Source organism: Pinus tabuliformis, chromosome 6 (genome assembly GCF_031772625.1).
Source record: "Pinus tabuliformis cultivar Carrire ecotype Pingquan chromosome 6, CPIR1, whole genome shotgun sequence".
Taxonomy (NCBI): Eukaryota; Viridiplantae; Streptophyta; class Pinopsida; order Pinales; family Pinaceae; genus Pinus; species Pinus tabuliformis.
Genome location: NC_142292.1, coordinates 2,047,931,978 through 2,048,220,335, shown reverse-complemented (window position 1 = coordinate 2,048,220,335; position 288,358 = coordinate 2,047,931,978).

Below are 288,358 nucleotides of genomic sequence, written 5' to 3'. Positions count from 1 at the left end.
TGAAAAAGTCCTGAATGATTTCCATTCAGGCGCGTGTGGGGGGCATCAATCTGGTTACGCTATGGCGCAATTTTTTTTTATGAACAGGATACTTCTGGCCAACAATGTTCAAAGATTGCATAACCGCAGTCAGAAGTTTCCGTGCATGTCAAATTTTCGATAGCAAAACCAGAAGACCACCCGCACCCCTGCATCCAATAGTTGCTGTTGGGCCATTTGCCAAATGGGGCATAGATTTCATGACATGTAACCCCACCTCGACTGGGGGCCATGGGTATATCATAGTCGCGGTAGACTATTTTACCAAATGGGCCGAGGCGATGCCTACATTAAACAACACTGGCGAAATGGCTGCCCTTTTCTTTTTCAATCATGTAGTCGCCAGATTCGTTGTTCCATAGGCCATAGTCATAGATCATGGATCACATTTTCGCAATCACATGATGGTTGAATTGGCTGTCAAATTGGGGTTGTCCCACGATAGCTCTACTCCATATTACCCGCAGGCCAACAGACAAGTTGAAGCAATCGAAAAGGTCCTAAAGCGAATGCTGCAAAGGATGATTGGAGTCCACAAAAGGAGTTGGCACCTGATCCTATACTCGGCCTTGTGAGCATACCGAATATCGGTAAGGAATGCAACTGGGTTCACACCCTTTCAACTGGTGTATGGCCTAGAAGCAATCTTACCAGTTCAGTGTGAAATCTCGTCCCTCAAACTCGCAGTCGACCTTCTCCCCGGAACTTCAGAAGAGGAGGCTCGTTTCTTGGAACTAATCTGATTGGATGAAACCCATCGTGATGCCGCTTTGGCTAATAAATCCCATAAGAAATGAGTCAAGGTGTAGTTCAACAAGAATGTCAAACCCCGTGTCTTCTCAGAAGGTGACTTGGTCTTACTTTACGACCAGGAATCCCATAAATTAGGAGCAGGTAAATTCAAGTCTTTGTGGATGGGCACCTATATTGTTAAACGTGTATTAGCAAAAGAAGCCTATGAGTTAATGGATTATGATGGGATTCCACTGGCGTAACCCCGTAACGGGTTGTACCTTAAACGTTACTACGCGTGATTGAGTGTAGTAACCCATATGCTTTTGTTACATTTTTGTTTTCGGTAAGGGTAATTGTTTTGGTCTGGTAATCTAGTTTTTACATTTGTTACAGATGTCGAACCTATTGGAATCAGTTGTTGGGTATGCCGACGGAGCGATTCGTAGTTCGCGGAACCTAACTTTTGCGACCTGGGCCATTTTTGATCCAAGCGGCGAGTTAGTAAGTTTCAGAGGGGTATGTATTGGTCAGTCAACAAATAACATCGCTGAATATAGTGAGTTGATAGAACTCCTCTCTGATGCCATCACAATGGCATACGCTGACTTGTCGTCAGGCTAGATTCACAACTCATCATCCTACAACTCACTGGTATCTACTCCGTCTGAAATCCAGCTATCTATCGCATGTTTCTAAGGGTCAAGATTTTGGAAAGGAAATCTGATTTTATTCAATATCAACATATTTCCAGAAACTTAAACACGTTAACAGATTCATTGGCAAATTATGTGTTAGATAGACATTTGCAACATTTATAAAAAGAAACATTTCATCAATATTTGCATCAGGATCATGTAACTTAACCAAAATAAAAGCTCCGAAAATCAAAAATATATATATAGCTATTTGTGGTTTACACATAATGTTTTGTAATCAATACAAAATTGGTCAGATGACCCAAAACTCAAAAATGTTGGGGGGAACCCTAGTCTAATGGTGTTGGTGATAACAAGTCACCGCCTGTGCAATCATGCGTAAAAGTCTAGTCCATCGACTCAGCACACCCGTAGTATGTCGCTGCAACCTCAGAGGTAGCTCGTCAGTCCTCAGGCGTACTACTGGCCGAACCGGTCAACCATATGCATGAGTGCATGAGTTTTGATTAGTCCTGATAGAAGAAAGCACAAGAAAATTATAAAAAGAAACGATAAACAAAGATATGGTCAGAAAATTTACCGATGACACCCCACTGCTCACCAGCCGGCAGTACCAAATCCGGATCACCCCAGAAATCCATACCAGCATATGGATACTTGGAAAACACCGTCTCCTAACGGTTGATCCACTCGAAGAAGGTGTTAGAAAAGGAAACTTGGGACTAACCAGCATGTCTGGCCATAAGGTCGACCCATCTCTGCATCTGTGGCTCAGTCGATGGAGGTAAACCAAGTGAAACATACTGCGGCTGAATCAGTGGGATATTTTCCAAGGTAAAAGAAGTCAAAATAGAACCATATCCAAAGTTCTTCAATCTTCCGTTTTTCACCTTGGTCAATTGTTCTTTCATCACAGAGAGTACTGTATCACACTAGTTGAACACCTTTGGTTCAAGGCATTCCAAGGCATACTGCATATAAGACCCGTTGGCCACATGAAGAGCCGAATTACCAGCGAGTCTAGAAAAAGTGAACAGAATGGTCCTCAAGAACCTGTCAGTGACATCTCGGATATTGATCTTGTGGTCCTTACTCGGCAAAGATCCCTCTCTACAATACCTGCTAATGTAATCTCTCACAGATTCACCCCCACGGGCCGAACCTGATAATGAGATAGGGGCACCCCACCTCGATAAGCCGGTCAAAAAATAGATGTCCACGACAGTCAAAGGGATGGATTTGCCCCTGATCTGGAACACCTGGTTGGTAGGATCTGATGCATCGAGAAAATATTGCAACAAGTTGATTTGTTGGCTCATGCTAGAGATGCGAAAAAACTTGAACAGGCCATAGTTCCGCAGTGTATTTACCGTAACCGGATCACGTAAAGCAAGCATGTCCTCTTCTTCATGCTCACGTTCTCGCCATGTAACAGGAATTTTTCTCCAATGAATCTCTAAAAACAAACAAGAGAAGAGTCAGGATCTTGATTTGGTGAAAAACAAGCAAAAATTTCCATGAAAACCTGTGCACAAATTTCCCTCCTTGCACCTATAGCACCCCCAGCAGTGTTCTGGGTGGGATGCATCCTGACTGGCCAATGGCCAAGCCAGCATGCATCACACCTTTTGATATAGAAGAGGTGTGATGGGGCGAGGGCGAGTTTTTCAAACCCCAGAGGCTCAGAAAAACCAGAAAACATGCTCAGAATTCAAAAAGGAAAGAATGAAACTGAAGAGCTCAGGTTTAGCTCCTACCTGGTCTAGACGGTGCCAAGAATCGTCCACAAAATCTCCCAGAATCAGCTAGTAAAAATCAAGGGGGAAATCACCTCCAAAGCTCCAACAAACCAAAGTTCAAATGAAATGGTAAAATGAGAGGTGAAAACCACTTTTAAATTACTTTTCACGTAATTCAAGTAAAATATTAGTGTTTTGACTCATTTTTCAAACATATATTGTTCGTTTCTAACTAGTTTGATGAAGCAATTGAGCAGGCAGTACAACCTTTGAAGGAACAAAGTTGTCAATGGTAAAATCAAGATAATCAATGACCATTATATCGAGCAGTTTTAACATGGAATTCAAGCTCGTTAAAAAATAAACATAAGCAATGAGCAAATGTTCCCCCAGAGTTTAAGCTCATTAAAAAATGAACCAATTTCTGGTAAATAACCATAGTGAATGCATTATCATCAGCCTTTGAAGCCTTGGTCGTGTTCTCATCATCACCTCCACTCTGTATTGGCCGATCATTCACCTCCATTTGATTTTTTACCCTTTTTGAGGAACAACTGCGAAGAGTGATCCTGTTAGCCATCCTTGTAACACTGCCGTGATTGGAAAATTCCAAACCTTACTTGGAATTAGTTGTTACCCGAACTTATCACTCGTTCCTCAAAAAACGAGTCTCCTTTAAGCTCTTTTCATTTGACTCGTAAAATATGAAAAGATTATCGAGAAATTGGCCTCTCCAGCTCGTTAAAGTGACCGGAAGTGTTATCCCTCCTTTAGATTTTAATCTTTTTGGAACTGAGGGATTATTACACAAAAATATCGAGCGCTTGCTTTGTTCGGATCGTTAAAATTACCGAAAATTCATCCCTTTTGTATTATTTTATACTTTTTCGGACTTGAGGGATTATATGATGAAAAAGGATTGTTGGAGTTTTCTTTACGTCCCTTTTCAGACCTAAAATTGAAAAGGACCGAGTTATCTTTGTCGTTAAACTTGTTAAAACCGAATAGCGACAAACTTGTCCATACAGATAAGAACGAGTTTTACTATCGCTAGGTTCGTTAAAACATAGCAGTGGGTTTGCCCGAAGGGAAAATTATAAAACAAGCATATGTTATCCTCCTCAAGCTTGACAAAAATAAAGAGGTACTGGTGAGCAATGACTGGGGAAAGATTGGGAAGAAAACTTGAAGAAACTTTGTTGGTAGCAAGTCGCTCTTGAACATGACACTTTCACTTTGCATCCGAGTCGGGTTGCGTTGTTCCATTCACTGGTCATATCACCATTGATCCATCACACCATCCATATTTGGGGTTAACACTACCAATCCATCAGGTCAGTGTCGCCAATATGTTTAGGAGAATTCGCTCAGAGAATTCACTTGTGTCTCATCCACTGCAATACGTTTACATTCCATTCTTTCATGACAGCCACCCTGAACCTTATGTCATCAGATCATCTTCACCTCCATTAAAATCATTTGCTCCGTTTCGTGTCATTGATGTGGGATTCACTAAGGCCCTCCTATGACGGATCGCTTCTTGTCGACATCAGCTCATTATCCAGGAAGTCGATCTAGGAACAACCCTTTCAATACTTTGAAGCTTGCATGCCTCAATGGTAAGCTTCTCACTTCCGACGACAGGTTTACATCAATAGCCTTCGACCAAAAGATTTTGCGTGGTGTTCGACGCCAAGTCCCTTATTCACACTACGTGAATTGTACTATAGTACCTTGATGGTCATCATCATTATCGATGATTCCTCTTGTGCCTGTTAACAACTTACATCATTAGCTGGTAATCAGGCGATGTCTTTCCATGTTCGACTCCAGAACATCTCTCACATGGATCGACGTGTACTTTGAGTGAAGATCAAATGAGATTGAAGACCCCGGATCTAGTTTCATCCATTCGGGCTGCAATATATATTCAAGAAAATAAAGACATCAAATATACATCATTGCTGTACAGATAATCCTCCAATCCAAGGGATGATGGCTCTACCAGAATCATCAATATGCACTTAGATGTCTGTCTTATGTACATGAAAATGAATTTATAAAGCTGAGCATGGGAATGCCTGCCTTAGCTAGATCATGAAAATATTATGAAGATAACTTATTTTATTGTATCTTATTACAGGTCGCCTTCCAACTTGAAAAAACTTCGAATCCTCATGCTAAAGCATTTCACTCGACATCAAAAGATTAACAACCTCATGCTTTAGGGGGCAATTGTTATAGACATTTTTGGGCACTGCAACCCCGATAATAAATGTCCATAAACCAAGGGCTCCTAAGTCCCTAAAAGAGTTGTTCCAACCCCTAAAAGAATAAGGTCAACTGATTACAGCATCTCCCAAAAGTTCACCATGAAAAACAACTCAGAACTGGTCAAAACTGGACCATCTCACCTGCTCCATGGTCAAAGTGCGCTGCATCCCACCTAAATGCACATGGGAGGTGCGATGCATACTGAAAAGCCCTTCTGTGGGGTGCAATGGGAGAAAGTGGACAAATGGCAGAGTCAATTTGCGAGGTGGAAGATCATGGAATCTTCCAGAAACTTCTCCTGTGACACTTGCCTCTCTGCATTCGCCCAGGGATGAGTAAGAGATCATCAATCTCCGAGTGGAATCAAGAACTATCAGAGAGAGGACACTAATCAAATCTCAGAAGCTGACTCACCCCCCTTGCAAACATCTATATATGGATCCCTCATCCCAGAGATCAAGAGGCTGGAATTTTGTATCTTGTAAGTAAGTGCTACTGGTTTCTTGGTGTAAAATCATAGTGTTGGGTGATCTAAGCTTTTCATGAGGTGAAGAGGGGCTTTCTTGCTGAGAGGATGACGCTGGGTCAGAACAATTGGTTGTAATCCTCTTTTCTATTCTTGATTATTAATAAAGCTATTCACGTTTTCCTCCACATTCTTGTATGATTGATGATATGTGCATTTGTGTGGTCAATATATATCTGGTCCTATATTGTTTATGATAGTAGATCTCTGTTCTTGGATAATGTTATGCTGCTTTGATTCTAGAGGTGCTCTTTGAAGCTGGGTAGATGAGGAAGATAGTAGCAAAGATCTACCAGAAGGGAGAGGAATCAAGCAAGGAACCAAGCGCAAGACAGAGGTTGTTCTCCTTTGTTCCCCTCTTATCTACTTATTATAAAGGAAAACAAAAGTGGTTTTAGTTTGTTTATTTCTAAGGTAGCTACCAGCCTTAGTGGGACTAGCAGCTCTGCATAGACACTAGATTTCCCGATAACAAAATGGCGAAGAGTTTGGTCTCCTCTGTTCCCCTCTTATCTACTTCTTATAAAGGAAAACAAAAGTGGTTTTAGTTTGTTTGTTTCTAAGGTAGCTACCAGCCTTAGTGGGACTAGCAGCTCTGCATAGACACTAGATTTCCTACTAAAGTATATTTTGGGCACGAAAATTAAAAGAGATCAGGTAAAGAGGAAGCTCTGGTTAAACCAGAGGAAGTATGTCGAGACAATACCACAAAGGTTTAATATGCAGGATAGTAAACCAGTGAAGGTTCCCATTCTTGTAGCTGTAAAGCAATCAGCTGAACAGTGTCCCAAGACACAAGAAGAGGAAGAGGATATGTCCTGTGTTCCATATGCAAGTGCAGTTGGTAGTTTGATGTATGCAATGGTCTGTACTAGACCAGGCATTGAACATGTTGTTGGAGTATTGAGCAGGTTTATGTCGAAACTAGGGAAAGAGCACTAGATAACAGTGAAGCACGTTTTTAGGTATTTGCGTGGCACTAGTGATTATGGTTTATGGTACCAAGGAAGACCAGGATTGAAGAGAGTTTTGGATATCCGTGGCTTTGTTGATGCAAGTTGGGCTGGAGATCTAGATCAGAGAAGATATAAAAGTGGGTATGTTTTTAACCTATTTGGAGGTGCAGTCAGTTGGATGAGTAAGAAACGATCTGTAGTGGCACTATCGACTACAGAGGCAGAATAAATGGCAGCCACTCATGCAAGCAAGGAAGAATTTTGGTTGCAGATATTATGTTCAAGTATGGGGTTAGTACAGGGAGCTATAAGGATAGATTGTGACAACCAAAGTGCAATTTTCTTGGCAAAGAACCCTGCTTGTCATTCAAGGACAAAGCACATTGATGTTCAGTATCACTTTGTGAGGGATATGATAGAAGACAAAAAGGTGTTGCTAGTAAAGGTGGACACTTTAAAGAATAGTGGAGATGCATTGACAAAATTTGTGAGCTCTAAGAAGTTCTCCTAGTGTAGAGAAACAATGGGAATTTCAGGGCTGGAAAAATGACTAAGCTCTCTTGTGGAAAGAAAACAACAAGTGGGAGAATGTTGGGTTGTGTTATATTCTTTCCATGACTAACCTACATAGTGAATCGAGGGGTTAGAGGGGGCATGGAGCCCCCCCTTCATTGCATAGATTGAGCAACGGGAGGGGGGGGGGGGGGTCACAGGGGAGGCGGCAGCCCCCTCTATCCAAGGGGATTGAGGGGGCTGGGTAGCCCCCCTCTACGGGGTCTGGGGCAACGACCTAGGAATTTTTTTTTTTGACCCTATATTAGGTTGGGCGAACCTACCTATGGTTTTTGGTCCATGGTTTTGGACGCAATGGTTTTCGGTCCATGGTATTGGATGCTTCATCATGTATAAACATGTATTGTAACATTGAAAGGAATATAATGAAAAAATCAAGTTGGTAGTCCTGGTTTTAAGATCTAGGGGAAACTATTTGTGTATATGTGTTTTATGTGTTATGCTCTTGCCTTGTTTATTTTCTGTGTTTTAGAATTTGTATGCAGGTAATTATTTTATGGGGTTAAAACCTACATCCACGTGCACATCAAAATTCCTTCTTCCAGTCCGGGAAGACTAGGACTGGAGGGATGACCATTTTCTCTTTCACCACATCCAAGCTCTTCTGGAATTCATCACTCCAATAGAACATAACATCCTTTTTCAACAATTTATCCATGGGCGTCGTGATCTAGGCATAGCTCTTGATGAAATTACCATAGTATCCGGTATGCCCTAGAGTTGTGGACAGCTGTTTCACATTCCTTGGCACCTCCAAGTTGATTATCACTGAAATCTTTGTGGGGTCTACCATTAATCCCTATCCACATACCACCTGACCCAGCAGGATCTCGAAAGGGACACAAAACATACACTTCTTTAGATTGAGCATGATCTGGTATCTCTGACATGTATCTAACATCAAGCACCGACTTGCCACATGATGCATGACGAATCCAAAAACTATCTAATCACAAAAGTATACCTCTAGAAACTTATGAATGAGGTCTTTGAGTGCCGCAATGACTACGCACGAAAATATTGCTGGTGCATTCTTCAGCCCAAAAGGCATTAGAGTGTACCAAAAACATCCCCATTCAGTCATGAAGCTCATCTTGCTTCTATGCTCAGGCGCGATTTTGATCTGATGGTACCGAGAGAACCCATCAGTGAAAGAGTATGCTTGTTGGCTGCCTACATTATCCAGGACCTCATCAGTGGATGGAGTCAGGAAGGGATCATGCACGCAAGCATCATTCAGGTTTCGGAGATCCACACATATCTTTATTTCTTCTTTCTGTTTCTTTTCTTGAACCATTATCGGGCTTACCTAATCAAATTCTTCCACTCGTTTAATGATTTCTGCCACAAGCATCTTATCTAACTCGCAAACCTTTTCCTTGTACTTAGGATAAAGGTGGTAAGGCATTTGTTTTATAGCCTTTGCGTTTGGTTTCAAGGTGATATTCATGACACCCAGGTCTACTATTATCCATTTTAAATCATAAAACTTCGTGGGGAAAAAATCCTGATATTTGCGGAGGAGCTTAGCGACCTTTTCTACTCTCGCATCATCCCAATAATCCCCAATCTTTGCAAATTTTGATTCTACCTCTGTGCCAATGTTGATATACCTAGTTTTCAGCTACGCAGTTATGTTAGGATCCTTTATTTGTGGACCTTCAACCTCATGGCGACCTTTAGTTTCTGGAATATTAATCTTTTGGGGATCCTTGTCTTCTTATTCAACGGTCACGTTATAGCATTCCAGTCCGTGGCTCAACTGGGTAGTTCAATTAGGTTGGACCAGGTCCAAACGATCTTGCGGTATCCTAAAGATCACTACTTTAACCTCCTGTAGCACTGCATCAATACAATAAAACCCATGCTCAAAGCTGAACGTCATTATAAATCCTTGGCGCAAGATGTCCCACTCTTTCGTGCCATGGCGGAGCTCGGTTTCCAAGTACGAATTCATTTGTATGACGCCCAGAGTATGAAAAAACAGATGCACCCATTCAAGCTGGGGCTTCTCTCCATAAGCCTTAGTCCATTTTGGTAGGTGATCACATGGATCATCCCTTCCATCATACTTATCTGTCATCTACACGTTTGGCTGCCCAAAACATATTTTCATCATCCTCCTATAGTCGCACCAATCACTGAAACTATCCTTGTGTGTACCCCACCATCTTGTGGGCGTAGCACGCAGTACCCAGTCCAAGGCATGGAAGGGATGTTTCTCTGACACTTCCCTTTAAAATGAATCCAAAAAGCAATCAACATCAGTTAGCTCATCATAATGAGGCAGATCCCTGACTTCAGATGACACACAACGCAATGACTTGGTCATCATATTACAACACAGTGTAGATATTTCATAAGATTGGTTCTGCAAGTGCTCTAATTCTTTGACTGAATTCGATGTGCAGGATCTTTCACGGTCCCATGAAATACGTCTGTCCGCTATTGGATAAACCTAATCCTAGTCTCACACCATTATCTTGTAAATCTAGTCTATATCGTCATCACTTTCATAATATCAGACTGGTTCTGTATAGCGCAGTCTCTGTGCGAGATCTAGTAGCACCACCACCTGGAGCGACTTCCTTTCAAATATCATCTTTTGCTTCTTTAGGTTGATTACCGCATTCATGTCAATGGCCCAATCAATTCCAAGGAGCATAGGGTAGGGATTGCTATCATCCTCAATCTCTATTACTTCAAAATCCACTAGTGCGCTCACGCCCTCGATATCAACTGTGACCCCTTGTAGTCTCCCCATTGGGATAATTTTTTGTTGATTTGACATTCTTAACTGTATCGGAGACCATTGGAGCATAGGTCTCCCCATTCTTTCCCAAGTCTATTTTGGCAAAACATTCACGTCATACCCTAGATCCAGGATAACTTGGTCCATCTCGTACTCCCCTATCTGTGTGGTGAGTCTCATTTCTTGCCTTGTCCTTGCCTTGTGCTTGCCAAGATTCTTAACCACGTGTGGTTCACCAGTAGCGCCATCCTCACCAGCGCACCAATTGATCAGTTCTTGTAGGCCCTTCACAAACTTATTGTCATGGAGTAGCTTCATGCAGGTCTCCAAGAATGTGGTAATCATGGATGGGTCCATTTTTTCAGCTGGTTTTCCATGACTTCCTGAGGTAGAGGCCTCAGTGAAGCTTTTCTTTGCTTCCATAAATCTTTCTTTTGCACGCTCCAAATCAAAACCAGTCTCTTTTTCTGGTGCTTTACAAACCCATTCATCTTCTGCAGGTTAGTTTCTTTTATCCTCCCCATTCGTAGTTCCACTTCGCAGCATAATATTTACCTTAGGGTCTTCCTCGCGAGGCTTACCCTCATCATCTAGAGGTTCTGCATCGGATGCATAGACTGCACCCCCTTTTCGTGAACCTTAGCCAATAATATTGGGAAATCCTTAGTCGCATCGTCAAAATGAGTACAATAGTAGCGTGACAATCGCCTTGGATTTGGTTAGTCCCTCGCATAGTGTCCTGGGCCTCCGCAATTGTAACAAATCAACTATCCCCGGACTCTCCCTCCTACATCTCGACCTCAGCCGCCCCTGATACTTACCTCACGTTCCCCCAACACCTTGGTATGGAGGATGCATTTATGTCTGCACCTTGTATGTAGGTGTCCTATCCATCATCAATCATAAATTTGGGAATTGTGCTCATCATGGTCTATTGATTGATAGAAATTGTAAAAGAGCTACTATGGTGTCTGCATGATTTTTTGCTACAAATGGAAATTGCTAGTCACATATTTCCAAACCATCTGGAATATAGCACACCATAGCGCAGATCCCACACTTGGCACTGCCACGACCTCTAGTCGTAGAGGCATTGGTCCTCCTGCTGCAACATAGTTCACGAATATTGGGCAGTGATCCTTGTCATGCCCCTCACCCTTGCATTTTGGGCACCAAAATTTTTCGTGTGCCTCTGGCCGAGCTATTATGTCCTACTTCAGACTTTGCATTTCAAGACAAAGGTTTTGCAACTGCGCATGAATCTACTGAACCCCTAGATTAGAATCCTACATTGGTGTCTCATGCAGCCTAATCGCAATTTCTAGAGCTTTTGCGTGGGTCCCAATCTTTTGTTGTGATAGCGCAACCCTTAGGTTGGGCAGGAGTGAGGCCACAAACCATTCGTGGTACTTCCCATCAGTTAGGTTTATGTTGGCTTCTTGGATTGTACACTTCAGTCTTTGATCCAAATTCCAGGGCGTCTCCCCCGGCTTCATCATGATCTCCTTGAATCCTACAATCGACTGTGCTTGAGACTTAGGTCTAGTGAATTCTCTATTTAGAGCGGCCTCGATATCTGCCAACGTGGATGTTGGGTTATCAGTGCTGCACTTAATCTACCACGTTAGTGCACGGTGCTTTAGAGCACTAACCAATGTGGCTTTCTTCATTTGGTCATCCATGATACCCTGGCTTCCCATACAACCTTCATGACGAACCAAAACTGGTCCAAATCTTCGTTCCCTACATCCTTTAATACGGGTAGTTTTACGGAGTTTACCATATTGAATAGTGGAGGTGGTGATGGTGTGGGTGATGGGGTGAGCAATGGAGGCAAGGATGGAGGTGGTGTAGATGGATGGGATGAGGGTGGAGGTGGGGTAGGTATTCGCAGGGACCCTTGTCCTGTCAACTGAATAGTGCTCAGGGGAGAATTATATGGTGCTCCTTTGTCGTCACTCAAAGGAGGCTCGATTAGCGGGCTATACTCAGGACCTTTTCTTCCTCCATCCCTGAAATACTTTCTACTTCGTATAGCTCCTAACATCAAGGTAACTACATAACCCATTGTTCACATAAGAGCATCTTAATCCAAGTATTTAGTGATTTTAAATACTTACCTCACGGTACTTTAAAGAAGTGGCACTATTATTGATAGGGGTATCGACTGCGAACTCCATCACAAATCCTCCAATGATGGGGTCGAGACAATGGTAGATAGAGAACGTGATCTTATCTTTGGAAGCTTCCAATCTCCTTACTAACTCGGGTGTCCAAAAAATCAGATTGTCAAGCCTCCACGTTCCTTGTTCATCTGCCAACTTTGCGATCCACTCCTATAACTTAGTCGTGAAGGAACAAAGAAGGTGTCATGTATTTACGTGTACAGGTATCTTTCCAACCACTATTCTTTCGTCAATCGTGGATTCTTTTTTTCTTGCACCACAAATTCATGGATCTTTCTATCCAACCAGTTTTCAATCTCCTTCTTAGTTGGATTCCAATGATACGAAATCACACATCTCGTTATGCAGATCCATGTCTCGGCAACAGAACCATTTGTTGGCTTGATGGGCCCTGACCCAAGTTCAACGTTTGGCATCTAGGCAAATCCCTACACTACTGGCCGTTTCGGCATCAACCCGCGGTGCGCGGACCAAAGTCTTAGCTGAAGCAGTATGGGGGGATGTAAGAACCAAGTTTCTGCACCCTTATATGGTTGTGATGTCGGTTTTCTACCCGAATCCCTGCCTTCGTGTAGATCAATAAGCCTTTAGGGCTTATTGATGCATTTCCTCTTCCGCCTCCTAGAACCTCTGCAAAGGCATCTGATCATCATACGTGTAACCCTAAACAATGATTCAGGCACTTACGCGCCTTTATAACTATGTTACTATCCTGTTTCCCAAATTATCTTAAGTATTAGTTACTTTACCATGCATTTAAGATTATCCTCGTGTAAACATATATTATCACTTGTAACCAAATAACAGATAGAAACAGATACATTCACGTATTAAATTAGCTTTATAATGTAAACTCAAAACTTAACATATATCGCATGTAATAATCAGAGACAAAAGATACAATAATTCCAGAATATTTGTCTTTATTTATGATTCAAGTTCCCAGTAAAAACTCTATCCACCCTGCACACACAGTTGCAGTGGTCAGTGCACTTAGCTGCAAACTTCCACCCTAGGCATCTACGCACTTAGCTGCAGAGCCTCTTCCTATGCTAGGACTCTCACTCCTAGCTCTCCCAAAACTTACCAATGACTCATGACTTCTTACTCACTCCCTTTTTATACAATCCCATTATCCGCGGACCATGGGTTGATCTCAAAATGGACATAACTTATCTAAACTGAGGGTGGAATACCCTTTTAACTTTAGACATCTTTCATGCTCCACGACCACAAAATGTGAATACTTTACATTTCTTTACATAAAATCTGGGCGTTCTGCCCAAAAACTTGGGTGTTTAACCCAAAATTGACCCCCAAGGGACCCGTTCCCAAGAAGAGTCCTACCCCCACACTCTCATAAGGAGCACTAGTGTGCTTTACGTAAGGAACATTTCCATCCACGGAGGAAGAGGCAAATAAGGATAGTTGGTTGACTTTGACTATCTTCCATTGATTGGGAAAACAAATCACACAAAAAAGGGAGGAGGCTACAGCATGCATGGTATGGGTCCATCTCCGTTCGAGTAGAAGCCTATAGTTAAGATTAGCATCAACAATATCTACTTTGATGTGTACTGTCTTTCCCTCCAAAGTAATGGCAAGGCTGGGAAGGACAACAAATGGTCACGAATCGCATCCATCAAAAGCTTCCAAAGTGTTAGGGGGTTGGTTCAGAGTAGGAGAACCAATTGTCTTCCAACAAGAGACAAACATGATGTAGGTAGAAGCATCTTCATCGATGACAGTCCTATGAATGGTTTTGTCATTTATGATCACTTGAATGAGAAAGGAAATATGATGAGGTAAATGTAGAACGTGGTTTTCCAGGGCTGTTATATAGGAAAATTACTTCCTCATCAGCTCAGTGGAGAAATACATGAGGACTGAAGGACTGACCAAGTTCACAAGCCCATTTGTCAAGTTAACGCTGTCCAAACACTAGCAACCTGCTTTATAAAGCTTCTTGGCAAGGATAAGGGTGCATTAGTGCCCAAAGTAACTCTATTTGATACCTCAAGAAGAGCATTAGTAAACCATAATGAGTTTCTATGGGTCAAAGGAACGAGTTGACTGAGAAAATATCCCTAGATTCTATCCTATGTCAGCTCACAAATGCAGGGAAACATTAGAACTTAATTTTTTGGGGGAATTACTAATTCCTAATGGAGTATGAAAATAGGAAAGAGCAAAAAGGCATGGAAACATCACTGCATTTTCTAATGGAACTCATGAAGGACTTGGAAACCCTATCCTCACATGCTATATATGCAAGGCTAGGGCCATTGTGAAAGAGGTTGAACCATTTGAAAGGATTTCCTAATTGATTGTCGAGTAGAGTCTCAGACTAAGGCATCGGAAGAGGTTAAGAAGGGAGAGAGAGAGAGGAGCTCGAGGGGTAAGTGAAGGATGATACAACTGATGGTTGTAATCACTCTTTCTACATCCATATAGAACTACAATCTTGTTGTCCACTCTGAGATACTGGTAGTATAACTTGTTTATATGTTTATGCAACATTGTTAGCATGAGTGGGTTAGATATATGTAGCTAGATATCGTTATCTATTCATGCATTGTTTATCAAGGTTTTATGTTGTGATATTACACTTTTCTTTTCTATGTGCATGTTTTGATGTGGAGCTAGCTCAAGGGTCTTCCACCTAGCTACATTGCACTCTCCAACAACACCGCACTAAGACTCGAGGTAATAATTCCTTCTTGCTTTGATATTCATTTGTTAAGCATAGATATGCATGCATATTTGTGACGGTTGCAGCTAATCTGACTGTCTGCCAAGGATCCTGGGAAGATCCTTGAGGGTTTCTACATCACCAAACACTCGTACATTAATCCCTATAGAAGAATTGGTGACTCCATTGGGGACTACACTTAGTTCCCAGTTTTCCCAGAAAGTTCCTAGATCTCTCCCTCTTCTAGGCCTTCCTGTACTTCTTCATTCCCTTTTTTACCACTCAGGACTATACAACACCCTTCTCTCAATGCTTAGCCCTATATCTGATCCCCACAGCTTATTTTTTGAGCATTTTTCCTCACTAACGTCATCTGCTAGTGTAAATAGTGCTTTATAAAGCACCATTCCCTCACAAATAGTGCGTTAGTGCTGAAACTAATGCTATGTAGCCACTAGTACAGAGCGTTAGAAAACCATTTCTTGATAAAAAACTTGCTTTGTGACCTCAAGGGTTGGGAAATATGCTTGTAGACTGATTAGGGATCTATAGCTGCACTTGTTTGACTGATTTGTGTCTTGAACAATTTTTTTTTTTTTAAGAACATAGCTTTACTTTTAAAAATTTTCGTTTTCATTAAAGAAAAAATACAAAAATTTGACTATTTTTTGCTTAGCTGGTTAGATTTGCATGATTTGGTTTCAATAGTTGTTAGTGAGCATTGAAGTTCTGTCAGTTATGTTATTGTTTTACTGAATCAGATGCATGGTATATATATTGATGTATGAATGACTCTCCCTTTGTAGAAGCAGCTTATTCATCGAAAGTGAAAATTTACAAGCATTATTTTTGCATGATTTGAGTCAGAGTCCCATATAACTTCATACGTCAACACCCCTACCAAAGACTCTAACAAAGTACATTTAAAATCTACCTAATAAAATCAATCAACAACTCTTTTTACAGTAAACACACATTGGTTTAGGCTAGGACCTTGGGTAGGTAGTGTGAGTTAATTGCCCAAGATCATACACCAAAACTAGTGTCATTAAAGAGAGAAATCATTTTGCACTCACATTATGTGGGACCACTCCAATAAAGGTGGAGCTAAATACGAGACAACATTGGACTGTAAGTAAAGGTAGCCCACCTTTGCTTATATCTCCTTTGGGTATTTTGTGTATTAGGGATCCCTTCGGGGATATTAAGCTGAGTCGGGGACTCAGGTATCCCACCCACACATTGTACTATCTACGACTATGTCCCCCCTGTTAGTGTCTCTTATTTGAGGTATCCTTAGTGTACATACTTTTAGGGACAAACACAAGGTGGTTGGGGAGGTCTGCCTTGGAACCTAACATAAACGAACTTACTCTATCTTCGATTTTTGGGAGGGTGTACTATCTACGACTATGTCCCCCCTGTTAGTGTCTCTTATTTGAGGTATCCTTAGTGGACATACTTTTAGGGATGAACACAAGGTGGTTGGGGAGGTCTGCCTTGGAACCTAACATAGACGAACTTACTCTATCTTCGGTTTTTGGGAGGGTGCTCATCTTCACGAGAGTACTTGGTCGCTTAATTTGAGGTTCAGGTGAAGATCAAGAGTAATCGTAACTGTACATTTGGCCAACTCTCTCTGTTATTCATTTTGATACTGGGTTTCATCTCTAGTGATCAGTGCTTATCAGAAAGGGTCATTTCCCTTTGCTTGGTGATTGATTTCCTTATGTATTTTTTATTTTTATGGTGCTAGAGTGTTATCACTGAGAATTTAAAAAACATCACTATAAAATTTACTGATAAAATATAACGGTCACCATCGCTACGTCCGACCCTCATCGCCAATCTAGACGGTTGTTATGTCTTTCCCCACTCACTATGGAGGATCCAATGAGTCTGAGTGTACTGGATTCCTCGTCTTTGGGTAATCAATCTGCAAGATCTAACACAGAATCAGTTTGGACATCACACGATTCAAGCTTACTGGAAGATTTCTTCACTGAAGGATTCTTTCCTCCATACAATTTGTCGATCGTGAATCTGTTGGGACCACTCTTGATTCCTGTTGCATTTGTACCTCCTTTATATTCCATTGGAACATTCCACTGATCCCATCGACGATTAACGGGTCATGGGCCTTTGTGGAAACTTTTAGTCCACCACCACCTCCCAAGTCGACTATCACTACCACACCTTTGATGGCGAACCCCGCTATCCCATCTGTCCCAGGTTCAAACCCTATCGTGACACCCACCATGAGTGGAACCCAGTACATTTTGGGTTATGCTCCTTTTGTGTCGGCCCCTAAACCTTCAACAAGTGCTACATATAGCACTCCTTATAACGCTCAATATTGCACGGTTAGCATGGGTCCCCTGAACCAACCCTATGGTTGGCATCCATTGTATAGTTCTAATCCCCATGTTCAGATACCTAGGGGCACAATTCCCAATATTCATATACCGGCTGGGAGCGTAATAGTTCCGCCTTCGTTTTTAGGTCTGCAGGGTCAGTCATTAATTGACATGAACCCTCCTTATGTCAGTCAAGGACCTATAGTTAGTTATGTGGTGAGCGGGAACCCTCAAGAAGGTCCCAATCAATCCATAGGGGAACCCTACTCTCAAGCTCAAATGAGTCAAGGGGGCACTCCTTATCCTCGGGGCGCTTACAACCACTAGCCTAACAACCCCTATGGAAACTCACAATACAGTAATATACCCCAAGGCACATACTATACCATGCAACCTATGTTTAATATTGGAAAAAACATGATGGGAGGACCGCAAGGATTGTCAAGTCATATGTCATCCCCTTGGTGCGATTCGGGGGCATCAAACACCTTTCCTTTCTTGGAATCGCTTGATATCCTTGACTTGTACAAACTCACGAATGACCCCATCTATCACAACTTACTTTGGCTGCCAATACTGCATAAAATACCGATATACATCTTGAAGTTAGAAGGGAAACAAGGGGAGGATCCGGGTACACACATCACCACCTATAATTTATGGTGTGTTTCTAACTCCATGGTGGATGATAGTATCTGGCTACGACTCTTTCCCTGCACCCTTACTGGAAATGCAGCCATGTGGTACATTGAGATACCACACATGTCAGTCAATACCTTTGGTGCCTTAGTGATGGAATTGTTAAATCACTTCCAGCTACCCATCCGCTATGAAATTGGGATGGAACTCCTCACTTCATTATGTCAAGATACCACCACCCACATCTCTGATCATATACATGAATGGAGACACAGGCGGAGGCTAGTTGAAGCTCCCCTCCTAGACTATCTATTAGTCGATTGGTTCTGCAAGTCTCTAGTCCCCCAAATTGCTAAATATGTCGCCTTAGGTGGTGCGGTCGTAGAAGACCAATCCCTTCATCGTGCCCATCACTTAGATTTGATATATTCGTAGTCTGGCTATTTATACAACATCATCCCCAATGCCCCTCGCAGCTCCATTTCTCCCACTACTCAGCAACCTGGAGCACATGCTGATGGGATTATTGGTGCAACCTTCAGGGCCGATGTAAAAAAATTCATTGGTCACATTGCCCAGTTTTCAGTTGACCCCTCTGCCAAATTGACTGCTCTTCCTACCACCGCGATAAACTTTGTGAAGTCTACACAAAAACCCATTTGTAAGAACAAGAAGATTAAAAAATGAGGCCTCCTTCTGAAGAGCAGTCAATAAAGTAGTACAACACAAAGGAGAAGGCTGTTGTGCCTTCTAATGATGGAAAGGACAAACCCGCCTCGTTCCCTTGCAAAATCTGTGTGGAAGACCATATGACATATCGTTGTTTGCGTCTTCAAGAATGCATGAATTTCATCACTAAAAAGGACACTGGCAAGACCCCTATGGTCCTAATAATCCTTTCCCCACTGAGCAACAGCAACACCTTGTTGCAAACCAACACCAACCCTCACAAGGGGGTAACGGTGGTTCACATCATCCTTCAGCTGGTGAAGGAGCATCTACCGTTTAAAACTTTGAAAAGGTAGATCTACAAACCAGAGCCAAATGTTATGGAGCTCTAGTCACTAATGTTGAGGAAGCCTCCTCGAGTCAAAACCCATCGCCACCTAATGATCTTCATATTGAAAGGGCGGTTGTTGTTCTTGTGATTTTCCCGCAAATGCACGTGTTGCCCAAAACTATAGTATTGTAGAAGATTTTGCGTAAGCACCATCTGCTATGTCAGCGCTCGAAGTATTAAAAACCTGTCCAATAGAAAGGAAAGCTCTTCTTTTGGAAGTTGGTGGTATCAACCTTCAAGATTCCATGCTTGCAATTTACAACTTGGAAAAATGTAAACCTCCCCTTTCACACTAGCTTGCATTTCATGTGCAAATATTTTCGAAAGGGCGAGGAATACATAGAACTGTCATTAACGAAGGTTTTTCAACCTGCATCATGTCAGCTTCATCTTGGCTCGCTTTGGGTTCTCCAACCCTATCGCCACCGTCGAATTCCCTTAAAGCTTTCGACGACCACATTTTCATCCCAAAAGGTTACCTAGCTAGGTACCCCATCACCTTGAATGGGAAAACGGTAACGGTGGAAATCAAAGTCGTAGATAGAAATCTCGACTATAATCTATTGTTGGGTTGCAGTTGGACTTACAACATGACTGCCATTGTGTCTACTGTCTTTCACATCATTCTATTTCCATTGGATGGAAACATAGCCATAGTGGACCAGTTGTCCTTTTGAACCCATGATTATTCCTCGTTACCCAGTGGCTTTGTACCCTTAGTGGGTTGTGTACCTGACTCTTACGTTAGTATCGGTACCAGTATATTGAAGGTCTCTTCTCTGATGGGTTGTTTCCCTCTTCTGCCACCCATGGTTCCACAGATGGTAAATATGGTTTCATCCATTCTTCATGAATCGACCAATTCTTGGATCCTACCGGCCCCTTTAGACATTGACACTTACAGAGAAAAAATGCCACTATCACTAGCTAAATTGGCCTACCAAGCTATTCAATCTGCATCTGAATCTTCGGTCACTTTTTTCACAACCAATGGTACCACCTCCCCTCCCATAACTTCTCCTTCTTTCGATCTCCTCAATCAAGTCCTACCTTCAGATGAAGCTATTAGATAGATCATGTGTTTAGAAGAAAGACCTTGGGAGGAATCTCACCATCATGTTTCGATATCTGATTCGGACATGATACCTCTTCAAATCCTATCATTTGACGCACCTAAAATCGTTTCCTCACCTTATATGAATATCCAAACTTTGGATTCAGACGGAACATGGGAAAGATTTCGAAGACATTTCTCATCAATATTTCTGTCATGACAAGCATCGTAGAAAAGATCTAGGTTGGAGTAGATTGCAATCCTTAGGAAATTGTAGACTACACCTGCCTTTTTAAGGAATTCCGCGATGTATTCACTTGGTCTTATGAGGAAATTCCTGACATATATTTGTCTATTGTCGAGCATGAGATCAAGATATATGACAATGCTAAACCTGTCCACAAAAGGCTTGGACCAGTCCACCCCCACAAAACGGTAGCCATCAAGACAAAGATGGAAAAGTGGCTACGTGCTGGTTTCATCTATCCTGTTCCCTTAACAGAATGGGTTTCTAATATGGTTCCTGTCGATAAGAAACAAGGAAGTATGTGTGTATGTGTCGACTATCGGGACTTGAATGCTGCGTGTTTGAAGGATAATTATCCAACACCGTTCATTGACCAAATCATTGACGAATGTGCTGGTTGTGAATCATTCTCATTCATGGATGATCTCTGAGGTTACAACCAGATTTCCATAAAACCAAATTACCAACACAGAACCACCTTTGTTTTCCCATGGGGAATCTTTGCCTATCGAAAACTCCCATTCAGTTTAAAGAAAGTTGGAGAAACATTTCAAAGGGCCATGGACCATGCATTTCATTATCTCAGACATATTTTTCAATCTTACTTGGATGACCTTCCAACCCATTCTAAGAAGCGAGTGCAACACCTAAATCATTTAAGAGCCATCTTTCTTAGGTGTTGGTTCTATAACATATGTCTGAATCCACATAAATGTGTTTTATTTTTCGAGTCTAGATGCATACTTGGATTCATTGTCTCCAAGTACAGGATTAGGGTTGATCCCGATAAGGTAAAGGAGATTACTCAATTTCTCGAACCACAATCCATTATGTAGCTCCAACGTTTGCAGGGGAAATCAAACTTCTTACAATGGTTCATCATAAACTATGCTGAGTGATGAAAGGATTTATGTGCCTACTTAAGAATGGAGTGTTGTATCTGTGGGATTATCAAGCTCAATGATCATTTGATGCCTTGAAAAAGGTGCTTATATCAACCCCACTCCTTAACACTCCCAACTATGGGCACGACTTTCTTCTATACCTAGAAGCCTTGCCATCCTGTCTAGGAATGGTCTTGGTTCAACTCATGATGACCGGAGTGAGCATGTTATATACTATCTGAGAAAAGGCTTGGCTAGGCCCGAACTTAGATATTCACACATGGAAAAGTTGTCCTTGGCAGTTGTCTTTGCTGTCAACCACTTCCGACATTACATACTACTGTGAAAGACTACTGCCATTGTCTTGGAGAATCCCATGAGACACATTTTTTCGCGTTAATTCATTGGAGTGAAATACTCCAAATGGATAGTGATCCTCCAATAATTTGATTTGGTTTTCACTGCTACCAAGGCAAAAAATTCCTTAGTCTTTGCCGAACTTTTGTCAAATCTTCCCATTGTCGATCCTAACGAGATAGCCCATGATCCTCTTTTGGATGAAGTTGTCTATATTATCGACACTACTGACCCTTGGTATGGTGACATTATTGTCTACCTCCAGGCACAATGGTTCTGCCTTAAACTATCGTCAGGTGACCATTGCCGCATCGGCCACCAAGCGTGGCACTATTTAGTGCTTAACGATATGTTATATCACCATGGTGCTAATACAGTTATTCATCATTGACTCACTCATGAGGAAGTGGAACATGTTTTAAATGACTGCCATGCTGGGGCATGTGGCGGTCATCTTTCTAGCATAGCTACTACTCAGAAAATTTTGCCTGCAGGCTACTACTAGCCAACCTTGTTAAAAGATTGCATCAAGGCTATCAGGCATTGCCACCCTTGTCAAGTGTTTACGAAGAAAATGTGCGCTCCTCTGACCCTACTACACTCAGTTATCTTTGTTGGCCCCTTGCCAAATGGGGGATAGACTTTGTAACATGCAACCCCATTTCCTCTACTGGACACAACTATATTATCGTAGCTGTGGACTATTTCACAAAATGGTTCGAAACCCTTGCTACCTTCCGGGCCGATGGAGAAACAGCAACGCTATTCCTGTTCAATCAGGTCATCTGTCATGTTAGTGTTCCCCACACGATCAGTATAGACCATGGGTATCATTTTCAGAATGACATGATGTTTGACTTAACATCGTTGCTTGGTTTCCGCCAGGATGAATCATCCTCCTACTACCCCCAAGCTAATGGTCAAGTAGAGGCCATCAATGGTGTCTTAAAAACCATGATCCTAGGTTAGTACGGAATCATAAAACCCACTGGAATCGAATGTTATATCCTACGCTGTGGGCATACCAAACTTCAGTTAAAACTTTTATAGGCTTCACACCTTTTCAACTAGCTTATGGCCTGGAAGCAGTTTTACGCATCGAGTGTCAGATTCCTTCCTTACAAATCGTTGTTGAACCCTTGCCTAGCACCACTACTGAAGAAGAGTGCCTGTTATACATAAATCAACTGGATGAAACCCATTGAGATGCCAAATTGGCACTCGAAGCCCACAAGCACTCGGTCAAAGCCCAGTACGACAAAAAGGTCAAGCCTCGTTCTTACCGATAGGGAGATCTTGTTTTAATATATGATAAAAAACATAACCTCTTGGGGGCAGGAATACTTCAACCCTTATGGGTCAATCCATATGTCGTCAAGAAAGTCCTCTCAAAAGGGGCATATGAACTTCAAGACTGGGAAGGAGTCCCACTTGCTGAACCCTGAAATGGGCTCTATCTGAAAAAGTATTATGCCTAGTACTACACTAGGCATGTGCTTTGTCATTTCATGTATTTATAAGTTTTTCTTATTTTTGATGTGAGTGGATTTTTTTGGTATTTCTTGAAGTATTTGTCTCATACATATTTATCATTATTTATATGTCTTCATTACTCTTAGCATATGTAGGATACGAAAATGGTGCTAGTCATCACACACGACACATTGCATCAGTTGCTTGGGTCATTTACACACCTGAGTTGGAATTGTTTTGTTCCAGGGGGTTCTTTCTTGGTACTACCACCAACAATATTTCTGAGTACATGTCTGTAATTTCACTTCTCACTGAAGTGTCATCAAGGGACATCTCCAATTTGGTGGTCAGGTTAGACTCTAATCTTGTTGTTATGCAATTGAAAAATCATTATAACATTCGTAATCCAATCTTGTTATGTCATTATTTAAGGGTACGACTCTTGGAACGTCAATTTGAGGTTATCACATATCAACACATTCCTAGAGAATTTAATACAGTTGTTGATTCATTAGCAAACTATTTGTTAGATTGGCATCTGTCTCATTCACTATATATACATGTATAAAAGTAAATATTGACACAGTTAAAGATTTACAAAAACACTTAAAAAGCATTTACATCATAAAATACCAAAATATATGTATATATATCTATATATATATATATATATATATATATATATATATATATATATCGAATCTGGTCTTTTACATCAGAAAAATTCCAAAACTTAGGTGTTTTAAGTAAAAAATGGCTACTAAGCCTAGCTATAAACACCCGCTGGCTATACCACGCATCTGCTAATAGAGCCTAGTGCTCATAAAAAGATAACGCTGCTCTAGCTATCCTCCCAAGAGGAACCAAAAACCGTTGAGGCACACCGACTGTGTGTCTTTGCATATGAGCGGGGATCTCCCTCATAGGAAGGGGGGCACACCCATGCTGAAGCCCTCTAGGTTCCTCAAAACCTCATGAAGACTCTCAGCATCATCCCCCCCATTTGGCAGTTGTCCTCTTTGCCTCACTTGCCGAGGCTGACCTGTAGGTCGTACCGGTGCCACATCTGTGTCGAGCAAAAAGCTTCATGTCCGTACTTGTTCACCCATAAAAACAAACAAACATAAAATAAACATTCAAAAGCTTAAAAATACTTTTAGTACTGTCAAAATCCTTCTTACCTTGAGGCCCCTAGTTTTTACTAAGTGGAGAAATCAAGTCAGGGTCACTGGTGAAGTCCATGCCCTCGTAGGCATACTCGCCAATCATCACAATCTAGCCACTAAGCCATTCGAAGAAATCTTCTTCGAAAAAATGTTGGATAGATGCTCCTTTTGTGCAAGATCAAGTGATGCCCATCACCTCTATTTATTTTCCCTTGGATCGAGAGGACCTAAGCTCATTTGCGGGCACATAATTGGCACCCTCTCAAGTATGAAGGAGACAATGAGAGTGCCATACCCAAAACTCTATTGGGTCTGAGTCTTGCATGTGGTAAGCTCTGCCTTCAACTGATGAAGCACTGCCTCACAGAAGTTGAATATTTGTGGCTAGACACAGTAAACTGCAAGCAACAGTTGGGCCTTTTTCACCACATGGGGATTTTTTGATGCCGCCAAATGCACAGTCATCCATAAAATGGCCTTCATAGATCTCGATCTAATCCTCTCTATAGGGACTATGTTGCTGATGAGTCCACTCTTAGGGATGCAGTAAGCTCAAACCATCTCTAGGGTGGATCGGGGATTAGGCCTACCCTTGGTCAGGTTTTCCCATGCTCCTCTACATGAAAAGCCTGCCAAGAAATATATATCATCTCGGTTAATGGCCAAGTCATGATCCCCAATCCTGAACACCTGCTCATGTTCATCTTAGCACTGAATAATCCAACTCAAAAGTTCCTCCCTACCTTTCATCAAGTCAAACTATACATACTTCATCAACCCACAATGGTGCAATGCAAGTATGAAAGCATGATCATTTCGCATCAGCAATTCTTGTCAGTCATGGGCTCGTTATCTCCATAGACTAGTCATAATGGCTCAAAACCTACACAAATCAACCCAGAAATCAGTGAAAATGGGGAACAAAAGCTCATTAAATCATTTCCTATGGTTTTGGAGTGTGCCCTCATGCACTAATTCTTCCCCTAGTGACAAACAAGGAGGATTAACGCCGTGACCCATGTCGTCAAGGGTGTTTAACGCTCCATACAGGCCTGGAAGGGGGCGTTAGGCGTAATTAATGAACTAGGGATCCCTAGATATCTAAACAATCACCCAAAAAGTAGCTAAAAAAAGGTTGAATAATGCAATATCATGGGTTTGGCATCTACCTGCGACTGATGGCACGTCAAATGGTCACCCGGATCTCCCACAATTGTCTGTGGAAAATCTACTCTTCTTTAGCTCCAAAACACTCTCAGAGCTCTCAAATGATGCAAATGGTGAAAGTGGAGGCTCAAGAACTCCCTTATAGTCACTTTGGAGACATGACTTATCTTAATTGAAGTCTTTAAAGTAGAAGTAGTCCAATTTCAATGATATTTATCATGTGCCATGACCCCATATCGATAAAAATAGCTCATGTTTTGATGAAAGAATTTTCAGGATTGAACGACAGAAATGACCATGTTCAATTCTCAATGAAAGCTTTCTTTCATGGGATGTTTTCTCACTCTAAAACTGAAAAATCCCAAGTTTTTCATCATCGGGATTGTTAAACACTTACGACGACAATCCAAGCAACTCTTTTTCCCTCTTTTTCTAGCTCACTAAATTGAAAAATATCAACTGAGCATTCTTTTTTGGGACTTTTTTCTCACTCATAAAATTGAAAAAATCTCGAGTTCCTTCTTTAGGCTCATTAAAAACTTATGAAGAAGATCCAAGAATTCTTTTTAGGAACTCTTCTTGCTCGTTAAATTGAAAAAACCTCAAGTTTTCGTCATTGGGCTCGTTAAACACTTACGATGACTATATGAGAGCTTTCTTTTTTGGGACTATTTATTGCTCTTAAATTGAAAATTCCTCGAGTTTGTCCCTTCTTCGGGCTCGTTAAATCTATGAAGAAGGAATGATCAATTCTTTTACCTCTTTTTCCTCGCTCACTAAACTGAAAAATATACCTTGAGTTTTCTTCATTTGACTCATCAAAATTCGATGAAGGTCTATTGTGTTTTTCGTGCATGACTCATTCAAATTTCACAAAGAATATCGAGTTTACTCCATCTCCTCATGCTCATAACAAAATGAGGCAAACATCTATTGAGCATAGGTTTCTCTTTATCCAAACTCAGTGGATTAACTTACAGAAAAGGAACCGTTTGGGGTATACTATTAAACATTCGTCGCACCCGGTTAAAAACTATGACAAAGGGACCACCTTGGAGTCATTATTTACGATCTTTTTAGACTCTCGAAATATGAAAATACCACTGAGTTGTCTCGTATGGACTCATTAAAATACACAGATGAGGAATAGATTCGCTCTTTTTATGATCTTTTTCAGACTCTTAAAACATGAAAATATCGACGAGTTTTCTTGTCTAGAATCATTGAACTAATCAAATATGGCATAGAGTAGCTCTTTTTACGGTCCTTTTCGGACTCTTAAAACATGAAAAGATCGATGAATTTACCTGCCTAGACTCGCTAAGCTAATCAGATGCGGAAAGTGGAAAAATAAAATTATGTTATGTTTTGTATTGTGAAAAGAGTTTTTTGGCAGCAATTGCTCCCTTAAATATGGCACTCCCTCAGATAAACCTTCCTTGTGACAACCTCTCAATATGAATCTTACCATCCTGTGAGTTTTCCCTATAAACCCAGATGTTCTTTCATCTCTGTATCCTAACACTCTTCATTGTTCATGAGTCTAGTGTTGCATGGTTAAAACCATTGTTGTGCCTTCTATTGTTCAAGTGAAAACCTTTATCTTTTGTTTCCTCCATCAAATCATCAAGCATATCCTATCATCATGCCCTTTGTCACTTTTACCCAATGCTCAAAAGATTTCTCAAAAAACAATCATTCTTGTCCCGTTTTCGACTAATGTAGGACACCTTATTCCCTACCTTTCAACTGGTCTCTCCCTATCGACTTCAACACTCTATCTAGGAAGAAGACCCAGAAACACTTCAGTGCCATTGTACTTGTAGACATTAGTGGCAGGGTACCTCATGTTTGGTCAGGGGTTTTCATTATTGGCTCCTAGTTAAAAGATTCTTCGAGTGTGCGACGAAAAAAAAAATATTCACACTCACTAGATTGTATTGTGCATCTTGGAGACTATCACCATTATTGGTGGCCATCCTCATGTCAGTTAACGGTCTCCATTATTGACTGGTAATCGGGCGATTTTGTGCATGTTTGAAATCAACACCTATATTCACATGTATCGATCTATGTTATTGCGGTGAAGCAAAAATCAAGACCTTGGGTAGAGGCTTGCATCACTCAGCCTTGTTTCCTCTCCCAAGTTGCGTTTATTGTTTTTTTGGAGATAGCTCATCAAAATGATCCTATTATGACATAGGTTCCGCATTGTGCTTATCGGCGGCCAGCATCGTCATATCTCTTTTTTGAGAAAATCACTCTGACATAGCTACTGAGCGTGGGAATGCCCAACTCAAGAAATGATTTTGGTTGTTTTATATATATGTGTTGTATCAAGTTTCTCGTACCTCTCGAAGCTTCGATCCTCTCTCTCTCTTTTCCAAAGAAAAATATAGTTAAATACAAAGTATTTCAGCCATCCCCATAGCCTCTGATATCACACTTTAGGGGGCATCTGTTATATAGGAAAATGACCTCCTCATCAACTCAGAGGAGAAAGACATGATGACTGAAGGATTGACCAAGTTCACAAGCCCAATTTTCAAGCTAACACTGTCTAAACACTAGAAACCTACTTTATAAAGCTTCCTAGCAAGGCTAAGGGTGCGTTAGTGCCCAAAGTAACTTTGTTTGTTACCTCAGGAAGACCATTAGTGAACCCTAATGAGTTTCTATGGGTCAAAAGAATAAGTTGACTGAGAAAATATCCCTATATTCTCTCTTATGTCATCTCATAAAATCAGGGAAACATCATAGCTTGACCTATTTAGGGTAATTACTTATTCCTAATGGATTATGCAAATGGGAAAGAGAACAAAGGCATGGAAACGTCATTTCTTTTGCCTAATGGAACTCATGAAGGACTTGGAAACCCTATCCTCACATGTTATATATGCAAGGCTAGGGCCATTGTTAAATAGGTCAAACCATTTTAAATGATTCCCTATTTGAATGTCGAGAAAAGTCTTAGACTAAGGCATTAGAAGAGGTTAAGAAGGGAGAGAGAAAGAGGAGTTGGAGTGGTAAGGGAAGGATGATATGACTGATGTTTTTAATCACTCTTTCTACATCAATATACAACTGCAATTGTGTTGTCCACTCCAAGATGTTGGTAGTATAACTTGTTTATATGTTTATGTAACATTGTTAGCATGAGTTGCTTAGATATATGCAACTAGATATCTTTATATGTTCATGAATTGTTTATCAAGGTTTTAAGCTGTGATATTACACTTGTCGTTGCTATGTGCATGTTTTGATATGGCACTGGCTCAGGGGTCTTTCGCCTAGCTACAATGCGCTCTCCAGCAACACCACACTAAGACACGAGGTAATAATTCCTTCTCACTTTGATATTCATTTGTTAAGTATAGATATGCATGCATCTTTGTGACAAGTGCAGCTAAACTGACTATATGCGAAGGATCTTGGGAATATCCTTGAGGGTTTCTACATCACCAAACACTCATGTATTAATCCCTATAGCAAGGTCAAAAGAAATGGGATTAGATTCAGTTGGATCAATACCTCCGATAGCTGATAATAATGATTTCCACTAAGAAGCACAACTTTGAAGGACCTCAAGAGTAGGCATAGCTAATGGTGCTTGAGCCAAATCTTCAACAATGTTATAATGCTGAGCGGCTCGAGAATTTGGATTTCATGAGGAATTTCGTTGCACACCTCAAGAAGGTGGTCAAATGGCAGAATCAGGATTAGGTCGCTCTATATGGAGAGGACCAGAATTGGACAAGGTAGAAGAATAAGGGGCACCTTATTTCTCTTTCCTAGCTGTCAGGGTAGGAGTTTGATAATATTTTGACCTGGTAGCCACGTTAATCAATGTATTCATCATGAACACTTGTGAACCTTTGGAAGTAGATGATTGAGCCTGGTCTACCATTTAGGTCTACTGGGACAGAAAGGGATCTTTTAGGACAGTTGGGGTCCCTTTGAGTAAATGACTAACTTAGATCATCTAGGACAATCCTTAGTATAGTGATCCTCCTCACAAATGAGGAATGGATATTTGGGCTTCCATTGGGAAGCATCACCAGCAGACGACATAGGAGGGCCCTTTTTCATGGCATCAGATTTACCCTTTCCTTTTCCTTTCTTCTTACCTCTAGAGGATTTGTTTGTTGTGTTAGATTGGACAACGTGAACCTCTGAGGTTTTACCAGGGCCTGGTGAATTATGAGAGGAATCATTGGAAGCAGTGTTGGAGACCAAATTCTATTTAGAAGAAGATTTCGTAGGAGTCTGAGTCACTGAACCAATTATTCCATCAACAGGAGGTGTAGCCAAAGACTTATATGTCGTCAGATCAGATGATGGTCTGGGCGCATTGGGTAACATATCATATAATGTGCCAGATTGTGAATGGATGAGGTCTAGATATTGGGCACGCACGATGGCATGTTCCTTAATGATGCATTGTTATAGGAAAAATTGACCTCCTAATCAACTCAGAGGAGAAAGACAAGATGAGTGAAAGAATGACCACAGTTGTAGGCCTAGAATCCAAAGTAACGCTCTCTGTACACTGATAACTTGCTTGATAAAGCTTGTTTACAAGCATAAAGGAGCGTTAGTCAACCTGCTAACTCATGTTGTTAGACCAGGGGGAGCGTTAGTGAACTTTAGTGATGCTCAAGTGGTTATGCCAACAAATCTGCCATAAAATATCTAGATATCATTTCCCTAAATTTGTGCAAGAAAAGCAGGGAAACTCCAAAAATCAAGATATTTGGAGAAATTCTATTCTGGAAACAGAGGCAAATGGGAAAAAGCTGGTAGAAGAGGTAGGTTCATGGTTTTTACCCAAATTAACTACAGGTGGAGTTGGGCAACCCTAATTCAATTACTATTTAAGAAACAAGAGGGCCATTGCACAATGGCTAGAGAATTTAGAAGGATAGTACATGGTGTTGTTGTGATATTGTCATATTCTTGAAGGAGCTAGCTAAAAGAAGGAGAGAGAGAGAGGAAGAAGGGATAAGGAAGGCTGATATAATAGGGTTGTTGTAATCACTCTTCTATTCTGAATATAGGACTGCGGTTGTGTTCGACTACTCAAAGTGTCGGTGATATTGTGCATTTATTTGTTCATTCTGATTCTTGTTGTGTTGAGTAGATAAGTTACACATTTATACATGTTTGTTACGGATTCTTACATTAATTGTCAAAAGTATATGTTGTGATTGGTTTGCTTTGTGCTTTTGTGTAGGAATCATCTTGGAGCCAGTTAGGAGAGTTCTTCTTACCGCACGGGGACCCCTAAGCGAATCTAGAAAGAACCAAAGGTGATCCCTTTTCCATGTCCTGTCAATATATGTCAGATAGATGAACATGTGTGTAACAGGTACCTTTTGCAAATAACCGTATGGTCTGTCGGAAGTCCCGGGAAGACTTTTGAGGGTAGTTTTCATCCCGTGCATTTTACCCCATAGCATATTTGACGACTCCACAAGGGAATATACATTTAGTTCCCGGCTATTCAGACTCCTCTCAGATCGCTTCTCTCTTCTAGGAGTTTCCCGCTTCTTCATATCCTTCTCTGATCCACCATCTAGTTTGTTGGATCCTGCAAAGTTGCTTTCTCTTCAGAAACCGATCCCAAAAGCCCAATTTTTAATCTCTTTCCCTCACTAACGCAGGTTGCTGGTCTAAACAGAGCTTTATAAAGCTCTTTGACTGTGCACAGGGAGCGTTAGTGGGAAAACTAAAGCTCTATTTACACATAGACAGAGCGTTAGTGACCCATTTCCATGTTTTTCAAGAGATCTTGTAAACCAAAAGGGGGGGGGGAACTTGTCCCAAGGGCTAACTTAAGATCTAGAACAATATCATGCTAACAAATTTGGTGTCCTAAAGTTTATTTTTTAAGAAAATGTTTTGTTTTTCTCTCATAAAAGAAATTTTTGTTGAAAGAAAATCTAATGAACTATACATCTCCTTCTGTCGAAATAGTTGTAGGCTACTTTGTTTTGGTTCAATAGTTGTTAGGGAATATTGAGAAAAGGAACTTTTGGTTATGAAAAGTGTTGAATAACTTTAGATGCACTGGCGAATACATGAATATGTGAAATAATACATGTGTAGAATAAGACTTGTTTGCATAAGAAATTAATTTTTTTTTTCAAAGCATTGTTCTACACGGTTTATCGAGTCGAGAGTCTCATCATATTCATACGTCAACACCCACTCCAAAGACAAATAAGAAAGTACACTAAAATTTACACTAAAATCAATCGGATACTCTTTTTTAGAGCAAACCAATATTAGATAGATTAGGACCTTGGGATAAGAGAGTGAGTCAACTACCCAAGGTTGAAAATCAAACTAGTTTCGTTAAAGAGTGAAAAATCCTTCTGCACTCATATTACCAGAACCACTCCCTCACACTGGAGCAAAATACGAGAAAACATCAGATTGTAATCAAAGGTAGCACACCTTCTTTTACAACTCCTTTGGGAATTTTGTGTAACGGGGGTCCCTTCGGGGATTTTGGAACCGAGTCGAGGACTCAGGTATCCTGCCCACATAGCATGCTGTCTACGACTATGTCCCCCCCGTAATGTCTATGATTTGAGGTATCTCTAGTGGCCAATACTTCTAGGTACTTACCTAAGGTGACTAGGACGGGCTGTTCTAGTACGTCAAACGACCGGACCTACTTTGTCTTCATTCTTTTGGAGGGTGATCGTCTTCACGAGAGTACTTGGCTCCTCAATTTGAGGTTCGAGTGAAGCTCAAAAGTAACCATAACTGTACATTTTTCCATCCTTCTCTGTTACTCATTGAGAGACTAGGTTTCATCTCCAGTAATCTGTGTTTATCAGACAAGGTAATTTCACTTTGTTTGTTGATTGTCATTTTTAGTGTATTTTTTCTTTTTAGGTACCTAAGTGCTATTGTTTTTTAGACTTAAAGAATATCATACTAAAATTTATCTAATAAAATTTACCAATCATTATAGCTACATCCGGCCATGATCGTCAATCTAGACGGTTGTTAGGACTTCCTCCACTCCCTGTGGAGGACTTTCCAAGATCCACTAACTCATATTCCTCATCTTCGAGGAATCAGTCTCCTAAATCACACACGGGATCGTTTTGGACGACTGACGATTCTGATTTGCCAGAGGATTTATTCATGTAAGGATTTCTTCCTCATTTTAACACTCCGCTTACAAATCAGTCGGATCCTGTTATTGCTTCCGTCATACCAGTACTTCACTCTTCACTGGGAGGAACTCTCTCATCTATTCAGTCAACACCTCAAGGGTTGTGGAATTATAGAGACACTGTGAGTCCTCTACCACTTCCCCAGTCGATGGTCATCACAACACCGACAATGTGGAACCCCGCAATCACGTTTGTCCTAGGTACTGCAACTCACACAACACCCTCTATCAGCGGAACCCAACAGATGCCAGGTTCCACTCCTATGGTGCGCCAAAGCATACCTTTGACTAATGCCACATATAGTCCTCCATATAACACTCAATGTGGCACTATGGGCACAGTTCCAGTTTACCAACACCAAGGTCGAACACCAATGTATGGTTCTAACCCCCAGATTCAGATATCTGCGGCGGTTCCGAATATGCACATGGTGCCAGGGAATGTCATAGTTCCCCCACCGTTTTTCAGGCATGCATGGATAGTTGTTGATTGACATGAATTTTCCCTTTTTCAATCAAAGCCATATGGTTGGTTCTGTGTCGGTTGGGAATCCACAAGGGATTCCCACCCAAACCATGGGGGCACCCTACTCACATGCTCAGATGAGTCAAGGGGGCACCACTTATACTGGGGGCAACTTCATACCCCAGTATCAAAATCCTCATGGAAATCCACTTTAAAACACCGTACCGTAAAGCAACTGCTACGCTACGTAGCCCATGTACACCATGGGGAACCAAATGATGGGAGGAGCGCAGAGCTCCTCAGGTCATCCGTCATCACAGTTGTTCGAGTCGGGGGCACCCAAAAATTTACCTTTTTTGGCAACATTGGATATCCCCAACTTATACAAGTTGACAAACGACCCCATCTACCATAACCTACAATGGCCACTAATCCCATATAAAATACCGACAGACATTCCTAAGTTCGACAGAAAATAAGGGGAGGATCTGGGCACTCACATCACCACCTACCATCTATGGTGTGTTTCTAACTCTATGGTGGATGATAGTTTCTGGTTGCATCTTTTTCCCCGCACCCTCACTGGCAATGCTACAAAGTGGTATATTGAGTTACCACATGTGTCAATGACTACCTTTGACACTTTAGTGATGGTGTTCCTAAAGCACTTTCAGTTTCCTATCCATTATGAGACAGGGATCGAGCTCCTTTGTTTTTTCAAGATACCACCACCCACCTCTCTAATCATATCCATGAATGGAGACATAGGTAGAGGTTAGTGTTGGCATTATGGCTAAAGTGTTTTCCTTGATGGCAAACCATTCAGGTGATAGATCACAGTACTTCAAGTCAGCAGCAGAGATTGATGATCAACTATCAAATATTGAAGAAAATAAGGGGTACGCAGGTACACCTTACATAAAGTGCGTACATACCCGCAGTTATCCCGTTCAGGAGGTGCGTACCCCCAGTGCACACATTTCAAGGCAAAGAAATTCACGTGTAGTTTTCTTATGTTTTACTCTTGGTATTTAGCCGACGGTATTGTGTTATTATGGTGTCGGCCAGTGGTATTAATCCATGACTTAAGGAAGAGCTTTCATATATCAAGCAAAGGAGATCATTTGGCTTGAGCATGTTTTTGGTTGAATATCTTATGAGGGCTAGATCTGAAATATTATGATCTCTTGGCAGTATGTCTAGATCTAAATAAGGCGAATCTACTGATGGATTGAGATCTCTTCGGCGCATGTTCAGATCTGTAGATCTGACTGTCTGGGTTATTTCTGAAGTCTTGAAATCATCTATGCCCGAAGGTACGCAGGTACAATGAAAGAAAAGTGTGTACATACGGAAGAATGAAGCGTTTCAGGTGCGCCAGTACGCAGGCACAGAAGGGTTGCAGGTGCGGAGGTACGCAGGCACAGAAGGGTTGAAGGTGCGGAGATACGCATGCACAGAAGGGTTGCAGGTGCGTACATACGCAGGCACAGAAGGGTTCAGGTGCGTACATACGCAGGCACAGAAGGGTTGCAGGTGCAGAGGTCCACTGGCAGTTCAATGGACTTAGAGCGAGGTACGCAGGCGAACAGTTGAGCAGGCTGCGTACTGTAAGCAGGCGAGCAGTTGAGCAGGGTGCGTACTGTAAGCAGGCAAGCAGTTGAGCAGGGTGCTTACTATTAGCAGGCAAGCAGTTGAGCAGGGTGCTTACGTAAGCAGGTGAGCAGTTGAGCAGGGTGATTACTTCTCTTAAGATCTTTGTTTATCATTGCTGTGTTCTGGGTTTGGTTCTATTATTGTTGATCTGGTTACTACAGTTGACTGGGTGATTTTCTTATACTTTATGATCATTTGATGCTTATGGATCCAGTTTGAAAATTTATGAAAAGTGGTCCTTGTAAGAAAAGAAGTAGGGGGTTGTAGCTCCCTTCCAGGAGAGACTGGAAAACGAGAGAGAGTTGTAGCTATCTGCAGGTTGCAGCCTGCGTACTGGTAAAGGACTGCACCAGTACAAGACCATTGTAAAAGGAGTTTCTAATTTGAAAGAAGATAGAGACATATTGTAGCAGGTGGTTTTCACCCACATTGGGTTTCCACCTTACATCTTGTGTTCTTTGGTGTGACTATCTGTTTTCTTTGTTCATGCTCATTATTTTATGGTACTGACATGCAAAATTAATTCAAAGAACAAATAAGGAAGATTTATTAAAAGATTTAGATAATACTGATTCACCCTGCCTCTCAGTATTATTTCCAACAATTGTTATCAGAGCAGGTCCTTCAGAGAAGCTTGATCGCTTGAAGGTAGATCGTTCATCATGAGCAACTACGAGAGAGAAGCATCAATCAGGCCACCGGTTTTTGATGGGACAAACTTCAATTATTGGAAGGTAAGAGTTACTGCCTATCTTCAATCTCTTGGTATAGAAGTTTGGGACATCGTAGAGACAGGCTATGCTTTTCCTTCAGCTACTCCTACAGATGTAGCCGAGAAAAAGAAGTATGAAACAAATGCGAAAGCAGTCAGTACTCTATTAGGATGTATATCTCAATCAGAATTCATGAAGGTAATGCACTATAAATCCGCAAAAGAAATATGGGACAAAATTGTCACGAGCTATGAAGGAGATGAATAGGTAAAGCGCGCTAAACTTCAAACTCTCAGAATTCAGTATGAGACTCTCAAAATGTATAATGATGAAAGTGTGGCTAACTATTTTCTTCGGGTAGATGAGGTTGTTAATTGTATGAAAAATCCGGGTGAAGAAATAAAAGAGGCTATTGTGGTTGAAAAGGTTCTAAGATCATTGTCCCCCAAGTTTGAATCTAAAGTATCTACAATAGAAGAAAAGGAAAATCTACGAATTCTTACTATGTCTCAGCTACATGGAATTCTAACTGCTTATGAAATGAGAAAGGGAGGTCCATCAGACAGAAGAGAAGTTGCTTTCAAGGCATCAGGCAAAGGAGATTATTATGAAGCAAGCCACGTCCTAGAAGAAGAGGAAGAAGAATCAAATTTTGTCAGAAATCTTCAAAGGGGTTCTGGAAGGTTCAGAGGTAAGTTACCTTTTAAATGCTTTGCTTGCGGAAGAGTAGGTCATTATGCTGCAAAATGTCCTTATAAGGATAAAGGAAAGGAACCTGCTAGATGGAACAAGAAACAGAACGCAAATAAGAAAAGCTACTACACTCATGAAGATAGTGATGGTCTATCAAACAGTGATGAAGATGAACAAGGTAATGAATACAAGTTTTTAATAGCATTTGAAGATGATGATTATATGGATGCTATAGATGTGGATAACCTTTATGATGAAATTACTAGACTCAAGAGATGTATAAAAGAAAAGAACATGATCATTGATACTCTACAATTTCAAATTGATGAAAAGGAAAAACATCTTGAAAAATTAGAAGGTGAAATTGTTGGTCTTAGAAAAGAGATTGAGAAAACAAAAGCTATTAATCTCAAGTTTGTCAAAGGATCTGAAACTTTGGATGAGATTATCAATGTGCAGCGGTCTCCACTAAACAAGACAGGTCTGGGCTATAATGGAGAAACTTCTCAAGCATCCACCTCAAAAAGTTATCTTGATGCAGCAAGAAGAAATGAGCAAAAGCACAATGAAGATCATCAGGTAAAGCAGGGACGAATTAAAAACAGAAACTATCAGGGGCAATCCATCTTAAGGGTGAACAAAAGCTACAACCAGCCACAGGTAAAATCTTCTCAATTTGGTTCAAGGATAGATGACAATAGAAATTACAATCAATTGGTTGGTAGATTCGATAACTGCAGAAGTTTCTTCAATGGACAATGCTTTTCTTGCCATAACTTTGGTCACAAAGTAGCTCAATGTGTTTCATATAAAACAATCATGACTAGAGAAGCTCAAAAACAAAGAAGTATGACCGGGATTACAAAAAGGACCTATAACAACTTTTCGGCTCTTGAAAATGAAGCTGAATGTTCTATTTGCAATAACTTTGGTCATGAAGACTCTGAATGCAGGAGCAGGTTTCAGCAGAAAAAGGAACAAGCCTCAAGCACCAAAACATGGAGAATAAAGGAACCACAAACAGAAAGATGTGGGATAGCATTTTATGCAGAGGGACAGGAAAATCTATGGTACATTGACAGTGGATGTTCGAAGCATATGACAGGTGATAAAGAAAAACTTGAGTCATTTTCTGCTCTAGAAAAAGGAAAGAAAGTCTCTTTTGGAAATGATACTCCTGCAACTATAAAAGGAAAAGGCATTGCTCAGTTAAAAGAAAAGGTCAAGGCTGGAAATGTTTTGTATGTTGATGGATTGAAGCATAATCTTCTAAGTGTCAGCCAGATGTGTGATCAAAGAACCGAGGTTATATTCAGATCAAATGGATGTCTTGTTCTTGATCTTGATACAGGTAAAACAATGATCAAAGGCAAAAGAAATCCAAATAATCTGTACATATTTGAAGAAGGACAACAACAATGCTATCTGAGCAAGGATGATGAGCACTGGTTATGGCATCAGAGGTTGGGACATCTAAGATTTTCACAAATAAGGAAAGCATGCAAATATCAGGCAGTTCGCGATCTTCCAGATATCAAAATTCCTGACAACACCATATGCAAATCATGTCAGTTTGGAAAACAAACCAGAACTAACTTTCCAGAGAAAGAAGGATCAGCTAGCGTGCCTCTTGAGCTAGTACATACAAATACATGCGGTCCTTTTAGGAAAAGAACACCTCGAGGAGAAGAATACTTGATATTATTCATTGACGATTTCTCCAGGTTTGTCTGGTTAGGACTTATGAAGCACAAAGATGAAGCATTCGAAAAATTCAAATCCTTCAAAGCCTTGGTTGAAAATGAATCAGGTCACAAAATTAAGTGCCTCAGATCCGACAGAGGTGGGCAATTTACTTCAAATGAATTTTTCGATTTCTGTGAAGAACATGGGATAAGAAGAGAATTCTCTACAGCAAGAACTCCTCAGCAAAATGGAGTTGTGGAAAGAATGAACAGAACAGTCCAACAAATGGCTCGTGCTATGCTTGATGAGTCAGGAACTCCCGCAACTTTCTGGGGTGAAGTTGCACATGCTGCGGTTGTTATTCTCAACAAAACAAATGTCCGGGTGAACAGCACTCAAACTCCTCATGAGCTCTGGAGTGGTAGGACTCCTTTGGTAAAGCACTTCAAAATCTTTGGGAGCAAATGCTATATCAAGAATACTGATGAGCAGCTTGGCAAACTGGAACCTAGAGCAGATGAAGGCATTCTTCTTGGTTACTCTCCACATAGCAAAGCATACAAATGCTACAATAAAATACTTGGCAGAATTGTTGACAGCATTGATGTAGTGGTTGATGAGAAGGGATACATTCCTAGGCAAGTACATCATGAAGACATCGAAGAAGATGAAGGCTACCCCCAACGACAGAATGATGAAGAAGAAGAACCTCAAGAAGAAACTCAAGAAGAACCAGAGGAGCAAACAAGAATAGAAGAAAAGACTCCATCCAGATATGTCCAGAAGAATCATCCAGAATCTCAGATTATGGGGCAGAAAGAAGCAGGTGTACAAACAAGAAGAACAGTTGCAGAAACTTCAAGCTATTTGGCATTACTCTCCTCTACTGAACCACAAAATGTGAAAGAGGCATGCAAAGATGAATGTTGGGTGAAAGCAATGGATGAAGAACTTGAGCAGATCGAAAAGAACAACACTTGGGAGCTGGTTCCTAGACCAAAGGATAAGAATGTTGTCGGAACAAAATGGGTCTTCAAAAATAAATTGAATGAAAATGGAGAAGTAATTAGAAACAAAGCCAGACTTGTTTGTAAAGGGTATGCGCAGCAAGAAGGAATAGACTTTGAAGAAACCTTTGCTCCTGTTGCAAGACTTGAGGCCATCTGAATGTTCCTTTCTCTCTCAAGTTTTCAAAACTTCAAAGTATTTCAAATGGACGTGAAATTAGCCTTTCTGAATGGAGACTTGGAAGAAGAAGTATACATTGAACAACCAGATGGGTTCATTCTTGGAAATGATCCAAATCTTGTATGCAGATTGAAAAAGGCTCTCTATGGTCTCAAACAAGCTCCAAGGGCTTGGTACTACCGTTTGGACAAATATCTTCATCAACAAGGTTTTTTAAAAGGATCAGCAGATAGCAATCTTTATATAAAAGTTGAAAATGACAAATTGCTAATACTTGTTGTGTATGTAGATGACATTATTTTTGGGAGCAATGAAGAAGCTATGAGTCAAAGCTTTTCCTTGGTCATGCAAAAAGAATTTGAAATGTCCTTGCTAGGAGAATTGACATATTTCCTTGGTTTGCAAATCCAACAAAAAGAAGGAGGAATCTTTTTATCTCAAACCAAGTATCTCAAACAGATTTTGAAGAAATATGGTATGGAAGATGCAAAACCAGTATGTAACCCATGGTCACAGGATGTAGCCTCAGTGCAAATGATGAATCTACAGCAGTACATCAACCAACCTACAGATCTATGATTGGAAGTCTACTTTATTTGACAGGTACCCGACCGGACATCATGCATGCAGTTGGAATAGTTGGAAGATTTCAGGCAAATCCGAAGGAGACTCATCTTCAGGCAGTGAAGAGAATTTTCAAATATCTTCAAGGGACTCAAAATTATGGATTATGGTATCCTAGAGATACAGATCTTACACTTCATGCTTATACAGATGCAGATTGGGCTGGAAGCGTGGATGACAGGAAAAGCACAAGTGGTGGTGCGTTCTTTATGGGTTCCAGACTGGTATCTTGGTTCAGCAAGAAACAGAGTTCAATTGCCTTGTCTATAGCTGAAGCGGAATATGTTGCTGCTGCATCTTGTTGCACCCAACTCCTTTGGATGATGCAGACTTTGCAGGATTTTCAAATCACTTGTACACCACCAATCCCCATCTTATGTGATAACACAAGTGCAATCAGCATCTCAAAGAATCCTGTTATGCATTCAAAAACCAAGCACATACCAATCAAGTACCATTTTCTCTTGGAACAAGTGCTTGAACAGAAGGTCAAGTTGGAGTATGTTCCTTCTAAGGAACAAGTTGCTGATATTCTCACCAAACCATTGCCCAGGGACACTTTTGAATACCTCAGGCAAAAGCTGGGGGTTGTTGATGCATCATCTTATTGTTGAACCTCTTCTGATTGATGGTACAGGTTCAGGGGGAGCATATAATGCATTGTTGGCATTATGGAGGATGTGCAGAAGGAGATCTTGGAAGTAGCTGCAATATGTCTCTATCTCTTTCATGGTGGATTATGGTTCTTCGTTGCAGATCTGGTTCATATTCAGGGGGAGCATGTTCTTAGGGGGAGCATAACCCTTTGCCCTTGATGTCAAAGGGGGAGAATGAAGCTGAAGTTTTGAGGTTGCCATCAAGTCCAAAGGGGGATATTGTTGGCATTATGGCTAAAGTGTTGTCCTTGATGGCAACCCATTTAGGTGATAGATCACAGTACTTCAAGTCAGCAGCAGAGATTGATGATCAGCTATCAAATATTGAAGAAAATAAGGGGTACGCAGGTACACCTTACATAAGGTGCGTACACGCAGGTCAGTGTTACATAAAGTGCGTACATACCCGCAGTTATCCCATTCAGGAGGTGCGTACCCCCAGTGCACACATTTCAAGGAAAAGAAATTCACATGTGGGGTTTTCTTATGTTTTACTCTTGGTATTTAGCCGACGGTATTGTGTTATTATGGTGTCGACCAGTGGTATTGATCCAAGATTTAAGGAAGAGCTTTCCTATATAAAGCAAAGGAGATCATTTGGCTTGAGCATGTTTTTGGTTGAATATCTTATGAGGGCTAGATCTGAAATATTATCATCTCTTGGGAGTATGTCTAGATCTAAATAAGGTGAATCTACTGATGGATTGAGATCTCTTCGGCGCATGTTAAGATCTGTAGATCTGACTGTCTGGGTTATTTCTGAAGTCTTGAAATCATCTATGCCCGAAGGTACGCAGGTACAGTGAAAGAAAAGTGCGTACGTACGCAGGAACGAAGCATTTCAGGTGTGCCAGTACGCAGGCACAGAAGGGTTGCAGGTGCGGAGGTACGCAGGCACAGAAGGGTTGAAGGTGCGGAGATACGCAGGCACAGAAGGGTTGCAGGTGCGTACATACGCAGGCACAGAAGGGTTCAGGTGCGTACATACGCAGGCACAGAAGGTTTGCAGGTGCGGAGGTCCGCAGGCAGTTCAATGGACTTAGAGCGAGGTACGCAGGCGAACAGTTGAGCAGGGTGCGTACTGTAAGCAGGCGAGCAGTTGAGCAGGGTGCGTACTGTAAGCAGGCAAGCAGTTGAGCAGGGTGCTTACTGTAAGCAGGCAAGCAGTTGAGCAGGGTGCTTACGTAAGCAGGCGAGCAGTTGAGCAGGGTGCTTACTTCTCTTAAGATCTTTGTTTATCATTGCTGTGTTCTGGGTTTGGTTCTATTATTGTTGATCTGGTTACTACAGTTGACTGGGTGATTTTCTTATACTTTATGATCATTTGATGCTTATGGATCCAGTTTGAAAATTTATGAAAAGTGGTCCTTGTAAGAAAAGAAGTAGGGGGTTGTAGCTCCCTTCCAGGAGAGACTGGAAAACGAGAGAGAGTTGTAGCTCTCTGCAGGTTGCAGCCTGCGTACTGGTAAAGGACTACACCAGTACAAGACCATTGTAAAAGGAGTTTCTAATTTGAAAGAAGATAGAGACATATTGTAGCAGGTGGTTTTCACCCACATTGGGTTTCCACCTTACATCTTGTGTTCTTTGGTGTGACTATCTGTTTTCTTTGTTCATGCTCATTATTTTATGGTACTGACATGCAAAACTAATTCAAAGAACAAATAAGGAAGATTTATTAAAAGATTTAGATAATACTGATTCACCCCCCCTCTCAGTATTATTTCCAACAGTTAGTAAAAGCTCCTATCCCTGATTTTCTCTTAACAGATTGGTTCTGTAAGTCGCTACTCCCACAAATCGCTAGAGATGTCACCCTAGTTTGTGCGGTCATGAAAGGCCAATCCATGTGTCACGCCCAGCACTTGGATTTAATTTATTCACAATCTGGGACTCTCTACGACATGATCCCCTATGCTCCCGATAACTCCAATCCTCCCACCACTTAGCTCCCTGGAGTGCATGCCGACAGGATCGTCGGCGCAACCTCCATGAGCACTGTAAAACAACTCAATGGGTTCGTTGCCAAGTTGGCAGTGGACCCATCTACCAAAAAGACTGCTCTTCTTGTCACTACGATTAACTCTGTTCAGTCTACACATAATTCTGGTAACAAGAACAAGAAGAATAAGAATAAGACCTCTCCTTCTGAGGAGTAGTCATCTAAGCACCCCAACCCAAAATAGAAGGTCGTTGCGCGTACTAATACAGAAAAGGATAAAGGCACCAACTATTTGTGCAAACTCTGTCTTGAAGATCATGAAACTTGGCATTGTCTGAATCTTCAAGAATGCACTGATTACCTTACCAAGAAAGATTCTGGTAAGGCATCTACTGTCCTTAGAAATCCTTTTCCTAATCAACAATAGCAAAATATCATTGCCAACCAACTGCAACCCACGTCATGGGGCAGCAATGGTTCACAACATCCTTTAGCTGGAGAAGGATCTTCTGCCGTTTACACATTTGGAACAGTAGATCTCACCACAAGGGCCAAATCTTATGAAGCTCCTGTCGCTTCGGCAGCAGAATCATCTACAGGTCAAAACCCATCGCTTCCCAACAATTTGTGAATCAAAAGGCTGGTTGAGGAATTTGTAATTCGACCCCCAAGGGGGCACTTCAATGCACAACACACAACACATCTGCACGTGCCACCCAACACTACAACATTGTAAAGGATTTGGCGCAAGTGCTATCGGCCATGTCGGCGCTCGAAGTATTACAAACATGCCCCAGCCAAAGGAAATCTTTGCTTTTGGCTATCGAGGGTATTGACCTTGCTGATTCCATGCTTGCCATTTTTGACATGGACAAGTGTAAACCTCCCCTTTCCCAACAGCTTCCATTTTAGGTGCATATCACTTCAAAAGGGAAAGGTATACACTGAACTGTCATTGACGAAGGTGCTTCAACCTGCATCATGTCAGCTTCATGTTGGCTTGCCTTGGGTTCCCCAACCCTCTCACCACCGTCAAACTCCCTTAAAGCTTTCGACGGCCACACCTTTGTCCCAAAAGGATACTTAGCTGGTTTTCCCATCACTTTGGCTGGGAAAGCAGTAACGGTGGACGTAGAAGTCGTGGACAAGAAACTCGAATATAATCTATTGCTAGGTCGCAGTTGGACATATGCCATGACAGTCGTCGTATCTACTGTCTTTCGCATCATCCAATTTCCATTAGATGGAAAGGTTATTATAGTAGATCAGTTGTCTTTCTGCACCCCTGATTATTCGCCATTACAAAGTGGCTACGTACCCCTAGTAGGAGGTGGAACTGACTCTTACGTCAGTATCGGTACTGGTCTATTGAAGGATTCTTCCCTCATGGGTTGTTTTCCTCTTCAGTTGCCCAAGGTTCTACAAATGGTCAACATGCTTTCATCTATTCCTCATGAACAGATTGATCCATGAATCCTTCCGACTCCTTCAGACATTGACACATATGGAGAACAAATGGCGCTGTCACCAACTGAATTGGCCTATGAAGTCATTCAAATTGCATCTGAATCTCTGGTCACTTTGGTTTCAGCCAATGGTAACACTGCCCCTCCCATAATTTCTCTTTCTATCGATCCACTCAATCAAGTACTATCGGTGGACGAAGCTATTAGAGAGATCACGAGATTAGAAGAGTGACCTTGGGAGGATTTGCACGGTCATGTTTTGGTATCTGATTCGGACATGATGCCTCTCAAAATCCTATGACCTGATACACATGAAATCATTTCCTCACCGTATACAAATATCCAACTTTTGGACTCGGAAGGAAACAGGGGCAATATTTCACAAACATTGCTCCCCAATATTTCTGTCATGACAGGCATCGTGGAAAACATACAGAGTGGAGCCAATCACAATCCTAAGGAAATTGTAAGCTTCACCTACCCATTTAGGGACTTCCATGATGTTTTTTCTTGGTCTTATGAGGAAATGCATGGCATAGACCCTTCTAATGTCAAGCATGATATCGAAAAAGATCGAGCGTTCTTTTTATGGTATTTTTCTTGCTCATTAATCTGAAAAACCTCGAGTCTTCTTGTTATAGACATATTTGGGCACTCCAACCCCAATCACATGTGTCCATAAACCACTGGCTTATAAACCCATAAAAGTGTTGTTTCATACCCTAAAGGATCAAGGTCAACTGATTACATCATTTCCCAGAAGTTCTCCTTGAAAAACTACTCAAAACTGGTCAAAACTAGATCATCTCACCCGCTCCATGGCCAGGGTGTGATGCATCTCACCTTGTACACAAAGGAGGTGTGATGCATACTGAAAAGGCCTTCTATAGGGTGCGATGAGCAAGAATAGATAAATGGCAGAGACAATTTTCCAAGTGGATGATCGAGGAATCTTCTAGAAACTTATCATATGACACTTGCCTCTTAGAATTTGCCCAGGGATGAGTAAGAGATCAATGAAATCTCCAAGTGGAACCAAGAACTATCAGTGGAATGACACTAATAAAAAACCCAGAGCTGACTCACATCTCTGCAAATATCTATATGTGGATCCCTCATCTTAAAGATCCAGGGGGCAGAAGGCTGGAATTTTGTATTTTTTAATGAAGTGTTTTTGGTTTCTCTGTGCAACATTGTATTGTTGGTTGATCTAAGCTTTTCATGAGGTGAAGAGGGCTTTCGTACTGGGAGGATGGCGCTGGGTTAGACCAATGGGTTGTAATCCTCTCTTCCACTACTTCTCTCAATAAAGCTATGTGAGTTTCCCTCCATATTCTTGTGTATCTCTGAATCTTGTATTGATATATGCATTTGTATGGTTAATATACATCTGATCCTATATTGTTTATGGCTATAGATCTCTATGCTTTGATGGTATTATGCTGCTTGGACTCTACAGGTGCTCTTTGAAGTGGGACAAGTAAGGAAAGAGTGGAAAAGTTCTATCAAAGGGGAAAGGAAACAAGCAAGGAGCCAAGCAAAAGACTAAGGTTAGTACTCTCTACTTCTTTCTCATCTATCTCTCATAAAGGAAAACACGAGTGGCTTTAGTTTGTTTGTTTCTAATATAGCTACCTGTCTTAGTGGGACTAACATCTCTAAATGGACACTAGTTTTCCTGATAACAATATGGTGACTCTGCTAGGGAGCAAATAGTTTGATTTCTTGTTTATATTTGTTTGCTTTATAAACTACAGACAAACCCTGAAGTTAAGCCAGCTAGCCTTCGAACTGCATTTACTATGCAAGTGCAAAGTAGATCAACACTGCTTCAGTCTATCTCTGGGTTTTGTTTATAAACTAAATAACTGACTTGCAAACATCCTAAGTGCCCTAGTGGTAGCTAAAGTAACCTCATTAGATCAGCACCTATACTTTGTGTTTACTGACTATCATTAGCTCAGCCTAAATCCCTGAACTAAGTGTTACACAGTAATTTGTCACTGCCTTCCTGACAGTCACCCTGCTGTGCCAAGAATTCACAATCACTAAGTTCCTGCTTTCTGAACTGGCCCAAAAACCCATTTTTCTAAAGTTTTGTTCATCAGCGCGTCTGTTCCTAAAATATCCGCGATGACTGGCGCCCTGTAGTGTATTCCGTGCGCTGCCAGCGCGGAAGGACATCACTTTTCCACGCTGGTCGACAGCGCGCCTTTCCCGTGTACTTCCGCGCTGACATGACTGTCCCAGTTATTGAGACGCGGCGACAGCGCGACAGTTGCCTAATAATCCGCGCTGATCCAGTTTGGGTGAATTTGTTCAAATAGCCAGCCTTCCAGATAATTCCAGGCTTGGTTGTTAGCTTTGTGAATATCGACTCCTTTCTATGGCATGTCTGTTCGACCCTTTGCAACCACTTCCCTTGAAGATAAGCTCATCCTTCCACCCTTTTAGGAGACTCCTTCTCCTATATAAACTCCCACCATTACCATGAGCAGCTAGTTAGACATAGCTTGGAATAGCTTGGATTGTACAGAGCTTATAGTGCTCAGATTGCTGCTACTATAGGTTTGGTGTGCTAGGTGTGGAAGTGATTGATTGCTTAGGGAAGGTTGTTTTGTGTTGCTTGTGTGTGAGAGAGAGTTTTTTGTCTTGGGAGAATCATCCTCAAAGGTGAATGCTTGAGATACATGCTGACTGGCCCCTCCTGAGAAGGTTACCGACGTCAGAACATTTGGTTGTACTCTTCTCTATTCTGATTAATAATAGATGACTGCTATTATTGTTCCATTCTCATTTGTCTATGCAATGGTTAAATGTGAATTACATCTTTTCTGACCGATGTATAGTTGCTTTTATTAGATTTCACGCTTGTGTTTGTTTCTCCTTCATGTGTGCAGGTGTCTGTCGCGGAGATCGCGAAGGATCGTGACCGGCTGAAGCGAAGGAGCGAAGGCGGCATCTCTTCGTCAAACAATAGCACTCGAATCCAAGTAGGTGTTCCTGACCTCTTGTTTAATCGTAATTAGGAACATGCACAACAGCATTGATTGATTGTTGCTAGACCCCTGCTGGGCTAGTAGGGATCGCCTCTATCCGTAGAGGGGATTTACCTCTCCAACAATTTGGCGACTCCGCTGGGGACCAGCCTTTTTGTCTCTTGAGTCCACTTTTGTGTTTGACTTTGATTGGTCTCTTTTCCGAGATTTTGGGATTGTCTCTCTGCTTATAAACTTTCTGGGTACTTCTGGGAAGTATCTTAATTGTTAAAAGGCTCTTGCCTTTGGTTTGGGAAGTTTTTGCTTTGGCTTTGCTTGTTTTTTACTCTCAGCGCGGTTTAATTCGGAACAGTCGCGCTGACATCGCGCCCCTGTTCCTTTGGTATCCTTTCCATCGCGCCTGTACGTCTAACAGTTGCGCTGACCTCGTTTTCAGAGACAGCACGCTTTATTCGTGTCCTCCCGTGCTGACTTCGCGCCCTCGATTCTTTGTGATTTGTGTCATCGCGTCTGTGTGGCTTCTTTCCGCGCTGACCTCGTTTTTCTGAGATAGCGCGCTTTATCCCTGTCCTTCCGCGCTGACGTCGCAAAGTTGCTACAGGCCTCCTCCTGTCAGCGCCGAGTTGCTGAAGGCTACCCGCGCTGATCCTGTAAAGTTCATTTTTGACCAAATTAGCCTCCTGAACCTCTTGCTATGACTATCCCTTCTTCTCTCCACCTGTTTTGTGACTTTCTTTTCACTGTCTGAACTCTGAACTGCTTGATTACGGAGTTTGGTTCCATAGGGTTCCGTTTTTGCTCAGTTTTTAATTTTGCGAATACCTCCCCTTTTGCTTTCGCTGCTTGGTTCGTGTTTCCATCATTACTTTTATAGTTGTTGGATTGTGCTGAGTCTCTAATTGACTGGTTGTGACTCTCATCCTTCGGGTGTTCGCTTTTCTCCATTGATTTCGCACTCTAGCCCTAGGACATCTAGAGGCCGTGTGTGTGTCAAGCCTACCGTAGGAATCTTGTTTGCTTGTTTGACCAGCCGATTTCAGATTTGTTTATGCACTTGTTCAGTGATTGTTGGAGTGTTTTGGGTTGTGTTTCCGAGTGGTTTTCGCTTCCTCCTTACTTGCAATCCTTGCTTGTCTTGCCGAGCTTAGATCACATAGCTCGTGCAGAACTTAGTTTTCCTTTGATTTGGAAGCTTTTGTTGAGTGTTTTGGGAACTTTGTGTGCTTTCATTAAGTAATTTGCTTGGTGTTCCGGTTCCTCCAAATTCATTTAGATGCTTTGTGCCATTGAAAGGAAATCAAACTAGTAGCTTTGCTTTAAAAAATTGAAAAGGAAAAGAACATTTCGTTGATTTGCATCTTCAAAAGAAAAAGTTTCCTTTCCTCGCTTTAGTTGCATTAAGTTGCTTGTTTGCTTATATTTGTTTTGTTTGGTCGAAATTCTTTGCCCTCTCATAGCTAGAATTCATCGAACAAAATGAAATTCTTTGGCATGTAGTTTGCATCTAGGTAATTGTGAGAGAACATACGATAGAGCTTGAAATCGAAACTTAATCTCAAGATCAACTGTAAAATGAACCAAATGAATCTAAAAACGCATTGGAACTAAACGCAAATATCTAGAGGTCTAGGTTAGAGACGTGTTCCGGCGTCTTTAAACATAGTCACTGTTGTTTCACATTAGGTTGGGTGATTCCTCCTTCTGTGACTCGATAGTGGTCTAACACGGATTGTGCTCCCACGTACCGTCGCGTATATAGGGAGACCCCATTAGGCTTTTATCCTTTATCCATAGGAAGCCGAGTCTGCCGCCTTGTGAACCGTAACGCACCGAACACAGCATTCGGGAAGATTGACTGCAGTACGGAAAGTCCTTGGCTCTCATACGATTGCTGAGGTGTATAAGCAGTTTTACGGGTTGCTTGGTAAACCTTATACCTAGAGTCTCCAGAGCAGTCACTTTTGATCCTTTTCAGACTCCCTAAATGAAAAGGTGCCTGTGAGCGTCTTGTCACTTCGTGCTCATTAAACATTCGAAGGAGACTGGAGTCATCTTTTCGTCCTTTTCTCGACTCCTGAAACATGAAAAGGTCAAGTTTGGTTCTTGTGTCTTAAAATTAATTTGGCCACGATAACATCACCTATTTTAGATCTTGTGTGCGATAGTTTTGAGTAGGGTTTTGTCGTTAGTTTCCTTTAGGTTTTCTAAGGGGTCTGGTCATCCTGGTTGACCCATCAACTCCCGGTCCAAGTGATCAAGGTTCTCCATCCTCTGTTGCTCCAGAGGTACCAGTTGTAAGCGGTACTCTTCCTATTGTTCCAAGTATCCAGCCTATCAACGTACGTGCCCCAGGCGACGAAGATTACATAGAAGATTGGAATCCTATCTAGGAGCCCGATTATACCCCTCGTACCCCTCGTACCCCTCTTGGTATGTCATCTCCAATGTCTACTTCCCCCATGGATGAGATAGCTTCCAGCACCGGTGAGACGCCCGTGGTGACAGACATCGAGACCCCGATCCCGACTTCCTCTCCCCTCCCTCCACGATATCAATCAGTGAGGGATAGGATAGCCGCTAGAACGACTTCTACAACTATATGGGATCCTAGTCTTATTGCCTCCACCGGGCCCTTTGTTTCGCAGCCCCTTAGTACACCCCTTACGACAGGGCTTAACACGCCCGTTACCTCAGTTCCCACTCAACCTACTGTCTGTGTAGCACGTCCGACTCCGGTTGTTAGTGCTGAACCGGTTTCCTCGTCTGCAAACCCTCAAGCTGGTCCCTTTTCTGGTGGCATTCCAGGAGCGGGGCCGTATGATGCTTTTGGGCAACCCATAACGGACCCAGATTACGAAGGTCCCTTCTTTTACTATGATGAAAACGGTGAGTACCTCGAGAACATTTCAGTCCTTCCTCATCGTCCTTTCGAAGAAAACGAGGAACCGTTGAACGTTACGTATGATCCCGCTACTCACATTCTCTATGGGAACCGGGATCCTCCCAGACAGCCCATAGGACCACCCAATCAAGGCCAGCCACTCTATGTGCAAACCCCTCAGGGGCAACCACTTTATGGCCCGCCTTACCCAGGACAATCTGGGGGCCCACAGGGTCAACCTTACCAGGGACAACCCACGGGCATTGGAGGTCCGTCATATTCACATCAGAGTCAACCTACTGGACAACCAGGGCAGCCTTCCATTCAGCAAGGCCAACTCGGTTTCCAGCAAGGGTACCCATCTGGACAAACTGGGTCAGTTTACAATCCTCAAAATCAACCAGTGGTCCAGCAGGGGTATCCTCTTGGGCAGGGTGGACAACCCTATGTACAACAGGGCCAACCTACCGCCCAGTCTGGTCATCTCCCTGGGCAGGGTGGACAACCCTATGTTCAACAGGGCCAACCTACCGCTCAATTCACGAATCCTTCTGGGCAAGGGGGGCAACCTACTATACAGCAAGGCCAACCCTCTGCTCAGCCCATACACCAAGGAGGGCAGCCTGCCATGCAGCAAGCCCAGCCCTCTTCTCAATCTGTTCACACTGGGGGGCAAACGGGCCAACCGTCTATACAGCAAGGTCAACCCGTTGTCCGCCCTAATCGTCAACCTGGACAAGCTGGCCAACCTCGGCGTCAACCAGCGATCCAGCCAGTTCAGTCATCCGTTCCGCAAGGACAACCCTTGGTGGCGCATGGACAACCTGGTGCCCAGCAAGTCTATCCTACTGGCCAACTAGGTCCATCTCAAATCCGACCGAGTCAACCTTCGGGACATATGGTTCAACCCCAGCCGGTTCAAGGACATTACCATGGGCCTCAAACTCAAACAGGTTATCAACCTTCTTACCAAACACAGCCTGCCTATCAGGCTCCGTATGGGGCCCAGCAGTCATATGGCTACCAGCAACCCCAGGGACAAAATCAGTTTGCTCCTTATCAAAATTATCAGCAACCACAGGTCACTCCTTATCAAAATTACCAATATGGTGCACCTGCCGGGCAAGCTGCTAGTACATGGGGAGCTGGGGGGCAGACACAGGGACAACCGTCCGCATATGGCCAAAATCCATACGGACAGAACCCCTACGGAAAAACTCCCTATGCGCCAAGCCCTTTTGGACCGGGTCCATCAGGACAAAATTCTTACGCGCCAGGCCCTTTTGGGCCAGGCCCGTCCGGACAGAGTTCGTGGGGGCAACCACAATCTGGGTGGAACCCTAATGTCGCCTCGAATCCGCAGCCACAGATGTCCTTTAACCCGCAGCTACCATTTTTAGCAACGTTGGAACTACCTGATGTGTCCAAATTAACAAACGACCCTATTTTGCATAATCCGTATTGGCCACCGGTTCCAACCAAAATACCAGGTGACTGTCCAAAGTTTGACGGCAAAGCCGGTGAGGACCCTCAGGCCCATGTAATGACTTATCACCTTTGGTGCTCATCTAACTCATGGCTTGATGATTCTATCCGGCTTCGCCTCTTCCAGAGGACTCTCACTAGTTCAGCTGCTAAATGGTACATTGAACTCAATCACGGCATGTTTTCAGATTTCAACTCGTTGGCTATGGCCTTTTTAACTCATTTTCAGTTACCCATTCGGTACGAGACTGGGACCCATCTTCTCACGTCTCTCAAACAGGATACGGCTACGCACATCTCTAATCATATACATGAATGGAGAAGGCTCCGTTGCTTGATTAAATTTTGGATTCCTGATCAACTCCTGACCGACTGGTTTACGACGTCCTTTGTTCCTAAAATTGCAAAAGATATCGCAATGGGGGCATGTGTAACTGAGGAGCAAGCAATCGCGCGAGCTCAGTACCTCGACTTAGTGTATTCTCAGTCAGGTACTTTGTATGAGTATTTGCCAGACGCCCCGAGGCCTGGACAACCCAAAGCTCCACCAAAGCCTTCTGTTGATGGAGTCATTGGTTCTGTAAATTCATCATCTAAGAAATCGGCCGCGAACCCTAGGAAGCAGAAACAGACCGCCTCTCACGAGAATGCTCCTCAGGGCCAATCTATTTCTGGGAATACCTCCGAGGTAAACGCCGTTCAGTCCACCGCGGCAGACAAATCCTCGAAAGGAAAAAAGAAAGGGAAGGCCAAAGATAAACCTGGACAGCCCAAGCAGAACCCTCCTAAACCTCCCTCCGAGGAAGGAGCCAAACGGAAGCCTAAGTATCCTTGTCTCATCTGCGACGAGGATCACTACACCAAAGATTGCCCCAGGCGGTCCAAGGTTAGTCGGCTTTTGAAAGGTGCTCCAGGGCCTCCTGCTGTGCTTAAAGAGCCTTTCCCATCCCAGCAGACGCATCAGGTGGCAGATCCTTCTCAATCCTCTTCCTCGTTCTGTTCTCAGGTGTTCATGGCTGGAACCATCCCCATCCATGTTTTAACTCGAGCGAAAGATTATCCATCTCCAGCCGGGAAAGAGCGGGAGGTTCCCTCCAGCGCTCCTCCATCCAGTTCTGGTCCCCTTCACATCGAACGGCCCAGCACCGAGACGATCCCCCGACCCCCTCCCAAAGGTGTACTCAGGAAGTCATCTTATAACCCCAATGCTCGTGTTGCCCAGCATTATAGCATTGTCGAGGACTTAGCTCAGGCTCCCTCTGCTATGTCCGCATTAGAAGTCCTCCAGAGCTGCCCCTCCCAGAGGAAGTCCTTGCTATCAGCGATTGGTGGCATAGACCCGGCAGATTCAGATTTAATTTCTTTTGATCTCGAGGGTTTCACACAGAGACTGCCTCATCAGGTGGCCTTCCTTATACATGTTCTCATCAACGGCAAAACAATCCATCGTACAGTCATTGATGAAGGTGCCTCAACCTGCATCATGTCGATTGCTTGCTGGAAGGCTATTGGTTCTCCTGCTCTGAGCCAGTCTCCTACGACCCTGGAGGCTTTCGATGGAAGAGAATCTCGTCCGTATGGTATCCTCCCGCGATTGCCTATCTCTTTAGAAGGGAAAATGGTAGAAGTAGAGGTTGAAGTCGTTGACGCTAATCTCACTTACAACCTCCTCCTTGGACGAAGCTGGACATATGCCATGCAAGCCGTGGCTTCCTCCTTGTTCCGTGTCGTTCGCTTCCCCCATCAAGGGAGAATCATCACGGTGGACCAGCTGTCCTTTTTTGCTTCCTCTTCTGAAGGGAATGTGCCATTCGTAGAGCATACCTCCAAGTCGCTAGTGAGTGTGGGTGCTGGATTATTCAAAGATCCCTCCTTGATGGGAGTCTTTCCCCTCCCACCTCCGAATCTCGCCTCCGTTAACATGATTACAGTGCGTTCTGATCCATGGGTTCTCCCTCCCTTGAATCAGGAAGACTCTTGGGGCGAGATGATGCCGTTGAGTCCTGCCGAGCTCAACTACATCGAGATTGTCACTGCATCGGCTCCACCTCCTGAACCTGCTTTTCCGAGCAGTGTTCCCGATTCATATGACCACTTCCCTTGGTTGGGAGAAGAGGCCACTTCGGATCCCCTGAAGGAATCATTTCCCTCCGACGAGGCTATCATTGAGACTATGTCTCTCGAGGAGCTCCCTTGGTTAGATTACCACCATCGCTCTTCGTTTCTCCCTCCTCATTCGGAAATGGTCGCATGTCTCGAGCGGTTTGCTTCATGTGTCCCATCTCCGCCTCTCCAAACGCCTGTTCAGTTATATCAAGTGTCTTCGGAAGGCAATATGGGTAACATTACGCAAACCCAGGCTATCGACATCTCTGTCAAACCAGGGATTGTCGAGAATATTTTCATTGGAGTCACATGCACTCCTGAGGAAGTTCAACTTTATACCGCTTTATTTCGTGAATTCCGTGATGTTTTCGCATGGTCTTACGAGGAAATTCCCGGCATTGACCCCAGTATTGTGGAGCACGAAATCCCTACTTATCCCGGCGCTAAGCTTGTTCGTCAGCGTTTACGCCCAGTGCACCCTCGAAAGGCTGCAGCCATCAAGGCCGAAGTTGAAAAACGCCTTCGAGCTGGTTTCATATATGCCATTCCCCTCACGGAATGGGTATCCAATATAGTCCCTGTGAATAAAAAGCAGGGCACTATTCGGGTCTGTGTTGACTATCGCGACATCAATCGCGCCTGTCCAAAAGATAACTTTCCTACGCCTTTTATTGATCAGCTTATTGATGACTGCGCAGGAAGCGAAATTTATTCATTTATGGACGGCTTCTCTGGTTACAACCAGATCAACATAGCCCCCGCAGACCAGCATAAGACTGCTTTCATTTGTCCTTGGGGCACCTTCGCTTATAAGAAGTTACCTTTCGGTCTTAAAAATGCCGGTGCCACTTTCCAGCGTGCAATGTCGTATGCTTTTCATGATATCCGACACATCGTACAGCCTTACCTGGATGACCTTCCAGCTCATTCAGCTAAACGTCAAGACCATCCATCTCATTTACGCGAAATCTTTCTCCGCTGTCGACACTACCGTATTCGACTCAATCCGCATAAGTGTGTCTTCTGCGTAGAATCTGGCCGACTGCTCGGGTTCATCGTCTCCCGGGAAGGTATCCGTCTGGATCCCCTTAAGGTCGAGGCCATTTTGAATCTTCCTCCCCCTGCCTCTCTTCAGCAGTTACAGAGCTTGTAGGGAAAAGCTAATTTTCTCAGACGATTCATTCCAAATTATGCCGAGGTGGCTAAGGGTTTCACACGGTTATTAAAGCGAGACACGCCCTTTCGCTGGGACGCTATCGCTCAAGAATCTTTTGAGCGTCTTAAAGACCTTCTTGTCTCAGCTCCGCTCTTAAGACCTCCGAACTATCACCGTGATTACATTCTCTATTTAGCTGCCGCTGACACCACCATCGGTATGGTTCTCGTGCAGGACAACGATGCTGGCACCGAGCATGTTATCTATTATCTTAGCCGCAACCTTCTGGATACGGAAACTCGCTACGCATATGTCGAGAAGTTGGCATTGGCAGCTGTCTGCGCCGTCCAACGATTCCGTCATTATATCCTGTTGCGCACAACGACCGTGATCTCTGATTGCAACCCCATGACCTACATTTTGTCACGTCAGCTGCTGGGGGGCAAATACTCGAAGTGGATTGTAATCCTCCAAGAGTTCGACTTGGAATTCACTGCGGCCAAGTCCAAGAAATCTCTGGTCTTTGCTGAACTGCTATGTTCCTTACCATCTCACTCTGCACCATCCCGCTCCGAGGAGCACATTCCGGATGAAACTTTGTTTCTCATCAGCACCCTCGACCCGTGGTACGGGGACATTATCGTATATTTACAAACGTCTTCGTTTCGTCCCAACGTATCGAAAGATGCTCGACGACGAATTCGTCACCAAGCTCAACCATATCGCATTTTGGGCGATACCCTGTACCGCCTCGGCGTCGATTCTGTTCTTCGCCGATGCTTAACCCTCGAGGAGGCTGAGCGAGTCTTGAATGACTGCCACTCCGGCGCTTGTGGTGGCCATATGTCCGGATATGCTACCGCCCAGAAGATCCTCCGTGCTGGTTATTTCTGGCCTTCTATCTTCAAGGATTGCATCCTTGCTGTGCGTGCATGTCACGAGTGCCAGGTCTACCACCGGAAGATGCGTGCACCTGTTGCACCACTGCACCCTGTCGTAACCGTAGGTCCATTTGCCAAATGGGGCATCGATTATACGTCCTGTAACCCTCGTTCGGCCGGGGGGCATGGGTACATTATCATTGCTGTGGATTATTTCACCAAGTGGGCCGAAGCGATGCCTACATTAAACGAAGACGGTCACACAGCGGCGTAGTTTTTATTCAATCATGTTATCAGTCGTTTCAGAGTCCCTCAGGCTATTGTTACAGATCACGGAAAGCATTTCCGAAATCATATGATGACGGAGCTAACGACCCAACTAGGCTTGCGCCAAGATAGTTCGTCACCGTACTATCCACAATCTAACGGTCAAGTTGAAGCCGTGAACAAAGTTTTGATCACCATGCTTCAACGCACCGTCAATACGCACAAGTCTAACTGGCATCTTATGCTTTTCCCAGCCTTGTGGGCCTACCGGACTTCTGTGAAGGATGCCACCGATTTCACCCCGTTTCAGCTGGTTTATGGACTGGAGGCTACCCTTCCCGTCGAATGCGAGATTCCTTCATTAAAATTAGTTGTCGAGTTGCTTCCCAACACCACTCCGGTGGAGGAACGGCTTCTTTACCTAGAACGGTTAGACGAGACTCGCCGTTTGGCTTCTCTGGCTATCGAAGCACAGAAGAAGAGAGTCAAGGCTCACTTCGACCAGAATATTCATCCTCGTTCCTTTGTTGAGGGAGATTTAATACTGCTCTACGATCAAGCTAAGGATAAGCTGGGGGCAGGGAAACTCGAATCTATGTGGTTAGGTCCCTACATCGTGAAAAGATTTTTACAAAAGGGCGCATATGAGTTGATTGATTATGAAGGAAATCCTCTTGACAAGCCCCGCAACGGGCTGTATCTGAAGAAATATTATGCATAACTTCGCACACTCACTTTGTATATACGTGTGTTTTGTGTTTTTCGTGCATGAGTTCGTTTTTGCTTTGGTATAAAGGCGTGTTTGCCTCTTATTATGTTTTCTTTTTCCTGTGCAGATGTCTAGTGCACCTTATGTTGGTTTCGCTGATGGTGCCTGCCGCAGCACTTGCAATTTGTCTTCAGCGGCGTGGGTGATCTACGATCCTCACGGAGAATTGTTAGACCTTCAGGGTGTCTGCCTAGGTCGTACCACTAACAATGTTGCCGAGTACAGCGCTGTAATTGAATTACTTGCCGAAGCAGTTGACCTCGGCATCCGAGAACTAGTGGTGAACCTGGACTCCCAGCTGGTCGTCCATCAACTTAACGGGCGATATTCCGTCAGAGACCAGTGCATACTAAGGTTATACCTACGTGTAAGATTGTTGGAACGGAACTTTGATTACATTACTTATCAACACATTCCAAGACGATTAAATACGTTGACTGATGCATTGGCAAATCATGTGTTAGATAGACATTTGCGTAACAGATAAACGTCATACAGGAAAACATAGATAGCATAGTAAGACCATGAGCATATGTAAATAGATCATTTCAAGCATAGTTTGCATATGTGTGCTTTTAAGCTTGCATTAAAAAATATAAAAATGCATGGGTCATGTGTCATGCAAATTCATACATAAGATCACAATTGTACTGAACAATTGCATAACATAAACAAGACATCATCACATGTAACAATGGTCCATCTAAAAAGCCGGTATGTATATATATATATATATCGTGTGGCGCACTAAGGCGCTCAAAAATAAGTGTACATGTCCAAAATATCAGTACATCTGAGTCGTGTGTCTCAAAATAACAGTGGAAATAAAACCTAGGTAACTATTGAGCCGGGTGATGCTCTCTGTAGTACACAGCTGCTCGTGCTACCCGCCTCAGAAGGCGGTGCACCCTGGGTTCCACCCCCACTGTATGGATTTGATGCTCTAAGGGGACCTCTTCGACCCCCTGGTAGTCAGGCACTCCCTCCAGCAACCCCTCAAGGTTGCGAGCTACAGTCTCTGACGTGTCAACCCCTGGAGGGACTAAGGCCAAGGCCCCAGCTCCCTGTCCTTCTCTCCGTGCCTCGGCAGCCAGGCCAATCGGTCTAGTGGGCCCCACATCTGCATACCATGACATTTATTAAGACATGTACATAAAAAATTCAAAAACATTGCAAAACTCAAAAAGTCAAGTGTTATACCTGCATCATCCCACTGTTCCCCTGGGGGCAGCACCATATCAGGGTCATTGCGGAAATCCATGCCCGCGTATGGCCAGTCCTCCACGAAGATAACCTGCTGATCTAGCCAGTCCCGGAAGAATGCTCCCCAGGCATGTGGCCGGCCACCACCTCCGCGTGGCATGATGCGAGCCCATCGTGTGGCCCTCGTCTCCCGAGGACCCCTAGGAGCATCCACGGCCATCGTCTGCAGCCGCATGGCTGGCACTCGCTCTAGAATGAGCGGGACCAGGATAGACCCATAGCCAAACTGCTTCGTCTCTCCGCGACGACAGTTGCTCAGCTGCCTCTTCATGTTGTTGGTCACTGCTGTGGCCCAATCAAACACTGTAGGCTCGAGGCAATCGAGAGCTAGCATAAGGTGGGTCTTCGAAGCCTCGTGGTTGGCCATGCTTCCCGCTGCCCGGGTCACCATGAACAGGATGGTGCGAAGGACTATGTTTCCCACCGTGGGGATTGCTACTTTCCCACTCCGCGTCTTCTCAGCCTCCGGACATACTCGAGCCATGAGATCATCTAGAGGACCGCCGCCAGGTCGTTGTCCCTCTATGATGGGCCTCGCACCCCGGCGTGACAACCCAGTCAGAAAGAAGATATCCATGTGGTCAAATTCAATGTCTTGGCCCCGGATGGTGAACTTCCCATCCACCGGGTTCCATGCCCTGATCAGTAGCTCGAGGAGATCATGTTGGGCTCTTAGGCGCGGTGTGAGGAAAAACTTCATGAAACCGCAAGCCCGCATGGCATTGCAGCAATCCACACTTGCCCAAGCAGCTATATCTTCGACCTCGTGCACTCTTTCCTGCCATTGGAAAGCCATTACGTCCTGCACAAGCCATGAAAAGAAATTAGAAGTGCTGGCATGGAATTTTTTACGTTCCAAATTGAAACAAAAAAAAAAATTTCGCGCCAGCGCGGCTGTTTTAAAAACAGCCGCGCTGTCCATGGCAGCCCTTTGTTATTTTTCAAGGTCAGCGCGGAAAAACATGGGTTTTCTGCGCTGACCCGAAGTTGGCAGCATTTTGTCCTAATTCGGCCAGCGCGTACCCGCGTGGGATATCCGCGCTGACCGAGAGCGCATCTATGCGCCAAGAATTCGCCCAATTGGGCAAATTCGACCGCTAAAATCCTATCAAATATGATCAAAATGCAAGGCAAGGAGAGGAGAACCTACCTGGAAGAAGCGGTTCGGGAAATGGTGTCCGTACGGGCTGGAAATCGCTCCGTCAACTTTCTGGCTTCTCCACGTCCTTCACGTCCCAAAATGGTAAAATGGTAAAAATGATTTTTCACCCCCCCTATTTATAGTAAAAACTCACAAATGACCATATTTTTGGGTTTCTACCATCTTTTGCCATGGCTTTAGCCCTAGATTTGTCGAATGCATGTTTTAATGTGTTTTTTACACATATCGAATGGATTTATGCGGGTAGTGCTCTTGTGCAGGTTCGGATAAACCAGCTTGGTCGTGACGGTTCTCCGTGCATTTGGTTTCCAAACATGTCGTCTCTTAGCTCTTTTCTGACATTGAACGAGAGAAGATAGCCGAGCCTCCTTTCAGCTCGTTAAAAGGAACGAAAGGCGGTCATTTTAAGCTCTTTTTCGACCGTTGAACTAAAAAGATTGCCGGGTGTTTGTCGTTTCACACTCGATATCGGCTCTAAAACGACGTGTTTTTGACCGCTTTTTTACTTTTTCGGGTCGAAGGCACTATCCACGAAAAGTACTCCTCGGTTGTAATGGTCGGGCGGTTCTTTCGAGCATAGTTTTATACTTTTTCGGGCTCGAGAGACACAACTGTACGAAAAAGGACCCCCCTGGAGTCTCCTTTTCCGCGATCTTTTCAGACTCTCGAAACAAGAAAAGATGCTGAGTTTTTCCTTTGTCAGGCTCGTTAAACACTCAATGACATCAGGTATTATCGAAATGATACTCATCAAGCATATGCTATCCCCGTCAAGCTTGTCATCCAAAAATAATCGGGGTACCTGCCAGAAATGGTGGGGAAAATGGAACTATGATTACAGTCATGTCGGCAGTACGTCGCTCTTGAACATGGCACTCCGCTGCTTCGTGTCTGGGTGGGGCCATCTCATCTTGTTTTCACTAGCCTCCATGGGTTTGGGTTATCCTATTTGGCCTCTCATTTGCTCATTGCCATCATCACCATATCCTCTGCTCATTTGATGTCAAATACTGCCAAACCCGCTTTAGTGCCGCCATATGTTCAAGAGAAGTTGACCTCTGCAACAATACAACCTCGTCTGCTATCTCACACAAACTATTTTACCTCTGTCTCGCGTCGATGATGTGGGAAACATCATGGCCCACCTTCGATCAAGGTCCTTTCCCGTCGACTCCAACTCATTATCCGGGAAGGTGACTTAGAGACTCCCTTCAGGTGCCTTGGAGCCTGCATGCCTCAATGGCAGGTTCTTCGTGTTCGACGTGAGGCTTACATCACTGGCCTCCGATCGAATGATTCCGTGGGTGTTCGACACCAGCTCATTGATTCACACGCCACGGATTGTACCTATAGTACCTTGAGGGCCATTGTCATTATTGGTGGTACCTCTCGCGTCTGTTAACAGTTTCCATCATTGACTGGTAATCAGACGATGTTCATGCATGTTCGACTTCAACTCCTGTATTCACATGCCTGGACTTGTACTTTGTTCGGGTCGAGATGGAGCGCAAGACCCTGGATCCCTGTCTGTTGTGGTCCAGGTTGCGATTTGTGGATGATCATTACATGACTCATTGATGGATGGCTGCGCCCATACCTGAGTCTTCATGGATGGCTGCGACCATACCTTGTCGTCATTTTGGTCTCTTCAGCTGGGTGGCTGCGTCCATTCCACAGACCTTTTCGCACGTCTTTGGATGGCTGCGCCCATGCCTAGACTGCATGTACTTGATTGTCAGAGATTTTCGGTCCTTCCTGGTGGTGTTCCAGTTCGGCGTGTGTTGTAAAGCATTTCACCCCTCCCACTCTCTCGGTCTTCATGCTTTAGGGGGCATCTGTTACACAGTAATTTGTCACTGCCTTCCTGTCAGTCACCCTGCTGTGCCAAGAATTCACAATCACTAAGTTCCTGCTTTCTGAACTGGCCCAAAAACCCATTTTTCTAAAGTTTTGTTCATCAGCGCGTCTGTTCCTAAAATATCCGCGATGACTGGCGCCCTGTAGTGTATTCCGTGCGCTGCCAGCGCGGAAGGACATCACTTTTCCGCGCTGGTCGACAGCGCGCCTTTCCCGTGTACTTCCGCGCTGACATGACTGTCCCAGTTATTGAGACGCGGCGACAGCGCGACAGTTGCCTAATAATCCGCGCTGATCCAGTTTGGGCGAATTTGTTCAAACAGCCAGCCTTCCAGATAATTCCAGGCTTGGTTGTTAGCTTTGTGAATATCGACTCCTTTCTATGGCATGTCTGTTCGACCCTTTGCAACCACTTCCCTTGAAGATAAGCTCATCCTTCCACCCTTTTAGGAGACTCCTTCTCCTATATAAACTCCCACCATTACCATGAGCAGCTAGTTAGACATAGCTTGGAATAGCTTGGATTGTACAGAGCTTATAGTGCTCAGATTGCTGCTACTATAGGTTTGGTGTGCTAGGTGTGGAAGTGATTGATTGCTTAGGGAAGGTTGTTTTGTGTTGCTTTTGTGTGAGAGAGAGTTGTTTGTCTTGGGAGAATCATCCTCAAAGGTGAATGCTTGAGATACATGCTGACTGGCCCCTCCTGAGAAGGTTACCGACGTCAGAACATTTGGTTGTACTCTTCTCTATTCTGATTAATAATAGATGACTGCTATTATTGTTCCATTCTCATTTGTCTATGCAATGGTTAAATGTGAATTACATCTTTTCTGACCGATGTATAGTTGCTTTTATTAGATTTCACGCTTGTGTTTGTTTCTCCTTCGTGTGTGCAGGTGTCTGTCGCGGAGATCGCGAAGGATCGTGACCGGCTGAAGCGAAGGAGCGAAGGCGGCATCTCTTCGTCAAACAATAGCGCTGGAATCCAAGTAGGTGTTCTTGACCTCTTGTTTAATCGTAATTAGGAACATGCACGGCAGCATTGATTGATTGTTGCTAGACCCCTGCTGGGCTAGTAGGGATCGCCTCTATCCGTAGAGGGGATTTACCTCTCCAACACTAAGCTACAAACTGTGACCAAAGACCAAGTGAAAGTATTGCCCGTGGACTATCGCACTGTCCCATTTTGACAGTCTAGATGCATCGCACCTCCCGTGCGCAGTAGGTGGGATGCATCCCTATTTCCCTGTGTTACAGGTGCGATGATAGGATAAGACTGTTTCTGCCTCCATATTTTGGTTTTTCTTCATTGTCTTCAGCTTTATTCAGGAGTTTTGTTGTCTGTGATCAGTATATCACTGTTGAAACTCCCTTCCTTTGCATTATTTAGCCTCCATTGTATAAAGAATTGTGAATGTTTTTATGTATTTTTCGCCATTTACAGTTCTCTTTTGGAAAATAGTAGCTTAATTGAACTGTCGTCTTCTTATTTGAAAGTGTCGCAAGTGTCATTTTCAGTCAAAGAAAAGAGTCTTATTCTCCCTGATAGTCGATTACACTTTTGCCATTGTTTTTTATTTGAATCATTAATTCTTTGAAGTGTCAAAAGCAATTTTCGAAGTTGAAATTGAAAGTGTAGCTCTTAGTCTCCCTTTCATTTTTCAAATTCGAAATTGCAAAGTGTCGTCTTAGCCTTATTTTCGTTTTTTGAATTCAACATTGCAAAGTAGTCTTCCTTTCATTTTTTGAATTCGAAACTCAAAGTATCATCTTAGTCTTCCTTTCGTTTTTCGAATTTCAAATCGCAAAGTGTCGTTTTTGTCTTCCTTTCGCTTTTGAAAAGAAAATTGTTAGTACTGTCGCTTTAAAAGAAAAATAGTTCAGATCTGTACTTAGCATTCTTTTTGTCATTCACACATTAAGAAAGCAGAAAAAAAATACATGCATGTGCATTTGCATTTAGACTGCTTGTGGAGATTGATTTAGGATAGTGCATCATAGTGTGTGCTCTCTGCTCTATGTTGAAAGAATTTCGCTTCTCTTTCCTTAGTAGCTAGGATTTTCATTGCAAAAAGAAAGTAAACAACTGTTTATCATCTTAGATTGCATATTTAGGATTTGTATATCTACATCACACAGTGAACCTTAAAGGAAAACTTCTTAAGAAAGATCAACTGTAAAATAAATTCAATGAACATAAAAATGCTTTAGAACCTAATGCACAACATTTAGAAGTCTAGGCTAGAGACGTATTTCGGCATCGTAAAGCCTGGTAACTATCACTTTTGTCATAGGTTGGGTGATTCCTCCTCTTTGAGATGACAAGTTCCAGTACGGAATTGTGCTCCCACGTACCATCGAGTATATATAGGGAGACCACAATAGGCTATATTCTTTATCCTTAGGAAGCCGTGTCTGCTACCCTATCGATCGTAATGCACTGAACATAGCATTTAGGAAGATTGACTGCCGTAGCGTAAAAAGTATTCTACAATTTTACGATTGGTTTGGTAATCCCTCTGTCTAGATTTCCGGAGTAGTCACTTTCGTTCCTTTCCAAACTCCTTAAAATAAAAGGTCCATATGAGCACTTGTCACTTCAAGCTCATTAAAAATCGAACGCGACTAGAGTCATCTTTAGCTTTTTCTTGACTCTTAAAAATTGAAAAAGCAAGTTTTGTCAAAGCGTCATAAAATTCATTTAATTCGGAATAACATTTTCCCCTTTTTATTTTGAGTTGATAAAGTAATCTGCAATTGTGGAAGAAAGTCAATCAAAACCCTGTTGTTCACGGAGACTAACGAGTCAACCATCTTTGACTCCAAAAAAGAAACCATCCTGAGCAAAGAGTTCTCATTTAACTGAGTCCAATACACCTGATTTATTTGAAACTTACATTTCAACATCGTTAGAGACTACAGTTACTCCAATTATTTCTGGTACTCCTGCCTCTACAGAAGAAGTTCTGCAGTTACAAGAGGACATTAGAACTGATCCTAGTGTAACGGTAAACACTTCTATTCCTGAACTAGCTCCATCTAGGGCTGATTCAGAAGATGTCACCCCTCCAACATTTGTCGCTGCAGATTCTATACCTTCTTTGGCACCAGAAATATTTTACGGACCTAACGGTCTACCTTTTCCACCTGGATTGATTGCTATAGAATAGATAGTGGAGGATATTCCACCCAGTACTCCATTGCGTTTTGGAACTAGGATCCACTTACATCCTTACACTACAAAAGTTAGTTCTTTTTCATCGCAAGTTCCTGTCGAATTGCTAGGAAATATTTTGGATAGACTAAACATGTATGAACAACCTTCAACATATAGGACTGTGTCAACAGACATAGCTACGGCGGAGCTTCCTACTGCCGTTCCTACGATGATTTATGGTATACCATCTGTCCTGGTAAGTTATCAACAATAATCTAGAGTCTAATCAGGGACTGTTTCAACGACATGGTCGGTTCCTATTTCTTCATCCAGATTCTCATCTGGTATTTCTTATTTTGAAACTCAACAAGTCAATCCGATGTGTCTTCAAAGGCCAATCTACCCTTTAAGTATCGGATTGCAACCATATGGGGGGCAGTATGCCTTTTCATTGTTCCCTCTTGGAGAACAACCATATGAGAGTTTACATCAAGGTTTAGGTCAAACTCGAATTACATCCAGTGGTTAGGTGCGAATACTACCTCAACAACCAAGAGTTGTATATTCAATACAACCAAATCTACCTATGTCGAATATTCTCACTACACTAGCTATTGTGACGGTGTCACAAGTACAACTGCTACCTGTTGTATGTCAACCTCAAGTCTCTCAGGTCGTAATACAATAGCCTCTTGTCTCAACAACTCAACCACAATCGTCGATTAGTGGCTCCTTAACTGAAGTGAATCAAGATCAAACGGTTACTATCACCCCTCATCTTGGTCAAACATCCTGTATTGGACAACGACAAATGGCTTCACAACCATGGCTGGTACAATATCAACAACCGCAATTCCGGCAAGCTTACCGAGGACCTGAGCAACAAAGCTTTGCGAGTAATGGGCAACTGTATATTCAAAATGATCACCATCAATCATATCATAATGGTTATTCCCATCAACCTTATCAAAGTTATCATCATCAAATACATTATGCTGGTATGCAAAGACCCACTGCTCAGGCAATCCCATCTTATCCTGAATATGCTTCACCAAACCTGAATCAACAGTTACCTTTCGTTGCAACTATAGAATTATCATATCTGAATCAACTAACAAATTATCCAATTGCTTATGCCCCTTGGTGGCCGTCGATTCCTCATAAACTTCTGTTAGATATTCCTAAATTCAATGGAAATCTGGGTGAAGATCCATCAAATCATGTGATGACCTTTCAACTATGGTGTTCGTCCAACACTCTCAATGATGATTCGATTAGGTTTTTCCTTTTTTAGTGAATGTTAACTGGTCCAACAGCAAAATGATACATTAAATTTCATAGATCTTCATTCGATAACTTTAGTGCCCTTGCCACCACCTTTTTAACCCATTTTCAGTTACCAATAAGGTATGAAACAGGAACAGAACTTCATACCAATTTTAAATAGACAATAGCCACTCACATATCTGATCATATTCATGAGTGATGGCGTCGTTGAAGAATGGTGAAGACGTATATTCCTGATCAGCTTTTAGCTGAATGGTTTATAAACTCATTGTTACCCTCTGTTACAGAGGATGTGGCTAAGGGAGGAGTTGTTACAGAAGAGAAGGTCATTGCTCATGCGCAATATTTAGACTTGATCTATACTCAGTCTGGCATGCTCTACAACAAAATCCCTGATGCTCCTAGACAGGAATTTTCCATTCCTACCCCTCCTAAATCAAACAAATACTCTCATGCTAGTGATGGCGTGATAGGTACGACAAGCATGAAAACCGCAAAGGCTACATCTAAGAAATCTTGTATGTTTTCTAGTCAAAAATTAGATGAAGAACCTATTACCTAGAAGGTCAATGTCGTGTCAACTGACAAAGGAAAAAATCCTAAGCAACCAGGGGGCAAGAATAAAGGGACAAATGAAAAGAAGAAACAGGAAAATTCTCCTCCTGAAAAATCTTCTGAAAACCCTACCGGGAAAAAGAAACCTTGTTATCCATGTTACATATGCAATGATGAGCATTTCATGAAATATTGTCCACATAAAGCTAAGGTTATAAAAAAATTTAAAACTTCAAATACCCCAGCGGTGTTGACTAATCCGTTTTCGAGCCCAGAAACAAACCTGGTTACTAGTGATCATGCTTCCCCATCCCAACTACTTATGTTATCCATCTCAAAACAACAAAATGATGCTTTGATATCTACAAGGAATAAAGATTATGGAAATCCACAGTCGTCGAACGGCAAGGCTACAGATCAACCTGGTAGTTCGACAACAACTTCGCCAGAAGTTGTTCCACCAATCATTCCTGAATTAACAATAAAACCGCCTAAGGGAGTAGTACATAAATCGATGTTTAATCCTAGTGGTTGAGCAACACAGAATTATAATATAGTGGAAGATCTAGGCCAATCGCCATTTGCTATGTCGACACTTGAAGTACTGTAGAATTACCCCTCCCAAAAGTAGGCTTTGTTATCAGTGATAGGTGGGATTGATACAACAGATTCTAATCTAGTGGCCTTTAATCATAAAGGATATGAACCTCAGTTACCGGCCCAACTCCCTTTCCTCATATAGGTAAAATCCTTCAACAAAATTGTTCATTGAAAAATCATTGATGAGGGGGCATCTACCTATATTATGTCAATGAGTTGCTGGAAAACTTTAGGCTCTCCACCGTTGTCATGATCATCAATGACATTAAAAATGTTCGATGGAAGAACATACACATCGTATGGGATATTAAGTAACTTGCAAGTCAAACTGGGGGGAAAGATAGTAGAAATTGAAGTCGAGGTCATTGATGGAAACCTTGACTACAATATCCTACTAGGTAGGCCCTGATTTATGCTATGGCTACTGTTGTGTCAACATATTCTAGAAAGATTGCATTTCCCTTCCAACGTAAAATTACAATCGTTGACCAACTAACCTTTTTCCCCAATAGTTCGCAAGTTACTGGAAGCATTCCATTGATCAATGGAAGTTCTCAATCACTTCAAAATATCGAAGTAGGTCTCCTAAAACACCCTTCCTTAATGGGTACTTTTTCACTTTTGCCTCCGAGTAATCTAGCGGAAGTGGCCACAGTAGAAACCTTTCATATGATATATCTACATCATCAAAGATCAAGAAGAACTCTAACCATTTTGATAGTAAGGATCATCGCGAGGTATTGCTTCCAAGTCGTACCATACCTACATCATCTGATGATCAATTCAGTGATGTTGTACATTATGTACTGGGGGCATTAGAACTGGATCTTTCGTTCATGACCCCTTACGAGTTGTGATCGAAGATCGTATGAGGATAGTTCTTTTACTGTGTCAAACTCATTAAAAAATGAAACAACTCCCTTTCCAAATCGAGTCTTTGATTATGATCTCGTAAAATCCAAGTCGAGTCTTTCAAAAATCTTGAAAGTGAACCTTCATTCCATCCACCTCGTTGAATGCAATGAAACTTGGGGGGCATGCACCTCAATTTGCATCATTATGTTGGGGGCATGTGAACTTATAACAAGCATAGTTTTTCATTTCAAGCTTGTGTAAACATGAAACTGAATCTGAGGATATGTTGTCGCATGGTTCAAGCTCATTAAAAAATTAACCAGGTCACGAGCAGTTTTACGCGAAGTTCAAGCTCGTTAAAAAATAAACCTAGCAATGAGCACATGTTCCACCAGAGTTTAAGCTCATTAAAAAATGAACACACCTCCGGTAAATAACCATTGCGATCACATTATTATCAGCTTTTGAGCCTTGGTCGTGTTCTTACCATCACCTCCACTCTTTTTTATATGATCATACGCCTCCATTTGATTGTTTAACCCTTTTGAGGAATAGCTGTGACGAGTGATCCTATTACCCACCTTCTTTACACTGCCATGATTAAAAAATTTCCAAACCTTACTTGGAACCATCTGCTATTTGAAAACATCACTCATTCCTCAAAAAATGAGTCGCATTTAAGCTCTTTTCATCTGACTCGTAAAATATGAAAAGAATGCCAAGCAATTAGCCTCTCCAACTCGTTAAAGAGATCGGAAGTGATATCCCTCCTCTAGATTTTAATCTTTTTGGACATGAGGGCTCATTACACAAAAAGATTGAGCGCTTGTCTTGTTCGGCTCATTAAAACTATCGAAAATTCATCCCTTTCGTATTATTTTACACTTTTTCGAACTTAAGGGATTACATTACGAAAAAGGAATACTGGAGTTTCCATTTCATCCTTTTTCAGACTCTCGAAAAATGAAAAGGACTGAGTTATCTTTGTCATTAAAATCGTTAAAACAATAGCGACAAACTTGTCCATGTAGGCAAGGGCAAGTTTAACTGTCACTAGGCTCATTAAAACATAGCGACGGGTTTTCCTGAAGGGAAAATTATAGAACAAGCATATGTTATCCTCCTCAAGCTTGAAAAAAATAAGGAGGTATTGGTTAGAAATGACTGGGGAAAAATTGGGAAGAAAGCTTGAAGAAACTTTATTGGTAGCAGGTCGCTCTTGAACATGACACTTTCACTCCATCACCATGATTGAGTCAGGTTGGGTTATTCTGTTCACCAGTCATATTACCATTATCCACTGTACCATCCATTTTTTGGGGTTAATGCTACCAATCCATTTCAGTGTCACCGATATGTTCAAGAGAAGTCGCTCAGAGAATTCACCAACCCAGCTTGTGTCTCATCCACTGCAATACCTTCACACTTCATTCTTTCATGACCGTCACCCTGAACCTTGTATCATCAGATCGTTTTCACCTCCACAAAATCATTTGCTCCATTTCGAGTCATAGATGTGGGATTCATTAAGGCCCTCCTATGATGGGTCACTTCTTGTTGACATCAACTCATTATCTAAGAAGTCGACTTAGGAACAACCTTTTCAATACTTTGAAGCTTGCATGCCTCAATGGCAAGTTTCTCACTTCCGGTGATAGGTTTACATCAATGGCCTTCGATCGAAATATTTTGCATGGTGTTCGAAATCAACTCATGTATTCACACCACGTGAATTGTACTGCAGTACCTTGAGGGTCTTCATCATCATCAGTGATTCCTCTCGCGCATGTTAACATCTTACATCATTGGCTAGTAATTAGGCGATGTCTTTCCATGTTCGACGTCAGAACATCTTTTCACATGGACCGACTTGTACTTCGGGTGAAGATTGAACGAGTTTTGAAGACCCCGATCTAGTTTCATCCATCCGGGCTACGATATATTCAGGAAAATAAAGGCATCAAATGTACATCATTGCTGCACAGATAATCATCCAAACCAAAGGATGATGGCTCTACCAGAATCATCAGTCCGCCATGTAGACGATTGTCTGTCTTACGAACATGAAAATGAATTTATGAAGCTAAGCATGGGAATGTCGGCCTCAGCTAGATCATGAAAATATTATGAAGATAATGTATTGTATTGTATCTTATTACAGGTCACCTTCCAGTTCGAAAAACCTTGGATCCTCATGATAAAGCATTTCACCCGACATCATAAGATTTACGACCTCATGCTTTAGGGGGCAACTGTTATAGAAATATTTGGGCACTGCAACCCCAATCAAATATTTCCATAAACCAAGGGATTATAAACCCCTAAAAGTTTTGTTTCATACCCTAAAGGATCAAGGTCAATTGATTACATCATTTCCCAGAAGTTCTCCTTGAAAAACTGCTCAGAACTGGTCAAAACTGGATCATCTCACCTGCTCCATGGCCAGGGTGTGATGCATCTCACCTTGTACACATGGGAGGTTCGATGCATTCTAAAAATACCTTTTTTAGGGTGCGATGAGTGAGAATAGACAAATGGTAGAGACAGTTTGCTAAGTGGATGATCAAGGAATCTTCTAGAAACTTCTCATATGACACTTTCCTCTCAGAATTCGCCTAGGGATGAGTAAGAGATCAATGAAATCTCCAAGTGGAACCAAGAACTATCAGTGGAATGACACTAATCAAAAACCCAGAGCTGACTCACATCTCTGCAAATATCTATATATGGATCCCTCATCTTAGAGATCCAGGGGGCAGAAGGCTGGAATTTTGTATTTTGTAAGGAAGTTTTGTTGGTTTCTCTGTGAAACATTGTATTTTTGGGTGAACTAAGCTTTTCATGAGGTGAAGAGGGCTTTCATGGTGGGAGGATGGCAACATTGTATTGTATCCTCCCTTCTACTACTTCTATCAATAAAGATATTTGAGTTTTCCTCCATATTCTTGTGTATCTTTGAATCTTGTATTGATATATGCATTTGTATGGTTAATATACATCTGATCCTATATTGTTTATGGTTATAGATCTCTATTCTTTGATGGTATTATGTTGCTTTGATTCTACAGGTTCTCTTTGAAGTGGGACAAGTAAGGAAAGAGTGGCGAAGTTTTTTCAAAGGCGAAAGGAAACAAGCAAGGAGCCAAATGAAAGACTGAGGTTGGTACTCTCTGCTTCTTTCTAATCTATCTCTCATAAAGGAAAACATGAGTGACTTTAGTTTGTTTGTTTCTAAGATAGCTACCCATCTTAGTGGGACTAGCAGCTCTGAATGGACACTAGTTTTCCCGATAACACTTATTCTTTGGGCTCGTTAAACTACTACAAAGACGAATAGAGCAGTGTTAGGGATATTTTATTGCTCTTTAAAAAATATAAACATGCCCGAGCTTTTGTCCTTGCGCTCATTAAATCTATGCAAAGATAAATAGAGCACTTTTGGAGACATTTTATCGCTCTTTAAAAAATATAAACATCTCTGAGTTTTTGTAGTAGGACTCGTTAAACATCCATACCACAATCCGTAAAGCACTTTTTTGGGATATTTTATCGCTCTTTAAACAATACAAACATCCCCGACTTTTTCATCATTTGCACTCGTTAAATATATGCAAACGATGCTCTAAGCACCTATTTTTTGATCTAGTTCCAGCTCATAAACTGGAAACGACCAACAGAGCATCCTTTTTAGGCACTTTTTTCTCGCTCTTTAAACTGAAAAAATCCTGAGCCGTGTCTTGCTGCTCGTTAAACATGATAAAGAGAACCCGAGCATTCTTTCAGGTACTTTTTTCAAGCTCGTTAAAACATGAAAAATCCCGAGTTTTTGTTACTGAGCTCGTTAAAGTGTCATGACAAAACAAGATTTTAGTTTGCCACCTTGTACTCGTAACAAAATGAGGACGACATCTGTTGGAAAAAGGTTTCTCTTTATCCGGGTCCAGTAGATTAAATACGGAAAAGTAACCGATACGAGTATACTATTAACCTTTTGTTGCACCCATTTAACAACTATGACAAAGGGACCACCATGGAGTCTCTCTTTATGATATTTTCAGACTCTCTAAAAATGAAAAGATCACCAAGTTGTCTAAGTCTAGACTCTTTAAATACATGGACAAGATATAGATTCGTTCTTTTTACGATACTTTTCAGACTCTTAAAAGATGAAAAAATCGACGAGTTTGCTTGTCTGGACTCATTAAATTAATCAGATAGGGCAAAGAGTCGTTCTTTTTGCAATCATTTTCAGATTCTCTAAACATGAAAAGATCGATGAGTTTACCTGTCTGGACTCATTAAAAATCAGACAGGGAAAGTGGAAATACAATCTTATCCTGAAGCGTGGTTTGGTAGCAAAAGTTGCCTTGAACATGGCACTCCCTTAGATAAATCGTCATTTTGATAGCCACTCAATATGAACCCTACAAACCTATGAGTTTTTAGCCTATATACCCTGATGCCATTGCATCTCCGTATCTTAAACACTCTGTAGTATTCATGAGTCTAGTGCTGTCTGGTTAAAACCGTTGTCGTGCCTTCTATTGTTCAAGGGTCCCTACTTGTTTCCTCGATCAACTGACCCTACATATCCTTTCATCATGCCCTCCATGGTTTAGACCCAAAATCTCAAAAGATTCTTCAAAAAACAAAATCATCCTTGTTCGGTTTCGTGTCAACTAATGTAGGACACATCATTTCTTGCCTTTCGATAGGTTCCTTCCTATTGACTTCAACACTCTATCTAGAAAGATAACCTAGAAACACATTCAGTGCCTTGCTACTTGCATACATTAGTGGCAGATTACCTTGTGCTTGATCATGGGTTTTCACCATTAGCTCCTGCTTAAGCGATTCTACAAGTGTTCGACGACAAAAAATCTTTCACACTCGCTAGTTTGCACTGTGCATATTGGAGACCATCACCATTATCAGTGGCCTTCCTCGCATCTATTAATAGTCTCCATTATTGGTTGGTAATCAAATGATTTCGTGCATGTTCGACGTCAACTCATTTTATCACATGTACTGATCTATGCTGTTCGGTGAAGCGGGAATCAAGACCTTGGGTAGAGGCTTGCATCATTCAGCCTTGTTTCATCTCCCAAGCTACGATATTGTTCTTTGAAGACAACCATTTCAGGATAATCTATTATGAAACTAGATTTGCCCTGTGCCATATTGGCGGCCAACATTGTTATATCTCTGAGGAGAAAGTTACTCTGACATAGTTACTGAGCATGGGAATGCCCGACTCAGGACATGATTTTAGCAGTTCATATATATGTACTTTTGTTGTATCAGGTTTTCCTTATCGCCCGAAACTTCTCTCTCTCTACAAATATTTTGACAAGAAACTACAATATTTTCATAAAGTATTTCGGCCATCGTCTCTGCCTCTAATATCATACTTTAGGGGGCATATGTTATAGGACAAATTGACCTCCTAATCAACTCAGAGGAGAAAGACGGGATGACTAAAAGAATGACCACAGTTGCAGGCCAGGAATCCACACTAACGCTCTTTATACACTGATAACGTGCTTTATAAAGCTTGTTTACAAGCATAAAGGAGGATTAGTCAACTTGCTAACTCATGTTGTTATACCACGGGGAGCGTTAGTGAACTTTAGTGATTCTCAAGTGGTTATGCCAACAAATCTGCCATAAAATATCTAGATATCATTTCCCTAAATTTGTGCAAGAAAAGCAAGGAAACTCCAAAAATCAAGATATTTGGAGAAATTCTATTTCGGAAATAGAGACAAAAGGGAAAAAGCTGGTAAAAGAGGTAGATGGTCTTTACCCAAATGAACTACAGGTGGAGTTGGGAAGCCCTAATTCATTTGTTATTTAAGCAACGAGAGGGCCATTGCACAATGGTCAGAGAATTTACAAGGATAGTACATGATGCTGTTGTGATATTGTCATATTCTTGAAGGAGCTAGCTAAAAGAAGGAGAGAGAGGGAGAGGAAGAAGGGATAAGGAAGGCTGATACAACATGGTTGTTGTAATCACTCTTCTGTTTTGAATACAGGACTGCGGTTGTGTTCCACTACTTGAGGTGTCGGTGATATTGTTCATTTATTTGTCCATTCTAATGCTTGTTGTGTTGAGTAGATAAGTTACACATTTATACATGTTCATTACGAATTCTTTCATTAATTTTCAGAAGTATATGCTGTGATTGGTTTGCTTCGTTCTTTTGTGCAGGAATCGTCTTGGAGCTAGTCAACATGAGTTCTTCTTACCGCACAGAGATCCCCAAGCAAATCTAGAAAGAACCAAAGGTGATCCTTTCTCCATATCCTGTCAATATATGTGAGATAGATGAACATGTGTGTAACAGGTACCTTTTGCAGATAACCTTATGGTCTATTGGAAGTCCCGGGAAGACTTTTGAGGGTAGTTTTCATCCTGTGCATTTTACCCCATAGCACGCATACACCCATAACAATGTCCTCAAAAATTTTGCTGACAAATTATTTGGTGAACCACTCGGTCAACAACTAATCAACAATATCAAACTTAATCAGGTAGTGCCTACGTCTCCATTCATGGATGTGATCGGACATGTGGGTCGCAGTGTCTTTCTTGAGTGATGCTAGCAGATGGGTGCTAGTTTCATAGTGAACTAACAACTAGAAATGTGTGAGAAAGGCCATGGCAAGAGTGTTAAAGTCATGATAGGTATTCTGAGGTAGCTCAATATACCACTTGGATGCAACACCTATAAGAGTTTGTTGGAAAAGCCGAAGACGAATGGAATCATCAATGTAGGAATTCGAGGAGCACGAGAGGGGATATGTCATCACATGGGATTGTGGATCCTCTTTTGCCTTTCCTTCAAACTTTGGACAATCGCTCGAGATCTTGGATGGAACTGGAGGCCAGTATGGCGAATGAAGGATCAGGTCATTCGTGAGCCTAGACATATCTGGAAATTCCAGTGTAGCCAAAAAAAACAATTGGTTATTGAAAGGAATTTGAGGTCGATAAGGGGACCTAACTCGCAAGACCCATCCCTTCTGGTAAGGATTTTTTCCCCATAGTGTAGGGTTTCTTCCATACAAAATTTAATTTTCCCCCCACTGTAGGTTACCTTGCTCGTAGGGAGGATTCTGACCTTGAAAGCCTTGAAACTCTCGAGCCATAGGCTGCTGATAAGAAACATATGAGTTAAAAGGCTGTTGAGCCTACTGGCCTTGGACATATGGATTTTACACCTGATGCCCCTGAGCATAATGGTTTTGAACCTATTTCCCCTGGACAAAATGGTTTTGAACCTGCTGCCCTTGGATGTAAGGATTTTGAATTTGCTGCCCTTGGACATAAGGATTTTGGACTTGCTGCCCTTAGACAAAAGGATGTTGAAACTATTTCCCCTAGACATAAGGATTTTTGTGCATGCTGTTGCAGGACTTGACATTGACCCTACCCTTGCAAAGGTTGACCATGTTGATATGAGTATAAGCATTGTTGCTTTTTATAGACATATTTTGGCACTGCAACCCCAATCACATATGTCCATAAACCAAGGGATTCTAAGCCCCTAAAAGTGTTGTTTCATACCCTAAAGGAACAAGGTCAGCTGATTACATCATCTCCCAGAAGTTCTCCCTGAAAAACTACTCAGAATTGGTCAAAACTAGACCATACAGACTGCTCAATGCTAAGGGTGTGATGCATCTCACTTGCTACATGCAAAAAGTGCAATGCATACTGAAAATCCTTTTTGTAGGGTGTGATGAACGAGAGTAGACAAATGGTAGAGGCAGTTGGCTAGGTGGAAACCCATAGAATCTTCTAGAAACTGCCCATTTGACACTTGCCTCTCTGAATTCGCCTAGGGATGAGTAAGAGATCATGAAATATCCAAGTGGAACTGATGAGCCCCAGAAATGGGTAATTATATGGGTTCATTAGCCTCCTAATTTGACTTAATCCACCATTCTCATTAGTTTATTGCATGTTTTTTATTATATTTATACTAATAGAGTGAATTGGGTTAGTCATCATGCCAAAAAGTCTAATGTGTGCTTTATGCAGATTTTTGGTCAATTTTGAGACAAAATCAAAGGTTTTAATGAGCACTTGGCAGCCAAATTCGTGGAAGAACAAGGGAGAGGATTTGTAGGAATGTGTCCCCTTTATTTGTGAGCCCTTACCTCAAATTATCCACTAGTAGCTCGGAGTTCAAGGGCCACCACATCAATTATCAGAAGGGCAGCCGAGCAAGGGCTAGTAAAGTTGTTGTTAATTGCAAGCTTTGGTAGCCGAGTTCCTAAAGTTTAGGAGGACTGTTGGGGTCCTCAAAATGTATAAATAAGAAGGCTTAGGGCCTCATTTCAGTTAGTCAGTTTTTAGTCAGATTTTAGTCATATGTTAGTTTGATTTTAGTCAGTAGGTTAGCTCTGCATTTCAGCACATTTTCGAGCTTTTTCCTATAGATAGTTTTTGGGATGTAACTATTATTTCTTGATCAATAAAGATGAATTCAGCTTCACCAGATATAATATTTCTTAGGAGGCTATATCTCTTGGTTTTGGGCCCAACCCAAGTGCCCAGTACCTCCTTTGTGTACTTTTATGTGTCTTTGCTGCATTCCTAGAATAATTTCTGTTACTTAGATTAACATATTGCTTTGGTATTTATGTTGCTTTTGATGATTGGAATAGCTTTTCATGTTCAGGTTGATTTGATAGGTTTGTAACAGAAAATATCTTCAAAAGAGGCCATCAAGAAACCCTTGATTTCACCTCTCCCTCCTCGAGACCATGAGCTGAGACCAACGTGTCCTTGCTGCCCCAAAAATGTTGTTCTTGCTTCTTCATGCAATTGCTAGTGTTAGATTCTCAGTTGTAAAAGTTGATACCAGTTGTGATTAGATGCGTAGGTTTGTTCTTGCTCAGTTTTCATAGTTATCTTACATTATTTCCTACCAATAAAGTTCTGTTCATCGTGATTGCTGGGTTTCTAGGTCAAATTAGGTCAAGATAGCTAGATCTTTGGTTTGGATAGTCTTTGTTTGATTAGTTTTGAGAAATAGTGTGCAGAGCATCTGTGATACTTCCATGTATAACCTTCCTCCATCATCCCACCTGCTCCAACCTCTAATTCCAGATTCCTTACCTTCATTCGCCACCCTTTTCCAACTTGACCTAATTTCCACATCTTTGTGCAACCTTTCTCCTTCCATCCTTGAACCAAATCCAACCACTTTGATCACTTCTTAGCTTCATTTACTAGGTCCTAGACTCCTTCACATCCTAATCCATCCTCCATTCCCACTTTCCCACCATTTTTCCACCATTAACCCTCCAAAATCCTCTCTCGGCCCTTCCTGTAGAACATCCTGTAGAACCCCTGCAGACTTCCTGTAGAAGATCACGTGAGAAGTTTCTCAAGATCTAATCACTTTGAAACTCTCTGGAAGGGTGCTAGGGACCCCTTAGGCCCTCTTCTCACCTTCCTAACCTCCTTCAAGTGCCCACTCCATTTCCTTTCACCAATCAACCTCTGCACAATAAAAAATAGTTAAAGCACATGCATAATAATTCTGCCAACTTACTCAAAAATACAAAAAGATGTTTTTTTCCATATTTTACTTCAGAAGTGGCTTAGTCACATGAATTTTACCTTTCCAAGAAGTCAATGGCATCCATTTCCACTGCTTTCATCTCTTTTCGCGCACCAGTAGGGTTAGTCGGTAAAACTAGGGTTTGCATTTCCTTTCAGCTTTTAGCTTCTTTTTGCAAGTAGACTAGCCTCTTTTGAGTTAGCTTTCATCCATCACAGTTAAAAGCTTCTTCTAAGAGCTCATAGAAGTTGGATTAAGCTCTTAGAGGACTTGTGCCAACTGATCAAATGATAGCCTGCAGTAAGAGTTAGTACTTGTGCATACAGCACCATCGCTTCCAAGTTTGTTACGAACTACCGGGTTGATAAAAGTAAAGAAGGGAGCCCTAGGAGTTGCAGCATTATTGCTGCAATACTGAAGCCCACCGTCTTTTTGGAAACATTGCGGTGGAAGTGCCAGAGTATTAGTGATTACTGCTTTTCTTCTATTTTCTACTGCAACCTTCTGCTAAGTAGTTTATTTCATTTCCATTCTGCAATTTCATTTCTGCAAAAGTAGATTAGACATTTCCTGCTTTCATAGATTATCATTTCCCTTCCGCAATTTCAATTCTACAAGCGTAAATTAGCATTTCAATTCCGCAATTTCAATTCTGCAAGCATAGCCTAGCATTTCAATTCTTTAATTTCATTTCAGAAAAATAGATTAGTCCTTTCCTGCTTTCATTTCAATTTGGCATGTTCATTTCAGCAAGATAGATTTTAGTTAGTTGCAATTCAATCTATTTTATTTTTGTAGGTACAAGCAGAAAAAAAACAAAAATCAACCAAAAAGATTTCCTTTCATGCCTTGTAGGAGTAGATATAATTCAGAAAAATGTTTGCACAACACCCCCACTGCTTCACATAGCCAACCTTCTCTCTTCTTCAATGGTTGTGATAAAGAAGAACCCCTAGGTAGACAACAAGACATATTTGAAGAACCTCTAGGGGAGAAGAAGAAGAAAACATTCCTCTAGAGAAAATGGCTACAAACAGAAATGTTGGGAGCGGTACCTTATCCAAAAATGAATTTGCAAATCAGATGGAAGATTTCAAGAGCGAGGTGAGGTAGTTTCTTGCCATGCAACTGGAGACCTTGCGGATCCAAAGGAAGCAAGAGGAAGCCAAGAGGGATTTGGCCATATTTTGTCCTAGGTGTACTAGAAAGCATCCTAGGACAAATGTCCATTGCACTCTATAGAAGTGTGTTTTGTCTGTGAAGAAGACTATCCTACAAATCAGTGCCCCTCCTTGCCCAGAACTAAAGTTGCATATCAGAGGGCCAAAGGAGCCACTGAAACACTCTATTATGTGAACCAAAGGAGGCCACATGGACCCATACCTTACTAGCATGGAATTCAAGGGACATCCCAGACCTATTACAACCTCTATCAAGCCACTTCCATGCCTTCTTGGGGTTCCCCTACTCATCCTTCTTGGTCCACACCTCCTCCTTGGTCCCTCACATCTCAATATCATGCTCAACTAGCTACTCATCCATTTCAGCCCTATGCTCAACCACAGCCTCAGTGTAATGTAATTCATCAGGGGTGGAGGCCCCAGTACAACTCTCCTCCCACTCCTTTGCCTCCACCACCTGCCCAACCACAACCCCATCCACATCTATCTCAAATATACACCCCCACTCAATTACCCATACCACCATTTCCAAACCCACACATTGGAGTAGCTTAACCCAATTGCAAATCTGAGCTAAAAATCTTCCAAACAACTCCACTTGAGCTCAATGATATTCACCATAGCTTAGGAAGAGTATTGAAAAAAAGAGATTATATTGATAGCATTGAAGGACCACATCTAGCAAAAGAAGATGCAAAAGAGAAGAGAAAAGAACCATGGGCTACACTTGATGAAGAGAAGACATCAGAATCAGAGATCGAGAGAGCTCCCTCATGGTTACCATCAAATCCTCCATGTATTTAAGAGAAAAATCAACAAGAAGAGGAAGATGTGAAGGTCATGATAGAATAAGATATGGAGAATGATCTAGATCAGAAAAGGACCAAGGATATCAGAGCTATATTGAGATATGGTTCTAGACGGTGACTAAGTTGCAGCAGTACTCTCTTCCTCAGCTATGCTTGATCCCTTCAAAGTCAAATCATTTGGTCTCTGAAATCTGGATACCTGCGAAAGCATGCATTTCAAGCCTCCACATCATTTTTTCTATCATCTCGATGTGCACATGGCTCCATTGGAAGTATTCTTATACTTGAAAATGATTTTGTTTTTCAAGTAGGGTAGGGTAGGGAATGCTTCAACTTGGCCATTGGCCTGAGGATAGTATGGAGTCAAACTATCATGCTGTAAGCCTAGCTGGGTTGTTAGCTCGGTCATCATGTGATTATAGAAATGCTTCCCATGATCAGTGACGATGGCCTGAGGGACTCCAAATTGTGAAATAACATGGTTAAACAAAAATTGCACCGCTGTGTGACCATCTTCAGTTAATGTGGGAATTGCCTTGGCCCATTTTGTGAAGTAATCGATGGCAATGATAATATACCCTGCCCCCTGGCCGAGCGAGGGTTACAGGTCGTATAATCGATAGTAACAACAAGGTGCAATGGCGCGGGAGGCGCACGCATCTTCCATTGGTATATCTGGCACTTGTGACAGGAGCAGACGACAAGAATGCAATCCTTAAAGATGGAGGGCTAGAAATAACCGGCGCGGAGGATATTTTAGGCAGTAGAATATCCGGACATGTGATCACCACAGGTGCCAGAATGGCAGTCATCCAAAACTTGCTCAGCTTCCTCGAAAGTTAGGCAGCGACAGAGAACGGAGTCAGCACCGAGACGGTACAGGGTGTCCCCAATGATACGATAGGGCTGAGACTGATAACGAATCCGTCGCCAAGCATCCTTAGACACAGCGGGACGAAAAGGGGACGTCTGTAGATATACAATGATATCCCAATACCAGGGATCAAGGGTGCTAATTAGGAACAGAGTTTCATCTGGGATATGGTCCTCTGACCGAGCGGGCGCAGTAGGAGATGGAAAACAACAAAGTAACTCAGCAAAGACAAGGGATTTCTTAGACTTGGTGGTGGTGAATTCCAAGTCGAACTCTTGGAGGATGACGATCCACTTTGAGTACTTGCCCCCCAGCAACTGACATGACAAAATGTACGTCATCGGGTTGCAATCAGAAACCACGATCGTAGTACGCAACAAGATATAATGGCATAAACGTTGGACAACACAAACGGCGGCCAATGCCAACTTCTCGACGTAAGTGTATCGAGTTTCCGTATCTAAAAGATTGCTGCTGAGATAATATGCTCAGTGTCATCATTGTCATCTTGAACGAGAACCATGCCAATATTGGTATCGACAGCGGCCAAATACAGAGTATAGTCGCGATGATAGTTTGGAGGATGCAACAATGGAGCAGAAAAAAGGAGACCCTTGAGACGCTCGAAGGACTCTTGAGCGACGACATCCCAATGAAAAGGGGTATCTCGCTTCAGAGGGTGATGAGGGATGAACCGGTTCGTGAGACCATACTTCTAGGATCCTTGGAATGCCAAGACAATCACGAAGAAGATGGTCAGCCTTGCATAATTTACAAGGAAACTTAACCTTCCGTGAAGTAGCAGAAGGTCGTTCGTCCTGGGATGGACTCGGAGCGGTAACTGCGCAGGTGGCCTTGGATTTATTAGCCTTCTTCTTCTTCTTCTTAGGCTCCTGGTTACTTAACGTGAAACTTTCACCAGTCGAAGGAGGAGAGGAAGAGGAGGAAACAGGGGAAGAAGGCGTAGGCTCAACCTTGGATTCAACATGTCTTGGTTTGGATGAAGGAGATGGTGGAACATGAGTCATAGCACTCGGGACCACCAAGGTTGAAAACAACCATACGGGAAAATTGATGGTTATCCCAGGCAAAGACAAGGTCGCCATATATGGAGCACCGGCATTTCCAAATGAAGGAAACGGACCAGGATTTCCATCTGGGGGGAAACCTTAGCCGGTAGACTTAGGGAACGTTTCCATTGAGAATGAGAAAGAACCCTACTCAAGCTAACGCAAAAAAAGATCTAACAAGGTAAATGTGAATCGTGGTCGAATAAATTTTAAGACACAGGAACAAAACTTGACCTTTTCATTTTTAAAGAGTCGAGAAAATGACAAAAGATGACTCTAGTCACCTTTGAATATTTAATGAGCCTGAAGTGACAAGTGCTCAGATGGACCTTTTCTCTTAGGGAGTCCGAAAAGGAACGAAAGTGACTACTCTGGAGAACTAGGAAAAAGGTTTACCAAACAAATCTGTAAAACTGCATATACACCTTGGCAGTCATATGAAAACCAAGGACTTTCCATATGGCAGTCAATCTTCCCAAATGTTGTGTTCGGTGCGTTATGGCTTGTAAGGTGGCAGACACGAATTCCTATGGATGAAGGATGATAACCTAGTGGGGTCTCCCCATATACTCGATGGTACATGGGAGCACAATTCCGTACTAGACCACTATTGAGTCACCAGAGGAGGAATCACCCAACCTTGAGTGGAAACGAAAGTGACTAGGTTTAATGACGCAAGAGCACGTCTCTAGCCTATACCTCTAAATGTGTGCGTTATGTTCCAATGTGTTGTTAGATTTATTCAGTTCATTTTAAAGTTGATCTTGGATTATGTTTCAGTTTTCAGGCCTTACCGTATGTATATAACAGAACCTAGGATGCAGCTAGAATGAATGAAATATCCTTTTTCTTCGATGAACACCTACTTACAGAAAGGTAGAGAGTTCATTCCAAAGCCAAGACAAGCGAATGCAAACACTAAGAAACACAATGCATCAATACACTAATCTCACGATGCATCGATACTACTAATGAAAGATTTAAAATTTGTTTTCCAATTTCTTAAACATGAAAATTCGTAATGCAAATGTATTTTCACTTTCGTATGCTAAATGAATGCAAACTTTTTTTTTTTTTTTTTTTTTTTGTGAATTCAAAGAGACAAACAAGAAAGTGTTAACTGAACAATCCAAACAATTTTTATTTATGCTTGGTAATGAAGAAATCGAATCAACATGAAAAATTGGTTCAATAATCGACACTAAAAATCAACTAGCAAGAAAACAAGCAGTGAAAAAGCCTCAAGCAAATCAATAAGATGGTTGTGGATGAACCTTGAATAGACAAGTAACCCAAGCAAATGGTTTCTCGATGAAACTTCTAAAGGGCTAGGTCACATGGTCTAAAAAACACAAGACTCACTCAAATGAAATCAAAGAGACAGTACCCTAACCAAAAGAATTTAAAACAAGCTAATGAGAGACAAGAAACAACTGGGGGTAAGCAAGATTGATGAATTCAGGAGGTAAAGTTATAAAAATAACTTTTCAAGAATAATCACAAGTTTTACACAGACAACCCAAGATGATGGCAAATTTTACACAGACAACCCAAGATGTCATCGCAAATTTTACACAGACAACCATAGATGACCACGAAAAAACACCTATTTTCCATGATTATGCGATTTCAAGAGTCGCCGCGGGAATTAAGCTAGCAACCAAAGATCATCGCAGGTAAAAAGCTACAAAGTGGCGATGAGATCACGACTGTTAGGCATTTTTCCGTGATGATGCAGAAAACAATGACAAATTAACAAAAAATCCCGAACCAAAACCAGTCAACCCTTCAATCAAATAGAGGTATTTCCCAAAACAACACAAGAAACTCAAAATACTGATAACTAATCCCCAAAACTTCAAAAGAGATCAAATAAAAAAAATTCAAGACAAGAGTAAACAAGAAAAGAACAAAGGCCAAAACTCCCCAGTGGAGTCGCCAATTTGTGATGCAGGAAAGTGTTCCCTCTGCGGACAGAGGCAACCCCTCTAGCCCTTGAGTGGGTCTAGTTGCAAACAAGGACAAATCAACAACAATTTTCCTTAAATAGTTCAAGTTGGAGGCCTACCTCAACCGGTGGTCGATGGAGTTCCGTTGGGTTGCTCTAGTTCCCGCTTCCAATGAGTAATCAACTTGAAATAATGCAAAGGAAATACAACAAAGCACGTAACCGGAAAAACAATGATCTATTTACTCATAAAGTCAAGAAGTCATGAGCTATCTAATACATTACATACAAGACATAGGAAAACCTCATTGATTGCATTAATTATGAAATAGAGTAAGCTTACAACCAAGGCCTTGACGTCACAAGCCTTCTCAGAAGGATCCAGCCGGCATGTTCCTCAAGCATTCACTCTTGAAAGTGGATCTCCCAATACACAAGTCTCTCTCACTCACAAGTTTTACACAAGATCAAAGGCACTTCACAACCTTCCTCAAGCTCTCAACAAACCACACTTGTCACACTCACACAAGCTATCTAGCAAACTCACAATACTATCAAAAACACTCCAAATACTAAGAATTCGAAAACTCTAGCCCATAGCAATGGTGAGATTTTAAATAGGACAAGGAGTCTACATGAATGGTGGGAGGATGAGATTATCTCCAAGGAAGGTGGCACAAATGACGGAATAACCATGCCAGAGAAAGGAGGGCGACATAAACAAGGCCAACAACCAGGTCTAGAGTCATCTGGAAGGTCGACTGTTGGAACAAACTCGCCCAAACTAGATCATCACGGGCACATAACTGGTCTGCCGCACTATCATCGCTATTCACTAACGTAGCTAGTCATGTCATCATGGGAAAATACAAGCAATAGTTGCGCTGTCACATGAAATTCGACCATCGAGGGAATCACGTGTACTTCTGTGATGGCAGCGCTTCTGGACTATTTTGGAGCGCTCATCAGCGCGTTTATTTGGCCAACATACGCGATGAGGCAGAAACTTTGGCAAAGTGGGTCATTTGGTAACATCAGAGAGCATGAGCACGGATGATTTTGGACTCATGACACAGTAGGAGGACTTGGATGAAGGCAGTGACAATTTACTGTGTAACAGGGAAAAAAAAATGAAAAAAGAGGAAAATAAAAATCTAAGGTGAAAACCTCCTTGGAGGCGCGTCATATTGGCTCATTGATTGAAAACCTCCATGAGGCGGTCAATGGGTTGGAAAGAAAAGAAGAAAAAGAGAATAAGATCCCTGGGTGAAAACCTCCCTTAGAGGCACCCAGGGCAAGAAATTAGGGTGAAAACCTCCATGAGGTGCCCTAGTTGTTTTCAAAAAAAAAAAAAAGAGAAAAAGAAAGAAGAAAAGAGAAACCTAATTTCTATTGAATAATTGCAGGAACGACATTGCAGGTTAGGAGGATCGCACAAGAAAAGGACAGAGGTCAACACTAGGCTACAAGCATCCCTCACAATCCAATTCTCCATGACCACTACCGTTTCCCAAGATTTGGTCTCATTCGGATTAAGATTTCACCTTCTACAGGAAGTTCTGTGTCTTCTACAGGGAGTTCTGCGTCTTCTACAGGAAGATCTTGTAGAGCCTGCATACAAGCCAAAATTTATCTCCAAAGAGGACCCGAAGGTTGGGAATCTATCCATGAGGCCTGCAAATATCCATGTCTCCATCCCTCACCCTTCTCCGTTATTTTTTCCACCTCATTGTGCTTCTTTCCTAAAAACTGTGTTTTCTATAATAAGTTCCTGTAGAAATTACAGAAAGCTAGAAATGGATTTTAAAAGCATCTTGACGAACATGGAAGCTTCATAAAGGGTTCATATATCCTCCTACAGACTTCAAACCCCTCTTCCATCATTTCCATGCCTGCATCATACCCCAAGCTCTTTTTTCCTACTGTCCAAAAAACCACAGAATGCTCAAATACATTAAACAGAAATTTGTTTTTCCCTAACTTGAAAATTGTGCATCCATTTAAAAAACTATTACATTGGGAGCTGTATAGGGATGATGGCAACATGCCCAAGTAGTTTCAACCAATTCTGGTGCACAGTTTCCAAGAAATCAACCTCCATCACCTTCAGCCATTTTTTCATTTTCTCCATATCCGTGCATCCATTTCAAAACCTGTTTCATGGGGAGATGAATATAGGTGATAGTAACCTGCCCAAGCAGTTTTAGCCAATTCCAGTGCATGGTTTTCGAGAAATTGACCTCTGTCACCTTCAGCCATTTTCATTTTTTCTCAAAATCTGTGCATCCATTGATCACAATTTTTCTATAAGAGGTGCATAACGATGATAGAAGCGTGCTCATAAAGTTTTAGGTCAATCTGATCTATCGTTTGGGAGCTATGGAGAAAACAGGTCGTTGTCATGTAGAAATCCAACATCAGCAGCATGAGGGTGCAAATCTAAAGGACGAAATAGACTTCCGCAGCTTAGATCCAGCCAGAGGATACTTGCACAAGAAAAATAGCCACAAATCAGACAACAAAAAGCATATAGCATAAGTGATCTAGGCATGCAACAATGGAATATGAGCATGCAACAACAAAAAGAACAAAGTAGCGCGTCGACTTACAGGTAAGTGTCTAAACCAGTTCCTCTATTTGCATCTATATGATTCGAAAGTGCATGAACGAATGAAATGGTTGGATTAAGCCAGAAACCTAGCCAGTTAACCCGACACCCTCAGCTAGTTTGATTACACTCATCCAGAGATCACCCAGTGCACGTGTCTAGTCAACTCACGAGAAATTTAAAAAAATAGGTAGTGGAAGATGTTATGAACTCCAGCGCACATGATGTCAAGTGATTAACAAGTAGAAAACATGAAGTTTCGTGATAGCACTGCAGTCTGCATGGGGCCAATGCACATTTCTGCCACCTCATCTCCTCACCACGAATCACACCAGCAGTTAAAAGATAGCTCAGTTAACGCATTCACCACTCTTTGTTCACTGTGCCTTCATGACGTCCCCAACTGGAGTACGCGTCCACCACTTCTAGAGCAGCTAACCAATGGTCCTCTACAAGATCTCTGCCTAATTTTTCGAGATTTCTGCCTATTGTTTTTTTAAATCTCCCGCCTATCGGGCTCTATAGGAAGCACAGTTTTGTTCTACAGGAAACGAGATCCTTCTATAGGAAGGCTTCTACAGGAAAGGCAAAAAACAGCCGGCAGAAAGGAAACTCGGGATTTTCATTGGATTTCAAGCTCAAAACGAGGTAGGCTTGAAAAAACTCCTCTGTGCATGATTCATTTGTGCAAGGCGGTGAATTAAAAACGACATTAGAATGAAAAAGAGAGTGAAAGTCTACCTGTGTATTGAACAAACCGTAAAAGATTGCTAACATATTTCACTGAATTTACCCAGTTCTTTATCTGCATTCCAAAATCTCCTCATCAGTTTTAAAACAATTCTCCTATAAGGAAGATACATGTTGTAGTATAGGCCACCCTATGTGCATGAAAAAACTAAATTTACATATCTATCTATGTGTTGAGAAGAGAATTTGTGCCCTTGTGCTCTGCCTGTAAAAATAAAATTCTTCCTTTCATAAGCAAATAGTCAAATTCTGGGTGATAACAGTTTTCAAACAGGGGAATTACTACCATTTGATGTTGTAAGGAGCACATGAAAAGTTCCTTCTTGGGTTCAAAAAAAAAACGGAATTCAGCCATCCTCTGTTTCAGTGATTGACTGTGTTTTTTTCCCACCTGAGCATTTTCGTTTTTGGTTAAAACACAAACTCAACACCATGCCAACTGAAGAAATTGAGAAGACCATTGATGAGGGAGCATAGGACATTCAAGAAGAGGGAAAAATAGAGGAAGAACAAAAGGAAAAAGAGGAATTTGACAAGACCACTAAGCATGAGACAGAAAAGGAGACAACAACAAAAACAGAGAAAAAAAAATAAGGAAAAAGGTTGGGAAGAGAAAGGCCAAGAAAGACCAAATGAAGGCTACCATAGCCAAAGTAGGCACACAAAAAAGAAAAAAGGAAAAGACACACCCTGAGATCTCAGCAACACACACAAAAACAGTTGACACAGGGATTTCTACAGGAAGCAAGGAAAAAGAACAGCAAGAGAATAAATCACCTAAGATAGTGGCAAGGGAGGTAGTAGCTGTTCTTGCTGCATTAAGCACACCTACAAAACAAAAAGGAAAAAGAAAAAGGAAAACCTCCCTGTATTTAAAGGCCAAGAAAAGCACAAGAATTCAAGCAAGCAGAATAGGAGGAGCAGTGGAAGGACATGGACAAGAAGGCAAAATTTTATGGCACACATGAAGCTTGGGATGATAGGGACGCCACTAGGGCCATCAAAGATGAAGAGATAGTTTCAGTAGGGGGGTGAGGATGAGCCCCAGAAATGGGTAATTATATGGGCTCATTTAGCCTCCTAATTCGACTTAATCCACCATTCTCATTAGTTTATTGCATGTTTTTTATTATATTTATTCTAATGGAGTGCTTTATGCAGATTTTTGGTCAATTTTGAGACAAAATCAAAGGTTTTAATGAGCACTTGGCAGCCAAATTCGTGGAAGAACAAGGGAGAGGATTTGCAGGAAGGTGTCCCCTTCATTTATGAGCCCTTACCTTGAATTCTCCACTAGCAGCTCAGAGTTCAAGGGCCACCACATCAATTATCACAAGGGCAGCTGAGCAAGGGCTAGTAAAGTTGTTGTTAACTGCAAGTTTTGGTAGCCGAGTTCCTAAAGTTTAGGAGGACTATTTGGGTCCTCAATTTGTATAAATAAGAAGGCTTAGGGCCTCATTTTAGTTAGTCAGTTTTTAGTCAGATTGTAGTCAGATGTTAGTTTGGTTTTAGTTAGTAGGTTAGCTCTGCATTTCAGCACATTTTCGAGCTTTTTCTTGTAGACAGTTTTTGGGATGTAACTATTATTTCTTGATCAATAAAGATGAATCCAGCTTTGCACCAACTCTAATCTTTCTTAGGAGGCTATATCTCTTGGGTTTGGGCCCAACCCAAGTGCCCAGTACCTCCTTTGTGTACTTTTATGTGTCTTTTTTGCATTCCTAGAATAATTTCTGTTACTTAGATTAACATATTGCTTTGTTATTTAGGTTGCTTTTGATGATTGAAATAGCTTTTCATGTTTAGGTTGATTTGATAGGTTGGTAATAGAAAATATCTTCGAAAAAGGCTATCAAGCAACCCTTGATCTCACCTCTCCCTCCTCGGGACCATGAGCTGAGATCAAGGTGTCCTTGCTGCCACAAAAACACTATTCTTGCTTCTTCATGCAATTGCTAGCGTTAGATTCTCAGTTGTAAAAGTTGATACCAGTTGTGATTACTTGTGTACATATGTTCTTGCTTAGTTTTCATAGTTATCTTACACGATTTCCTACCAATAAAGTTATGTTCATCATGATTGCTGGGTTTCTAGGTCAAATTAGGTCAAGATAGCTAGATCTTTGGTTTGCATAGTCTTTGTTTGATTAGTTTTGAGAAATAGTGTGCAGAGCATCTATGATACTTCCTTGTCTATCCTTCCTCCATCATCCCACCTGCTCCAACCTCTAATTCCAGATTCCTTACCTTCATTCGCCACCCTTTTCCAACTTGACCTAATTTCCACATCTTTGTGCAACCTTTCTCCTTCCATCCTTGAACCCAATCCAACCACTTTGATCACTTCTTAGCTTCATTTACTAGGTCCTAGACTCCTTCACATCCTCATCCATCCTCCATTCCCACTTTCCCACCATTTTTCCACCATTAACCCTCCAAAATCTTCTCTTGGTCCTTCCTGTAGAACTGTATCATGTAGAATCCCTGCAGACTTCCTGTAGAAGATCACGTGAGCAGTTTCTCGAGATCTAATCACTATGAAACTCTATGGAAGGGTGCTAGGGACCCCTTAGGGCCTCTTCTCACCTTCCCAACCTCCTTCAAGTGCCCACTCCATTTCCTTTCGCTAATCAACCTCTGCACAATAGAAAATTGTTAAAGCACATGCATAATAATTCTGCCAACTTACTCAAAAATACAAAAGGATGCTTTTTCCATATTTTACTTCAGAAGTAGCTTAGTCACATGAATTTTACCTTTCCAAGAAGTCAATGGCATCCATTTCCACCGCTTTCATCTCTTTTCACGCACCAGTAGGGTTAGTTGGTAAAACTAGGGTTTGCTAGGGTCTGCATTTCCTTTTAGCTTTCAGCTTCTTTCTGTAAGTAGAGCAACCTCTTTTGAGTTAGCTTTCATCCATCAAAGTTAAAAGCTTCTTCTAAGAGCTCATAGAAGTTAGCTTAAGCTGCTAGCATACTTGTGCCAACTAATCAAGTGACAGCCTGCAGTAAGAGCCAGTACTTGTGCATACAACACTATCGCTTCCAAGTTTGTTATGAACTACCGGGTTGATAAAAGTAAAGAAGGGAGCCCTAGGAGTTGCAGCATTATTGCTGTAGTACTGGAGCCCACCAGGAACCAAGAACTATCAGTGAAATGACATTAATCAAAATCCTAGAAGCTGACTCACCCACCTGCAAATATCTATATATGGATCCCTCATCTCAGAGATCCAGAGGCTGGAATTTTGTATTTTGTAAGTAAGTGCTATTGGTTTCTCTGTTAAACATTGTATTGTTGGGTGATCTATCTTTTCATGAGGTGAAGAGGGCTTTCATGCTATGAGGATGGCATTGGATCAGACAGCTTGGTTGTAATCCTCTCTTCTACTACTTCTATCAATAAAGCTATTTGAGTTTTCCTCCATATACTTGTATATCTCTGAATCTTGTATTTGTGTATCCATTTGTATGGTTAATATAAATATGATCCTATATTGTTTATGGTTATAGATCTCTATGCTTTGATGGTATTTTGCTGCTTTGACTCTACACGTGTTCTTTGAAGCGGGACAAGTGAAGGAGTGGCAAAAGCTCTATCCAGGGAGAGAGGAAACAAGCAAGGAGCCAAGCGAAAGACTGAGGTTAGTACTCTCTGCTTCTCTCTCATCTATCTCTCATAAAGGAAAACACAAGTGACTTTAATTTTTTTATTTCTAAGATAGCTACTCGTCTTAGTGGGACTAGCAGCTCTGAATGGACACTAGTTTTCCCAATAACAGAATGGCGACTCCACTGGGGAGAAAATAGTTTGTTTGTTTGTTTCTATTTGTTTGCTTTATAAACTACAGACGAAGCCTGAAGTTAAGCCAGCTAGCCTTCGAACTACATTTTCTATGCAAGTGCAAAGTAGATCAATGCTGCTTCAGTCCAGCTCCAGGTTTGTTTATGAACTAAACAACTGACTTGAAAACATCCTAAGTGCCCTGGTGGTAGCTCAAGTAACCTCATTAGATCAACCCCTGTACTTTGTGTTTACTATCTATCATTAGCTCAGTCTCTTCCCTGGACCATCGCACTGTCTCTCATTGGCAACCTGGATGCATCGCACCTCCCGTGTGTTGCAGGTGAGATGTATCCCTATTTCCCTGTGTTACAGGTGCGATGATTGAGTCAGACTGTTTCTACCTCCAAATTTTGGTTTTTTCTTCATTTTCTTCAACTTTATTCAGTAGTTTTGCTGTCTATGATCGGTATATCACTGTTGAAACTCCCTTCCTTTGAATTATTCAACCTCCATTGATAAAGAATTGTGAATGCTTTTTATGTATTTGTCATCATTTACAATTCTCCTTTGCAAACAGTAGCTTAATCTAATTGTCGTCTTTTGATTTGAAAGTGTTGCAAGTGTTGTTTTCAGTCAGAGAAAAGAGTGTCATAAAGTCTTCCTCTTTCAGATAGTCGATTACATGTTTTCCATTGTATTTGATTTGAATCATCAATTCTTTGAAGTGTCAAAATCAGTTTTCAAGTTGAAATTGAAAGCGTTGTCTTAATCTTCCTTTCATTTTTGAAAAGAAATTACTGAAGTGTTGCTTTGAGAAAAGATAGTTCAGATCTGTACTTAGTTTTCTTTTTGTCATTCTCACATTAAGGAAACTGAAAAACAAATACATGCATGTACATTTGCATTTAGACTGCATGCAGAAATTGATTTAGGACGGTTCATCTTAGTGTGTGCTCTCTGCTCCATGTTGAAAGAATTTTACTTCTCTTTCCTTAGTAGCTAGGATTTTCATTGCAAAAAGAAAGTAAATGATTGTTTATCATCTTAGATTGCATATTTAGGAATTGTATATCTACATCACACGGTGAACCTTAAAGGAAAACTTCTTAAGAAAGATCAACTGTAAAATAAACCTCAATGAACATAAAAATGCTTTGTAACCTAATGCACAACATCTAGAAGTCTAGGCTAGAGACGTATTCCAGCGTCGTAAAGCCTGGTAACTATCATTTTCATAGTAGGTTGGGTGATTCCTCCTCTTTGATACGACAAGTGCTAGTACAGACTTGTGCTCCCATGTACTATCGAGTATATATTGGGAGACCACAATAGGCTATATCCTTTATCCTTAGGAAGCTGTGTCTGCCGCCCTATCGATCACAATGCACTGAACACAACATTCGGGAAGATTGACTGCCATACCTTGAAAAGTATTCTACAGTTTTACGATTGGTTTGGTAATCCCTCTATCTAGATTTCTAGAGTAGTCACTTTCATTCCTTTTCAGACTCCTTAAAAGAAAAGGTTCATCTGAGCACTTGTCACTTCAGGCTCATTAAAAATCGAAGGCGACTAGAGTCATCTTTAGCTTTTTCTTGACTCTTAAAAATTGAAAAAGCAAGATTTGTCAAAGCGTCATAAAATTTATTTTAATCAGAATAACATCATTGTTCCCTCATTGGTCTTAGGTTGAGAAAATGGAGTCCAGCAATCAAGGATTCCCCCTTGGGGGGAATCCTAGTCCTTTCTCTTCTTGGGGAGATGTTGGTGCTCTACACATGGCTACATTGTCCCTTCCAAGACTCACAATTTGCTTGCCAGTATGGCTTTTCTCGACCTCTCTCATTCAAAACACCTTAATTCCTGAACAATCAAATCAGCAACCAGATGATACTAGAGTTTCTCCCCCACCTTCTACTTTGTTTATTTCTCCCTCTCCTTCTTCCTCTTCACTTGGTGAAGCTAGTAACACTAAAAACCAAGTAACTGAGAAGAAGAAGCCAATGGCAAAAGGGGGCAACCATGCATTGTCTAGAAAAAATCCACACACTGCACCATCCAAACCTAAATCTCCATGTGTCATTTGAAAAGGAGACCACTATCATTGACATTGTCCTTGCATCTTGCGGATCTTAAGGGACTGGTCTCCCCATTTTCACAATCCGGTGTCTTCAACCTCTGATGATCATGTTGAAAGTACACCATCAACTAGTGAAAATGAAGTCAATGGATAGAAAGGAAGATCTAAATTTCCTTTTAGACTGTGTGAAGGCGATCATGCCCTCTGCCATTTTCCTTTCCTGGACGAAGCTAAAAGAGTCTTGGACAACCGTCCTGCTTCACCATAGCGACTTCCTCCTGGATACAAGAAACTCTTGCCGAGTCCATCGCTAGTTGAAAATCTGACTTACACACCTTTGTTGTTGGTTGAAGTACCTATCATTGAAGATAAACCCTCTGAGTCCACACTGGACCAAATTCAACAAGTCGAGATGGCAGTTGACCCAGTCTTGTCTTTAGAAGGTCCATCTTCGGATGATACAGTCTCCAAAGAGAATGAGAATGACACTGTTCAAATTCTTTTTGTTAACACAGAATCCGATGAACCTGGGGGCAATCTACCCATTCCTTTATCGCAGGAAGGAAGTTCATCAGAGATTCATTCAGTCGTTTATTCGGTCCCTCCTCCAAGCAATCTAGTCATTTCCTTGGATTGGAATCTGCTAGGGAGACCCCGCCTACCATCTAATGTACCATTCCAAATCATAGTGCAAGCTTATAGAGTGATCATGGCTAGTACTATCATAGATGAAGGGGCTTCCATGAGTATCCTTTCCTCAACTACTTGGAAAGTGCTTGGTTCGCCATCGCTTCTACCTGAGATTCGAAATCTGTCAAGCTTCAACAATGGAACCAGTTGACCGTTAGGGATCCTTCCAAATTTGCCTATAACTTTGAGAAGGAAAACCATTTATCTGAATGTAATGGTAGTCCAAGTGCAATGAGATTACAATCTACTCCTTGGGCATTATGACATTTATAGCATAAGAGCTATTGTTTCCTCACTCTTTCGAGTGATGTGTTTCCCGCATGAAGGCAGAGTGGTCTAGCTCATATACCAGCTTTCATTCCCCGGTTCAAACATAGCTACTAGTCAAGTGCCATCCCTAATTGGTTTTTTTGCACAAGGAATTTCTCATTAATCTCCAGTCCTTCCACCTAATGAGCGTGAGTGATTCAGTGAATGCGACTAAACCTAGGGGGCATGCGCCCTGGTTTGCTTCGGCAGGAAAACCCCAGGTATAAGTTAGGTTTCCGCGTAGGATATATGACTAGTCTAACACACCCGTCCATTTAGGAAAATGGGATTAGACTGGAAAAGGATTCCCTCGTCAAATGTTATGTGATTGGAAGTGGATTCAGCCCTTTCACCTTTGTCTATTTTGATGGACAGAGCCAAGGAAGTGTTTTGTCTACAAATGCGGATGGAACAACCTTTCTAATGTGAGAACTTTCGTATGGTAATCTGGAAACTCTACTTCTCTTTATACCTGGGGGCATGCAAACCTTTTGCGTATAAGTGAAAAAGCGACCTTTTATTTTTGTAGTTTGTAAGATTATTTTCTTAGTTTGTAGGCTCTCAACCCTTTAACCTCGTAGTTAGGTCGTTCCTAGCTTGCATAAAAATGGCTCCAGAGCAAAGTTGCGCAAGGGGAAAGCTCCCTAAAAAATGAACCTACTAATGAGAGACATCCTTATTATACGACTGGAACGAGCAGGTTTATGTGAAGTTCAAGCTCGTTAAAAAACAAACCTACCAATGATCATATGTTCCCCAAGAGTTTAAGCTCATTAAAAAATGAACCCACCTTTCGGTAAATAACCTTTGTGATCGCATTACTATCAGCATCTGAGCCTTGGTCATGTTCTTACCACCACCTCCACTTTTTAGCCGATCATCCACCTCCACTTGATTGTTTACCCCTTTTGAGGAACAATTGTGATTAGTGATCCTGTTAGTCATGTTCTTTACACTGTCGTGATTGAAAAATTTCCAAACCTTACCTGGAACCAGTTGCTATCCAAAAATCATCACTCATTCCTCAAATATAAGTCTCTTTTAAGCTCTTTTTAGACTCGTAAAATATAAAGAGATTCTCGAGGCATTTGCCTCTCCAGCTCGTTAAATTGATTGGAAGTGCCATCCCTCTTGTATTTTAATCTTTTTGGACCTGAGGGATCATCACATGAAAAGATCGATCAATTGTCTTTTTTCGGCTCGTTAAAGTGATCAAAAAAGTCATACCTTTTCGTATTATTTTATACTTTTTAGGACTTAAGGGATTATACTATGAAAAAGGATTACTGGAGTTTCCTTTCCGTCTCTTTTCAACTCTCTAAAATTGGAAAGGACCGAGTTATCTTTGTCGTTAAACTTGTTAAAATGATAGCGAAAAACCTGTCCATTACAGACAAGAGCGAGTTTCAATGTCGCTAGGCTCGCTAAAACATAGTGACAGGTTTTCCTGAAGGAAAAATTATAGAACAAACATATGTTATCCTTCCCAAGATTGTCAAAAAGAAAGAGGTATTGGTCAACAATGACCGGGGAAAAATTGGGAAGAAAACTTGAAGAACTTCATTGGTAGTAGGTCGCTCTTGAACATGACACTTTCACTCCATCACCATGATTGAGTCAGGTTGGGTTATTCCATTCAACGGTCATATCAACATTGGTCCTCCATACCATCCATTGTTGAGGTTTATGCTACCAATCCATTTCAGTGTCACTGATATGTTCAAGAGAAGTCACTCAGAGAATTCACCAACCCAGCTAACATCTCATCCGCTGCAATACCTTCACTCTTCATTCTTTCATGACCGCCACCATGAACCTTGTATCATCAGATCATTTTCACCTCCACAAAATCATTTGCTCCATTTCATGTCGTACATGTGGGATTCATTAAGGCCCTCCTACGACAGTTCACTTCTTTTCCACATCAGATCATTATCCAAGAAGTTGAATTAGGAACAACCCTTTCAGTACTTTGAAGCTTGCATGCCTCAATGGCAAGTTTCTCACTTCCAGTGACAGGTTTACATCAATGGCCTTTGACCAAAATATTTTGCTTGGTGTTCAACATCGACTCATGTATTTGCACCACGTGAATTTTACTATAGTACCTTGAGGGTCATATCATTATCAGTGGTTCCTCTCGTGCATGTTAACAACTTACATCATTCGCTGGTAATTAGGCGATGCCCTTCCATGTTTGACATCAGAACATCTTTTCACATGATTGACTTGTACATCAAGCGAAGATTGAACGAGTTTGAAGACCCTGTATCTAGTTTCATCCATCCAGGCTGTGATATATTTAGGAAAATAAAGACATCAAATGTACATCATAGCTGCACAGATAATCATCCAAGCTAAGGGATGATGGCTCTACCAGAATCATCAGTCTGCCACACAGATGGTTGTCTGTCCTATGTACATGAAAATGAATTTATAAAGCTGAGCATGGGAATGCCCGCCTTAGCTAGATCATGAAAATGTTATGAAGATAATGCATTGTATTGTATCTTATTACGGGTCACCTTCCAATTCAAAAAACCTCGAATCCTCATGATAAAGCATTTCACTCGACATCAGAAGATTTACGACCTCATGCTTTAGGGGGCAACTGTTATAGACATATTTGGGCACTACAACCCCAATCACATATGTCCATAAACCAAGGGCTTATAAGCCTCTAAAAGTGTTGTTTCATACCCTAAAGGAGCAAGGTCAGTTGATTACATCATCTCCCAGAAGTTCTCCCTGAAAAACTACTCAGAATTGGTCATAACTGGACCATACAGACTGCACAGTGCTAAGGGTGTGATGCATCTCACCTGCTACATGCAAAAAGTGTGATGCATACTAAAAAAACCTTCTGTAGGGTGCGATGAGTGAGAGTAGACAAATGGCAGAGGCAGTTGGCTAGGTGGAAACCTAGAGAATCTTCTAGAAACTGCCCATTTGACACTTGCCTCTCTGAATTCGCCCAGGGATGAGTAAGAGATCATGAAATCTCCAAGTGGAACCAAGAACTATCAGTGAAATGACACTAATCAAAATCCCAGAAGCTGACTCACCCACCTGCAAATATCTATATATGGATCCCTCATCCCAGAGATCAGAGGCTGGAATTTTGTATTTTGTAAGGAAGTGTTGTTGGTTTCTCTGTGAAACATTGTATTGTTGGGTGATCTAGCTTTTCATGAGGTGAAGAGGGCTTTCATGCTAGGAGGATGGCACTGGATCAGACAGCTTGGTTGTAATCCTCTCTTCTACTACTTCTATCAATAAAGCTATTTGAGTTTTCCTCCATATACTTGTATATCTCTGAATCTTGTATTTGTGTATGCATTTGTATGATTAATATACATTTGATCTTATATTGTTTATGGTTATAGATCTCTATGCTTTGATGGTATTTTTCTTCTTTGACTCTACAGGTGTTCTTTGAAGTGAGACAAGTGAGGAAGGAGTGGTGAAAGATATATCAAGGGAGAGAGGAAACAAGCAAGGAGCCAAGCGAAAGACTGAGGTTGGTACCCTATGATTCTCTCTCATCTATTTCTCATAAAGGAAAATACAAGTGACTTTAAATTCTTTGTTTCTAAGATAGGTACCCGTCTTAATGGGACTAGCAGCTCTGAATGGACACTAGTTTTCCCAATAACACTGTTGCCAGGTTGACCTTGTTACTGCAAGGGCTGACCTTGGGGCTGTAAAGGTTGTTCCTACAACTGCAGAGGTTGACCTTGCAGAGGCATAGGCTGGGAGGATTGAAAAACATACTACACTTGCGGCTACATGGTTTTCTGCAATGGTTGCAAGGGTTTCCCCTGTAGTTGTTGTAGTTTTCCTTACTGTAGAATCATCTACCCTTGCTGCTGCATGGATGGCCCTTGCTACAATGAAGGTTTCCCTTGCTACGATAGAAGTTTTCCTTGCTCTTACAAGGGTACTTGAATAGTTCCCGGAATGACACCTTGAAATTTCCCGAACTGTATCTGGCCATATCCACTAGGCGCGACAGATGGACTAGGCTGGACATGAGGTCTAGGCTAAGGGATGTAGGGAAGATTAACCATCGCTTGTGAACCATATGGAACATAAGGAGGTTGGTACTGAACCTGAGCCATATTATGCTGCTGGTACTAGACATTACTTGACCTAGATGGGCCAATAGGGTTCAACTATTGGTACTGGACATTACTCGATCCAGCAGGTCCAACAGGGTTTACAATGGCACCCGAAGAGGGCTGGTTCATTCCAACCATGTGAATTTGTGAGCCACTCACATTCGTTGTGCTAGACATCATAGAAACATTTAGACTTTTCCCCTAGGCAGTGGCACATCTTGTCCACTTATCGGAGGGATCGAAGAACTGATAGAGACATGACTCGAGATCGTCGGTTGAACCGGACTGGTTACATGGACTAACAAAAAAAGAGGGTTCAGAATGGTGTGTTGCACCGGAACTGAAGTAACTGTAGAATGCACCATCATTTGGGAGGTCAGGTTCTGAATGAATGGACCTGAGGTAGGCATAGTGCCAGACCCCTAGATAGGGTTGTGATATAGTGATGAGGCAGTACGCGTACCTAAAACCAACTCAGATAAAGTCATGTAATTACATGGTAACTCAGGATGAACGCTGGTCGGAATGCTTCCCATGTAAGGTAAACCTTCAGGAGGGAAATGATATTCCTACTCTTTGACTGTGCATGGAGTGGAAACCTCCGAGTGACCCAAAGAGGAGACTGGGATTTTTCCTTCTGATTCCATGGGCGAAGACAGGTGACGATGGACTACTGAAGGTATTCGAGGGGATAATTACAAAGGAATACCCGACTAATCATATGGACTGTACGAATGTTGCGGTGATATCAAAACAGGATCAATTAAAGGATTCAGAGGATAAACAACTAGTCCAAGTTGACCTTCAAAAGTCAACGGACTCTCAGGAGTTTGGATAGGATTATTAAGATATTTCGAGACAATGTCAAAAAGTGACCCAGTATATGAGGGAGGGGGAGGACAATATGACCAAGGTTGAATGCTCAGAACAATTCCAAGTTCAACACCTTGGTCCTCAAGTGACTACAAAAATTCATGAAAAGGCTCCTGAGAGGATATTTCAGATGGAGGAGAGGAAGAGGAACTATGCGAACCTAATGATTCAGCCACGATGATTTTATCTCAATTAATCAGAAGAGAGAGATTGATTCCAAGGCTTTAAAATGTATTTAAAGGTATACTCATGATGTGGTCTAGAAAAATACTAACATGAATGTCATATGATCGTGGGAAACAATTTTTTTAAGATGCAAAAACAAAATGGTGCTCTTTCATGTTTTAAGAGTTGAGAAAGAAGCAAAGGTGAGTCTATCACTTTTGGTTTGAAACAAGCTCAAAAGGAAAAGTGCTCGAATGATATTTTATATTTAGGGAGTAAAAAATATCAAAATGACTACTTAATATGATCTAGGAAAAAAGGATTACCAGGTAACTGTGAACTACAGAATACCTCTCGGCGAACCGAGAAGTAGGAGCAAGTAATCTCCCCAAATGTTGTGTTTAGTGTATCACATTTAGAAGGCGGAAGACTCGGCTTCCTATGGATAAAGGATTGCAACCTAGTGGGGTCTCCCTTTATATATGCAATGGTACAGGGAGCACAAGTCCGTACTAGCGTTGTCTAGTGCCGAAGTGAATGACAACTGCAAGGTTTAAAGACATAGGAACAAGTCTCTAGCCTAGACCTTCTAAATGTGATCGTTAGGTTTCAAATGTGCCTTGGTTAATTGATACATTTTAAAGTTTATCTTGAAATTTTGTCTTGGTTTTTAGGCCTTATCGATGTGACTCAGAAAAATCCTATATCCATCTAAATGAAACAAGATTCTTTCAATTCGATGAATTGTTTACACTAATGAGAGTAGAAAACATACTCAATGCAACAAAAAAATCAATTCAAAGAAAAATGACTTTTTCACTACTTTGCTTTTTGAAAAGAAAATAATGAAAAAGGCTTTCCAATTCCTATCTTTCTTACCAAACGCACTTCAAGTAGTCCTTTCACTAGTAAAGAGAATTCATTTCTTTTCCAATGAAAATGACGATGAAACTCTAGTCTTCAATTATTCTAACTAATGTAACATTTTGATTCAGAAAACTAGAATTATTAATTTTTCAATGAAATGAGAAAACAAGTCTTTCACAAACACTTCAATGAAATTTTTTCCAAACAATCAACCTCAAGAAAATGAAAAGCACAAAATAGAATTCATTCCAAACAAATGATACAAATACTCCACCAAAAACAAGATGAGCAATGTGATCTATGCCCGGAAAGAGATGCTTAACCAACAAACGAAACTTTTCAAACTTGTTAAATGGAAATCAAAGCAACAAAAGGAAGGAAAATGAAATGCAAGGAGCAACTTAACTATTGGCTTGACTTGCTGAGCACACAAATAGGTGAATGGATGATGACCTAGATGCCCTAGGGTTACAAACCATCCAAGGACTCAAGAAACTAAGTGAAGAAAAGGAAAACCAAACAAGCATATGAACCAAGCTAATGGAGCTTTCCAGTCAGGGAGAACACAATTAGAACAAGTTAAGAGATAGAAATCAAAAGGGCAAGACACATTGGTTATGATCTAGGGGAAACCCTAATCTTCACCTACATGAATTGGTGTGACTTCCTAACTCACAAAAAGTGCTAGAAGTGGGTCGGTGCGACTTGTATAAAAATAAATGCGTTGACCGAGGATTCAAGGAAAAAAATAAAAAAAATTCAAAGGCTAAAACCATATTTGCCATTGTAAATTTTAGGCTCAGAGAAGTGCACCAGGCAAAGCAAAGAACACTAAAGAGAAATGGTGAAACTCGAAAAGTTTACACAAATCAATAAAATGAAAATAAATTAGACGAAAGGATTGGCTCCCTAGTGGAGTCACCAATTTGTGGTATAGGTAAATTCTCAGTGCAGACACAAACAATTCCTCTAGCCCGAGAGAGCAGATCTAGCCACAAACAAACAATCTATGGAAAAATTCCTTAAGCTAGAATCAAATAAGAGGGCCTACCTCTTAGAACGCTATTCCACTTGGTGATGATCCCGCTTCCTCACTCCAGCTACTTTCCATTTTCTTCCTTCGAATACGTGAAGCAAGAAAACAAACAACAACAACAACTGTGATAGCATACAAATTCTATTAAGCCTACTTAACAAGTCAGGGAACATTAATCCGTCAAATGTAAGATAACACTTCAATGTAGGAAATCAATCAATAGTTGTATTCATATAAATTTAGAAAGAGATTACAACCAATGCCTCGATGTTGTTGGTCTCCTCCAATATATCTAGGTTCCCACACTTCTGCTCGCATCTCATGGATAGCCTCAACAATGGAAGTTTTACGGCCTCTTCCCTTTAGTATCAAACCAAACCAAACACACTATTCTCCCTAAAACATAAACTAGAGAGCTTACAATCTATAGATGTTTTGCTGATTATTCAAGCTCCAAAATACCCATACTAAAAACTAGTGAAGCTTGTAAAAGGAGGGGTTTATATACCTTGGATAGAGGGGAGATGGTTCTTGTTATCATGGGAAAATGCTTTATCTTTTGGGTTGGTTCCATCCTAATAGGGGAAAGGAGCCCAAACTAACTTCCTCAGCTCCATCTAGCCCAACCATTTACCAGACTTCCGTTACGAAGCTTCTAGACATGGAAGCTTCAACTCCATACTTAAAATACTTGCCAAAAGAGGATCGGTGCGACTGAGAAAAGGCTAAGTAGCATCGTGCATCCCTAGTCCTGGTTTTAATCTTTACAAATCAGTGTGAGGAGGAAACTGATTAGTAGCTTCGGTCTTATAAACTAGGGTAAAAGGAAGATTCTTGGTAAATGATGCAAAAGGGAATCATTCTTCTCATGAAGAGGGACATAATGGGAGTTTCTTCATGATGGGAAAGCATGTAGGGTTCACTATAGAGGTCCTGCAAGATCAAGGAATGGGGAGTACAGGGATAGTGACAAAATTCTATGTAACAAATACTCGCTGCATGAAATTATCAGTAGCCAGGTGGGGAAATCGCTCCACATCCCCCAAGTCCCAATCCTCAAGGTTCAGATGTGGTACACGTGCTAAGTGTGGACCTTCAAATGTGATATTTTCTGGTAGCAGGGGTGTATAAAGGAGAAAATTTCCCTCATCTGGGTCCTTTGGGACATTCACCTTACCTTGGCGTGAAGGGATTTACTCTGGCAACTTCAGAATAAGGTCTACCCCGTCAATATCAATGTCCAATGTGCCCTCCTTGGCCTCTAAGTTTAAGACTTTTCCTTTCTCCTGCACGGTGGGATTTTATTTTCTCTGATGTTTCCTTGGTGACTCATATCGATAGTGTTTTCTTTTGTATGTCCTTCTTTGGCTTAGGGACCTCTCTTGCTGGTGTAGGCTTTTGCCTAATGACCTTCACAACTTCGTTACTACTGTGGGAACCTCCATAATTATGACCTTAGGGGTAGCTCCCTTAGAGGCAATAGACCCTCCAACACTTGGAGTTTCCACGGGTTGAGACATGAAGCTGTTAATAAGCTATTGGGTTTCCTTAGGTAACTTGTAAAACATAGAACTAGCAACCAAGTCCTCAAAGAATGTATGGTTCATGCACACCAAACAACGTGACACATAAACTCACAGAATGAAAAGTGTCTCTCGTTTGATGGACATTTGTAACTTATAGGAAAACTCAAATTCAAATTCAACCGTTCCCCCTAAAATCTGCTCATAAATCCTAGATGGGCGATAGATTTTCAAAGATCTTTCTCTTAAATTCAACCTTCAATGCTGCTCCCCCCCCCCCGCTCCTCTTAGCAATTTTCTCACTGTCAAATCATGAACAATGATGGTAATGGTCACTTTCTGGCTATGTTGCACATTCTCTCATCCTATACTGCAACTCCCTTCGTGTGTCTTCTGACTCTATGACACCATTCTATTCCATGAAAACCCCTCATCACATAGCTCTCCAATCTGGGAAGTGTAGTTTATAGTCCCGCACCTCTTTGCAACTGCCTGGAGCACTAAGACTATGCTACCGTCATATAGTCAACTGGATGGATCCCCGGTGTATGGCTTCAATCAGATACCATTTACCTTTCCGAGAAATGGATCTCCATCCAATTTCACACGCTAAATTGCTCCACCATCAGTAATCTCCTTGCTCACATACGGCCTGAGCCAATGCTTTTGAAATTTTCCTAGAAATTTATCAAACTTGCTGTCATATAATAAAACTAAATCGTTTACCTTGAAGGTGCGCAATTTAATTTGTTGATCGTGCCATGTTTTTTCGCACTCCTTTTGGACTTATTGATGGAATCTAGCCAAGAATATATCTTCCTCCAGCTCTGTCAGCTATGCCAGCCTTTCTTATAAGGCTTTGCGTCCACCATTCCTGTGAACATCGCTATCCGTAGACTAGGCACAATGTACTCCATCGACATCACAACTTCTATGCTATAGACCAGTCAAAAAGGTGTTTGTCCAGTCTTCTTCTTACAAGTAGTTCTATAAGCCCATAACACCATTGTTATGTGTAGATCCAAATCATTCCTCTACACATTGCAAACTTTTGTCAACGCGTTCTCAAATATCTTATTAAACGCTTCCACCGTCCCATTAGCCTGTGGGTGATATGGCATGCTATTTTGATGATAAACTTGGAATTTTTCTGTCAGCACGCTGAACGTTTCATAAAGGAAATGTATACGCGATCACTCATCAACACCTTTGGGCAACCGAACTTGGTCAACACATATTCAAACAGGAGATTCGCTGTTGTTTCCCATGTACAATCCTTTACAATTTGTGCCTCCGCCCATCTAGTAAAATACTCAGTCGCGGTGATGATATACCACGCATCAGTCTTCTTTCCTGGAGGCTAAATATGTCCTCAAAAGTTGATTGCCCATTTTTCAAATGGCTGCAATGACACTTGCAGATTTAGAGGCAAATCATCCCTCCATGATGGCCTACCCATCCTCTGACATGCATCGCATGCCCTATAATAAGGTTTGGAATCCTTATGCAGTGTCGGCAACCACAACTCAATGGGTAAAATCTTCTGTGTTGTTTCTTTTCATCAATAATGGCCTCCCATAGACCCTCCATGAGCTTCAACTAGGATGTGGCGTCATTCAAACTCAGGCACATAATGTTGCAATATCTCATCCGCTCCCATCTTATATAAGTGGCCCGCAATAAGAGAAAAATCTGCCATGCGCACCACCAATTCCTTCTTTTGTTGACTAGTGTACCCTTCTAGAGCCGTTCTTATAGTCAGAAAGTCTATGATGTCTGCAAAATGATCATTTTCTATGCACCCCGCAAAGAGTTGTGTGTCAGGCAATCCTTCCTCAAAATTACTTGGCTCCTCACCTGTTTCAATTCACGACAGATGATCCGGTCGTGCATTCAATCAACTTGGCTTCACAATGAATTCAAAATCATATTCCTGAAACAACAGTAGGAATTTGTATATCCCCCCCCCCAACATAGGCTTGTTGACCAGGTACTTTAATGGAGAATGGTCTGTGTTCATCTTAAAGTGTCCGCCTAGTAAGTAGTGTTTGAACTTCAGGAGCGCGTACACCATAGCCAAACCTTCGCGCTCTGTCATCGAATAATTCTTCTCAGCCTTAGATAAATTCTTTCTTGCAAACACAATAGCGTGATCCAACTCTCCCTTACCAGCCTGTGTCAGTATTTCTCCCAGCGCAATACATGACACATCCACATGCACATAAAATTCCTTCTTCCTGTTAGTGTTAGTATATGCATACTTCCATCAGGGATCAAATCTACTCTTTTCATTTTCATTTTAGGTGTCTCATACTGAAATTTTGGATCATTCCATTAGGTCATGTCAAAATGGTCCACTGATGGTTGTCTTCTTCATGGAAAATTTTAGGGGCGAATGTTCACCCTTAGGCGAAATTAAGGGGTTTTAAATTTTTAGTGGGCGAATATTTTGTATCATAGTACATTTTAACAAATCGCCTCAAATAGCCCATCTTATTTTAAGGGAGAGGGTAAAAACGGTAAATTTAGCCCTTGAAATTAGGAGTTACAACCTTCCATTCGCCGTAATTTTCAAGAATAGGTTTTATTTAAGTGAATCATATGGGTCAAATACCATATTTATAAAAGAGGTATGGTAATACAAATATAAATAAATGAGAGGTATGGTAAATAAATAAGACATTTTTTATATTTACTCCATAAGTAACCTTATATACATGCAAGGGTGTAAACAAATAAAAATATAAATAAAGTGGAGGTATGGTAAATAAATAAAACCTTTTTTTATACTTACTCAAAAGGTATGGTAAATAAATAAATATATAAATAAACTAGATGTATGGTAAATAAATAAAACCTCTTTTTATATTTAGTCCATAACCCTCTTTCTTTTTATGAAGGCTCAAAAAAAAGGTTTATGGGCCAAATACCATATTTGTAAAAGAGGTATGGTAAATTAATAAAAATATAAATAAAAGAGAGGTATGGTAAACAAATAAAACTTTTTTTTATATTTACTCCATAAGTCACCTGATATTTACGAAAACTCAAAAAATGAGTTATATTTTAGGTGAAACCTATGGGAAAAATACTATGGGCCAAATACCATAGGCTAGATTATTATTAATACCATGCAAAAAAACATTATTAACCATAATATTCGTATTAATAAAAATAAAAATGGCACATGGTATTGACCCATGGTATTCACGTGGAATGTAGCCTATTTAAATGGGGGAATTAAACCAGCATAGATCCATCTTTACTCTGGATCTACTAAGCCCCGAGAGGGATCAAATATTGTGATATGAAAACTAGCATAGAGTGAAAAAATATTTGATCCCTCTCGGGGCTTGGTGGATCAAGAGTAAAAATGGATATTGTAATTTAATGTATGTTAAACATTTTAACTTGGTTAAAATAAAAAATAAAATAAAAATCAATTATTAATTTTATTAATTTTTATAAATTACTAATAGTAATTTTAAAGCTCTGATAACCTATGGTATTGACCCATGGTAATACCATGGTATTCATGTGAGCATAAACTATTTAAAGGGGAAATTCTATCATCTTAGATCCATCTTAATTCTGGGTTTACCAAGTGCTGAGAGGGATAAATAGATTTCATCCCCCTAAGAGTGGTAGATGTGGAGTTAAGATGGATATAGGTTGGTTTTTATGATAATGAAGATATTAAATAGAATTAGGAAATTATATTGTAAAAACATCTTAAGGTGAATGGTTAAAGCTACATTTAGTCACTTCACAAAATTTAGTAAAAAATACCAATATCTCCATTAATATTGGTTTTTAACTTTTTCTGATTTAACAAAAAAAATTCAAAACAATGAAACATTATCACTTTTTCTGCATCACCCTTGCAGAAGATTTCTCACCATTTTTCAAACATTCTCAATGTGATATCTTCATGAAAAAGTTTAGGTACTGATGTTGGATTAGTTGTTTGAAAAATAAGCTAGTTTGTACAACCTTTCATCTTCTGTGCTATTCTTAGTTTGTCCTAATGATCTGTAGGGGTTGGAGCCACTGCACCATATTTTCCTAAAAGGTGGAGATTGTTCACTAAAAAGGAAATTAATCTACATGTTACAACGCTGTTAAAAAATGTGAGACCTATGAGGGTAGTGAATTATGCTAATAAGCAATTTAGATTGGGAGAGACGTAATTAAATTTTATTATTTAATTGAAGAATTCCAATTAAAATAATAATAAATCTACATTTATATATTCATATATTGATTGGAAGGATTCTCACATTGGTCACTTCTTTCAATTAGATCCCCTTCAAGCCTTTGGGATCCCTATTACTTTCTTATATAATATAGTTGGGGCTTGCTACCTGTTGGCGTGTTGGGGTAAACAAACTTGATGTGTTTTTTTTTTATCTCACAATTGGAGTCTATGGAATAAGAAAGAAATTTGATAACTTGAAAAAAGTGATAGCTTGACAAAAGTTGTAGAGAAAAGATTAATCTATCCTACCTTGACAGAACTCGTTGTCAATATCAACACATACTAGAACTTTGTTGTGGAATATTATCAAAACTAATAGAAGGATATGAAAGAGTGTATTGTAAGAACCTTGACAAACAGGGCCGCTGAAACTTGGAACATTGTTTGTAGGAAGAGAAAATTATGTTTCTTTTTTCCAAACATGTATGTTAGTATATTACAGTTTAATGAATATGTTTTCTTATTATCATATATGGTTTCATACTTTGACAAAACATTCGCCAAGACTTCACAATGTTTTCTTATTCAGTAAACGATTTGCCAAGATCTTACAAGATTTTATAATTCAGTGAAAGATTCTCCATCACTGTACAAGATAATATAATTTGGTGAGAGATTCGCTAAAAAAATTATATATACATATTATATTATTGATAAAATCACCTCCCATTTTTCCTATGTATCATGGGGATTAGCCCATTTATTATACATATAAAATTATGATGGTTCTTAAAATTTTCCCTAGTCTTCTTCTCTAAAAATCAAATCTTCCCTCATGAGGTACATTTGCTGACCCATCTCCATTTTGTATTCAGTTGAGGTTTCAAACATGTTACTTTAGGTGTTAAGACAGTTGGATTTCCATTAGGTTTTAGGGCTCATTTCCAAGGTCTTTCCATTAGGTATGTCTTAGGGTTCACTGCAAGGTCAAAAGAATAGATTCACAGGTAAATAAAGGGTAGCAAAAATATCAGGAAGACCAATAAACAAATAGTGAATTTATGATTATTGTATAAAGTTCTCATTTTCACTAATGTATTTTTCATCTCAAAAACATGTTTTGAGATGAAAACAAAGTATTTTAGTTTGCTGATGTAATTTAAGTCATTATATGTAATAATTGTTCCCAATGCTGCCCAAGCATGTATCTTTGTGTTATAGCACCATTTATCACCCTTGGTATTTGTGATGCTTGGTTTATGGCCTAGGGAAACCCCTACTTCCAGACTGGTCCAAATATATTAAAAATAGTGTTTTATTCATTGTATGCTACTTTTCCCTTAGATAAAAGCGTGTACATGCGGGTTAGTCAATACCCAACCCGCGTATATGTGTTAAAACACTTAAAAAATTTAAATTTCCTTAATCATGGGCAAAGTTCACAGGTTTTAACTATTGATTACCTCCTATTGCCTGTGGCCCAACTATTTACCAACTCAAAACCTAATTGGGAGAAGTATAAATAGACTTCTATGGGAAGGCCTAAAGGAGGAGAAGAGATAGAGTTATTATACTAAGATTATCCCTGATTGAGTCTGATGAATCCCTGTGCCTCATGCACTTCCCCAAGCTTTAGGAAATCCTTGTTTCCTTGATTATAGATATTCTCCCTCTTGCTTGAGATATCATGGTGTTGGTTATAGAATAAGATTGTTGAAGGCTGGGATAGGACAAATAAGGAGGACAGTTCCGCTTGGGGCAAGAAGAAGAAGACTCAGGTGAATTATTTCCATGTTATTTATAACTTACTACAATTAAAGAAATGATGTCTTGTTTCCGAAATTGAATTTTTTTATGCATCAAATTATGTTATAATTCATATATGAATGTTGTTTTGATGTATGACCAATCATTTGTTTATACGATATAAAGTCAAATTTTGTGAATATGCTTTACTTCTATACTACTATGTATGTTCGAATTGAATGATTTTCAGGTCTGAAGAGCATTAGGAGTTGCAGAGGGTCTGAATCCTATGGGACCTACTCGAACGAAGGAAATATGGGTACCGTCACTCTTAGGTAGTTTGTTTATATAAGGATTTTTCTTGAGTTGTATGAGTGTTTCTTGTTGTAGTTTGCTTCTGCTTTGTTGGGGTTCTAACCCAAAGCCTTATGGTACTTATTCCCGTAATAGAATTGGTGACTCCACTAGGGATAACAATCTTGTTATTCCTAGTTTGGGTTGTTAAGTGTCAATCAGGTCTCAATCTTTGGTTTTCCTACTGTTACAGTCTTATTTGGTCTACTAGAGTCCCAGAATTTAAGTCTGATCTTTTTGATTTGGCTTTGTTTTTTACTTTTCTTGCAAAGCTTTGTATACGCCTTTTACTCTATTTACAATAGCGTACACATGCTTGTTTCTATGAAGTGAACCCACATATACATGAGTTTCCTATATCAGAAGCACGTGTACACTCCTCTGTGCTTGAACACAATCGCGTATACCAATTTTTGCATTGTTTTTTCAAATCTCTCGACCTAGAAAGATTTGTTATATGGTCTGTTTAGTCTCTGAGTGGTCAATTTCTCTCTGAAGAATTTCATTTTTCTGCAAGGTTACTGTTTCGAAGTCTCTTTCTCATTGAAAATATTTGGCCTAGGTTTGTTTTTAGAGCGAGGTTGTAATTGGTGTTTTGAAACACAAGGCTTCATTCAGAAGTTCTTGATTGTTCTGGTCCTCAAGAACAAGTGACTGTTTTTAGTCTCAGTGTCAAGCTCGGTTTTTGATCTACTTTCTTTGCTTTCTGTTAATTTGGGGCCTTATAGCTTTTCTTGCTTTTTGAAAGTCTTTTTTGATGAATTTGAAAGTATTTCTTTCCCGGCTTCTTGGTTAGCTTGTCAAGCTCTTTGCTGCTATTTGGGTCATTTAATACAAGTTGAAACCTTTCTGCTCAAGTTTTTGTTCATTTTCAAGTTTGTAACTTGCAAAGACTCCTTGTCCTCTTTTTTTAGATCTTTGAGTTTTCATAGCATTTTGAGTGATTTGAAAAAGTTGTTTTGGTTGTTTCTTGAAAAAGAAAATATCTCAAAAACATTGTTTTTGTTTTCTTTTTCCAAGTTTGATTTTGGTTTCTTTTGATTTTTGAAAGTGAATTGCGATCTTTTACAATTTGTGCTTCTTGTTTGGAGAGAATTTTGTATTCAAAATTTGTATCCTCTTCAATACTTAAGTTGGCTCATTGATAGTTATAAACAATTACTTTTTCTTTTTTAGAGTGATTTAGGATCTTGCATCTTCATTATACCTTGCATTAGGGTAGTTTTCATTGTTAAAGCATTCGTAGTCTTTTTAGTTTTTGGGTGTGTGAAGTGTGTTTCAAGAAAAGAAAAGAAAAAGTATTTTGCTTTATAGAAGTTTTGTAGAACCCATGTAGAGATCTCTTTTCATCGAAGAACAAATGATTGCATTCATGTAGTTAGTTTTTCATTGATTTCTTTTGCGTCATACAAACACCATTGGTTTCACTTCCATCTATGCCCTTGAGTTAAAAGAAAAACCATTAAAATCAAGCAATTAATTAAAATAAACTAGAACTTTCATACTATCATCAGAATACACCAATAATTTTAGGTTTATGAGGGCCTTGGATTAGGCGAGAGGAGACTTAACTCTCAAAGGCCGCTCTAAATTACAAAACCTAGAAGTTTGATTAATGAGCGAAATCCAACATCGTTAGGGAGACCGAGAAAGCTCCCTAACTGGGAGTAAATCACGAGGGTTAGTGAATATAAGGATGAGAGATACTCCCTCGCTTACTTGTCAGATCCTAACTCACGACTGTTCTACCCGGCTTCTGATACGAGTTGGTGACCATAGTTGCCTATCCTAGGAACCACATAGGTGGCTGCGGAGGGGAATCTCGTGGCACCTGAGGTTGACGTTGTATCATGTTAAGAAGTACTTCTAGAGGGCACCCTTGTGAAGCTTGGGGGCTTGCACCGACAAAGGTTGTTGTCTGGAGGTCAGCGTAACTACCTCTAATACCTTCGCTAGTAGGCATGGGGCATAATTACTCCAGTATATTTTCGGAAGGCCCTTGTTATTAACTTTCTTGTATTTTGGTGTCTGGTCCTAATCATCTGGAGTGGAAATACTTGAGAGTTGTTTGATTGCTGATATATTTAAGGAAATTTTAGTGAGTGTTCTATGCTCCTAGTCGGCCTAGATTTATATTTTTTTTGATTCTTTAAGTAGATCTTTTAAATAATTCAAAGTGGTTGACCGACCATCTCAATGGTCTAGGAGACTTCATGGGCTATCACCTACGAGTCCAGAGCCTTCTACTAGAAGGTGTAGGAGCGATTCTAGCAGTGGTTTTCAACCAGTGGCAGTAGGCGCATCAGAGATTGATCCTCAGCTTGGGTTCATTAGTTCACAAGATAGACTTGGTACCAGTACAAAGTTAGAGAGGAACACACCAATTCTTTCTTGAGTACTCTTCCAATCAGAAGATAGTATCGAAGTAGAAGAGATTTTAGAGTTGGTCGCGGCTCTGAATTCTCCTCTCCCTCTTGACCATCCAGAAGTTTTTTTATATGTTGGAACTCTGACTCATAGGCTTTCGAGCCTAGGTTTACATACATCTATTCCTTCAATGACCACTGCTAGAAGCATGGCATCTATGACGAGTGTTTTGAGCATGCAGACTCCCATATCTATACAAGGGGGAGGAACTATTTCCATCCCTTCTAGTACTCCCAGCATGACTATATTTGGGTCTACTTCCATTCTGTCAATGAGTGGAAGTTCTCAAGCTACTGCATCTAGTTTTGGATTTTTCCCTTTTGGAATGTTGTCTCAAGGTATTCCTTCAGTTCCTTTGAACATACCATCGACCTCCTCTACATCCATGATGAGTGGATCGACTTCTTTTCAGCATTTCCCATTTGGAAGTGGTCATACACCACATTCCAATCTGACAGTAGGGTCAATGCCTTTTCCTATTACAAGTCAACGTAGTAACCCCTTCCAGAGTTGGACAAACCCTGTGGTTAGTGGGATAGGAGCTGGGAATCAATTTTTCAGCCAACAAGGGAATGTTCTGTATTCTTCGGTTAATTCATTTTAGAGTTTTCTACCCTTTTCTCACGCATGGAACCCTTATCAGGGGCTGTCAACTCCTTTCAATACTTCGTTAGGGGGTAACTTCACTAGTTACAGAGGATTTTCGGTAGGAGTTGGTCAAACTCTGAATTTTGATGGACCACAAGGATCACCTTTTGGTTTAGTAGGCTCTATGAGTTACTTCAGGAAACCTAGTGCCTTTCAAAATCCAGGTCATTTTTTCAGACCTTTGGGAACCCCGTCTGCTCTGGATGGAATATGCAAGGTCCCCCACGACTTCCTTTTCTAGCCACGCTTAATTTTCCAAACTTAACTAAATTGACGAATGATCCAATTAGGTACAGTCTGGCTTGGCCTCCAGTCCCAACCGAACTTCCCTCATATTTTCAAAAGTTCAAAGGGAAGAGTGACGAAGACCCGGGAGACCATGTGATCACGTTTCACTTATGGTGCTCATCCAACTCCCTAATAGATGATTTTATTAGGTTAAGGTTATTTTAGTGCACCCTCACTGGAAATGCAGCCAAATGGTATATAGAGTTTCCAAGGGCACCTATACTTCTTTTGCTGATTTGGCTAATATCTTCTTGAACCATTTTCAGTTGCCTATCCACTATGAAGCCAAACCTGTAAGTGCCCCAAAACAGGCCCCAAAGTAGTGCAACACACAGAGAAAATGGCGCGGCACACAGAGGAAAAATTGCCAATTTTCTTCCGTTTCGCAAAATTTCGGTTCGCGACTTCTCCAAGTGGGCCCGGTCCTCTACACTTCAGTTTTTTGGCACCAAAGGCAGAATTTAAAGAGTTTTTTTGTCTAGATTGGCTTCTATCCAAGTGGCAAAGGAAGGTAAATGGTCACCCAATGCCAAATGTCATGTTTGCAGCGTTGCACCTGTAGCTGATGGTTGGCTCTCCATCTCCATTTTGTAATGATTTGAGTAACTTCCCAACCCCTGGGCATTCTATCTCTTCCTCACACATTCTATATATTGTATGCAAGTTATTTGCTAAGGGTTGGTTGGCTTGTAACTTCTTGGAGACTGTGGGAAAGAAACTTTGTTTCTTCACTGTGTATTTTTGACGGGGAATTAATGAAAGGCAACGACTCTGTTTCATGAGATTCTTGTGGTTGTGAGTGTAGCAAATGTATTTCTTATGTGTTCATATGTATTTAGTTATGTTTCATAATTCATTTCATGCTCATTCTAGTGAAATTTTCTGAGTGAGATTAGGCAGAATCCAATTTTAATTGCTCTGCCTGTTTTTATAGACATTTTTGTGCCTTACTGCATTGAGCATGAAATGTCCATAATCTAAGGGATCCAAAGTCCCTAAACATGTTGTTCCTACCCCTAGAGGAACAAGGCTAACAAACCACAGCAAGTCACAGAAGTTCTCCACCAGAAACTGCTCAAAAACAAGTCAATTCAGGATCATTTCAGTGGCTACACTAGCTGTTTGCGCTGAATGTCAAAGCCAACACTGGCTACCTGCGCTGAACGAGAATGGACAAGTGGCAGGCTCATTTCTCAAGGTGTCAAAACCCAGGAAGCTTCCAAAATGACACTTGCCTCAGGGAATTCGACTGGTGATGAGTAAGAGGTTCCAAATCTCCAAGTGGACTCAAGAACTGACAGAGGGAGAGGACACTAGTCAGATCTCAAGCTGACTCATCCTCTCTCCAAAAATCTATATATGGATCTCTCCTCCATGAGATCTAGAGGCTGGAATTTTGTTATTGCAAAGAATTGATGTTGGTTTGAGATTGGAATCATTGGGTGCTTAATGCTTTGAAAGGGGTGAAGGTAGGAATTCCTTTTTCTAGGAAGGAGATGCTGGATTGGAGCCCTCTGGGTTGTATCTCTTCCTGAACCTTTTTATTCATCAATAAAGTTATCTTGGTTTCTCCTATATGCTGATGTATTTTTGATGTATGAATGTATTAGCATGTTTAGTTTATTTCTAATCCTAAACTAGTTATGAATGTGAACATCTGTCTTTGAGTAGAGTTCTTCTCTTGTGGCAAGTAGTTGTTCTCTTGTCGCAAGTAGTTGTTCTCTTGTGATCTTGCAGGAACCCATTGAAGCTGGACAAGCAAGAAGGCATGTAGCTGTGAACTCCCAAAGAGAAGAGAGACCGGATCGAGGGACAAACAGAAGACACCGGTAAGTCTATTGATCTCTCTTCTTTCACATTCCGTAAAGGAAGAAACCAGAATAGTTGTACTCGTTTGTTGCTAAGGCACTGTCACACCTTAGGTGGATAGGATCGTCCTGCATAGGCATTTTTCCCCACAACAAATTGGCGACTCCGCTGGGGAAATTTGTTTAGTCATTTTATTTGTGTTTCTATCATTGTTTCTTTCATAGACTTGACAGCAACAATCTAACTGCATCTTTGCCGGATGCAAAGTAGACAGTTGCTGCTTTGATCAAATTGCTGGACTTGTCTATGATCTGAACAATGGACTCACAAATGATTTGATGATCCTTGTGATAGATCTTAGTAGCCCTTCAAAGCATCCCTTTGATTACACCTTGCTTGTTGCTTTTACTTGGCCTAAAACAGTGAATTAAAGAGCAATCTGTGACCCAGAACCTGAGGGAAACGAGAGTTTCTCCTTCAGCGCAGACCCAGTGAAGGGATTCTGCATTTCAACGCAGGTCCCGTGAAGGCTACCTGCACTGAATGTTAAAACCCTTGTGTTGAGGTTGCGCTGAACCAGTTTGTCCTTGTGCAGCTGGGGTTCTCCGCTCTGTTTTGCCTTGTTTTGATCTCTGTTTTTTGCAGCCTGTAACCAGCATAGGTACCAGTCTGATAACTCCTTTTCTCTTCTTAGATTCTGCCTCCTTTTGTACAAAAATACTATGAGTGTTTTTATGTGTTTGTGGCGTCATTTACAATTTTCCTTTGCATGAGTGAAATAGTCATCCTGTAGCCTTTGATTCAGATCTGTTGATTGTGATCTTAGAAGAGAGTTCATTGGCTGTTTGCAGATTGATTATACATTTAATTTTTCTTATTGGTTTGGATTTGTCTCTTTTAAGTGTTGAAACAAGTCTTCATTTCGAAAATCGTTAAGTGTTGTAATCTCTTCTACCCTCTTTGATTTCGAAAAAGTAAACTTGTTTGTATTGATCATTTAAAAGCAAATTCAAAGTTGTACAAAAAGCTTTCTTTGTAGGCATCAATACTAAGAAAGCGGAAAACAAACACCTGCATTGTGCATTTGCATTTGATAGTTTGCATGTTGGATTTAGGAAAAGTGCATTAGAGTGTGCTGATTGCTCTTTGAGAAAAGATGGTGTCTTTCTTTTCCCTTAGTAGCTAGGATTTTCAAAGTTGAAAAGATATAAAGCTTGCTTATCATCTTTAGACTGCATTTAGGAATTGTATCATACATCTCGTGGTGAACCTTGAAAGGCAAACTTCTAAAAAGATCAACCTAAAATAAATTGAATGAACTTAACAATGCTTTGCAACATAACACACAACATATAGGTCTAGGCTAGAGACGTGTTCCGACGTCGTTAAGCCTGGTGACTGTCGATCTCGTGGATGGTGGGTGATTCCTCTTGAGGGACGATAGCGCCAGTACAGATTGTGCTCCCACGTACCGTCGCGTACATATTGGGAGACCCCTATAGGCATAAAACATTTATCCTTAGGAAGCCGTGTCGGCCGCCCTACTGATCGCAATGCACTGAACACAACATTCAGGAAGATCTACCAACCGTACCCTAAAAAGTATTCTGCGGTTTTGCGAAAAGTTTGGCACACCCTCTGCCTAGAACTCCAGAGCAGTTCCTTTTGGCCTTTTTCAGACTCTATAACGGAAAAAGTCCATCCGAGCATTTGTCACTTCGGGCTCGTTAAAATATCGAAGGAGACTAGAGTCATCTTTAGCTTTTTCTCGACTCTTTAAAACTAAAAAAGCAATTTGTGTCTAAAGCGTCGTTAAAATTTATTTTAAACGGAACAATCACCCTTTAATTCCTGCGTTGATCTTTAGGTTGAAAAAATGGAGCACACCAACCAAGGAATTCCCCTTGGTGGAAATCCTAGTCCCTTCTCCTCTTGGGGAGATGTTGGTGCGCCCCACATGGCCACATTGTCACTTCCAGGACTGCCAATTGGCCTGCCAGTCTGGCTCTTTTCAACCAATGTCGTTCAGAACACCACCATTCCTGAACAGTCGAGTTAACAGTTAGACCAGACCAGAGTTGCCAACCAGCCTTCTACTTCATCTAATTCTTCCTCTCCTCCTTCCTCTTCTCTTGACGGAACTGGTAAAACAAAAAACCAAGTTCCTTAGGAGAAGAAGGAAAAGAAGAAGAAATAGAAGAAGAAGAAGGAGCCAAAAGCGACTGTGGGCAAACGAGAGTCGTCTGACAAAAATCAACACAAAGCACTGACCAGGCCTAAATCGCCATGTGTCATATGCAAGGGAGACCATTTCCACAGAGATTGTCCCTGTATCCCTCGAATACTAAGGGACTGGTCTCCCCGTTTGCACAATTCGGTAGCATCAACCTCTGATAGCCATGTTGACTGCTCACCGTCGACTAGTGAAAGTGAAGTCCCAGGACAGAGAGGGAAAGCTAGATTTCCCTGCAAACTGTGTGAAGGTGTCATGCCATCCACCGTTGTCCCTTCTTAGACGAGGCTAAAAGAGTTCTGGAAGATCGCCCGATTCTACGAGCGCAACTTCCTCCTGGATATCAAAAACTCCTTCCAAGTCCTTCACTAGTTGAGAACCCGGCTGGCCCACCCAGGTGGTCAGCCGAAGCACCTATCATTGAAGATGAACCGTCTGGATCCATGCCTGACGAAATTCAAAAGGTTGAGACGGCAGTTGACCCGGTTTTGCCTTCAGAGGCTCTATCTTCGAATGATACCATCACAGAGGAGAATAAAGACGACACCGTCCAAATTCTCTTCATCAACACTGACTCTGATGAACAAGGGGGAAATGCCCCCATTCCTTTATCGCAGGAAGGAAGTTTGTCAGAGAGATATCCGGCCGTCTATTCGGTCCCACCACCAAGCAACCTGGTTGTGTCCTTTGACTGGAACCAACTAGGCAGACCCCAGTTGCCAGCAAGTATACCATTCAGAATTATCGTTCAAATATACAGAATGGTAATGGCTGGCACTATCATTGATGAGGGGGCATCTGTGAGTATCCTTTCCTCTATTGCTTGGAAAGCACTTGGTTCGCCAGCGCATTTACCTGAAATGAGAAATCTATCAGGTTTTGATAAAGGAACCAGTCGACCTTTAGGGATCCTCCCTAATGTGCCCATAACATTGAAAGGGAAGACCGTTCAAATGAATGTGATGGTCGTTCAAGGACCCTTGGATTATAACCTACTCCTTGGACGAGACTATATATATTGCATGGGAGCCATCGTCTCCTCACTCTTTAGAGTAATTTGTTTTCCGCATGAAGGAAGAGTGGTCAAGCTCGTGGACCAACTTTCATTTCCCGGATCACGCATTGCAAATAGTCATGTACCATCCCTAAATGGTCTCTTCACACAAGAAGTGTCTCAACCCATGGTCCGTCCTCCTGATGAGCGCGAGTAATCCGGGAGGATATGACTGGAACCCAGGGGGCATGCGTCCTCGTCTGCTTCGGCAGGGAAACTTTGGGTATAGAGTAGGTTTCTGCGGGAGAATATGACTAGTCAGTACCTCGTCCATCTAGGAAGAGGGTTATTCTAGAATAAGATTCTTTTGTCAAAGTTATGTGAGTCGGCGGGCTACGTCGCTCACCTTTGTCTATTTCGGTAGACATTGCCGAGGAAGTGTTTTGTTTGAAAGATTAACGAGACAATCTTTGGGTAACCTGAAAGAGGTAAGCCTCTCTCGTTAAAACAAATGTTTTGGCGGAAGAGAAGTAGAGGTAACCTTGAAACTCTGTTTTATACCTGGGGGCATGCAAACCTTTTGGAGTGCAAGCAAGGGGTGGCTATTTATTTTTAAATTTTTAGGACCTCTAACCCTTTAAACTCGTAGGATTAGTCGTTTCCAAACTTGCATAAAGAAAGGATCCGGAGCAAAGCTTAGTGAGATGAAGCTCCATAAAAAATAGAATCTTGATGAGACACTCTTATCATATGACTCGGTAATCGAGTAGTTTTAGCACAAAGTTCATGCTCGTTAAAAAATAAACGCAAGATCCGAGCATTTTTAACGCGGACTTCATGCTCGTTAAAAAATAAACATAAGAAATGAGCAAGTGTTTCCACCAGCGTTTAAGCTCATTTTAAAATAAAAAATGAACCTACCCGGTAAATAACCACTGTGAATGTAATATCATCAGCCATTAAAGCCTTGGTCGTGTTTGCACCGTCACCTCCACTTTTCATTTGGCCGATCGTTCACCTCCATATGTTTGTTTACCCATTTTGAGGAACAGCTGCGAAGAGTGATTTCACCTAGCCATCCTTGTGACACTGCCATGATTGGAAAATTCCAACCTGTACCTGGAATCAGCTGCTAACCTTGTTTATCACTCGTTCCTCAAAAGACGAGTCTTCTTTAAGCTCTTTTCAACTGACTCGTAAAATATGAAAAGATTGCCGAGTCCTTGGCCTTCCAGCTCGTTAAAGGGACAGGAAGAGCTATCCCTCCTCTAGATTTTAATCTTTTTGGACCTGAGGAATTATTGCACAAAAAGATCGAGCGCTTGTTTTGTTCGGCTCGTTAAAACTATCGAAAACTCATCCCTTCTGTATTGTTTTATACTTTTTCGGACTTAAGGGATTAGATGACGAAAAAGGACTTTTGGAGTTAACTTTATGTACCTTTTCAGACTCTCTAAAAATGAAAAGGACCGAGTTATCCTTGTCGGTGGACTCGTTAAAATCATTAAATAGTGACAAACTTGTCTTTAGACGAGAACGAGTTTCACTATCGCTAGGCTCGTTAAAACATAGCGATGGGCTTGCCCTAAGGGCAGGTTATAGAACAAGCATATGTTATCCTCCTCAAGCTTGACAAAAATAAAGAGGTACTGGTCAACAATGACTGGGGAAAAATTGGGAGAAACTAAAGAAAACTTTGATGGTAGCAAGTCGCTCTTGAACATGACACTTTTCCTCCGTACCACAATCGGGTTGGGTTGTTTCATTCACCGGTCACATCCATCGTCTCGCCATACCATCCATATTTGGGGTAATGCTACCAATCCATCGCATCAGTGTCACCATATGTTCAAGAGAAGTCGTTCAGAAAAGTCAACCGTGTCCCATCCACTGCCATACATTATCCTTCATCCTTTCATGACCACCACCCTGAATCATATGTCACAGATCGTTTTCACCTCCATTAAAATCATTAGCTCCGTTCCGTGTCACTGATGTGGGATTCATTAAGGCCCTCCTCTGACGGATCGCTTCTTGTTGACATCAGCTCATTATCCAAGAAGTTGATCTAGGAACAACCCCTTCAGTACTTTGAAGCTTGCATGCCACAATGGCAAGTTTCTCACTTCTGGCGACAGGTATACATCAATGACCTTCGACCGAAAGATTTTGCGTGGTGTTCGACGCCAAGTCCTTTATTCACACCACGTAAATTGTACTGCAGTACCTTGAGGGTCATTATCATTATCGGTGATTCCTCTCGCGCTTGTTAACGGTTTACATCATTGACCGGTAATCAAGCGATGTCTTTCCATGTTCGACTTCAGAACATTTCTCACATGGATCGACTTGTACTTAGAGTGAAGATCGAACAAGTTTGGAGACCCCAGATCTAGTTTCATCCATCCGGGCTGCGATATATATTCAGGAAAGATAAAGACATTGACATGTACATCATTGCAGCAGATAATCATCCTACTCAAAGGATGATAATTTCATCAAAATTATCAGTCTACCACCAGACGATTGTCTGTTCTTTGTACAGAAAAATGAATTTATAAAGCTGAGCATGGGAATGCCCACCTCAGCTAGATCATGAAAGCAGTATGAAAAATAATGTATTGTATTGTATCTTATTACAAGTCTCCTCTCAGCATTGGATGAACTTCGGATCCCCCTGATAAAGCATTTCGCCCGATAAACAACCTCATACTTTAGGGGGCAACTGTTATAGACATTTTTGTGCCTTACAGCATTGAGCATGAAATGTCCATAATCTAAGGGATCCAAATTCCCTAAACATGTTGTTCCTACCCCTAGAGGAACAAGGCTAACAAACCACAGCAATTCACAGAAGTTCTCCACCAGAAACTGCTCAAAAACAAGTCAATTCAGGATCATTTCAGTGGCTACACTAGCTGTTTGCGCTGAATGTCAAAGCCAACACTGGCTACCTGCGTTGAATGTCAACTGGAACACTGGCTACCTGCGCTGAACGAGAATGGACAAGTGGCAGGCTCATTTCTCAAGGTGTCAAAACCCAGGAAGCTTCCAAAATGACACTTGCCTCAGGGAATTCGACTGGTGATGAGTAAGAGGTTCCAAATCTCCACGTGGAAGCAAGAACCTCCAAGTGGACTCAAGAACTGACAGAGGGAGAGGACACTAGTCAGATCTCAAGCTAACTCGTCCTCTCTCCAAACATCTATATATGGATCTCTCCTCCATGAGATCTAGAGGCTGGAATTTTGTTATTGCAAAGAATTGCTGTTGGTTTGAGATTGGAATCATTGGGTGCTTAATGCTTTGAAAGGGGTGAATATAGGAATTCCTTTTGCTAGGAAGGAGATGCTGGATTGGAGCCCTCTGGGTTGTATCTCTTCCTGAACCTTGTTATTCATCAATAAAGCTATCTTGGTTTCTCCTATATGCTGATGTATTTTTGATGTATGAATGTATTAGCATGTTTAGTTTATTTCTAATCCTAAACTAGTTATGAATGTGAACATCTGTCATTGAGTAGAGTTCTTCTCTTGTCGCAAGTAGTTGTTCTCTTGTCTTAAGTAGCTGTTCTCTTGTGATCTTGCAGGAACCCGTTGAAGCTAGACAAGCAAGAAGGCAAGTAGCTGTGAACTCCCAAAGAGAGGAGAGACCGGATCGAGGGACAAACGGAAGACACCGGTAAGTCTATTGATCTCTCTTCTTTCACATTCCATAAAGGAAGAAACCAGAATAGCTGTACTCATTTTTTGCTAAGGCATTGTCACACCTTAGGTGGATAGGATCGTCCTGCATAGGCATTTTTCCCCACAACACCTGTGGGAAAATTTCATGTTCAGTGTTATTCTTCTGTTGAAAAGGATTCATGTCACTATGCCCTTTTCACTTTCTTCAGCAATCTATTCATGTTGTGGTACATCAAACTAAATTGTTACATTTTCCGCCTACCTTGCCTCACGGAATAATCTGTGCCTTCATATTCAATTCTTTGTTCTTTGCTGAGCGCCAGTCCCATAACATCCCAGAAGCTCGGTCATTCATAAAATTGTTTCCCGAATCCCTATTCACTTACTAGCCTAAGGTAAATATTGCATTGTAAGTCATCTCAGACCGTTTTCGATTATCTATTCACTAAGCGTGACTCAGGGAGAGCCCTCTCCTGTTCTGGTAGGGCTAGCTACCAGACTGAGCATGGTTTGTGGTTACCCTAATTTTTTCCTTCCTTCAGCCTAAGGCAGATTTAGGTGCTAACACCTTTCACCCTGCTGCCTCCGCTTTTTCCTTCATACCCGGCATAAACCTCTATTCTTAAAACCCCGCACTTCCATAACCCATCGTCGTCCTTCGATATCAGCCGTTGATCATTCCGATCCAACGACCCACACCCATATCGCTATCGCAAATCTCCCGATACCTCCTGCCGACAGATCTCCACCATCCATTCATTCGATCCAATGATATTCACTCCTCCCACTTCCGCAAGCCGCCCGCATGTTAACTTGCGATCACAATAATTTTCCTCCCATCACATCCGGCATGCGTCGCCCGATAACTCGCATCATGCGCCCTTGAACGATTACCGCTCACCCTCCAAAAGCAGTGCAATACGTACTGTTTACTGCCCACTCGCTCGTCCCCTCTTGTTATCTTCCATGTATCTTCTCCACCCGACGACTGTTGGATCTGTCCACCCGAGATCCAACGACTCACGTTTGTTTGCTCCTACTTCTGCCTGATTCCTCCTACCAAGAGATCGCTGCCATCCATTCACTTGATCTAGCAGCTGATATCTGTTCCCATCGTGCTCATTCATCCGCCATGTAGTCTTCATGTCCTTGACCTGTATCATGCTTCCGAAGGACAAAGGGGGCCAATGTTAGTACCCAGTGCATTTCATCTCCAACCATTGCACTCAAGAAATAGAATGGTCGAGAAAGACAAGGACCAACCTTGAGCAGATCATAGCATTTATTAGTTATGGGGCTTCTTTCATACAACACTCCACCTGCTCGAGATGGACAACAAAGCAGTAGAAAAGATCAAATTCATTCATTGAATCAAGCATATTGTAGCAGAGACTCCATCAGAGAGTTAAAGCGGTAGGTGGTCCATTATGACCCCTCCCCGCTTAGAATAGCAGAACATTTTGTAAAGAAACTCTATATATACCCAGAAAATAAATGTAATCTGGGAAATGGGTTGATGGTTGTTGTTTTGATGTAAGGTTCAAATTCTGGAGACTGTAACTACTTTTATACTTGCAGCGTCTGGTCTTCATTTTCAGCTAATACAAGCTTCTTTTGTTGTTAATTGCTCACTTTACATTTCTACTCTATTCTAGGCTGTGCCTGTTATGCATTTGTTCATGTGCTCTTGATATTTAGCATTCGAGGGGTTTTCATCCCACCTATGTGTTGAAGTCTAGTATGTATCATTGAATGTGTTATGCAGGTGTTACACAGTAATTTGTCACTGCCTTCATCCCAGTCTTCCAACTGTGTCATGAGTACAAAATAATTCATGCTCATGTTCTCTGATGTTGCCAAATGACCCACTTTGCCAAAGTTTCTGCCTCATCACGTCTGTTGTCCAAATAAATGCGCTAATGGGCGCTCCAAAACAGTCCAGAAGCACTACTATTGCGGAAGTACACGTGATTCCTGCAATGGTCGAATTTCATGTGCCAGTGCCACTATTGCTTGTAGTTTCCCGCGATGACATGACTAGATACGTTATTCAATAGTAATGTCAGCACAACATACCAGTTATGTGCCCGTGATGATCTAGTTTGGGCGAGTTTGTTCCAATAGTCGGCCTTCTAGATGACTCCAGACCTGGTTGTTGGCCTTGTTTATGTCACCCTCCTTTCTTTGGCATGGCTGTTCCGTCATTTCTGCTACCTTCCTTGTAGATAAGCTCATCCTACCACCTTTCATGGAGACTCCTTCTCCTATTTAAACTCTCACCATTGCTATGGGCTACTAGTTTGGAATTCTTAGTCTTTGGAGTGTTGCTGATAGTATTGCGAGTTTGCTAGATAGCTGGCGCGGGTGTGACAAGTGTGGGTTTGTTGAGAGCTTGAGGAAGGTTGTGAAGTGCCTTTGATCTTGTGTAAAACTTGTGAGTGAGAGAGACTTGTGTATTGGGAGATCCACTTTCAAGAGTGAATGCTTGAGGAACATGCTGGCTGGATCCTTCTGAGAAGGCCTGTGACGTCAAGACCTTGGGTTGTAAGCTTACTCTATTTCATAATTAATGCAATCAATGATGTTTTCCTATGTCTTCTATGTAATGTATTAGATAGCTCATGACTTCTTGACTTTATGAGTAAATAGATCATTGTTGTTCTGGTTACGTGTTTTGTTGTATTTCCTTTGCATTGTTTCAGGTTGATTACTCATTGGAAGCGGAAGCTGGAGCAGCGCAACGAAACTCCATCGAACACCGGTTGAGGTAGGCCTCCAACTTGAACTATTTAAGGAAAAATGTTGTTGATTTGTCCTTGTTTGTGACTAGACCTACTCTAGGGCTAGAGGGGTTGCCTCTGTCCACAGAGGGAACACTTTCCTGCATCACAAATTGGCGACTCCACTAGGGAGCTAGCCTTTGTTCTTTTCTTGTTTACTCCTGCCTTGCTTTTTGTTTTGGTCTCTTTTTGAATTTTGGGGATTAGTTACCTGCTTTCTGGGTTTCCTGGCCTGATTTGGGAAATGTCCTTATTTGCTTAAAGATTGATTGTTTTTTATTTGGGGGTTTTTGGTTCGCCTGTTGCTTTTTTGAACATCATTGCGGTTTTTAATTTAACAGTCACGCTGTCATCGCGTCACCCTTTTTATAATATCCTGTCCATCGCATTATTACACTTAACAGTCGCGACGGTTCTGTAATTAGACCATTGTGGAAAAGTCATGTACTTCCGCGCTGACGTCACTTTGTTGCTACGTATTGTTCCTTATCAGCGCTTTATTGCTAGTGTACTCCCCGCGCTGATTGCTGTAGAATTGAATTTTTTCAATTTTGTCTCCTGAATCTGTTAGTCTTGCTAGTCCCTTGCTGTTCTCACTTGTTGGATCACTTTTTTTTCACTATTTAGAGGTTGAGGCACTCTTTTGTGAGCTTTTTTGAGCGAATCTTGTCTTTTTGCTTTGTGACCTAGTTTTATTGTTTCAAGTCCTTTGGATCAGTTTTGCTTGGTTGCTTGTTTGCAAAGATTCGTTTACTGCTTGCTGTTGGTTTGATTGAGCCTTCCCCTTTGCTTACTTTTGGTTGATTGTTTAGTGATTGTTATTGGACCGATCTTGGTATTGTTTCGATTTATCTTCACTACCCGGACATAGATTACAATTGTTTGGATCAACCATTTTTCCGCATTTGTTTGTTGCTTATTGGTTTCTTTAAATTAAAGGCGTCAAAATAAAAAAAAATTGCATTTCATTTAGCATGCGAAAGTGAAAGTAAATTTGAAATTCAAGTTGCATATTGAAAATCGAACGATTAGATCTCTCATTAGTAGTATCCGTGCACTTTAAGAATTGATGTCTACTTGCATTGAGTGACTGTTTGTTGCCTTGGTTTTGTTGGTTTGGGGATGATCTCTCTACCCTCCCATAGGTAGGTGTTCATCGAAGAAAAAGGATATTTCATTCATTCTAGCTGCATCCTAGGTTTTGTTATATACATGCGATAAGGCCTGAAAATTGAAACATAATCCAAGATCAACTTTAAAATGAACTGATTAAATCTAACAACGCATTGGAACATAACGCACACGTTTAGAGGTCTAGGCTAGAGATGTGCTCCGGCATCGTTAAACCTAGTCACTTTTGTTTCCACTCAAGGTTGGGTGATTACTCCTTTTGTGGCTCAATATTGGTCTAGTACGGAATTGTGCTCCCACGTACCGTCGAGTATATGGGGAGACCCCACTAGGTTATCTTCCTTCATCCATAGGAAGCCGTGTCTGCCACCTTACAAACCGCAACGCACCGAACACAACATTCGGGAAGATTGACTATCGTACGGAAAGTCCTTGGTTTTCATATGACTGCCAAGTTGTATATGCAGTTTTATGGATTTGTCTGGTAAACCCTTTTGCCTAGTTCTCTAGAGTAGTCACTTTCGTTCCTTTTCGGACTCCCTAAAAGAAAAGGTCCATATGATCCAGATTTAAGCAGGAACGCAACAAATTACAGAGATAACCATATACACAAAGATGCAGCGGAAATAATACTTCATTTCATTAATGGAAAATACTGACATATGCTTACAAACAGAAATGGCAATAAACTAGCTAGGGCGATGGTAGCTTATCTCTGAGAAGAGATGTGATGGCTACATGCCTCTGAACTGTTCTGAACTGTATTACAATGAGGCTCGAAGGCCTATTTATTGTTGAGAAACAATGGAAAACCCTTCACATACCGAAACCTAACCCTAGAAGATGAAACGCCAAATTGTGGGCCCCGTTTGGGTAAATTGGTACATCAATTTCTCGTAACTTTGGCATACGATCTCCGTTTGACGCGTACGATAGCTCGTTAGAAAGATCTATCCGAGTACTACCACTTTGGGAGGCAATATAGGGCTCGATCGCCCCAGAATTCCAAAAAAACGTCGTTTAGGGCCTCAAAATGGCTCCGGAAGTTCAGGACCCGAAAAACTACTAAAAATAGTAAACTGTGCTACAATTAAGGAAACTGAAAATGCTGAGAAAGACAATGGTGGGGGTCCAGGTGGACCTGGCAGGTGGCCACCAATATCCACCTGGATCACCATATGAGCACTTGTCACTTCAGGCTCATTAAATATTCGAAGGCGACTAGAGTCATCTTTTGTCCTTTTCTCGACTCTTTAAAAATGAAATGGTCAAGTTTTGTTCCTGTGCCTTAAAATTTATTCGGCCACATTTCACATTTACCCGATTGGATCTTGTTTGCATTAGCTTGAGTAGGGTCCTTTCTCATTAGTTTTCCTAGGATCTTTTGAAGTTGTCATCCTGGCAGAATCACTGATCCCGTCCCCCATTCCAAGTGACCAAGGGTCTTCTTCTTCTGTTGCTCCTGAGGTACCGGTTGTGAGTGATACTCTCCCTGTTATTCCGAGTATCCAACCGATTAACTCTCACGCTCCAGAGGACGAGACTTACGAAATTCACTGGAACCCTGTTTGGGAGCCTTTTGAAGAAGATATCCCTCCTACTCCTCTTGGTGTTTTGGTCCCAATGACTTCTTCTGATATGGAAGACACATCCCCCGTCACAAGTGAAGAGTCCATTGCGACGAGTGGTGAAATTCCCACCTCAGCGGAAACTCCACCTTTTCGTATCACCCCTCTTGGTGTTACATTGCCTTTGTGCTATAAGGCGTTAAGGGATGTTATGTCTTCTAGGACTCCCCCTACGAGTTCTATGTGGTCACACACCATCACCCCGACCTCAAAGTCCTTTATTACGCAAATTCACAATATCCTTGTCACTTCCGTCCCGACTATTCCAACTGTTTGTGTGGATTCTTCAACCCCCGTTGTCGGTGTTGTTACTGCATCCTCAGTTGTGACCGTTGTTGTTGGACCTTCTTCAGGGTCAGCTTATAGTGGCCCATCGGCATCCATATCTGGAGTTGTTGACCCTACACTAAGTGCCCCACCTTCTTTTGGTTCTATCCCGGCAGGGGGGGCATATGATCAATATTTGATTGCTCTTCAGAATGTGGATCCTCAAAATCATTTTCATTATTATGATTCTAGAGGAGCTCATATCTATTACTGTGAACCTCTGCCACCTCAGCCTACAGTTGAGGTCACAGTCCCGTTATCTGTTGCTTGGACCCCCACTGGTTACGGCAGTGGCCAAGTATCGCCTGCACATCTTCAAGGACCACATCATCAAGGCCAACCGTCTTACATGAAAACCTCTCATGGGCAGCAGTATTATGGGCAGTCTCACCCAAGGCAACCTGGAGGCCCACAAGGACAACCCTTTCGGAGACAACCTTTGGCCTCTGGTGGTCCGTCTTTTCCCTATTTTGCGCAACCTTCTGGTAATCCGGGGCAACCTTACATGCAACAAGGTCAACCTGGTGTCCAGCAAGGTTCTCCTTCTCGGAAAGTTGGTCAACCTTACATTCAACAAGGTCAACCAACTGTCTAGCCCACTCAACCATCCGATCTATCGAGACAACCCTCAGTTGTGCAGGGATAGCCCAACACCCAGCAAGCTCAACCTTCTGGGTAGATGGGTCAATCTCAATTTCAACTGGGTCAACCTTCTAGCCAGATGGCTCAGCCTCAGTTCTCTCAAGGACATCCTTCCGGGCCTGCTCAACCGGGCACTCAAATGGTTGTTGCTTCTCAAGCTCAACTCTGTTTTCAGCCCCAGGCCGGGCCCCAACCCCAACCGACCTATCAAATGCAGCCTGCCTCTCAGGCTCAGTTAGGAGCCCGGTCGCCTTATGGTTTCCAGCAATCCCAAGGGCAAACTCAATTTGCCCCGTATCAAAATTATCAACAACTGCAGGTGAATACTTATCAGAATTACCAGCAACCTTATGTTGCTCCTGCAGGCCAACTTGGTAATCAATGGAATGCTGGGGGGCCAATCCAGGGCCAGCCATCCTATAACCCCTATGGACAAAATCCCTACGGACAAAACCCTCCTGGGCCAAATTCGTCTAGACAAAATCAATGGGGGCAATTGCCCGCTGGCTGGAACTCTAGTACTCCTTCCTAGCCACAACCCCAAATGTCCTTTAATCCTCAATTACCCTTTTTAGCAACTTTGGAATTACCGGATGTGTCCAAACTAACCAATGATCCTATTCTTCATAATCTGTATTGGCCCCCGGTTCCAATTAAGATTCCTGGTGATTGTCCCAAATTCGATGGTAAGGCTGGAGAAGATCCCCAAGCTCACGTCATGACTTATCATATATGGTGTTCATCGAATTCATGGCTTGATGATTCAATCTGGCTCTGCCTTTTTCAAAGGACTCTCACTGGCTCTACTGCTAAATGGTATATTGAGTTATCTCGCGGATCTTTTCATGATTTCAACTCATTGGCTATGGCATTTTTAACTCATTTTCAGTTGCCAATTCGATATGAAACGGGCCCACACCTCTTGAAATCCTTAAAATAGACAACGACTATGCATATCTCTGATCATATCCATGAATGGAGACGACGTCGTCGTTTGATTAAGTTTTGGATTCCCGATCAGCTTCTCACTGACTGGTTTACGACTTCATTCGTCAGTCCGATAGCATGCGCAATTGCTATGGGGGCATGTGTAACTGAAGAGCAAGCTATTGCGTGTGCTCAGTACCTTGACTTGGTTTACTCCTAGTCTGGTACGTTATATGATTATTTGCCTGATACCCAGAGACCAAGAACTTCCAAAGCCCCGCCAACACCATCTGTTGACGGTATCATTGGTTTCGTTAATCTACCTTCAAAGAAAACTTCCGCGAACCCTGGGAAGCAAAAGTCGAATGCTCCGAATGAAAATCATTCTTAGGCTGTATCCAATTCTGGTAACACTTCCGAGGTTGACGCTGTCCATTCCACCATGGCGGACAAAACCTCGAAAGGAAAGAAGAAGGGAAAAGGAAAGAATAAAGCGGATCAACCTAAGCAGGATTCCCCTAAACCTCCACCCAAGGAAGGCGCCAAACGCAAGCCCAAGTACCCTTGTCTTATCTGGGACAAGGATCACTATACCAAAGAATGCCCGAGGTGGTTTGAAGTTAGTCGTTTGTTGAAAGGCGCTCCCGGGGCTCCCATTATGCTTAAAGAACCATTTCCCTCACAACAAACGCAAATTGTGGCTGATCCATCTCAATCCTCTTCTCACTTTGACTCTCAAGTATTTATGGCTGGGATGATTCCCATCCATATTAGTACTCGGGCAAAAGAGTATCTGTCACCTGCTGGGAAAGAGCCTGAGGTCCCCTCTAGCGCTCCTCCGTCCAATTCTAGTCCACTCCATATCGAGAGACCTAGCACTGAGACACCCGTCCGAACCCCTCCGAAAGGTGTACTCTGGAAATCTTCTTACAACCCTAATGCGCGTGCTCCCCAGCACTACAGCATCGTTGAGGACTTAGCCCAGGCTTCGTCAGCTATGTTTGCCTTAGAAGTACTCCATAGCTGCCCTTTTCAGAGGAAGTCCTTGCTATCAACCATCGATGGCATAGACCTGGCTGACTCAGATCTGATTACTTTTGAACTGGAAAGCCATGTACCGAGACTGCCTCACGAAATTTCCTTCCTCATACAGGTTGTTATTAATTCTAAAATGATTCATCGTACGATCATTGATGAAGGCGCTTCAACTTGCATCATGTCTATTGCCTGTTGGAAGGCTATTGGTTCTCTGACTCTGAGCCAGTCTCCTACCACCTTGGAAGCCTTTGATGGGAGAGAGTCTTTCCCTTATGGTATACTCCAACATTTTCCCATTACGTCGAAATTGTTTCTGCATCGGCTCCACCTTCTGAACTTGCTCCTTCGAGCAGGGCTCCCGACTCGTACGCTCATTCCCCTTGGCTTGGAGATGACACTCCTTCAGATCCTTTAAAGGAAATATTTCCTTCTGATGAAGCCATTATCGAGACCATGTCTCTCGAGGAACCTCCTTGGTCCGATCATCACCATCGTTCCTCGTTCCTCCCTGCTCACCGGGAAATTCTTACCTGTCTCGATCAGTTTTCTCCTTGTCTCCAATCTCAACCCCTTCAAACACCCATTCAAGTTTATCAAGTGTCATCTGAAGGAAATATGGGAAACACCACGTAGACCCAGCCCATCGACATCTCTGCGAAACCAGGGATTGTCGAGCATATTCATGTCGGAGTCACTTGCACTTCGGAGGAAATTCAGCTATATACGGATCTTTTTCATGAATTTCGTGATGTCTTTGCTTGGTCCTATGAAGAAATGCCCTGCATTGATCCTAGCATAGTGGTGCATGAGATACCTACGTATTCGGGTGCTAAACCTGTTCACCAACGACTACGCCCCGTGCACCCCAGAAAGGTTGCAGCCATTAAAGCGGAAGTTGAAAAGCTTCTTAAGGCTGGTTTTATTTACCCCATCCCACTCACAGATTGGGTTTCCAATATCGTCCCTATGAATAAAAAATAGGGTACCATTCGAGTCTGCATTGATTACCATGACATTAACCGGGCTTGTCCCAAAGATAACTTCCCCACACCCTTTATTGACCAGCTCATTGATGAGTGTGCTGGGAGCGAAATGTATTCATTCATGGACGGTTTTTCTGGGTATAACCAGATAAATATTGTGCCCACAGATTAGCACAAGACTTCCTTTATCTATTCGTAGGGCACTTTCGCCTACAAAAAGCTCCCTTTCGGTTTGAATAACGTCGGTGCTATCTTCCAACTTGCAATGTCCTATGCATTCCGTGACATTCGTCACATTGTACAATCATACCTGGATGATCTACCAGCTCATTCAGAAAAATGCTAGGACCATCCCGCCCATCTTCGTGAAATCTTTCTCCGCTATCGACACTACTGCATCATGCTTAATCCTCATAAATGTGTCTTGTGCGTTGAGTCAAGCAGACTACTCGGGTTTATTGTCTCTCGAGAGGGCTTCCGTTTGGATCCCCTTAAAGTCGAGGCTATTCTAAATTTTCCTCCCCTTGCTTCTTTGCAACAATTGTAGAGCTTGCAGGTTAAAGAAATTTTTTTAAGACGATTCATTCCGAACTTTGCCGAAGTGGCTAAAGGTTTCACGCGGTTACTGAAGCACGATACCCCTTTTCATTGGGATGTCGTCGCTCAAGAGTCCTTCGAGCGTATCAAGGGCCTCCTTGTTTCTACTCCATTGTTGCGTCCTCCGAATTATCATCGCGACTATACCCTTTATTTGGCCACTGCTGATACCTCTATTGGCATGGTTCTCGTTCAAGATGACGATGATGACACTGAACATGTCATATATTATCTCAGCCGCAATCTTTTAGATACTGAAACTCGATACGCTTACGTCGAGAAGTTGGCATTGGCCGCCGTTTGTGTCGTCCAACGTTTCCGCCATTATATCTTGTTGCGTACTACGACCATGGTTTTTGATTGCAACTCGATGACATACATTTTGTCACGTCAGTTGCTAGGGGGAAAGTACTCAAACTGGATCATCATCCTCCAAGAGTTCGACTTGGAATTCACCACTGCCAAGTCTAAGAAATCCCTTGTCTTTGCTGAGTTAATTTTCTCTATGCCATCTCCTACCGCGCCCTCTCGGTCAGAGGACCATATCCCGGACAAAACTCTGTTCCTAATTAGCACCCTCGATCCCTGGTACAGGGATATCATTGTCTATCTACACATCCTATTTTCGTCTCAATGTGTCTAAGGATGCTTGGCGATGGATTCGTCATCAGTCTCAACCCTATCGTATCATTAGGGACACCATGTACCGTCTTGGCACCGACTCCATTCTCTGCCATTGCCTAACTTTCAAGGAAGCTGAGCGAGTTTTGAATGACTGCCATTCTGGTGCCTGTGGTGGTCACATGTCCAGATATGCTACTGCCCAAAAGATCCTCCATGCCAGTTATTTCTGGCCCTCCATCTTTAAGGATTGCATTCTTGCCATCCGCTCCTGTCACGAGTGCTAGATATACCAGTGGCAGATGCATGCGCCTCTCGCTCCATTGCACCCTGTTGTTACCGTCGGCCCTTTTTCAAAATGGGGCATTGATTATACGACCTGTAACCCTCGCTCGGCTAGGGGGCATGGTTATATTATCGTTTCCGTCGATTACTTCACAAAATAGGCTGAGGCGATGCCCACATTAACTGAAGACGGTCACACAGCAGTGCAATTTTTGTTTAACCATGTTATTTCACGGATCGGAGTCCCTCAGGCCATTGTCACTGATCACGGGAAGCATTTTCGTAATCACATGATGATCGAGCTAACAACCCAGCTAGGCTTACGACATGATAGTTTGATTCCATACTATCCTCAGGCCAATGGCCAAGTTGAAGTTGTCAACAAGGTTTTGGTTACGATGCTTCAACATACCATTGGCATGCATAATTCTAACTGGCACTTGTGTTGTTCTCCGCCTTGTGGGCCTACCGAACCTCTGTGAAGGATGCCACTCATTTCACTCCATTTCAATTAGTTTACGGACTGGAGGCTAACCTTCCCATCGAGTACGAGATCCCTTCGTTGAAGTTGGCCATCGAATTACTTCCCAACACTACTCTGGTAGAAGAACGCCTTCTTTACCTAGAACGGCTGGACGAGACCCGTCGGCTAGCCTCTCTAGCTATCGAAGCACAGAAGAAGAGAGTGAAAACTCACTTCGACCATACTGTCCATCCTGGTTCTTTTGTTAAGGGAGATTTAGTCCTGCTCTATGATCAAGCGAATGATAAGCTGGGGGTAGGCAAACATGAGCCCATGTGGCTGGGGCCTTATATTGTAAAGAGAGTTTTGTAGAAAGGGGCCTATGAGCTAATTGATTAAGAAGGGAATCCTCTCGATAAGCCCTGAAACGGGTTGTACTTGAAAAAGTACTATGTGTGAATTCCATGCACTTTCGTTTGTACATACATGTGTTCTTAGCAGGTGTGTTGTGTGTGTGTTTTCATGTTTTTGGCTTGGTGTGAAGGTGTGATTGTCGCTTATTGTGTCTTTTGCTTCTTGTGCAGATGTTTGATGCACCTTACGTTGGTTTCGCTGATGGTGCCTGCTGTAGTACCCGCAGCTTGTCCGCTACGACGTGGGTGATCTACGATCCTCATGGTGAGTTGATAGATCTTCAAGGTGTGTGTTTAGGTTGTACCACAAACAATGTCACTGAATATAGTACTATGATTGAGTTACTAGCCGAGGCGATCAATCTCGGTATTCGTACATTAGTTGTGAACCTGGACTCTCAACTTATCATCCACCAGCTATATGGGCGATATTCCATCAGAGACCATCGCATTTCAAGGTTGTATTTACGTGTTAAATTGTTAGAGAGGAATTTTGATTTCATTACATATCAGCATATTCCACGACAATTGAACACATTAACTGATACATTAGCTAATCATGTAATCAAGATATCATACAAGAAAGCATATAAAGCACAATAATAGACCATGGGAATATGCATATATATATATATTGTGGTGCACCGAGGCGCTCAAAAATAAGTGTACATGCCCAAATAGAGTTTGTGTTCTCTGTACATCTAAGACACATGTCTCTCAAAAATCACCAGCAGGAAATAAAAAACCTAGGTGTCTACTGCGGTGGGTTGTGCTCTCTATAGTACACCGCTGCTCGTGTCACCCGCCTTAGCAGGTGGTGCATCCTGGGTTCCACTCCTACTGTGTGGATCTAGGATGCTCTGGGGACCTCCTCAATCCCCATGTAATCTAGAATCCCTGCTAGCAGGCCCTCAAGGTTTTGGATCACTTTCTCCATCGTATCATCTTCTGGAGGAGCCAGGGCTAGTGCTCTAACGCCCTGCACGTCCATTCGCACCTTTGGATCCAGTCCAAGGGGTCTCATCGATCTTACATCTGCATACCATAGCGTTTGTCATTAGGACATGTACATGAAAAAATAAAAAAACATCATAAAAATAAAAATAAAAAATGTGACCAAGTGTCTTACCACCGTCATTCCACTGCTCTCCAGTGGGCAGCTGCATGTCAAAATCTCTACGGAAGTCCATGCCGACATATGGCCAATCCTCCACGAAGATCGTCTGTCGCTCCAGCCACTCTTCGAAAAATGTCACCCACGCCACTGGTCCTCCACCACCTCCTCGTGGCATGACGTGAGCCCATTGCATGGCCCTCGTCTCACATGGCTTGGGTAAGTCCAAATCCATGTCTTGCAACTGCATTGCCGGCACTCGCTCTAGCATGAGCGGGACAAAAATGGATCCATAACCAAATAGATTTGCCTCTCCTCGATGGCATTTGGTGAGTTGCCTCTTTATGTTTGCCGTCACCATCTCTGCCTAGTTAAACATTATGGGATTGAGACACTCGAGAGCGAGCTGGAGCTGAGTCTCCGAAGCCTCATGTTGGGCTAAGAAGCCCGCTGCCCATGTCACCATGAAAAGAATAGCATGAAGAATTACATCACCCACTGTTGGGATTGCCACCTTCCCACTCCTTGTCTTGCGTGCCCCTAGGCACACTTGAGCCATCAGAATATCTAGGGAGTCCCCCCTGGGTCACTGCCCCTCCAAAATGGACCTCTCACCTCTACGAGACAACCCGGTCAAAAAATAGATGTTTGTAGAGTCAAACTCGATATCTCGGCCTCAGATGATAAATTTCCCATCTGTGGGATTCCAGGCCCTGATTAGTAGCTCCAGTAAGTCAGGTTGCAACCGCAGGAGTGGAGTTAGGAAGAATTTGAGCAATCTGCATGCCCGTAATGTGTTTCGGCACCCTGCATCAGCAAAAGATTCTATATCATTGTTATCATGTGTGCATTCTTGCTAGACGAACGCCATTATACCCTGCAGGATGAGGAAAATTGGATTAAGACTTCATTTAAAAATTTTAACGCGTAATTTGCAAAAAATATGGGTTTGTGTCGTCATCGCGTCTATTTTAAAAATAGATGCGATGACGCGAGGTCTGTAGTGCATTTTTTCTACGGTCATTGCGGAAGTACACCACTTCTCTGCGATGATCGAAGTGCACCTAGTGTAAAAAATTATCGGCCATCGTGGACCCGATAGGGTAAACCCACGATGACCGAGCGGCGGAATGTGGTTTGAAAATTTGCCTAAACTAACACTTGGAATGATCAAAATTCATGAAAAAAGCATCAAAATGAAGTGCAGGGCAACGTGTGTCTACCTGGAACCAGTTTCGTGACGAATGATGCACGGACGGGGCCAAATTTCGCTCACCAACTTCAGTGCTCCAAGTTGCTCCACGGTGAATTGAACAGTGCTATGGTAAAAATGAATGAGTTAATTTCTTTTTATAGTACTTCTTGCAAATTAAAAAATTACATTTTATCAATGTGGGTTTTTTCTCATTATTTTACCATGTGGATAGTCAAAATATGTTTTTTAACTATCTTTTTATGAGTATTGTTCATTTTATCTCGAGCAGGTTTACGTGTGACGTGTTTTTGTGCAGAGTTTCAGGTGGTGGAATTATGACAGTTTCATATACAACTTGATCCTGAAAATTCGTCTTTAAGCTCTTTTTTGACTTGAAACATGAAAAGATAGCCAATTTTTCCTCTTGGCTTGCTAAACAGAAACAAGAGGCAGTCGCCTTTAAGCTCTTTTTCCGACCGTTTAAACATAAAAAAGATTGCCGGGTTTTTGTCCTTTCAGGTTCATTATTGGTCACGAAATGACGTGCTTCTAATTGCTTTTTTACTTTTTCAGGTCGAAGGCACTATTTATGAAAATTACTCCTCCATCACAATGGTCGGGCGGTTCTTTCGAGTATCGTTTTATACTTTTTCGGGCTCGAGAGACACAAATCTACAAAAAAGGACCCCCCTGGAGTTTTCTTTTCCGCGTCTTTTTCAAACTCTTTAAACATGACAAAGACTCCAAGTTTCACCTATGTCAGACTCGTTAAACCCTGACGACATTGGACTCGTCACCATGATGAGACTCAAGCTTCTCCTTCCTAGGGCTCATTAAACTATTACTAGGTTGGACTCAACAACAGGTTTATCATTGATTTTCTATGGCGGCTAGTCACTTTTGAACATCGACACTTTGTTTCTTGTTGGGTTGGGACATCCATACATCATCATTTGGCCTTCCGTGGGTTTGGGTTATCATTCTAGCCTCATCCCATTCAATTCATGCCGTCTCCATCGAGCCTCTGATCCCTTGGTGCCTGAATGCTGCCACCCCCCCCTCCAGAGTCGTGTCGCCGACATGTTCAAGAGTATAATCCTTCTGCAGTTTACACCCTCGTCTTCTCTGATACTCCGTTTCACCATATACCTCTTGTTCCTTATCTCGTGTCATTAATGGGGGAAACATTATGGCCCTCCTACGACAGGTCGTCTCCTGTCAACTTCAGCTCATTATCCAGGAGATTGACCTAGAGATCCCCTTTGGTATCTTAGAGCTTGCATGCCTTAATGGAAATTTCTTCGCACCTGACAATCGACTTTCATCATTGGTAGTCGATTGGGTGATTCCACGAGTGTTTGACTTCAGCTCCTTCTTCACACTTCGTGGATTGTGCTAGATAGTACCTTGAGAACCATTGGAATTATTGGTGGTTTCTCTCATGCTTGTTAACGGTTTTCATCATTGACCGGTAGTCAAGCGATGTTCTATCATGCTCGACCTCAACACATCTATTCGCATGTTAGGATTTGTACTATGATCGGATGGGTTCAAGACCCCGAACTCAGATTACATATGTTCGGGCTGCATGGATTGGTTTGATGATTACATGATTCATTGATGGATGGCTGCGACCATGCCTGAGTCTTCATGGATGGATACGACCATACCTTTATCATCATCATGGTCTCATTAGCTGGATGGCTGCATCCATACCACATACCTATTTCGTATGTCTTTTGGATGGTTGCGCCCATGCATAGACTACAGGTAATTCATTATCAGAGATATCAGTTGTAATTGCGTGCAGGTTCTTCTGGATGGTGTTCCAGTTCAGTCCGTTTCATAAAGCATTTCACCCCTCCCTCTCTCTTGAGCTTCATACTTTAGGGGGCATCTGTTACACAGTAATTTGTCACTGCCTTCATCCCAATCTTCCTACTGTGTCATGATTACAAAATCATTCATGCTCATGCTCTCTGATGTTTCCAAATGACCCACTTTGCCAAAGTTTCTACCTCATCGCGTCTGTTGTCCAAATAAATGTGCTGATGGGCACTCCAAAACAGTCCAGAAGCACTACCATCGCGGAAGTACACATGATTCCTACAATGGTCAAATTTCATGTGCCAGCGCCACTATTGCTTGTAGTTTCCCATGATGACATGACTATATACGTTATTCAATAGCGATGTCAGCGTGGCAAACCAGTTATGTGCCCGCGATGATCTAGTTTGGGTGAGTTTGTTCCAATAGTTGGCCTTCTAGATGACTCCAAACCTGGTTGTTGGCCTTGTTTATGTCACCCTCCTTTCTCTAGCATGGTTGTTCCGTCATTTATGCTACCTTCCTTGGAGATAAGCTCATCCTCCCACCTTTCCTGGAGACTCCTCCTATTTAAACTCTCACCATTGCTATGGGCTGCTAGTTTGGAAATCTTAGTCTTTGGAGTGTTGCTAATAGTATTGTGAGTTTGCTAGATAGCTGGTGTGAGTGTGACAAGTGTGGGTTTGTTGAGAGCTTGAGGAAGGTTGTGAAGTGCCTTTGATCTTGTGTAAAACTTGTGAGTGAGAGAGACTTGTGTATTGGGATATCCATTTTCAAGAGTGAATGCTTGAGGAACATGCTGGCTAGATCCTTTTGAGAAGGCTTGTGATGTCAATACCTTGGTTGTAAGCTTACTCTATTTCATAATTAATGCAATCAATGATGTTTTCCTATGTCTTCTATGTAATGTATTAGATAGCTCATGACTTCTTGACTTTATTAGTAAATAGATCATTGTTGTTCCGGTTACGTGCTTTGTTGTATTTTCTTTGCATTTTTTCAAGTTGATTACTCATTGGAAGCGGAAGCTGGAGCAGCACAACGGAACTCCATCGACCACCAGTTAAGGTAGCCCTCCAACTTGAACTATTTAAGGAAAATTGTTGTTGATTTGTCCTTGTTTGTGACTAGACCCACTCTAGGGCTAGAGGGGTTGCCTCTGTCCATAGTGGGAACACTTTCCCACATCACAACAGGTTTCTATTTACTTAGTGCCAGAGTGTTGTCATCCTGTCTGTGCATTAGGAAATAGATTTGCAGACCTCTTTACTGGTTGCAGCCGGCCATCACATGGTCTTGTGCATCTTTTTGTGTGGTTAGTATTCTCCATGTACACCTAATCCTCAAAATGTGAGTAATTGGTGGTCTAAAGCCTTGTAGTCTAGGGGTGTTCACCCATGTCTAGAGTTAAGCATAGTAGAAGTGGTTATCTAGCTTGGACAAGCATCATTCCTTCCAATCATCCATCTCCAACATTTTGTTGAGTTTGTAATGTTACCGAGCATCTCTGAGATACAACCTAGTAGATTTTCTTGGGGTGATAACATTAATTGGTGCCATTACCGGGAAGAGGAGATTGAAGCTCAGCTTCCCTCGGAGAACGACGCAGTTCCAGATTTTGATGATAGATAAAGTCTGGGCACATTTCTGGTTGTAATCATCTATCTGGCGACTCCACTAGTGGAAGACCAACCTTTGGTGACTCCACATTACAGTCCTGGCTCAGTTTGTGAGGCATAATCAAAGAAATCCTCAGAAATCACTAGCTGACCCAGTGCCTGACCCTGAGAAGATTGTTAAATCGAAGAAAACATCGCAGAAAGGAGCATCAGGATTAGGTAATCCCAAGAAGTCTTATGAATCTCTGCAAGAGAAGGTTATAGTTGAGAATATACAATTTGAAGATATACGGCCTAGGATTGCTAATGAAGAATCATCTGCAGAGATTCATAAAGCTCCTTATTCATTTAGTTCCCATTTGGATCCTAGTCCAAAGATAGCATTCAATACAGTCCAGATGAGAACACATAAAGAGGGGTTGAAGTATAAACTATCTCTACCTGATAAGATCAAATGCTCTAAACTCTTTGAGGTAGAGGATCAAATCAACCCAATTTTGTAGATCTTTGATGAGCCAGCTGATAGGCCGACCGAGAGGAGGAGAAATAGTTTTGATGGTCCAGTAGATGGCCAGTTTTTGAAGAATTACATTGTTTAAGGTTTTCGAGCCTTAATGATTGTAAGCATGTTCTTTTACAGGTTTTAGTGTAGACTTAATTAGACTCCATGCCCAATGGAATACTAGACAATGTTTTTAAGCTTGTTTTTTATGAAGCCATTGGTCTGTAGTTCTTGAGACCTCACAGGGAGGATCTCATCCCCAGAGGGAGCCATTGTTAGCTTTGCTACATGTTGCTGATTTTCAAGGAGTGGAAGTAAGCTCGGTCCTTGGGTTCTTGCTCAGAAGAGATCTACACCAGTTATAGTCCTCCTTCTTCTTCACCTCCCTTACTCCCTTTCACCCTACTGCCTCTATTTTTCCTTCATACCCGGAATAAACCTCTGTTCTTAAAACCCCATGCTTCTGTAACCCGTCATCGTCCTTTGACAACAGCTGTTGATCATTCCGATCCAACAACCCATGCCCATATTGCTATCACAAATCTCTCGATACCTCTTGTCGACAAATCTCTGTCGTCCATTCATTCGATCCAACGATATTCACTCCTTCGACTTCCGCAAGCCGCGTGCATTAACTCGCGATCACAGTGATTTTCCTCCCATCACATCCACCACGCGTCGCTCGATAACTCGCATCGCTTGCCCTTGAAAAATTACTGCTCACCCTCCAAAAGCGGTGCGATACATACCGTTTACCGCCCACTCACCCGTCCCCGCTTGTTATCTTCCATGTATCTTCGCTAATCGACGAATGTTGGATCTATCAACCTGAGATCCGATGGCTCACATTTGTTTTCTCCCGCTTCCACCTGATTCCTCCCACCAAGAGATTGTTTCCGTCCATTCAGTTGATCCAACGAATGATATCTATTCCCGTCATGCTCATTCATCTGCCATGTAGTCTTCATGTCCTCGACCTGTATCATGCTTCCGAAGGACAAAGGGGGCCAGTGTTAGTACCTGGTGCGTTTCATCTCCAACCACTACATTCAAGAAATAGAATGGTCGAGAATGAGAAGGACCAGCCTCGAGTAGATCAAAGCATTTATCAGTTATGGGGCTTCTTTCATACAACACTCTACCTGCTCGAGAAGGACAACAGAGTAGAAGAAAAGATCAAATTCATTCATTAAAGCAAGCAGATTGTAGCAGAGACTCCATCAGAGAGTTAAAGCAATTGGTGCTCCATTATGACCCCTCCCCGCTTAGAATAATAGAAAATTTTGTAAAGAAACTCTATATATACCTAGAAAATAGATGTAATCTAGGAAATGGGTTGATGGTTGTTGTTTTGATGTAAGGTTCAACTTTTGGAGACTATAACTACTTTTATACTTGCAGCGTCTTGTCTTCATTTTCAGCTAATCAAGCTTCTTTTGCTGTTAATTTCTCACTTTCCATTTCTACTCTGTTCTAGGTTGTGCCTGTTATGAATTTATTCATGTGCTCTTGATATTTAGCATTAGAGGGGTTGTTATCCCACCTCTGTGTTGAAAGTCTAGTATGTATCATTGAATGTGTTATGAAAGTTTCTATTTACTTAGTGCCAGAGAGTTGTGATCCTGTCTGTGCATTAGGAAATACATTTGCAAACCTCTTTCGTGGTTGTAGCCGGCCATCACATGGTCTTTTGCATGTGATGGTGTGGTCAGTATTCTCCATGTACACCTAATCTTCAAACTGTGAGTAATTGGTGGTCTAAAGCCTTGTAGTCTAGGGATGTTCACCCATGTCTGGAGTTAAGCATAGTAGAAGTGGTTATCTAGCTTGGACAAGCATCATTCCTTCCATTCATCCATCTCCAACATTTTGTTGAGTTTGTAATGTTCTCGAGCATCTCCGAGATACAACCTAGGAGAGTTTATTGGGGGTGATAGCTGGTCATAATTCCAGATAAAACTTTGTTTTAGTTTCAGCCTTTGGAGGATTTCCTCTGCCTCCTTCCCTGCTTCCCTACTATTACATATGAAGGGGCCAAGATGATCTTTTATCCTAAGTTGAGTTTTCTTCTTGGCCTTCACAAAATGCACCTCATCTAAATTAATCATTTTCCTATAGTACTGCAGAGCAAACAATCTCATGGGGAGGTATTTGGGCAATTTTTAGGGAGCCAACTCACATCCATATATTATGATTTCAGTGTGGTTTTGGTATAAATACCAATCTCCCACTCTATATTGTTTCGACAACTGTAGGACCCTCTTGATATTTGCACTGATGCTGGGGGGAGGACTTCCTAATAGCAAAGTTGCCACTGGGTACACAAAGGGATCTATGAAATAAGTATAAGAATATTGAGAGTCATGTAGGTTGATTAATGAAGCCCAAAAGACCACAGATTTAGGGTTGCCTCTGGTATCAAGCTTTTGGAGTGTGATTAGGAATTTGTTAGCTTGATAGTACAAGAAAATATGATATAAAACTGAAGAATATTTGAACACTCTTTCATTATCCATCCTCATGAATTGATCATGCATTTTATCAGCAGTGAACTTAGCATAGCCAAACATGATGGCTGTGGGTTGCCCAGGAGAGTAGACAGACATAAAGGCTATAATAGTTTCATCAATAAATTCACTTGTATTCTAGCCTAACACACTGGATATCATGTCTATGATGTCTCGGCCAAGATCAGATAATATGGTAGATATGTATGGTGGAGAATCCTTTGGAATGTATTGTTCTTCCCTAATGAAGGTCTGGAATAACTGATCAAGTTTGATTGAGGTGAGTGTAGGGAATCTGTTAAGAAAATCTCCAATAGAAAGAGGGGTCCGGCTTTGGCTTGATTGTAACAACAACATTTCATTTATGGACTTAGTAGTGATGGTAAATAATACAGAATGATCAGGGGTCATTACTACCCTTTAGCTGGGATTATAGTTCATATGGAAGTAATGGATAATCTCTGGGAAGATATGAACTCTAGGGAATTGGTATTTGGGTAAACCCGATTCCCAAAGTCGTATGTATTCTACATGGTTCAGGTACTGGTCTTTGTACTTGTAGTATATTTTCAAAGGGGATTCTTGGACAGAGGTATCTTTAATCTAAAAAAATTTATCTGCCAATGGTAGATGGTCTAAAGCCCTGTGGGGAGTAGAAATTGGTAGGATATTTAGTGCAATGGGAGCAGGCATCCTTGGTTCTTGTGGATTCAAGGATGGGGGCAAAGAGTTTTCAGTGAAATTGAGGGAAAATGGTCTAATTCAGAGTATTTGGAGTCACTGGGCAACTATCTTACTGAATTACTTAGTAATTTAAAGCAATTGAGTCCAGGTTTGGGAATAAAACAGGGTTTCTTAGTGAATTTGGGTAAATACCTAGTTTTGGCTTTGAACGAAGTGATGGGTGACTATGCACGGTTTGCAGGAAGCGCACATGACTGAAAGGTAGTCTGGAGTTTCAGCAGCTTCAGCAGGTTGGACGTGGGTTGATGATTGTACGTGCTCTGGTTCTTGCTTGGAGGTCTAAGCGGTCTTTTTCACGATAAAACTAAAAACAATGAGTTTTTTAGTTTTATTCACAAATTCAACTATTTTGGCAGGTACACAGGGAAAGGGACACTTGGCGCTAAGCGGGGGATGCGACATTTTGTTGTTTAGCGGGAGACGGTAAGCAAGATCATATCGCACTGCTTTTGGGCTTGAGCAGTTTTGAGGGGAGGTCGCCCGATGCTATTCATCGAGCACCACGTAGCAACAAGGTGAATAGTGAAACCACCCATATCGGGCGGGTAATTTTCAGCATTCGGAGGCTGCCTGATATGAGTGTCAACCATTGGATCAAAAGGGACTTGATCGCATGGTGATCGGGGTGGGGACTTGACATGAACTTTAATGGAGGGTCCCGACGAGGCTTTTAAGCATGGAGGGATTAATTAATTGTAGATTATGGAGGTTTAATGACATTGGGATTGATTTTATTGGCAGGGTTAATTATTAATTAACTGCAGATCGGTTAATTAATATTTTTATTTGGTGGTGGGTCTTGGTTATTAATTATTCACTTATAGACTTAATTAACCAATTAATTAATCACTTATCGACTTATGTTTTAAACTTTGCGGCGAGATATTAATATAGGGGTTTCAATAAAGTATACGGGAAAGGGGTATTTTTGGGATTTAATAAATATAATTAAAATTAGGTGTTAATATGAATGAAAGTGGAAAAATGGATTTGCGCTAAGTATAATGTGTTTTGAAATTTATTTAGCTTTCACATGGAAACATTATAACTTAGGCTAAGTACATTTTGTGGGTTTTTTGGAAAAAAGGGGTTTTACATGGGGGTGATTACTTTCCCTAGGCAAAAGCGGTTTTTACCTTAGGAAAAGGGATTTTTTACGGGAAAATGAATGAATTGAAGGGGGTGAATGTTTATGAGGGGATTTTAGTACTTATGACCTATAAGTTAGTGGGTCGAGGGTCCGGTCCCTCCAGAAGTCTGAGAAATGCTCTGAGCCCCTTTAACTTAAGATTTTTAGGTACTTTAAGACTTTCCTTGGAAATTAGTTAAGTGAAAAAGGTAGTGAATGAGGGAGGTTAATCTATTTGACTTTGTGTACTTTGGTAAATACTCAATTATCATCCATACTTTAAATTTGATGATGAAAGTAAATGATATGATTTGATCTAATCAATCATCATAATTCTGCAACCATTCAACTACTTACCCATCTACTCATCCTACCATTTTTTCTACTCTTTGTTAAGGTGCACTTAAGCTGGTAAACCCTTATCAAAAATTTTCTTTTCATTTACAATAGAAATCTATCTAATTCTATCCTTATTACATCCAAGGGCTCAGATTAAATAGTTGAGCTCCTTTTATTTTCTCTACCTATCTACTTATCTGCCAAGATTAAACCGTTTGATCAGATTTTATTCTCTATTTCTAAGCATAAAATTGAAAACATTAAATAGCCAAGTTTAAACATTTTGACTATCCATGGATTGTGGAAAAAGTAATAAGCTGCACACAATCTTCTTTTTCTTCATCAAAGTAAATGGTAGTGGCATTTTACCTTACACACTTTCATGGTCTTTTTCTTTCTTGGTGTTGGGTAGCAGAGGTCCTGCGTAACAGTGTTGGGGTTTAAAGCCTGCAATTTTGGGAAAGGTATGGTAACGACTCTGCGAAGTGCGGGGAGCGTGAATTGCAAATGAGTCTCGTCAAATGGTTGTCCACCCAAAAATAATGTAAAATAATAGGAAGTAAGTAGGCCTACCCATGGTCCGCGGACCATGGGAATGTATAAATAGAGCGAGGCTCTATGGATAGAAGTCAGTTTTTTTGGGAGGTACTTTTGGATCTGGAATGTAATGGGTTGTTGAGGAACGAAGTCTTGAAGCATCTGTAAGTTTGAGTCAAGGGTGTTGGTAGATAGATAGAGGCTCTGTAGTTGTGTGCATAGAGGCCTAGTAGAGTCTGCAGCTATGTGCGTGGAACCCTGTAGCTATGTACGCAGGGTGGATCTGGATGTATTGGTGAAGGAAGTGAATAAAGTTAAGTTGATTCTGAAATTCTCTTAAATCTGAATTATTACGGATTTGGCTAATTTATGGTTGATATAACTATTTGATCTATGTGCGTATGCTTATGTTATGAATCTATGTGAATCTGTATCTTTTCTCGGTGTGCAAACTGGTTATTTCTGTTAAATGTTTGCTTAAAGACCATAAAAATTAGATCTAATCTATAAACAATGCATTAATAAGTAGTAAGGATTTTCCTGGATCTGGATCTACGCGAGGCCGAGTGGCACGAAGCCACAGAACGGTGTGCGAACCTTCCACACTGCATCAAGACATCCCAAGGGTGTGGAAACCTGGTTCCAGCACCCTCCCCTGCTACCTCGGGTGAGACCTCAGCCCATGCTCCGCGGACTATTGCCGAAAGGGCTGGTAGCTGCGGGAATTGTTTGGCTAAATAACTCTTCTGAACCTAGGTCAGGCCCATATAAACCAACAATTAGTTCTGTTACCGGGACCCGGATCTGGCTAAGGGATGTCTGATGTCGGAACATTGGAATCCTACAAAGAAAGACCTTGAAGATTGGTTGGGTCAGAAGCTTCACGAGTTCGTGGTTCAGGAAAATAGAAACCCACGAATATCGGAGGAAGGGTGGTTGCATCGTTACATATACACAGATATCCACAAAATCTTCTTCGTAACATTCCCAATAGAGTTGTACAAGTGGATCGCAAGGTTAGTCGATAGTGTGGGAAGGTGTAGATTAGATCATCCCATTGTGTGGACTCTAAAATTGGTGCACAAGTTAGAAGCATCCGAAGATAAATTTGCACGTGTAGTAGATCACTGATTGGATTAGGTAATAGGATGGTTTATTATTGAGTTCGCAATAGACAAAACCATGAGTTATAGTGAAGCAGAAAGGTGCTTTCTCCAAGGACCGTAGGGTAGGTACATCAAATCATTGAATACTTGGATTAAGATGTTGTTGTGTGAAAAATAGATTATGCGCATTTATTGATGTCTGGTGTAATGTGGAGTGGAAGAGGCTACTGAGGAACTGAAGGATTAAAGAACAGTCTGCTAATTTCTATTTCATGGGAAAGCGAGGAGGAGCTCATGAGGTTCACCCCAAGAAGCATGGTCCGGTTGATTAGGCAGCTCTTTCCACTAATACCACCTCCGTCTACGCCATCACCTACTTCACCAACATCAAATCCATACTCACCCACTCCACCTCTACCTCCGCCACCATTGAAGGTTGGGATGGCAAGCGCAGTCAAGTTGCTAGTATTTAAGGGTGCAGGAAATGAGGAACCAGGTAAGTTCTGGTTTGTGGTAAGGGTTGTATGGGAAGCCCAAGTCATAATAGAAGATAACATCATAAAGGCTACCCTGGTGAGCATGCTATAGGACCGCGCGTTGACATGGTATATAAAGTACTCAAGCGATCATCCAAATGCGGAAATAACGGTAATCCAGGATACATTGAACAAAGAATTTGGTCGGCCAAAATTAGAGACCCAATTGGTCATTGGATAGTGATGTTACTGGGTGAAACCTAGTGGGATTTTGATCAGAGATTAAAGAGCACAATCTACGAGGCTAACATGATATTGACGGATGTGCAGCACTACGCGTGGTTTGTGGTGTCATTGACACCACATCTAAGGATGGCACTATCACAACAAAATATCTCAACCCAAGCCGAAGCATTAGAAATTTTGATGAGATTGCATCAAACCCTAATACAGGATCCGGGGTTGGGAGTTCAGCAAATCCACACGCAAATACAAAACCTATGCTTAGAGATGCTAAGTTTGAAACGAGGACAGGCCCCATGGTCAGAAGGGCGCGAAGAAGTATGGTGTAGCAAATGTAAGGGCTAGGGCCACGACAAGGAACACTGTCCAGTCTTTACCAACTATGTCATGGTAGGGGGACCAATACCATTACGACCAGAGGTACAAGTAGGGCCAAATGTGGCACCCGCACTCTGGTGCATGATATGCCAAGGAGAAAAGCATGCCATGAACAATTGTCATCTATTACAAAATCTTAGACAACCTGCCCCTAGCATTTATTTTTCAACTTTTGTAGGATGGTGGACCATGATGAAAGAAACTGCCGAAGTTATGATATGTTGATGGATCGAACACCTGCATATAGGATGCAGATGGAGGCATGTGGACAAGATCCTGCTGCAGCAATAGCATAGGGCAGATTCGAAGGACGTGGATGGGGTGAGGGGGAACGGGACCCAGACGCGGACAAGGACAATTGATCTGCTACAATTGTGGATGACCAGGGCACTACGCACATGATTGCATGAACCCGACCAGAACTTGTTTCCCATACTATTATCAATTCGACGATGAACTACTTGATTGCCCAATGCTAATTGCTCAGATGTGGGAAAAAGGAGTGCTTCCGGCCACCCCCACTCAGAACATCCAAATGATGAAGGTTGAACATCGCACAGAAGACCCTAACATGAATATTATGCTTAGAAGTGGTGCAACTATGGGAGAAGATAAAGGGAAGTGACTAGAGGAGGATGCATGGGTTCACAAGGCTCCCGCAAAACAACTAGAGTTTGACTTGGAGCACGCGAATGAAACATTTATGGAGGCGAAGAAGAACTTTGCGGAAGCTTCCACTTCGGGTAGCACGGATCAAACAGAGTCGGAGGGGGATACTTCTATTCTAACTACCTTCTTAGAGACATGCATGAAGATACTCTAGGATACCAAAGCGGTGAAGGGATTGCAAGAATTAATAACTAGGTGCATAGGATAAGATGAACCTTGAATGGTACGGAAGTTGGGAAGCATGCGTTGCGAACGGGGTAGGAAATGCGGTTGACTACCCAGATTGGGGACTATGAGATTGATCAGGTTGTTCTGTACTTGGGGTCAGCCTCAAATGCTCTACCTTTACAAACCTCGGAGTGCATGGGCAAGCCCGCACTACAATGGTCCCCTATCCAGCTGCAGATGGCGAATCAACAGAAGATCTTGCCTATGGGAAGACTGCAGGGAGTTACAGTAGACATTGATGGTTTAAGCACACTAACCGATTTTGAGGTCATAGAGATTGTGGATGACAGTAACCCATAATTTGCAATATTAGGGATAGACTAGGCAATGGATATGAATGGAGTCATCAACCTAAAGAAACGAAAAATGATATTCGAAAAAAAATCTCTCTGTGCAGTGGTTTCGCTAGACTTAGCCAAAGGAGTACATTATAACGAGCCAGTTTGCAATGAGGAAAGTGACGATGAACTGGATTGTATTTACCAGATCACCGTGCAGGATCAGGACTGAGTAAATCCGATCGTGGATGGACAAATCTCATGGGACCATGACAGTTCTTGCACATCAGACTCAGATGAAGAGATTGAGTGGTGACAGAATCGATTGCATGAGGTAACGACACTAAATTGTAATATGATGGTTAGATCGCTACGCCATGCAACCATGGAAATAAGGGACAAGCCAATGGATGAGGATGCCATGCAGGCGATTGACCAGTGCGAAACGATGATTCTGAGACAAAGGTCATAGGATGACCCTGCAGAAACATTGTGCACAACGATTGTCCACGAATGGAGCACATGCCCAATGATTCGGTGAAAGTGGTGCAGATATCAGAAGAAGGTACGTATGAGAGTTAGGGGGTAGTCCCGTTCGTGTGAAGCCCATGAAAAAGTCAGCAGGGGAATAGGGGGAAGTTTTCTCAGCGTTTGCTTGAGAAAACAACCCACCAGGAAATTGCGGATACCACTGGTTCAATGGGCCTATTCCAGAAGGGAGGCACAGATGACAGTGTCAAGAAGTAAATAGATAGGAGCCCAGACTAAGTGGGGTAGTAGCAGGCCTCATGAAATTGAGAACCTATGGGCATGGCTCTGGAAGAAAAGCATGCTAGTGGGGGAAGGAAGCAGCAAAATGAAAGGTAGCGACATCCACGAAGGTTGTGCGAGTCTGCGCATAAGGGAATCGAGCCCAGTCGAGTATCCCGCAGAACTGAAAATTTCCAAGACCCTGCTATCATGGCTGTGCCCTCACCTACAGAAGGATATACCCCAAACAATGGCGCACGAAGAGATAATAGCTACAAAGACACTTTGAAGGTGCTCACAGCCTGGGCTAGCAGGGAAGTTTCGAAATTGCACCAAGGGTGCGACAACCTGACTAGCTGTAGGAAGCATAGTCCCAACACCCCAAGCAATTAAAAGAGGTTGCGGGACTATAAATGACTCTATGAGAAGATGATGTAGCAAAAAGGTTCTCTACAGAGTCATATGGGCCACAACATCACAGGAGCACTTGGCTGACGGCGTTGCCGCATGGAAAACTTGAGAATTGACAGTTAACATCACTATTCCTGACAAGAGAGTCCAGTTATGTCAGGGAAGAGTGGGCGGCAGGCCATTAAGACGAAAGTTTCAAGCTAGATACAAAAAGATCTGTCGCTTGAATGATGTTAATAAGCTGGAAGTGCAGGGAAGGGATTCATTCAAATTTACATGCTCATCTAATAACCTCTGGACGACACCGAGATATTTGAGATTAGAACCAGTAACGACTAGAAAACACTCGGCTACCAAGGTTTCCATGAGAACCATGGCGAGAACTCGATCACAGTTCACGGAAGAACTATACTTAACCCAGGAGGTGCTAAATGAATCCATCGCGGTCCCCAAAGTCCCAAAATCCCAACACACACCGTGGTCTTTGAAAAATAAGCAGCTGATGCGGCTAGTCAAGATATCACCAAGGTTCAATAAGCTATCAGGGCAAATCAATCACCACTGACCCTGAGGCGGATGATGAAGATTTGCAAGCTTTGATCAATTAGATTGATGCATAAGATGAGGACAAATAGGATGCTTTCCAAATCCCGTCACGACCCCCATATATTCCCCCATGGATCGGCACGGTCAACCTACCAAAGGACGTGGATGCTGCAAAGAATATGCTCCAAACCCTGCTTCTTCTGGATGAGATAAGGTTCGATGGGTTGTCGCTGGGCAGAGTCCCAAGTATAAAGTTAGAATACTGGGACCTTGTAGACAGCGACAAGTTCCCCGAATTGGCCTGTTACACAGTAATTTTCCACTGCTTTCACTCCAGTCCTTCTACTGTGTCATGTGTCTAAGTCAAACATGCTCATATTGAACAAATGCTCTCTAATGTTGCCAAATGACCCACTTTTCCTAAGTTATCTGCCTCATCGCGACTATGGACTTAATATACGCGTTGAAGGGCACTCATAAATAGTCCAGCCACGTTGCCAATGCAGAAGTACATATGATTCCCGTGATGGTCTGATTTCATGCTCCAGCGCGAGGTTACTTATTATCTTTAGCGATGATCTGACTAGCTACATTACTCACTAGCGATGTCAGTGCTAAAGCTCAGTTATGCACCTGCGATGATCCATATTGGGAAAATTTGTTCCAACAGTCGGCCTTTTGGATGACTCCAACCTCGTCGTTGGCATAGTTTGTGTCGCCTTTCATCCTCTGGTGTGGTAGTTCCGTCATTTGTGCTACCTTCCTTAGAGATAAGCTCACTCTTCCACCATTCATGGAGACTCCTTCTCTTATTTAAACTTTCACCATTGTTATGCTCTGCTAGTTGGATAGTTGGCTAGTTGGTAAATCTTTGGATTGAGTAGTGTTGTTAGTTTTTGTGAGTTTGCTAGATAGCTGGTGTGAGTGTGACAAGTGTGGCTTGTGGAAGGTTGTGAAGTGCCCCTAACCTTGTGCAAAACTTATGAGTGAGAGAGAAATTTGTGTGCGGGAGATCCATCTTTAAAGAGTTAATGCTTGAAGAACATGGTGGCTGGATTCCTCTGAGAAGGCTTGCGATGTCAAGACTTTGGTTGTAAGCTTGCTCTTATTTCATTATTAATACAATCAATGATGTTTTCCTATGTGTTGTATGTAATTTACTTGATAGCTCATGACTTCTTGACTTTGTGAGTAAATAGATCATTGTTATCCTCCAGTTGCGTGCTTTGTTGTATTTCCTTTTCATTGTTTCAGGTTGATCACTCATTAGGAGAAGGAAGCGAAAGCTAGAGCAGTGCAACAGAACTCCATTGACCACCGGTTGAGGTAGGCCTCCAACTATGACTATTTAAGGAAAGCTATTGTTGGTCTGTCCTTGTTTATGACTAGACCCACTCTAGGGCTAGAGGGGTTGCCTCTGTCCGCAGAGGGAACACTTTCCTGCCTCACAAATTGGTGACTCCACTGGGGAGTCTGTCCTATGTTATTCTCTTGTTTTCTATTATTTTGATTTTGATTGGGTCTCTCTTGAAGTTTGGGGATTAACTATCAGTCTTTTGAGTTTCCTCGCTTGATCTGGGAAATACCTCTATCTGATTGAAGGATTGACTATTTTTGGTTTGGGAGTTTTTGTTCGCCTGTCATTGTTTTGAACATCATCACAGATTAAAATTGAACAGTCACGCTGTCATCATGCTCACCCTTTTCTAAGATCATGTGCATCGCTTAATAACGTCACACAGTCACGATGACTCTGAAAATCCGTCCATCGCGGAAAAGTCGTGTACTTCTGCAACAACATCGCTCTGTTGTTGTAGTTAGTTCTTTATCAGCACTAGTTGCTTGTGTATTACCCACGTTGATTGTTGTAGAATTGATTTTTTCAATTCTTCCTCCTAACTTCATCAGTCTTGCTAGTCCCTTGCGTTTTTCGCTTGCTCATTAGCTTGTTCTTCACTGTTTATGGTTTAGAAACTCTTTCGTTAGCTTTGTTGAATGAATCTTGCATTTTCACCTCTGTGACCTAGTTCATTATTTCAAGTTTCTTGAATCAGTTGGCTTGGTTACTGGTTTGCTCAAGGTTCATTTGCAACTTTCTTGTTGGTTTGATTGAGCCTTCTCCATTTCTCATTTTTGGTTGATTGATTAGTGACTGTTATTGAACCAATCTTTGGTATTGATTCGATTTCTTTTCACTACCGAGCATAGATCACAATTGTTTGGATCAACTAGTTTTTTCCACACTTGTCTGTTGCTTATTTGTTTCTTCTAGATTTAAAGACATCAAAATCAAAAAAGATTGCATTCATTTAGCATACGAAAGTGAAAGTGAATTTGCATTTCAAGTTTGCATATTGGAAAGCGAATGATAAAATCTCTCATTAGTAGTATCTGTTCACTTTAGGAATTGATGTCTGTATGCATTGAGTGACTGTCTTTGTTTATCTTGGTTTTCCTGATTTGGGAATGATCTCTCTACCCTCCTGTAGGTAGGTGTTCATTGAAGTAAAAGGATTTCTCTCATTTTAGTTGCATCCTAGGATTTGTTGTATACATATGGTAAGGCCTGAAAACTAAAACATAATTCAAGATCAACTCTAAAATGAACTGAATAAACCTAACAACGCATTGGAACATAACACACACTATTTGGAGGTCTAGGCTAGAGACGTGCTCCGGTGTCGTTAATCCTAGTCACTATTGTTTTCACTAAAGGTTGGGTGATTCCTCCTTCTATGACTCAATAGCGATCTAGTACGGAATTGTGCTCCCATGTACCATCGAGTATATGTTAGGAGACCCCACTAGGTTATCATCCTTTATACTTAGGAAGTCATGTCTTCCGCCTTACAAACCGTAACGCATCGAACACAGCATTAGGGAAGATTGACTGCCGTACGGCAATTCCTTAGTTTTCATATGACTTCCAAGGTGTATATGCAGTTTTACGGGTTATTTGGTAAACCTTTTTCCTAGTTCTCCAGAGTAGTCACTTTCATTCCTTTTCAGACTCCCTAAAAGAAAAGGTCCATCTGAGCACTTGTCACTTCAGGCTCATTAAATATTCGAAGGTGACCAGAGTCATCTTTTTATCCTTTTCTCAACTATTTAAAGATGAAAAGGTCAAGTTCGGTTCCTATGTCTTAAAATTTATTCGGCCACGTTCATATTTACCCTATTAGATATTGTTTTCATTTTAGCTTGTGTAGGGTTCTTTCTCGTTAGTTTTCCTAGGATTTATGAATCGAATCACCCTGGCGGAATCACCGATCCCGTCTCCCATTCCACGTGACCAAGGGTCTCAATCTTCTGTAGCTCCTGAGATATCGGTTGTTAGTGATACTCTCCTTGTTATTCTGAGTATCCAACTGATTAACTCTCGTGCTCCAGAAGACGAGTCTTACTATATTCATTGGAACACCATTTGGGAGCCTTCTGAAGAAGATATTCCCGGTACTCCTCCTAGTGTTTTGGTCCCAATGTCTTCTTCTGACATGGATGATACATCCCCCATCACGAGTTAAGAATACGTTGTGACGAGCGGTGAAATTCATATCCCCATAGAAACTTCACCCTTCTCTGTCACCCCTCTCAGTGTCACACTGCCTTTACGCTATAATGATTTGAGGGACGTTATGGCTTCTAGAACTCCCCTTACGAGTTCCATGTGGTCTGAGCCTTTTACCCCTCAAATTCACAATGTGTCTATCACCTCAGTCTTGACTATTCCAACTATTTGTGTGGCTTCCTCAATCCCTATTGTTAGTGCCATCACTGCATCGTCAGTTGTGACCACTGTTACTGGACCTTCATCTGGATCTGCGAACAGTGGCCCATCGGCATCTACATTGGAGTTGTTGATCTTACACTAAATTCCCCACCTTCTTCTAGTTTCATTCTAGCAGGGGGGGCATACGATCAATATTTAAGAGCTCTTCAGAATATGGATCCCCAAGATCCATTTCACTATTACAATTCTCGAGAAGCTCATATTTATTACCCCAGACCTTTGCCATCTCAACCTGCTGTAGAGCTATAAAAAGGGTCTCTTTCACCTCTAATTATCTCACATTAATATGTCAATCTGGGAGCGTTTTGTTATTTCAAAGAGTGACTCAGTCTGAGGCTATCACTTTTTAGAGTAATGCTAGTAGTACAATGTTTAACAAAAATACAAGAGTAAATGGATGCTTGTCTATAACTAAGTTACTTCAAATGAATAAATCATACACTCTAAAACTAGGCAACTTTATCAGTCAAGGGTTTGACAGCAATAGCCCATCCCTTTGGAAAATGATGGAAAGGAAATTAGAGCATGGACCACGGGTCTGGGAGCTAGGAAGTAAATGTCGAGGCTCACTACAGCCATAGATCATCTCTCACACCAAAATAACAAATGCAAGTAAATGAAACAAGAGGTAGAAAAATGGAACAACAAATAAGAAATCGAACAACAAATCTGGAATGGAATAGCAATGCTAAAATGGAACAACAGTTCTGAAATGGAATAGCAATCGAACAACTAAATCTCACAAGCAGTAATCAAGCTTTATCCTACCAACTCAAATACACTCGTTGTAATTGTTGTGGAGGTAAATCCCCTCTGCGGACAGAGACAATCCCTACTAGCCCAGACCGGGTCTAGCAACAATCAAACAATGGTATCACACAAGTTCCTAATTGCAAATTAAAGGTGGATGATGAGAACCTACTTGGATTCCAACGCTCATATTCGTAGAAGAGATGTCGCTCTCGTTCCTTTTCTTTGGTTGGTCACAATCCCCATGATCTCCATGATTGGACACCTGCACATGCAAAGAACAACACAAATACAAGCATAAAATCCAATAGATGCAATTTTATATCAGTCAGAAAAGATATAACTCAACATCAATCATTACAAAGGACAATGACAGTGGGACCATAATGATAGTCATCTATTATTGATAAATAACAAAGAAGAATACAACCATAGTTCTGACGTCAAATCCTCCTTTGGCTGGGTAATCAGTTACACAAGTCTTGCAAAGCTTGTTGGGATGGGAAACAAGCCTCTCTCTCTTTGGTGACAAGAATCTCCTCACTTAGATTTGGCCTTATGGGTGCAAAGAAGGCTCTTGCAACTTCAATCTCTTGAACTCCTGGAATTCACACTATCTTAGCACTATGCTGGAACTAGCTTGCTCAAGGCATAGAGACAAGCTTTTATAGAGAGAGGTGAAGGAGATAATGGGAGCTGGACTCTTTAAAGATCCTACCCTTATGGGTGTTTTTCACTCCCGCCTCTCAATGTCGCTCCTATTAATATGATTTATGTCCGCTATGATCCTTGGGTTCTTCCCCCCGCTGATCAGATAGAATCTTGGGGTGATGAGATGTTGTTGAGTCCTACTGAGCTCAACTACATCGAAATCATTTTTGCATCGGCTCCACCTTCTGAATCTGCTCCTTCAAGCAAAGCTCTCAACTCGTACACTCATTCCCCTTGGCTTGGAGATGGCGCTTCTTCAGACCCTTTAAAGGAAATTTTTCCTTCTGATGAAGCCAGTATTGAGACCATGTCTTTTGAGGAACCCCCTTGGTCTGATCATCACCATCGTTCCTCGTTTCTCCCTGCCCATCGAGAAATGCTTACTTGTCTTGAGCAATTTGCTCCTTGTCTCCCATCCCAACCCCTTCAGACACCCATTCAAGTTTATCAAGTGTCTTCAGAAGGGAACATGGGAAACATCATGCAAACTCAGCCAATCAACATATTTGTTAAACTAGGGATTGTCGAGCACATCCATGTTGGAGTAACTTGTACTCCAGAGGAGATTCAGCTCTATACTGATCTTTTCCGTGAATTCCTTGATGTGTTTGCTTGGTCTTACGAAGAGATGCCCAGTATCGATCCTAGCATCGTGGTGCATGAGATACCTACATATCCAAGTGCTAAGCTTGTTTGGCAGCATTTATGTCCCGTGCACCCCTGAAAGGCTTCAACTATTAAAGTAGAAGTTGAAAAGCTTCTTAAGGCTAGTTTTATTTACCCCATCCCACTCACCGATTGGGTCTCTAATATCGTCTCTATGACTAAAAAACTGGGCACTATTGGGGTATGTGTTGATTATCATGATATTAATCGAACCTGTCCCAAAGATAACTACCCTACACCCTTCATTGACCAGCTCATTGATGAGTGTGTAGGGAGTGAAATGTACTCATTCATGGATGACTTTTCTGGTTATAACCAGATTAATATTTCACCTACAGATCAGCACAAAACCGCCTTTATCTGTCCGTGGGGCACTTTCGCCTACAAAAAGCTCCCTTTTGGTTTAAAAAATGTCGGTACCACCTTCCAGCACACAATGTCTTATGCATTCCATGATATTCAACACATTGTGCAGCCTTACCTGGATGATCTGCCAGCTCATTCAGCCAAACGCCAGGACCATCCAGCTCACCTTCGCAAAATCTTTCTCTGCTGTCGACACTACCGCATCCGGCTTAATCCACATAAGTGTGTCTTCTGCATTGAGTCAGGTAGCCTTCTCGGGTTCATCGTCTCCTGAGAGGGTATCCATTTGGATCCCCTTAAAGTCAAAGCCATCCTAAATCTCCCTCTCCCTTCTTCTTTGCAGAAATTGCAGATTTTGCAGGGTAAAGCGAATTTTTTACGACGATTCATTCCGAACTATGCTGAAGTGGCAAAGGCTATAGATGGTTATTAAAGAGGGATACCCCTTTTCTTTGGGATGCCACTGCACAAGAGTCATTCGAGCAACTCAAGGTTCTCCTTGTTTCTACTCCATTGTTGCGTCCTCCTAATTATCATCGTGACTACACTCTGTATTTGGCTGCTACTGATACCACTATTGGCATGGTTTTAGTTCAAGATGATGACGATGACATTGAGCATGTCGTTTATTATCTCAGACACAACTTACTAGATCCAGAAACGCGATATGCGTATGTTAAGAAGTTGGCATTGGCCACCGTTTGTGTCGTCAAACGCTTCCACCATTATATCTTATTGTGCACCACGACGGTGGTTTCTTTTTGCAACCCGATGACGTACATCCTGTCACGTCAGTTACTAGGGGCAAGTACTCGAAGTCGATTATCATCGTCCAAGGGTTCGACTTGGAATTCACCACTTCCAAGTCTAAGAAATCCCTTGTCTTTGCTGAGTTACTTTGCTCTCTACCATCTGTTACCGTGCCATCTCGATTAGAGGACCATATTCCAGACGAAACTCTGTTCTTAATTAGCACCCTCGATCCTTGGTACGGGGATATCATTGTCTATCTTCAGACATCCTCTTTTCATCCTAATGTGTCTAAGGAGGCTCAGTGACAGCTTCACCATCAGTCTCAACCCTATCGTATTATTGGGGACACCTTGTACTGTCTCGGTGCCGACTCTGTTCTCCGTCGATGCTTAACATTCGAGGAAGCTAAACAAGTTTTAAACGACTACCATTCTGGTGCCTGTGGTGGTCACATGTCCAGGTATGTTGCTACCTAAAAGATCCCCCGTGCTGGTTACTTTTGGCTCTCCATATTTAAGGATTGCATTCTTGTCGTCCGCTCTTGTCATGAGTGCCAAATTTACCAACAGAAGATGCGTGCGCCTCCCGCTCCATTGCACCCTGTCATTACCGTCGACCCTTTTGCCAAATGGGGCATTGATTACATGACCTATAACCCTTGCTCAGCCAGGGGGCATGGGTATATCATCGTTGTTGTTGATTATTTCACAAAATGGGCGAAGGCGATGCCTACATTATCTGAATATGGTCACACAGCGGCACAATTTTTATTTAATCATGTTATCTCATGTTTCAGAGTCCCTCAGGCTATCGTCACTGATCACGACAAGCATTTCCGTAATCATATGATGCTTGAGTTAACAACCCAGCTAGGCTTGTGGCATGATAGCTCGACACCATACTATCCTCAGGCCAATGGCCAAGTGGAAGCCATCAACAAGGTTCTAGTTACGATGCTTCAATGCACCATTGGCATGCACAAGTCCAACTGGCACTTGATGTTTCTCTCCACCTTATGGGCCTACCGAACTTTTGTGAAGGATGCCACCAGATTCACCCCATTCCAATTGTTTTATGGGCTGGAGGCTACCCTTCCGATTGAGTGCAAGATCCCTTCTTTGAAATTAGTCGTCGAATTACTCCCTAACACTACTCCGGTAGAAGAATGCCTTCTCTACCTAGAGCAGTTGGACGAGACTTGTCGACTAGCCTCTCTAGCTATTGAAGCACAGAAGAAGAGAGTGAAAACTCACTTCGATCATACTATCCATCCCCGTTCTTTCATTGAAGGAGATTTAGTCTTTCTCTATGATCAAGCAAATGATAAGATGGGGGTAGGAAAATTCGAGCCCATGTGGCACGGGCCTTATATTGTAAAGAAATTTTTGCAAAAAGGGGCCTATGAGCTGATTGATTATGAAGGGAACCCTCTAGATAAGCCCTGAAATGGGCTTTACCTGAAAAAATATTATGCATGAACTCTATGCACTCTAATTTGTACATACGTGTGTTTTCAGTAGGTGTGTTGTGTGTGTGCGTTTTCATGTTTGACTTGGTGTGTAGGCATAATTTCCGCTTATTGCATCTTTTGCTTCTTGCGCAGATGTATGGTACACCTTTCATTGGTTTCGCTGATGGTGCATGCCATAGTACCCGCAATATTTCTTCTGCGGCATGGGTGATATACGATCCTCATGGTGAGTTAGTAGACCTTCAAGGTGTTTGTCTGGGTTGTACCACAAACAATGTCACTGAATACAATGTTGTTATTGAGTTACTGACCGAGGCTATCAATCTCGGTATTCGTGCATTGGTTGTGAATCTAGATTCTTAGCTTGTCGTCCACCAGCTTAATGGGCGTTATTCTGTCAGAGACCATCGCATTTTAAGGTTGTATTTACGTGTTAAATTGTTAGAAAGGAATTTTGATTTTATCACATATCAACACATTCCACGAAGATTAAACACGTTAACTGATGCATTAGCAAACCATGTATTAGACAGACATTTGTGTAACATGTAATCAAAATAGCATATAGAAGCATTCAAAACACAATAATGAACCATAGAAATATGTATATATATATCTCGTGTGGTGCACCGAGGCACTCAAAAATAAGTATATATGTCCAAATAGAGTCTATGTTCTCTGTACATCCAAAACACATGTCTCTCAAAAAATCAGTAGGAAATAAAACCTATGCATCTACTGCGGTGGGTTATGCTCCCTATAGCACACCACCGCTCGTGCCACTCGCCTCAACAGGCGGTGCACCTTGGGTATCACTCCTACTGTGTGAATCTGGAACTCTATGGGGACCTCCTCGACCCCCATGTAATCAAGGATCCCTGCCGTCAGGCCCTCAAGATTTCGGGCCACTGTCTCCACCGAATAATCAGCTGGGGGAGAAAAGGCCAGCGCTGCGATGCCCTATGCATCGCTCCCTACCTCTAGAGCCAGCCCTACAGGTCTCACTAGTCCCACATCTGCGAATACCATAGAGTTCATCATTAGGACATATACATGAAAAAGTCTAAAAAGCATCATAAAAAATAAAATGCAAAAACAATGTGATCAAGTGCCTTACCACCATCGTCCCATTGCTCGCCAGTGGGCAGCTGCATGTCAGGGTCTCCGCGAAAGTCCATGCCACCATATGGCCAGTCCTCGATAAAGATCATCTGGTGATCCAGCCACTCACGGAATAGTGTCCCCCATGACACTGGTCGTCTGCCACCTCCTCATGGCATAACGTGTGCCCATCGTGTGATCCTGGTCTCTCGTGGTCTGGAAAAATCCAAGTCCATGTCTTGCAAATACAGTGCTGGTACCCGCTCCAGCATGAGCGGGACTAAGATAGACCCGTAGACAAACTGCTTCATCTCTCCTCGATGGCAGTTGGTAAGTTGCCTCTTCATATTGGCCGTCACTGTTTTTGCCCAGTTGAACATGGTCGGATTGAGACATTCGAGAGCCAACTGGAGATGGTTCTTTGATGCCTCGTGTTGGGCTTGGGAGCCCACTACCCTCGTCACCATAAATAGCATTGCACGAAGAACCACATCTTCCATCGTCAAGATTTCCACCTTCTCACTTCTCGTTTTGTGTGCCCATGGGCACATTTGCGACATCAGCATCTCCAGAGATTCGCCCCCGGATCGTTGCCCCTCTAGAATTTGCCTCTCACCGCGATGGGACAACCTGGTCAAGAAATATATGTCCATGGTGTCAAACTCAATGTCTCGTCCTCGGATTATGAATTTCCCATTTGTCGGATTCCAGGAACGAATTAGTAGCTCTAACAAATCGGATTGGGCCCAAAGGTGTAGAGTAAGGAAGAATTTTAGCAACCCGCACGCACGTAAAGCATTTCGGCACCCAGCATCAGCAAAAGATTCCACATCATTATCATCGTGCATTTGTTCCTACCAAACAAATGCCATGATGTCCTGTATGATGAGAAAAAACGAATTAGAACTTCGTTTACAAATTTCAATCCATAATTTGCACAAAAAAATAATTTTGCGTCGCCATCGCGACTATTTTTAAAATAGTCACGATGGCGTGAAGTTGATAGTTCAATTTTCTCGCGGTCATCGCGAGAATACATCATATTCTCACAATGATCAGAAAGCATTATGTGTAAAGCGCACTCAGTCATCGCGGAACCGAGCAGCATACCCGCGATGACCAAGCGGTGGACTCCGACTCAAAAACTCGTCTAAACTTACATGTCTAACGCTAAAATGCAGGAAGAAGTCTACTTACCTATTGGAAGTTTTAGGATGAACCGTGGAAGGATGAGGTCGAAATCATCTCGCCAACTTTGCTCAGGTTGGTGCTCCAAAATGCTCCAAGGTGAAATGAACAGTGCCAATGGTAAAAATAAATGGATTACCCCCCTTTTTATAGTAATTTTTGAAAATTAAAAACTTATATTTTAAAAATGTGGGTTTTTTCTCATTTTTATCACATGGTTAGTTAAAAATTTGGCTTTTTAACTATGTTTCTGCATATATTGATCATTTTATGTTGAATGGGTTTACGTTTGACTTGTTTTGTGTAGAGCTACAGGTAGTGGAGTTATGCCATGCTTCGTGTACGCTTGATCCATAAAGTCTTCTTTAACGCCCTTTTCCAACTTAAAATATGAAAATATAGCTGAGTTATTCCTCTTGACTCATTAAATGAAACAAGAGGTGGTCGACTTTAAGCTCTTTTCCGACAGTGTAAACACGAAAAGATTGCCGGGCCTTTGTCGTTTGGGGTTTGTTACTGGTTACGAAACGACGTGATTTCGATCACTTTTCTACTTTTTGAAGTCGAGGTCACTAATCACAAAAAGTACTCCTCAATCATAATGGTCGAGTGGTTCTTTTGAGTATCGTTTTATACTTTTTCGGGCTCGAGAGACACAAATTTACGAAAAAGGACCCCCCTGGGGTTTTCTTTTCCATGTCTTTTTCAAACTCTCTAAACATGAAAAAGACTCCGAGTTTTACCTATGTTGGGCTCATTAAACCCTGACGACATTGGACTCGTCACCATGATGAGACTCGAGCTTCTCCTCCCTAGGGTTCATTAAACTGTTACTAGGTTGGATTTGACCGACAGTCGAACTTATATTACAAGCATATGCTATCCCCTTCAAGCTTGTTTTCAAAAATAATTGGGGTACTCGCCAGTAATGGTGGGGAAAATTTAGAAATCATCATTGGTAGCTAGTCACTCTTAAACATCGACACTCTTGCTTCTTGTCGAGTTGGGACATACATACATTGTCATTAGGCTTTCTGTGGGTTTGGGTTGTCATTTAGCCTCATTCCATCTGATTCACGCCATCTCGATCGAGCCTTTGATCCCTTGGTACCTAAATGTTTCCACCCTCCGGAGTCGTGTCGTTGACATGTTCAAGAGTATAATCCTTCTGCAGTTTACGTCTTTGCCTCCTCCTCTGATACTCTATTTCACCATCTATCACTTGTTCCTTATCTCGTGTCGTTGATGGGGGAAACATTATGGCCCTCCTGCGATGGTTCGTCTCTTGTCGACATCAGCTCATTATCCAGGAGATTGATCTAGAGATCCCCTTTTGTACCTTAGAGCTTGCATGCCTCAATTGCAAGTTCTTTGCACCTAACAGTCGACTTTCATCATTGGTCATCGATTGGGTGATTCCATGAGTGTTCGACTTTAGCTCCTTCTTCACACTCCGTGGATTGTGCTAGATAGTACCTTGAGAACCATTGGCATTATTGGTGGTTTCTCTCGTGCTTGTTAATGGTTTTAATCATTGACCAGTAATCAAGCGACTCTCTATCATGCTCGACCTCAGCACATCTGTTCGCATGTTAGAATTTGTACTATGATTGGTTGGGCTCAAGATCTCGAACTCATATTACACATGTTTAGATGCGTGGATTTGTTCGTGATTACATGACTCCTTGATGGATGGTTGCGACCATACTTGAGTCTTCATGGATGGCTATGACCATACCTTTACCATTATCATGGTCTTATTAGCTAGATGTTTACGTCCATACCACAGACCTAGTTCGTATGTCTTTTGGATGGCTGCGGCCATGCCTAGACTACATGTATTTCACTATCAGATATATCAGTTGTACTTGCGTGCAGGTTCTTCTAGATGGTGTTCCAGCTCAGTCAGTTTCGTAAAGCATTTCACCCCTCCCATTCTCTCAGGCTTCATACTTTAGGGGGCATATGTTACACAATAATTTGTCACTGCTTTCACTCCAGTCCTTCTATTGTGTCATGTGTCCAAGTCAAACATGCTCATATTGAAAAAGTGCTCTCTGATGTTGCCAAATGACCCACTTTTCCTAAGTTATCTGCCTCATCGCGACTATGGACTTAATATACATGGTGAAGGGTGCTCATAAACAATCCATCCACGCTGACAGCGCGGAAGTACATCTGATTCCCATGATGGTCCGATTTCATGCTCTAGCACAAGGTTACTTATTATCTTTAGTGATAATCTGACTAGCTACATTACTCACTAGCGACGTCAGTGCTAAAGCTCAGTTATGCACCCGCTATGATCCAGATTGGACGAATTTGTTCCAACAGTTGGCCTTCTGGATGATTCCAGACCTGGTTGTTGGAATAGTTTGTGTCGACTTTCCTCCTCTGGTGTGGCAATTCTGTTATTTGTGCTACCTTCCTTGGAGATAAGCTCACTCTTCCACCTTTCATGGAGACTCCTTCTCCTATTTAAACTCTCACCATTTCTATGCTCTTCTAGTTGGATAGTTTGATAGTTGGTAAATCCTTGGATTGAGAAGTGTTGTTAGTGTTTATGAGTTTGCTAGATAGCTGGTGTGAGTGTGATAAGTGTGGCTTGTGGAAGGTTGTGAAGTGCCCCTAACCTTGTGCAAAACTTATGTGTGTGGGAGATCCATCTTCAAAGAGTGAATGCTTGAAGAACATGCTGGCTGGATTCCCCTGAGAAGGCTTGCGACATCAAGACTTTGGTTGCAAGCTTGCTCTTATTTCATTATTAATACAATCAATGATGTTTTCCTATCTCTTGTATGTAATTTACTTGATAGCTCATGACTTCTTGACTTTGTGAGTAAATAAATCATTGTTGTTTTCCTGTTACGTGCTTTGTTGTATTTCCTTTACATTGTTGCAGGTTGATCACTTGTTAGGAGAAGGAAGCGGAAGTTGGAGCAGTGCAATGGAACTCCACCAACCATCAGTTGAGGTAGGCCTCCATTATGACTGTTTAAGGAAATCTATTGTTGATCTGTCCTTGTTTGTGACTAGACCCACTCTAGGGCTAGAGGGGTTGCCTCTGTCCGCAGAGGGAACACTTTCCTGTGCGACGTCAAGACTTTGGTTGTAAGCTTACTCTTATTTCATTATTAATACAATCAATGATGTTTTCCTATGTCTTGTATGTAATTTACTTGATAGCTCATGACTTCTTGACTTTGTGAGTAAATAGATCATTGTTGTTTTCCGGTTACGTGCTTTGTTATATTTCCTTTGCATTGTTTCAGGTTGATCACTCGTTAGGAGAAGGAAGCGGAAGCTGGAGTAGTGCAACAGAACTCCATCGACCATCGGTTGAGGTAGGCCTCCAACTATGACTGTTTAAGGAAAGCTATTGTTGATCTGTCCTTGTTTGTGACTAGACCCACTCTAGGGCTAGAGGGGTTGCCTCTATTCGTAGAGGGAACACTTTTCTGCATCACATGGCTGAAGAGAAATTACTGCCATGGAAGTTGTTCCTAGGTGTGGAGAAGGTGAGGTTACTCAATCTAAGGTGGATACCTCACTATCACCTCACAACCCTCACCATCTGTGTTATCCGACAGTTACTATGTCTGGTAAATGATGGGTTTCTCTGGTTGGAGGAGCTGATTCCGATCACAGTTTATTTAGTACACTGGATTACCCACTTGCTGGTAAAATGGAATGACCACACAAACATTGCCAGAAAAAGTAGCAATGCGGGTCGTGCCGAAACAATGAAGGCTAAATATAAATTGGAGAAGTGGAAGCGGCGGTATGCAATAGAAAGCATCAAAGGCCGAGGGGTGTGAATTTCTACCCAGTTACTAGCTGGTAAACTAATGAGGAAATTTCATGCAGATGAGATGCCAGCTCCTATCATTGCGCTTGCGGAACAGTGCATGGCAGGGGTTCATTTTAACTGGGCACATTTCTTATGTGACGAATTTTTGACAAACTATCAGGAAGCACAGGACAAAGGTAAGACATTTTATTATGCATGGTTGCTATTATCAATCCTTCTAGTGACAGGAGAACTGCCACAGGGTAGCCAGTTTCCTAGCATTGAAGACAGCCTATCGGAAGTAGTGAAATATACTTCGCTCTGGGCTACAAAGGACGACTCACTAACTTGGAAGATAAGGCCTGTCAGGGACAATAGGTAGCTTTGCAGAAGGAAGCACCCAAGGAAGTGCTAACCGAAGAAACCACGACAGCGCAGGAAATGGCCTCGGACCACAATTTGCAATAGGAGAAGGAGATACAGGAATGCACAGACCATCTTACTGAATCAAACCCCGTCAAGCGACCGTGCAACATGGAATCACCACACACACGCAAAAGTTCCAAGACAGCCAAAGCTATGGAGAAGGAGTTTCTTGAAAGCATCAAATTGTTGAGTAATGTCCCTATCGATGCATTGACAGAACTGATCACCGAGCAGACAACTGTGTTGGGGGAGATCCGCGCATAGTTGTAGGTGCTATAGGTGTGACCCCTGGACGGGGTATGCCTAGAATTAACTGAGGGCACAGTCGCAGCTGACCAGATGGTGTGTACCAATACAATGCAGACCTTAGTGTTGCCAACAGGTGTTGTCTTGGCCGAAGTAGAGGGGGATGTGCGAAGTTGGGGATTGAATTTGGCCGCTCTTCCTAGAGAAACCTTATACCAACTACAAGATGGGGTAACCACTGAGCTTTGTGCTTGGGAATGCCACACCCTCCAAACAGTGATGGAGCACAAGGCAAATATGAAGTAGGCTAGTCTCCAGTGAGATGATTTGATCTCACACACCCAAGAAGTGTAACAGGCTATGATGGCCGCTTGCAACAAGGTCCCGAAATTAGCTATCCCAGCCAAAATTCCAACCACTGACAAGATTCATTGCATGGCCATAGGATTCTGTATGGCCCAGGAGGAGGCTACGAAGGCTCAATGGGAATTAAATATACAAATTGCAGAGCTAAGATTGAAGGCACAGCCGGCCATAATGCCGAAAGTCCAGGAGCAGCACTGCGGTGAAATTCAAGCAGGATTGGAAATGATGAGGTGCGTTGTACGAGATTGCTCAGGACTGTTAGATCAATCCCTCCTTACGCTCACCACCCTCCAGGAAGACCCAACCGTACAATAGGTAGAAAATGAGGTGCAGGAGTTGCAGCAGGCTTATGACATAGTCTAAGGGACTGTGCAGATGGTCGCTATCATGTAGCGGTTGACTAAAATGAAGGAGGCCCAGGCTTTCAAGACACAAGTTGATGCCACGTGGCAAAAGGAGGCAGTGCTTAAGGAATGCATCCAACCTTTGATTGATGAAGCATTTGTGGTATCCACAGCCATAGAAGGAAAGGTAATGCACATGCAAGCAGTATGTGATCCTAGACAGGTAACGCCAAGCGATACGGATGCATCAGCGGCTCACGTAGAATAGGTACAGAAGCTAGCGGCCGAGTGTGTTGTAAGCACAAGCAATGCACAGAAATTGTTGAACAACCTTCGTGAAAATATTACCGCACCAGCTGAGTGACTTGGGATGAGTCATGATGATTGTGTTCGGGGACTGTTGGGTAGTAGAGGACCTGTGTAACAGTGTTGGGGCTCAAAGCCCGCAATTTTGGGAAAGGTATGGTAAGGACTCCGCGAAGTGCGCGGAGCAAGAATTGTAAATGAGTCTAGTCAAAGGGCTGTCCACCCAAAAATAATGTAAAATAGTAGGAAGTAAGTCAGCCTGCCAATGGTCTGCGGACCATGGGAATTTATAAATAGAGAGAGGCTCTATGGATAGAAGTTAGTTTTTTTGGTAGGTACTTTTGGATCTGGAATGTAATGGGTTGTTGAGGAACGAAGTCTTGAAGCATCTGTAAGTCTGAGTCAAGGGTGTTGGTAGATATATATTGGCTTTGTAGCTGTGTACGTAGAGGCCTAGTAGAGTCTGCAACTATGTGCACAGACCCCTGCAGTTGAGTGCGTAGGGTGGATCTAGATTTATTGGTGAAGGAAGTGAATAAAGATAAGTTGATTCTAAAATTTTGTTTTAAATCTGAATTATTGTGTATCTGGCTAATTTATGGTTGATATAACTGTTTGATCTATGCGCGTATGCTTATGTTATGAATCTATGTGAATCTGTATCTTTTCTGGGTGCGTGAATTGGTTATTTTTTTTAAATGTTTGCTTAAAGACCATGAAAAGTAGATCTAATCTATAAACAACGCATTAATAGGTAGTAAGGATTTTCCTGCATCTGGATCTATGCGAGGCTGAGTACCGTGAAGCCAAAAAATGGTGTGTGAACCTTCCAAACTGCATCAAGACATACCAAGCATGCAGAAACCTGGTTCTAACACCCTCCACTGCTACCTCGGGTGAGACCTTAGCCTGCACTCCGCGGGCTATTGCTGAAAGGGCCAGTAGCTGTAGGATTTGTTTGGCTAAATAACTCTTCTGAACCTAGGTCAGGCCCATATAAACCAACACTTGGGGTTCATTTTTCATCTTTTTTGACCTTTTTCATTCTTTTTGTCCTTTGATTTTTCTTTTAGGACATACCCTCTTTACATTTCTTTAATTTTTTAATTTTTAATTTTATTTTTCGAATATGGAAAACATTTGCAGAAAGCAAAGGTATGTACATATTACATATTTGACCTCAGCCATTCAAAAATTATGACACCTATTGCTATAGGAACATAACACCTACAAGGAAGAAAACTTGCGAAATAAGATTGTGCATTGACTTTAGGAATTGAAACAAGGTTTCCCTTAAGGAAAACTATCCCTTACCAAAAATGGATCACACACTGCAAAGGGTAGAAGGTTGTAGTAGGATCTCCTTGTTAGATGGTTTTTCAGGGTATAATCAAGTTTTGGTGCATCCTGATGATCAGGACAAAACAACTTTTACTACTCCTTGGGGAACTTTCATGTATGTTGAAATTCCCTTTGGGTTAATGAATGCAGGTGATACTTTCTAGAGGGAAATGAACATTGCTTTTTCATATGAAATTGGACATTTCATTGTGATTTATCTTGATTACATCACTGTATTTTCAAAGACTGATGAAGAACACCTAGCACATCTAAGAAGAGTATTGGAAAAATGCATAAAGTTTGGTATCTCACTAAATCCCAAGAAAACATTGTTTGATCTTGAAGAAGGAAAACTTTTAGGCCACATCATCTCCAAAGATGGAATCAAAATTGATCCCAGTAGGATTGAAGGTATCCTTAAAATCAGTCATCTGAGAAACATGAAAGAACTTCAATCTTTTATTTGAAAAATCAATGTCTTGAGCATATTCATACCAAATCTTGTTGAACTACTCATAAATATAACCAACATGCTCAAAAAAGATAGAAATTAAATGGAATATTGATGCCAAACAATATTTTGATCTAGTCAAACATGCATTAACACAAGCTCTAGTTTTGATCAACCCATATTTCACTAAAGATTTCATTCTTTTCTTTTGCATCTGAACATACTATTGCTACTATGCTATTACAGAAAAATAATGAAGGATATTAACAGCGAATAACATTCTTTAGCAAAGATGTGAGAGATCCTTCTTTGAAGTACAATATTATGGAGAAACATGCATTTTCTCTAGTCAAAGAAATAAAAGATTTCAGAGTTTACATTTTACATTCTCATATGATTACTTATGCGCCTAATATAGTTGTCAAAGATATTTTCACAAAAAATGGACTTAATGGCAAGAGAGGAAAATGGATAGCTTTCATTCTAGAATATGACATAGAAATCAAGTCCACCAATTTGATTAAAGGATACGGATTAGCCAAATTGATTGTTGAATCAAATTTCAATGCATTAGATATCAACATGGTATTTTCTTTAGATTGTCTTTAGGAACTTGCGACTCCACCAATAGATGAAGAATATATAACCTCCCCCTAGTATGAAGACCTTTTGTATGTTCTGTTCAATTTAAATGTTCCTCCTGGATTATCCAAAACAAAGGCCAGATTTCTAAAATTAAAAACAATCAAGTTTTTCATTATTGATAGTACATAATATTGGAAATATGTTGGAGGTGTCTTACTTAGATGTTTGTTAAAGGATGAAGCTAACAAAGTTATGTAGGAATTCCATGAAGGCGATTGTGGGTGCCATATTTATTATAAAACAACTGCTAATAAAATACTTAGAGCTGGTTTCTATTGGCTTACACTTTTCCCAGGAATCGTTTCTATTGGCTTACACTTTTCCCAGAAATCCATAAGATGGTAATTGCTTGTCATAAATGCCAAATCTTTGAGGGAAAGAGAAAATTACTATCTTCAACATTCCAGGAGGAGGAGAAAGATGTTGAAGAACATATACTATATCAGAATACCAAGGCGAGTTGAGAAACATTTCTGATACCTGAATGAGTGTGCCACCATCTTCTTCATCTTACATTGCTGCAATAAGATTTATGTCTAGAGCATGAAGATTCGACTCAGCCATGAGTTTTGCCAAGCCTTAACCTTTGATCAGTTTTGTGGGCTTAATCTCAATATCATACTCTAAAATCGTTGCTATCCACTTACCTCTTCTTCATTCCGGATCAGTTTGCATGAGGACATCTTTGACAACTACGTTAGGAACATATGCTATTGTATGCGAATGCAGAATGTAAACTCAAAAATCCTTCAATGCCTTTATAAGAGCCAAAGCTTTTTTCTCAATGATGTTGTAGCGAAGAGCAGCATCTCTAATAGTCCAACTAAAAAATGCAATGGGCTGCTCCACCTAATCCTTCTTTTGCATCAACACCATAGCCAAAGTATGCTCAGACGCAAATGAAAATATAATAAAATCACGATTATAATCGGGACTGATCAAAACAGGGGCTGTGGTCAAAGAAAGCTTTACCAGGTTGAAAGATTTCATGGCATCCTTGGTCCATTTCACTGTGTTGTCCTTATTCAACATATTAGTTAACTCATGCAAATGCTCAGCCAAATTTGGTATAAATCTACGTAAGAAGTTCATCTTACCGTTGAAGGCTTCAATCTCCTTTTTGTTGCACATAAAGTTTATTTATTGAATTTCCTCCACCCTAGAAGGATCAATACGAATACCATATTTGGAAATTATATGACCGAGGAGCTTACCTTCCTCCATGGTGGAAAGACTCTTCTTTGGATTTAAAGAAATCCCGAACTCCCTGCATTTCTGAAAAACAATCCTCAGGTGGTGTAAATGCTCATCATCAGAACTAGAAAATACTGTCAAGTCATCTAAGTAAACCACTAAGAAAACATCCTTCTTGTTAGCAAAAGTTATATCCATTTCCTGCTGAAAAGTGGCACCGGCATTCTTCAGCACAAATGGCACCTTGGCATACTAAAAAGTCCCCCATGGTGTTGGGAAGGCTGTTTTGTCTTAGTCTTTCTCGTGCACAAAAATCTGATTGTAACCTGAGTAGCCATCTAGTAATGACATCTGTGATGCTCCAACTACACTTTACAGAATGTGGTCTATCTTAGGAAGAGCATAATTATCTTTCAGGGACACTTTATTTAGGTTCCGGAAATCAATGCACAACCTTATCTCTTCGATCTTTTTTCGTATTGGGACCAAAGTCAAAACCCAATTATAGAATCTAATTGGAACAATGATGCCAGCTTTAAACAATCTATTTACCTCTTTCTTGATGGATGGAAGCAGCTTTGGGTTGATCATCCTCAACTTTTGTCTAAATGGTTTTTGATCTGGCTTGATAGGAATGGTGTGTTGAATGATTTTCTTGTCATACACTTTCAAATTTGAGTAATCCCACGCAAAAGCATCAGAAAATTTAGAAAGAAACTTAACATACTTAGCCTTTAACTCGAGAGATAATGTTTTTGATAAATTAACAAGCTTGGGCTTGTCTTCTATCCCAATGTTTACATATTCAACTCCTTTGTCGGTAGGAACCAAGGTTGGTTTTCTCGCCACATCATCTTGATCAAACAACTCCTCTAAAGGTATAAGATCTCTGGAAATAACATTATCCTTCAGTTGTAAAACATCCATTTGATTTACCTTAATGTGTTGTTCATCAGAATCACCAACATCATCAATGAAAGCATCCTTAAACTTCCCTTCATTCTGCAAAAAGGAATTAATTCATTGTCATCCCAGAAAGCCTACCAATATCTCAAACTATCAAGGATAGTAGGCCTATGTTTGATATCAATTTCAAATTTATTGCTAGAATTCATTGGAATTTTCAGATTGCTCACTGCTATAGAAAGTGAATCAGCAATGATCTTTTGACTTCTCGTCACCGCTGTCAATGTGTATTCTAGAAACATCTTCAAGATATCCAAGACTGCATTCCTATAAGCTCTCATCTGCAGATGCTTCTCTTGATATTATCTTTTGAATTTTTTAATCACTAACTTTGAATCACCATAAACAGAAATCGTTTTCACACCAAGCTTCTTCAAAATCTTTAGACCTGTAATCAATACCTCATACTCCTTTTCATTGTTAGAGCAATCAAAAGCTAATTTATAGGAACACACTCTAACATTACTTGGAACTTTGTCTAGCTGAAAAACAAGACTTTGAATCCAAATTCCAATACCCACACCATCCTTACCCAAAGCACCATCGAAGTCCATGCTCCAAAGGATATCTTCATCTTCCAAATGTTGGAATTCTGATATTGTTTCAATCTTACCTTTGTTGGTTGCTTCATTTTTCTGTTCTTCATTGAATTTCTACTCATGTGGAGGCCGCTCAGAAGGAATTGCCACTTTTTTCTTTTCTTGATTAAGAACTGCTCTAAAACCCTCAGAAATTTCTGGTACATCATCTACTTCTACGAGCTGAATATCTACATCATTCAATCCACTATCATTGTACAAAACAAAAGACTCTAAATCTGTATGTACAACATTTATTAGATGATTTATGGGCTTATCTTTACTAGTGATCATATATTTCATATTCTTTTCCCGGTACAACTTCCTCAATTGACAAAAAATAGGGATTGTAGCATAAGATAAGTCAAGTTGTAAAGTTCCTTTGAGTTTGTCTCCCTACGATCTAGACAAAAACATACCAAATCAAGGTGGACCAATGTAGTGAACTCTACCAGAATCAAATGAATACAAATCATGATACGATCAGGTGATATCCAGGCCCAACTTTTCCATGATAGCCTTGGGCATCAAATTGTGAGAAGCTCCAGAATCAAGCATAGCATTATGAAGAATATACTCATGCAGTCTAAGACTCAAATAAAAGGGCAAGACCTCACTATCTTCTAGCTCACTATCTATAGCTGGACCAAAAATAAGCTCAAGCTAATCATCCTCCACATTCACCATGTCGGACAAAGGATAAATTTGTAGTATTCTAGACACATGGTGTTTGTAATGGGTATTCTTAACAAGCTTGGTCAAAGGAATGGAGACTTTCAATTTAGCAATTTCACTTTCTAAATTAAAAGATGTGACTTTTTCTACCTCTTTGACAATAATTTCCCTCTTATCTGTTTGCTCCTTCATTACACTATCCTTTTTTTGATGTTTTTCTCTTTTGTAGCTATACTTGTTGATGGTTGATTTATCTTTCTAGGATTATGATCGGCATGCTCATTTCCTCTTTTTTGATGGTTTGAGAGATCATTCTTTGACTGAACATCCTTCCTCTATTGAATAGGACTGATCGATATATCTTTGCTCCTCAAAGAGTATTGTTTCTATTGTGCGCTCAAAGCATTCATATAGCCATGCTGATAATCATCAGATTCGGTCTCCAAAACAACATCATTTGCTAAGATGTAGTCGTCATCCTTTACAATATTGGAACTTTCTACATACTCCTCATCTTCAGTCAGAAATATAGGCATACCATCTGCAGTGAAGAAATGTTTTGTTTCAATTACTGGATCTTCCTCCTCTTTTTTCTTTCACTCCTTGAACATAATTTTGTTGTAATGGAGTTCTAATCTGCTGTTGTTGTTGTTATACTAGTTGTTCCAGTGCTTTTTTCTCTCTTTTCTTGATTCAGAATTGGGGCCGCTGCTACCCTCTAAAGTTTGGGTTCTAGATCTGTGGTTTAGCTCTATCTGAGATGGAAAACCGGTCAACCATCCTTTCCATTGTTCGAATCAATGTATCCATTTTTGTATCTGAAGTAGATGTTTCTTCTTTCATGGTCACTCTTTTCTCTAATCTCATTCTTGCTCTTTTGGCCAGCAAGTTCACTTCTACACTCACAACATTCTTTTGCATGTCTTTTAGAGTTGTAGGGTCACATTCACGTAACTGATAAGCCATATCAACATCAAACCCATCTAGAAACTTAAGCAAATCAAATCCCTCTCGTGGTTTGGTATTTGCAGGAATAGCATTTTATACTGCATTAAATCTCACACAATAGTCTTGCACGCTCTCGCCAACATTTCTTTTGATGTTCTCATATTTGGATAAAATCTAAAGGGTATTCTTCTTCACCTCCCACCAATCTAGGAACTACCTTTGAAGGACAAGTAGAGTAGGGATAGAAGCTACTGGTAGGGCTCTAAACCATTTCCGAACTTCTCCTCCAAAAATTTGTACAAATAGCCTCACCATCACAGCTTCAATGTCAACTTCAGGGAGATCAAAGTAAATCAGTCATCTTGTCTACGTGCTATTGAGCTGTAATATTTTGAGTGTTGTCAAAAAAAGGTAGTTTGGTTTGATAATCAGGGGGTATGGCACCAAGATTTTGAGGAAAAACAAGGGGTGCATATTAGGCATCCATAAATGGAGGAGGGGGAGGTGGTGGATTTAAAACAAGGATTGGGATATTTGGTATAATCAAAGGGGGATTAACAATAGTCTGAGTGGTGTGAACAATTTGTGAAGAAGAAGGCGGAGGATGAGGGATAGTTTGAGTGGTAGTAGATGCAATGGAAGTATTTTGAAAATCGAAAGATGGCCTATGAATCTTATTTTGCACCCAAGTGTTTAAGTTTGAAGAGAGGTTCTGCAAGAGATCAAGAGTGTGAATAAGCTGTGACCCTGATTTATTGTGTGAAAACAAATCTTCAACGGGGTTATGAAGAGATATAGAGGAATCAACAACTGTCTGATCAATCCAACTTAAAGATTTACTGTGAAATAAACTCTGCTCAAAATTAATATCAAACTCAATGTCCTGCAAAGTTTCTAACCTTCCCGGGAGTGAATTAACTCTAGGAATGAAATCCTTACTTGATTGTTCTCTAGTTAAACTAGATCTCTCTACAACTTTCTTAGATTTTCGCCCAATGTTTTGAGGATCACTAACAATGGTCAGAGGATTCTGATCTAGATTGGATCTGGTGTATTTTCAGGAAGCTAGTATGTCTAATTTTGAAAATCAAGATATTGCTTTACAAATTTCCAATTCAGCCTATGATTAAATTCTAAAACTCATCCTCCAAAAGATTAAAAATTTAAATAAAAAAACTTACTAGGGTGATTAATTTATGATATTTCATTCCCCAATATGGTCGCCACTATGTTAGCACCTGTATTGAACCTCAAGTTGAATAAGGCAATTCCAGGGTAACCACAAACCACGCTTAGCAAAGTAGCTATCCCTACTAGGCCAGGAGAGGGCTCTCTCGGTAAGGATCTCAGCCAAAATGACTAGATCAAGAAACTAATATTAGGCTAGGTATAGTAGCACAGGGTTTTGATTTGAATTTTTTTTTTAAGGGTTTTGCTAGATCAGAAAGAGACAAATAGTTAGGGCAAGGAAATTAGGTCAAAACTATAGGGTTTTTGATGGGGCAAGGTAGGCAAAATTATCAAAACCTTAGGGTTTGATGGATGAGGTGAAAAAATAGATGAGGAGCTAGAAAGAGCATGTAAACCACATGGATTCTTCCTAAACTAAAGAAAACACAGACTGTGAAATGTCTACCCAAAACAGAGAATAAAAGATATGGATTCTACCTCTCAGACTTGTATACATTCACATAAAGGCAATGAAATGATAAATGGAGTCAACAATACATTCTAACACATGAACACAAAAGAAAAACTTAACTAAGCATCATACCACATGGATCCCAAAGAAATAGCTACAAATTTTCATTAATCTCCTGCTGTAACTAATACAAAATTATATTTAATCCAAACATAAGCATCCCATTGGGTCCAAACCCTACAATGACTGAGGAAAAACATCATATAGACCCCAAAAAATCTCATCCTAATTTCAGGGAGTTGAATCCATGAGAGGAGTTGTTTCTAACAAAATCTGAACTGCTAACAAGAAAATAAAGTGGTCAAAGTGACTCATCCCTAATCCAAACAAACTGATATATTACACCTCGTAAATTTGTTTTACATAATGAATGTACCCTAGTAAGCTCTAGAAGCATCATAATTAAATTAAAATTATCAATTAAAAGGGTAAATACATCATCTGTCATGGTATAAATGAAAACTGGGTCGAATCTGCAAAATTTTGGGCAAAGTGTTAAATGCACAGCACCAACTGCAGGTGTGCCCCTCAACTTCAGTTGCACTTTTGGAGGCTTTCCTGGTGTCTGAATTGAGCCCACAATAGCTTGTTGGAAATCTCTCCCTGTATGCTTTCCAGAACAACTTGCATTTCTGAATTTCAATGTCATTTACCTAGTCAAAAACCAAATCTCCCAACGCTTCTCAGTGCACAGCGCCCAGGCCAAAAAGAGGGCAGAAAGGTCATTTTTTGGGTGTTTTGTTTACCTTAAAACCAACCCGTTTTCCTCCAAATGCTTAGAAAATGTATATGGTGTATGTAATCATCACTAGAAACCCAAAAATTCTGACTTCTTACTAATTGGATGTCTGAAAAAAGGGCGCAACACCTAAAGCGCTGCGCGTTTGCCATCCATGACTGTGCAAAAACTACACTGAAAAACACAACAATTTCCTTCAAGCTCAAAAATGGTTCATCATGCCCAAAAATTTATTTTTATGACCGATCAAAGGTTAGAGGAATGTAGGGATGCCTCAGTAAGTATGTGAAGTGTCCTCCTCTCCTCTTTCTTGGTCAATTCGTCAATTTTCTCATGAACTCTTTTGAGCTTGCTCCTTGCCACTTGGTTCCTCGGTGCATAATACTTGGCCATCTTCCTTTGTATCTCAACATCTCTGTTTTCTTTGTCCAAGAGGGTCTCCAAGTGTGTGTACACTTTCTCAAGCCAAGACTCTTTGTTCTCAGCTATGTCCTTGATCAATTGCTAATTTAAAGTGAGTCGCTCCTCCAATTCTGCCTCCTTTTTCTTTTCAAGATCTAATGCTCTTTTCAATCCTCTTGTTCTTGGTATTTTTCTTTATCCTTGTTCATCATCAAAATATCCATAATCTTCATAAGCCTCATCAAGCTAAAATTTGGCCTTCTCAGCCTCCCTCTTTGCCTTGATGTACTTGGTTTGCATCAATTCTTGCTTGACCTCTAGCTGCTTGTTCTCTTGCTCATTAAGGGAGATGATATATTTGGCCTTTGTAATCTAGTCCCAAGCTCCTTGATTTTGGTATCCTTTGCTTTCAAGGTAACCTGAGTGATTTTTTCTTTCTCCTCATCACTTGAGTTCACAAGGAGAAACTCCTTTTCAGTGTCATGTTTTTCATGCTGCTTTTAGACCTTTTCTTCATCCACCATTTTCTCCTTTCCTTTAACTTGTAATGCTGATGACGAAGGAAAGTCCACTCCCACTTTCCATGGGATAAACGCCTACCTCTTTCCCCTCTTATAGTTGAAAGCAAATGGCTGCAAACTGTTCCTCTGTGGTATACTACACTGACCATGCTCAGTGTGTACATCATATCCCTCACTGCCATCATGCTCATCATGTTCCTCATGACTGTCATCATCTCTATTGGGTAAATGAATGGCTACATGAAATGTTGATGTAGATGGTGTGGAGGTATCTGGTGAAGAATGATATGTTGAGGATGAGTGATAAGTAAGCTGTGGTGAGTGAGAAGAATTAGATGGATGAGTGGAGGATGATGGAGGAATGTGGGGAGTTGGCTGAGTAGGTGGTTCATTGAATATTTCGCTAGATATGAAGGTCTCCCAAGCAATTCCTAGTTGATATAAGTGATGGAGGACTATCATTTTGATAAGAGAGTGATGGGAAATACTATGCATCTGATGAGTTGGATCCCTTTTCTGAGCAATATATGTCATCTTGTCAATACTTCTTAAAAGGTAATATGGCAAATTGAGCAATCTTAACCTGGTAAAGTGCATGAGAAGCCTGATATGATATGAGTAGAGTTTGGAAAACCTACCCTCAAATGTGAAATACCTCATGATTATCTTCATTAATGGCACATACTTTTCTAAGAGATAAGATAAAGGGAAAATTCTTTTCTTATCATTTTTAAAACTTGTTTTAAGATATGGCTCATAAGAACTGTGAGGCAGATTTATTTGCTTGAAACATTTCTCTCCTGCATTTGGAATTCTAGTGGCCTGTGATATGATGGTAGGAGATATAGTGAATGTGACCCCAACTAAATTGACCTGGATGTTTTGCGAATTGAGGATGAACTGCTTGGTTAACCACTGATGAAAATTAACCCTTTCAACCTTTTGGCAAAACACAAAACAAACCATGTACTTGAAACATGATACTGTAAGTGGTGATGCCATAAGTTCTATGGTATCAGTGGGTTCAAATCTGATAATTCTCCCTCCCTTCTTAGCTGGCCTCCTTGATTGTCTTTCCCCTTCTTCTGAACTAGTGTGACCCTCTTCTGCCATGTTTTTAAGGTGGAAACTTGAGGGACTGATATGTGGGTCAAGGTGAGTGAAATAGTGAGGGATATTGAATGAAGTATAGGCAAGGATGATTTGAGGGTGACAAAGTCTATGAAGTGTTGTAATTATGATCAAATAGGTCATTTTGGTAACATACAAGAAATATTTGCTAGGGTTTTAAAATTTAGGGTGCCAACTTGCTTAATTGATGGAGAAAAAGAGACACTGGGCCACTTACTTTTTGTATGCAGGTAATAGAAGCCTTTGTAGCTTGAGCAGATGAAGAAAAGTGGTGTTTTGGAGCTCATAGGGTTTGACAGGATTTACTCGCCAAACGCGCAACACCAAGTGCCAATGTGTAACGTCCTTGAAAAGCACGCCCTTCAACGCATAGGCACGCAGCGCCGTTGAAATTTGCTCTGGCTCGGTCAGGAAAATGTGTCCTTCACTACAAAGGCACATAGTGCCACACTTAGGCACGCAATGACTCTAACCAGTGTGCAAATTCCAACTAAAACGCACAACACCTTCCTGATTTTTTCAAATCTTTACTCAATTTCCTCTTTGCCAAGGAGAGCTTAGGGTGCAAAAGTGTTGGGCATGGGATCCCCCACAGCATGTTTTTGGGGCTTAAAGCTTGAGTTGTGGTCAATGTAATGTAAAGACTCTGCGAAGTATGGATGCAGAGCCCGAAAGTATAGGATGAGTCATAGGGTTGTCTGCCCTAAGAATTGTAAAATAATGTAAAGTTGTGTCGACCTACCCACGGTCTGCGGACCATGGGATTGTATAAATAGAGCGAGGCTCTATGTGTAAAGATAGTTTATTTGGAAAGAAAGTAATAGATAGATGCGAAGGCATGGTTAGAGGATAGAAGTGGATCTAAAGTGTATTAGGTCGTAGTAGTTGGAAGAGGCTTTGCAGCTGAGTGCACAAAGGCCTAGTAGAATCTATAGATGAGTGCGCGGACCCCTGCAGCTGAGTGCGCAAGGTAGAAGTCGGGTCTGTAATTGAGCTGAACATGAAAAGGATTATTAATAAAGATAAGTTTGATTCAAAATATTGTGCATCTATGGTTTTGTTTATCTTTATGCATTTATATTGTTTTTTATTATGCGCACTTACATGAAAGTTGAATAAGTAATAAGAATATTGGGCCCGCAAAAACTAATTCAAAGCACTAATATATTAGCGCAGTAAGGATCAAGATCAGGATAGTACTGTATTCACGCTCCTTATGGAGGTGCGCACAAGATGCTGCACGGAGCAGTGCAAGCATGCAGGTTCAGATTGCGAACGTCCAGAACCTTCATCAAGACATCCCTAGGGTGTGGAAACTTGGTTCCAACACCGTCCCATACTACTGTGGGTGAGACCTCAGTCCGCGCTCTGCGGATTTTTGCTGAAAGGGCTAGTAGTACTGGGATTTGCTTAGCTAAATCACTTTTGAACCTAGGTCAGGCCCCACGTAGCCAACAAATGGTTCCATTACCAAGAACAGGATCTACCTAAAGGATATTTGATGTCGTGCCACTAGAACCCAACAAAGAAGGAAATTGAAGAGTGGTTAGACAAGAAGATTCATGAGTTCACGACACAAGAAAACAGAACTCCACAAGTATCTGAGAAAAGTGGCTAGATCACTATGTGTATACAGAAATCCACGGGATTTTATTTGTATACTTTCCTTCTGAACTATATGAGTGGATCGCGAGGTTAGCCGACAACCAGGGAAGGTGTAGGCTCAACAAACCAATAGTGTGGACTCCAGAATTAGTACGCAGACTAGAGGCATCAGAAGATAAGATCACATGAGTTGTGGAACATTAGCTTGACCAAATAATAGGGGGATTTATCACTGAGTTTGTGATAGACACGATCCTGAGTTACATCGAAGCAGAATGACGCTTTCTCAAAGGACTGTGAGGTAAGTATATTAAGTCTTTAAATACTTGGATTAAGATGCTCTTGTGTGAAAAGAGGGTCACACAAATACATTAGTGTTTGGGACAATACAGAGCGGAAAGAGCTAAAAAATTAGTAAATAATTTGAAAACAGTCCCTTAATTTTACCTTCTCGAGAGAGCAGGGAAGAGCTCACTAAGGTCTCTCCAAGAAGCGTTGTTAGTTTGATAAGGTAGCGCATTTTGGACTTACCACCTCTACCCACGCCACCACTTGCTTCACCTCCCTCACCTCCATCTCCACCCACTCCATCTCCACTGCCTTCATAGTTCAGTATGGCGAGCACGATCAAACTACCAGTATTCAAAGGGGTAGGGAATGAAGATCCGAACCAATTCTGGTTCGTGGTAAGAGAAATATGGGAAGCGCAAGGTGTCACAGACAACAATATTAAGAAGGCTACATTGGTGAGTGCACTGCAGGATTGCGCATTAACATGGTATATCAAGCACTCTTTTTGGGTAGTGGATCCCCCATGTAATAGTTTTAGGGCTTAAAGCCCACAATTTAGGGTAATGATATTGTAAAAGTTCTGCAAAGTGTGCAGAGCGCGAACTGTAATGGGTCAAGTCAATGGTTTGTCTGCTCAAAAATAATGTAAAATAATAGAAAGCGAGTTAGCTTGTCCATGGTCCACGGACCATGGGAATGTATAAATAGAGCGAGGCTCTAAGGGTAGAAAGTAGTTTTTGGTGAAGAACTGATGTATTATGGGTTTTCAAAGGCAATATTCGCTCTGAGTCTATAAGTCCGAGTCATGGGTGGTAGTAGTTAGAGTAGGCTCTACAGCTATGTGCGCAAAGGCCTGGTGGAGTCCGCAGCTGTGTGTGCGGACCCCTGTAGCTGAGTGCGCAGGGTGGAACTAATTGTACTGAACAAAATATTAATAAACATAAGTTTTTCTAAATTATTGTGCATTTGGTCGTCGATCTATGTGTATACTTATGTTCTGATTTTATGCATATCTGTAAGATTTATGGTTGCGTGCACTGGTTATAACTGTTGAATGCTTGATTAAAGACCTTAAGAATTAGATCAGATCTATAATAAACATGTTAATAATAAGGATCAAAGAAGTGCCTCATCACCAAGATACGCGAAGGCTAGAGAGTTGTGCAGAGTAGCACAAGTGTGAATATCGGTACGTGACCCTTCCCGTCCTCATCAAGACATCCCTAGGGTGCGGAAACCTAGTTCCAACACCCTCCTATACTACCTCGGGTGAGACTTTAGTCCGCGCTCCACAGATTGTTTCCGAAAGGGCCAGTAGTGTAGGATTTTTTTGGCTAAAACACTTCCAAACCTGGGTCAAGCCCCATCAAGCCAACAAATGGTTCTGTTGTCGAGACCGGGATATGGCTAGGGGATGTCTGATGTTGGAATGCTGGAACCCTATGAAGAAAGAGATTGAAGATTGGTTGGATCAGAAGCTTCACGAGTTTGTGTTGCAGGAAAAAAAACCCTACATATATCTGAGAAGAGGTGGTTGGATTGCTACATATACATGGAAATTGACGAGATCTTCTTCGTGTCTTTCTCCTCAGAGCTGTATGAATGGATCGCAAGGCTAGCAAATAGCCAGGAAGGTTGTGACTTGAATAGCCCATTATGTGGACTCCAGAGTTGGTGCACAGGCTATAAGAATTTGAAGATAAAATTGCATAAGCAGTAGATCATTGGCTGGATCAGATAATAGGAGGGTTTATCATTGAGTTTGCGGTAGACACAACCGTGAGCTACAACGAAGCGGAGTGACGTTTTCTCAAGGGACCGCGAGGTAGGTACATCAAATCCATGAATACATGGATTAAGATGCTTTTATGTGAAAAATGGGTGATGCAAATGCATTAATGAGTGGAACAACGTGGAGCGGGAGGGCCTACAAGGGTATCGAAGAGTTAGGAAATAGTTTGTTAATTTCACCTCCGCAAGAGGACTAGGAAGAGCACACTTGGGCTTATCCAAGGAGTGCGGTCAATTTGATGAGACAACAAATTCCATAGTTATCATGCCTGCTAACACCACCACTCGCGTCAACTCCTTCACCCCCATCTTTGCCCACACCACCAACCCCTCCAAACCAGAAGTTTAACATGGTGAGCACGATCAAGTTGCCAGTATTCAGAGGAGTAGGAAGTGAATATCCATATTAGTTTTGGTTCGTAGTAAGAGAAGCATTGGAAGCACAAGGAGTTACGAATGATAACATTAAGAAGGCCACCTTGGTGAGTGCTCTATAGGATCACGTGCTGAATTGGTATATTAAGCACTTGAATGATCATCTGAATGCCGGGATAGTGGAAATCCAGATTGCATTAAACAAAGAATTTAGCTGGCCAAAATCAGAGACGCAGTTGATCATTGGATTCAAGGAGATCGCGATGCTTCCAGGTGAAACCCCCTGGGATATGGATCAGAGATTGAAGAGCACGATTCACGAAGCTAACATGACACTGACAGATGCACAACATCGTGCGTGGTTTTTGGCATCATTGACACCACCTTTGAGGATGGCGCTATCACAGCAGAAGATTTCAACCCAGGTAGAAGCATTGGAAATGTAGAAATTTTGAATAATTTAACACATATTCAACAGAGATTATCCTGATCATGTACTATTGCGGAATACATACACAATACATAAGCTCCTATATGTTGATCATCAATATAGCAACATCAATAACAATAAAACATCAAGAGCATTCACACATTAACACAGTATGTAACCCGAGGAAAGCATCTCGCTAAAAACCCCACACTATTTGTATATTAATGATTGAGATCATGTAACATTACAAAGTACAATGCTTATCACAAGAAATCCAGTACCAGCTCCACCTGTTACACACAATACAGCTAAGATCTGATCTCCAAATCTATTCGACTGCTTGCCTGCCTCCATTGCTCAATACCTGCTCAAGAACTGATGAGAATGGCTTACCAAACTCGTATTTCACCTCAAAATAATCACTCACACTTTGTTGGACGTCAGCAAAGGCTACAATACTGGGAAAATATGTGAGAAAACTCATTGGCATACTCAATCCCTTGATTGTGCAAGATCTGGTGCACAACTATAGTCACAACTGATAGCAATCTGATTCTCTACCACCTGTCCCTATTGAACTGAACATGAACTGACATGCAACTGAGTTAACTGATGTATTCTATAGTTTTATTATGAGTTAATAATTATTTTAACAACTCGTCATTAGTCTATTTGCAGTTAGACTAACTACAACTAGTTTAACCAAGTCAAACTGAACACAACTCCATCAACTCCACAATCAACTCCACCAAACTCAACTGATTGAGTTCTAACTGAAGTCATGCATGCAACAACTCAACTGACTCATAAGAAAAGCGTATTTCCTTTTGACAGCTGCATGTGCCACCTCTGTAGCTCAAACTGAAGTGCTCCAAGAGAATAAGATCAAGTTTATAGTCCAAATATTATTATGAGACAATAATATTTGACTTTTCTATTTTTGACAGCCAGTCTAAAAATAGACTTTGATCACTCACACTGTGATCACTCACACTTTGATCAAAAATAGAAGTCCATCTATTTTTCCCAACTTGACCAGTCATCCATAAATAGCAACCTGCAATCCATAGACATGATCCATATGTCTAAAAATAGACTTGCGCCAAAAATAGCCTGCAGGCCCACTTAGTGAAGGTGACTCTTTTCACTAAGCTCCATCATCTTGTTGCAATCTCAACACTCCCTCTGGACAAGATATGGATTATCAGAAACCCCTATCCTGCCTCGGTGGTACTCGAATTTGCTCCTGGTGAGAGCCTTCGTCAGAATATCAGCATCCTGATCCTCCGTTGGAATGTACAAAAGTAACATGATCCTCCACTGCACACAATCTCTGATATGATGGTACTTGATGTCAATATGTTTAGATCTATCATGAAATATAGGATTATCCGAGAGTTTAATGCAACTCTGGTTATCACAGTAAATCACAGTAGGATCCAAATGAGAACCGAACAAACCAACCAGGATCTTCCTCATCCATATAGCCTCGCATGCAGCCAAACTTGCTGCCATATACTCGACCTCTGCTGAACTGAGTGCCATGGATCTCTGCTTCCTGCTGTACCAAGAAACTGCTGTCGATCCGATACTGAAGACCCCTCCTGATGTGCTCTTTTTGTCCGTTGGGCTCCCTGCCCAATCTGCATCCATGAAGCCACATAGCTTCACCTCATCCTCCTGTCTGTACCACAAACCATATCCCGATGTGCCTCTCAAGTAGCGCAATACATGCTTGCCTGCCTTCCAGAAGAGCTTGGTAGGCTTAACCATAGCTTGTGAAAGCTGGTTAACTGCATAGCATATATCGGGTCGTGTATTGACCAAATACATCAACGACCCCACCAACTGTCGATAAACAGTGGCATCCACTTCTTCTCCCGAAGTGGCATCCTCCTTCCTCCAACCTCCAGGAAGAGGAGTATCAAAAGGCTTGCAGCCATGCATGTTGAACTTCTCTAGTATCTCCCGAGCATACTTGCCCTGAGAAACAAACAGTCCACCACTGCACTGCCATATTTCCAATCCTAGGAAATAGTGAAGGAGGCCCAAGTCCTTCATCTCAAACTCTGTAGCAAGATCCTTCTTGCATGACAGTATCAACAGCTCATCACCCGTTAGAATCAAATCATCAACATACAGTACAATGATAAGAAACTTACCCTCCACCACAATCTGGTATAGGTTAGGATCCGCCTCGCTCTTGGAGAATCCAAGTCCTGTGAAATAGCTGTCTATCCGTGTGTACCAAGCACGTGGTGCTTGCTTCAACCCATACAACGCTCTCTTGAGCCTGCACACATGCGACTCGTTGTTGAAGACCTCAAAGCCTTCGGGCTGCTCAATGTACACCTCCTCCTCAATGACTCCGTTGAGGAACGCAGTCTTCACATCCATCTCATGAATGTGCCATCCCATCTGCGCTGAGAGAGCAAGAATCGTCTGTATGGAAGAATACCTTGTGACAGGTGCAAAGGTCTCCTCATAATCGATCCCCTGAATCTGTGAAAAGCCTCGGGAAAAAAATCTTGCCTTGTACTTCTCCACACTTCCGTCAGCTACCTACTTGACCTTGTAGATCCATCTCGAACCCACCATTGATTTCTCTTCCGGTCTAGGAACAATCTCCCATGCACTGTTTCTGACAATAGAATCATACTCTTCCACCATGGCGTCTACCCATGCGGGATCCTCCACAGCTTCCTCGAAAGAGGATGGCTCAGTCACAACACACTTGCTCATAAGAGCCATGTATCCAGTGTACCGATCAGGTGACTGTCTCTGCCTGTGTTGGGCTGTAGGTGGTCCTACAACTTTCTCTACATCTCGAGCCAATCACTCAGCTTCTGTCAAGCGCTTTCACCCTCTAATGGTTGGCGCTGCATGAGTGGACTCGTCCACTCCATGAACCTCATCCTGTGGCTGATCCACATCCTGAAGCTCATCCTTAGGAACTAATAGCTCCTCATCTGCATGCAAGTGTAGCTCCCTCTCAAGCGAACACTTCATGGCTTTCTCCTCCTGAAATTTTATATCCCGTCGCACAACAGTTTTACCACTGTCTGGCAAATACACACGATAGTTGTGGGGTGTATCAGTGTACCCCAAAAATATCCCAACCTCTGTGGTCGGCTCCAACTTCTTCCTGGCATCCTTCGTCACATGCATGTAAATGTTAGCACCAAAAATCCTCAAATGAGAAAGATCAGGCTTCTTACCAGAATAAGCCTCCTCGGGTGTACTCATGCCAAGTATCCTATGAGGACAATGGTTCTACACATAAACTGCTGTATTGCATGCTTCCGCCCACAAGTGAAGGGGTAGGCCCTGATCATGCAACATTGCCCGTGCAGCACCCACGATTGTTCTGTTCTTCCGCTCAGCTACCCCATTCTATTGTGGGTTATGGGGAGCTATGAGCTCTCTATGAATCCCTTATGCCTTGCAAAAATCCTTGAACTCGTCCGAGATGTATTCACCACCATTATCGCTCCTAAGAGCCTTCACCATCTTCCCCGACTCCTTCTCAACCAGTGCTATGAATTCACAGAACTTTGAATATGTCTCGCTCTTCTTCTGCATGAAGAAGATCCAGCACTTACGAGAGAAATCATCAACAAGAATCACATAATACCTATGTTTTGCTGTCGAAGCAACTGAGAAAGGTCCACACACGTCTGTGTGAATTCTCTCAAGGATCGTCGTGGTGTGACTATCCTTCTCGTTAAAGGTGGCTTTCACAAACTTCCCCAAAGTACACCCCTTGCACTGATCTGACTGCGCAAGTGTGCCTTTAGGAAGCCCTGTAGTGATCTGCTGCAGTATCTTCAAGGCTCCATGGTGAAGGTGACCCAATCTCCTGTGCCACAACTCACCATCATCCCGGCTCACCAATCCTTCTGCCTTGCCCGCCATTGCTGCGCATCCATCTACATGCAACTGATAAAGGTTCCTCACTCGAACCCCTATCTTCTGGGTCTCACCAGTTGTCTTGCTGCGCAAGAAAGCCTTTCCCTCGCTGAAAACAACATCATACCCCTTGTCTTCTAACATCACCACTGAGATGAGATTCTTCGTCAATCCTGGAACATGCATGACTTCCTTCAATACGAAGGGTTTACCAGACTCCCTCTCAAAGGAAATGGTACCGATACTGGTCGCACTATATCTACCATCATCGCCCATCTCGATGTGCACTCCAAGATCTTTGTCCTCCAGATCAGAGAACAAATCTTTATCTCCCGTCATTTGAAAAGATGCACCACTGTCCAAGAACCACACAGATCCCATCGCACTTGAAACCAAGCATGCGATCAATGAAAAATCAAGCTCAAACTGAGAAGCTAAGGCCTCTCCCCCTGTAGATCCAGTAGCTTGCTTGTTCTTCTTCTTCTGCGGAAAATTTAGTGGCATAATTTCCATGCTGGTGACAGTGAAAACACTTCACCTTGGACATATCCTGCTTCTTGCCTTTCGCACCAGACTGAGAAGCTTTCTTGCTCTTCCCTTTCTTTGCTTTGGCAGCCAAATCACAATTCTCTTCATCAGATACCTTTGATGAAGATCCATTCTCACCTTTATTGTTTCTGAGTTTACCCTTGAGCGCCAGGTTGCTCTTGCTTTGGAATAACATTTGCAATCCGTTGAAAGACATTTCAACAACACTGCTGCAAATTCGAATTCCACCAACAACCAACTCAACCGCTTCCGATCTAGAATTCGTGAGAACACAATATTTCTCGTACAGAGATTGACTGTATGGGCATTCACCAGATACCTCACCTTCCAAAGGAAGGATGAATCCAGAGGCTACCTGGCCCGATTACAGACTCTGCCTGAAGAAATAGAATGTAAACACTTCCTGAATAGTAGATCTGATGATCAACAGCTTCGATACCATGTAGAAATTTTGAATAGTTTAACACATATTCAACAAAGATTATCCTTATCATGTACTATTGCTGAATACATACACAATACATAAGCTCCTCTACGTTGATCATCAATATAGTAGCATCAATAACAATAAAACATCAAGAGCATTCACACATTAACACAGTATGTAACCCGGGGAAAGCATCTCGCAAAAAACCCCACACTATCTGTATATTAATGATTGAGACCATGTAACATTACAAAGTAAAATGCTTATCACAAGAAATCTAGTACCAGCGCCACCTGTTACACACAATAAAGATAAGATCTGATCTCCAAATCTATTCCACTGCTTGCCTGCCTCCACTGCTCAATACCTGCTCAAGAACTGATGAGAATGGCTTACCAAACTCGTATTTCACCTCAAAATAACCACTCACACTTTGTTTGACGTCAGAAAAGGCTACAATACTGGGAAAATACGTGAGCAAACTCATTGGCATACTCAATCCCTTGATTGTGCAAGATCTGGTGCACAACTATAGTCACAACTGATAGCAATCTGATTCTCTACCGCCTGTCCCTGTTGAACTGAACATGCACTAACATGCAACTGAGTTAACTGATGTATTCTATAGTTGTATTATGATTAAATAATTAGTTTAACAACTCCTCATTAGTCTATTTGTAGTTAGACTAACTACAACTAATTTAACCAAGTCAAACTGAACACAACTCCATCAACTCCACAATCAACTCCACCAAACTCAACTGATTGAGTTCTAACTGAAGTCATGCATGCAACAACTCAACTGACTCATAAGAAAAGCGTATTTCCTTCTAACAGCTGCATGTGCCACCTCTGTAGCTCAAACTGAAGTGCTCAAAGAGAATAAGATCAAGTTTATAGTCCAAATATTATTATGAGACAATAATATTTGACTTTTCTATTTTTGACAGCCAGTCTAAAAATAGACTTTGATCACTCACACTGTGATCACTCACACTTTGATCAAAAATAGAAGTCCATCTATTTTTCCCAACTTGACCAATCATCCATAAACAGGAACCTGCAATCCATAGACATGATCCATATGTCTAAAAATAGACATAGTCTAAAAATAGACTTGCGCCAAAAATAGCCTGCGGGCCCACTTAGTGAAGGCGACGCTTTTCACTAAGCTCCATAATCTTGTTGCAATCTCAACAGGAAATAGCGATGCGGTTGCATGAAAATTTGATTCAGGATCCTGGCTTGGGAGTCCAGCAGATCGATGCGCAACAACAAAACATATGCTTGGAAATAAAGAGTTTGAAATAGGATAGGGCACCCTGGCTACAAGCACGAGAAGAAGTGTGGTACATAAAATTAAGAAGCCAGGGCCACGATAAGGATCATTGTTCGGTATTCACGAACTATTTGGTATGGGGGCCAATGCCATTGAGACCAGAGGTGCAAGAAGGAAGAAGTGTAGTGCCCACACTCTGGTGCATGATCTGTTAGGTGGGAGGAAAGCACACCACAGATAACTGTCATCTATTGCTGAAGTTTACATAGACCCCCCAACAACTATTTTGCAATTTTTGCAGATTGGTGTGCCACGATGAATGAAACTGTCAAAGTTATGAATTGTTGATGGACCGAACACCTGCCTATAGGATGCAGAATGAGGTGTGAGATTAGGATCCAGCCATAGCAATAGGACGCAGTGGATTCCACGGGCAAGGACGAGGACGACGAGGAATGGGACCTAGACGAGGTTGTGGGAAGTTAATCTGCTACAATTGTGGAGGACCTAGGCACTACGTGCATGATTTTACCAACCCAACTAGAATATCATGTTCATATTGTGAGAAATTCGATCACGAAATGATAGATTGTCCCATGCTAATAGCACAGATATGTGAGAAAATGGTAGCATAGACTATGCCAAAGTAGAACATCCAAATGATGAGGTCCGAGCTATGTGAAGAAGACCCCAACGTGAACATGATGCTCAGAAGTGGCAGAACCATTGGGGAAGATAATGGGAAATGACTTGAAGAAAATACATGGGTTCGCAAGGCACCTACAAAGAAACTTAAGTTCGACTTGGAACGTGCAAAGGAGACGTTTATGGTATCTAAGAAGAGCTTCGTGGAGGTCTCTACTTCAGGTAGTAAGGATAAACCCGAGCCGGAAATGGATCCATTTATGCTAACTACCTTTTTAGAGACATGCATAAAACTGCTACATGAAAATAAGGCAGGTAAGGGATTACAAGAGCTGATAACCAGGTGTGCAGGGTCAGGTGAACCGTGCGTGGTCCGCAAACTCAGAAGGCATGCTTTTCACACTAGGCAGGAGATACGATTGATGGCACAGATTGGTGACTTTGAAATGGATTAGGTCATCCTGAACTTGGGTTTGGATGCAAATGTGCTACCTAAACAAACATGGGAACGCATGGGCAGGTCTATACTACAGTGGTCTCCTATTCAATTACAGATGGCAGACCAACAAAAGGTCTTGCCCATAGGGAGATTGCAAGGAGTAACAGTGGATATAGAAGGCGTGAGTGATGAGCCCCAAATTTGGTAACATTTTGGGCTCATTTGGCCTAACTACCTTTGCTCAATCCTTCATTTTTCATAACTTATGCATCATTTTTTAGTATGTTTATGTCATTTGTATGAATAAGGGCAGTCACTATTCCTAGGTGGCTAACATGTGCTCATTTTAGGTTTTTTGACACATGATTGGAACAAAACTGAGCAGATAAGGACCAGGAGACAGCCAAGATGGGGTTGAGGATTTGTAGGAGGGTTGTCCAGCATTAAAAGGCCTTCCTCGGGATCGTCACCCCCAACTCCGAGCTCTAACAGCCACCACAACCGGATTAGAAGGCAGCCAAACGGATTTTCAGGAAGCAGTAGTTCACTCCTAGTTTGGTCAGCCAAGTCCCACTAATTTAGGGGGCCAGCTTGGGGCCTCATGATGTATAAATGCTAAGGCTTTAGCCTTCGAAAAGGACTTTTGAAACATTGTTGCACATTCTGCACTACGAGCTGCTAGTTTGGTTTTGCTCTTTTGTAGCCAATTATTGGCATGCTATTTGACTTATGATTATTGTTTTTTAATGGAAAGCAGTCCTATTTGATCTCAGTCCTGAGTTTTTAAAAGAAGCCATAGCTCTCGGGGTTGGGCCCAACCTGAGAGCCTAAGGTCTCCTTCCTTTGTATTGTTATCTTTTCTTCAGCATTATGGTTTTCTTTACATGCATTTGAAACGCAGTTTGCTGAGTTAGATTTCCTGGTGTGGTTAAGTAGGTCATTCTCATAAGACAGAATTGCTTCAGCTGTTTAGAATAGAGTGAAGAGATTGGAGTTGATAAAAGTTCAAAAAAGGGTTTCCTGCACACTCATTTTCACCTCTTTCTAGGGGCTGGAATTGCAGATAATGCTACCCACCAAAAACATTGGTCTACAAATTCATGCAATCTGTGGTGCAATATTCTCGTTTGTAGAAGTTGTCCATGCGTTCAGACCTCTCGGAATGTTCTTTGCTTCAGTACCATACATGGTTTTTCCTTAAGAATAACGTTGTTGTTCATTAGTTCCATTAAACAGTTAGGAATGTTTTGATTATATGCAAGACGTGGATGATTTGATTCAGTTTGCACTATGTAGTACTACTCCCTCACCCTCTCATCCTTCTAAGCCTTGCCCAGGCCAATTACTCATCTACCAATTAGACCCCTTGTCTCTCAGCTACACTACTGCCCACATTATCCTCCCATCTCGGCCTTCCATTCCATCTACTCTCCTCCAGACAAACTAGCTTAGCACACCCCCTCATCATCTCATCTCTCAGTCTCTAAGGAATTACAAACCCCTCTCCTACCTCCCTATCCACCCATGCAGCCTCTTCCACTCACCCATCACCCAAAGTCCGATTGTAGAACATCCTGTAGGAATTACTGAACATCCTGTAGAAATTCTGAAACATCCTGTAGAACCCCTGCAGACTTCCTGTAGAAGCTCATAAACACGGTTTCTTGGGAGCCAAACTTTGTGAGACTCTCTGGAAGGGTGTTAGGGACCCCTTAGACCCTATCTGAACTCTCCCAACCTTTTTCAAGCCTTCCTCTTCCTTGATCCACCTCTGCACAAGTAAAAAACTAGTTAAAAGCACATGCATGATAATTCTAATAATTGAAACAAAAATACAAAAAGTGTTTTCTTCAGATAGAGGTAGTCTAAACACATGCATTTCACCTTCATAGAAGTAATGGCATCACTTTCAGTAGTTTGCATTCCCATCTCTGCATCAGTGAGACTAGCTGGTAGAATTAGGGTTTGCTAGGGTTTGCATTTGTTGTTGGCTTTCAGTTCCTTTCTGCAAATAGATTAGCTTCTTTTGAGATTAGCTTTCGTCCATCAGTTAAAAAGCTTCTTCTAAGAGCTCATAGAAGTTGGCTTGAGCCCCTAGCGGACTTGTGCCAGCTGACCAAGTGACAGCTGCGGCAAGAGCTAGTACTTGTGCATACAGCACCGTCGCTTCCAAGTTTGTTACGAACTACGGGGTTGATAAAACTAAAGAAGGAAGCTCCAGGAGTTGTAGCATTATTGCTACAATACTGGAGCCCACCATATTTTTGGTGCCATTGCTGGGGAAGCGTCAGAGTATTAGTGATTGTTGCTTTTCTTCTACTTTCCTACTCTTGCCTTCTGCTAAGTAGTATTTCATTTCCATCATGCAATTTCCTTTCTGCAAAAGTAGCATAGACATTTCCTGCTTTCATAAATTAACATTTCAATTCCGCAATTTCATTTCTACAAGCGTAGATTAGCATTTCAATTCCGCAAGCGTAGCCTAGCATTTCAATTCCGCAATTTCATTTGAGCAAAATAGATTAGTTCTTTCATGCTTTCATTTCAATTCCGCATTTCCATTTCAGCAAGATAGTAGTTGTAGTTCAATCTATTTTAGTTTTGCAGGTACCAGAAAAAACAAAAGCAGTCAGAAGTCTTTTCATTTCATGCCTCGTAGAAATCGAGATAAAACTGGCAAATTCTTACCCAACACCCCCACCACATCACTGAGTCACCCTTCTCTCTTCTTTGGTGACAGTGATCCAAAAGAACCTATAGGTGAACCTCCTGAGATATACGAAGATCCTATAGCAGAAGAAGATTTAGAGAACACTCCATCTGAAGCTATGGCTGACAATAGGGGAGAAGATGAGAGAATTGAAGGTACCTTCCCCATCCAAGAGACCAATGGAGACATGAAAATGAAGAACATCAGCCCCTCCGCTTTACCTCACTTCCATGGAATGACTACTGAAGACCCTGATACCTTCCTGTTTGAGTTTGCCGTCCTTTGTCGAACCTATGACTATACCGAGGATGAGCAAAAACTGAAACTCTTCCCCTCTACCCTTAAGGATGCAACACTATGCTTGTTCATGGGCTTACCTGGGAACATTATCACCACTTGGGCCCAGATGCAGCAAGCTTTCAATACCAAATACCGGGACTACTGTAGGTCCAAGGAAACCAAGGGAGAAATATTTTTACCATGGGGAATGATGAGTCTTTATAAGATTACGAGGAAAGGTTCCAACTCAGCTATAAACAGGCCAGGTGCACACTTGACCCTGAATCCCTCAAGTTGGTCCTGCTCCGAGGAGTCCCTGAAGACCTCTTAGATACCCTTCACATGCTAGCTGGAGGAGATATTTACCAACTACCTTATGAGGACATGAAGACTGTGTTTAGAAACCACTCTAGGGCAGCCCAGAAAAGAGGTAGAGGAAACCTCCTCTCAGCTGGTATTCCTTTCTCCAAACATGAGTTTGCAAATCAATTAGAGGACCTCAAGAGTGAGGTGAGACAAACCATCGCCATGAAACTTGATACATTCCAAATCCAGCAGAAGAAGGAGGAAGCTGAGAGGGCTTTGGCTATATTCTGCCCTAGGTGTACAAGGAAACACCCTAAGAATGAGTGCCCATTACATTCAGTTGAGGTATGTTTTGTCTGTGAGGAGGACCACCCCACAAACCAATGTCCAACCTTACCTGGGCTTAAAGCCATGTATCAAGGGACAGAAGCACCCACTGAACCTCTCTATTTCCTCAACCAAAGGAGGCCACATGGACCCAGACCTTACCAATAGGGGATGCAAGGGACATCCCAAGCTTATTACAGCCCCAACCAATCTGCTCCTATGCCTTCTTGGGGACCCCCTGTTCATCCTTCTTGGTCTATACCTCCTCCATGGTCTTACCCACCTCAGTACCATACTCAGCCCACTACTCCTTCATTTCATTCACATGCCCAGCCACAGCCTCAGTGGAATGCACCTCAATTGGGGTGGAGGCCCTAGTACAATACTCCTGTCACCATTTTACCTCCACCACCAGCTCAACCACAACCATTACCTCCTGCTCCTCCAAGGCAACCCCAAATGCCTGCTCAACCGAACCCGAACCCCAACAACAGACAGGCCCAGCAGGTATATACTGGGGAAACATCATGCCCTACCTATGCTGTGGAGATCCAGGAGATCAATCTGCAATCTAGAAAGACTCTTCCGGATCGCCAACCTCCTCCCCCAGAGGACGAGGAAGATAAACAAGAAAGTGAACCAAAGGCTATTCCACCCTTTCCTGAGAGACTAACGGCCACTACACAACCCAACCCAGAGGTGGATGAGCTTCTGGGAGAACTCAAACAGTTGTGTGTGAGGATACCACTTCTCCAAGCCATCAAAGATGTACCGATATACAACAAACTGGTGAAGGAAAAGTGTGTCAGACACCCAGGCAGGCGAAAAAGAGATGCTTCAACCATCAATGTCATGGGACAACTATCTGATCTTATGTTGGGGCAGGCCATCTGCCCAAAGTATCTGGATCTTGGGAGTCCTGTAGTGGATGTCCACATCAATGGCACCATCATACCTCACACATTGATTGATCTAGGGGCTGCCATTAATGTGATGACCAGAGATACCATGCTCAAACTCAACCTTCAGGGTTCCTTGAGAAAGACCTCGACAGTCCTACAACTAGTAGATCGCTCCACTGTGACTCCCGAAGGGATTGTAGAGGATGTCTTTGTCTCTGTTGACTCTTGGGAGTACCCTGCGGACTTCTTGGTTCTGCAACCAAAGGCAAAGCTTACTGGATACCCCCTTATTTTGGGAAGGCCTTGGTTAGCCACTGCAGATGCTTACATAAGCTGCCGTGCAGGAAACATGACCATCAACAATGGTCCTATGTCCAAGCAGCTAGTCCTGTACCCTCCTGCCCAACCCCTATTAGAGCATGACTTACCACTTTGGTTGGAGGAAGGAAAAGAGGATGAGGTGTACTCATCACCTTTGTGCACCCTAGACACCACTAGGGGAGGCCTCCCAATCGAGGATGATTTGATTGAGACCTTGATCCAGACTCCACCTCCCAGTGCATTGTCCTTAGAGGAATTGGTGGAGGAGGCCCAAGCCAGCACCTTAGTGGACCTTTGTGTGACCAACCCTGTCACTCCCAGAGTAAAAAATGTGGAGTTTGGCCCTGAGAGAACGTTAAAGATCAGCTCCTCCTTATCTCCTTCCCAAGAAAAGGAGTTGTGTAGTCTGTTGGCCAGTCATCTAGATGCTTTTGATTGGAGCTATAAGGAGATGAAAGGAGTCCATCCTTCAGTCTGTACCAATCACATCTACATCAAAGAAGACTGTAAACCGGTTAGGCAACCCCAAAGGAGAATGAATCCAGCCCTTAAGGACATTGTCAAGGAGGAATTACAAAAACTGTTGGATGCCGGATTCATTTACCCCATCTCGAATAGCGAATGGGTGTCCCCTTTGGTGTTGGTTCCCAAGAAAAACAGGAAGTGGAGGATCTATGTGGACTACCGAGAACTGAACAAGGCCACCAAGAAAGACCATTTTCCTCTACCCTTCATAGATCAAGTGTTGGATGGCCTGGCAGGGAAGAAGTTTTTCTCTTTCCTAGATGGGTTTAGCGGGTATAACCAGATCCAAATCAGCCCGGAAGACCAAGATAAGACCACCTTCACTTGTCCTTGGGGTACCTTTGCTTACCAAGTTCTTCCCTTTGGACTATGCAATGCTCTTGCCACCTTCCAGAGAGCCGTCTTGAGCATCTTTTCTGAGCTGGTCCATGATTCGGTGGAAATCTATATGGATTACTTCACTCCTTATGGGTCCAACTTCCAGGAAGCATTGTCCAATCTGGGAAAAGTCCTAACCAAGTGCATTGAGATGAACCTGTCCCTTAGTCCTGAAAAGTGTGAATTCTTGATGACTGAAGGGACCGTGCTAGGCCATACCATTTCTTGCCAAGGGTTACAGGTGGATCCTAACAAAATTGCTCTCATCAAGAAGGTTCCACCTCCTCAGAAGGTAAGAGATGTTCGAAGTTTCTTAGGATTAGCAGGGTATTATAGGAGATTCATTAAAGACTTCAGCAAGCTAGCCTCGCCATTGTTTAGCCTCTTGGCAAAAGATGTTGATTTTAGATGGACTGACGATTGTCAGAAGGCTCTGAATGAATTAAAGGACAAGTTGGTGTCCGCCCAATCTTGAGAGGTCCAAACTAGGCCCTACCTTTCCACATCCACACTGATGCCTCGAAAAAAGCCATAGGGGCAGCCTTAGGACAAGTTGAACAAAAACTTCCATACGCCATCTACTTTGTCAGCAAAAACTTATCCAAGGCAGAACTGAATTACACTGTAACTGAGAAAGAATTCTTGGCCGTGGTCCATGCACTGAACAAATTTCGACATTATATCACTGGATATCAAACATTTGTACATAATGATCATGATGCAATTAGATATTTAATGAATAAACCGGATGTGAATGCTCGTATTATTAGATGGTTACTTTTTTTGCAGCAGTTTGATTTGACTATTGTTGACAAGCCAGGTAAAGAAAATGTTGTTGTTGACTTTTTGTCTAGATTGGATTTACCTGTAGGAGAGGATGGAACAGTGGATGACTAGATGCTAGATGAACATCTGTTTGCTATTTCGATACTCTCTCCATGGTTTGATGATATAGCAAACTACCTTGTCTCAGCACAGTTTCCTCTCCACTTATCCTCCAGAGAAAAGAGCAGGATCATACGGAAGAGTGCCTCATTCACTTGGATCGGGGGAAACCTATTCAAGCTTGGCCCTAATCAGATCTTAAGGCGTTGTGTAAGGGAGGAGGAAGTCTTTGATATCCTCCTAACCTGTCATGACGGACCTTGTGGAGGAAATTTTGCAGCCAAAAGGACTGCCTTCAAAATCCTGCAGGCAGGCTACTATTGGCCCACGCTTCATCAAGATGTCAGAAGGTATATCAGCCAATGTGACCGATGCCAAAGAATGGGGAAACTGACTCCAAGGGATGAAATGCCTCTCCAACCTCAAGTGACTCTTGAGCCATTTGAGAAGTGGGGTATGGATTTTGTGGGTCCAATTAACCCTCCTTCGAGGCAAAGGTCTTACATCATTGTGTGCACAAACTACCTGACAAAGTGGGCAGAAACCAAGGCAATCAAAGCAGCGACAGAAGAAAAGGTGGTCGAGTTCTTAAGAGAGAACATCTTCTACAAATTTGGCTACCCAAGGGAGCTAGTCACCGATCAAGGAAGCCAGTTCACCTCTAACTTAATTGAAGACCTACTTGCTCATCACAAAATCAAGCATAGGACTTCCACCCCCTCTCATCCTCAAGCAAATGGGCAGGTGGAAGTCACCAATAGAGCATTGGAAGGGATCTTGACTAAGGTGGTGAGCAGCAGCAGGAAATATTGGGCAGATCGCTTGGTTGAGGCCACGTGGGCTTACAACACCACTTGGAATACCACAACCGGCTTCACGCCTTATGAGCTGGTCTATGGGAAGAAAGCTTTGCTGTCAATTGATTTCAAATACAACACCTTGAGGATGGCAGCTCAGCTGGACCTGGATCTCAGCCATGCCCAACAAGAAAGGTTATTGTAGCTGAATGGATTGGAAGAGCACCAAATGCAGGCCCTTCTCCACTCAGAAGTGGTTCAACTTCAGAGGAAGGTGTGGCATGACCAACACCTCAATGACAAGCAATTTCAGCTGAGAGATTGGACGCTATTGTATGACTCTAGGCATAAGGATTTCAAGGGAAAGCTGAGAACCAGATGGCTGGGACCATATGCAGTGGAAAAATGTAATGACAATTGATCTGTTCTTATTCGGACCATTGATGAGGAGGCCATCCCTATGCTTGTCAATGGGCATCGACTAAAGATCTACAGGAAACCTCTTTCAAGGGAAGAATTCATCCAAACTGTGGAAAAATCAGTATTGGTCATAGAGAAGGGTTCTACCTCTGTTTTGGGCGTACCCTAAAGATCTTAAAAAAAAAAAAAAAAAAAAAGATAATAAAGATCCTTGGGTGAAAACCTTTCTGAGGCTCCCAAGGCAGATGGTAGGGGTGAAAACCTCATTGAGGCATCCCTGTTGTCTTTCTGGAAATGTTTAAAAAAGACCCTTGAGTGAAAACCTCCCTGAGGCGCTCAAGGCAGATGGTAAAGGTGAAAACCTCATGGAGGCGCCCCTGCTGTCTTCCAAAGAAAAAAAAAAGAAAAAAAGAAAAAAGAAAAAAAAAAGAACAGGGAAAACAAGTTCAAGATGTGGCAATGCATGCAGGTTGCAGGTATTCCATGCAGGAACAGAAGCCCCTCAACTCAAAGACAAGGGTCCCTACTATGCTACCAGGTGACCTCACCAGCACTCCCTCCGGAAACACTCATCTCTTCCAAAGTCTGGGCATGATTTGATCACAGTTTAGCCTCCTACAGGAAGCTACAGGACTTTCTACAGGAAGTTTTGCAATTCTACAGGAAACTTCCTGTAGAAGCTTTGGACGACCCAGAACCGACTGTGTGGGGAGATCTAACACCCGAGTTCCAACACGAAGGCATGCAAGCTAATGTTTTCTCCATCATGCACTGCTGTCGCCTCCTTCTACCACCCCAGTTGCCATACAGTGGAGATACCTGCACAGTCAAATCAGAACATCAAATTATCAGAAGAAGCGATTCTCAAATGGAAAAGAAGATGCAGGGATACCATGCACTACTTGTCAAAGCCGTCCAAGGGTCCTGCGATCGTGACCGTGATGCCACCATCTCCACCATTTTACCATGAAACCGAGGAGGAGAAACTGCTACAGGACATCCTATAGGAATCCTGTAGCAGTTCATCCAGCTAGAGTGCACACCATCAAGGCGCCTGCAACACACAGAGTGGGCACATGCACCATCCACAGCCAGGTAATAAGCGTTGCAACCAACAATAGTATGCGAGGAGGAACCCCCGTGCCTGTGCACGAAGCAGCAACAAGAAAATCCAATCACCCTCGTCCCGAAACCTGGAAATGACGTCGCGGCCGCACAGGTAAGTGCCTCACCCTTTTTTTCGTCCAAATTACATGAACTATGCTTTGAAATGTTTGCAAGTGTGGAAATGAATGGGTTGAGCAGTCGGGTAGCCATTCAACTGGCCACCACGACCAGTCAGATGGTCTAGTCAGATTTGGAAAGTGTTGGTCGTGGCAAGCAAAACGGGTAATAGACATGTGAGAAGCATCCAGTCAGGGAGAAGCAGCGATATAATGGAAATGGCGGTGGCAGATCTGCAGGGAATGATGTGTCACTAATGGAGACTTGCAGTGAAATGAGTAGGTGACGTCGTCCAATGGACCAGCAGGGACAGCTCACCCTCGCGCCACGAGTTCGGTCGGGATTCAAATCCACCGGCTAGATCGTCACTCCACTCATTTATCACCAGTCGTTTTGCAGTCGAGTAAGCGTCCGAATTTCTCTGAAGCTCGTTACTCCAAGTTCTCGGCTTGTTCAAACGTCTGGTGGTGGCACAGAAGGCGCAGAACCACTGTCGTGCTCTCTGGAACATGTGCGTGACTTCTACAGGAAGCTGCGCTACAGGAAGCTAGCCGCTACGAAGGAAAATTGATCTATTCACGTCAAAGGTGGCGAATTGGAAAAGGTAAGCCTGAACCTGTTCCTCCCATGAAATTGGTTTGAAGGGTGGCGAAGTCCACGTCCTCAAAAATGTAAAACTACAGTCTGAGCATAAAATTGCAAGCGTTGTATTCCTTTTGCATGAAAAGTGTCGTCGTAGTATATGTTGTGGGGGAAAGTATCCAACTCGGAATGACCCTAACCCACTCTAAGGGTGACAGTTCCTTAGCAACAGCTGAAAGCAAAGCTATCTAAAGTTTCTTCTTTATGACATGCAAGAGATAAAAGGGAGGGATCCACTTACCGATGTCTTGCGCAAATGGTCGATCCAATCTCCTTTGTTTGCCGCTTGCTCCCAGCTCCAAGTCTTTTCACGGGCCCAGCTACACGAGATCCTGCAAATAAGACAAGAAAAGGAGACTACAAGAATCATGCATGCATAAATGATTCAAGGATTAGCATAAATCAAAAACGCAAGTAAGACAATTCACCATTGAAACACATGCGAATAGAAGAACCTCAAATGCTTTATTAATATATGGAAGTAAGGTTCAGGCGGTGATACAACCATGAGAGGTCCAATCCAGCATCACCTTCCCGACGGAGAGAAATCTCTTCTTCACCTCCCTCAAGCAATCACCCAATACTTCACAACTGTAAACCAACAGCGATTCTTTGCACTAAATTCCGGCCTCCTAGATCCCATGGGATGAGATCCTTATATAGAGTTTTGGAGTGAAGATAAGTCAGCTTGATGTGTGACTTGTTGTTCTCTTCAACTCCAGTTGTTCTTCAGTCCTTCACTCAGAGTTTCTGCCTTCCACTTGGAGTTTTAGAAGCTCTTTAACTCATCATTAGGCGAATCTTATGATCAAGTGTCTTTTTGGAAGCTTCCTGGACACTGGCACTTTGAGAAAAAGATTCCTCCACATGTCCAAGTATGCCCAACGCAGGTATCCTTTGTTCTACTTGCTATGCAACGCAGGTAGCCTTTGTTGTACCTGCTATGCAGCGCAGATGCCTAATGGAGCAGCTGCAATGATCCAAAACTGACCTGTTTTTGAGTGTTTTTCTGTGGAGAACTGAACTGTAGTGCTGTGGTTTGTTGACCTTGTTCTTCTAAGGGTAAGAAAAACATGTTTAGGGACTTTGGATCCCTTAGATTATTGACATTTCATGCTCTATGCTGTAAGGCACAAAAATGTCTATAACAGTTGCCCCCTAAAGTATGAGGTCGTTTATCGGGTGAAATGCTTTATTAGGAGGATCCGAAGTTCATTCAATCGTCGGGAGGTGACCTGTAACAAAATACAATACAATACATTATCCTTTCATACTTTCTTTTCATGATCTAGCTGAGGCGGGCATTTCCCATGCTCAGCTTTATAAATACATTTGTTGTACATAAAGAGACGATCGTCTGATAATAGACTGATAATTCTCTGCTTTTAATTATCATCCCTTTTTAGTAGGATGATCATCTGCTGCACATGTCTATGTTTTTATCTCCTAAATATATATCGCAGCCCGGATGGATGAAACTAGATCCGGGGTCTTCAAACTTATCCGGTCTTCACTTTAGTACAAGTCGATCCATGTGAGAATTTCTTGAAGTCGAACATGGAAAGACATCGCTTGATTACCAGTCAATAATGTAAACTGTTAACAAGCGCGAGAGGAATCACCGATAATGATGATGACCCTCAAGGTACTGCAGCACAATTCATGTGGTGTGAATATAGGATCTGACGTCGAACACCACGCAAAGTCTCCTGGTCGAAGGTCATTAATGTATACCTATCGACGGGAGTGAGAAACTTGCCATTGAGGCATGCAAGCTTCAAAGTACTGAGGGGGTGTTCCTAGATCAACTTCTTGGATAATGAGCTGATGTCGACAAGAAGTGATCCGTCAAAGGAGGGCCTTAATGAATCCCACATCAGTGACACGGAACGGAGCTAGTGATGATGGTGAAAACGATCTGTGAAATATGATTCAGGGTGGCGGTCATGGAAGGATGAAAGATGATGTACGGTAGTGGATGGGATCCGGTTGACACTTTCTGAATGACATCTCTTGAACATATAACGATACTGATGTGATGGATTGGTAGCATTACCCCATGTATGGATGGTATGGCGAGACCATGGTGAAGGGACCGGTGAATGATAATAACCCAACCCGATGTTTACGGAGGCAAAAGTGTCATGTTCAAGAGCGACTTGCTACCATTAAGCTTTGAGGTTCTCCCAATTTTTTCCCCAGTCATTTCTGACCAGTACCTCTTTATTTTTGTCAAGCTTGAGGAGGATAACATATGCCTGATCTATAACCTGCCCTTCGGGCAAGCCCATCGCTATGTTTTTAACGAGCTTAGCGATAGGGAAACTCGTTCTCGTCTAAAGACAAGTTTGTTGCTATCTAATATTTTTAACGAGCCCAGCGACAAAGACAACTCGGTCCTTTTCATATTTAGAGAGTCTGAAAAGGGTACATAAAGTGGACTCCAGGGGTCCGTTTTTGTCATCTAATCCCTTAAGTCCGAAAAAGTATAAAACAATACAGAAGGGATGAATGTTCGATATCTTTATCGAGCCGAACTAGACAAGCGCTCGATCTTTTTGTGCAATAATCCCTCAGGTCCAAAAAGATTAAAATCTAGAGGAGGGATAGCTCTTCCGGTCCTTTTAACGAGCTGGAAGGCCAAAACTCGGCAAACTTTTCATATTTTACGAGTCAGTGAAAAGAGCTCAAAGAAGACTCGTCTTTTGAGGAACGAGTGATAAACAGGGATAGCAGCAGATTCCAGGTACAGGTTGGAATTTTCCAATCACGGCAGTATTACAAGGACGGCTAGGTGAAATCACTCTTCGCAGTTGTTCCTCAAAATAGGTAAACAATCAAGTGGATGTGAATGATCGGCCAAATGACAAGTGGAGGTGATGGTGCACAAACACGACCAAGGCTTTTTATGGCTGATGAATTTACGGTCTCAAATGGTTATTTACCCGTTCATTTTTTCTGAATGAGCTTGAACTCTGGGGGAAAGCATGCTCACAAGCTTACGTTTATTTTTTAACGAGCCTGAATTTCCGCATTAAAACTGCTCGGATCTTGCATTTATTTTTTAACGAGAATGAACTTTGCCAAAACTGCTCGTATCTTGCGTTTATTTTTTAACGAGCATGAACCTTGCCAAAACTGCTCGTTTGATAAGGTTAAAGTCATATTTTACCATGACTAGCTTTTTCTTTTCAGAGATAGTACTGTATCATCAATTGCTGCAACAAACTTTGTTAGAAATGGATAGCATGAAGTAAAAATACTAATATTTTACTTTGAACTATGTAAAAAGCAATTAAAAGATGTTTTTACCTCTCATTTTACCATTTCATGTGCATTTGGTTTGTTGGAGCTTTGGAGGTGCCTCTTCCTCTCGATTTTTCACCAGCTGATTTCGGGAGATTCTGTGGACGATTTTCAGCGCCGTTTTCACCAGGTAGGAGCTAAACCCTAGCTCTATCTTTTCATGGTCTTATTTCTCAGTTTCATGCTTGTTTTCCTGCCCCCATGAGCCCCTGGGGTTTCTCTAGGGCGCTCTGCCATCAGCGCAGGTGCCCTATATCGAAACCTGCATTGGGGGTCCTCTTTTTCAAAGGCAGTTTGTTCCCCAACGCAGGTAGACCCTTCTTTACCTGCGTTGGGCGCAGAAAACATCTTAGTTGCATACTTTTTCATGAGAATTTTTCCATTTTCTTCACTGAGTCAGGGATCTTACTCCTCCTCTTATTTGTTTTGCAGAGTTTATTGGAGCAGAATGACTCTTACGTGGCGAGAACGAGAGCATGAAGAGGAGGACATGATTGCCCTCCATGATCCTGTTACTGTGAGCGCGTTGCGGAACTGTGGCTTGCTAAAATTCTTCCGCATATCTAGCATGAGGGCACAAATACGTTTATTGCAGTACCTGCTTGATGCTTGGGATCCTGTTAACCAAGTGTTCCAGATTAGGGGCAAGTCCATCCCTCTGACCATAGTGGACATTTACTTCTTGACTGGGTTGTCAAGGAGGGGTGCCCCCATTTCCTTGTCCGGTTCGGCCCGAGGGAGTGATTCCGTGAAAGATTATATCTGTCAGTATTGCAGGGAGGGATCTCAGCCGAGCAGAGACAACAAGATTTCTATCTGTGATGTCACTGACAGGTCTCTCAGGTCTATTCTGTACACGATTTGTAGGATGGTCGGTAGTGCATCCCCTCATGTTGCCAACAGGTCATATGTGCAGCACGCCCTGGAATGTCTTGAGCCGAAAGTTTTTAACTGGTGTGATGCAGTACTGGTTCAGATGAAAAACCAGTTGACCAAAGTAAAGGACAGGAGACTGAAGAATTTTGGTTTTGGTTCAGTTTTGACTGCCTTCGCTTTGGAGAAGATACCCCTGATGCAACCTCAGTACATTGTCCTCGACTTGCCATCTCCTACTGAGCCACGCATGCAGAGGTGGGTTGACCACATGGCTAGACATGCAGGTCAATCCAAGATTACTTTCACTGATGCCTTCTTTAGGTGGTTCGAGCGGCAGGATATGGCTTCTTCCGAGTATCCATATATTGGCATGGATTTCCGAGGTGATCCGGATTTGGTACTACCGGATGGCGAGCAGTGGGGTGATCTCGGTAAATATTTTGACCTTATCACTGTTTACTGTTTTTTCTTTATAATGTCCTTGTGCTTTATTCTATCAAGACTCTAATCAAACTCATGTGTGCATGCAGATGTGGGCCCCGTCCGTCCAGCAGTTCGTCCGGGAGTTCCGGCCGCTGCCCCAGCAGGGGAGGCTCCAGGGAGAGCTATTCTCCGTGACCTTGACTTGGCCGAGACTCTTGCAGCTGTGCAGGAACAGGTCGAGGGTCTTACCTTCGGGATTCCGGATGTACGGATTGACGAGTTGCCTCTGCGACTGCAGCGACATACTGCTGGTATTCCTAGACGGTGGTCTCGTCTTCTGCGCATGATTGTACAGCCCGTGGCATGTTATCATGAGCATCACTAGGCTAGGGTGCCCCCCAGTCATTTTTGAGTTTTGTGGTCGTGTGACCGATTTTGTCTTGGTTACAGAACATTATGTGTAAACCGTAAACAGTTATATATATTTTTGATTTTCGGGGTTTATTCCAGTTTTTATGCGATCCATGTATGAAACATCGATGATGCTTCTCTTTTTATCAAATTTGCAAATGTCTATCTAACACATAATTTGCTAATGAGTCGGTTAATGTGTTTAAGTTTCTGGAAATGTGTTGATATTGGATAAAATCAAACTGTCTTTCCAAGATTTTAACTCTTAGGAACTTGCGATAAATAGCTGGATTTCGGACAGAGTAGGTACCATTGAGCTGTAGTACCACGAGCTGTGAGTCTAGCCTGACGACTAGCCGGCGTATGCCATGGGTGATGGCATCAGAGAGGAGCTCTATCAATGCGCTATACTCAGCGATATTATTTGTTGATTGACCAATACAGACCCCCCTGAAACTCATTAACTCGCCGCTTGGGTTAAAAATGGCCCATGCTGCTGAGGATAGGTTCCTCGTACTACGACTCGCTCCGTCAGCATATCCAACCCACGGTTCCAATGGATTTGACATCTGCAATAAATGTAAAAAGCAGATTACTTAAACCAGAACAAACGCTTTAGCGAAAACAAAAATGTAACAAAAGCATATAGGTTACTATTAGGCATAGTAACGCTTAAGGTACAACCCGTTGCGGGGTTGCGCCAGTGGAATTCCGTCATAATCTACCAACTCGTAGGCACCTTTTGCTAACACACTTTTAACAATATAAGGGCCCATCCATAAGGACTTGAATTTCCCAGCTCCCAATTTATCGGATTCTTGGTCATAAAGCAAGACCAAATCACCTTCTGAGAAGACACGGGGTTTGACATTTTTGTCGAACTGCACTTTGACTTGTTTCTTATGGGCTTCATTGGCCAAGGCGGCATCACGACGAGTTTCATCCAACTGGATTAACTCCAAGAAACGAGCTTCTTCTTCTGAGGTTCCGGGGAGGAGATCAATTGCGAGTTTAAGGGACGAAATTTCACACTGGATTGGTAGGATCGCTTCTAGGCCATACACCAGTTGAAACGGTGTGAACCCAGTGGCATTCCTTACCGATGTTCGGTAGGCCCACAAAGCCGAGTACAGGATCAAATGCCATCTTCTTTTGTGAACCCCCACCATCCTTTGCAGCATGCGCTTCAGGACTTTGTTGATCGCTTCAACTTGTCCGTTAGCTTGCGGATAGTACGGAATAGAGCTGTCGTGAGACAATCCTAGTTTGGCAGTTAATTCAACCATCATGTGATTGCGGAAATGCGATCCATGATCTGTTACTATGGCCTGTAGCACGCCGAATCTAGCGACTACATGATTAAAAAAGAATAGGGCTGTTGTTTCACCAGTGTTATCCAATGTAGGCATCGCCTCGGCCCATTTGGTAAAATAGTCAACTGCGACTATAATATACCCATGCCCCCCAGTCGAGGTGGGGTTACATTGCATGAAATCGATGCCCCACTTGGCGAAAGGCCCCACAGCTATTATTGGCTGTAAAGGAGCGGGGGGTCTTCTGGTTTTGCTATCAAAAATCTGACATGCATGGCAACTTCTAACTGCGGTTATGCAATCTTTGAACATGGTTGGCCAGAAGTATCCTACTCGTAAGATTCTTTGTGCTGTAGCATATCCATATTGATGCCCCCCACAGGTGCCTGAATGACATTCATTCAGGGATTTTTCGGCTTCCTCATGGGTTAGACACCTTCTCAGGACCGTATCGACACCACGACGGTAAAGCATATCACCGACGATCATGTAGTCTTTTGCTTGGTATCGAATGCGTTTTTGTTCTGAGTGAGAGGTGTCTGGCCGAAACTTTTGGGTTTGGAGATAAACTATTATATCCCCATACCACTCGTCACTTGCTAATATCAGAAACAAACTTTCGTCCACGATCGATTCTTTGGACGTTTCATCGTTACACGATGACGAGAGATCGCATAATAATTCTGCGAAAACTAAAGCTTTCTTTGATTTGGATTTCACAAATTCCAGATCAAACTCTTGAAGGATAGCTATCCCCAGTGGAGTCGCCAGTTTGTTGTGGGGGAAAGTATCCAACTTGGAATGACCCTAACCCACTCTAAGGGTGACAGTTCCTTAGCAACAGCTGAAAGCAAAGCTATCTAAAGTTTCTTCTTTATGACATGCAAGAGATAAAAGGGAGAGATCCACTTACTAATGTCTTGCGCAAATGGTTGATCCAATCTCCTTTGTTTGCCGCTTGCTCCCAGCTCCAAGTCTTTTCACGGGTCCCAGCTACACGAGATCCTGCAAATAAGACAAGAAAAGGAAACTACAAGAAGCATGCATGCATAAATGATTCAAGGATTAGCATAAATCAAAAACGCAAGTAAGACAATTCACCATTGAAACACATGCGAATAGAAGAACCTCAGATGCTTTATTAATATATGGAAGTAAGGTTCACTTTCAGTGACTGACACTTCAGCTGGCCCTATGGGCAGGGCAGCTGTATTTTCGACCAACGAAGGACTTGGCGCGAGTTTTTGGTATCCAGGAGGAAGTAGCAACGGTGCAACCGGTTGATCTTCCAAAACTCTCTTTGCTTTGTCTAAAAAGGGACAACGGCGAAGGATGTGATTGCCTTCACACAGTTCGCAGGGGAATCCCATTCCCCTTCATCGTCTGGGACCTTCACTTTCGTTGGTCGACGGTAAGCATTCAACCTGGTTGTCAGAGGTCGACGCTTCCGAACTGTGCAAACGAGGGGACCAGTCCCTTAGTATCCGGGGAATACTGGGACAATCACGGTGGAGGTGGTCTCCTCTACATATGACACATGGCGATTTGGGCCCGGTCCGTGATGTGTGTGGGTTTTCGTTAGATACCTTTTGCTTGCCCCCAGGCGACTTTGGCTCCTTCTGCTTCTTTTCTTTCTTCTTCTTTTCCTTCTTCTTTTCTATGGGAGCCGCGCTTTTGGCGCCTTGACCTTTCGAAGAAGAAGGATCGGAGGAAGTCGTATAAGAAGTGGAAGGCTGGAGGGTAGCTCTAGACTGGTCTAACTGTTGAATCGACTGTTCAGGAACCGTGGTGGTCTGAACTACAGCGGTTGAGAATAGCCAAACTGGCAGGCCAATTTTCAGCCCTGGAAGCGACAATGTGGCCATGTGGGGCGCACCAACTTCTCCCCAAGAGGAGAAAGGGCTAGGGGTCCCATCATGTGGAATCCCTTTGTTGGTGTGTTCCATGTTCTCAACCTTAAGATCAACGTAGGAATCAGGGGTAATTATGTTCCGTTTAAGATGAATTTTATATGACGACGCTTTTAGACACAACTTGCTTTTTCACTTTTTAAGAGTCGAGAAAAAGCTAAAGATGACTCTAGTCTCCTTCGATGTATTAACGAGCCCGAAGTGACAAATGCTCGGATGGACTTTTTCAGTTATAGAGTTTGAAAAAGGCCAAAAGAAACTACTCTGGAGTTCTAGGCAAGGGTGTGCCAAACCTTTCGCGAAACCACAGAATACGTTTTACAGTACGAGTGGTCGATCTTCGTGAATGTTGTGTTCACTGCATCGCGATCAGTAGGGCGGCCGACACGGCTTCCTATGGATAAAGGCTTTGTTCCTATAGGGGTCCCCCAATATACGCGACGGTACGCGGGGGCACAAGTCCGTATTAGTGCTATCGTCCCTCAGGAGGAATCACCCACCTTCGTAGAGATCAACAGTCACTATGTTTAACGACGCCGGTTCACATCTCTACCTAGACCTCTACTGTGTTTAGTTATGTTTCAAAGCGTTGTTAGATAAATTCAGTTCTTTTTAGGTTGATCTTGCTTAGCAGTTTGCCTTTATGGATCACCACGTGATGTATGATACAACTCCTAAATGCAATCTAAGAATGATAAGCAAGCTTTTTCAATTCTTTCAACTTATGAAAACCTTAACTACTGAAGGAAAAGAAAGACATCATCTTTTCAAACAGATCATGGAGCACACACTGATGCACTTTTCCTAAATCGACATGCAAACTGTCAAGATGCACATGCACAATGCAAGTATTTCTTTTCTTCTTCCTTAATGTTGGTGTATTTCAAAAAGAAAGCTGTTGTATAATTTCGAATTCGATTTCAAGCGTAAGCAAACAAGTTTTGTCCAATAATCAAAACAACACCTTAAGATTCACTCATTTCAACACAAGAAATACTGAAATTCGAACCATATAACGAAAGTAAATGCTCAAGCAGCTATGAACAGCAATAAACTAGCTCTTAGAATCACAACGACACTTTCTCACAGGTCTAGATCCAAGAGGTCATAGCAAGACTAGTTCACTTTCGCTACGGGAAACTGTGAATGACAGCAAGAAATACAATAAGAACAGTCACGGTTTCTTCATACAACTGAGGAGGAATGAAGGCAAAGAGAAGTGGTTTCAGATGGGTATACAGGTTGACAACAGGCTGCAAAAACAATACTGAAAACTGGGCAACAGACAGTGGCAAATCCCAGCTACACAAGGAAAAACTGGATCAGCGCAAGTGCTGCACTGTCAATATGAGATGCAGCACAGGTAGCCCCTTCGGGACCTGCGTTGCAGTGCAGGTAGCCTTTGTTGCAGCTGCACTGATGAGACAACTCTCGTCTCTCTCAGATTCTGCTCACAGTTTGCTAAAAAATGAACGGTTTTTGGCCAAATCAGAGGCTGTCAGTCAAGTATACACTAGAGGATGATTAAAGGAAGATGAACACTATCACAAAGAGCTAAAAAGAGTCCTTGTAGATCAGCTCTTCAAATCATAAACATGCCCAGCACTGGGCTAGAGTAGTTGCCCTCTACTTTGCATTCGAAGGACTCGAATGCAGTTCGATTCGGTACTCTCTTTGTTCAAGAAATGAATAGCAAGAAACAAAAGCTACCAACAAGACACGATCCCCAGCGGAGTCGCCAGTCTGTTGTGGGGGAAAGTATCCAACTCGGAATGATCCTAACCCACTATAAGGGTGACAGTTCCTTAGCAACAGCTGAAAGCAAAGCTATCTAAAGTTTCTTCTTTATGACATGCAAGAGATAAAAGGGAGGGATCCACTTACCGATGTCTTGCGCAAATGGTCGATCCAATCTCCTTTGTTTGCCGCTTGCTCCCAGCTCCAAGTCTTTTCACGGGCCCAGCTACACGAGATCCTGCAAATAAGACAAGAAAAGAAGACTACAAGAAGCATGCATGCATAAATGATTCAAGGATTAGCATAAATCAAAAACGCAAGTAAGACAATTCACCATTGAAACACATGCGAATAGAAGAACCTCAAATGCTTTATTAATATATGGAAGTAAGGTTCAGGCGGTGATACAACCATGAGAGGTCCAATCCAGCATCACCTTCCCGACGGAGAGAAATCTCTTCTTCACCTCCCTCAAGCAATCACCCAATACTTCACAACTGTAAACCAACAGCGATTCTTTGCACTAAATTCCGGCCTCCTAGATCCCATGGGATGAGATCCTTATATAGAGTTTTGGAGTGAAGATAAGTCAGCTTGATGTGTGACTTGTTGTTCTCTTCAACTCCAGTTGTTCTTCAGTCCTTCACTCAGAGTTTCTGCCTTCCACTTGGAGTTTTAGAAGCTCTTTAACTCATCATTAGGCGAATCTTATGATCAAGTGTCTTTTTGGAAGCTTCCTGGACACTGGCACTTTGAGAAAAAGATTCCTCCACATGTCCAAGTACGCCCAACGCAGGTAGCCTTTGTTCTACCTGCTATGCAACGCAGGTAGCCTTTGTTGTACCCGCTATGCAGCGCAGATGCCTAGTGGAGCAGCTGCAATGATCCAAAACTGACCTGTTTTTGAGTGTTTTTCTGTGGAGAACTGAACTGTAGTGCTGTGGTTTGCTGACCTTGTTCTTCTAAGGGTAAGAACAACATGTTTAGGGACTTTGGATCCCTTAGATTATTGACATTTCATGCTCTATGCTGTAAGGCACAAAAATGTCTATAACAGTATATGCGGGGTTTTCTACAGGATTCGGGTCGTAATTAAGGCTCTGTCAAGGCTCACCTGTAGATAGCCGAGAATTCACGAATTGTGTGCGTGACAGAGGTGTAGTTCTGCGCTCCATCCCAAAGAAATCTGAAAGGCCATCTTGTGATACGCACCCGCCACCTCCGGCTAACATAGCAGGCTTTCACCATGCCAGGTGGATTCATCAGAAAGGAACCGACAAACTCAAAGAAACTACGGGAAATCCCGGAGGTGGTAGAAATTTTCACCCATGCGCGATGGATGTCGTTCTGTGACAAACTTCAAGGTTATGATGATGAGGTGGCAGAGGAGTTCCTGCGAGCTTTGAAGCCAAAATCGAAAACACTGGCAATCGTCAATTTCAGGGGTTTGAATCTCAGACTCACCCCACAATTCATCAGCAGGGTTACTGACCTCCCAATGGGGGTACCATGGGACAAGGAGGAAAGGAAATTAGGCCAGAAGGCTAAAAACGAGTTCTTTCCACCGGAGGAGCAATTCTCAGAGGATAAGAACGGGGTTCGCAGAGCTATCCTACAGCCGCTTTTGAGTGAGGTCAGCCTCCAAATCATGAAGCATATAGCATGCGAAGGACGATTCAGCATCGTATATGGGTACCATTTCCTGCTGCTCACAGAATTGAGGCACCAAATGGACCTACCTTAAGAAAACAAGCTAAGTATTCCTTACTTCCTTATGCAGTCCATGACTGAATGTGCCACCAAATTATGAGAGGGCACGCCAGACCAAGTAGCCCATCATGGGCTCATTAAGCTTCTCGTGGAGGATGCACTCCACACCTACACAGTCCCTCTCTCGTGGGAAGCCTTCTGAAATATGACTAAGGATGGCGATATTAAAATTTTGACCGAGGAGCTCACTTCCTCCAGCAGCGCGGAGAAGGAGTCAGCACACACAGAGAAGAAAGGGAAAGTCCAAGAACCTGCGGCCAAAGCACCGAAGAAAGAACAAAAAGGGAGGCAAGAGAAACCCCTGGTTGCCGAAAAGGAGGGTGACAAATCCACATTGACACCCAGAGAGAAAAGGCTATAGATTAGGGTGGAAAGGATGGGACAAGTCCACGTCAGTAAAGGCACCTCGAAGGCAACCTCAACCAGGTTAAAAAGCAAAGCACCCTCAGCCAAACAGGCTAAAATGGTGCCACCTGTTTCTACAGGAAAACCAAAAACGACTTCTACAGGAAGCCATAAATCAGCTGATACAGGGCCTTCTACAGGAAGCCCTGAGAAAGGAAAACCAAAAGAGAAGACAGCGGAAATTCTTGCAAGGGAGGCAGCAGCCATTCTAGCTACCCTCAGTACACCTCCTAAGCCGAAGGAAAAGCGAAAGAGGGAGACCCCTCTGTATTTCAAAGCCAGGAGAAGTGTGGGAATCAAAACGGGCAAGCCCCAACCTCCATCCAGCAGCCCAATTACTATAGAAGATACCCCTACCTCGCCAAGGGAGAGGTCTCCCTCAAAAATATCGGTCACTTATGAGCAGGGGAGCCCGAAGACAACTACTTGGAAGGAGAGGATGGACCGGTTGGCTTCAAAAGCCCGGCTACAGGATGCTGAGGCCGCTCTACAGGAAACACTAGCCCGGCTTAAGGAGACAGAGAGGATGGAGGGAGAGGCACCCTCATCACCACTTAGGGGAGACGAAATAGAGCCACCAAGGGAAGACGAGAAGGAGCATATTCCGGAACCAAGTCCCCAGCCAAACTTGAGCTTGTATTATAACTTTTTGGAGGCTGGGAAAATTATTCCACAAAAATTCATTGTGCCGCTTTTCTTTGCGTTGGAGGAAGAAAGGGTGAGGTCCCACACATGGATGAAAATAGCTAAATCAAAAGGAGTGGCAGATATAGGCCCCTTGGAGGAACAACTGAAGGAGGTGAGAAAAGAATTACCTATGGCCAAACACGTGGCAAACTGCCAGTGGGTATTCCTACAGGAAGAGAACGAGAAACTTAGACTGCAGCTATAGGAGCTGAAGAAGGAAAGGGCACATCCTCAGGGGACACTACAGCAGAACATCAAGGCAGAGAAGGACTGCAAGTTGGTCTTGGGGAGCCAACCTCGCATCTACAGGAAGGGGAACTGCAAGCACAAATCGAGATACAAGCTCTCAAACAGCAGTTGCAGCAAAAAGAGGCACAACTGGCTTGCATGGCCGGTTGGGCCATGGATGCTCTACAATGCAGACAGCCGGCCAAATCCTATGGCTTGTAACTACGAGACCAGTGGCTGCAATTTCAGATTAATGCGTTGGCACAGAAGGGTATCTCCCAACTCCAAGACCCCCAGCAGTTCACAGCGTTATGTAATAGCAGTTCATCGGAGGATAAAGCCAAACTCTCGGAGTTCTATCTCCATAATTTGGCCCTTCCAAATGTGACTACATGGGATCCCAACACAGTTGTAGGGGATATGCAGTTGATGGAATTTTCCTCATGGTTGAACCATGAAGAAAAGAGGGCAGCAAAGGTCAAAGAAGTCATGGAATGAGAATTACATGAGCCACTGCTGATTAGAGCAGAGCCAGGGGATCCCACTGCATTGATATCGGCCCACCAACACTTAGCCACCAACCCTCAAACTTTATTGAAATACATGGATCAGCAGGCACAAGCCATAACACATTTCGAGGATATGGAGCAACTGTTAGGGGACAACTGTGTTCATGCTTGCACCCGCCGATGGAACACATTGTCCCACAGCCTTAAAATCAGATAATACCATACGCCAACTCGAATGAGGGAAGCTCTAGCACGGGTGCCCCTCTACAAAAATTCCATACAGAACCTCCAAGCCAACTGGATTGGCCTCAAGCTAAGCCCACCTCTACTATTAGGATTGATGGAAGGCAGCACAGAAAAAGAAGAGCATAAGCAGTGGGAGGAGGTGGAAAGGAAGGCTGGGTTCCATGCCAGTGAGGAAGAGACCACTTCAGAAGCCTGGGATGTGAGGGTGGCGGTGAAAGCAATGAAGGACGAGGAGCTGGATTAGTTGCTCAGGGATGAGCAATCATTTTAGCTGGGGGGTGATGATGAGCCCCAAATTTGGTAACATTTTGGGCTCATTTGGCCTAACTACCTTTGCTCAATCCTTCATTTTTCATAACTTATGCATCATGTTTTAGTATGTTTATGTCATTTGTATGAATAAGGGCAGTCACTATTCCTAGGTGACTAACATGTGCTCATTTTAGGTTTTTTGACACATGATTGGAACAAAACCGAGCAGATAAGGACCAGGAGACAGCCAAGATGGGGTTGAGGATTTGTAGGAGGGTTGTCCAGCATTAAAAGGCCTTCCTCGGGATCGTCACCCCCAACTCCGAGCTCTAACAGCCACCACAACCGGATTAGAAGGCAGCCAAACGGATTTTCAGGAAGCAGTAGTTCACTCCTAGTTTGGTCAGCCGAGTCCCACTAATTTAGGGGGCCAGCTTGGGGCCTCGTGATGTATAAATGCTAAGGCTTTAGCCTTCGAAAAGGACTTTTGAAACATTGTTGCACATTCTGCACTACGAGCTGCTAGTTTGGTTTTGCTCTTTTGTAGCCAATTATTGGCATGCTATTTGACTTATGATTATTGTTTTTTAATGGAACGCAGTCCTATTTGATCTCAGTCCTGAGTTTTTAAAAGGAGCCACAGCTCTTGGGGTTGGGCCCAACCTGAGAGCCTAAGGCCTCCTTCCTTTGTATTGTTATCTTTTCCTTTAGCATTATGGTTTTCTTTACATGCATTTGAAACGCAGTTTGCTGAGTTAGATTTCCTGGTGTGGTTAAGTAGGTCATTCTCATAAGACAGAATTGCTTCATCTGTTTAGAATAGAGTGAAGAGATTGGAGTTGATAAAAGTTCTAAAAAAGGGTTGCCTGCACACTCATTTTCACCTCTTTCTAGGGGCTGGAATTGCAGACAGTGCTACCCACCAAAAACATTGGTTTACAAATTCATGCAATTTGTGGTGCAATATTCTCGTTTGTAGAAGTTGTCCATGCGTTCAGACCTCTTGGAATGTTCTTTGCTTCAGTACCATACATGGTTTTTCCTTAAGAATAACGTTGTTGTTCATTAGTTCCATTAAACAGTTAGGAATGTTTTGATTATATGCAAGACGTGGATGATTTGATTCAGTTTGCACTGTGCAGTACTACTCCCTCACCCTCTCATCCTTCTAAGCCTTGCCCAGGCCAGTTACTCATATCCCAATTAGACCCCTTGTCTCTCAGCTACACTACTGCCCACATTATCCTCCATTCTCGGTCTTCCATTCCATCTACTCTCCTCCAAAAAAACTAGCTTAGCACACCCCCTCATCATCTCATCTCTCGGTCACTAAGGCATTACAAACCCCTCTCCTACCTCCCTATCAACCCATGCAGCCTCTTCCACTCACCCATCACCCAAAGTCTGATTGTAGAACATCCTGTAGGAATTACTGAACATCCTATAGAAATTCTGAAACATCCTGTATAACCCCTGCAGACTTCCTGTAGAAGCTCAGAAACACGGTTTCCTGGGAGCCAAACTTTGTGAGACCCTCTGGAAGGGTGTTAGGGACCCCTTAGACCCTATCTGAACTCTCCCAAACTTTTTCAAGCCTTCCTCTTCCTTGATCCACCTCTGCACAAGTAAAAAACTAGTTAAAAGCACATGCATGATAATTCTAATAATCGAAACAAAAATACAAAAAGTTTTTTCTTCAGATAGAGGTAGTTTAAACACATGCATCTCACCTTCGTAGAAGGAATGGCATCGCTTTCAGTAGTTTGCATTCCCATCTCTGCATCAATGAGACTTGCTCGTAGAATTAGGGTTTTCTAGGGTTTGTGTTTCTTGTTGGCTTTTAGTTCCTTTCTGCAAATAGATTAGCTTCTTTTGAGATTAGCTTTCGTCCATTAGTAAAAAGCTTCTTCTAAGAGCTCATAGAAGTTGGCTTGAGCCCCTAGCGGACTTGTGCCAGCTGACCAAGTGACAACTGCGGCAAGAGCTAGTACTTGTGCATACAACACCGTCGCTTCCAAGTTTGTTACGAACTACCGGGTTGATAAAACTAAAGAAGGAAGCTCCAGGAGTTGTAGCATTATTGCTACAATATTGGAGCCCACCAGTGAGCACACAAACGGACTTTGAGGTAACAAAAATTGTGGATGACAGAAACCCTTACCCCACATTCCTAAGAATAGACTGGGCCACAGATATGAATGGAGTCATCAACTTAAAGAAGTGGAAGATGATATTTGAGAAAAAGTCCCTACGTGTAGTTATTCCACTAGATCTAGCTAAAGGAGCGCGCTACAATGAACCCATACGTGACGATGGAAGTGATGATGACATGGATTATATTTACAAAATAACTAAACGAGATCAGGATTGGGTAAATCCAACTATGGAGGGGCAAATACCGTGGGAGCGCACAAATTCTTACCCCTCAGATTTAGATGAAGAATACAAACACTGGCACAATCGGTTGAGCCAAGTAATAACGCTAAGCTGTAATATGATGACTAAATCACTGCATTGCGTAACAGTGCATGATAGAGATCTACTGATGTTTGATGGGTTGACAATAGTAGATGAATTCCTGAATAAGTTTGATTGCGCCGCACTAGAGCACAAGAGGTTCAATGCATTAAAGTGGGCACTGCTACACAGTAATTTGTCACTGTCTCCCTGTCAGTCTCCCTACTGTGTCATGAGTTCAAATTAATCATGCTCATGCTCTCTAATGTTGCCAAATGACCCACTTTGCCAAAGTTTTTCCCATCATCGAGACTGTTATTAAAATAACTGCGCTGACTCGTGCCTCATAATACAACGAATGCACTGCCAGTGCGGAAGCACACATGTTTCCCGCGCTGGTCGAATTTCATGAACCAGCGCATCTTCTATTCATATTGGGTCGTGCTGACATAACCTTCCTTGTTATTCAGATGCGATGTCAGCGCTCCAGTGCGGTTATACACCCGCGCTGATCTTATTTGGGCGAGTTTGTTCTAACAGCTGGCCTTCCAAATGACTCCAGACCTGGTTGTTGGCCTTGTAAATGTCGCCCTCCCTTCTCTGGCATGTCTGTTTCGTCATTTGAGACACCTTCCTTGGAGATAAGCTCATCCTCCCACCATTCATGGAGACTCCTTCTCCTATTTAAGCCTCTACCATTCCCATGAGCAGCTAGTTTTTGGACAGTGTGGGATTGATAGTGCTTAGAGTGCTGCTGCTAGTCTGTGAATTTGATAGGTAGTTGGTGTGACAAGTGTGGGATTACTAGAGAGCTTAAGGAAGGTTGTGAAGTGTTTCTTTCTTGTGTAAAATTGTGTGAGAGAGAGTTTTTGTCTTGGGAGATCTACCTCCAAGGGTGAATGCTTAAGAGACTTGCTGGCTGGACCCTCTTGAGAAGGATTCGACGTCAGAACTTTGGTTGCAATCTTCTCTGTTATTGATTAATAATAGATGACTATCATTATGGTTCTACTCTCTTTATAATGGTTAATGTGAGTTATGTCCTTTCTGACTGATGTATAATTGCATTTATTAGATTTCATGCTTGTGTTTGTGCTTCTCTTTGTGTGTGCAGGTGTCTATTCACGAGGATCGTGTAGGATTGTGACCGGCCAAAGCGAAGGAGCGAGGGCGACGTCTCTTCATCAAACATTAGCGTTGGAATCCAAGTAGGTTTTCATTGCCTAGCTTTTATTTGCAATTAGGAACTTGCATGGTAGCATTGACTGATTATTGCTAGACCCATTCTGGGCTAGTAGGGATCGCCTCTATTCGTAGAGGGGATTTACCTCTCCAACAATTTGGCGACCATACTGGGGAACTGGCCTTTGTCCCTTTTTGTTCATTCTTGCTTTGAGTTTGATTGTTGCTCTCTTTTCAAAGATTGGGGATTAGTTCTCTGCTTTTGGATTTCCTGGTTCAGTCTGGGAGGTGCCTTGATTGTTTAAAGAGTCATTGCCTTGGTTTGGGAGCTTTTGGCTTGATTGTGCTTGTTTTTTAGCTTCAGCGCGGTTTATAATAAAACAGTCGCACTGCCATCGCATAGCTGTTTCTTTGACTTCGTGGTCATCGCGTTTGTACATTTAACAGTCGCGACGGTTCTGAAAATCGAACCAGCGCGGTTAAGCTGTGTACTTCCGTGCTGACAGCACTTTGTTGCTACGCGTAGTTTCTGATCAGCACTTTGTTGCTGTGTATCACCCGCGCTGATACCTGTAGAATTTAATTTTTTTTCAATTCTGCCTCCTGAGCCTGTTGGTTTGACTATCCCCTGCTCTTTCCACCTGGTTTATGACTTGATTTCTATTGTCTCAACATTGAAGCACTTGCTTGGGAAGTCTTGTTGGGCGGATCTTGTTTTTGTGTCTTGTGACCTGGTGTTATCATCCCGATTTCGTTGGATTGGCTTTGTTTCGTTACTTGTTCACAAAGATTCGTTTACTACTTGCCTTTTGCTTTTGCGAAAACCTTCCTCTTTGCTTGCTTTGCTTGGTCGTTTAGGTGATTGTTATTGAACCAGTCTTCGTATTGTTTCGATTACTTCTCACTACCCGGACACGGATTACAGTTATTTGGGGTCAACCGGTTCTTTTCACATTTGTTTTTTATTGTTTCTCGAAAGTTTGTTTAGTGCACTTTGCCATTGAAAAGAAAACGAACAATCTCTTTTGCGTTGAATTAGTTAATTGAAATTAGAAGCTTTTCATTGATTAAGTGATTTAAAACAAAGAAAAGTTTCATTTCCTTTCCATTAGCTGCATTAGATTGTTTGATTGATTGTGTTCGTTTTGTTTGATTGAAAATTCTTAACCCTCTCATAGTTAGAATTCATCGAACGAAATGGTATTCTTTGGCATGTAGTTTGCATCTAGGCAATTTTGAGAGTTTTCATACGGTAGGACCTGAAACCGGAACTTAATCAAAGATCAACCATAAAATGAACTGAATGAACTTAAAAAATCATTGGAACATAATGCTCATATTTTAGAAGTCTATGCTAGAGACGTGCTCCGGCGTCTTTAAACCTAGTCACTGTTGTTTCACATTACGGTTGGGTGATTCCTCCTCTTGTGACTCGATAGTGGTCTAGCACGGACTTGAGCTCCCACGTATCATCGCGTATATAAGGGAGACCCCGCTAGGTTATCATCCTTCATCCACAGGAAGCCATGTCTGCCGCCTTACAAGCTGTAACGCACCGAACACAGCATTCAGGAAGATTGGCTGCAGTACGGAAAGTCCTTGGTTTTCGTATGATTTCCAAGGTGTATAAGCATTTTTACGGATTGTCTGGTAAACACTTTGCCTAGAGTCTCCAAAGTAGTCACTTTTGATCCTTTTCAGACTCCTTAAAAGAAAAGGTGCCAGTGAGCGTCTTGTCACTTCGTGCTCATTAAACATTCGAAGGAGACTAGAGTCATCTTTTCGTCCTTTTCTCTACTCTTAAAACATGAAAAGGTCAAGTTGTGTCTTTGCGTCTTAAAATTTATTTGGCCACGATTAACGTTACCTTATTAGATCTTATGTGCGTTAGCTTGAGTAGGCTTCTTTTTTTTTTCCATGGCAACTTTTCCAGGGTTCACCAACCCAAGTTCCCCTCCTGACGGGCATCCTGGTCATTTCCCTCCTCTCGGGAATGTTAGTGCTCCTTATATGGCAACATTATCCCTTCCGGGGTTAACTGTCGGGTTTCCTGTTTGGTTGTTTTCAACCTGTTTGGTCCCTATCGTATCGATTTCTAGTCCATCAGTCCCTCCACCTGAACAACATCATGTTGATCCTAAGGTGGATCTCTCCCCTTCGATGCCTACTTCTATGTCTTCCTCTTGTACTTCGCCTGGTGAAAGTCTCGATTCGAATAACCAGGTGGCTAAGAAGAAGAAGAAGAAGACCAACAAGAAGAAGTCTCCTAAGGGAGAGGCTACAAGTATAACTCTTACTCCTTCGATTCCCCTTGAAGTCGGGTTTCCTTGTCGATTATGCAAGGAGGACCATCTTCTTCGCGATTGTCCTAGAATTCCCAGGGTACTATAAGTATGGTCTCGTGATCCGGCCCACCCCTCATCGTCCTCTGAAGCTCACGGCGATGCTACCTTATCAGTTAGGAATGGTAAGGGAAAAGGGAAGATTCGAATCCCCTGTAGACTTTGTGAAGGCAATCGTCCCCTTCACCTTTGTCCACTAATGGATAAAGCCTTTGTTGTCTTGGAAAGTCTTACAGATCCTTTACCCCAACTCCCCGTTGGATATCAACGTCTTTCTGCAGCTGCAGATCATCCGCCTCCCGACAATGAGATTGGTTCACATTCTTCTCTTGTCCAGGCCCCTCTTCCCGAACCCGGCTGTGTCCAGCCTGTTCCAGACCAACCATTGGTCAGAAAAAGTGTCGACTCGAGTCCATCGCTCGCTCACTCTGTTTCGGAAGAGAATCACGCCCATGTTCTTTTTGTCTCTTCAAATTCTCCTGAGTCCCAAAATGACTCTCCTAACCCAGCTACTCCCAAAGATTCTCCTTTGGTTCCTTTAGCCCATGGGGGCAATCATACGATTCCCCCACCAAGTAGTCTGGTCGCTTCCTTTGATTGGAATCGCCTGATCGCCGGTCGCCTTCCATCCCATATGCCTTTCCAGATCACAGTACACGTCTGTGCTAAGGCAGTACCTGGCACAGTCTTGGATGAAGGGGCGTCTGTCAGTCTTATGTCGTACACTACTTGGCAAGCTTTAGGTTCCCCGCAGCTTGGGCTAGTCACTCAGAATCTGTTGGCCTTCGACGGAGGAGCCTTTCCATCTCTAGGAGTTCTCCCGAAGTTCCCTATTACTTTGGGAGGAAAAACCGTCTATATAGACGTCTTGGTTACCCAAGGTGTTTTAGACTTTAGTCTTCTCCTTGGTTGTGACTATGTTTACGCCATGGGGGCCCTCGTTTCTTCACTTTTCCATGTGGTTTGCTTTCCACACGATGGAAGAATTGTGACTATCAATCAATTGTCGTTCGTTAGTCCCCCAATGCCTCCTGCACAGTTGTCGTCCCCTCCTAGTTTTTATCCACCAGTTGTATCTGCCCCACCGCAGATCAACTACGTGGCCACCTACGTCGTGCCTGTATCTAGTGATGACACCGTCGTGCATAGTGTCCTGGGGGTATTAGGTTCTGACTTCCAAGATCTGGTCCTTTCACCGGGAGTGACACTCTTGGAAGCACCGACTTCCTGTTCATTATGATGCAGTTCGGTCGGAGCATAGTTCACTTTCCTATGTCAAGCTCCCTAAAAAATGAAATTGGGTCTGGTCAGAGCATAGTTCACTTTCCTATGTCAAGCTCCCTAAAAAATGAAATTGGGTCTGGTCGGAGCATAGTTCACTTTCCTATGTCAAGCTCCCTAAAAAATGAAATTGGGTCTGGTCGGAGCATAGTTCTTATCCTGTGTCAAGCTCCTTAAAAAATGAAACTAGGTGTCACGAGGATAGTTCTTTTAAGTGTGTCAACCTCGCAAAAAATAATGAAACATAAGCTCGTGCAATTCGACTGCGATCATAATATTGTCAACCTTCACTCCATTTTTAATTGACTAAAGCTTGGGGGGCATGTACCTCGAATTGAGACATCATGCTGGGGGGCATGCCCATTTTCCCTGGTCTTCAAGCATACTTTGCATATGTGTGGTCATGTGTGTTTTTAAGCTTGCATAAAAATAAAATCCTTTTCCAAGCATAGTTTGCATGTGTGTTGTCATGTGTGCTTTTAAGCTTGCGTAAAAATTAAAATATGTGAGTCGTATGTTATGCAGCTGATACATTAGATTACATTTGTGTTAGACATTTGCATAGCATATAAAAACATCATCACATGTAAAAGATCCATCCAAAATTGGTATATATATATCATGTGGCACACCAAGGCGCTCAAAAATAAGTGTATATGTCTAGATAAGGCCTATGTTCTCAGTACATCTGAGACGCATGTCTCTCAAAAAACATCAGTAGGAAATAAGACCTAGATGTCTACTATGGTGGGTTATGCTCTCTGTATACTACAGCCGCCCGTGCCACCTGCCTCAAAAGGTGGTGCATCCTGGGTTCTACCCCCACTGTATGGATCTGAGATGCTATGGGGACCTCCTCTATCCCCTGGTAATCTGGAATCCCCGCCAGTAAGCCCTCGAGGTTTTGTATCACAGTCTCCATCGTATCGACTCCTGGAGGAGCCAGGGCCAGGGCTCCAACACCTTGTGCCTCTCTCCGCGCCTCTGGGGCCAGACCAAGGGGTCTCATCGGTCCTACATCTGCATACCATAGCATTCATCGTAAAGACATGTACATGAAAAATTAAAAAAATTACAAAAAAATTAAAAATTAAAAATAGATCAAGTGGCTTACCACCATCGTCCTAATGCTCTCCCGCAGGCAGTGGCATGTCTGGATCTCCACGGAAGTCTATGCCAGCATATGGCCAGTCCTCCACAAAAATAACCTGCCAATCCAGCCACTCTCGGAAATATACTCCCCATGCCATTGGTCGGCCGCAACCTCCTCGCGGCATGACATGGCCCCATCGACTAACCCTCGTCTCTCGGGGGCCTCTGGGTGGATCCATGACCATGTCCTATAGCTGTAATGCCGGTACCCGCTCCAGCATGAGCGGGAGTAAAATCGACCCGTAGCCAAACTGTTTCAACTCACCACGTCGGCAGTTTCTCAGCTGTCTCTTCATACTGGTTGTTACTGCTGCTGCCCAGTTGAATATCGTGGGATTCAAACACTCGAGAGCTAATAGGAGATGGGTCTTCGAAGCCTTGTGATTGGCCAAGGAGCCCGCTGCCCGGGTCACCATGAAGAGTATGGTTCGAAGGACGATGTCCTCCACCGTAGGAATAGCTACCTTCCCACTCCGCGTTTTGTGTGCCTGTGGGAACACCCGAGCCATCATCATATCTAGGGTTTCACCACTGGGTCGCTGCCCCTCCAGAATGGGCATCTCACCTCAACGAGATAACCCGGTCAAAAAATAGATATTCGTATAATCGAACTTGATATCTCGGCCTCAAATCACAAACTTCCCATCAACAGGATTCCAGGCTCTGACTAGGAACTCGAGAAGATCAGGCTGTGCTCGCAGGCGCGTAGTTAGGAAGAATTTGAGCAACCCGCATGCCCGCATTGCATTACGGCACCCAGCATCAACGAATGCCGCTATATCCTCATTATCATGAGCTCGCTCTTGCCAAACAAATTCCATTTTGTCCTGCATGACCACAAAAAATCATTAGAGCCCTGACCGTTAAAATTTACACGTTCAAATTGTTAAAAAATTAGTTTTGCGGCGCCAGCGCGACTGTTTTTAAAACAGTCGCGCTGATAATGGCGCCCTTTGATATTTTTCTTGGGTCAGCGCAGAAGCACACGTGTTTTCCGCGCTGATCCGGGGGTGGTATGTGTAAATATTATTCGATCAGTGCGGACCCGATGAGGAAATCCGCGCTGACCGAGAGCAAATTGAAGTTCAAAAAATTCGCCCAAACTAGCACTTCCCACTGTGAAAATGCGGCTAAAATGCTTCAAAATGGAGCGCAGGAGAAGGAGAACCTACCTGGAACAGATTGCAGGGTGGTTGATGTCCGCACGGGATGGAATTTGGTTCATCAACCTTGCAGCTCCACAACGTCCTCCACGGCTCAAAATGGTAACAATGGTAAAAACCTCCTTTTACCCCCTATTTATGGTGAAAATTTTATAATTAACTATCATTTTTCATAAATGTGGGACATATTATCTCGAACAGGTTTACGCATGCGGTGTTTCTTGTGCAGATTCTCATACCGGTGGGGTCGCGACGGTCCTATACACACTTGGTCCCGCAACGTCGTCTTTAAGCTCTTTTTCAACGTAAAGCAAGAAAAGATGGCCGAACCCCCCTCTCGGCTCGTTAAAAAGAACGAGAGGCGGTCGCCTTTAAAGCTCTTTTGTCGACCGTTTAAAACTAAAAATATTGACGGGTGTTTGTCATTTCGAACTTGTTATTGGCTCCAAAACGACGTACTCCTGACCGCTTTTCTACTTTTTCGGGTTGAAGTCACTACTTACGAAAAGTACTCCTCGATCATATTGGTCGAGCGGTTATTTCGAGCATTGTTTTATACTTTTTCGGGCTCGAGAGACACAACTTTACAAAAATGGGCCCCCTTGGAGTTTTCTTTTCCACTGTCTTTTCAGACTCTCTAAACAGGAAAAGACGCCGAGTTCTTCCTTTGTCAGAATCGTTAAAACTTAATGACATCGGACACCATCGAAATGACGCTTTCCAAGCATATGTTATCCCTGTCAAGCTTGTCATCCAAAAATAATCGGGGTACTTGCCAGAAATGGTGGGGAAAATGGAACTGTAATAATTGTCGTGTCGGCAGTATGTCGCTCTTGAACATGGCACTAGTCTGCATTCGTGTCTGGGTGGGGATTTCTCATCTTGTTTTACACTAGCCTCCGTGGGTTTGGGTTATCCTATTTAGCCTCTCATCTTCTCATTGCCTTGTCACCATGACCTCTTCTCATTTGATGTCAGATACTGCCAAATCCACTGTCGTGCCGCCAATATGTTCAAGAGAAGTTGACCTCTGCATAATTACAACCTCCCTCTAATACCTCACACAAAATATCTTATCCTTCTATGTCTCGTGTCGATGATGTGGGAAGCATTATGGCCCACCTTCGATCAAGGTTACTTCCTGTCGACTTCAGCTCATTATCCAGGAAGGTGACTTAGAGACTTCCTTCAGGTGCCTTAGAGCTTGCATGCCTCAATGGCAGGTTCTTCGTGTTCGACGTGAGGTTTTCATCATTGGCCTCCGATCGAATGATTCTACGAGTGTTCGACACCAGCTCATTGATTCACACGAAGCGGATTGTACCTATAAGTACCTTGAGGACCATTGTCATTATTGGTGGTACCTCTCGCGTCTCTTAACAATTTTCATTATTGACTAGTAATCAGACGATGTTCATGCATGTTCGACTTCAGCTCATGTATTCACATGCTTGGACTTGTACTTTGTTCGGGTCGGCATGGAGCGCAAGACCCTGGATTTTTGTCTGTTGCAATCCAGGATGCAATTTTGTGGATTATCATTACATGACTCGTTGATGGATGGTTGCGCCCATACCTGAGTCTTTTGGGATGGCTGCGACCATACCTTATTATCATCATGGTCTCTTCAGCTGGGTGGCTGCGTCCATACCACAGACCTTCTTCGTATGTCTTTTGGATGGCTGCGCCCATGCCTAGACTACATGTAATAGATTCTCAGAGATATCAGTTGTACATACGTGCAGATTCTTCCTGGTGGTGTTCCAGTTCAGCGAGTTTTGTAAAGCATTTCACCCCTCTCACTCTCTCGGGCTTCATGCTTTAGGGGGCATCTGTTACACAATAATTTGTCACTGTCTCCGTGTCAGTCTCCCTACTGTGTCATGAGTTCAAATTAATCATGCTCATGCTCTCTAATGTTTCCAAATTACCCACTTTGACAAAGTTTTTCCCATCATTGTGACTGTTATTAAAATAACCGCGCTGACTCGCGCCTCATAATACAACGAATGCGCTGCCAGCGCGAAAGCACGCGTGTTTCCCGCGCTGGTCGAATTTAATGAACCAGCGCATCTTCTATTCATATTGGGTCGCACTGACATAACCTTCCCTGTTATTCAGATGCGATGCCAGTGCTCCAGTGCGGTTATACACCCGCGCTGATCTTGTTTGGGCGAGTTTGTTCTAACAGCCGGCCTTCCAGATGACTCCAAACCTGGTTGTTGGCCTTGTAAATGTCGCCCTCCCTTCTCTGGCATCTCTGTTTCATCATTTGAGCCACCTTCCTTGGAGATAAGCTCATCCTCCCACCATTCATGGAGACTCCTTCTCCTATTTAAGCCTCTACCATTCCCATGAGCAGCTAGTTTTTGGACAGAGTGGGATTGATAGTGCTTAGAGTGTTGCTGCTAGTGTGTGAATTTGATAGGTAGTTGGTGTGACAAGTGTGGGATTGCTAGAGAGCTTAAGGAAGGTTGTGAAGTGTTGCTTTCTTGTGTAAACTTGTGTGAGAGAGAGTTTTTGTCTTGGGAGATCTACCTCCAAGGGTGAATGCTTAAGAGACTTGCTGGCTGGACCCTCTTGAGAAGGATTCGACATCAGAACTTTGGTTGTACTCTTCTCTGTTATTGATTAATAATAGATGACTATCATTATGGTTCCACTCTCTTTATAATGGTTAACGTGAGTTATGTCCTTTCTGACTGATGTATAATTGCATTTATTAGATTTCACACTTGTGTTTGTGCTTCTCTTTGTGTGTGCAGGTGTCTATTCACGAGGATCATGGAGGATTGTGACTGGCCAAAGCGAAGGAGCAAGGGCGACGTCTCTTCATCAAACATTAGCGTTGGAATCCAAGTAGGTTTTCATTGCCTAGCTTTTATTTGCAATTAGGAACTTGCATGGTAGCATTGACTGATTATTGCTAGACCCGTTCTGGGCTAGGGGGATCGCCTCTATCCGTAGAGGGGATTTACCTCTCGAACAGGCACTGCGTGTGACACCTACACGCTAGTGGGGAACACATGAACGAACCTTTGAAAACTGGCACAGTTATTATGATAAAGGAAAGTGTTCCCTCTGTGGACAGAGGCAACCCCTCTAGCCCTAGAGTGGGTCTAGTCACAACAAAGATAAAACAACAATCGATTCCCTTAAATATTCATCATTGGAGGGCTACCTCAAATAGGCGGTTGACGAAGTTTCCGTTGCCTTGCTCCAGCTTCCATTTCTTTCTCCTCAGTGAGAAATCAACCTAAAACACCACAAGAAAACAACAAAGCGTTAACTGAGAAAAAAAATGATCTATTTACTTATAAAGTCAGGAAATCATAACTTATCAAATAAATTGTACACAAGATATAGGAAATCATCATTGATTGTATTAAAATTAATCAAGAGCAAAGCTTACAACCAAGTCTTGGTGTCGCAAGCCTTCTCAGAGGGTCTAGCTAGTATGTTTCTTCAAGAATTCACTCTCAAGAATGGATCTCCCAAATAGATGATATCTCTCTCTCACTCACAAGCTCTAATACAAGGTTAAATCCACAACCTCTTATCAAACTATTAGCAATCCCACACTTGCCACACTCACGCCAAAGCTATCTACTTAGTCCCAAGGCAAACTCAAAAGAATTAACCAACACTGCCCAACTAAAGAACTAGTAACTATCTCATCATAGCAATGGTGAGTGCTTTTATAGGAGGAGGAGCCTCCATGAAATGAGGGATAGGGCGCTTATCCTCAAGGGAGGTTGCACAAGAGGCGGAACCAGCATCCCAGAGGCGGAAAGGCGACCCAAAATGACCCAACAACTAGCTCTAGAAACATCTAGAAGGTCTACTATTTGAACTAATTCGCCAAATCTCGATCATCCCAGGTCATGAATTGGGGACTAGCGATGACGTTGCAATGATACAGTGCATGACAGAGAACCGTCACACATTTTAAGGGTTTACTAGCAATGATGCAGGAACTTAGTAAAAAAGGGTCAATCTTCAACATTAGAGAGCATTTACTTAATCTTCTTGCACGGGTGGGAAGATATGGACATGTATATTTGATGTATGACACATCAGAGGGACTGAGATGAGGACAACGAAAAATTACTATGTAACATATGTCCCCTAAAGCATGAAGCCCGAGAGAGTGGGAGAGGTGAAATGCTTTACGAAACCATGACCGAACTAGAACACTACCTCAAAGAACCTACAGGCGCCAGTACAAATGATATCTCTGATAGTGGAATACATGTAGTTTAGGCAAGGGCATAGCCATCCAAAAGACATATTTACTTAGTAATCTTAGATGGGAGACCCATTCTTGGTTTGTGGTATGGACGTAGCCACCCAGTCAGTAAGACCATATATAAAAACAAAGGTATGGTCGCAGCCATCCATAAAGACTCAGGTATGGTCACAACCATCTAATCAAAGAGTCATGCATGTAATCATGAACAAATCCACACAGCCCGAAAATATGTAATCTTAGTTCGGGGTCTTGAAATCCTAACCGATCTTAGTACAAATTCTAGCATGCGAACAGATGTGCTGAAGTCGAGCATGATAGAAAGTTGCTTGATTACCAGTCAATAATGAAAACCGTTAACAAGCGTGAGAGAAACCATCAATAATGCCAATGGCTCTTAAGGTACTACTAGTACAATCCACTAAGAGTGAAAAATGAGCTGAAGTCGAAAACTCGTGGAATCAGTCAATTGAAGACCAATGATGAAAGTCTATCGTCAAGCGCGAAGAACTTTCCATTGAGGCATGCAAGTTCCAAGGTAACGAAAAGGATCTCCAGATCAAACTTCTAGATAATGAGTTGGTGTCAACAGGAGGAGATCCGTCGTAGGAGGGCCATAATATTTCCCCCATCAATGACATGAGATAAGGAACAAATGGTAGATGGTGAAGCAGAGCATCAGAGGAGGAGGTAAGGTTGTGAACTACAGAAGGATTATACTCTTGAACATATCAGTGACATGACTTTGGAATGTGGCAGCATTTTGGTACCAAGGGATCTGAGGTCTGACGGAGACAACATGGATCAGATGGAATGAGGAAAAATGGCAACCCAGAAGGCTAATGATGATGTGAGGATATCCCAACCCGACGAGAAGCAAAAGTGTCGATGTTCAAGAGTGACTAGCTGCCATAGGTAACCAACGATGACTTCCAGATTTTCCCCCACCATTGATGGTGAGTACCCCAGTTATTTTTGAAAATAAGATTGAAGGGGATAACATATGCTTATGATATAAGTTCGACCTTTGGACAAATCCAACCTAGTAATAGTTTAACGATCCATAGGGAGGAGAAGCTTGAATCCTGTCATGGTGACGAGGCCAATGTCATTAGGGTTTAACGACTTCGACATAAGTAAAACTTAGAGTCTTTTTCATGTTTAGAGAGTTTGAAAAAGACACGAAAAAGAAAACTCCAGGGGGGTCCTTTTTCGTAAATTTATGTCCCTTGAGCCTAAAAAAGTAGGAAACAATACCAGAGAGAATTGCTTGACCATTATGACCAAGGAGTACTTTTTGTAATTAGTGGCCCCGATCTGAAAAGGTAAAAAAGTGATCAAAGACACGACGTTTCATAACCAAAAAAGAGCTTGAAACGACAAAATCTCGACCATATTTTCATTTTTAAATGGTCAGAAAAGAGTTGAAAGTAGACCTCCATTTTTATTCTATGTAATGAGTCAAAAAGGGGAAAATACTTGGCAATCTTTTCATCTTTTACGAATCAGAAAAGAGCTTAAAGGAGACGTGTCCTGGAGGAACGAGTGGTATAAAGGGTAGCAACTAGTTCCAGCAATGGTGGAACTACTCAAAACATGTAATGGTCAAGAGGCTGGCTAATAAAACCACTCATCACTGCGGTCCCTCAGGAAAGGAAAAACACCCAAGTGAAAGCATATGATTGGTCAAAGATATGGCGATGATGGAACAAAACAACCAAGGCTCACAAAATGGCAATCACGAGGTGTAAATCAGGTATGGGTTCATGTTTACACAAGCCTGAGCCATGAAGAACTTTGCTTGGATTCAGTTTCATGTTTACACAAGCTTGAAATGAAAAACTATGCTTGTTATAATTTTGCATGTCCCCAGCATAATGACACAAATCAAGGTACATGCCCCCCAACTTCATTGCATTCAACGAGGTGGCTGGAATGAAGGTTCACTTTCAAGATCTTGGAAAGACTCGACTTGGATTTTACGAGATTTTAATCAAAGTCTCGATTGGGAAAAGGGAGTTGTTTCGTTTTTTAATGAGGTTGACGCAGTAAAAGAACTATGCTCGTGACCCTTGTTTCATTTTTTAATGAGGTTGACACAAGATCAAACTATCCTGAAGACTCCTTGGTTCATTTTTTAATGAGCTTGACACAAGACAAATAACTATGCTCCATGATCCTTGTTTCATTTTTTAACGAGGTTGACACAAGATCAAACTATCCTCAGCCTTGATTCATTTTTTAATGAGGTCGACACAAGATCAGAACTGTCCTCGGACACCTTGTTTCATTTTTTGACGAGGTCAACACAAGAAAAGAACTCTCCTCAGATCTTGTTCATGGGTCATACGCAAACATGACTCCCAAGAGATCTTCATTGGATGGAAGAATCATGCTCTGGGAGGAACACATGTCATTAGAAACCAATGACAGATCAAGTTCTAATGTCCCCAGTACATGATGTATGAGACCATCTACATAATCATCAGCAAAGGTGGACACGAAATGGGTAGCCACATAATTGACCTATGGAAAATAAGGTATTGCTTGCAGATAAGAACCGATGGGGGATGATGGCAGTACAGGAGGTACGGGGTGACTAAATAACGACAATTGATCAATAGTGACCATTCTTCCATCGTGCAGAAAGCAAACCACATGGAGAAGTAAAGAAATGAGAGCTCCCATGGCATAAATATAGTCACGGCCAAGGAGAAGACTGAAATCTAAAGCACCTTGGACAACCATCACGTCGATATAGACGGTTTTGCCTCCCAAAGTAACAGGGAACTTCGGAAGGATCCCTAATGGTTGACTGGTTCCTCCGTCAAATTCCAACAGATTCTGTGCGACTGGCACAAGCTGTGGGAGCCCAAAGCTTGCTAAGTAGTGAGAGGCATGAGGCTAACTGATGCACCTTCATCCAAGACATTGTTAGGTACTGCCTTATCATAGGCATGTAGTATAATCTGGAAAGGCACGTAGGATGGAAGGTGGAATGCAGTCAAATGACTCTAGTCAAAGGAAACGACTAAACTACTTGGTAGGGGTATCATATGATTGCCCCCATGCTCAATAGGAGCCGACAAAGGACCCTCTGAATCAGCTGGGATAGGAGGTGTTATAGACATTTTTGTGCCTTACAGCACTAAGCATGAAATGTCCATAATCTAAGGGATCCAAAGTCCCTAAACATGTTGTTCCTACCCCTAGAGGGACAAGGCTAACAAACCACAGCAATTCACAGAAGTTCTCCACCAGAAACTGCTCAAAAACAAGTCAATTCAGGATCATTTCAGTGGCTACACTAGTTGTTTGCGCTGAATGTCAAAGCCAACACTGGATACCTGCATTGAATGTCAACTCGAACATTGGCTACCTGCGTTGAACGATAATGGACAAGTGGCAGGCTCATTTCTCAAGGTGTCAAAACCCAGGAAGCTTCCAAAATGACACTTGCCTCAGGGAATTCGACTGGTGATGAGTAAGAGGCTCCAAATCTCCAAGTGGAAGCAAGAACCTCCAAGTGGACTCAAGAACTGACAGAGGGAGAGGACACTAGTCAGATCTCAAGCTGACTCATCCTCTCTCCAAACATCTATATATGGATCTCTCCTCCATGAGATCTAGGGGCTGGAATTTTGTTATTGCAAAGAATTGTTGTTGGTTTGAGATTGGAATCATTGGGTGCTTAATGCTTTGAAAGGGGTGAAGATAGGAATTCCTTTTGCTGGGAAGGAGACGCTGGATTGGAGCCCTCTGGGTTGTATCTCTTCATGAACCTTGTTATTCATCAATAAAGCTATCTTGGTTTCTCCTATATGCTGATGTATTTTTGATGTATGAATGTATTAGCATGTTTAGTTTATTTCTAATCCTAAACTAGTTATGAATGTGAACATCTGTCTTTGAGTAGAGTTCTTCTCTTGTCACAAGTAGCTGTTCTCTTGTCACAAGTAGCTGTTCTCTTGTGATCTTGTAGGAACCCGTTGAAGCTGGACAAGCAAGAAGGCAAGTAGCTATGAACTCCCAAAGAGAGGAGAGACCGGATGATCCAGGTGGATATTGGTGGCCACCTGCCAGGTCCACCTGGACCCCCACCATTGTCTTTCTCAGCATTTTCAGTTTCCTTAATTGTAGCACAGTTTACTATTTTTAGCAGGTTTTCGGGTCCTGAACTTCCGGAGCCGTTTTGAGGCCCTAAACGACGTTTTTTTGGAATTCTGGGGCGACCGAGCCTTATTATTGCCTCCCAAAGTGGTAGTACTCGGATAGATCTTTCTAACGAGCTATCGTACGCGTCAAACGGAGATCGTATGCCAAAGTTACGACCCCGGGAAATTGATGTACCAATTTACCCAAACGGGGCCCACAATTTGGCGTTTCATCTTCTAGGGTTAGGTTTCGGTATGTGAAGGGTTTTCCATTGTTTCTCAACAATAAATAGGCCTTCGAGCCTCATTGTAATACAGTTCAGAACAGTTCAGAGGCATGTAGCCATCACATATCTTCTCAGAGATAAGCTACCATCGCCCTAGCTAGTTTATTACCATTTCTGTTTGTAAGCATATGTCAGTATTTTCCATTAATGAAATGAAGTATTATTTCCGCTGCATCTTTGTGTATATGGTTATCTCTGTAATTTGTTGCGTTCCTGCTTAAATCTGGATCAGTGGTATCGGAGCGGTCTGCTTTTTCTCTGTTTTTCTTTGCATGTCCCCAACAAGGTCGGGATATAAGGAGTTAGGGCTTGAACTGGTTGAACCTTTGCAAGACCAGCCTCGCAAATCCCGACGGCCTCCCATGGCGGACGAGAAGAAAGACTAGGGGGCAGGAGATCCCATCAAAATCTTGCTCGAAGAAGTGCTCAAGCGACAACGGAACGCGATGATGGACAACTTTGCGCAGATCCTTCAGCGGCTACCCAGAAGCGGCGCATCGGCTTCCAGCAGCTCCTCTGGAAACGCCACACCCTTTAAGGTACAAGTTAATTTTGAAATCCCCATATTCGAGGGTCAGATAGACGCCGATGCCGTAGATAAATGGTTAAATCTGCTAGAGGGTTATTTTTCTGTTCATGAATTTTCGAGTCGGGAAAAGATTGTTTTTGCTCTTCTCAAAGCAGCCCCCCACGTCAAGGACTGGTGGGAAACCTACTGCGAGCAGAAGGATGAAAGTACTGGCTCACTATTTTCAGCCGCACCCACCTGGGATTCGTTCCGGGATGCCATCAAGGAGCAGTACTACCCTGTCGGAAGCTATGAGGATGAATACATAAAGTGGACCATGCTGCGGAAGGGAAGGGACCAAGATGTGCCGGAGTTCACCAATCTTTTCCATACCCTTCGCACAAAGTTGGGTATCAAGGATTCGGAGCAACATTTGATACTCAAATACTGTGGCTGCCTGCACAAGTACATCTAGGAAGAAATACAGTTCCTAAACATCCCCTCGCTCGGCGCAGCATACCGGTATGCCGTCAAAGTCGAGCAGAAGTTTAAACAAAAGAAGCGAGACTTTGGATCTGCGAATCCAAAGCAGGGGAAAGGTGCCCCTAAACCACAGAACAAAGGACAAAGCCAAGGCGGGACAGCCCAAGACAACCAGCTGAAGCTGCAAGCAAAGAGCAACGCCGCGAAGCCGAGAAAGGACACTGGAAAATGGTGCGAGTTCCATAAGAGCTCCACTCACAACACAAGTGAGTGTCGGGCCAAACAGTCACTGGTGGCTGAGCTAAAGGTTTCAGAATCAGATGCATGTTCCGACTCTGAGTCAGAACCTGATAAGGGGTATGAAAAAGGGAAGCAGATCATTGATGCGGATCCCAGCGCCACTGTTGCTACCGCAAAGATCCAGAAAAATAAACCCGAAGATCCAGAGGAGGAGGAGCGTCTCTTCCACTCCCAGATGTGGGTCAAGGGCTCCCCGATACAGTTCATTGTTGATAGCGGGAGTCAAAAGAACCTCATTTCGGCAGAGGTCGTGAAGCGGTTGGGCTTACCGACCACAGCACATCCACAACCATACACCATTGGGTGGTTTACCAAGGGCGAGATCTTCGCGTGAGCCAGCAGTGTCGCCTTCCATACAACATCAAGCCCTTCACGGATGAGGTATTGTGTGACATTGCTCCCCTTGAAGTTTGTGATGTATTACTAGGACAACCATACTTGTGGAAGCGACATGCTGTGTATGAATCAAGGCCCCGTGCTGTTATTATTACATTGGGAAATAAGTTGTTCAGGATACCAGAGGTACCACCACCTGTCGCCATCTCTTTGATTACTGCAAAACAATGCAGTAAGATCATTTCCAAAACCAGGAAATTTGTTTTCCTGATGATACGCCCTCAAGGGAAGAAGAAGACAGTGGCCGCGGCCTCCAAACGAGGTCCCTCTGCACGGCAGCTACAAATGGACAAGATTGTGGAGGAGTACAAAGACATCTTCACCTCCCCGGCAGGGGTTCCTCTGCACTGTCAAGTCAAGCACTCCATTGATCTGACCCCAGGTGCACCGCTACCCAATGGACCAATTTATCGGTGCTCCGTTCTGGAGAACAATGAAATCAAGAGGCAGATTCAGGAGCTCCTACAGAAAGGTCACATCCGTCCGAGTTCTTCGCCCTGTGGGAGCCCGATAGTGTTGGTACAGAAGAAGGATGGGACGTGGAGACTCTGTATTGACTATCGGGCGCTGAACAAGATCACTGTCCGTAATAGGTACCCGATCCCGCGGATTGATGACCTCCTAGACCAACTAAAGGGGGCGAAATATTTCAGCAAGATCGATCTGAAGTCAGGATATCACCAGGTACCAATTGAACCCTCAGATGTGTGGAAGACTGCCTTCAAATACAAGGAGGGCCTCTTCGAATGGTTGGTCATGCCTTTCGGATTGACGAATGCTCCTGCAACCTTTATGAGGCTAATGGATGACATCTTGCGGCCATTCACCAACTCCTTTGTAGTAGTATACTTGGATGACATTCTGATCTTCAGCCAGAGTTGGGAAGAGCACCTCCATCACATCCGACAGGTTCTCCAAACACTGCGGCAACACAAGCTATGTGCCAATTTGGAGAAATGCACTTTTGGCATGACCGAGGTCTAGTATCTGGGATACATCATTGATGAACAGGGGGTGCATGTCGATCCAGCCAAGGTCCAAGTCATTCGGGATTGGCCCTCTCCAACCACTCTAACAGAGCTCCGCAGCTTTCTAGGTCTTGCCAACTTCTACCGCAGGTTTGTGTTGGGATTTTCTCATATTTCTTGGCCCTTGAGTCAAGTCACCAAGGGCGGGGCGAAAGCAAAATTCTTTTGGTCTGAATCTCAACAGAAGGCATTCAGGGAGTTGAAGGATCGCCTCTGCACGGCACCAGTGCTCGCGTTACCAGATTTACAACAACCATTTGAGGTCGAGACAGATGCCTCTGACTATGCTATTGGGGCAGTCCTTACTCAACATGGACATCCAGTGGCATATCACAGTGAAACACTTTCAGACACAGTCCGGAAGTACCCCACTTATGATAAAGAGATGTATTCCATTGTACAGGCCTGCCGACAATGGAAGCATTACATTTTGGGGAAGGAAACGGTCATCCACACAGACCACCGACCTCTGCAATTCATACAGACCCAAGGGAAATTGCAGAATGATCGCCATCAGAAGTGGTCTACATACCTGCAACAGTTTCACTTGAATATCAAGTATAAAAAGGGCAGCACCAATAATGTTGCAGATTGCCTCAGTCGACCACCGATCATGGCGCTAACCACCGTGCTCAACTCTTGCGGGCACGAGACTTCTGATTGGCCACTTCTCTACAAAAGCGACCCAGAATTCGGCCACACATACCAGACACTCTTGGAGGGTCGGCAGGTTGCAGATTTTCACCTCCAGGATGCCCTATTATGCCACCTCGGTCACCTTTGTGTTCCTTCAAGCGAGCGTGCCAAGATGATTTGGGAAGCACACTACAGTCGGGCTGCTGGGCATTTCGGGGTCGAGAAAACAGTGGCAGTACTGCAAAACTATTTCTATTGGCCGAATCTTCGACAGGATGTTGGGAAGTACATCCGATCATGTACTGCCTGTGCCATTGCCAAACCGACCATTAAGAAGCAAGGCCTCTATACCCCGTTGCCTACCCCTAGTCGACCTTGGGAATCCATCTCCATGGATTACATGTCAGGCCTTCCTTCCACTAAGCATGGAAATGACTGTGTTTTTGTGGTCGTCGACAGGTTCTCAAAGATGGCCATTATGATGGCCTGCAAGAAGAATATCACAGCAGAAGCCACTGCTAAACTCTTCTTTGAACGAGTGTGGGTGCACTTTGGGATCCCACAGTCTATCATCTCAGATCGGGACAGTCGGTTTCTCAGCACATTTTGGTCCAGTCTCTGGTCAATGCTGGACACCAAACTCACGAAGTCCACAGCCTTCCATCCTCAAACTGATGGCCAGACAGAGGTTGTCAACAGGATGATTGTGCACATTCTGCCCATGTATAACTCAAAGCATCCACGCACATGGGACAAGAGCCTCCCCTATGTTCAGCACAGCTACAACTGAGCTCTTCACAGCTCCACTGGCCATAGCCCTTTTCAGGTGGGTTTAGGATTCCAGCCACTATGCCCCATTGATGTGGCCATGCCACTTGCAGCTACTCACATGAATTCAGCTCATGTCCAGTCCGAAACAGATAAGGCCACCAGCTTCATTGAGCGCATCCAACATATTCGCCAGCAGGTCCATGACATTCTTGAGAAATCAAATGCCAAGTACAAGCAGCGACATGATCAACACCGGGTGCCACACAAGTTTCAGGTGGGCGACAAAGTTTGGTTGCATTTGCAAAAGGAACGCCTTACTGGAGCCTATCGGAAATTGAGACCACTTCGATATGGTCCTTACACCATTACTAAGGCTATGGGAGACAATGCATTTGAGCTCAGCATTCCCCCATTCCTTGGCCTGCACCCAGTGTTCAATGTGGACCGCCTTCGGCCATACTTTCCACCATTGCTAGACACATCCGACATTGCAGAATAGCTCAAACCCACAGAATTAAATCCAGATTGCATGGAACAAGCTGCAACTGATCGGATCATGGACGCACAGATCAAGAACACTCGCCAACAGCATATCCAACTATATCGAGTTGTCAAAGCAGGCCAACTCCTTCAGCAGGGCAAGTGGCTCACCAGGGAACAAGTTCAGCAGAGGTTTCCTCATCTCATGGAGGAGCTCAATGCAATGGGGACCATTGCTTCCTAAGGGGGGAGGAATGATCCAGGTGGATATTGGTGGCCACCTGCCAGGTCCACCTGGACCCCCACCATTGTCTTTCTCAGCATTTTCAGTTTCCTTAATTGTAGCACAGTTTACTATTTTTAGCAGTTTTTCGGGTCCTGAACTTCCGGAGCCGTTTTGAGGCCCTAAACGACGTTTTTTTGGAATTCTGGGGCGACCGAGCCTTATTGTTGCCTCCCAAAGTGGTAGTACTCGGATAGATCTTTCTAACGAGCTATCGTACGCGTCAAACGGAGATCGTATGCCAAAGTTACGACCCCGGGAAATTGATGTACCAATTTACCCAAACGGGGCCCACAATTTGGCGTTTCATCTTCTAGGGTTAGGTTTCGGTATGTGAAGGGTTTTCCATTGTTTCTCAACAATAAATAGGCCTTCGAGCCTCATTGTAATACAGTTCAGAACAGTTCAGAGGCATGTAGCCATCACATCTCTTCTCAGAGATAAGCTACCATCGCCCTAGCTAGTTTATTACCATTTCTGTTTGTAAGCATATGTCAGTATTTTCCATTAATGAAATGAAGTATTATTTCCGCTGCATCTTTGTGTATATGGTTATCTCTGTAATTTGTTGCGTTCCTGCTTAAATCTGGATCACTGGATCGAGGGACAAACGGAAGACACCGGTAAGTCTATTGATCTCTCTTCTTTCACATTCCATAAAGGAAGAAACCAGAATAGCTGTACTCGTTTGTTGCTAAGGCACTGTCACACCTTAGGTGGATAGGATTGTCCTGCATAGGCATTTTTCCCCACAACAAATTGGTGACTCCGCTGGGGAGATTTGTTTAGTTATTTTATTTGTGTTTCTATCATTGTTTCTTTCATAGACTTGACAGCAACAATCGAACTGCATCTTTCCCGGATGCAAAGTAGACAGTTGCTGCTTTGATCCAATTGCTGGACTTGTCTATGATCTGAAAAATGGACTACAAATGATTTGATGATCCTTGTGATAGATCTTAGTAGCCCTTCAAAGCATCCCTTTGATTACACCTTGCTTGTTGCTTTTATTTGGCCTGAAACAGTGAATTAAATAGGAATCTATGACCCAGAACCTAAGAGAAACGAGAGTTTCTCCTTCAGCGCAGACCCAGTGAAGGGATTATGCATTTCAACGCAGTTCTCGTGAAGGCTACCTGCGCTGAATGTCAAAACCCCTGTGTTGAGGTTGTGCTGAACCAGTTTTGCCTTGTGCAGCTGGGGTTCTCTGCTCTGTTTTGCCTTGTTTTGATCTCTGATTTTTGCAGCCTGTAACCAGCATAGGTACTAGTCTGATAACTCCTTTTCTCTGCTTAAATGCCACCTCCTTTTGTACAAAAATACTGTGAGTGTTTTTATGTGTTTTTACATCATTTACAGTTTTCCTTTGCATGAGTGAAATATTCATCCTGTAGCCCTTGATTCAAATCTGTTGATTGTGATCTTAGAAGAGAGTTCATTGGCTGTTTGCAGATTGATTATACATTTGCTTTTGCTTATTGGTTTGAATTTGTCTCTTTTAAGTGTCGAAACAAGTCTTCATTTCGAAAATCGTTAAGTGTTGTAATCTCTTCTATCTTCTCTGATTTCGAAAAAGTAAACTTGTTTGTATTGATCATTTAAAAGCAAATTCAAAGTTGTACAAAAAGCTTTCTTTGTAGGCATCAATACTAAGAAAGTGGAAAACAAACACCTGCATTGTGCATTTGCATTTGATAGTTTGCATGTTGGATTTAGGAAAAGTGCATTAGAGTGTGCTGATTGCTCTTTGAGAAAAGATGGTGTCTTTCTTTTCCCTTAGTAGCTAGGATTTTCAAAGTTGAAAAGATATAAAGCTTGCTTATCATCTTTAGACTGCATTTAGGAATTTGTATCATACATCTCGTGGTGAACCTTGAAAGGCAAACTTCTAAAAAGATCAACCTAAAATAAATTGAATGAACTTAACAATGCTTTGCAACATAGTGCACAACATAGAGGTCTAGACTAGAGATGTGTTCCGGCGTCGTTAAGCCTGGTGACTGTCGATCTCGTGGATGGTGGGTGATTCCTCCTGAGGGACGATAGCACCAGTACGGGTTGTGCTCCCACGTACCGTCACGTATATATTGGGAGACCCCTATAGCCATAAAACCTTTATCCTTAGGAAGCCGTGTCGGCCGCCCTACTGATCGCAATGCACTGAACACAGCATTCAGGAAGATCGACCACCCGTACCCTAAAAAGTATTCTACGGTTTTGCAAAAAGTTTGGCACTCCCTCTGCCTAGAACTCCAGAGCAGTTCCTTTTGGCCTTTTTCAGACTCTATAATGGAAAAAGTCCATCCGAGCATTTGTCACTTCGGGCTCGTTAAAACATCGAAGGAGACTAGAGTCATCTTTAGCTTTTTCTCGACTCTTTAAAATTGAAAAAGCAAGTTGTGTCTAAAGCGTCGTTAAAATTTATTTTAAACGGAACAATCACCCTTTAATTCCTGCGTTGATCTTTAGGTTGAAAAAATGGAACACACCAACCAAGGAATTCCCCTTGGTGGAAATCCTAGTCCCTTCTCTTCTTGGGGAGATGTTGGTGCGCCCCATATGGCCACATTGTCGCTTCCAGGACTAACAATTGGCCTGCCAGTTTGGCTCTTTTCAACCAATGTCGTTCAGAACACCACCATTCCTGAACAGTCGAGTCAATAGTTACACCAGACCAGAGTTGCCAACCAGCCTTCTACCTCATCTAACTCTTCCTCTCCTCCTTCCTCTTCGCTTGATGGAACTGGTAAAACAAAAAACCAAGTTCCTAAGGAGAAGAAGGAAAAGAAGAAGAAAGAGAAGAAGAAGAAGGAGCCAAAAGCGACTGGGGGCAAACAAGAGTCGTCTGACAAAAATCCACACACAACACTGACCAGGCCTAAATCGCCATGTGTCATATGCAAGGGAGACCATTTCCACAGAGATTGTCCCTGTATCCCTCGAATACTAAGGGACTGGTCTCCCCGTTTGCACAATTCGGTAGCATCAACCTTTGATAGCCATGTTGACTGCTCACCGTCGACTAGTGAAAGTGAAGTCCTAGGACAGAGAGGGAAAGCTAGATTTCCCTGCAAACTGTGTGAAGGCGATCACGCCATCCACCATTGTCCCTTCTTAGACGAGGTTAAAAGAGTTCTGGAAGATCGCCCGATTCTACGAGCGTAACTTCCTCCTGGAGATCAAAAACTCCTGCCAAGTCCTTCACTAGTTGAGAACCCGGCTGGCCCACCCAGGTGGTCAGCCGAAGCACCTATCATTGAAGATGAACCGTCTGGATCCATGCCTGACGAAAGTCAAAAGGTTGAGACGGCAGTTGACCCGGTTTTGCCTTCAGAGGCTCTATCTTCGAATGATACCATCACAGAGGCGAATAAAGACGACACCGTCCAAATTCTCTTCATCAACACTGACTCTGATGAACAAGGGGGCAATGCCCCCATTCCTTTATCACAGGAAGGAAGTTCGTCAGAGCGATATCCGGCCATCTATTCGGTCCCACCACCAAGCAACCTGGTTGTGTCCTTTGACTAGAACCAACTAGGCAGACCCCGGTTGCCAGCAAGTATACCATTCAGAATTATCGTTCAAATATATAGAATGGTAATGGCTGGCACTATCATTGATGAGGGGGCATCTGTGAGTATCCTTTCCTCTATTGCTTGGAAAGCACTTGGTTCGCCAATGCTTTTACCTGAAATGAGAAATCTATCAGGTTTTGATAAAGGAACCAGTCGACCTTTAGGGATCCTCCCCAATGTTCCCATAACATTGAAAGGGAAGACCATTCAAATGAACGTGATGGTTGTTCAAGGACCCTTGGATTATAACCTACTCCTTGGACGAGACTATATATATTGCATGGGAGCCATCGTCTCCTCACTCTTTAGAGTAATGTGTTTTCCACATGAAGGAAGAGTGGTCAAGCTCGTGGAACAACTTTCATTTTCCGGATCACGCATCGCAAATAGTCATGTACCATCCCTAAATGGTCTCTTCACGCAAGAAGTGTCTCAACCCATGGTCCATCCTCCTGATGAGCGCGAGTAATCTGGGAGGATATGACTGGAACCCAGGGGGCATGCGTCCTAGTCTGCTTCGACAGGGAAACTTTGGGTATAGAGTAGGTTTCCGCGGGAGAATATGACTAGTCTGTACCCCGTCCGTCTAGGAAGAGGGTTATTCTAGAATAAGATTCTTTTGTCAAAGTTATGTGAGTCGGCGGGCTACGTCCCTCACCTTTGTCTATTTCGGTAGACATTTCCGAGGAAGTGTTTTGTTTGAAAGATTAACGAGACAATCTTTGGGTAACCTGAAAGAGGTAAGCCTCTCTCGTTAAAACAAATGTTTTGGCGGAAGAGAAGTAGAGGTAACCTTGAAACTCTATTTTATACCTGGGGGCATGCAAACCTTTTGGAGTGCAAGCAAGGGGTGGCTATTTATTTTTTAAATTTTTAGGACCTCTAACCCTTTAAACTCGTAGGATTAGTCGTTTCCAAACTTGCATAAAGAAAGGATCCGGAGCAAAGCTTAGTGAGATGAAGCTCCATAAAAAATAGAATCTTGATGAGACACTCTTATCATATGACTGGGTAATCGAGCAGTTTTAGCACAAAGTTCATGCTCGTTAAAAAATAAACGCAAGATCCGAGAAGTTTTAACGTGGACTTCATGCTCGTTAAAAAATAGACATAAGCAATGAGCAAGTTTTTCCACCAGCATTTAAGCTCATTTTAAAATAAAAAATGAACCTACCCGGTAAATAACCACTGTGAATGTAATATCATCAGCCATTAAAGCCTTGGTCATGTTTGCACCATCACCTCCACTTTTCATTTGGCCGATCGTTCACCTCCATATGTTTGTTTACCCATTTTGAGGAACAGCTGCGAAGAGTGATTTTACCTAGCCATCCTTGTGACACTGCCATGATTGGAAAATTCCAACCTGCACCTGGAATCAGTTGCTAACCCTGTTTATCACTCATTCCTCAAAAGACGAGTCTTCTTTAAGCTCTTTTCAACTGACTCGTAAAATATGAAAAGATTGTCGAGTCCTTGGCCTTCCAGCTTGTTAAAGGGACAGGAAGAGCTATCCCTCCTCTAGATTTTAATCTTTTTGGACCTGAGGGATTATTGCACAAAAAGATCGAGTGCTTGTTTTGTTCGGCTCGTTAAAATTATCGAAAACTCATCCCTTCTGTATTGTTTTATAATTTTTCGGACTTAAGGGATTAGATGACGAAAAAGGACTTTTGGAGTTAGCTTTATGTACCTTTTCAGACTCTCTAAAAATGAAAAGGACCAAGTTATCCTTGTCGTTAGACTCGTTAAAATCATTAAATAGCGACAAACTTGTCTTTAGACGAGAATGAGTTTCACTATCGCTAGGCTCGTTAAAACATAGCGATGGGCTTGCCCGAAGGGTAGGTTATAGAACAAGCATATGTTATCCTCCTCAAGCTTGACAAAATAAAGAGGTACTGGTCAGCAATGACTGGGGAAAAATTGGGAGAAACTAAAGAAAACTTTGATGGTAGCAAGTCGCTCTTGAACATGACACTTTTCCTCCGTACCACAATCGAGTTGGGTTGTTTCATTCACCAGTCACATCCATGGTCTCTCCATACCATCCATATTTGGGGTAATGCTACTAATCCATCGCATCAGTGTCACCATATGTTCAAGAGAATTCGTTCAAAAAAAGTCAACCGAGTCCCATCCACTGCCATACATTATCCTTCATCCTTTCATGACCGCCACCCTGAATCATATGTCACAGATCGTTTTCACCTCCATTAAAATCATTAGCTCCGTTCTGTGTCACTGATATGGGATTCATTAAGGCCCTCCTCTGACGGATCGCTTCTTGTCGACATCAGCTCATTATGCAAGAAGTTGATCTAGGAACAACCCCTTCAGTACTTTGAAGCTTGCATGCCACAATGGCAAGTTTCTCACTTCCGGTGACAGGTATACATCAATGACCTTCGACCGAAAGATTTTGCATGGTGTTCGACGCCAAGTCCTTTATTCACACCACGTAAATTGTACTGCAGTACCTTGAGGGTCATTATCATTATCGGTGATTCCTCTCGCGCTTGTTAACAGTTTACATCATTGACCGGTAATCAAGCGATGTCTTTCCATGTTCGACTTCAGAACATTTCTCACATGGATCGACTTGTACTTAGAGTGAAGATTGAACGATTTTGAAGACCCCAGATCCAGTTTCATCCATTCGGGCTGCAATATATATTCAGGAAAGATAAAGACATTGACATGTACATCATTGCAGCAGATAATCATCCTACTCAAAGGATGATAATTTTATCAAAATTATCAGTCTACCACCAGACGATTGTCTGTTCTTTGTACAGAAAAATGAATTTATAAAGCTGAGCATGGGAATGCCCGCCTCAGCTAGATCATGAAAGCAGTATGAAAAATAATGTATTGTATTGTATCTTATTACAGGTCTCCTCTCAGCATTGGATGAACTTCGGATCCCCCTGATAAAGCATTTCGCCCGATAAACAACCTCATACTTTAGGGGGCAACTGTTATATACATTTTTGTGCCTTACAGCATTGAGCATGAAATGTCCATAGACTAAGGGATCCAAAGTCCCTAAACATGTTGTTCCTACCCCTAGAGGAACAAGGTTAACAAACCACAGCAATTCACAGAAGTTCTCCACCAGAAACTGCTCAAAAACAAGTCAATTCAGGATCATTTCAGTGGCTACACTAGCTGTTTGCACTGAATGTCAAAGCCAACACTGGCTACCTGCATTGAATGTCAACTAGAACACTGGCTACCTGCACTGAACGAGAATGGACAAGTGGCAGGATCATTTCTCAAGGTGTCAAAACCCAGGAAGCTTCCAAAATGACACTTGCCTCAGGGAATTCGACTGATGATGAGTAAGAGGTTCTGAATATCCAAGTGGAAGCAAGAACCTCCAAGTGGACTCAAGAACTGATAGAGGGAGAGGACACTAGTCAGATCTCAAGCTGACTCATCCTCTCTCCAAACATATATATATGGATCTCTCCTCCATGAGATCTAGGGGTTGGAATTTTGTTATTGCAAAGAATTGCTATTGGTTTGAGATTGGAACCATTGGGTGCTTAATGCTTTGAAAGCGGTGAAGATAGGAATTCCTTTTGCTGGGAAGGAGATGCTGGATTGGATCCCTCTGGGTTGTATCTCTTCCTGAAACTTGTTATTCATCAATAAAGCTATCTTGGTTTCTCCTATATGCTGATGTATTTTTGATGTATGAATGTATTAGCATGTTTAGTTTATTTCTAATCCTAAACTAGTTATGAATGTGAACATCTGTCTTTGAGTAGAGTTCTTCTCTTGTCGCAAGTAGCTGTTCTCTTGTCGCAAGTAGTTGTTCTCTTGTGATCTTGTAGGAATCCGTTGAAGCTGGACAAGCAAGAAGGCAAGTAGCTGTGAACTCCCAAAGAGAGGAGAGACCAGATCGAGGGACAAATGGAAGACACCGGTAAGTCTATTGATCTCTCTTCTTTCACATTCCATAAAGGAAGAAACCAGAATAGCTGTACTCGTTTGTTGCTAAGGCACTGTCACACCTTAGGTGGATAGGATCGTCCTGCATAGGCATTTTTCCCCACAACAGGAGGGTCGTTCTCGAACTCAAGAGAATCTGACGAGATGAGAAGAACATGAGCAGTATAATCATGATGTTCTTTGGGAACAGAGTGGACCACTGGTGGTGAATCCAAGTTGACACTCTCTCTCACCAATGGTTGGTCAGGAATAGGCTGAGGACAACCAAGTTTAGGAAAAGGAGGATGGAAAAGAGAAGAATCTAAGTGAATCTCTTTGTCAACCTGGAGAGGGTCTGAAGAGAGCCTCTGATAACCAACTGGAAGTGGAGGCGAAGAAGCTGTAAGACTCTCCAAAACAGAAGAAGCTTTATCCATGAGTGGACAAAGGTGAAGTTGATGGTTTCCTTCACATAGCCTATAGGGGAATCAAATCTTCCCTTTCTTCTTACCACTGCCAACTGAGGATTGAACATCAAAATGAGCTTCAAAGGATGATGAGGGATGAGCCAGATTGTGAGACCATACTTCTAAGATCTTAGGAATACCAGGACAATCACGAAGAAGATGGTCGCCTTTGCACAATTTAGAAGGAAACTTAACCTTTCGCAGAGGAGCAAAAGGTGTTCCAACCTAAGATGTACTCGGGGAAATAGTTTCACGAGTGGCCTCGCGCTTATTAGACTTCTTCTTCTTTTTCATCATCGTCTTCTTCTTCTTAGTCTCCTGGTTACTAGATGTGGAACTTTCACCAAGCGAAGTAGGAGATGAAGACGAAGAAACAGGGGAAGAAGGCACAGGCTCAACCTTGGAATCATCGTGTTGTGATTCAAACAAAGGAGACGATGGAACAAGGGTCATGATGCTTGAGACCACCGAGGTTGAAAACAACCACATGGGCAAACCGATGGTTAACCTAGGCAAAGACAATGTTGCCATATATGGAGCACCGATGTTTCCAAATGGAGGAAATGGACTAGGAGTTCCATCTGGGGGAAGACCTTGGCCAGTAGACTCGGGGAAGGTTTCCATCAGGAATGAGCCTAAAAAACACTTGCACTATAATCAAGAACTTGAACTGTTACCAGGAATATTTTGTGGGCAGTAAATTTTATGACACAGGAACAAAACTTGACCTTTTCATGTTTCAAGAGTCGCGAAAAGGATGGAAAGGTGACTCTATCTCTTTGGAGGTTTAATGAGCCTGAAAGGACAAGTGCTCAGATGGAACTTTTCTTTTAAGGAGTCGAAAAGGAACGAAAGTGACTACTTTGGAGAACAAGGCAAAAAGGTTTACTATACAAACTGTAAAACTGCATATACACATTGGTGATCAAATGAAAGGGAAATGACCAAGGACTTTCTTTATGGCAGTCAATCTTTCCAAATGCTGTGTTTGGTGCATTACGGTTTGTAACACGGCAGACATGGCTTCCTATGGATGATAACCTAGTGGGCTATCCTGATATATACTCGATGGTATGGGGAGCACAAGTCCATACTAGCAACTATTGAGTCGCATAAGGAGGAATCACCCAAACTTAAACAAAAACAATAGTGACTAGGTTTAACGACGCTAGAGTATGTCTCTAGCCTAGACCTCTAAATAATGTGCGTTAAGTTCCAATTAATTGTTAAGTTCATTCAGTTAATTTTAGATTTGATCTTGAATTAGGTTTCAAATTTCAGGCCCTATCGTATGTATATCAAAAACCCTAGGATGCAACTAGAATGAGTAAAGCATCTTTCATTTCAATGAACACCTACTTAAGGAAAGATAGAAATTTCATTCCCAAGCAAACGCAAGTGAATGAAAACACTAAGAAACACAATGCATCAATACACTAATCTCATGATGCATCGATACTACTAATGAAAAATTTAGAGTTCGCTTTTCAATTTCTCAAACATGGAAATTTGAAATGCACATATACTTTCACTTCTGTATATCAAATGAATGCAATCCCTTAATTTCTTTTTGTTTTTAATTTAAAGAGACAAACAAGCAAGTGTGAACTGATAGATCCAAACAATTGTGATCTATGCTTGGTAGTGAAGAAATTGAATCAATATCAAAAATTGGTTCAATAATCGACACTAAAAAAATCAATCAGCAAGAAAATAAGCAATGAAAAAACCTCAAGCAAATCAATAAGAAGGTTGTGGATGAACCTTGGATAGACAAGTAACCCAAGAAAATGGTTTCTCGACGAAACCTCTAAAGAGTGAGGTCACACAGTCTAAAAACACAAGACTCATGTAATGAAATCAAAGAGACAATACCTTAACCAAAAGCAATCAAAACAAGCTAATGAGAGACAAGAAACAACAGGGGATAAACAAGACTGGTGGATTCAGGAGGTAAAGTTGTAAAAACAACTTTACAGGAATCGTCACAGGTGTTACACTGAAAACTAGAGACATCGTCGCAGGTGTTACACTAACAACTAGAGATTTCACTAAAGTACACATGTTTTCAGAGATGGTCTGATTTTAGGAGTCATCGTGGGAATTAAACTAGCAACCCGAGACGAAAGCCAAAGAGTCGTGGGTACAAAGCTATAACATTAGCGACGTCATTGCGACTGTTCGGCTATCTTCAGTGACGATATTACTTAAGAAAAAGAAAAAGTAAAATCACCTAAATGACACCAGATTAATCTTCCAAACAGTCAGAAGGACACCGAGATTGACACAAGTAATACAAGAACTGAAGGTGCAACTCCAAAATTCAAGACACTAAATTAAAAGACAAACAAGAAGGAAACATACAAAGGATCTCCCCAGTGGAGTCACCAACTTATGTTAAAGGAAAGTGTTCCCTCTACGGACAAAGGCAACCCCTCTAGCCCTAGAGTGGGTCTAGTCATAGCAAAGACAAGACAACAATCGATTCCCTTAAATAGTCATCATTGGAAGCCTACATCAAACTTGTGGTTGATGAAGTTTCTGTTTCGCTGCTCCAACTTCTGTTTCTTTCTCCTTAGTGAGAAATCAACTTGAAACACCACAAGAAAACAATAGAGCACATAACCAAGAACAACAATGATCTATTTACTTATAAATTCAAGAAATTGTAAACTATCAAGTAAATTGTACACAAGATATAGGAAATCATCATTGATTGTATTAAAATGAATCAAGAGCAAATCTTAAAACCAAGTCTTAACGTCACAAGCCTTCTCATAGGGTCCAGCCAGTATGTTTCTTCAAGAATTCACTCTCAAGAATGGGTCTCCTAAATAGATGATATCTCTCTCTCACTCACAAGCTCTAATACAAGGTTAAGGCACTCCACAACCTCTTATCAAACTATTAGCAATCCCACACTTGCCACACTCACACCAAAGCTATCTACTTAGTCTCAAAGCAAACTCAAAAGAACTAACCAGCAATGCCCAACTAAAGAACTAGTAACTAGCTAATCATAGCAATGGTGAGTGCTTTTATAGGAGGAGGATCGTCCATGAAATGAGGGAGAGGGAGCTTATCCTCTAGGGAGGTTGCACAAGAGGCGGAACCATCATCCCAGAGGTGGAAAGGCAACCCAAACTGACCCAACAACTAGCTCTAAAAACATCTAGAAGGCTGACTATTTGAACTAATTCGCCAAATCTGGATCATCGTAGGTCATGAACTGGGGACTAGTGATGATGTCTCAACGATACAGTGCATGACAGAGAACCATTGTGCATTTTAAGGGTTTACTAGCGACAATGCAGGAACATAGTAAAAAAGGGTCAATCTTTAGCATTAGAGAGCATTTAATTAATCTTCTTGCACGAGTGGGAAGATATGGACATGTTTATTTGATGTGTGACATAACAGAGGGATTGAGATGAGGACAGTGACAAATTACTGTGTAATAGATTCCCCCTAAAGCATGAAGCCCGAGAGAGTGGGAGGGGTGAAATTCTTTACGAAACCATGACCAAACTAGAAAACTACCTCGAAGAACCTGCAGGCACAAGTATAACTGATATCTCTGATAGTGGAATACATGTAGTTTAGGCAAGGGAACAACCACCCAAAAGACATATTTACTTAGTAATCTTAGTTGGGAGACCCATTCTTGGTCTGTGGTATGGACGCTATCACCCAGTCAGTAAGACCATATATAAAAATAAAAGTATGGTCGTAGCCATCCATAAAGACTCAGGTATGGTCATAGCCATCCAATTAAAGAGTCATGCATGTAATCACGAACCAATCCATGCAGCTCAAACATATGTAATCTTAGTTTGGGGTCTTGAAACCCTAACTGATCTTAGTACAAAATCTAGCATGCGAACAGACGTGCTAAAGTCGAGCATGATAGAAAGTCACTTGATTACTGGTCAATAATGAAAACCGTTAACAAGCGCTAGAGAAACCATCAATAATGCCAATGGCTCTCAAGGTATTAGCAGTACAATCCACTACGTGTGAAAAATGAGCTGAAGTCAAACACTCATGGAATCACCCAATCGAAGACCAATTATGAAAGTCTATCGTTAAGTGCGAAGAAATTTCCATTGAGGCATGCAAGCTCCAAGGTACTGAAAAGGATCTCTAGATCAACCTCCTGGATAATGAGCTGGTGTCGATAGGAGGCGATTCGTCATAGGAGGGCCATAATGTTTCCCCCATCAATGACACGAGATAAGGAACAAATGATAGATGGTGAAATAGAGCATCAGAGGAGGAGGTAAGGGTGTGAACTACAGAAGGATTATACTCTTGAACATATTGGCGACATGACTCCGGAATGTGGTAGCATTTTGGTACCAAGGGATCGGAGGTCTGATGGAGACAACATGGATTAGATGAGATGAGGCAAAATGGCAACCCAAAACCCCGAAAGGCCAATGACGATGTGAGTATATCCCAAACCGATGAGAAGCAAAAGTGTCAATGTTCAAGAGTGACTAACTGTCGTAGGTAACCAACGATGACTTCCAAATTTCCCCCCACCATTCCTGGCGAGTACCCCAGTTATTTTTTAAAACAAGCGTGAAGGGGATAGCATATGATTGTGATATCACTTATAGCTCCTTTGGGTATGGTATCTTTAATGCTGGGAAACTAGCTCTCTTGCGGCAGTTCGCCTGTAACCAGAAGGATTGATAAGAGAAACCATGCATAATGAAATGTCTTACCTTTATCCTGTGCTTCTTGGCAATTGGTTAGAAATTCTTCGCATAAAAACTATGCCCAATTGAATTGAATCCCTTCAGCGCACTGTCCTGCCAGTGCAATGACAAGAGCTGGCACCTCATCTCCACGACACTTCCTCATGAGTTTACCAGCTAGTAGTTGAGTGGCGACTCATACCTCGCGGTCGTTGATGCTTGCGATGACATACCCCTGATTTCGTTTTTCCAACTGGTATTTTGCCTTCATTATTTTGGCGAGGCCTACCTCACTACTTGTTCCTGCTATGTCTGTGGGGTCGCTCCATTTAAGTGGCAGGTGTGTAATTCTGTGGATTAAGTCGGCTGTGATTGGGATCGGCTCTTCCAACCAGAGATATCCATCATGTATGAGACAGAGCAACTGTCGGATCACAAATATGGCGATGTTCATGCAGTGATAGTGAGGTATCCACCCGAGATTCAGTAGTCCCGCCTTCTCCACACCTAGTAACCACTTCTGCGGAAATAGCTTGTCTTCGGCCAATTCAGGGAACTTGTCACTATCTATAAGGTCCCAATCTTCGAACTTGATGCTTGGAATGTGCCCCATTAGTAACCCTTCAAACCTTATTTCATCTTGAAGAAGTAGGCTCTAGTGCATAGTCTTTGTAGCATCCACGTCCTTCAATATCTTGGTCGTCCCAGTCCAAGGAGAAATATATGAAGGTAGTGGTGGAAGTTCGAATGTAGCGTCTTCTTCCTCAGCCTATGCGTTGATCTGATCAATCAGGGCTTGCAGATTGTCATCATCTTTAGTGGGTTCGGTGGTGATTGTCTTGCCTTTTTCAACTACCAACCATTTGTTGAATCTTGGTGAGGCCTGAACTGTTCCTACTATCTACTTGTTCTTCCTAGGTCACAGTGCATGGAGACTTTGGAACTTCGGGAACCTGAGTCACGTCCTCCGGTTCTTCCTGATTTAGTGGCAGTTCCTCTGCGAACCATGCTCGAGTTCTAGCCATGGTACTCATGTGGTGCTTGGTAGTCGAGTACTCGCTGCTCTTCGTTGGTTCAAAGAGCCAATATTCCAGTGTCATCCATAGATTATGAGATTTGAAAAAATCGCTTCCCTCCTTTTCTAGTTTATTAGTTGCATCTACTCGGCAGATCTTTGCGTATCTAGTTCAGAACTCCTGCCTTAATGTCCCACTCCCCGCTCCTCTCTGATGTAACCTAACTTTCTTGTCATGAATAATGTTGCTAACAGTCATCTTTCGAATTTTCTCTGCAGTAGCGCAATCCTTCAGGCATCGCTACGATCTTGTGGACTAGATGACTTGGTAGAGAATATTTTTGCTACGTCCGCTACTTGCAGACTTGTTTATAGTCCCATGCCTTCTTTCAACAGCTTGGGGTGCTGGGACTTTAGTTTCTACCGCTAGTCAGGTGTTCACACCTTTGGTGCGATTTCTCAACTTCCCTGCTAGGCTGAGCTGCGCGCACCTCTCAAGCATCTGGGTAGCTGGTCTGTTGGGAGGCACTGTTATCAGGGGTGTGCTCTTCTGTAAGTGCGGTCGCAACCATGATAGCAGGTTCATAACTCATTCCTATGCCACGGGATACCTGACCTGGCCTAATTTTTTTTGGGCAGACTGGCGATATTTTTGTGGGTGTCGCGACATGCTACTCTACTGAATCTCTCCCTTCTTGGCGCACTTTGCTTCCTTGGCTGTACCCATAGTTTGTTGATGTTTTGGGGCCTGCAGCTACCCTGCCTTTTCTGGGCTCCCTTCTATCGTCTATTACAAGCCCATCAAACCCATGGTATCTACAAATTCCCTGATTCCCTGCTAACCTTGGCACCGACTGCTGGTGAACTAGTTTGTTGTGGTGGCTTTTGGCTACTAATTCTATGTTGGTTGGGTGTCTACACCTCATACACCTGCAGTCTATGCTGGGGAGGGATGCATACCTCGTTTCCCTCTCCCCTCCATGCGCGCACCTGCCTTTGACATCCGAGCCACTTCCTTCGCATCCTTGGAACTACACCCTTTCCTGAAGCAATGTTTGTGCATGGTGCCTCCGCAGATACTTCCGATAGGTTTTTTCTCCCCTTCGTTGATTCATACTGATCAGTTGGCTACTCCTTTGTTTGTATTGTCACCATCCTATTAGAATTTAGTGTGGTTACTTCATGCAGTCAATTCTGCCATCGTTCAATCTCTTCATCTGAGCCCGATGTGCAAGAACTATCCTGGTCCCATGAGAGTCTACCGTCCACTGTTGGATTTACCCTGTCTTGATCTTGCACTGTAATCTAGTAGATATAGTCCAATTCACCATCATTGTCATCGTCACGCACTGGCTCAGTATAGCACACCCCTTTAGATGGATCCAATGGAACAACTACATGGAGATATTTCTTTTCGAATATCAATTTTCGTTTCTTGAGGTTGATGACTCCATTCATATCTGTTGCCCAATCTATCCCTAACAATGTAGGAAATGGGTTACTATCGTCCACAATTTCTGTGACCTTAAAATTGTTTTGTGTACTAGCACCATCGACGTCTACTGTAACCCTATGCAGTCTTCCCATGGGTAGGATCTTTTGTTGGTTAGCCATCAGTAACTGGATCAGGGACCATTGTAGTGTGGGCCTGCCCATGCACTCCCAAGTCTGTTTTGGTAGGACATTCGCATCGGACCCCAAATCCAAAATGACCTGATCCATATCATAGTCTCTAATATGGACAGTCAATCGCATTTCCCACATAGTGTGCAAAGCATGTTTGCCTAACTTCTGGACCATTCGCGGTTCATCCGCTCCCGCACAGTGAGTTATCAATTCTTGTAGTCCCTTCAGTAGTTTAGCATCCCTAAGTAACTTCATGCATGTTTCCAAGATGGTGGTTAGCATAGAAATATCCTTCTCAGGTCTGAATTGATCCTCATTATCCGAAGTAGAAGCTTCTGTGAAGTTCTTCTTGGATTCCCTAAAGGTTTCCTTCGCACGCTCCAAGTCAAATTCTAGTTTTTTCAAGGGGGCCTTACAGACCCATGTCTCCACCTCTGGTTGCTTCCCCTTATCTTCCCCTGTAGCGACACCACTTCTGAGCATCATTTTTATGTTAGGATCTTCTGCACGTGGTTTGGCTTTCATCATTTGGACGTTCTGAGTAGGGTTAGCCAGAAGCACCCCCTTTTCTCACATCTAAGCAATTAGCGTGGGGCAATTGACTACTTCGTGATTAGATTGGTAACGGTAAGTGCAACAGGCTTTGGTCGGGTTCGTGTAATCATGTATGTAATGCCCCGGTACTTCACAATTATAGAAAATTAATTGTCCTCTTCCCCATCCAGGTCCCATTCCCCCGCAGTGCCGTTCATGTCCTTGGTATCCTCCTCGCATGATTGGTGTGGCGGGATCCTACCCGTGCACCTCCAGATGCATCACATAAGCAGGTGTTTGATCCATCAACATCTCGTAACTACAGAAATTTATTTCTTTGTGGTCCACTGTCATACAGAAGTTAAAAAATAATTGTTGGGGGGGGGGATTGTCTTAGGTTTCGTAATAGGTGACAGTTGTTAATTGCATGCTTTCCTCCCACCTGAAAGATTGTGCACTAGAGTGCAGGCACCGTGCTTGGCCTAGCTTGTACCTCTGGTCACAATAGTATTGGCCCCTCTCCTGCCATATAGTTCGTGAAGATCGAACAATGGTCCTTATCGTGGCCCTAGCCCTTACATTTGATACACCCTACCTCTTCCTGTACTTTTGTCCGAGGTGCCTGCCCTTGTTTCAAACTTTTCATTTCTAGACATAGGTTTTGTATTTGCACTTGGATTTTCTGTACTCCCAACCCTAGATCTTGTATTGGGGTTTCGTGCAACCTCATTGCTGTCTCCAATGCTTCAACTTGGGTTGAGATCTTTTGTTATGATAGAGCCATACTCATATATGGTTTCAATGATGTGACAAACCAAGCATAGTTCTGTGCATCCGACAATTTCATGTTTACCTCGCGGATGGTGCTTTTCAATATCTGATCTAGATCCCATGGGGTTTCACTGAGCAAAATTGCAATTTCCTTGAACCCAATAGCTGACTGTGCTTTTGACTTTGGTCACCCAAATTCCTTGTTTAGCACCTCCTGGATTATTGCTATTCCCTAATTTGGATGATCACTTGAGTATTTAATGTACTAGGTCAATGCACGGTCCTACAGTACGCTAACTAAGGTAGCCTTCTTGATGTTATCATATGTGATGCCTTGAGTGTCCCATACAGATTTTATCACAAACTAGAACCAGCCCGGTTCCTCATTTCCTACACCCTTAAATATCGACAGCTGGAATGCACTTGCCATCCCAACTTTTGGTGGTGGAGGAGGTGGGGGTGGTGTTGGTGTGGATGGGTTTGATGCAGGTGAATCAGGGGCTGGTGTGGACGGAGGTGGTATCAGTGGGAAGTGCTCCGTAATCAACCGGACTGCACTTCTCGATGAGAACCTTGCAAGCTCTTCCTTGCTCTCCCATGAGATAGAAATCAGAGGACTATTCTCTACCCCTCACATCCCTTGGTAACCTCTTCTACTGCGCATTACTCTAGACATCAATAGATGCGCATAATCTATTTTACACACAACAACATCTTAATCCAAGTATTCAATGATTTAATATAATTACCCTACGGTCCTTGGAGAAATCGCCTTTCTGCTTCACTATAACTCATAGTTGTATCTATCATGAACTCAGTGATAAATCCTCCTATTACCCGATCCAGCCAATGATCTACCGCGCATGCAATTTTATCTTCGGTGGCTTCTAGCCTGCACACCCGTTCTGGAGTCTACACAATATGCTGATCTAATTTTCACCTTCCCACGCTGTCAGATAACCTCGTGATCCACTCGTACAGCTCTACCGGAAATGTCGTGAGGAATACCTCATGGATATCTGTGTATATATAGCGGTCCAACCAATCTTCCTCTGATATCCGCGAATTTCTGTTTTCCTGAACCGCAAACTCATGGAGCTTCAGATCCAACCAATTTTAAATCTCTTTCTTTGTAGGGTTCCAGTGTTCCAACATTAGACACCCCTTAGGCAGATCCTTGTCCCGACAACGGAACCATTTGTTGGCTTATAGGGGCTTGACCCAGGTTCGAAAGAGTTATTTAGCCCAACAAATCTCGCAGCTACCGGCCCTTTCGGAAATAGCCCGCAGAGCACAGACTAAGGTCTCACTCGAGGTAGCAGGGGAGGGTGTTGGAACCAGGTTTCCATACCCTTGGGATGTCTAGATGTGGTTTGGGGGTTTCTCACACTGTTCAGTGGCTTCACACCACCTTTCTTCACACAGATTTAGCCCTAGAATACTCCTGAATACTTATTAATGCGTTGTTTATAGATTCAATCTACTTTTTATGGTCTTTAAGCAAACATTTATCTGAATTAATCAGTTCACACACTTAAAATAGATACAGATTCACATATATTCATAACATAATCATACACGCATAGATCAAACAGTTATATTAACCATACATTAGCCAGATCCGCGATAAGTCAAATTTAACATAGAATTTTAGAATCAACTTATCTTTATTCAATTTCTTCACCAATATATCCAGATTCGTCTTGCGCACTCAACTATAGGGGTCCGTGCACATAGCTGCAGACTCGTCGAGGCCTCTGCGCACATAGTTGTAGAGCCTCTATCTACTACCCACTACCATCGACTCGGACTTATAGATGCTTCATGACTTTTCTTCTCAAAAACCCATTACATATTAGATTCAAGATTACATACCAAAAGCTAGCTCCTCCTAACCATAGAGCCTCACTCTATTTATACATTTCCATGGTTCGTGGACCATCGGTAGGTCAACTCAACTTACATTCCTTTACATCATCTTTTGGGTAGACAACCCTTTGACTTGACCTATTATAATTCGTGCTCCGCACATTCCTTGGAGTCTTTACCCTATCTCTACCCAAAATTTTGGGCTTTTGTGCCCCATGACCATTACGTGGGGCTTCTACTACCCAACAGCAGACTATGCAGCCTTGGAAGAGAGGCTCGTGCAACTGGAAGAACTTGAGGAGGAACAATTTCTAGTGGGATTCCATCAGCAGGTATAGAAGCAGCGAGAAAAAGCGTGGCATGATCACCATATCAAATTGCACATGTTCAAAGAAAATGATCTAGTATTACTGTACGACAGCAAGTTCAAGAAATTCCCTGGAAAGCTCCGAATGCATTGGTTGGGACCATATGTAGTCAAAGAAGTCACAGATGGAGGCGCGATCTAGCTCGGAAGCTTAATGGAGAGCCCTTCCCAGGTAGAGTAAATGGCAGTTGCTTAAAGCTCTACATGAGTGGGCCGACTACCTGACTAATTGACCAAAGCACGGTCTCACTGCTCCAGACAGTTGAAAGAGAGCACGAGACAATAAAATGGTTTGTTAGGGGGCTGCATGACAACAGGGGTGTGCGCAGAATTGATATGTCACAAAGGTCGTGGCTGTGTAGAAGGGGCTATGCTGCTACGTGGCTAAACATGGAAGTGACCGTTGTTGTAACTGTTTATGACAAGATGTCTGAGTTACAGTGAAAAGGAGTGGGTAGGAGGCAATTAAGATACGAAGTACAAGCCAGATCCGGAACGATCTACCCTAACTCTCACATTAATGTCCCAGAAAAGGAGGGAATGGCTGAATTTGAATTTCAACAAACCTATAAATCACAGTGGGGCATCCACCGAACAATTTGTGGTGTCTAGAGAAGTAAGCTATTATGTCTTCCAATCGGTATGGAATTGTTGAACGTCGACACTCAAGGAGTAAGCCTCGGGATTTTGTTATGGCCAAAAGAGATACAAGACCTTTTGGATAGTGTGATGTCGACAGCCGTGGACGCCACGCCGAGCTCACGACCGATGGTGGAGGATGTAATGTAAATTCTCAGACAAGTAGTAAAATTGGTCCGGATGTCACTGCCTAAACCACGGGCTGGCAGGCGATCCATGAAAGATAAGGGAAAGATGGTGACTTATGAGACAAATGATGGAATTGTAGTTAACAGTTCGTCTCTGATGCACCTTGAAGATTGGGATCTCGTGGACAACAACATCTCTCTTGCAAAAATGCAACACAATCTGCAGGAGACAGTGCGTATATTGGACAAGAAATTGGACACTTGCTGCTTTAGCACCTCAGGTAGAGCTACAATCCTATGAGGGGTCGCTTTGTGTTAACCGAGTAGAGCAAAACGAGCATCATTGGTTGAGCAAGTTAGTAAAGGAAATGGAGCAGGAGCTTGAAGGAGTTTTACGAGAAGCAAGGATGGAGCAACAAAACATAGTGCGTCACTCGCAGGAATGGTGAATCATGAAGCCTTGGTAGTGCATCTCGCTGCACCGACGAGTGACATGGGATGAGTCACGATGATTGTGTTGGGGGCCTATTGGGTAGCAGATCCCCCGCGTAACGGTTTTGGGGCTTAAAACCCACAATTTAGGGTAATGATATTGTAAAATTTTTTAGAAGTGTGTGGAACGCGAACTGTATTGGGTCAAGTCAATCGGTTTTCTGCTCGAAAATAATGTAAAATAATAGAAAGTGAGTCGGCTTGCCCATGGTCCGTGGACCATGGGAATGTATAAATAGAGCAAGGCTCTAAGGGTAGAAAGTACCTTTTGGTGAAGATCTGATGTATTATGGGTTTGCAATGGAAACATTTGTTCTGAGTCTGTAAGTTTGAGTTGTGGGTGGTAGTAGTTAGAGTAGGCTCTGCAGCTATGTGCGTAGAGGCATGGTAGAGTTCGCAGCTATGTGCGTGGACCCCTGCAACTGAGTGCATAGGGTGGAAATAATTGTACTAAACAAAATATTAATAAAGGTAAGTGTTTCTGAATTATTGTGCATTTGGTCACCGATCTATATGTGTATACTTATGTTCTGAGTTTATGCATATCTGTAAGATTTATGGTTGCGCACGTTGGTTATAACTGTTGAACGCTTGATTAAAGACCTTAAGAATTAGATCAGATCTATAATAAACACATTAATAATAAGGATCTAAGAAGTGCCTTGTCGCCAAGCGATGCGAAGGCTAGAGAGCTGTGCAGAGTATCAAGAGTGTGCAGATCAGTATGCGACCCTTCACGTCCTCATCATGACATCCCTAGGGTGTAGAAACCTAGTTCCAGCACCCTTCCATTACCTCGGGTGAGACTTCAGTTTGCACTCCACGGATTGTTCCTGAAAGGGCTGGTAGTGTGGGACTTGTTTGGCTAAAACACTTCCAAACTTGGGTTAGGCCCCATCAAGCCAACAACTCTAACGACCACCCAAATGCATAGATAACAGAGATCTAGAATGCGTTGAACAGAGAATTTAGCCGGATGAAATCAGGGACAAAGTCAATCATTGAGTTTAAAGATATCGTGATGCTTCTAGGTGAGACTACCTGGGATCTGGATTAGCGACTGAAGAATATGATCCGCGAAGATAATATGACGCTGATGGACAAACAACATCGCGCATGGTTTGTGGCATCTCTGGCACCGCACTTGAGGATGGCACTATCCCAACAGAAACTTTCCACCCAGGGTGAAGCATTCGAAATGGCGATGAGGTTGCATGAGACCGTGATACAAGACCCTGGGTTGGGAGTTCAAAAAATCCACGCACAACTACAGAATCTATGCTTGGAAATGGAAAGTTTGAATCAGGATAGGGCACTGCGGCCAGAGGTGTTCGAGGAAGTATAGTGTATAAAATGCAAAGGCCAGGGCCATGACAAGGATCATTGTCTAGTGTTCGTGAACTACTTGGCAAGAGGGGAACCAATGTCATTGTGACTAGAGGCATAGGCATGGCCGAGTGCAACACCCATATTATGGTGCGCAATCTGTCAGATAGGAGGAAAACACATGATGATTAATTTTCATTTGTTACAGAAGTATACACTCACACCCCAACAATTGTTTTGTAATTTCTACAGGTCAATAGGCCACGATGAGTGCACTTGTCGCAGCTACAAGCTAATGATGGATTGGACCCCAGCCTATAGGATGTAGATAGAAACGTAAACCATCGACCCAGCTGCGGGGATGGTATGTATTGGATTTCAAGGGCGAGGTCAAGGACGAGGAGGAATGGGACTAGGAAGGGGCCGTAGATAGTTAATTTCTTACAATTGCGGGGAACCAGGGCACTATGCCCGCGATTGTACCAACCTGACGAGGATATCCTATTCGTACTGTGCTCAGTTTGATCATGAAACAATAGATTTTCGTACAATGATCACATAGATGTGTGAAAAAGGGGTATCCTAGCCTCCTCAGACTTAGAATATACAAATGATGAGGTCTGAACCATGCAAAGAATACCTGAATGTGAACATGATGCTTAGAAGTGGTGCGACCGCAGGGGAGGATAAACAGAAGCAGTCTAGGGAAGATACATGGGTTCATAAGGCTACTGGAAAGGAACCTATGTTTGACTTAGAATGCGTAAAGGAGACGTTCATGGAAGCTAAGAAGAGCTTTAACGAGGCCTCCACTTTAGGTAGTAAGGATCAACCAGAGCTAGGAATTGATCCTTCAATGCTTACTACCTTTCTGGAGACATGCACGAAACTGCTACGCAACAACAAGGCAGTTAAGGTACTATAGGAGCTAATCACCAGGTGCACGGGGTCAGGAGAACCGTGCATAGTCTGGAAATTGGGAAAGCATGCATTTTCACTGAGAGGGAAATGAGATTGACTGTGCAGATTAGTGAGTATGAAATGGATTAGGTAATCCTAGATCTGGGTTTGGACATGAATGCATTACCAAAGAAAACATTGGAATGCATGGGCAAGCCCACATTACAGTGGTCCCCTATTCAATTATGAATGGCAAACCAACAGAATATTTTTTCCATTGGGAGGTTGCAAGGGGTAACAATTGATATTGAAGGTGCAAGCACATAGACGAATTTTGAAGTAATAAAGATTGTCGATGACAACAATCCCTATCCTACGCTATTAGGAATCGACTGGCCCACCGATATGAATGGAGTCATCAATCTAAAGAAGCACAAAATGATCTTCGAGAAAAAGTCACTACACGTAGTAGTCCCATTAGACCCAGCGGAAGGAGCATACTACACTGAACTAGTGCGTGATGATGAAAGCGATGATGAGCTGGATTGTATTTACAAGATAACTGTGTGAGATCAGGATCGAGTGAATCCAATTGCAGATGGGAGAATATCGTGGGAGCACAAAATCTCCTGCACTTTAGATTCATACAAAGAAGTAGAATGATGGTATAATCAGTTGCACGAAGTGACAACTCTGAACTACAATATGATGATTATATCACTGTGTTGCGTAACAATAGAGGCCCGAGAGCTGCCGACATATGATGGATTGACAGCAGTGGATGAATTCTTGAGAAAGTTTGAAAGTGCAGTACTAGAACAACAACAGTTCGATGCATTGAAATGGGCACTGCGTGCAACACCCGCATGATGGTGTGGTACACATCAAGGAAATTTTGAGGACTAGTGCGGATATAGAAGGATGATGCGCCTATGATTTGGAAGCCCCTAGCTTCGAACAAGAGTCGAGCGGCTAGGGCAAAGCACCTTTTCCGCCGACCTATGTCGATGGGTACAGACGTGTGCTGTGCAGTCCACATGAACACACCCCAAACTAAGGATTGAAAATCGGAACAGGATGCAGCAACAGGAAAAGTGACATGCACCACAAACGTTCCATGTAGAAGCATTCAAGAAGGTATGTGGAATCCTGAACAGGGTTCACTAGGCGAGATGAACTGATTGGGACTTGTGCATACCAGCGGTCCGATGGGCATCTAGGGCCATGTGCGAAAACCTGAGTGCAGAGACGATCCTGAAGCTAACGAGCAAAGTTGAGGCCATAGTTTTGGAAGGAAGGAATCCTCACGTAGTAGCTCCCACGGTTGGGACAGTACCCAAGGACTAGAATGAAGGAATTATGCAGCCGCACAAGGACGAATATATGTAGATTCATAAATCCATTCGATGGGGCATGGAAAATTTTAGGGGCGAATGTTCACCCTTTGGTGAAATTAAGGGGTTTTAAATTTTTAGTGGGCTAATATTTTGTATCATAGTACATTTTTACAAATCACCTCAAATAGCCCACCTTATTTTAAGGGAGAGGGTAAAAGAGGTAAATTTAGCCCTTGAAATTAGGAGTTACAACCTTCCATTCGCCCTAATTTCAAGAATAGGTTTTATTTAAGTGAATCCTATGGGCCAAATACCATATTTATAAAAGAGGTATGGTAAATTAATAAAAATATAAATAAATGAGAGGTATGGTAAATAAATAAAACATTTTTTATATTTACTCCATAAGTCACCTTATATACATGCAAGGGTGTAAACAAATAAAAATATAAGTAAAGTGGAGGTATGGTAAATAAATAAAAATATAAATAAACTAGACGCATGGTATGGTAAATAAATAAAACTTCTTTTTATATTTAGTCCATAACCCTCGTTCTATTTATGAAGGCTCAAAAAATAGGTTTTATTTAAGTGAATCCTATGGGCCAAACACCATATTTGTAAAAGAGGTATGGTAAATTAATAAAAATATAAATAAACAAGAGGTATGGTAAACAAATAAAACATTTTTTTTATATTTACTCCATAAGTTACCTTATGTTTACAAACACTCAAAAAATGCATTATCTTTAGGTGAAACCTATGGGACAAATCTATGGGACAAATACCATGGGCTAGATTATTATTAATACCATGCAAAAAAACATTATTAACCCTAATATTATTATTAATAGAAATAAAAATGGCATATGGTATTGACCCATGGTATTCACCTAGAATGTAGCCTATTTAAATGGGGGAATTAAACCAACATAGATCCATATTTACTCTGGATCTACTCACCCCCGAGAGGTATCAAATACCATGATATGCAAACTAGCATAGAGTGAAAAAATATTTGATCCCTCTCAGGGCTTGGTGTATCAAGAGTAGAAATGGATGTTGTAATTTAATGTATGTTAAACATTTTAACTTGGTTAAAATAAAAATCAACTATTAATTTTATTAAGTTTTATAAATTACTAATAGTAATTTTTAAGCTCCAGGTTTATGATAACCCATGGTATTGACCCATGGTAATACCATGGTATTCATGTGGGCATAGACTATTTAAAGGGGAAATTCTATCATCTTAGATCCATCCATCTTAATTCTGGGTCTACCAGCTTCTCAGAGGGATAAATAGATTTCATCCCCCTAAGACTGGTAGATGTGGAGTTAAGATGGATATAGGTTGGTTTTTATGATAATGAATATAATAAATAGACTTAGGAAATTATATTGTAAAAACATCTTAAGGTCAATGGTTAAAGCATAGACATTGGACAAGTATATTTGTATACTTTTGTTTTAAACTGAAACAAATCCAGGGCTAAAAGGAATGGATTGATTGCACTAGTCATCCTTCTATAACTTTCCAATATAGGCTGGAGTAAACAGATTGTAATTTGGGTAATTTTTCTAACTACAAACAGGAACATACTTGTGTATTGGCAGGGTTTTTATCCTACACCGACTAGGTTATTGATATGTAATTTTGGTAATTTTAATTTCAAAAGATATTTTAAAGAAATGCAATGATTTCATTTATGTATTCAATAAACACAATATTCTAATGGAATTCTGCATTTGTGGTTTACCTATACAGATTCCATGGAGAAGTATTAGTGGTGTGACATCAATTGTCCTCAAGCAGAGGCTTTGGTTTTACTTTTTTCTGGAAGCAAATACTTTCTTCCAACATTTTTGAGTTCCATGAAAATTTTGAAAGTCCTAATAGTATTCAATTATGGGTTCAAGAGAGACATAGTATTCAATTATGGGCTAAAGAGATCCACACTAAATAATCTATCGGCCTTATCTTCACTTAGTTTAAGACTATTCACTTGGAGAGGCTGCATGTGCCCCCACTTCAAGAGCATAGTAAAGTCATGTAGAACTTAGAGAAGCTATCTTTAAGCTTTTAGTGAAGATTGGGAAAATTTCCGAGTTCAATAACACCCAGTCGAGCATTAAGCTTCCAATAATGCTAGATTTTAACCTGGAGCACTTTTGTGATTTGGAGGAGATTCCCCCTCGTATTTGTGACACATATTCAGTTGTGAATTGGACTATTACTAACTGTCATTTCCTTCGAAAGTTACCTGAAGACTTGGGGAACCTCAACTATTTAAGAATGTTAAGGAAGGAAAGAAAGTACATTATGCTAAGTTCTCTTATGCTTTTCAAGTTTTTCTTGGATATCTACAATGTTTTAGGTAGGAAAGTACATTCTGTTAATGAAAATTTGTCTCGATAGAAAGGCCCAATTTCAAATTCTAATGCTTTTAAAAAACATTGTATAATTGTAATGTTTCTAAAAGGAAAGCATATTTTTTCAATTTAAGTATCATGATCCCACATTCCAAATTATTTTTTAGTAACCCATTAGGCTTTGTAGCTTTGAATAAGTCCATGTCTTTTGATAAGATCCTCTTCCAAATTAGAATGCAGTTTCCTTTTGGCAATAACCACATACAATGTCTTGAATTTGTTATTGAGAAAATAGAGGTTGTGAAACAAGCCTATGCCATACAAGGACTTGATTCATTGATTATGTATAAATTATGGCTCTTGATGTAACAATGTCTTGATTTTGTTGCTTGAAAATAGAGGTTATGCTTTACTGCTTCACATAATTTCTTACAATCTTTCCATAAGTATTGATTCGTAATCTCAGTCACTGAGGGATGACAGTAATGACAAAGGTAATATTCCATGGTTTGAAGTTTCCCTCTTACTAAATATTTAAATATATCACCACAATTTATCTGTTAGTTAAAGGAATTGTATTTGATTTGTAAACAATTCATTGCTTGATTTATAGATTTTGATTTTTTCCCTTTTTTATTTTTTTCTCGGATTTGGTATGAGATATATTTCAAGATTTGGGTTCCCTAGTTTCCCCACCATAGCTACTAGGTTCAGATGCTATCATTAAATATTCTCGGAACGTTACAAATTTTCCAGTAAGTGTGCTTTGAAACATTGTTGTTTCTTTTCCATGGTGTTAATGCAAATAAGCACTGCAACTAGTGCCATTATTTAGATTAAGTGCCAAAATCTAGGTGGTCTTCTAATGATGGAGTGATTGTTTTCTAGCTACTAAGGCCATATGCTTTTTTATCTCTTATGTTGTCTTGTGATATTCAAATTCAGAATAAGAATTGAGGTCTCGTTTCCACTGTAGATTGCAGTCAGTTTCTTGAACATAATATATAGTAGATTATCTTTTACTAATCAATAGTGGATTTGATCCCTCGCAGGAAAGGAAATTCAAAGTGACTTTGATTTCACATTGATTTGTCAAAACATCCACACAGGAAAGGAGATTCAAAGTGACACTGATTTCACACTGATTTGTCAAAATGGAGGCAAGAGAAAAGGAAACTTTGTATTCAATAGTGCTCTTAATTTCATATGTACATGCATAGAAATATTAGTAGAAAATATTGAAGGGTTGCCTAAGTAATAGTTTCCATTCCACTACATTCTTTACAACTTGTAAATAAATAACTTGGAACAATTCATTACACTACTTGTTATTCTTTATTAATCAGTGGTTAAGATTTTGGTATTGAACTGGCGAAGATTTTTCTTCCTTCTATGAAATTTTGTGTTCTATAATGCTTCTTTTCCATTCACTATGTATAGCATATAAAGTGTGTCTAATTGAGTAGGAATATTGGAAAGTCTTGTGATCCTTGAACTATGTTACAAGGAAAAAACCCAATGGGGCAGGGTAGGTGCATCCCCACAAAGGGGTCAAAAATACCAAAGTTGGTGTTGGCTAGTGCCTTGAGCTAGAAAACTTCCTTTACCCTTGTTTTAACAGTGAATCTGGAGAGGATTCTAGTATTATCTTTATAAGATTTATATCAGTTAATATTGATGAATAAAATTCATGAGACATGAGCTAGGATGTCCCTGCAAGGTGGTTGTTGATTATTGGAAGCTATGATGGCCATTATGTCAGGCTAGGTGGTCGCACTCCCTTGATCATGAGCATGATTGTGATCAAGATGGAAGACTTCATAGTCTAGATTGATTGTTTAGCAGTGATAGTTAGTGGTCTCATTCACAAAAGCTTCTATTTCACTAATCCTTTTTATAGAGTTGTCAGATTCAATTTCCAAAGGTTTTAATTACACTATAGATTTGAGTTTTGAGAGAGTTTTGATTCACAATGTTAAGTATAGCAGCTATGACACTTGAATGAAGACAAGCATAGTAGAGGTATCAGAATTTGTTGTAAGCTTACTTGCATATTATAAGGGACTTGGTTGGCTTTTTTATAATTTTATAAACAAGTTCCATGTCGTGGAATTGTGAAAAAAAAACATTGATATTGCCACCATGTGGCTCTTGTCACATATGGTTTTATACTTTTTCAAAAAATTCTCTAAGAGTTCACAATGCTAAGATTCACTAGGACTTTACAAAGTTTTATTATTTAGTGAAAGACTCGCCAAGATCTTACAAGATTTTATAATTGAGTAAAATATTCGCCATGCCTCGTGAGAGATTCGCCAAAAAGTTATATATACATATTATATTATTGTTAAAATCGCCTTCCATTTTTCATATATACCATGGGGATTCACCCATTTATTATACATATAAATTTGGGGGGGTTTGTTATGAAACCAGCTCAAGAAAAGATAGATCAACGCCTTAGAATTCAGCCTCTTCGAGGGGGAAACCTCCTTTACATTACATAAATGAACAATTATTCGATGATTCAAATGAAAAAACCTTCTTTCTATATATAGGAGTCTAAGGAGTCACAATATAATCCAGCCGATGTAACAATAATAATATAAAGCCACAAAAATAATAATAGAGGGATTCTATGGGGCACATAAATAACAATATAGGGTTAATAGGGGCACAACAATATAAATAAGGGGTATAACCACAATAGTAATGGGGTAATCAATAGTATTATAGGGACCCAACATGCCCCTCTCCTTCAAAAAAGTGTTGTCCTTGACGCTTGAGTAGTTCTGGATACTTTTGCATAAAATTCTCATCCTCCCATGTGGAATATTCAGTGGATAAGTTCTTCCACTTGATAAGATACTCTGAAATTGATTGATTTCATAGCTGTCGAGTTCTTGTTTCTGTGACTGCTTCCGGTTCCAATATAATTTTTCCTTCCTGATCAAGTTCTGGCAATATTGTTTGAATTGGTAGCTTGTCACCTATAACCTTCTTTAAACATGAAACATGGAAAACTGGGTGCAATCAAGAAGCTACAGGAAGCTCCATTTTGTATGCCATAGTACCAATCTTTTGCAACACCTTGTACGGACCATAATACTTTGGTGATAATTTATTATCCTTCTTAGCTTGCTTTAGGGACATTTGCTTATATGGTTGTAGCCGTAGGAATACCCAATCACCTACATCAAAACTTCTTTCACTGTGATGTTGATCTGCCTGTTGCTTCATTCTATTTTGTGCCAACACGAGGTTATCCTTTAAGAGTTGGAGGACTTGTTGTTGATGTTAGATGTGATGTTCCACTGCCTGAACCTTAGAATTTTCTCTTAAATATGATGTGATGGATGGTGGTTGATACCCATAGAGTGCCATAAATGGGGTCATTTTTTTGTTGTATGGAAGGAAGTGTTATACCACCATTCAGCCAGAGGCAACCATTTGACCCATTGTGTTTTTTTATCAGATACAAAGCAACGAAGATATCCTTCCAAACATTTGTTTACTATCTCAGTTTGCAGATTGAGGATGATAAGATGATCTATGAGCTAACTGAGTGCCAAGACAAGAAAATAATTCTGTCCAAAATTTCCAGTGAAAATGCGATCTCTGTCACTTACAATAATCTTTGGGTTTCCATGTAGCTTTTGAACTGTTTCCATAAATGCAGTAGAAACTGTACTAGCTTTAAATGGATGTGATAATGCACAAAAGTGTGCATACTTGGTAAGTCTGTCAACTACCACCATGATGACACTCTTTCCCTCATACTTGGGTAAACCTGTGATAAAATCCATTGAAACCTCCTCCCAATGTTGGCTTGGAATGGATAAATGTTGTAATAGACCCAATGCCTTAATTGTTTCAACTTTATTTTGTTGGCAAACCAAACATTCCGCCACAAACTTTTGAATATTTGATTTAAGTCCATCCTAAAAAAATTCCTCCTTAACCCTATGGTAAGTTTTTAAAAATCTTGTGTGCCCTCCTAAGGGAGAAGTGTGCAATTCCATAAGAATCTTTTGTTTTAGCTGGGAATTCTTACAGAGGTATAAGCGATCTTTGTACCATAACGAATCATTTTTCCAGCTAAATGTATCAGAAGTACTGGAATCTTGTTGTAGCTTTCGAATAAGTTCCCACACTTCTTCGTCATTCTTCCATTCCTCCCTTGCTTCGTTTATCCAATCTGGTTGGATAATAGAAATGGCACACAACAATGCTTCCACATCCTCATCCTTTCTTGAGAGTGCATCTGCCACCACATTTTGCTTCCCTTTTTTGTAGATGATTTCAAAGTCATAACCCAACATCTTTGTGACCCACTTTTGTTGCTCTTCAGAGGATAATATTTGTTCTAAAAAGTATTTAAGGCTATCATGATCCGTTTTTACCTTGAAGTGTCTTCCCATTAGGTAGGGTCGACATTTCTTAAGTGCATGGAGTATTGCCAACATTTCCTTCTCATAAATAGCTTTGCTTAAAAACTTTCCCTTGATTGGACGACTTTCAAAAGCAATGGGTCTTTCATCATGCATTAGAACAGCACCAATTCCATTTCCTGAAGCATCACATTCCACAATAAAGGTTTTTGTGAAGTCCGGTGTAGCTAAGACCGGTGCTTGGCACATTGCCTCTTTAAGATGTTCAAAGGCCTTTGTTGCTTCCGGAGTCCATGAAAATGAATCTTTCTTCAATAATGTTGTTAGAGGTGCTGCTATTCTCCCATAATTCTTAACAAACTTGCGATAATACCCTGTCAACCCAAGAAATACTCGCAGATGCTTTATGGATGTGGGGATTTTCCATTCCTTAATGGCTTTAATTTTGCTAGGGTTACCTTAACGCCTTCATGAGATACAATATGACCCAAATATTCCACCTCCTGGACTCCAAAGAAATATTTGGATCTTTTTGCATATAATTGTTTCTCCTCCAATAGTTGTAGCACCCTGTCAACATGTTCAACATGATCCTTCCAAGAGTTGCTGTAGATTAGTATATCATCAAAAAGTACTTAAACAAATTTTCTAAGGAATGGTTTGAAAATTGAATTCATCAAACCTTGAAATGTTGAAGGTGCATTGTTAAGGCCAAAAGGCATGACCAAAAATTCATAATGACCCTCATGAGTTCTAAATGCCGTTTTCGGAATGTCTTCAATCTTCATTCTGATTTGATGATATCCCGAACAAAGATCCAACTTGGTGAAGTAAATTGATCCATGCAATTCATCCAGTAATTCATCAATGACAGGAATGGGGAACTTATCTTTAATAGTGAGCTTGTTGAGCTCCCTATAATCCGGACAGATGCGCCATGATCCATCCTTCTTGTGCACCAATACTATTGGAGCTGAGAAAGAACTTTGACTCGGTTGAATTATACTAGCCTCTAGCATTTCTGCAACCATACGTTCAATTTCACTTTTTTGGACATACGGATATCTGTACGGCCTGATGTTTGGAGGAACACTTCCTGGAATAAGATGAATAGCATGATCATGATCACGCATAGGTGGGAGACCTTTGGGAGTCTCAAATACCTTGGAATGATTGTCCAAGACTTTTTGGAGATCTGGAGAAATAGATGATTCCAATGTGTAAACATCTAGCGAACATAATTGTGCAATTACACCTCTTTGCTCCTTTTTTAGAAGCTTTGTCATGCCATTAGAGCTGATTATCTTTCCTGGTTTCCCTGCAATACCCCTTAATTCAACTTCCTTTCCTTCCTTAGAAAATTTGATGAAAAGTTCTTGAAAATTAAAAGCTATTGTACCCAAGGATTGTAGCCATTGGACTCCTAGTACAACATCAGCACCTCCCATTGGAATGGAAAGCATTGGGCTAGTCAATACATATTCTCCCATGGATAGCTTGATATTATGGCACTTTCCAGAGCAATTTATTGTTCCTCCATTTGCAATCATCACTTGACACTCTGGTGCTGGATATAGGAAGCAATTCAATTCTTTTGCTACCCTACAATGAATAAAATTATGGGTGCTTCCTGAATCAATCAACACTATTACCTTTTTCTTCTTGATTTGTCCTTCTATCTTGATGGTTTGAGGAGTGGTAATTCCCACCAATGAATTACAAGATATGGTCGGATTTATTTGTTCTTCATCTAGGCTTTGTTCCTGGAGTATATCCTCTTCTTTTGACCTTTCTTGCTCCTTTTCTTCTTCCTCTTCACAATCTATGTAGAATAATTTCTTCTCAGCACACTTATGACCTTTTGTGTATTTTCTATCACAACTGTAACAAAGCCCTTTTGCTATTTTTTCTTCCAATTGTTGTGGTGTCAACCTTGTAGGTTGTGGAAGACTAGGAGCAACAACACTTCCATCTTTATAGTTGTGAGTGGTATGCTTCCTAGTTGCCATAAATTTGCTTTCCATTTTTCTTGCTAACTTGAATGCCTTCTCTAATGAATCAAGTTCCCAAAGGCGAACATCATGTTGGATATTATCCTTTAAAGACCCTATGAACACATCAATCCTATGCTCCTCTGGAATATCTTTTACCCTTATGTTCAATTTTTGGAACTCCTCAATGTGCTCCATTATTGAACCCTTTTGTTTGAGACTTATCAATTGGCTAAAAAATGTGTTGCTTTTTGTATCCTCATAATGTGCTATCAATTCTTCCGTAAAAATTGCCCAAGTGATAAATTGTTTACGAGAACAAAGCCATTGATACCATACAAACTGATTTGGTTCCAAATATAAAGTTGCCATACGTACCTTTTGTGCGTTTTGCACATTATTGAGATCGAAGAATTGCTCCATCTGTAATATGCATGTGGTGGGATCCTTGCCATCAAACTTCCTCATATCAATTTTTGGAATATGGTGATTCTTCAATCCAACATTAGTGTCTCTGGAATCATGATTAACATTTCTTTTGCTCTCATCATGAGTTTCCTTTACTACCTTTTCACCATTAGTAAGTGTTTCTTGTAGAAAATTTGTTAAATCTGTCTTCAAAACTGCCATGCCTGTCTTCAAATTTGTGTTCAATCTATCTTCAAATTGTCCATCTTAGCTTCCATGCCATTCATCTTAGCTTCCACACCATTTATCTTAGCTTCTGTTAACTTTTGTGAGTGTGACATTTGTTGCACTTTTTCTTGTAATTTTGATATATCATGTAGCATTTCTTCCTCTTCTTCATGAGTCATGCTAGAGCTTTCAGGTTCCTTACTAGGTGTTTGCATTTTCTTTCCTCGGGGCATCAATTACCGATAATAATGCTCTACTATGCCCTTTGAATTCCTTCAAAATAAATTTTCAAACCAAGCTTAACCAAAAATTTAAAAGAATCTACACACCTTTTTTCACTTTGTAGGAGCTCGATATTGCCTCTGATGTATCTCTGTACTTTCCAATCATCTAGTTCTGAATTTGTGACCTGTAGTAGCTCTATGTGTCCTCTTTCCAATGCCACCAGTCTGATCCAAATTGGATTCTCCAAGAAAGAGTTATGCACAATATCCCAAGATGACCTGATTATAGACCTTTCCAGAAAAGCGAACTTGTATGAAGTGCCACATGTACAATTTTCAATATTTCGTTCTAAAAAAGATATACAAGAAACTACAGTCCGTTCTATTTCTGTACCTTCTTACGAAATTTCAATCTGATTCCCAGAGAGAATGTTATGACGATTTTCCCCAGGTCACCTGTTTTGAATGTAATTCAGGAGTCTGCAAAAATACCAACTTCCTCAGATAATATCTCCGTAAATATCACGCGAAAAGCTCGGAAATTCGGACCCAAGGTTCAATTCGATTTCTTCTCAAAGGGTTTTTTTTTTAGACTTCGGAAACGTCACAGAAAAAACATTATAGCGAAAATGCCACGATGACCTGTTTGGAGCAGCGAAACCCTAGAATCCAAAGTTTTGATACCAAATGTTATGAAACCAGCTCAAGAAAAGATAGAAAAGATAGATCAACGCCTTAGAATTCACCCTCTTCGAAGGGGCAACCTACTTTACATTACATAAATGAACAATTATTCAATGATTCAAATGAAAAAACCTCCTTTCTATATATAGGAGTCTAAGGAGTCACAATATAATCCAGCTGACCTAACAATAATAATATAAAGCCACAAAAATAATAATAGAGGGATTCTATGGGGCACATAAATAACAATATGGGGGTAATAGGAGAAGAACAATATAAATGAGGGGTATAACCACAATAGTAATGGGGTAATCACTAGTATTATAGGGACGCAACAGGGTTCTTAAAATTTTCCCTGGGCTAGGGAACCTTAAGCTTCACGAGCTCAAAGATCGGGTATGACTAAGGAAGAAAAGCGTGTTAATGGACGCAGAGAGAAAAGAACTGGAAAACAAAATCGCATAAGCCTACCGAGTATATAAATAAGAATGATAGGACAACATATGGGCAGCCATACTACTACATTAGAAGATTTCCATAGAGAATTTGTGGCTCTCCTACCATGGCTGCGACCGCACCTTACCAGGCAAAGTAACCAGGGGAGTGCACTGCATAAGGAAGAAAGCGTGGCACTGACTGTCGCGAGGGTAATTGAGGAGTACCTGCAGACTAGGCTGGAAAGTGAATTGAAGCCTCGCATAGGTGGTGAAACCACCTGACTATCCATAGGGAGCATAGTCTTAGTGCTCCAGGCAGTTGAAAGAGAGCGCGTGACTATAAAAGAGTTTGTATGGGAGCTACACAATAAGGAGGTTGTGCGCAAGATTGGTGTGCCACAAGGGTTGTGCCCACACACAGGGGGCTACACTGTGATGTGGGTAGGCTGGGAAGTGACCATTGGTGTCACTGTTCATGAAAAGATGTCCAATTTAAGGTAAGGAGGAGCAGCCGACGGGCAATTAAGACACAAAGTCAGAACTATGTTTGGGACGATCTGCCACCAATCTCGCATTAATGAGCCGAATGAGGGGGGAATGTTCGAATTTGAATTCAAAAAGGCCTATAAATCACAGGTGGTTATCCACTGAATAACCCTTGACTTTTTGAGAATTTAGTTGTTGCGCTATCAATTGGGTATGGACCTTATGAATTTAGAGGCTCTGAGAGAAAGTTCAGTGTTCGAGACATTACCAAAGGAGACACAGGACTTCCTGAACAAAATGATTTCGAAAACCAAGGGAGTTGTGCAAAGCCCTATGCTGTCGATGGGGGATGCACCGAAATTTCCAAAATCTCCCTAGATGCTGAGGCCCAAAAAGGATCCACAAGCAGTAGGACCGGTCCATATGTCTCTGCGAAATCTACGGTTTGGTAAACTGTCTATGGAATACAAGGGCAAGACTGTTAATCTTGAGACAAATGATGAGGAGGAGGATCTCCAGGCATTCGTAGAAGAGATCGATGTAGATGAAGAAATGAAGGAAGACATTCAGCCAGTGCACGCTGCAGAAAAACTACCCAAGTATGTCCCTCTGTGGAAAGGGAGAGTAAAAGTACCCAAAGATTTGGATGTCGTTAAGAGCGAACTCCAAACCCCACTCCTCCTAGATGGAATTTTTTTTGAAGGATCTGTTCTGGGCCGTGTGCCCATGATGAAATTTGAAGATTGGTACCTCGCAGAAAATGCAAAGTTCCCACATTTGGAGACTAGAAAACTCATGAAACAGAGAAAGGAGGGGTCAGTTACAACACTAAAGCTGAGGAAATGGTTGCGTGGTGTGGATGAAGCCAGGCTACTCCACCTACTATAGATTCCACACTTTCATCGGGCACTAATCACGATCTTTGTTATTAGGCAGCTGCTTTTCCTGGTGCACGATGGATACTTGTGGCTGGAGGAGCCTATTCCTATCATGGCAGAGCTTATTCACAGGATTTCTTGGCTTCCCTATACAGGGACCCTGCAGAAATAGCTAGCAAGAGAAAATATTTGGCGCTCACAGAGGCCATGAAGAAGACATACAAGTTGGAAAAGAAGAAGAGAGGCTACGTAATTGGTAGGATTTAAGATAAAGGGGTGCACGTAGCCACCCAGCTACTGGCAGGGAAGGTGATGTGAAGATGCCACAGCAATGAGTTACCAGCGACAATTGTCGCACTTGTTGAACAATGCGCGGAGGGGGTCTAGTTCAATTGGGCTGAATTCCTCTGTGAGGAATTCCTAACCAATTACAAAGAAGCTTAGGAGCAGGGAAACACCTTCCACTATGCGTGGTTTCTCTTGTCTATCTTATTGGTGACAGGGGAACTACTTGAGGAAAATTAGTTCCCTCCCCTCAAATAGGACTTACCAGAGGCGGAAAAATATGCATCGCTCTGGGTGACGAAGGATGCCATAAGGATTCGCAAGACCAAGATTTTATGGGTGCTCATGCAGGCGAGCATCCAGATGTGGATCAACAAAAGGCCACGCCTATCCCCAAGAGTCTACGATAGTATGTAGAGCTTTGTAGAATTTAAGGCGGATATGCATAATGTGTATATCAAGGTGTGGAAGGATCCAAAGTAGAACTGGACCAAACTACCTTTCATCGTGATTGATGACACTGTTTTCGCTGTGCTCGACTCATGGCCACCCAAGTGGCATGCCCTGAATCTCACGGCACATGACGAGACATTGATAAACAAACATAAGGATGCCACCAAGCTGCTGGCACAACAGAAGCACAACAAGAAGTTCATCAAGGAGGTAAGGGCTTCCCGCGAGGTAGCAAAGTCCACCACAAAGCAGACCAAGGCCACCAAAAAAGCAGCGACAACACTGGAAACTAGGGCCACCATGATGCAGGAGGAAAGAGTCTCGGACCTGACCATAGGACAGGGGATAGACGACATGGCGGAAGGCACCGACCCAAGAATGACATCTACACCACTGAAACAGCTGCGCGATATAGAACAAACAGGGCTACGAAAGAAGACCAAGGCTTCCAAACTAGATGGTGAACCTATTACATTGACAGAGGGTGACCTATATGACATCAGTGACATAGTTTGCGAGGTCACTAGGGAAGCGCTCCAGGAAGAAATGACAGAGCAACAGAATGTGTTGGGGGCCCTTAGGGCCCAACTGCAGGAACTTCAGGTGCAGCCCCCACAATAAGGAACGGTAGCCGCCTAGGGTGCCGCATGCACATCGGCAATAGAGCAGTTGTTGCGGGAAAAAATTGCTAACAACATCATGCTGCCGGAAGGAGCACTAAAAGTAGGCAACATGGAAGAGAGAGCCGCGGTGGGTTGGATCAAGGGACTTGGCCTAAACTTGGCTACCCTTCTATGGGATATATTATACCATCTATAGGATGGAGCGACAACAAAACTCCGCGCTAGGGAAGGACACACAGTGTAAATGCTCAGTGAACAATGAATCAACATTGAGTAGCTTAGCCTACAAAGTGATGAAGCACTAGAGAAAAGTCAACAACTGGATCAGATAGTAGAGGAAGCATGTCACCGTGCCCTAGATCTAGAAATTGCGACAGACCTACCAATTGGAGTGTGAATTCACAAATGAGGAAAATGAGGAAGCAATGAGGATCCAGCTGGACCTCAACCTTCATATTGTTGAACTGTGATTAAAGGCGCAGTCACCCATGCCCCCAGAAGTTTGGGAACAACGCGCTGGCGCTATCTAAAAGGGAGTAGAGGAAATAGGACAGGCAGTGCAGACCTGTACAACTGTGTTGGAAGAATCCTTCGTGGTCCTCACTTCCTTACAGAAAGACCCCACCATACAACGCTTGGAAACAGAGGTGCGAGAGCTTCAAATGCAATATGATAGTGTGCACGGAATGGTGTAGACAGTGGTCTTGACCCAATAGCTTGCGAAGCTACAACAAGTGAAGGCATTGAAGGAACAAGTGGATTTCACACGCCAAAAGGAGGCAATACTTAAAGCACGTGTCTAGCCTTGGATTGATGAGGCCTTCCTCATCACTACTGACATCAAAGGAAAAATTGAACAGATGAAAGAGATGCATGCTTTAAGACAGGGATTTGACCCTGACAATAAGCATTCAGCCGAGTGAGTAGAGCAGATCCAGCAGACAATAGAGTAGTGCACTGCGGACCTTCGCGTAGCCCAGACATAGTTGGAAGAACTCCATGCCAGGATCACCACACAGTGACACAAGATGAGTCACGATGATTGTGTTGGGGGCCTGTTGGGCATGGGATCCCCCACAACATATTTTTGGGGCTTTAAGCCTGAGTTGTGGTCAATGTAATGTAAAGACTCTGTGAAGTACGGACGTTGAGTGTGAAAGTCTAGGATGAGTCATAGGGTTGTTGTTGTTGGGAAAAGTATCCAATACGGAATGACCCTATCCCACTCTAAGGGTGATAGTACCTTAGCAACAATCGAAGCAAAGCTATCTAAGATTTCTTCTTTATGAAAGTAAAATAGGGGAGAAAGAGATCCACTAACCGATGTCTTTCGCTAATAGTTGATCCAATCTTCTCTCCTTGCTGCTTGCGCCCAGCTCCTTGCTCTTTCACTGGCCCAGCTACACCAAGATCCTGTAAAATGGCAAGAGAGGGAAACTACAAGAAGCATACATCATAATTGATTTAAGGATTAGAATAAATCAAATACACAAGTATAACAATACATCATTGAGACACATGCATATAGAAGAACCTCAAATGCTTTATTAATGGAAGAAGTAAAGTTCAAGAAGTGATACAACCATAAGAGGCCCAATCCAGCATCACCTTCCCAGCAGAAAGAAATCTCCTCTTCACCTCCTTCAAAGCAAATCACCCAATAGTTCTAAACTCAAACCAACAACACTTCCTTACATTCACAAGATTCCAACCTCCCTAGACCTCATGAGAGAGATCTATATATAGGAGTTTTGGAGAAAGGATGAGTCAGCTTGAGGCTGGCATGAAGCTGACTAGTGTCCTCTCTCACTTCAGTTATTCTTCAGTTCTTGAATCCACTTGGAGGTTCTTGCTTCCACTTGGAGATCTAGACCCTCTTACTCATCACCAGTCGAATTCCCTGATCCAAGTGTCATTTTGGAAGCTTCTTGGGCATTGACACCTTGACGAATGACTATGCCACATGTCCAAACTCGCCCAGCGCAGGTAGCCTTCTTTGCAGTTGACATTCAGCACAGGTAGACAGTGGAGCAGTTGACATTTAGCGCAGATGCTCAGTGGAGCAGTTGACATGATCCAGAATTGGCTTTTTTCTGAGTGTTTTCAGGTGGAGAACTTTTATTTAGTGCTGTGGTTTGCTGACCTTGTTCCTCTAGGGGTAGGAACAACATGTTTAGGGACTTTGGATCGCTTAGATTATGGACATTTCATGCTTCATGCTGTAAGGCACAAAAATGTCTATAACAGTTGCCCCCTAAAGTATGAGGTCGTTTATTGGGTGAAATGCTTTATTAGGAGGATCCAAAGTTCATTCAATCGCTGAGAGGTGACCTGTAATAAAATACAATACAATAAATTATTTTTCATTCTGCTTTCATGATCTAGCTGAGGCGGGCATTCCCATGCTCAGCTTTATAAATCCATTTTGGTACATAGAACAGACGATCATCTGATGATAGACTGATAATTCTCTGCTGAAATTACCATCCTTTGAGTAGGATGATCATCTGCTGCAATGATGTACATGTCAAATGTCTTTATATTTCCTGAATATATATCGCAGCCTGGATGGATGAAACTAGATCCGGGGTCTTCAAACTCGTTCAATCTTCACTCTAAGTACAAGTCGATCCATGTGAGAATTGCGCTGAAGTCGAACATGGAAGGACATCGCTTGATTACCCGTCAATGATGTAAACCGTTAACAAGCGCGAGAGGAATCACCGATAATGATAATGACCCTCAAGGTACTGCAGTACAATTCACATGGTGTGAATAAAGGACTTGGCGTCGAACACCACGCAAAATCTTTCGGTCGAAGGTCATTGATGTATACCTGTCGCCGGAAGTGAGAAACTTGCCATTGAGGCATGCAAGCTTCAAAGTACTGAAGGGGTTGTTCCTAGATCAACTTCTTGGATAATGAGCTGAAGTCGACAAGAAGCGATCTGTCAAAGGAGGGCCTTAATGAATCCCACATCAGTGACACGGAACGGAGCTAATGATTTTAATGGAGGTGAAAACAATCTGTGACATATGATTCAGGGTGGCGGTCATGAATGGATGAAGGATAATGTATGGCAGTGGACGGGACACGGTTGACTCTTTCTGAACAACATCTCTTGAACATATAACGACACTGATGCGATGGATCGGTAGCATTACCCCAAATGTGGATGGTTTGGCGAGGCCATGGTGATGAGACCGGTGAATGAAACAACCCAACCCGATGTGGTACGGAGGAAAAGTGTCATGTTCAAGAGCGACTTGCTACCATTAAAGCTTTGAGGTTCTCCCAATTTTTCCCCAGTCATTTCTGACCAGTACCTCTTTATTTTTGTCAAGCTTGAGGAGGATAACATATGCTTGTTCTATAACCTGCCCTTCGGGCAAGCCCATCGCTATGTTTTAACGAGCCTAGCGATAGGGAAACTTGTTCTCGTCTAAAGACAAGTTTGTCGCTATTTAATCATTTTAACGAGTCTAACGACAAGGAAAACTCAGTCCTTTTCATTTTTAGAGAGTCTGAAAAGGTACAGAAAGTTAACTCCAAAATTCCTTTTTCGTCATCTAATCCCTTAAGTCCGAAAAAGTATAAAACAATACAGAAGGGATGAGTTTTCGATAACTTTAACGAGCCGAATAAAACAAGCGCTCGACCTTTTTGTGCAATAATCCTTCAGGTCCAAAAAGATTAAAATCTAGAGGAGGGATAGCTCTTCCGGTCCTTTTAACGAGCTGGAAGGCCAAAACTCGACAATCTTTTCATATTTTACGAGTCAGTTGAAAAGAGCTCAAAGAAGACTCGTCTTTTGAGGAACGAGTGATAAACAGGGATAGCAGCAGATTCCAGGTACAGGTTGGAATTTTCCAATCATGGCAGTGTCACAAGGATGGCTAGGTGAAATCACTCTTCGCAGCTGTTCCTCAAAATGGGTAAACAATCATATGGAGGTGAACGATCGGCCAAATGACGGTGGAGGTGGCAGGTGCAAACACGACCAAGGTTTTTTATGGCTGATAAATTTACGATCACAAAGGTTATTTACCGGAATAGGTTCATTTTTTATTTAAAAATGAGCTTAAACTCTGGGGGAAACATTGCTCACTGCTTTTATTTATTTTTTAACGAGCATGAAGACCGCGTTAAAACTGCTCGGATCTTGCGTTTATTTTTTAACGAGCATGAACTTTATGCTAAAACTGCTCAAAATACCAGTCATAAGATAAGAAATGTCTCCTGTGAGATCTCTATTTTTTAAGGAGTTTCATCTTCACTAAGCTTTACTCCATATCCTTTCTTTATGCAAGTTCGGAAACGACTAATCCAAAAAACAGATAAATAACCGCTCCTTGCTTGCACTCCAAAAGGTTTGCATGCCCCCAGGTATAAAATACAATTTCAAGGCTGCCCCTCCTCCTTCCCACCTCTATTTTTCTTTGGGTGTTCACAGCTACTTGTCGTCTTGCCAGTCTAATGTTAACGATACTTTTCTTCTCCTTATTTTTAATGGGTCTTACACGGTACTTGTCTTCTCGTCAGCCCAACTTTTAACAGATCTTTTGCAAGATCGCAAGAGAACAGCTACTTGCGACAAGAGAGCAGCTACTTGCGACAAGAGAAGAACACTACTCAAATACAAAACATTTGTGTTATTGAGGGAGGCTTACCTCTTTCTGGTTACCCAAAGATTGTCTTGCTATTTTTTCAACAAAACACTTCCTCGACAATGTCTACCGAAATAGACAAGGGTGAATGACCTTTGTCAAACACGTAACCTTGACAAAAGAATCTTATTCCAGAACAACCCCTCTTCCATCCACGGACGGGGTACGGACTAGTCATATTCTCCCGCGGAAATTCTACCTTATACCCAAAGTTTTCTCTGCCCGAAGCAGACCAGGATGCATGCCCCCTGGGTTCCAGTCCCATCTAGCTTCATATATACCTAGAGGGTACGTGGAAGACAGTCTGTGCGTGGTTCTGTCTAATGTGCTACTACTCAAAGGGGTACCCACAGGGGTTACAAGGGAGTCTAATAGACGTGACTACCTCTTGTATTTCCTGCGTGCATGCCTCCCCAAATCCGCAGGTTTATGCGCTTAACGACAGATCCCGTGGTTTAAAGACGCCAGAACACGTCTCTCGCCAAAAAAAATTTTGCTAAAATTTGGAGATCCCACCGAGCCCTGGAAAGTGCTCTGATACCACTTGTTATGCTCTTAACCTGCAAATTAATACCCAAACATTGAATTTGCGAAGAAAAGATACCGAGAACACAGAATATGCGAAGAAAATATACCCAGAGCACAGAATAGCAATGATTTAATTATTCAGAGAGAAATGTTCACAGGCCTCTTCGAGGGGGCAACCTCCAATAGAGCAGAGCTCGATTACAAAACAAGACACGATACTCCTCACAGGGAGTCTATATCCTTTATATATGACTCATACATGCAATACCACAGGCCAATATCGTGGGTTTTATTAATACCATCTATCTAATACTACCGCCCATTTGCAACTAATTGTGGTCCCGTCATTAATTGTGGGTTAACCACTTACAAATATTAATATGGGCTTTATTGACTCTTGACTATGATGTGATCCCATGACATAAATAAGGGGGTTAGGGTGGGACCCTAACAGATTATGGAAATTTCATGCTTAGAGCTGTAAGGCACAAAAATGTCTATAACAAATCAACAGCTAGTTTGTGGGAGGAGGAGGAAGTTCACTTTCAGCAGCTCGAGTACAGTGATCAACCGATGCATATCATCTATGACAATGACGATGAAAGTGCAACAAATTTTGAAGAAAGTGAAGGATCTTTGCCTTTTTGTTTTGATTCATGTTAGTTCATCAGAGACAACTTCCATGCAATCAGAAATCAACTGTCAACAAGTCTTGATTTGGACCATCTTGAGGGCAATGAAAACCTTGTTGAAGACTTTTCATATCCAGATTTGCAGCCCCCGAATGCCTTTGATTGTCAAGTTGCACATGAAGAATTGGAAGCTGGAACATATGCTCAGATGATGCAAGATGATTCCATACCATTTTGTTTCGAATCATTTCAGTTTTTGAAGGGAAAATTGCATAGTACATCTTCAGTAAAGAATAAGCAGCATGTAGGCAATCATGTAATCACATTGTAATAGAAAATGGGTTGCAGCAGTCTTTTCAATCTTTTCATGATCCAATAGCTGATGTTTTGGATGCGGTTTGCAGTCAAAGTCTTTCTCCATTGACTACATGTGAGCCTGAAACGTGTACTGATATAAACTTGACCCGGTAGTTGGTTTCTTTGTCATTTTCAGCAGGAGTCTCATCACAAAGCTTAGATCAAAGTTTGCATTCATGGTATGAAGAGAAGAGAAGTAATCTATTGGATGAGCTAAGTCCTAGTGTGCATGAATTTCAAGATCCTTATGCAGTGTTTTTGGAGGTGGATAGAGAATCCATAGCATTCAATAGTTCTGTTTCCAAGTTGTCATGGGATTTTCCTTTCAGTAGTTCTCTCTTGTTGTTCATAAGCGATCACTTGCGGAGAATTCAAACAGTAGCCAGAATAATTACTTGGTTGCATTGGTTGTTTCATTTCACTTGATCAGGTGGTGAAAAGAACTATTAGAGTAGGTTTTCATCAATAAACTCCACTTTGAGCATCATTTCCAGTTTGTCGGTTGCGTTTAAGTATCGAGTCAGTTTTTAGTTGAGTGAGAGTCGATTTGTGTCGTCAAGTCGTCAGTTTTCAGTCATGCATTTCAGCTTGAATTTTTGACTCCATTGCCCAATGGATAAGGCATTGGTATGCTCTCCCAAAGATCTGCCATTCTTGGCACCTCCTTGGAGCTACCATCCCCATTTGAGCCAATGTTAGTGTTAGTCTTTCCAGCCTTCCTCCAGTGATCAAACATGCTCTTACAAAGTGATTTTAAGGTGTCAAAGTCAAATTTTTTCATTTTAGTGAGTCTTCAAGCAAAATTTGGTCACTAGGTATTAGGTCTAGGGTTTGCTTTTACTCCTTCCAAAGTTGTCCAAATGTCGGTCCATGTCACCATTCAGCTGAGTGTACCATCATTAAGAGGTTTTCATCATCATGTCAAGTTCCACTGGGTCATTTTACACCTTGTTCATGCTTCAGTTCTGCCTAGGTAAGGTCATTTCCCTCTCCTAGGGTTTTGAAGGAAATTTCTCTTGGACGGTCAAATCATCAGCAAAACTTGTATCCTGATGTTCATCCACCTTCCCCTATCCTTAATGTACCTTATTAAACACTTCCCATCACTGAGATTCCCCAAATTCCTCATTTTCGCACAAACCCTAGTTTCTTGCTACAACCTGGCAATTTTCTAGGTTGGACCTGTGTTTTGCCTTTTTCGACCCCTTCCCCTCACTAAATCTTTGAAATTCCACTTTCCCCTGCTTTCTAACATCCCTCCCTACTTACCAAAATTTTCTCAAGAATTTAGAAGCCCCTTATCCCCTTCATTTCGCTTCATTTCGACAAATCCCCTATTCCACACATCGGGATAGGTTTTACTCCAATGATGTTTCTGAGCAACAAAAGATGAATTTGGAAAACCTGAGAGAGGTTTTTGTCCACAATAAGCCAAGGAAGAAAAAAATCCTTCACTTTTTACGCAGGTGTCATGGTTTTAGAGAAATGTCAAAAATACAATTGCCTTGGGAGAATTGATGCACCTCTGAAGTGACCTTGGGAAAATCAAGTTTTCTCCTAGCTTGGTTAGTCAAATGACTTTCGTGATGAGTCAAATGATAACTAAACACAAATAGCTTTCCAATGAGCTATCCTGTACCCAATTTGGACACCGGGAAGGCCTCCAAAAGTTTCCTGGAAAACGGCGTGGCGCACTGGGAAGGCGCGGTGCACTGGGAGAAATTTTCCAGTGTAAATTTACACTGACGTGGTGCACTGGGGAGGCGCGGCGCACTGGGCTAAAAGGCCTGAAATTCATTGAAATCTTCCTCCAAATTACAAATTATTCATTCCACAAGTAGGTAGAGCCTCCATTTTTGTGTTTCATCCAAGTTTGTGCTAGGGTATGGTGGTTTATGGATGCTAATGATTGAAACAAAAATTTAAACCCTTTCATTTTGAATTCCTCACATGTAAACTACTGCCTAGGGTTTCAAAACTTGGTTGCCACCAAGGTTAATCTTTTCCATTATTTCTCTTTTCCTCAATTCCCTTTGTTCCTTGACTCCATTGTTCCCCATCCCCTAAAGTTACTAAACCCCTATCCTAAATTCCCTTTCCCAAAACTTTCAAAGGTGAAACCCTAAACCCTAACCCACACATAAAACCCCTCAAACCCTCCTACATTTCTCTAATAAAATTTGTCTCAATAGTCCCTAATCCCTCACTATTTTTCCCTCCCCTTACTGTCCCTCATGTCATTTTTTTCTCTTGGTGACAGGTCAAGCACATCATCAAAGGCATTACAAGACAGTGTGACATATCAACACCTATTTGTCCAAGACAGTTTGTCCACCAGCAGACATGACATCTGATATGTCACATGATCATGAAGAAGAGACACATTGATTTGCCAACAAAGGTACATGCACCCAGGAGGCCTCATAGAGGTTGCAAAACATCCATGAAGACCAGCAGGCTACCCAACGAAGCCTAAATAAGAGGACACCCATTCAGTAGGAGATAGAGGCTGATCGAGAGATTTGGCTATAGAGGATCAACATCCACTTAGAAAAGCTATTGGAAAAAGCAAACAAGGAACTTGCATTGCTGAGGCACATGGCTTTTCATTATATGGTGCGGAACAAGGTCTGCAAGGCACGAATCAGGAATTTGAAGGCAAAACTAAAGAAGGCAATAAGGAAGAAAAAGAGGCAAAGGGAGCTTGATCGTCTTCAGATATTGGCCAAAGCCTCTTTAGCCCAGCATAACACTTAATGAAGAAGCTCCAACCCAAATTTCAAGAAATTTGGGCATTTTTGACATTTTGGCAAAAATTTGTACAACAAACAGGGTTTTTCTCCCTGTGCGCCGCGCCACATGGCACACGCTTTTGATAGGAAGCTCCAAATGGAAAAAGGTTTATATTTTTGGATTTTTCATGAAAAATCATGAATAATAGTGTATGGCCAAGAATTTTGGGCAAGTTTTGAGTCCTCTGGAGGTCAAAAACACTCACAAAATGACCTTTCTGCTCCTATTTTGACACACAGGAAACAATCTTGGGAGATTGCAGTTTTGAAGGGGTAAATGGGCACCAAATTACGAAATTCCACTTGGGTTGGAAAGTAGATAGGTAGGGCTTTCCAACAAGAACACTTGGCTCAATTTGGACTTCAGGAAGTGCCTCAAACTCAGCCTCAAAGTGGCGCAATGCACAGAGAAATTGGCACGGCGCACAAAGGATTTTTGCTCAATTTTTCACCTTCCAGCTCAGAAATTCGGACAGTTTGACTAGTTTTTCTTTGTGATGTAATTTTTGATATATATTGATGTAATTGGATAAACGTGATGTAATTTTGGAACTTATTTACTTGTTCTAGAGGAGTCATTCACTGAAAAGTGAAAATTTAATGAATGAATCAGTTTCCTACCTTATAGAGGCAAGTTGTTTTGATTACCTAGATTTTAGTGCATTGTTTAGAAGTGGTTAAAACAGCTCCTAGAATGATGAACTCGACCCCTAGAGGCAAGGGAATAGGTTTGGATTTCATATATTATGTAATTTCTTAGTCATTTTCAGGGTTGGAAACTTGGGATTGCTTTGGCATACCATTGTTCATTCTATCTCTGCATTTTTGGCTAAGGAAAGACCATGGTTTTGCAGCACTGTTTGGTATCCATGTGGCTTTATGTTTTGATGGTGTTCTTCTCTAAGTAATTTTAAGTTCATTAGTGTTATGTGTATCATTTTCCTCTCTTTTCTTCTGAATTTGAACAAATGAGTGATTAAGGTGGAATCCATTTACTGTTATGCTCTGCCTTTGAATTTGTTTAAATTTCCATGTTTTCATCTATTTAAGGAGAATTATTGAGACTCTCTTACTCTCCTTAGCTCCTCACCAGTCCGATCTGTTCATTCACGTAATTTAAAGCATCAAAATGATTTCCTTCCTTGCCCCAATCAGAACTCTGCAGAAATTGTGCCTCATCCCCAAGCCCAGTTTGCCTTTCCCTGTTTCCAACACAAAACCCCCAAAAACTCAAATCAAACCCTTGTACTTAATACCTAGCCTAATATTAGATTTTATTACAGTCATCTCGAGCCCCATCGATTATCTTTTGCTGAGATTGACCTGGAGAGAGCCCTCTCTTGTCCTCATAGGGCTAGCTACGAGGCTGAGTGTGGTTTGATGTGGACCTAGAACCTTGTCTTTTCAGCCTGAGGCAAATATAGGCTCTAACACACCTGTCATATGTTTCGAACATCCAGTGTCGATGTACCATTGATTTTCCTGCCCTTCCGCATATAAGGCTATACCACATCTTTCTGGTTGTGGTTCTTTCATTCTCCATGTTTTGGCACTTGAGGCTTGTTTCTTCTGAGTTGTCTGCCAAAACCTGCTCCTGCATTCAGAATCTTCATGACCGAAGTTGTTACAAATAGAACATTCTATTTCATTTTCATGAGCAAAAAAGTTATTGTAGGTCCTTTTCATGACCCTAGTCATACTTCTTTGTTTTTGAGCTTCTCTAGTCATGATTTTCTTATAGGTAACACATTGAGCTACTTTGTAACCAAAGTTATGACAAGAGAAACATTGGCCATTGAAGAAACTCCTGCGATTATCAAATCTACCAACCAAATGATTGTAGTTTCCATTGACATCCATTCTTGAGGCGAATTGAGAAGGTTTTACCTGTGGCTGGTTGTAGCTTCTATTCATGCTTAAAGTAGATTTCCCCTGATTTACCTCGTAGTCTTTGTTCATTCTTGAGGTAAATTGTCCCTGATTTACCTGGTGATCTCTATTGGTCCTTTGCTCACTTCTCCTTGATGCATCAAGATAACTTTTCGAGGTGGATGGTTTCTGTGCTTGAGATGCTTCTTCATTATATCCCAGACCTGTCTTGATTAGTGGAGAATGCTGCACTTTGATAATCTCATCTAAAGTTTCAGATCCTTTAACAAATCTAAGATTAAGAGCTTTTGTTTTCTCAATCTCTTTTCTAAGTCCCACAATTTCGCATTCTAACTTTTCATGATGTTTTTCCCTTTTAGCCAGTTGGAATTGCAGAGGATCAATAATAATATTTTTCTCTTCTAAACAAATTTTGAGTTTAGAAATCTCTTCATAAAGGCCTTCTTCATCTATAGCATCCAAGAAATCATCATCTTCAAAAGCCATTAAATTATTACCTTGTTCATCTTCATCACTATTTGAAAGTCCATCACTATCTTCATGAGTGTAATAACTTTTCTTATTTACATTTTGTTTCTTGTTCCATCTAACTGGTTCCTTACCTTTGTCAAGCTTATCTTTATGAGGACACTTGGCAACATAGTGACCGACTCTTCCACAAGAAAAACATTTGAAAGGTAACTTACCTCTAAATCTTCCAGCACCCCGTTGAAGATTTTTGAAAAAATTTGATTCTTCCTCTTCTTATGACATATATCCTAAGTCATATGAATCTCCTATTCCTGAGGCCTTGAATGTTGCTTCTCTTATGTCAGATGGTCCCCCTTTCCTCATTTCATAAGCGGTTAGAATTCCATGTAGCTGTGAAATGGTAATGCTCTGTAGATTATGTTTTTCTTCTATTTCAGAAACTTTTGATTCAAACTTAGAAGACAAAGATATTAGAACCTTTTCAACCAAAACAACCTCTTTTATTTCTTCACCCAAGTTTTTCATACAATTAACAATCTCATCTATACATATGAAATAGTTAGCCACACTTTCACCATTGTGCATTCTGAGATTTTCATACTGAATCCTGAGGGTTTGAAGTTTTGCTCATTTTACCTGTTCATCTCCTTCATAGCTCAGAACGATCTTGTCCCATGTTTCTTTTGCAGTTTTGAGCTCATGACCTTGACGAATTTTGTTTGAGATGGACTCCCTAATAGATTATTGATAGCCTTTGCATTTGTTTCATACTTCTTCTTCCCACCCAGATCTGTAGGAGTTGCTGATGGAAATGTGTACCCTGTATCTATGATATTGCAGACTTCTGTACCAAGAGATTGAAGGTAGGCTATGATTCTTACCTTCCAATAGACGAAGTTGGTCCCATCAAAAATTGGTGGCCTGATCGATGCTTCTCTCTCGTAGTTGCTCATGATGATAGATCTTCCTTCAAGCGATCAAGCTTCTTCTGAAGGACCTTGCTCTGAAACCAATTGTTGGAAATAATACTAAGAGGGGGGGTGAATCAGTGTTATTATGTCAATTATTTTCCTTTCACACCCAGATCTTATACGCTACTTTAGTTAGAGAAAACCGCGTATATACGCAACTACAAATAAGGAAACCAACGTATACCATGAAGACTTATAATTTAATTAATATGTGCATTAGAATCATATAAATAGTAACCAGGAACAGTAAAATAGATCAGAAGACAATCACACACAAGAACACAAGATATAAGGTGGAAACCCAATGTGGGTGAAAACCACTTGGTGCAATTCGTCTCTATCTTCTTTTAATTAGAAACTTCTTTTTATAATGATTCTGTAATGGTGCAGACTTATACCAGTACACAGGCTTCAACCTGCAGAAGGCTACAACCTTCTCTCGTTCTCCAGCCTCTCCTGGAAGGGAGCTACAACCCCCTTAGCTATTGTACTAGCTGAGGTACTACTACATAGGTGCTGACCTACAGAGGGCTACAACCTTCTCTTTCTTCTAGGGACCACGTTTCATAAATTTTCAGATTGGATCCATGAATAACATCAATCAAACATCAAGAATCTCTACATCAAACAATCTCCTTTTCACCAATCTAAACTGAATCAAATAGACACTTCTCTGACAGCTATACCCAGATCACTGCAGTAATCAACAGAAGTAGCTAGAGCATAATTTAAGAGACGTACGCTACTTCAATATTTAGAAACCTGCGTGCATACGCTTCTGTGTTAAGACCAACCTGCGTATATGGAATTTTGACTTACAGAAACTGTGCGTATACGTGTCTTCGCTTCACTAAACCTGTGTACAGATTTATAAAGAGAATTCACTACTTCAAATATTCAGGCATTAGTTAACCCAGATTATCAGATTTATAGATCAAGTGTGTGCCACATATAGCAGATCAGAATCATACAAAGATACTATTACTCAAGCCTTAAGATTTTGACCCATTAAAAGAACTTATCCTTTTCTTTCGCTTAGGTTCCTCCTTCGTTCAGATCCAGCTCTGCACCATAACCCCAATCACCAATATTTCAGATCTAGCAGTTTATCAGATATTCAATAATTCAGATTGTCCTTGCCTAATGATCTCCTTCCTCTTTTATAGTCTTAGGCCTTTCACAATACCACGGTCCAAAACCATAACAAATCAATACCATGGACCCAATACTTGGGATCAACACTTCGGATGAGATACCATGGTCCAAAACCATAGGTTCAAATACCAAGGACTAAATACCATGGACCAAACATAAGTTCTCCCACATGTACGCACTTTTCCTTGCGTGAAAGTGCATGTATACGCATACGCGTCTTTGGAACGTCTAACCCACGTGTATACACGACTTGATCACGATGAACCTGCGTATATATATTTTTCCTTCATTCTAAGAGCCTGAACTGAGATTTGTTACCAGAGTGAGTTGCCATCAAGGACAACACCTGTGCCATAGCACCAAACCTGTGTCATAATGGCAACAGAATCTGGAGGATGGTTCCTCTTAGAGCCAGAATAAGACTCAGGTGAATTCTTTCCTTTTTATTTATAGCTTATTGCAATAAAAGTAATGGTGTTTTGTTTCCAAAATTAACTATGTTTATGCGTCAAATTATGTTTTAATTCATATATGAATGTCATTTTTATGTATGATCAATCATTTGTTTCTATGATATAAATTCAATTTTGTGAATATTCTTTACTTCTATACTACTATGTATGTTCGAATTGAATGATTTTCAGGTTTGCAGAACATCAGGAGTTGCAGAGGGTCTGAACCTTGTGGGACCTACTCAAACAAAGGAAATCTGGGTACGGTAACTCTTACGTAGTTTGATAATATAAGCATCTTGCCTAAGTTGTATGAGTATTTCTTGTTGTAGTTTGCTTCTGCTCTATTGGGGTTTTAACCCAAAGCCCTAGGGTGCTTTCAGCTGAAACACCTAGTGAAGTATTCTCTTTGTCCCTGTGTTGCACTCACGATGAGTTACTTTTGGCAATATGTTTAAACAACTCGTCGAAGCTTCAAAGTATAATAGCTTCATGGGTGGTCCTAGGGTTGGTTTTTGGACCAGATGAGCTCACCTCTCTCCTTTGGGATGGTTGTTCCACCTTTTGTGCAACCTCTCAAAGGGAAAAGCTCTTTCTCCCATCTCTTATGGAAGCTCCTCCTCCTATAAATACCTCCTTCATGGTTGAGATCATCTAGTTTTGGTAGCTTGGTAGCTTTAGAGTTCAAGAATTCAATACTAAAAGTAGAGAGTTTTCCAAGAGTGTGGAAGTAGCCTCTCATATAATGTATCTTGGGATGGTTTTGAGTGGAATTGACTTGATTGTAAGAGTGTTCTAGCATTAGCCTTTTGGGTAGGAGAGAGAGTTATTTGTATTTTGGGAGATAGTGTATGGGTGAATGCTTGCAGATACATGCTGGCAAGACCCTTCAAGGAGGCTTACGACGTCAAGGCTCAGTTGTAAGTTCTACTTTGATTTACATTAATACAAATAAATAGCTTATTTCCTATATCTTATGTTGAATTGCATATTGATAGCTTGAATCTCCTTGACTCTTTAAGTAGATAGTTTTTGTCATACTCTATTATGTTCGTCATTGTGTTCTGCATGTTGTCTTCAGGTAGACGTGATTAGAGGAACGAGAGATGGAGCACCACAATAGGGACTTCATCGAACGAAGTTTTGAAGGTAGGCCTTCATGAAATGAACCTTCTAAGGAAATTTGCTTTGGTATTTTCTTTGCTGTGACTAGACCCACTCTAGGGCTAGAGGGGTTGCCTCTATCCGCAGAGGGAACTTGCCTGTGTCATTCCTTCATGATTGGACTAAGGTTAGGATGATATCTATATGTTGTTATGATTATGTTTATACATGTATTGTCCTGATATGGTGGATTTTGCAGATGAGATATTCTCCCTGAACTATACTGAGGTATGTTGATCATGTTTAAATTTTGGTTTAGCTGACATGGTATGTTTGGTAGGAAAGAGATCAAAGATGACTAGAAAGATGGTATACTATAGTTCTCAAGACTCTCCCTATGGATCATATGAGAAGTGTGGTGTTGGGAATTCTTATGACTTAGCAGACACATTAGCGAGTTTAAATGAAGAATTAGGGATTTGCAAGGCAAATAATGATAGAATCATGTAGGAAAAAGGAGAAACAAGGAGAAGTCAATGTAGTAATCCTTAATATTTTTTCAAACCTACAGAGACAGGGGCAAATTCACATAAACCATGGATAGGAGAATAGGACTAATGAGGCATATAATAGTATATCTCATGGTGGGAATAGGTCAGATAGGGATGACATGGTTAGAGATGGTAGGTTCGTGGATACTCCAGATCGAAGAGGTGATGGACACATGTAATATTCTAGTTCTAGTTCCGATGGGCACTATGATTGCCATCGTTATCATCCTTACAAGAGGAGTGATAGGGGATACTTGCTCGATAATTTTAATAAATCTGAGCCACCTACCTTTGATGGAAATTTGAAGAATATTGACGATGCAGAGGCTTGGTTACTTGGGATGAAGAAGTTCTTTGAGTTGCATAATTACATAGATAATATGAAGGCAAGAGTAACTACCTTCAACCTGGAAGGTAAAGCAAAAATATGGTCGGAATATGTGGAGTGGGTTAGAGACATCAAGACAGAAGAGTTGATTTGACATGAATTCAAGATAGTTTTCAGGAAGAAGTAATTGTTGGATAGGTACTACGACAACAAAGCCAAGGAATTTTATGAGCTAAAAATGGAATCAATGATAGATGAGAAGTATACAACTAGTTTTTTGGAGCTATTGAGGTATGTCCCATATCTTAAATATCAAAAGGGTAAAGTTCATATATTTGTCATTGGATTTCCATTAACATTTAAGGATCAGACTGAGTATGGTGAGCCTCGATCATTGGAGGAAGTTATTGGGAAACTGAAGCACTGTTATGAGTAGTAAAAATGTAGGAAAAAATATCATCAAGGTTGGAAATAGAAAGATAAAGATAAAGGTAAATGGCAACTAAAAAGAACAAGGCTTCAAAATGCATAAGAGAAAGAGAATGTTGCACCATACAAGAAGTTCAACATAACTAGACAAAGACATGGGTCATAACAACATAATAAGGGTGATGGTATAGAACGATTACAGTGTTGGGTATGTGTTAAATAGAATCTTAGGAGAGATTATCCATAGTATTCGGGTGGTAGGACTTGAGTTTACACTGCAAAGGAGGCACAAACTATTAGGGATGTTGGGAAAAGAATTTCCTGTATCTATGCAACGCTGGACAACATGAAGGAAGATCATCAGGAATCTCTCATTGAGATGAGCAGTAAGCTTTGTGATCAAGTTGTTTCTATTTTGATTGACCCTAGATCTAATTATAGTTATATTAT